General features: G+C 46.9%; 1 protein-coding gene and 1 pseudogene across 4 annotated transcripts; one reads left to right on the top strand and one right to left on the bottom strand.

Moving 5' to 3' along the window:
* Positions 1–8,599: 8,599 nt before the first annotated feature.
* Positions 8,600–150,269, bottom strand: LOC139240313 (cell adhesion molecule CEACAM6-like). 4 transcript variants are annotated; one of them, XM_070868784.1, is made up of 12 exons: positions 150,198–150,269; positions 149,725–150,042; positions 147,234–147,551; positions 33,430–33,693; positions 26,126–26,401; positions 25,773–26,030; positions 21,880–22,003; positions 20,367–20,422; positions 11,987–12,051; positions 11,188–11,229; positions 11,009–11,052; positions 8,600–10,687 (listed from the first exon to the last, which is right to left on the bottom strand). In XM_070868784.1, exons 1-12 carry the CDS (start codon positions 150,247–150,249, stop codon positions 10,681–10,683), a joined length of 1,824 nt encoding a protein of 607 aa, XP_070724885.1. In that variant the 5' UTR covers positions 150,250–150,269; the 3' UTR covers positions 8,600–10,680. The 4 variants fall into 4 exon arrangements, with proteins under 4 accessions (XP_070724885.1, XP_070724886.1, XP_070724887.1 ...); XM_070868785.1 differs by lacking the exon at positions 33,430–33,693 and having other exon boundaries at positions 8,601–10,687; XM_070868786.1 differs by lacking the exons at positions 149,725–150,042; positions 150,198–150,269 and adding an exon at positions 147,707–147,874 and having other exon boundaries at positions 8,601–10,687.
* Positions 150,270–183,611: 33,342 nt separating this feature from the next.
* On the top strand, positions 183,612–226,494 carry LOC139240298 (pregnancy-specific beta-1-glycoprotein 4-like; annotated as a pseudogene).
* Positions 226,495–258,962: the final 32,468 nt, after the last annotated feature.

Consider the following 258,962-nt stretch of genomic DNA (forward strand, 5'->3'; position numbering starts at 1 on the left):
GATCAAGAAGGCCAATGGAATCTTGGACTTTATTGCAAAGTGGATGGAGTATAAAAGCAGGGAAGTCTTGCTACAGTTATATAGGGTATTGGTGAGGCCACACCTGGAATACTGTGTATAGTTTTGGTTTCCTTATTTACGAAAGGATATACTTGCTTTGGAGGCAGTTCAGAGAAGGTTCACTCGGTTGATTCTGGAGATGAGGGGGTTGACTTATGAGGAATGGTTGAGTAGATTGGGCCTCTATTCATTGGAATTCAGAAGAATGAGAGTTGATCTTATTTAAACATATAAGATTATGAGGGGGCTTGACATGATGGATGCAGAGAGGATGTTTCCACTGATAGGCGAGACTGGAACTAAGGACCATAAACTTAGAATAAGAGGCCGCCCATTTAAAACTGAGATGAGGAGCAATTTCTTCTCTCACAGGATTGTAAATCTGTGGAATCCGCTGCCTTAGAGAGCTGTAGAAGCTGGGACATTGAATAACTTTAAGACTGAGGTAGACAGTTTCCTAACCGATAAGAGATTACTGCTAAGCTTTTTCAAAACCTGTCCAATTCGAACTCAAATTATGGAATCCAAGAGTTTGCTGAAATCTGATGTTAGTCAAAATCATCATTATTTATTCATCTCTTTTTTTCCAAAAATTTTACATTGTCCATCCTCCAGAACCCTGGCACACTTTGCATATTGAAGGAATCAATTCTATCCTCAATATAATCAAAGGGACTGCATTCTAACCAATTGGTACCCCTTCTCAGTATTTGTGTTCGACTCGCTCCTCTCTGGTGTTCTTTATTTGACTCAGCTGCTTACTATCAACACCATATATCTTAGCTGCAGATACACTGTGATATAACGGATTAACCATTTAATGTTTGCATGGGCTGAAAATTTAGGTCATGCAAGGTACCTATAATGAGTACACATACCTGGTGAGGCCTCGCAAATACCGGTTCTTGGCGCGCGATGTGCATGCACCGAGAACCAGCATTTGCAATCTGCCAAAATTTCTTTTAACAGATCCAGTGCCTCCCAGCAGGAAGGACATCTGCAGGGCAGAGATTGGGATATTTGCCCAACTCTTGCCCAGTGTTGGGGGAAAACCCCGAGGTAGAAGTAAATCTGAGTCGGGAGTCCGTGAGTCAGAGAGGTCTACAAAAGGCCGCGAGGTCAGGAGGTGCGTCGCTGAGTCGGGAGTCTGTGAGTCAGAGAGACCTACAAAAGGCCGCGAGGTCAGGAGTCTGTGAGTCAGAGAGGTCTACAAAAGGCCGCGAGGTCAGGAGGTGCGTTGCTGAGTCGGGAGTACGTGAGTCAGAGAGACCTACAAAAGGCCCAGCTTGTGCAGCTACAGGGAGAAGGCAAAAAGTAGTAGAAAGAAATAGAAAGGTGACGTCACAGCCAAGGGGGTGAGTGATTGGCTGGTGACTGATAAGTAGTTTTTCTTTTTTCTCTTCTATATCAGTGAGTAACTTTTAGCACTGTTGTTGCCAATTTAAGTTAATCTAAGGGTTAAGTCATGGCAGTCGAGCTCAAACAAGTGTTGTGCTCCTCCTGTACTATATGGCAAATCAGGGACGCCTTCGGTGTCCCAGACGACTACGTGTGCGGGAAGTGTATCCGCCTCCAGTTCCTGACGGTCCGCATTGCGGAATTGGAGCTGAGGGTAGATTTACTCTGGAGCATCCACGATGCTGAGAATGATGTGAGTAGCACGTGTAGCGAGTTGGTCTTAACGCAGGTGAAGGGTCCACAGCCAGTTAAGTAATGGAAGACCAGCAGGAAGAGCAGTGCAAGGAAGGTAGTGCAGGGGTCCCCTGCGGTCACCCCCTGCAAAACAGATACACCGCTTTGAATACTGTTGAGGGGGATGACTCATCAGGGGAGAGCTGCATGCAGCCAAGTTCATGGCACCGTGGCTGGCTCTGCTGTGGGAGAGCGATAGTGATAGGGGATGCAATTGTAAGGGGAATAGATAGGCTTTTCTGCGGCCGCAACCGAGAATCCAGGATGGTATGTTGCCTCCCTGGTGCAAGGGTCAAGGATATCTCGGAGCGGGTGCAGGACATTCTGAAAAGGGAGGGTGAACAGCCAGTTGTCGTGGTGCACATTGGTACCAACGATCTAGGTAAAAAAAGGGATGAGGTCCTATGAGACGAATTTAAGGAGCTAGGAGTTAAATTAAAAAGTAGGACCTCAAAAGTAGTAATCTCGGGATTGCTACCAGTGCCACGTGATAGTCAGAGTAGGAATCGCAGGATTACTCAGATGAATACGTGGCCTGAGCAGTGGTGCAGCAGGGAGGGATTCAAATTCCTGGGGCATTGGAACAGGTTCTGGTGGAGGTGGGACCAGTATAAACCGGATGGTCTGCACCTGGGCAGGACCAGAACCAATGTCCTAGGGGGAGTGTTTGCTAGTGCTGTTGGGGAGGAGTTAAACTAATATGGCAGGGGGATGGGAACCAATGCAGGGAGACAGAGGGAAACAAAATGGAGACAAAAGCAAAAGACAGAAAGGAGATGAGTAAAAGTGGAGGGCAGAGAAACCCAAGGCAAAAAACAAAAAGGGCCACTGCACAACAAAATTCTAAAGGGTCAAAGTGGAATAAAAAGGCAAACATGAAAGTTCGGTGCCTCAATGCAAGGAGTATTCGGAACCCAGGAGAGGGTTCTGAGCGAGTTAGAGTGGCTGAGAGCTCAGATGAACAGGACCCCAAGAAAGAATGCAAAAGGTAGGAGGCAACAGAGCAGAGTAGCACTGGGGTAAGTGTAAACCACAAGGTGATAGGAAGGGACAATATGTATGAATATAAAGGGGCTGCAGGAGGGGTCAAAACTAAAAATCATGGTTTAAAAACTAGTATTAGAACACTCTACCTAAACGCATGCAGCATTTGAAATAAAGTAAATGAGTTGACTGCACAAATCATTACAAATGGGTATGATTTGGTGGCCATTACAGAAATGTGGTTGCAGGGTGGCCAAGACTGGGAATTAAACATACAGGGGTCTCTGACAATTCAGAAAGATAGACAAGAAGGGAAAGGAGGTGGGGTAGCTCTCTTTAATAAAGGATGATATCAGGGCAGTTGTGAGAGACGATTTTGGCTCTAATGAACAAAATGTTGAATCACTGTGGGTGGAGATTAGAGATAGTAAAGGGAAAAAGTCACTGGTGGGCGTAGTTTATGGGCCCCCAAATAATAACTTCACGGTGGGGCAGGCAATAATCAAGGGAATAATGGAGGCATGTGAAAAAGGAATGGCAGTAATCATGGGGGATTTTAACCTACGTATCGATTGGTCAAATCAAATCGCACGAGGTAGCCTTGAGGAGGAATTCATAGAATGCATACGGGATTGTTTCTTAGAACCTACAAGGGAACAAGCTATCTTAGATCTGGTCCTGTGTAATGAGACAGGAATAATAAATGATCTCCTTGTAAAAGATCCTTTCGGAATGAGTGTTCACAGTATGGTTGAATTTGTAATACAGGTTGAGGGTGAAGAAGTAATGTCTCAAACGAGCGTACGATGCTTAAACAAAGGGGACTACAGTGGGATGAGGGCAGAGTTGGCTAAAGTAGACTGGAAACACAGGCTAAACGGTGGCACAATTGAGGAACCGTGGAGGACTTTTAAGGAGCTCTTTCATAGTGCTCAACAAAAATATATTCCAGTGAAAAAGAAGGGCAGTAAGAGAAGGGATAACCAGCCGTGGATAACCAAGGAAATAAAGGAAAGTATCAAATTAAAAACCAATGCGTATAAGATGGCCAAGGTTAGTGGGAAACTAGATGATTGGGAAAATTTTAAACGACAGCAAAGAATGATGAAGAAAGCAATAAAGAAAGGAAACATAGATTATGAAGGTAAACTTGCGCAAAACATAAAAACAGATAGTAAAAGCTTTTACCGATACATAAAACGGAAAAGAGTGACTAAAGTAAATGTTGGTCCCTTAGAAGATGAGAAGGGGGATGTAATAATGGGAAATGTGGAAATGGCTGAGACCTTAAACAATTATTTTGCTTCGGTCTTCACAGTGGAAGACACAAAAACCATGACAGAAATTGCTGGTCACGGGAATGTTGGAAGGGAGGACCTTGAGATAATCACTATCACTAGCGGGGTAGTGCTGGACAGGCTAATGGGACTCAAGGTAGACAAGTCCCCTGGTGCTGATGAAATGCATCCCAGGGTATTAAAAGAAATGGCGGAAGTTATAGCAGATGCATTCGTTATAATCTACCAAAATACTCTGGACTCTGGGGAAGTACCAGCAGATTTGAAAGCAGCTAATGTAACGCCTCTGTTTAAAAAAGGGGGCAGACAAAAGGCAGGTAACTATAGGCCTGTTAGTTTAACATCTGTTGTGGGGAAAATGCTTGAAGCTATCATTAAGGAGGAAATAGCGGGTCATCTCGATAGGAATAGTGCAATCAAGCAGACGCAACCTGGATTCATAAAGGGGAAATCATGTTTAACTAATTTACTGGAATTCTTTGAGGATATAACGAGCATGGTGGATAGAAGTGTACCAATGGATGTGGTGTATTTAGATTTCCAAAAGGCATTCGATAAGGTGCCACACAAAAGGTTACTGCAGAAGATAAAGGTACGCGGAGTCAGAGGAAATGTATTAGCATGGATTGAGAATTGGCTGGCTAACAGAAACCAGAGAGTCGGGATAAATGGGTCCTTTTTGGGTTGGATATCGGTGGTTAGTGGTGTACCACAGGGATCAGTGCTGGGACCACAACTGTTTCCAATATACATAGATGACCTGGAAGAGGGGACAGAGTGTAGTGTAACAAAATTTGCAGATGACACAAAGATTAGTGGGAAAGCGAGTTGTATGGAGGACACAGAGAGGCTGCAAAGAGATTTGGATAGGTTAAGCGAATGGGCTAAGGTTTGGCAGATGGAATACAATGTCGGAAAATGTGAGGTCATCCACCTTAGAAAAAAAAACAGTAAACGGGAATATTATTTGAATGGGGAGAAATTACAACATGCTGCGGTGCAGAGGGATCTAGGGGTCCTTGTGCATGAATCCCAAAAAGTTAGTTGCAGGTGCAGCAGGTAATCAGGAAGGTGAATGGAATGTTGGCCTTCATTGCGAGAGGGATGGAGTACAAAAGCAGGGAGGTCCTGCTGCAACTGTACAGGGTATTTGTGAGACTGCACCTGGACTACTGCATGCAGTTTTGGTCACCTTACTTAAGGAAGGATATACTAGCTTTGGAGGGGGTACAGAGACGATTCACTCGGCTGATTCCGGAGATGAGGGGGTTACCTTATGATGATAGATTGAGTAGACTGGGTCTTTGCTCGTTGGAGTTCAGAAGGATGAGGGGTGATCTTATAGAAACATTTAAAATCATGAAAGGGATAGACAAGATAGAGGCAGAGAGGTTGTTTCCACTGGTCGGGGAGACTAGAAATACGGGGGAGCCAATTTAAAACCGAGTTGAGAAGGAATTTCTTCTCCCAGAGGGTTGTGAATCTGTGGAATTCTCTGCCCAAGGAAGCAATTGAGGCTAGCTCATTGATTGTATTCAAATCACAGATAGATTTTTAACCAATAAGGGAATTAAGGGTTACGGGGAGCGGGCAGGTAAGTGGAGCTGAGTCCACGGCCAGATCAGCCATGATCTTGTTGAATGGCGGAGCAGGCTCGAGGGGCTAGATGGCCTACTCCAGTTCCGAATTCTTATGTTCTTATGTTCTTATAGGGGACAAGTGGAAGAATGGATAGCTAGCGGGTTTCAAGAAAGAAAGCAGAGAGTAGTGGTAAAGGGTAGCTATTCAGAGGCAGAAGTTGGGTACTGGTGTTTCACAAGGATCAGTGCTGGGACCACTGGTGTTCACAATTTATATTGATGATTTAGACTTTGGAATCAAAAACACAATTTCTAAATTTGCGAAGACACCAAATTGGGGGAATAGTTAATACTGAGGGGTTGGAAACAAATTACAAGAAGACATTAATAAACCTGCACAATGGGCATATTATTGGTGAAATAAATTCAAAAGTGAGGTATTGCATTTTGGTAGGAAAAATAGGGAGGTCAATTATCACTTGGAGAGTGTGTGTTTGGTTGGGGTAGAGGAGCAAAGGGATTTCAGAGTACACATTACACAAGATCACAACAAAGCAAACCAGGCACTAGGGTTTATTCCTGAAGGAATAGAATTGAAAAGTAGTGCAGTTATGATGACGTCGTATCCATCCTTGATTCGACAACATTTGGAGTGCTGTGTTTAATTCTGGTCCACATAGTATAGAAAGAATATAGAAGCACTCGAGAGGGTGCAGAGAAGAATTGCAAGGATGATAACAGAAATGCGAGGGTATACCTATCGGGAAAGGATGAACAGGCTGGGACTGTATTAACTTGAAAAAATAAGTCTGAGTGGTGACTGAATAGTAGTCTTTAAAATCATGAAAGGTTTTGATAGAGTATATACAGTGAGACTGTATCCACTTGTGGGGAAGAGTATAACTAGAAAGCCATAAATTCAAGATAGTCACCAAGAAATGAAATAAGGAATTCAGAAGAAACTTCTTTACAGAGAGAGTGGTGAGAATGTGGAACTTGGTACCACAGGGAATAGTTGAACCGAATAATATAGATGCTTTTAAGGGGAGGCTAGATTAGCATATGTGTGAGAAGGGAATAGAGGGTTATGCTGATAGAGTTAGATGAGGAAAGACGGAGGTGGCTCGAGTGGAGCATAAATACCAGCTTGGCATGTTTGCACACATGGCCTGTTTCTGTGCCGTATATCCGATGTGATCCTATTTATTTCTCTGTCTCTGCTAGCTCTTATTGCTGATTGTTTTTACGATACATGACCAGGACAATTGTGACACACTGATCTGTTTATGTACCGTTGCAAATTTTTAGTATTCCAGTAAAGTAGAAAACATTTTTTTATTTGCTGCGGTGTCTCTTTCGAAACTTTTCCTGTCACCCAATGTGCTGCTCGGTTGTGTTGTGGTTTCTCGCCTTTGATAGAGGAAGCCGTTAATAACAACATGGTGGCTGGTGCAGTGACGCCTATGGTGATTGATTGGTAGCTGAAGATTAAAGTTTTGGTAAAGCTCAATTCTGTATTTTTAAAACAGAAATTATTTTTCAAAGAAGCTCTTGAATGCGTTTAATTTTTTCACATACATCAATTTGGTTTTTCTCTCTGATTGTAAAACAGATTTATCATTTGTTGGTTGCTTCTTGCTTTCAGTCGGAAATTCCAACTTCCTAAAGAAAAACAACATCTGTATGTTTCTGAGAGCGTTAACAATAGATAATGTACAACTTCCGCATAAACTAACAGCCAAACAAAGTGGTTAACCCTCATTGACAGCTGACCGTTGCAATAAATCTCACACTATGTATGAACAAGATGTTAAAAGCTTCTAATTCACTATATATTTATTGCACTTCCAACTTTGTCATGATCATGAAGTTTGATCACTTCTTATAATGAATGTATAGTTCATCAAAGATAAATTTTGCCAGAAAATGTATCAAAATATTCTGTTAAATCAATGACTAATAAACAGAACAGACACAAAAGCCTCCAGTATATTTTCAACTTCTATCTTGTTCTGTAATCTGGTTGGGATGGAGGAGACAGACAATAGTGATAAAGGTACACCGATTGGCAGATTGTGACAAGGGTTTTTCCCCAGGGATATGCTCTTTGGCCTCAACTTTAAACCATGTTTACGAATGACTTGGATGAAGGAATAAAAATATGCATCTCCAAGTTTGCAGGTGATAACAGTTAAAGAGTGCCAAAGCGAAGTAGCATTGGTGCGAACAGGAACTTTGAAGGCGATGTCGATTAAATGAGTGGGCAAACCTATGGCAAATGGAGTTCAACATGGGCAATAGTGAGATTATCTCTATAATGTTTACAGCACGGAAACAGGCCATTTTGTCCCAATATTTCCATGCCGAGGTTGATGCTCCAAACGATCCGCTTTATTCCCAAGAATGAAGAATCGGTGTATTTCCCAAATAGTATGAATCATCGTAACATGAGGCGGTCATTCAGCCCAATGAGGCCGTTCTATCTTTCAATGAGATCATGGCTGATTATGTGGCCTAACTCCATCCACTCAACTTGACTCCATATCACGGAATAGTCTTGGCTAGCAAAAATCTATCAATCTCAGATTTGAAATGATTAATTGAGCTAGCATCTACTGTTTATTTGGGGAGAGAGTTCCAAACTTCTACCACCCTTTGTTTGAAACAATGCCCCGTAATTTCTGGTCACCAGCGAAGCAAAGCTGCTGGCCCTGAACAATGTTGCCTACAAAGAACTCACGAGAAGTTTGTTATTTTTGACGTGCTGTTGAGATCAGTGAGAATTTAGTACCAATTCTACAGCGCGATCTGCCGTGATGTCAGAAAACTGTCTAAGCAGCCAATCACAAACCCGAATTCTCACAGACAGGGAACCAGGAAGTAAACAAGCTGCTTTTATTCTGACATTTGAAAAAAGTGACAGAGAGCAAAACAAAGATAGTGGCCCTCACATGGGAAACAGGTCAAGCTGAAATAAAGATGAACAAACATTAAAAAATACATGTTTTTTAAAGTTTATTACAAATCGTAATTTTCATTATTTTGAAGATAATTTGACATTCCACAAAATTAAAATAAGGTTTACAGGTACATAGCGTTTGTTTATGCAGTCAATAAGCAGGTGGGCAAGGAGATGTGGAGTGAATCAGCACATGTTCTCAATCTTAGTGATCATGGAGTCCATGAGCTCCTTTCAGTTGAAGTTGGAGGTGAGGGTGGAGGGAGCAGGGGATACAGGTTTAAGGAAATTGGCGATAGTGGTGAAACAAAGTGCAGGTGTATTGTTATTTTCCAGAATTATCCCAGATCAATGGGCAGTGTTCACACAGGAAAATGAGGCTCGATGTGGCCCAGCCAGATCTGGTGATGGATGACTCAAACAGTTGTGTGACTGAAACACTCACATCTGCACCCTGACAAAACAAAGATTGGTGCCGTACCAAGGGGAACAATTAGGGTGGGAAAGCGCAAAGTTATTTCTGTGGAAAAGGGCATAATACGTGGAGCTGAGGTATTGATTGTCATCATCATATGCGGTCCCTCGAACGAGGATGTCTTGCTTCTGCATGAGTTCACAGATGTTTCAATGAAGGACCCGATATTCCATTCCTGAACACCAGTTGGAGCGGTGAAAGATGCCCGTGCATGGATTTTTTTAACGTGTGGTGACCGTTGCACATCAGACACCACACGGGCTTGATAGAGCTCGGCCTTTATCCAGTGGCAAGGGTTAACCAGGACGACTGGAGACCAGCTCTGCTGCACAGACCTAGAGCACACACATATCGCAGTGTAGGCTGCCCCTGGGCACTCGGCTCTTCTGGGCCCTGTACCCTCATTTATCACTCCTCCGCCACAAACATTCGCCTCACCTCAGCCACAAACATTCACCACCTCTCCGCCATGATCTCTCACTGCTCCTCATCGTTAGCTGTAGATGTACTATATTGAATGAAAGGCCGAAGGCGATGCAGTTCGCGGTTTGAAAGTGATATTTGCACTGATTTGGGGCAGTATTTTTTAGAAGAAAACTCAGAAGGAAATGAATTTGTTGGTGGTCAGGTGACTGTGTTGGGAAGAGATACAGGGAAGTACACAGACTGTGAATCAGACTATGGAGACAGAGAGGACATGACAAGGTTGAGGGGTGGACAAGGCCGGACTTACGATTTGGCGATGTGGCCACCTGCTCAGGGATCGTAGGTCAGGGGGTGTCAGGGTCAAGAGGGTTGTAATGAAAAAAATTACAATAAAAAGTAATAATTCGATGAAAAGTGTTCAGGCACAAATGTATCTGCACGCTAGCATTTTGGCGGTAAAGGTTAATGTTCATCTGGGACAACGTGGTTATATATAAAATGAAAGGACTGGTTAAAAGGAGTGTAAATATGAAAAAGATTGTAGCAGGAACATTCCATATAAAGAGATACAGTGCTTTGAAATTGATTTATGTCGGCAAATCACATGATGTAACATAACATGACATATTTTTTGTAACCTGGCAGTTCTCTGTTTTTTTGTTATTTCGTGAAACTTGCAAGGAAACAAAATGTCGCAAGTACCTAAAAAGATGCTGCCAGGGGCACAGAACAGGAAACGGAAAGCTCAGTTCGTGCCTGCAATGAAGAAAGATGCAGACGTGATGGCAAAATACTTGAAATCTGTTAATGACAACCCACGCTGATACTACTATATACTTCAGCTCAAAGGGACCCAAAATACAAGTTCGCCCAAAGCACCATTGTCCCCAAGGCCGGCGCTGTGGGTGGAAATGAATATCAATAAGAGAATTTACATCTAGCGAGAGGTTAAGTGAGGTCAGAAGGGGACTGAAAACAGAGGAGAGAAGGCAAGATGGCTTAAGATGGAGAATGAAATCATGAATATGAGGAATGGCTCAGTAGAGGTTGATAGAGGATACCTCCTTGACAATCTCAGGATGGGGCTGGGGTTGCAGAGAGCATTAACTTTAAGAGACAGATGAGAGAAGTATCTTGCAGCAAAATCGTTGACCTTCTGTTGCAGCCAGTCACAAACCAACATTGCCCTATGAGTCACCAATAACGTTAACGTCTGCGGGAACAAAAATACAGGCAAAGTTGACTCTAAGTTTGTGTGAATAATTACAGTGAAACACGTTCGATGTGAGATTGCACAAAGCCGCTGAATGTATTATTTCTGTAATGTACATCCACAAAATAATCATGACACACTATCCACTCTCATGTCTCCAGTCCGACACTACACGGTTGACATTGAATGCCCTTCGGGCAACTAGGGATCAGAGATAAACACTGCCTTGCCACGTGATACCCATATCCTGAGAACCAATAAAAATATCTACATTTTCTTCCCAGTATAGTGGATCAGCTGTAAAATGATCTACTCACATACCTCATCAGATCACTGTAAACTGACTGATCTTGCAGCTGTAATCCCTGTCAAAAGTAAAGAAATGGTTCTGTTTAGATAACAGATCGGCCGAGAAATAGAGTGCAGCAAAAGAGAACTGAAATGATTTGTTTTAAAATGAAAGTGAATACATTAAAGAATAAACAAGATAATTTTCTTACCATGTAAGTGGAGTTTTCATCAAGTGGTTCCGTAGCTCTCTCCTGTACAAAAGTAATTAGATGACAAATATTGGAAACTGTTACACCATGAATCACATGTAGATGCTTCAGATATAATGGCTAGTATAACATCACATATCCTGAGATAAAAATTATAAGAGCTTGTTTACATTATCTATCCCACAAACCAAATTGCAGGAGGTAAATTTTCACTTTTATTGCTGGTTGGGACAAGAGCAATACTGCATCGAATGCCCATTTTAAGCTCCGCACGATATTCGTTTCGGTTGTAAAACAGAAAATTCAGCCCAATATTCTGTATAGCGCCAGAAACATTTTTGGATTGTTGTAAAAACCCAACTGGTCCACTAATGCACTGAGGCAAGGATGCTTGCCACACCTATCCTGCTCTGGGTTATTTGTGACTCCAGTTTACTGCTACTACAGGAACCAAGACTTCGATGGTTGCAAAAGGTGTAGATTCCCTTCTGTTCACTGGCCTCACCAATATAACCACCCTAAGTGGAGGAAGAGCATCTAGGAGGGCACTGAGCACCTCGAGTTTCATCACCGGGAGCATGCAGAAAGCAAACGCAAGCAGTGGAAGGAGCGTAAGGCAAACGAGACTCCCCATCCACCCTTTCCTTCCACCACTGTCTGTCCCACCTGTGACAGAGACTGTAATTCCCATATTGGACTGTTCAGTCACCTGAGAATTCACTTTTAGAGAGGAAGCAAGTCTTCCTCGATTTCAAGGGACTGCCTATGATGATGAGTATATTAATGCAATGGCACCAACCTTTTGCTTTCTTGGAATATTTTCATAGGTCCCTGCTGAGGTCTCACCGATTGTTACAGAGTTGACTGTAGGAATAGAAATTATTTAATCAACAGAAAATACAATCATAGAATGATACGGCACAGAAACAGGATATTTGGCCAAAGCAGTCCATGCCAGCTGTTACGCTCCTCTCGAGCCTCCTCCCGTCTTCCCTCATCTAACTCGATCAGCAGAACCCTCTGTTCTCTTCTCCCTCATATCCCTATCTAGCCGCACATTAAATGCATCTATTCTATTCACTTGAACCACTCCCTGTGGTAACGAGTTCCAAAAATTGCATCACTTTCTGGGTAAAGAACTTTCTTCTGAATTCCGTCTTTGATTTCTTGGTAACTCTCTTATTTTGAGGACCGAGTTTTGCTCCGCACAAGTGATAACACACTGTAATGCCTAGTCTATCAGAATATTTCATAATTTTAAATACCGCTATTTGGTCAACCCTCATCCTTCTCTATTGAAGAGAAAAGAGGCACAGTATGTTCGTCATTCCCTGACAGCAGAAATACAATGGTATACCTATCGTATATTCTCTTCCCCCTCTCCAGTGATTTTATATGCTTTCTATAATATGTTGACTCGAATTGTACACAGTACTCCAACTATGGTATAACCAAGGTTCGATGCAAGTTTAGCATAACTTCATTACTTTTCAATTCTAAACCTTTCAAAATAAACCCGAGTACTTGGGTGGTTATTTATAGTGTTGCAAAACTATGTCTCTACTTTTATTGATTTTTGTATTTTTACTCCGAGATCTCTTTGCTCTTCCATCACATTTAATTTCAGATTTTCCAAGTAATATGTGATCTCTTTTTTTTCTCACCAATATGAAATATCTCACATTTATCTGCGTTGAAATTTATTTTCCAATTATACACATTATCTGCAAGTTTCTTGATGTATTCCTATAATTTGTGGCAGTTATGTTCAGTATTAACTGTCCACAAAATTTGGTGTCATCCGCAAATTTAGAAGTTGCGTTTTTGATTCCAAAATCTAATTCATCAATTTAAAATTGTGATCAACACTGGTCCCAGCACTGATCCTTGTGGAACAGCACTATTCACCTTCTGCCTCTCTGAATAGCTACCCTTTACCTCTAATCTCTGCTTTCTGTCTTAAAGCCCACTCGCTGTCCATTGTGTTACTTACAGATTGCTCATTCTCTGACCTTATTCATTAATCTGTTATGTGGCACCTTATCGAAGGCCATTTAAAAATATGAATCAGTTACATCTACTCCATTACCCATGTCTAAACTCTCTGTTACCTCTTCAAAACATTCAATGAGATTGGTCAAGCATGAATTTTCCTTTTGAGATCCATGCTGACTATTCATTAATATATATTTGGTTTCAAGATGTTCTTCTATGTTCTCCTTTAGTAGGAATTCCATTAGTTTTCCTACCACCGATGTTCAGCTGACTGGTCGAAAGCCTGGATATGTTTTATCTCCTGTATTAATTATCCAATAAAGAGCTATCCAATTAATCTGGTTCCCTGCCCGGTTTACCTATTGCTCTGACAATTTTTTCCCCATCAAGTGTTTATCGAATTCCCTTTTGAAAGTTGCCAATGAATCTGATTCCAGCAGCATTTCAGTCTGTGCAATCCAGATCAATAGTAAGGAAGGACATTAGCTTGGATGATGTGGAATCGGTATGGGTGGAGCTTTTGCAAAGGGCAGAAAACGTGCGTGGGAGTTGTGTACAGACTACCAAACAGTAGTAGTGAGGTTGGGGACAGCATCAAACAAGAAATTAGGGATGCTTGCAATAAAGGTACAGCAGTTATCATGGGCAACTTTAATCTACATATTGATTGGGCTAACCAAACTGGTAGCAATGTGGTGGAGGAGGATTTCCTGGAGTGTATTAGGGATGGTTTTCTAGACCAATATGTCGAGGAATCAACTAGAGGGCTGGCCATCCTAGACTGGGTGATGTGTAATGAGAAAGGACTAATTAGCAATCTTGTTGTGCGAGGCCCTTGGGGAAGAGTGACCATAATATGGTAGAATTATTTATTAAGATGGAGAGTGACACAGTTAATTCAGAGACTCGGGTCCTGAACTTAAGGAAAGGTAACTTCGATGGTATGAGACGTGAATTGGCTGGAATAGACTGGCGAATGATACTTAAAGGATTGACAGTCGATAGGCAATGGGAAACATTTAACGATCACATGGATGTACTTCAACAATTGTACATCCCTGTCTGGAGTAAAAATAAAACTGGGAAGGTGGCTCAACCGTGGCTAACAAGGGAAATTAAGGATAGTGTTAAATCCAAGGAAGCGGCATATAAATTGGCCAGAAAAAGCAGCAAACTTGAGGACTGGGAGAATTTTATAATTCAGCAGAGGAGGACAAAGGGTTTAATTAGGAGGAGGGAAATAGAGTACGAGAGGAAGCTTGCTGGTATCATAAAAACTGACTGCAAAAGCTTCTATAGATATGTGAAGAGAAAAAGATTAGTGAAGACAAACGTAGGTCCCTTGCAGTCAGATTCAGGTAAATTTATAATGGGAAACAAAGAAATGGCTGACCAGTTGAACAAATACTTTGGTTCTGTCTTCACGAAGGAAGACACAAATAACCGTCCAGAAATATTAGGGACTGAGGGTCCAGTGAGAAGGAAGAACTGAAGGAAATCCGTATTAGGTGGGAAATTGTGTTCGGGAAATTGATTGGATTGAAGGCCGATAAATCCCCGGGGCCTGATGGTCAGCATCCCAGAGTACTTAAGGAAGTGGCCCTAGAAATAGTGGATGCGTTAGTGTTCATTTTCCAACAGTCTATCGACTCTGAATCAGTTCCTATGGACTGGAGGGTAGTTAATGTAACACCACTTTTTAAGAAAGGAGGGAGAGAGAAAATGGGTAATTATAGACCGGTTAGCCTGACATCAGTAGTGGGGAAAATGTTGGAATCAATTATTAAAGATGAAATAGTAACGCATTTGGAAAGCGGTGACAGGGATCGGTCCAAGTTCGCATGGATTTATGAAAGGGAAATCATGCTTGACAAATCTTTTCCAGTAGTGTGGACAAGGGAGAACCAGTTGATGCGGTGTATTTGGACTTTCAAAAAGCTTTTGACAAGGTCCCACACAAGAGATAGGTGTGCAAAATTAAAGCACATGGTATTGGGGTAAAGTACTGACGTGGATAGAGAACTCGTTGGCAGACAGGAAGCAGAGAGTCGGGATAAACGGGTCCTTTTCAGAATGGAAGGCAGTGACTAATGGGGTGCCGCAGGGCTCAGTGCTGGGACCCCAGCTCTTTACAATATACATTAATGATTTAGATGAAGGAATTGAGTGTAATAGCTCAAAGTTTGCAGATGACACTAAGCTGGGTGGTGGTGTGAGCTGTGAGGAGGACTCGAAGGGGCTGCAGGGTGATTTGGACAAGTTAGGTGAGTGGGCAAACGCATGGCAGATGCAGTATAATGTGGATAAATGTGAGGTTATCCCTCAATAGCAAGAATGTCCTTCCTCATATTCGGAGACCAAAACTGAACACAATATTCCAGGTGAGGCCTCACCAAGGCCCTGTACAACTGCAGAAAGACCTCCCTGCTCCTATACTCAAATCCCCTAGCTATGAAGGCCAACATATCATTTGCCTTCTTCACTGCCTCCTGTACCTGCATGCCAACTTTCAATGACTGATGAACCATGACACCCAGGTCTCGTTGCACCTCCCCTTTTCCTAATCTGGCGCCATTCAGATAATATTCTGTCTTCAAAGGTTCGTCAGACTGATTCCCATGATGGCCGGACTGACATATGAGGAGAGACTGGATCGACTGGGCCTGTATTCACTGGAGTTTAGAAGGATGAGAGGGGATCTCATTGAAACATATAAAATTCTGACGGGACTGGACAGGTTAGATGCAGGAAGAATGTTCCCGATGTTGGGGAATTCCAGAACAAGGGGACATAGTCTGAGGATAAGGGGTAAGCCATTTAGGACTGAGATGAGGAGAAACGTCGTCACTGAGAGAGTTGTTAACCTGTGGAATTCCCTATCATAGAGATTTGTTGATGCCAGTTCATTGGATATATTCAAGAGGGAGTTAGATATGGCCCTTACGGCTAAAGGGATCAAGGGGTATGGAGAGAAAGCAGAAAAGGGGTACTGAGGGAATGATCAGCCATGATCTTATTGAATGGTGGTGCAGGCTCGAAGGGCTGAATGGCCTCCTCCTGCACCTATTTTCTATGTTTCTATGTTTCTATCATAACAGCTCAGTGCATGAATAAATATCTCCTCATCACACATCTGTCTCTTTTGACAATTACCTTGAATCTGTGTCCTCTGGTTACTTCTACCACTGGAATCAGTCTCTCCCTATTTACTCTGTCAAAGTATTTCACTTTTTTTGAACACCTCTTAAATCTCCACATCAGCTTCTCTGCTTCAGCTTCTCCAGTCTCTCTGCAGAACTGAATTCTCCATCATTGGTATAATTCTTGTAAATCTCCTCCACTCGCAATGCGAAGCCAAAAATCCTTCCTCAATCAATGAACCATTGTAGATTCCAATGGAATTACACAGAACAATTGATTTACATGATAAGAAATTGCAGCTTTGTTGGATTTCCTTTCTGGTACAGATTTTTCAGTGGATTCTCTGTTTATCAAATTCAAGGCTGCTGCATCATAAATTCTATTTTACAGTAAAACGGTGCCGTTGGAACAGACTTAAACAATGAATGAAATGTAGGAGAGACTACTAAACATTGGGAATAATTTAGATTTGCATAGATGAAATAAAATGAAAGATAGCGAGTTGGAAGCCTGTTTTACATTTCTCCATATAAATCCAGATATCACCACTTTTATGCTGCGGCAGAATGGCAAACTTACCCCAATTCTTCATAATTTGAGTGTTAGTCGAGCACCCAATGAATAAACAAAATCAATGTTTTAGCTTCAGGAAAGTTTCCATCTCCTTGTTCATTCTGTATCTCTGTAAAAATCTATCAGCCCCTGAGCTGATACAAGGACTGCACAAGTCTCTGCATGCTGAGACCATCACAGGGAAATAAGAACATAAGAATTAGGAACAGGCGTAGGCCATCTAGCTCTTCGAGCCTGCTCCGCCATTCAATAAGATCATGGCTGATCTGGCCATGGACTCTACTCCACTTACCTGCTTTCTCCCCGTAACCCTTAATTCCCTTATTGGTTAAAAATCTATCTATCTGTAACTTGAATACATTCAATGAGCTAGCCTCAACTGCTTCCTTGGGCAGAGAATTCCACAGATTCACAACCCTCTGGGAGAAGAAATTCCTTCTCAACTCGGTTTTAAATTGGCTCCCCCGTATTTTGAGGCTGTGCCCCCTAGTTCTAGCCTCCCCTACCAGTGGAAACAACCTCTCTGCCTCTATCTTGTCTATCCCTTTCATGATTTTAAATGTTTCTATAAGATCACCCCTCATCCTTCTGAACTCCAACGAGTAAAGACCCAGTCTACTCAATCTTTCATCATAAGGTAACACCCTCATCTCTGGAATCAGCCTAGTGAATCGTCTCTGTACCCACTTCAAAGCCAGTATATCCTTCCTTTAGTAAGGTGACCAAAACTGCATGCAGTACTCCAGGTGCGGCCTTACCAATACCCTATACAGTTGCAGCAGGACCTCCCTGCTTTTGTACTCCATCCCTCTCGCAATGAAGGCCAACATTCCATTCGCCTTCCTGATTACCTGCTGCACCTGCTAACTAACTTTTTGGGATTCATGCACAAGGACCCCCAGGTCCCTCTGCATCTCAGCATGTTGTAATTTCTCCCCATTCAAATAAGATTCCCTTTTACTGTTTTTTTTCCCAAGGTGGATGACCACACACTTTCCGACATTGTATTCCATCTGCCAAACCTTCGCCCATTCGCTTAACCTATCCAAATCTCTTTGCAGCCTCTCTGTGTCCTCTACACAACCCGCTTTCCCACTAACCTTAGTGTCATCTGCAAATTTTGTGACACTACACTCTGTCCCCTCTTCCAGGTCATCTATGTATATTGTAAACAGTTGTGGTCCCAGCACCGATCCCTGTGACACACCACTAACCACCGATTTCTAACCCGAAAAGGATCCATTTATCCCGACTCTCTGCTTTCTGTTCGCCAGCCAATTCTCTATCCATGCTAATACATTTCCTCTGACTCCGCGTACCTCTATTTTCTGCAGTAACCTTTTGTGTGGCACCTTATCGAATGCCTTATGGAAATCTAAATACACCACATCCATCGGTACACTTCTATCCACCATGCTTGTTATATCCTCAAAGAAATCTAGTAATTTAGTTAAACATGATTTCTCCTTCATGAATCCATGCTGCGTCTGCTTGATTGCATTATTCCTATCTAGATGTCCCACTATTTCTTCCTTAATGATAGTTTCAAGCATTTTCCCCACTACAGATGTTAAACTAACTGGCCTATAGTTACCTGCCTTTTGTCTGCCCCCTTTTTTAAACAGAGGCGTTACATTAGCTGCTTTCCAATCCGCTGGTACCTCCCCAGAGTCTAGAGAATTTTGGTAGATTATAACGAATGCATCTGCTATAACTTCCGCCATCTCTTTTAATACCCTGCGATGCATTTCATCATGACCAGAGGACTTGTCTACCTTGAGTCCCATTAGCCTGTCCAGCACTACCCCCCTAGTGATAGTGATTGTCTCAAGGTCCTCCCTTCCCACATTCCCGTGACCAGCAATTTTTGGCATGGTTTTTGTGTCTTCCACTGTGAAGACCGAAGCAAAGTAATTGTTTAAAGTCTCAGCCATTTCCACATTTCCCATTATTAAATCCCCCTTTTCATCTTCTAAGGGACCAACATTTACTTTAGTCACTCTTCCGTTTTATATATCTGTAAAAGCTTTTACTATCTGTTTTTATGTTTTGCACAAGTTTACCTTCGAAATCTATCTTTCCTTTCTTTATTGCTTTTTTAGTCATTCTTTGCTGTTGTTTAAAATTTTCCCAATCTTCTAGTTTCCCACTAACCTTGGCCACCTTATACGCATTGGTCTTTGATTTGATACTCTCCTTTATTTCCTTGGTTATCCATGGCTGGTTATCCCTTCTCTTACCGCCCTTCTTTTTCACTGGAATATATTTTTGTTGCACACTATGAAAGAGCTCCTTAAAAGTCCTCCACTGTTCCTCAATTGTGCCACCGTTTAATCTCTGTTTCCAGTCTACTTTAGCCAACTCTGCTCTCATCCCACTGTAGTCCCCTTTGTTTAAGCATAGTACGCTCGTTTCTGACACAACTTCCTCACCCTCAATCTGTATTATAAATTCAACCATACTGTGATCACTCATTCCGAGAGGATCTTTTACTAGGAGATCGTTTATTTTTCCTGTCTCATTACACAGGACCAGATCTAAGATAGCTTGCTCCCTTGTAGGTTCTGTTACATACTGTTTTAAGAAACAATCCCGTATGCATTCTATGAATTCCTCCTCCAGGCTACCCCGTGCGATTTGAGTTGACCAATCGATATGTAGGTTAAAATCCTCCATGACTACTGCCGTTCCTTTTTCACATGCCTCCATTATTCCCTTGATTATTGCCCGCCCCACCGTGAAGTTATTATTTGGGGGCCTAAAAACTACGCCCACCAGTGACTTTTTCCTCTTACTATCTCTAATCTCCACCCACAATGATTCAACATTTTGTTCATGGATAGAGAAACAGAGATTGGACCTTATCAAAGTAAATGGATTTTCATTCAGTTGTAATTTGATTAAAGGTTTGTTTCCTTTCACCATTCGCATCTTTGTCTTGTGTTGAAAAGGTATGCTAAACAGAACACTGGGCTAAACATGCTTATTGCATCTAACGGGAAGCATGTGAAAGCCCGGGGAATAGAGAGTTATGCTGATTGAGTCAGATAAGGAAGAATGGGAGAAAGCTCAAGTGGAGCATCACCGCGAGCACAGACTATTTCTGTGCTATATGCTCCATGCAATTCTATGTAATTTTTTTGTTCAAACTAGCATTAAGCATGCTCTGCAATTACTTCATCTGCAAAGCATAAAACGGATATTGTTGCCTGAATATTTCCCTCATTACAACAGTGGCTGCACTCCAAATGTACATCATTGGCTGTAAAGCACTTTGAGAAGTCCGATGGTTGTGAAAGGCGCTATATAAATCCAAGTTTATCTTCCTTTAGCTACTGTTCATTTAGGTGCCAGGATAAAGCTTCAAAATCTGTATGATATATAGTCAGTTAAGTTAATTTCAAATCAAGAAAAACTGTTACAACCTGCATTGGCACAGCAGCCTGGAAATGCTCAAGTATTTCACTTACCGTTAACTGGTGAACTAATGTTCGCATCATTTTGCCCCTGCGCTTGACCGCTCATCCTAAATAAATGTTGCAGAATGCACAAAACGTGAACTTTTCAGCAGTATATGTTATTGCAATAGTTCATTAAACATGATCTGCAACAAAAATTATATTAATTCATGGCCAATTATTAATGAAAACTGTTTTATTCTGACGGGGAGCAGAAAATTTCATGAATACGAGTTGCTCTCCACGTCAGGAGTCCAGACTTTGAGTGAAGAGTGGGAGAGTTCTATTAAAATGAAAGATAGTGAGTTGGAATCCTGTTTGACAGACTGATCCAGCACCGTCTCCAGTGCACCAGTGCAGCCTTCGGCCGCATGAGGAAAAGAGTGTTTGAAGACCAGGCCCTCAAAACTGTCACCAAGCTCATGGTCTACCGGGCCGTAGTAATACCCGCCCTCCTGTATGGCTCAGAGACGTGGACCATGTACAGTAGACACCTCAAGTCGCTGGAGAAATACCACCAGCGATGTCTCCGCAAGATCCTACAAATCCCCTATGAGGACAGACACATAAACATTAGTGACCTCATCCAGGCCAACATCCCCAGCATTGAAGCACTGACCACACTTGATCAGCTCCGCTGGGCAGGCCACATTATTCGCATGCCAGACACGAGACTCCCAAAGCAAGCGTTCCACTCGGAACTCGTCCACGGCAAACAAGCCAAAGGCAGGCAGAGGAAACAATACAAGGACACCCTCAAAGCCTCCATGATAAAGTGTGACATCCCCAGTGACACCTGGGAGTCCCTGGCCATAGACCGCCATAAGTGGAGGAAGTGCATCCGGGAGGGCGCTGAGCTCCTCGAGTATTGTCGCCGAGAGCATGCAGAAATCAAGCGCAGGCAGCAGAAGGAGCATGTGGACAACGAGGCTCGCTGCCCACCCTTCCCCTCAATGACTATCTGCCCATCTGTGACAGAGACTGTGGTTCTCGTATTGGACTGTACAGCCGCCTAAGAACTCATGTTAAGAGTGGAAGCAAGTCTTCCTCGATTCCGAGGAACTGCCTATGATGATCATGGCAAATAATTGGATCAGGAGATGGAGATATTAATCAGGTTAACATTATGAAGCCCTACATTGTGTCCCTATTTGTAAGCTAACATGTAAATTATTGTTTATAGTCAAATATCAAAATATAGGGCTATTTTGGAAGCAGATTAAAATTGGTAGAAACCTCGACGTTTCTCTGTACGACAGCTTCAGGAATTGGAGACGCAAAGCTAAGGCACTGGAGCACCAACAGTGCAGGGAGGGTGTAATTACAGTGTAAGGAGTTTATAGAGGCAGCTTGGTATCAATCCGGAAACAACAATTAATATTTACTGTGGAAACATGTCTTCAACTACAAGCATTTGTGATATACAAATATTTGGAAACAGATTTTACTAACCTACTTAAAGTCAATTCACTGGGCTTTGACGAAACTATTAAATGTGCAGATAAAATGTCAATACTATATTTACCCGCCGGCTTTCCTTTTGACCGACCATGCACTGATCCCACTGATCAAACCCACAGTAAGAATTGCAGCAATCACTATCCCTGCTATGGCGCCACTGCTCATGTTATTGTCCCGACTGGTTTGATCTGAAAAACGAAATCAGACCAATTAATGAACAATAATGTTCCCACACCAGATACAATTGCACTACGCTAGCAATGTGGAATGGTAAGAGAAATATATAGTTCAGATCTTATTGTCATAGTGTTTGACTGTTTCCAAGTTTGACTGGTTACAATGAATAAAATGGGTCAATAGCTGAATCCTTCACATCTAATATTCTCCCTTTCAGATATAACTCTGGGCAACTCCATGACCGACATGCTGGTTCAGTCCCTATGCAGTTGATTCCACCATACGCATCTAGTTACTCTCTGCATGTTGACTTCATAGGCAGTCCTTCAAAATCGAGGAAGACTTGCTTCCACTCTCAAAGTGAGTTCCCAGGTGACTGAACAGTCCAATACAGGAATTACAATCTCTGTCACAGGTGGGGCAGACAATTGTTGAAGGAAAGGGTGGGTGGGAAGACTGGTTTGCCGCACGCTCCTTCAGTTGCCTGCGCTTGCTTTCTGCATGCTTTCGGCGACGAGACTCGAGGTGCTCAGTGCCCTCCCGGATGCTCTTCCTCCACTTAGGGTGGTCTTTGGCCAGGGATTCCCAGGTGTCGGTGGGGACATTGCATTTTATCAAGGAGGCTTTGAGGGTGTCCTTGAAACATTTCCTCTGCCCACCTGGGGCTCGCTTGCTGTGTAGGAGATCCGAGTAAAGCGCTTGCTTTGGGAGCCTTGTGTCAGGCATGTAGAGGTGCGGCAAATCAGGGCCCGGGGAAGCACGGGCCAGCCCACACTGCGATATGTGTGCGCACTAGGTCCATGCAGCAGAGCAGGTCTCCAGTCATCCTGGTTAATCCTTGCCACTGGATAAAGGCCTAGCTCTGTCAAGCCCGTGTGGTGGCTGATGTGCAACGGTCATCAGACGTTAAAAAAAATCCACGCACAGGCATCTTCCACCCCCTCAACTGGAGTTCAGGACTGAAACATCGGGTCCTTCATTGAAACATCTGTGAACTCTCGTGGAAGCAAGTCATCCTCGTTCGAGGGACCACGTATGATGATGACTCTCTGCAGTTCTTGCTAATAGTAAAAATGGTGATTGTGGAGTAACCACCCATTATACACCATTCCTGATTATCCATTCCAATAACTGAAAGGAAAATCGCAGCTAAATGGTAAATTTTGTATGGGATACAGGAACTGAGTGATGTTGGGTTACCATTGCACAATATTTAAAAGCAGGATTTCAACTGGAAACTCCACAGAAGTAGTGCAACTGGAAACTCGGCAAAAGGGACAAATATGAATCTAAGTTTTGTTAATATGTGTCTTTAATAAAAAAATCAAGGAGGTGATGATGAGTCGACACATCACTTTCGTCAGGTTTCCAGTTTGGGGTTTCACGAGCAATGCAAGCGATGAGAGGATATGAATGAGACAGGGAGACATAAACTAGATCGTTTCTGATAAGATACAATTGAACAGCTCAATATTGTGAAAGGAGTCTAGCTGGAGAAAGACTGTTGTCACTGATCTATAAACCAGTAAATTGTGCATAAACCTGAGCGATATACTAGAGGGCAGATAACCTATTGTTCATGCAAAGGATTATTAGAATCTAGAAAATAAGTGGCTACCGATTCTAATTCAATCATAACATCAAATAGGGAGCTAGATAAACAGGTCAAGAAACAGTTGAAATGTTATGGGGAAATAGCAGGAACAGTGAAGCCACAAAAGGAGGCCGGTTGTGGATTTAAGATAATGAGAGACAAGCTATTTCCGGGGATCGACTAAGTAGCACCATTGTGAAGTGAGCAGTAACACAGAGACCAAGAGCCATAATGAATGTGCAGGATTCTGATTACACGGACTAAGAATTATGTACATTACACATCATATTACATTATCTACGACACTATTTGGACTATTCCGTCTCGGATAGTTTGCATGCCCTTGGATAATACACCCCAATCAAAATTTTACACATAATTCCCTTGCCTCCGTTCAGCTCGAACAAACCATCAGACTAAAAGATGAAAGAAATTCATTCAGGGTTTCAAGTCTGTCCAAAGTTTTTCATGTAACGTGCAGTGAAGCATGTACTTACCATTTACAGTTACCTGTATGGAAGCATTACTTCCTGCATTAGTTATGATGTTAGTAAACTGACAAGTATAATTCCGACCATGATTCGTGCTAATTGAGTCAATGTTGTAAATTTGTCGTGTCTTTAACAGACTGTTCCCATTGTACTATTCATATAGACCAACTGGGACTGATAGGGGAGAACAGTGAAATGTAAGAGCTTTCCCCAGCTCTACCCAAACTGGCCCTGGGGATGTAATAATAACGTTCTCTGCTCTATGTCTGAAAAATTCAAGAAAATGTGTTTTTTGTATAAATAAAATAAACACTAATAATAGATACAAATCAATGGTTTGATTACACTGCGTACTAACATTTAATGGTGGAGCAGGCTCGAGGGCCTAAATGGCCGACTCCTGCACCTATTTCTTATGTTCTTTACGGCAGCTGGGGAACTTAAATGACGTTAATTAAATAAATCTGGAATAAAAAGCCTGTATCAGTAATGGTGACCATGAAACTACCAGATTGTTGTAAAAACCCATCTGGTTCACTACCGTCCTTTACAGAAGGAAATCTGCCGTCCTTACCTGGTCTGGCCTACATGTGACTCCAACCCACAGCAGTGTGGTTGAATCTTAACTGCCCTCTGAAATGGTCTAGCAAGCCACTTAGATATACCAAACAGTGGTTCAAGAAGGCTATCACATCCTTCTCATGGGCAAATAGGGATAGGTGGGCTTGCCAGCAATGTGCACTTACCAGGAACAAATAAATTTAAAAAAACTTGCAGCAAAATACTGAGTTTGTGAGACAGTAGAACAGAAACTGTAGTAAAACAGCAGTCTGGTATGGTTGATGGACAGTATAAACTGTCCTTGAGAGCAGGCTGTAAGTAATCGTGGATTGGAAGAAACAACAAGATCAAAAAGCCTCTTCAGACTGGTGTTAGAATTAAATGATTCATTCCATGTTACAATAGCTAAAGCAACTTGAACAGTGTGAACATAAATAACTGATAACAGGCAGCTCCAGACATCTGAAGGTCACGAATGGCATGTCTGAATCCAAACTTGGGAGGATGTGAAGAGGAGGGTTTCATCCAAGAGTTGAGACAAAGAATCTGACATATCATAGGTTAAATGGTCCTGCCAATATCCTACACCAGGCCCACCCCTAAAAAGAGAATAAAAGAAAAATCCAGAAAGGGTTTCAGGGCAGACGATGAAGATAAGAACTGTTTGTGCCACCAGTCATCTATCCGATTGGGGCTAATAACAGCTATTTGTCACGGTCACATGTCGACTAAGTCTATCCTGATTGTGTGTTGTGTGTGACTATATTTGAACTATTGCTCCCTTAATAAATTGCCTTATATCTCCTAAGACCCTTTGGGTATCTGTGAGTGACCTGTGACCCTGCATATCTTACAAGGCTACCAAGGTTTTTCTGTTGCTATAGATGTAGATGGAGAAATTAAATTAACAGGTGCATGTCAAGAAGTAAATTCCTCAAGTTATATGTATTGTTTTCAGGACTTATCCAACCTCAATGGTCTTACAGTTTTGAATCATAGTCGTAAGAAATCTTAAATGCAATCTTTTATTACTAATTTAGAAAGAACTGTATAGATTCATAAAGTAAAACACACACAGAGTTACAGTGCTGTTAAAAAGATCTTAGTGAAATATATAGTGAAGCATGTACTTACCCGTTACAATTACCTGTATGGAAGCATTGCTGCCTTTTTTGGTTATTGTGTTATCAACCTGACAAGTATAATTCCCACCATGATTCGAGCTTATTGAGGCAATGTTATAAGTTTGTCCTTTGTTTAACAGACTGCTCCCATTGTACCATTCATATTGACCATCTGGAACTGATTGGGCAGAACAGTGAAGTGTGAGAGATTCCCCCAGCTCCACCCAAACTGGCCCTGTGGGTGTAATAACGACGTTTTTTGGTCCATCTACAAAAAATTCAAGAAAATGTGGTTTTTGTGTAACTAAACTAATTACTAATAGTAAATACAAATTCGTGCTTTTGAGCTCCCTGCGTACTTACAATTAATTTGCAGGATGATATCTCCGGAGTCGCTGCTAAAATCATTGCTTGCATTACATTTATATGTTGCTGAATCGTTTCTGTTAACACTGATTATAGTCAGTGTAACATTATCCGGAGATGTTTTTATTCTGTCATTATCCTGGATAGCTCGGTTATTCTTAAACCAAATCCGTGACTGTACAAAGCCCGAAGCGTGACAAGTCAGTAAAATGGTATCCATGTTTTCCACTGGGTTTGCATTGTTGGCCGATACAGTGACGTTAGAAACTCTTTCTGTAAATACAATTAAAAAGGAAATGTGGTTACATCATTTTCTACACCCCATTCAGTGGTCGTTCGGGTAGTAAACTCGTCAACATCAATTAATCGACTTTCTTCTTTTATGATTTTAATTCCAATTCGATCAAATGTTCAATTAGAAACCAGACAAACTAGATCTGATTTAAATCTGAGATATGGGTAACTATAAAATCAGCAGTTATGAGTGCTACTGATGCTTTTAAATTGTCTTTTCGGCTAAAAAAGACATAAATAACATGTGAAATGGTGATAAATTAGTGAGGTTGAGGAATACATCGAAAAATATTGAAGAATATGAAGTGTGGCTAAAGATACTGCCACACTTTGGGAGCAACTTGGTTTTTAGAGGCACCTGAGTGAAAATAGGAACATAGGAACAGGAGGAGGCCATTCAGCCCCTCGAGTCTGTTCTGCCATTCAGTAAGATCATGGCTGATCTGTGACCAAACTTCATATACCTGCCTTTGGCCCATATCCCTTACTAACTTTGGCTAACATAATGCTATCAATTTCCGATTTAAAATGAACAACTGATCGAGCATCAATTGGCATTTGTGAAAGAGAGTTCCAAACTTCTACCACCCTTTGTGTGTAGAATTGTTTCCTAATATCATCTGGAATGGTCTGGAACTAATTTTTAGACTACGCCCCTAGTCTAGAATCCACAACCAGCGGAAATAATCCTCTCTATCTACCCTATCTTCCCCTTAAGATCTTGACAACTTCGATCAGATCACTCCTTAACTTTCTAAATTCTAGGGAATTTGTTTTGAGTTTACTGGTTCTGGTGTCTCTGCAGCATCTGTAGTTGGTGGTAGACAATGGCCCCCTCCCCCATTCAAACTAATTATGTTGTTGGTTTCTACAATATCTGTGGTGACTTGATTTTTGTTTCATTGTAGTGTATTTTTATTGATCACATATTTACCCTTATCAGCAGAAGTACAGACCACACAATAGTGTGAAATACACCATCCGTTTTATAGAATGACAACACTGCCGATTAAAGAATTGAGCTAAGAATTTATAGTTGGTAAACAGTCATGGCATTGGTATCACCTTCTGGGAGTGAAACTGCCACATGCCCGGTTTTGGGGTGCATAATTCGAATTAAAAGAAAATTTAGCGTCTGCAAGACGGGCCGCTAATTGTTCCGGAAGTGGGCTCTTCGAGCCAAAAAATGTTGTGTGCCGATAACGGGGCAGGAGCAGGGCATTTGCCGGTGCTCGCGGGGCATGATGTTCAGCGCTACACTCAGCACATCAACGTGACAAGGACATGCCGCATCAGACTGACACGTCACAATGTCCCTCCAGTTCTCTTAAAGGGGAGAACCACTGCGAGCTCTGCAGCCACTTTAGTGGCACCACTGGGCCACCAGAGGGGGTGCCAGGCTGCATGTTGGCGGCCGCCATTGTTGGGCCGACTGAATAGTCGGCCGACAGAAAAAAGATGCCGGCCACCGCACTACCTCTTCCCCTTTAAGGGCAGCCAGGATGTCCCAGCCATTATCGGTGACATTGCCCCGTGCCAAACTTGCGTCCCGCGGGGCAATTTCCCCTGAGAGGTGCAAAGGTGTTGGTGCACCGTGCCGGTGTGATATTCGTGGGCCGCGGCGCTAATGCCAATTTGTGCTCCGAGCCCCGTGGGCAATTCCGGAGGGCAATGCTCCACCGCTGTACCCGGGCGAAAACCCATTCGCGCCCCATTAGCATCTCCCAGAGGTGTTAACAGGTCTTGCGTAAATGGATAATTTCGGCACTCAATGTGTTGTTAAGATATTCTTTTATAGATTATTCCAGCAGCAGTGTTGACCACTAAAAATAAAAATATCACTTGTCTTAAAGTAGTAGACAGCGATATCACGAGACATCTTATGCTAATATCACCAACCTATAACCTGAATTGAAGATAGCCGCACATATTTAACTGAGAAACATTTTATTGTGGGATTCGTTTGACAGCAACTCACAGTACTTTCCCATATCCTTGTGTACTGTGTTTTTCTGCGGCCACTGACCAAATCAAAATGACCCCCTCAGCCAGAATTAAGGCATCACTAAGACAGAACAATCCCCCCACAATCTAAGAATGCCTGGCACCAAGGTGGAATCATTGTTCCCAGAACTGAGTTTCAACAAACTTTATATTGCACTATTGTGATGATTGATTCTTTCTATGTAATGTGTTAGAATCACTAAAAGTTAACATGCAGGTACAGCAAGCATTTAAAAGTACAAATAGTATGTTGCCATTTATTACAAGAGGATTTGAGTATAAGAGTAAAGGGGGTACAAATTGTCCCCCGCCTGAAACGATGCGCAGTCAGGTCGACTCTTTCGGGAAATTGTGCTTTTTTTTTGTTTTCATCTGGAAGTCGGCTATAATGGGAGGCGGTGAATACACCTGAGGGGTAAAAACACGGCGGTCACAGCAACTGAGCAGCGGAAGTTGGGGGTGATGTGTATTCACCACCGCAATGATGTCATCGCGGCGCTGCCGCTCCCTTTCACCGAAAGGGGAGAGCCTCCACGCTTTTGAAACTTCGGTCCACTGGGCCACCAGGGAGGGTTTCGGCCGACCGAACCCGGGGCATAATTGTCAGGCCGACCTGGCAGTCTGCAAAAGGCCCAAGCCTCACTGGACCACTAGGGAAAAGGCGGTTTGCTGGGCAGTAGTTGGGTAATCAGCCTAACTCTGCGCCAGTGAATGTCCATTTCCTGCGGATTAGTATGATCTGTCAAGCTGAATTTTGACAACTTGCAAGATCCAGGTTTTCGTGAATGCGCATCGCACGCGGAAGCATGGAACTTGCGGGGCACTTATGAACGACCGTGTACATCTGGGCCTTTTTTTATTTGTGTCTATGCATTTATAGATCTATGTAAACTGAGCCAGTCACTGGGTAAATATTAACAAGTTATGCTTTTCGGTAAGTACAGTGACAAATTGATAACCACAAAAATTGGGCAAGAACTTGTAATCTAACTACTAAATCCTTGCTCATTCTAACAAGGCTTACAGGTTTATCTCTGGAACAATGAAGATTCAAGATGCTATTAATGATGCCACATGATTTTAAGAAAACATTTCAGTTTGGAGAGAAGTTTAATAGTCTTGCCGAGTTATACCTAAATGACAATTAAGTAATTTCACATGCAAGCATCAAGGGGGTGAGATTCAAGTTGGGCGGGGATGCAAATCTGTCGCCACTTATACGCTTTGTCCAAGATGCAGTTCCATTGAATCATAGAATCATCAAAAAATTACGACACAGAAGGAGGCCATTCGGTCCATTGTGCCCGTGCCAGTCATAATCCCACTTGGTCCATAGGTTACAGCTCTTTAAATACACATCAAAGTACTTTTCAAATGTGATGAGGGTTTCTGCCTCTACCATTCTTTCAGGCAGTGAGTTCCAGACCCTCATCAACCTTTGGGTGAAAATTTTTAGGACCTTCCTATCCACTCTATCTAGGTCCCTCATAATTTTACACACCTCAATTAAATCTCTCCTCATGCTCTTCTGTTCCAAAGAAAACAATCCCAACCTATCCAATATTTCCTCATGGTTAAAATTCTCCAGTCCATGCAACATCCTCATAAATCTCCTCTGTACCCTCTCAAGTGCAATCACATCTTTCCTGCAAGTGAAGTCAAATTTCACCCCCGGGTGTTTGTAAATTAATATTTCAGCATAGTTTGATGTCTCACTATTTAATTTCTGAAATCTGAATGGATGTGAAATATATTTGTTGTAATTTATCAAAGTCTGTATCTATTCTGCTTGTGGTTTACTTGAAAAAATACACCATAAATTTAACAATCTGCTCAACTTGGTAGCTGTCAGGAACAGTCAATGGATAGTCAACTTCAGCGCCATATACCAAATCGAATTATCAGAAAAACCAGCATTATTTCTGAATAATAAAGCTGAAAACAACAGTCACCATGAATTCAGAAGGGGGAAATTGCTGCCTGACCAAACTCCTTAACATTGAGGAAGCTGCATGTGAAGTAGATTATGAAATGGCTTGCAAACGACATTTGGTAAAGTTCCACACAAAAGACTATTGACTTAGCTCAAAGATGTGAGATTCCAAGGCAGGTTTGGGGAAAGAATGGGGGGGGGGGGGCGACATTGCCCATTTTGTAAAGCCCTGTTAGTGCCGCTGGGGGGCACTAATGGGGCGGAGGGGGGCGCTGCCCACTCCGGGAAATTGTCCGGGAGTTTGTGCAGGCATTGCCAAGGCAGCGCCGTGCCCCGCAGTTAGCACCCCACGGTTAGTGCCTCGGGCTACTGCGTAATCGGCGATGAAGTCATCAGCGTGCGCAGTGACCCATCACCTCCCCGCGCCGACCGTTTAATGTTTCACGGGGGAAATTGCCCCGCGTGGTCAGCATCCGCTCTCAGGGGAGAGTGACAGCGCCCCGGGTTGCCATCTTTTTTTGATTGTTGACTCTTAGGTCAGCTCTATGATAACAGCCCTACCGGGAACCACCTGCTGATGGCCAAGTCACGTAAGTGATCTCCTGCCCGCCGAGCTGCCATATTTGTGCAGGTGGGAGTCGGCGGCAGCAGGGAGAAGGATCGTTGCTATGGAGGCAGGTCTAACCTCGATGGTAAGTAAGAAGACCTGCAAAAAAAGGTTAGTGAATATGTTTACATTTTTTTTTCAGCGTTTTACCTGTATGGGGTCCCCTGCAGGTATTCTGGTGTTTTTTTTGCGAAGATTTTTATTTTTCAGTGTTCCCTCCCTCCCTGGGCCCGAATCAATTCCTCCATCCCAGGAATCAGTCTACTGAACCTTTGTTGTTAGGGGGTAGAGTATTGTAAGGGGATAAAGATGTCACCAAAGTGAAAGTAGACAGACAGATGGTCACTAAAGTGGATACTGAAGGTAGTGAATTGATCTGAACATAATTATAGGGCTTATGCTGAACTGTATATTCAAAACAATGGAATATAAGTCAGACAAAGACATGCCCGAATGGTATAGTCCTCTGATCAGACTGCACCTCAAGTACTGTGTGCAGTTCTAATGACTTGAGACACAGGGGTCACATTCAAGTGGTGGAAGCAGAGCAGGGATAACCCATGAGTGTTTTGGTGGGGGAGGTGGGGGGAGGAATGATGAGTTCAGAAACAATGAAGACATTTGTACTGGTAAGCCTTGAAAGAGTAATTCAAAGAGGTCATCTGATTGTATATAGGGAAAGGTAAATCCTATGGAAAAGATCAATTTAAAAAAGTACTTCAAAATAAGTTGAGAGCAGGACCAAGAGGACACAGGTTGAAATTGATAAATGGCAGATTAAGAACTGAAATCCAGAATCCCAGATAGAGTAGCAGAAGATAAAAATCTGATCCCATTTAAGAACCAATTAGATGGGCAGTGGGGAACTTTAGGATCTTTTCTGGATGGATCACCCAAGACCTTCTACATCCATAAATATCTTGCGATGTTGTGAAATGTTATACTTCACACGACTGCTCGGGGTGGTGAATTGCCAGATTGCTTTCTTAATGAATAGGTAGGTAAATAGAATGATAAAGTGTAATTTTGGTCATCATTTATTTATCTATCAAAAAAAGTTTGCAATTTGTTTCACTTCGAAGTTTTCAAAGTATAAAAAAGAGGCAGGCATTTATTTGTTACTGGTTTATTCTGACCTGGAGCTGAACCACCCAGCAATCTGAAAACTTCTTCTCCTCCCCTACTGCAATTAATATTTCATTAAATTCAGGACCACTTAACAATAACAATAACATTTTGGAGCTTTACAGTCACATGTCTGGTTCAAGATGGCTTTACCTTAGGAGCGGTATAATGAAATATACGGTACAGTGTCTCTCTTGTTTAAAAAATACATGCTTTGGGAGAATTGATTCGTATTGATCAGGTTGATCAGATAATGTCATATAATACCGGCAGCAGTTCACCAATCAACACATAATAAAATGATGAATATTTACATCTTGATAATCTTTATCCAGCAGACATCAAGGTTACGCTTGAGGAATGATATCTGCTGCTAACGTGTATTGGTTAGCTTTTTCTGTCCCTTTAGGGCCTTGAGGGATACTGAGGGAAAGTGCTCTCAACGTGCACCTGGTGAGATTAATGTGGTCTCTGTATGTCTGTTGAGAGCAATGTTGCTATTGCTGACAGAAAACTAATTGGTGTCGTGGAATCAAGATTTTCAAGTTATGATTTGTTGCTATTTTCTAAATAGGATATTTGATTCAATCAAGTACATGTGTGATATGGACTTTGCATGTTTAATAAGTTCCAACACTGCAATGGTACTTTAGGAGACTGGTGACTACAGGATACATCCCATCCTGGCAGCATCCTGTATACATTGACTGGCTTTTATCTGAGTTCTCTTGACCAGCACAGTTTGTGTGCATCTGTGCTTAAAATCATGCATTGAACCCTCCTGGATGTTATAATTTAGGTTTTGAAAGGATGTGCAGGAGTGCCTGAAATTACAAAAAATAAAATAAATTTCTGTGAACGTTTCAAAAAGTGGCCAAGAGGTCCAAGGACCCTTTGAGCACTTACAATACCAGAGTTGGGTAATGCTGTGTAAAGATTTGGGTAATACTATTACAGCATCAAAACTACCTCTGACTACGGTCTGACACTACTTTCCAAATAAGGACCCACAGCAAAGTTTGCAATCCATCTCTGAACTTTTACTGCAAATGTGATATGACTGCAGAACAGAACATACTTTGCAACAGTGCAAAAGTTAAGATTTAAATGTACACTTAAAAGGTGTTTGCAGGAATATTAGAGGCAGTTAGGTAGTGCAACTAATACAATGTTATCCACATGGTTATCAACAACACTAACACTTCCAAGGAATTGTAGTTTCTGGATCAATACCCTATTCAAATTTATCTTATTAATAGAATTAATGACGAAACAGTTTCACCAATCCACTAATGGACTACAAACTAAACAAGTAAATTTGAGGAATGTGTTACCTACCTATTACAGCTATTTGTTTAGTTGAGGCACTGTAACTTTTTGTTAAATTGTTTAAGGCCTGACCAGTATACATTCCAGTGTCATTCAAAGTAAAGCTAGCAATGATAAGTTGTTGCCCTTTTTGTGGAAGAGAGGTATCGTTGAGATACCATTCCAGTTCAGCAGTTGGGCTCCAGTCTGTGGAACATGTGAAAGTAACGGTTCTTCCAGCAATGTAAACGGGTAAATCGGGGTTAATGGAAACAGTGGGGAGATCCGGTCCATCTAAAATAAATGCATAAATGTATTGTAATAGAATGATGCTACAATGAAAAGCAGCAGTGAACTATACAATTATGGAGAGACCACCACCACCACAGAAACTACACACCAATGTCTTTTCTACACACCATCAATCGCAGTCGTATATAAAATGAAGTCAATAAGTTGAACAACCAACATTTACTGTCACATCATCCACATGTGTGTTTTCTGCCCTTTAATTTGCTTACATTTTACAGTTAACCCCCATGTACTTGGTCCTGATGAGTAATTACATGGTGAGTTACTGAGAGGTACAGATTAAATTAGTTCCAAATTAGCTAACTGGGCTTTGAAATTACGAGGTTGAGAGTCTGGTATCAGAGTGCCATGCATAGCGGAACCTGGTTCAGACATGTCACCTTTCATTTCCGCAAATTCTGTCATGGCAACATTCAAAGGCAGGATGGGTGGGAGGGAATGCTCTGACAGAAATCCTGCCAGTTCTAATTTTGCTGATATTGATTTAAACTACACCGACATCAAGAAGGTGTAATAACTGCTCCAATGTAATGGTTGGGGTACAGTTTCCCATTGTGTAGAGGTGGGGGTCCAATGTCAGTTTCCCCAGTGTGTAGGGATATGGGTCCAATGTCAGTTTCCCCAGTGTGTAGGAGTGTGGGTCTAATGGCAGTTTCCCCAGAGTGTACGGGTGGGGGTCCAATGTCAGTTTCCCCAGTGTGTAGCGGTGGGGTCCAATGTCAGTTTCCCCATTGTGTAGGAGTGGGGGTCCAATGTCAGTTTCCCCAGTGTGTAGGGGTGGGCTTCCAAAGTCAGCTTCCCAGTGTATAGGGGAGGGGGTCCAATGTCAGTTTCCCCATTGTGTAGGGGTGGAGGTCCAATGTCAGTTTCCCCAGTGTGTAGCGGTGGGGTCCAATGTCAGTTTCCCCAGTGTGTACGGGTGGGGGTCCAATGTGAGTTTCCCCAGTGTGTAGCGGTGGGGTCCAGTGTCAGTTTCCCCATTGTGTAGGAGTGGGGGTCCAATGTCAGTTTCCCCAGTGTGTAGGGGTGGGCTTCCAAAGTCAGTTTCCCCAGTGTATAGGGGAGGGGGTCCAATGTCAGTTTCCCCAGTGTGTAAGGGTGGAGGTCCAATGTCAGTTTCCCCAGTGTGTAGGGGTGGGGGTCCAATGTCAGTTTCCCCAGTGTGTAAAGGTGGGGTCCAATGTCAGTTTCCCCTTGTGTAGGGTGGGGTCCAATGTCAGTTTCCCCAGTGTGTAGGGGTGGGGGTCCAATGTCAGTTTCCCCAGTGTGTAGCGGTAGGGGTCCAATATCAGTTTCCCCAGTGTGTAGGGGTGCGGGTCCAATGTCAGTTTCCCCAGTGTGTAGTGGTGGGGTCCAATGTCAGTTTTCCAATTGTGTAGGGGTGGCGGTCCAATGTCAGTTTCCCCAGTGTATAGGGGTGGGGTCCAATATCAGTTTCCCCAGTGTGTAGGGGTGGGGGTCCAATGTCAGTTTCCCCAGTGTGTAGAGGTCGGTGTCCAATATCAGTTTCCGCAGTGTGTAGTGGTGGGGGTCCAATGTCAGTTTCCCCAGTGTGTAGCGGTAGGGGTCCAATGTCAGTTTCCCCAGTGTGTAGGGGTGCGGGTCCAATGTCAGTTTCCCCAGTGTGTAGAGGTCGGTGTCCAATATCAGTTTCCCCAGTGTGTAGGGGTGGGGGTCCAATGTCAGTTTCCCCAGTGTGTAGCGGTAGGGGTCCAATATCAGTTTCCCCAGTGTGTAGGGGTGCGGGTCCAATGTCAGTTTCCCCAGTGTGTAGTGGTGGGGTCCAATGTCAGTTTTCCAATTGTGTAGGGGTGGCGGTCCAATGTCAGTTTCCCCAGTGTATAGGGGTGGGGTCCAATATCAGTTTCCCCAGTGTGTAGGGGTGGGGGTCCAATGTCAGTTTCCCCAGTGTGTAGAGGTCGGTGTCCAATATCAGTTTCCGCAGTGTGTAGTGGTGGGGGTCCAATGTCAGTTTCCCCAGTGTGTAGTGGTGGGTTCCAATATCAGTTTCCCCATTGTGTTGTATTGGGATTCCAAAGTCAGTTTCCCCATTGTGCAGGGGTGGGGTCCGATGTCAGTTTCCCCAGTGTGTAATGGTGGACGTCCAATGTCAGTTTCCCCAGTGTGTAGGGGTGGGTGTCCAATGTCAGTTTCCCCAGTGTGTAGAGGTAGGGATCCAATATCAGTTTCCCCAGTGTGCAGGGGTGTGGGTCCAATGTCAGTTTCCCCAGTGTGTAGGGGTGGGGTACAATATCAGTTTCCCCAGTGTGTAGGGATGGGGGTCCAATGTCAGTTTCCCCAGTGTGTCGAGGTAGGGGTCCAATATCAGTTTCCCCAGTGTGTAGGGATGGGGGTCCAATGTCAGTTTCCCCAGTGTGTCGAGGTAGGGGTCCAATATCAGTTTCCCCAGTGTGTAGGGATGGGGGTCCAATGTCAGTTTCACCAGTGTGTCGAGGTAGGGGTCCAATATCAGTTTCCCCAGTGTGTAGTGGTGGGGGTCCAATGTCAGTATCCCCAGTGTGCAGGGGTGGGCATGTAATGTCAGTTTCCCAGTGTGTAAGGGTTGGGGTCCAATGTCAGTTTCCCCAGTGTGTAGGGGTGGGGGCCCAATGTCAGTTTCCTCATTGTGTCGGGGTGAGGGTCCAATGTCCGGCTCCCCATTGTGTAGTGGTGGGGGTCCAATGTCAGTTTCCCCAGTGTCTAAGGGTGGGGGTCCAATGTCAGTTTCCCCAGTGTCTAAGGGTGGGGGTCCAATGGCAGTTTCCCCAGTGTGTAGGGGTGGGCGTACAATGTCAGTTCCCCAGTGTGTAGCAGTGGGGGTCCAATGTCAGTTTCCCCAGTGTGTAGGGGTGGGGGTCCAAAGCCAGTTTCCCCAGTGCGTAGTGGTGGGCGTACAATGTCAGTTATCCAGTATGTCGGGGTGGGGGTCCAATGCTAGTGTCCCCAGTGTGAAGGGGTGGGCGTACAATGTCAGTTCCCCAGTGTGTAGCGGTGGGGGTCCAAAGTCAGTTTCCCCAGTGTGTAGGGGTGGGGGTCCAAAGTCAGTTTCCCCAGTGCGTAGTGGTGGGCGTACAATGTCAGTTATCCAGTATGTCGGGGTGGGGGTCCAATGCCAGTGTCCCCAGTGTGAAGGGGTGGGGGTCCAATGTCAGTTTCCCCAGTGTGTAGTGGTGGGGGTCCAATGTCAGTTTCCCCAGTGTGTAGGGGTGGGGGTCCAATGTCAGTTTCCCCAGTGTGTAGGGGTGGGGGTCCAATGTCAGTTTCCCCAGTGTGTAGGGGTGGGGTCCAATATCAGTTTCCCCAATGTTAAGGGTGGGGGTCCAATGTCAGTTTCCCCAGTGTCTAGAGATAGAGGTCCAATATCAGTATCCCCAGTGTGTAGGGGTGGGGGTCCAATGTCAGTTTCCCCAGTGTATAGGGGTGGGGTCCAATATCAGTTTCCCCAGTGTGTAGGGGTGGGGGTCCAATGTCAGTTTCCCCAGTGTGTAGAGGTCGGTGTCCAATATCAGTTTCCCCAGTGTGTAGGGGTGGGGGTCCAATGTCAGTTTCCCCAGTGTGCAGAGGTCGGTGTCCAATATCAGTTTCCCCAGTGTGTAGCGGTTGGGGTCCAAATTCAGTTTCCCCAGTGTGTAGAGGTCGGTGTCCAATATCAGTTTCCCCAGTGTGTAGCGGTGGGGGTCCAATATCAGTTTCCCCAATGTTAAGGGTGGGGGTCCAATGTCAGTTTCCCCAGTGTCTAGAGATAGAGGTCCAATATCAGTTTCCCCTGTGTGTAGGGATGGGGTCCAATATCAGTTTCCCCAGTATGTAGTGGTCGGGTCCAATCTCAGTTTCCCCATTGTGTTGTAGTGGTGTTCCAATGTCAGTTTTCCCATTGTGCAGTGGTGGGGGTCCGATGTCAGTTTCCCCAGTGTGTAATGGTGGGCGTCCAATGTCAGTTTCCCCAGTGTGTAGGGGTGGGGGTCCAATTTCAGTTTCCCCAGTGTTTAGTGGTGGGCGTCCAATGTCAGTTTCCCCAGTTGGTAGTGGTGGGGGTCCAATGTCAGTTTCCCCAGTGTGTATGGGTGGGGGTCCAATGGCAGTTTCCCCAGTGTGTTGGGGTGGGGTCCAATATCAGTTTCCCCAGTGCATAGGGGTGGGGGTCCAATGTCAGTTTCCCCAGTGTGTAGGGGTGGGATCCAATATCAGTTTCCCCAGTGTGTAGGGATGGGGGTCCAATATCAGTTTCCCCAGTGTTTAGTGGTGGGCGTCCAATGTCAGTTTCCCCAGTTGGTAGTGGTGGGGGTCCAATGTCACTTTCCCCAGTGTGTATGGGTGGGGGTCCAATGGCAGTTTCCCCAGTGTGTTGGGGTGGGGTCCAATGTCAGTTTCCCCATTGTGTAGAGGTGGGGGTCCAATGTCAGTTTACCAGTGTGTCGTGGTGCGAGTCCAATGTCAGTTTCCCGATTGTGTAGGGGTGGGGGTCCAATGTCAGTTTTCCAGTATGTAGGGGCGGCGGTCCAATGCCAGTGTCCCCAGTGTGTAGGGGTGGGGGTCCAATGTCAGTTTCCCCAGTGTGTAGGGGTGGGGGTCCAATGTCAGTTTCCCCAGTGTGTAGGGGTGGGGGTCCAATGTCAGTTTCCCCAGTGTGTAGGGGTGGGGGTCCAATGTCAGTTTCCCCAGTGTGTAGCGGTAGGGGTCCAATATCAGTTTCCCCAGTATGTAGGGGTGGGGGTCCAATGTCAGTTTCCCCAGTGTGTAGTGGTGGGGTCCAATGTCAGTTTTCCAATTGTGTAGGGGTGGGGGTCCAATGTCAGTTTCCCCAGTGAGTCGGGGTGGGGTCCAATATCAGTTTCCCCAGTGTGTAGGGGTGGGGTCCAATGTCAGTTTCCCCAGTGTGTAGAGGTCGGTGTCCAATATCAGTTTCCGCAGTGTGTAGTGGTGGGGGTCCAATGTCAGTTTCCCCAGTGTGTAGTGGTGGGGTCCAATATCAGTTTCCCCATTGTGTTGTATTGGGATTCCAAAGTCAGTTTCCCCATTGTGCAGGGGTGGGGTCCGATGTCAGTTTCCCCAGTGTGTAATGGTGGGCGTCCAATGTCAGTTTCCCCAGTGTGTAGGGGTGGGGGTCCAATGTCAGTTTCCCCAGTGTGTAGAGGTAGGGATCCATTATCAGTTTCCCCAGTGTGCAGGGGTGTGGGTCCAATGTCAGTTTCCCCAGTGTGTAGGGGTGGGGTCCAATATCAGTTTCCCCAGTGTGTAGGGATGGGGGTCCAATGTCAGTTTCCCCAGTGTGTCGAGGTAGGGGTCCAATATCAGTTTCCCCAGTGTGTAGGGATGGGGGTCCAATGTCAGTTTCACCAGTGTGTCGAGGTAGGGGTCCAATATCAGTTTCCCCAGTGTGTAGTGGTGGGGGTCCAATGTCAGTATCCCCAGTGTGCAGGGGTGGGCATGTAATGTCAGTTTCCCAGTGTGTAAGGGTTGGGGTCCAATGTCAGTTTCCCCAGTGTGTAGGGGTGGGGGCCCAATGTCAGTTTCCTCATTGTGTCGGGGTGAGGGTCCAATGTCCGGCTCCCCATTGTGTAGTGGTGGGGGTCCAATGTCAGTTTCCCCAGTGTCTAAGGGTGGGGGTCCAATGGCAGTTTCCCCAGTGTGTAGGGGTGGGCGTACAATGTCAGTTTCCCCAGTGTGTAGCAGTGGGGGTCCAAAGTCAGTTTCCCCAGTGTGTAGGGGTGGGGGTCCAAAGTCAGTTTCCCCAGTGCGTAGTGGTGGGCGTACAATGTCAGTTATCCAGTATGTCGGGGTGGGGGTCCAATGCCAGTGTCCCCAGTGTGAAGGGGTGGGGGTCCAATGTCAGTTTCCCCAGTGTGTAGTGGTGGGGGTCCAATGTCAGTTTCCCCAGTGTGTAGGGGTGGGGGTCCAATGTCAGTTTCCCCAGTGTGTAGGGGTGGGGGTCCAATGTCAGTTTCCCCAGTGTGTAAGGGTGGGGTCCAATATCAGTTTCCCCAATGTTAAGGGTGGGGGTCCAATGTCAGTTTCCCCAGTGTCTAGAGATAGAGGTCCAATATCAGTATCCCCAGTGTGTAGGGGTGGGGGTCCAATGTCAGTTTCCCCAGTGTATAGGGGTGGGGTCCAATATCAGTTTCCCCAGTGTGTAGGGGTGGGGGTCCAATGTCAGTTTCCCCAGTGTGTAGAGGTCGGTGTCCAATATCAGTTTCCCCAGTGTGTAGGGGTGGGGGTCCAATGTCAGTTTCCCCAGTGTGCAGAGGTCGGTGTCCAATATCAGTTTCCCCAGTGTGTAGCGGTTGGGGTCCAAATTCAGTTTCCCCAGTGTGTAGAGGTCGGTGTCCAATATCAGTTTCCCCAGTGTGTAGCGGTGGGGGTCCAATATCAGTTTCCCCAATGTTAAGGGTGGGGGTCCAATGTCAGTTTCCCCAGTGTCTAGAGATAGAGGTCCAATATCAGTTTCCCCAGTGTGTAGGGATGGGGTCCAATATCAGTTTCCCCAGTATGTAGTGGTCGGGTCCAATCTCAGTTTCCCCATTGTGTTGTAGTGGTGTTCCAATGTCAGTTTCCCCATTGTGCAGTGGTGGGGGTCCGATGTCAGTTTCCCCAGTGTGTAATGGTGGGCGTCCAATGTCAGTTTCCCCAGTGTGTAGGGGTGGGGGTCCAATTTCAGTTTCCCCAGTGTTTAGTGGTGGGCGTCCAATGTCAGTTTCCCCAGTTGGTAGTGGTGGGGGTCCAATGTCAGTTTCCCCAGTGTGTATGGGTGGGGGTCCAATGGCAGTTTCCCCAGTGTGTTGGGGTGGGGTCCAATATCAGTTTCCCCAGTGCATAGGGGTGGGGGTCCAATGTCAGTTTCCCCAGTGTGTAGGGGTGGGATCCAATATCAGTTTCCCCAGTGTGTAGGGATGGGGGTCCAATATCAGTTTCCCCAGTGTTTAGTGGTGGGCGTCCAATGTCAGTTTCCCCAGTTGGTAGTGGTGGGGGTCCAATGTCAGTTTCCCCAGTGTGTATGGGTGGGGGTCCAATGGCAGTTTCCCCAGTGTGTTGGGGTGGGGTCCAATGTCAGTTTCCCCATTGTGTAGAGGTGGGGGTCCAATGTCAGTTTACCAGTGTGTCGTGGTGCGAGTCCAATGTCAGTTTCCCTATTGTGTCGGGGTGGGGGTCCAATGTCAGTTTTCCAGTATGTAGGGGCGGCGGTCCAATGCCAGTGACCCCAGTGTGTAGGGGTGGGGGTCCAATGTCAGTTTCCCCAGTGTGTAGGGGTGGGGGTCCAATGTCAGTTTCCCCAGTGTGTAGGGGTGGGGGTCCAATGTCAGTTTCCCCAGTGTGTAGGGGTGGGGGTCCAATGTCAGTTTCCCCAGTGTGTAGCGGTAGGGGTCCAATATCAGTTTCCCCAGTATGTAGGGGTGGGGGTCCAATGTCAGTTTCCCCAGTGTGTAGTGGTGGGGTCCAATGTCAGTTTTCTAATTGTGTAGGGGTGGGGGTCCAATGTCAGTTTCCCCAGTGAGTCAGGGTGGGGTCCAATATCAGTTTCCCCAGTGTGTAGGGGTGGGGTCCAATGTCAGTTTCCCCAGTGTGTAGAGGTCGGTGTCCAATATCAGTTTCCCCAGTGTGTAGTGGTGTGGGTCCAATGTCAGTTTCCCCAGTGTGTAGTGGTGGGGTCCAATATCAGTTTCCCCATTGTGTTGTAGTGGGGGTCTAATGTCAGTTTCCCCATTGTGCAGGGTTGGGGTCCGACGTCAGTTTCCCCAGTGTGTAATGGTGGGCGTCCAATGTCAGTTTCCCCAGTGTGTAGAGGTAGGAGTCCAATATCAGTTTCCCCAGTGTGTAGGGGTGGGGGTCCAATGTCAGTTTCCCCAGTGTGTCGAGGTAGGGGTCCAATATCAGTTTCCCCAGTGTGTAGTGGTGGGGGTCCAATGTAAGTTTCCCCAGTGTGTAGAGGTAGGGGTCCAATATCAGTTTCCCCATTGTGTAGTGGTGGGGGCCCAATATCAGTTTCCCAATGTGTAGGGGTGGGGGTCCAATGTCAGTCTCGCCATTGTGTAGTGGTGGGGGTCCAATGTCAGTTTCCCCAGTGTATAGGGATGGGGGTCCAATGGCAGTTTCTCCAGTGTGTAGGGGTGGGGGTCCAATGCCAGTGTCCCCAGTGTGTCGGGGTGGATGTCCAATATAAGTTACCCCAGTGTGTAGGGGTGGAGGCCCAATGTCAGTTTCCTCATTGTGTAGGGGTGGGGGTCCAATGTCAGTTTCCCCAGTGTGTAGGGGTGGGGGTCCAATCTCAGTTTCCCCAGTGTCTAGGGGTGGGTGTCCAATGTCAGTTTCCACAGTGTGTAGGGGTGGGGGTCCAATGTCAGTTTCCCCAGTGTGTAGCGGTAGGGGTCCAATATCAGTTTCCCCAGTGTGTAGGGGTGCGGGTCCAATGTCAGTTTCCCCAGTGTGTAGTGGTGGGGTCCAATGTCAGTTTTCCAATTGTGTAGGGGTGGGGGTCCAATGTCAGTTTCCCCAGTGTATAGGGGTGGGGTCCAATATCAGTTTCCCCAGTGTGTAGGGGTGGGGGTCCAATGTCAGTTTCCCCAGTGTGTAGAGGTCGGTGTCCAATATCAGTTTCCGCAGTGTGTAGTGGTGGGGGTCCAATGTCAGTTTCCCCAGTGTGTAGTGGTGGGGTCCAATATCAGTTTCCCCATTGTGTTGTATTGGGATTCCAAAGTCTGTTTCCCCATTGTGCAGGGGTGGGGTCCGATGTCAGTTTCCCCAGTGTGTAATGGTGGGCGTCCAATGTCAGTTTCCCCAGTGTGTAGGGGTGGGGGTCCAATGTCAGTTTCCCCAGTGTGTAGAGGTAGGGATCCAATATCAGTTTCCCCAGTGTGCAGGGGTGTGGGTCCAATGTCAGTTTCCCCAGTGTGTAGGGGTGGGGTCCAATATCAGTTTCCCCAGTGTGTAGGGATGGGGGTCCAATGTCACTTTCCCCAGTGTGTCGAGGTAGGGGTCCAATATCAGTTTCCCCAGTGTGTAGGGATGGGGGTCCAATGTCAGTTTCACCAGTGTGTCGAGGTAGGGGTCCAATATCAGTTTCCCCAGTGTGTAGTGGTGGGGGTCCAATGTCAGTATCCCCAGTGTGCAGGGGTGGGCATGTAATGTCAGTTTCCCAGTGTGTAAGGGTTGGGGTCCAATGTCAGTTTCCCCAGTGTGTAGGGGTGGGGGCCCAATGTCAGTTTCCTCATTGTGTCGGGGTGAGGGTCCAATGTCCGGCTCCCCATTGTGTAGTGGTGGGGGTCCAATGTCAGTTTCCCCAGTGTCTAAGGGTGGGGGTCCAATGGCAGTTTCCCCAGTGTGTAGGGGTGGGCATACAATGTCAGTTCCCCAGTGTGTAGCGGTGGGGGTCCAATGTCAGTTTCCCCAGTGTGTAGGGGTGGGGGTCCAAAGTCAGTTTCCCCAGTGCGTAGTGGTGGGCGTACAATGTCAGTTATCCAGTATGTCGGGGTGGGGGTCCAATGCCAGTGTCCCCAGTGTGAAGGGGTGGGGGTCCAATGTCAGTTTCCCCAGTGTGTAGTGGTGGGGGTCCAATGTCAGTTTCCCCAGTGTGTAGGGGTGGGGGTCCAATGTCAGTTTCCCCAGTGTGTAGGGGTGGGGGTCCAATGTCATTTTCCCCAGTGTGTAGGGGTGGGGTCCAATATCAGTTTCCCCAATGTTAAGGGTGGGGGTCCAATGTCAGTTTCCCCAGTGTCTAGAGATAGAGGTCCAATATCAGTATCCCCAGTGTGTAGGGGTGGGGGTCCAATGTCAGTTTCCCCAGTGTATAAGGGTGGGGTCCAATATCAGTTTCCCCAGTGTGTAGGGGTGGGGGTCCAATGTCAGTTTCCCCAGTGTGTAGAGGTCGGTGTCCAATATCAGTTTCCCCAGTGTGTAGGGGTGGGGGTCCAATGTCAGTTTCCCCAGTGTGCAGAGGTCGGTGTCCAATATCAGTTTCCCCAGTGTGTAGCGGTTGGGGTCCAAATTCAGTTTCCCCAGTGTGTAGAGGTCGGTGTCCAATATCAGTTTCCCCAGTGTGTAGCGGTGGGGGTCCAATATCAGTTTCCCCAGTGTTAAGGGTGGGGGTCCAATGTCTGTTTCCCCATTGTGTTGTAGTGGTGTTCCAATATCAGTTTCCCCATTGTGCAGTGGTGGGGGTCCGATGTCAGTTTCCCCAGTGTGTAATGGTGGGCGTCCAATGTCAGTTTCCCCAGTGTGTAGGGGTGGGGGTCCAATTTCAGTTTCCCCAGTGTGTAGAGGTCGGGGTCCAATATCAGTTTCCCCAGTGCATAGGGGTGGGGGTCCAATGTCAGTTTCCCCAGTGTGTAGGGGTGGGATCCAAATTCAGTTTCCCCAGTGTGTAGGGATGGGGGTCCAATGTCAGTTTCCCCAGTGTGTCGAGGTAGGTGTCCAATATCAGTTTCCCCAGTGTGTAGTGGTGGAGGTCCAATGTCAGTTTCCCCAGTGTGTAGAGGTAGGGGTCCAATATCAGTTTCCCTATTGTGTAGTGGCGGGGGTCCAATGTCAGCTTCCCCATTGTGCAGGGGTGGGGGTCCGATGTCAGTTTCCCCAATGTGTAGTGGTGGGGGTCCAATGTCAGTATCGCCAGTGTGCAGGGGTGGGCATGTAATGTCAGTTTCCCAGTGTGTAAGGGTTGGGGTCCAATGTCAGTTTCCCCAGTGTGTTGGGGTGGGGGCCCAATGTCAGTTTCCTCATTGTGTCGGGGTGGGGGTCCAATGTCCGGCTCCCCATTGTGTAGTGGTGGGGGTCCAATGTCAGCTTCCCCAGTGTGTAAGGGTGGGGGTCCAATGGCAGTTTCCCCAGTGTGTAGGGGTGGGCGTACAATGTCAGTTTCCCCAGTGTGTAGGGGTGGGGGTCCAATGTCAGTTTCCCCAGTGTGTAGGGGTGGGGGTCCAATGTCAGTTTCCCCAATGTGTAGGTTTGGGGGTCCAATGTCAGTTTACCCAGTGTGTAGGGGTGTGCATCCAATGTCAGTTTCCCCTTTTGTAGGTGTGGGGGTCCAATATCAGTTTCCCCAGTGTGTCGTGGTGGGAGTTCAATGTCAGTTTCCCCAGTGTGTAGAGGTAGGGGTCCAATATCAGTTTCCCCAGTGTGTAGTGGTGGGGTCCAATAACAGTTTCCCCATTGTGTTGTAGTGGGGGTCCAATGTCAGTTTCCCCATTGTGCAGGGGTGGGGGTCCGATGTCAGTTTCCCCAGTGTGTAATGGTGGGCGTCCAATGTCAGTTTCCCCAGTGCGTAGGGGTGGGGGTCCAATGTCAGTTTCCCCAGTGTGTCGAGGTAGGGGTCCAATATCAGTTTCCCCAGTGTGTAGGGGTGGGGGTCCAATGTCAGTTTCCCCAATATGTAGGGTTGGGGGTCCAATGTCAGTTTCCCCATTGAGCAGGGGTGGGGGTCCGATGTCAGTTTCCCCAGTGTGTAGTGGTGGGCGTCCAATGTCAGTTTCCCCAGTGTGTAGGGGTGGGGGTCCAATGTCAGTTTCCGCAATGTGTAGGGGTGGGCGTGGAATATCAGTTTCCCAATGTGTAGGGGTGGGGGCCCAATGTCAGTTTCCTCATTGTGTAGTGGTGGGGGCCCAATATCAGTTTCCCAATGTGTAGCGGTGGGGGTCCAATGTCAGTCTCCCCATTGTGTAGTGGTGGGGGTCCAATGTCAGTTTCCCCAGTGTGTAGGGGTGGGGGTCCAATGACAGTTTCCCAGTGTGTAGGGGTGGGGGTCCAATGCCAGTGTCCCCAGTGTGTCGGGGTGGGTGTCCAATATAAGTTACTCCAGTGTGTAGGGGTGGAGGCACAATGTCAGTTTCCTCATTGTGTAGGGGTGGGGGTCCAATGTCAGTTTCCCCAGTGTGTAGGGGTGGGGGTCCAATGTCAGTCTCCCCATTGTGTAGTGGTGGGGGTACAATGTCAGTTTCCCCAGTGTGTAGGGGTGGGGGTCCAATGTCAGTTTTCCAATTGTGTAGGGGTGGGGGTCCAATGTCAGTTTCCCCAGTGTGTCGGGGTGGGGTCCAATATCAGTTTCCCCAGTGTGTAGGGGTGGGGGTCCAATGTCAGTTTCCCCAGTGTGTAGAGGTCGGTGTCCAATATCAGTTTCCCCAGTGTGTAGTGTTGGGGTCCAATATTAGTTTCCCCATTGTGTTGTAGTGGGGGTCCAATGTCAGTTTCCCCATTGTGCAGGGGTGGGGTCCGATGTCAGTTTCCCCAGTGTGTAATGGTGGGCGTCCAATGTCAGTTTCCCCACTGTGTAGTGGTGGTGGTTCAATGTCTGTTTCCCCAGTGTGTAGAGGTAGGGGTCCAATGTCAGTTTCCCCAGTGTGTAGGGGTGGGGTCCAATATCAGTTTCCCCAGTGTGTAGGGATGGGGGTCCAATGTCAGTTTCCCCAGTGTGTCGAGGTAGGGGTCCAATATCAGTTTCCCCAGTGTGTAGTGGTGGGGGTCCAATGTCAGTTTCCCCAGTGTGTAGAGGTAGGGGTCCAATCTCAGTTTCCCCAGTGTGTAGGGGTGGGGGTCCAATGTCAGTTTCCCCAGTGTGTAGGGGTGGGGGTCCAATGTCAGTTTCCCCAGTGTGTAGCGGTAGGGGTCCAATATCAGTTTCCCCAGTGTGTAGGGGTGGGGGTCCAATGTCAGTTTCCCCAGTGTGTAGTGGTAGGGTCCAATGTCAGTTTTCCAATTGTGTCGGGGTGGGGGTCCAATTTCAGTTTCCCCAGTGTGTAGGGGTGGTGTCCAATATCAGTTTCCCCAGTGTGTAGGGGTGGGGGTCCAATGTCAGTTTCCCCAGTGTGTAGAGGTCGGTGTCCAATATCAGTTTCCCCAGTGTGTAGTGGTGGGGGTCCAATGTCAGTTTCCCCAGTGTGTAGTGGTGGGGTCCAATATCAGTTTCCCCATTGTGTTGTAGTGTGGGTCCAATGTCAGTTTCCCCAGTGTGTAGGGGTGGGGGTCCAATGTCAATTTCCCCAGTGTGTAGAGGTCGGTGTCCAATATCTGTTTCCCCAGTGTGTATGGGTGGGGGTCCAAATTCAGTTTCCCCAGTGTGTCGAGGTCGGTGTCCAATATCAGTTTCCCCAGTGTGTAGGGGTGGGGTCCAATATCAGTTTACCAGGGTGTAGTGGTGGGGTCCAATATCAGTTTCCCCATTGTGTTGTAGTGGGGGTCCAATGTCAGTTTCCCGATTGTGCAGGGGTGGGGGTCCGATGTCAGTTTCCCCAGTGTGTAATGGTGGGCGTCCAATGTCAGTATCCCCAGTGTGTAGGGGTGGGCGTCCAATTTCAGTTTCCCCAGTGTGTAGAGGTAGGGGTCCAATATCAGTTTCCCCAGTGCGTAGGGGTGGGGGTCCAATGTCAGTTTCCCCAGTGTGTAGGGGTGGGGTCCAATATCAGTTTCCCCCTGTGTGTAGGGATGGGGTCCAATGTCAGTTTCCCCATTGAGCAGGGGTGGGGGTCCGATGTCAGTTTCCCCAGTGTGTAGTGGTGGGGTCCAATATCAGTTTCCCCAGTGTGTAGTGGTGGGGGTCCAATGTCAGTATCCCCAGTGTGCAGGGGTGGGCATGTAATGTCAGTTTCCCAGTGTGTTAGGGTTGGGGTCCAATGTCAGTTTCCCCAGTGTGTAGGGGTGGGTGCCCAATGTCAGTTTCCTCATTGTGTCGGGGTGGGGGTCCAATGTCCGTCTCCCCATTGTGTAGTGGTGGGGGTCCAATGTCAGTTTCCCCAGTGTGTAGGGGTGGGCGTACAATGTCAGTTTCCCAGTGTGTAGGGGTGTTGGTCCAATGTCAGTTTCCCCTGTGTGTAGGGGTGGGGGTCCAAAGTCAGTTTCCCCAGTGTGTAGGGGTGGGCGTACAATGTCAGTTTTCCAGTATGTCGGGGTAGGTGTCCAATATCAGTTTCTCCAGTGTGTAGGGGTGGGGGTCCAATGTCAGTTTCCCCAGTGTGTAGGGGTGGGGGTCCAATATCAGTTTCCCCAGTGAGTAGTGGTGGGGGTCCAATGTCAGTTTCACCAGTGTGTAGAGGTAGGGGTCCAATATCAGTTTCCCTATTGTGTAGTGGCGGGGGTCCAATGTCAGCTTCCCCATTGTGCAGGGGTGGGGGTCCGATGTCAGTTTCCCCAGTGTGTAGTGGTGGGGGTCCAATGTCAGTATCCCCAGTGTGCAGGGGTGGACATGTAATGTCAGTTTCCCAGTGTGTAAGGGTTGGGGTCCAATGTCAGTTTCCCCAGTGTGTAGGGGTGGGGGCCCAATGTCAGTTTCCTCATTGTGTCGGGGTGGGGGTCCAATGTCCGTCTCCCCATTGTGTAGTGGTGGGGGTCCAATGTCAGCTTCCCCAGTGTGTAAGGGTGGGGGTCCAATGGCAGTTTCCCCAGTGTGTAGGGGTGGGCGTACAATGTCAGTTTCCCCAGTGTGTAGGGGTGAGGGTCCAATGTCAGTTTCCCCAGTGTGTAGGGGTGGGGGTCCAATGTCAGTTTCCCCAATGTGTAGGTTTGGGGGTCCAATGTCAGTTTACCCAGTGTGTAGGGGTGTGCATCCAATGTCAGTTTCCCCTTTTGTAGGTGTGGGGGTCCAATATCAGTTTCCCCAGTGTGTAGTGGTGGGGGTCCAATGTCAGTTTCCCCATTGTGTTGTAGTGGGGGTCCAATGTCAGTTTCCCCATTGTGCAGGGGTGGGGGTCCGATGTCAGTTTCCCCAGTGTGTAATGGTGGGCGTCCAATGTCAGTTTCCCCAGTGCGTAGGGGTGGGGGTCCAATGTCAGTTTCCCCAGTGTGTCGAGGTAGGGATCCAATATCAGTTTCCCCAGTGTGTAGTGGTGGGGGTCCAATGTCAGTTTCCCCAGTGTGTAAGGGTGGGGGTCCAATGGCAGTTTCCCCAGTGTGTAGGGGTGGGAGTACAATGTCAGTTTCCCCAGTGTGTAGGGGTGGGAGTCCAATGTCAGTTTCCCCAGTGTGTAGGGGTGGGGGTCCAATGTCAGTTTCCGCAATGTGTAGGGGTGGGCGTGGAATATCAGTTTCCCAATGTGTAGGGGTGGGGGCCCAATGTCAGTTTCCTCATTGTGTAGTGGTGGGGGCCCAATATCAGTTTCCCAATGTGTAGGGGTGGGGGTCCAATGTCAGTCTCCCCATTGTGTAGTGGTGGGGGTCCAATGTCAGTTTCCCCAGTGTATAGGGGTGGGGGTCCAATGGCAGTTTCCCAGTGTGTAGGGGTGGGGGTCCAATGCCAGTGTCCCCAGTGTGTCGGGGTGGGTGTCCAATATAAGTTACCCCAGTGTGTAGGGGTGGAGGCCCAATGTCAGTTTCCTCATTGTGTAGGGGTGGGGGTCCAATGTCAGTTTCCCCAGTGTGTAGGGGTGGGGTCCAATGTCAGTCTCCCCATTGTGTAGTGATGGGGGTACAATGTCAGTTTCCCCAGTGTGTAGGGGTGGGGGTTCAATGGCAGTTTCCCCAGTGTGTAGGGGTGGGGGTCCAATGTCAGTTTCCCCAGTGTGTAAGGGTGGGGGTCCAATATCAGTTTCCCCAGTGTGTAGGGGTGGGGGTCCAATGTCAGTTTCCCCAATGTGTAGGGGTGGGGGTCCAATGTCAGTTTCCCCAGTGTGTCGGGGTGGGGGTCCAATATCAGTTTCCCCAGTGTGTAGGGGTGGGGGTCCAATGTCAGTTTCCCCAGTGTGTAGTTGTGGGGTCCAATGTCAGTTTTCCAATTGTGTCGGGGTGGGGGTCCAATGTCAGTTTCCCCAGTGTGTCGGGGTGGGGTCCAATATCAGTTTCCCCAGTGTGTAGGGGTGGGGGTCCAATGTCAGTTTCCCCAGTGTGTAGAGGTCGGTGTCCAATATCAGTTTCCCCCGTGTGCAGTGTTGGGGTCCAATATCAGTTTCCCCATTGTGTTGTAGTGGGGGTCCAATATCACTTTCCCCAGTGTGTAGGGGTGGGGGTCCAATGTCAGTTTCCCCAGTGTGTAGGGGTGGGCGTCCAATATCAGTTTCCCCAGTGTGTAGGGATGGGGGTCCAATGTCAGTTTCCCCAGTGTGTCAAGGGAGGGGTCCAATATCAGTTTCCCCAGTGTGTAGTGGTGGGAGTCCAATGTCAGTTTCCCCAGTGTGTAGAGGTAAGGGTCCAATATCAGTTTCCCCAATGTGTAGGGGTGGGGGTCCAATGTCAGTTTCCCCAGTGTGTAGGGGTGGGGGTCCAATGTCAGTTTCCCCAGTGTGTAGGGGTGGGGGTCCAATGTCAGTTTCCCCAGTGTGTAGCGGTAGGGGTCCAATATCACTTTCCCCAGTGTGTAGGGGTGGGGGTCCAATGTCAGTTTCCCCAGTGTGTAGTGCTAGGGTCCAATGTCAGTTTTCCAATTGTGCAGGGGTGGGGGTCCAATTTCAGTTTCCCCAGTGTGTAGGGGTGGGGTCCAATATCAGTTTCCCCAGTGTGTAGGGGTGGGGTTCCAATGTCAGTTTCCCCAGTGTGTAGAGGTCGGTGTCCAATATCAGTTTCCCCAGTGTGTAATGGTGGGGGTCCAATGTCAGTTTCCCTAGTGTGTAGTGATGGGGTCCAATATCAGTTTCCCCATTGTGTTGTAGTGGGGGTCCAATGCCAGTTTCCCCAGTGTGTAGGGGTGGGGGTCCAATGTCAATTTCCCCAGTGTGTAGGGATGGGGGTCCAATGTCAGTTTCCCCAGTGAGTAGCGGTGGGGTCCAATATCAGTTTCCCCAGTGTTAAGGGTGGGGGTCCAATGTCAGTTTCCCCAGTGTGTAGAGGTAGAGGTCCAATATCAGTTTCCCCAGTGTGTAGGGGTGGGGTCCAATATCAGTTTCCCCAGTGTGTAGTGGTGGGGTCCAATATCAGTTTCCCCATTGTGTTGTAGTGGGGGTCCAATGTCAGTTTCCCCATTGTGCAGGGGTGGGGGTCCGATGTCAGTTTCCCCAGTGTGTAATGGTGGGCGTCCAATGTCAGTTTCCCCAGTGTGTAGGAGTGGGGGTCCAATTTCAGTTTCCCCAGTGTGTAGAGGTAGGGGTCCAATATCAGCTTCCCCAGTGCGTAGGGGTGGGGTCCAATGTCAGTTTCCCCAGTGTGTAGGGGTGGGGGTCCAATGTCAGTTTCCCCAGTGTGTCGAGGTCGGTGTCCAATATCAGTTTCCCCAGTGTGTAGTGGTGGGGGTCCAATGTCAGTTTCCCCAGTGTGTAGTGGAGGGGTCCAATATCAGTTTCCCCATTGTGTTGTAGTGGGGGTCCAATGTCAGTTTCCCCAGTGTGTAGGGGTGGGGGTCCAATGTCAATTTCCCCAGTGTGTAGGGGTGGGGGTCCAATGTCAGTTTCCCCAGTGAGTAGCGGTGGGGTCCAATATCAGTTTCCCCAGTGTTAAGGGTGGGGGTCCAATGTCAGTTTCCCCAGTGTCTAGAGGTAGAGGTCCAATATCAGTCTCCCCAGTGTGTAGGGGTGGGGGTCCAATGTCAGTTTCCCCAGTGTGTAGGGGTGGGGTCCAATGTCAGTTTCCCCAGTGTGTAGGGGTGGGGGTCCAATGTCAGTTTCCCCAGTGTGTAGAGGTCGGTGTCCAATATCAGTTTCCCCAGTGTGTAGGGGTGGTGGTCCAATGACAGTTTCCCCAGTGTGTAGAGGTCGGTGTCCAATATCTGTTTCCCCAGTGTGTATGGGTGGGGGTCCAAATTCAGTTTCCCCAGTGTGTAGAGGTCGGTGTCCAATATCAGTTTCCCCAGTGTGTAGGGGTGGGGTCCAATGTCAGTTTACCAGGGTGTAGTGGTGGGGTCCAATATCAGTTTCCCCATTGTGTTGTAGTGGGGGTCCAATGTCAGTTTCCCCATTGTGCAGGGGTGGGGGTCCGATGTCAGTTTCCCCAGTGTGTAATGGTGGGCATCCAATGTCAGTTTCCCCAGTGTGTAGGGGTGGGGGTCCAATTTCAGTTTCCCCAGTGTGTAGAGGTAGGGGTCCAATATCAGTTTCCCCAGTGCATAGGGGTGGGGGTCCAATGTAAGTTTCCCCAGTGTGTAGGGGTGGGGTCCAATATCAGTTTCCCCAGTGTGTAGGGATGGGGGTCCAATGTCAGTTTCCCCATTGTGCAGGGGTGGGGGTCCGATGTCAGTTTCCCCAGTGTGTAGTGGTGGGGTCCAATATCAGTTTCCCCAGTGTGTAGTGGTGGGTGTCCAATGTCAGTATCCCCAGTGTGCAGGGGTGGGCATGTAATGTCAGTTTCCCAGTGTGTAAGGGTTGGGGTCCAATGTCAGTTTCCCCAGTGTGTAGGGGTGAGTGCCCAATGTCAGTTTCCTCATTGTGTCGGGGTGGGGGTCCAATGTCCGTCTCCCCATTGTGCAGTGGTGGGGGTCCAATGTCAGTTTCCCCAGTGTGTAGGGGTGGGCGTACAATGTCAGTTTCCCAGTGTGTAGGGGTGTTGGTCCAATGTCAGTTTCCCCAGTGTGTAGGGGTGGGGGTCCAAAGTCAGTTTCCCCAGTGTGTAGGGGTGGGCGTACAATGTCAGTTTTCCAGTATGTCGGGGTCGGTGTCCAATATCAGTTTCCCCAGTGTGTAGGGGTGGGGGTCCAATGTCAGTTTCCCCAGTGTGTAGGGGTGGGGGTCCAATATCAGTTTCCCCAGTGTGTAGTGGTGGGGGTCCAATGTCAGTTTCCCCAGTGTGTAGAGGTAGGAGTCCAATATCAGTTTCCCTATTGTGTAGTGGCGGGGGTCCAATGTCAGCTTCCCCATTGTGCAGGGGTGGGGGTCCGATGTCAGTTTCCCAGTGTGTAAGGGTGGGGTCCAATGTCAGTTTCCGCAGTGTGTAGGGGTAGGGGTCCAATATCAGTTTCCCCAGTGTGTAGGGGTGGGGGTCCAATGTCAGTTTCCCCAGTGTGTAGGGGTGGGGGTCCAATGTCAGTTTCCCCAGTGTGTAGGGGTGGGGGTCCAATATCAGTTTCCCCAGTGTGTAGTGGTGGGGGTCCAATGTCAGTTTCCACAGTGTGTAGTGGTGGGGGTCCAATATCAGTTTCCCCATTGTGTTGTAGTGGGGGTCCAATGTCAGTTTCCCCAGTGTGTAGGGGTGGGGATCCAATGTCAATTTCCCCAGTGTGTAGGGGTGGGGGTCCAATGTCAGTTTCCCCAGTGAGTAGCGGTGGGGTCCAATATCAGTTTCCCCAGTGTTAAGGGTGGGGGTCCAATGTCAGTTTCCCCAGTGTCTAGAGGTAGAGGTCCAATATCAGTCTCCCCAGTGTGTAGGGGTGGGGGTCCAATGTCAGTTTCCCCAGTGTGTAGGGGTGGGGTCCAATGTCAGTTTCCCCAGTGTGTAGGGGTGGGGGTCCAATGTCAGTTTCCCCAGTGTGTAGACGTCGGTGTCCAATATCAGTTTCCCCAGTGTGTAGGGGTGGGGGTCCAATGACAGTTTCCCCAGTGTGTAGAGGTCGGTGTCCAATATCAGTTTCCCCAGTGTGTATGGGTGGAGGTCCAAATTCAGTTTCCCCAGTGTGTAGAGGTCGGTGTCCAATATCAGTTTCCCCAGTGTGTAGGGGTGGGGTCCAATATCAGTTTACCAGGGGGTAGTGGTGGGGTCCAATATCAGTTTCCCCATTGTGTTGTAGTGGGGGTCCAATGTCAGTTTCCCCATTGTGCAGGGGTGGGGGTCCGATGTCAGTTTCCCCAGTCTGTAATGGTGGGGGTCCAATGTCAGTATCCCCAGTGTGCAGGGGTGGGCATGTAATGTCAGTTTCCCAGTGTGTAAGGGTTGGGGTCCAATGTCAGTTTCCCCAGTGTGTAGGGGTGGGTGCCCAATGTCAGTTTCCTCATTGTGTCGGGTGGGGGTCCAATGTCCGTCTCCCCATTGTGTAGTGGTGGGGGTCCAATGTCAGTTTCCCCAGTGTGTAAGGGTGGGGGTCCAATGGCAGTTTCTCCAGTGTGTCGGGGTGGGCGTACAATGTCAGTTTCCCAGTGTGTAGGGGTGTTGGTCCAATGTCAGTTTCCCCAGTGTGTAGGGGTGGGGGTCCAAAGTCAGTTTCCCCAGTGTGTAGGGGTGGGGGTCCAATATCAGTTTCCCCAGTGTGTAGTGGTGGGGGTCCAATGTCAGTTTCCCCAGTGTGTAGAGGTAGGAGTCCAATATCAGTTTCCCTATTGTGTAGTGGCAGGGGTCCAATGTCAGCTTCCCCATTGTGCAGGGGTGGGGGTCCGATGTCAGTTTCCCAGTGTGTAAGGGTTGGGGTCCAATATCAGTTTCCCCAGTGTGTAGGGGTAGGGGTCCAATATCAGTTTCCCCAGTGTGTAGGGGTGGGGGTCCAATGTCAGTTTCCCCAGTGTGTAGGGGTGGGGGTCCAATGTCAGTTTCCCCAGTGTGTAGGGGTGGGGGTCCAATATCAGTTTCCCCAGTGTGTAGTGGTGGGGGTCCAATGTCAGTTTCCACAGTGTGTAGTGGTGGGGGTCCAATATCAGTTTCCCCATTGTGTTGTAGTGGGGGTCCAATGTCAGTTTCCCCAGTGTGTAGGGGTGGGGATCCAATGTCAATTTCCCCAGTGTGTAGGGGTGGGGGTCCAATGTCAGTTTCCCCAGTGTGTAGGGGTGGGAGTCCAATGTCAGTTTCCCCAGTGTGTAGGTGTGGGGTCCAATGTCAGTTTCCCCAGTGTGTAGGGGTGGGGGTCCAATGTCAGTTTCCCCAGTGTGTAGAGGTCGGTGTCCAATATCAGTTTCCCCAGTGTGTAGGGGTGGGGGTCGAATGACAGTTTCCCCAGTGTGTAGAGGTCGGTGTCCAATATCAGTTTCCCCAGTGTGTATGGGTGGGGGTCCAAATTCAGTTTCCCCAGTGTGTAGAGGTCGGTGTCCAATATCAGTTTCCCCAGTGTGTAGGGGTGGGGTCCAATATCAGTTTACCAGGGTGTAGTGGTGGGGTCCAATATCAGTTTCCCCATTGTGTTGTAGTGGGGGTCCAATGTCAGTTTCCCCATTGTGCAGGGGTGGTGGTCCGATGTCAGTTTCCCCAGTCTGTATTGGTGGGCGTCCAATGTCAGTTTCCCCAGTGTGTAGGGGTGGGGGTCCAAGTTCAGTTTCCCCAGTGTGTAGAGGTAGGGGTCCAATATCAGTTTCCCCAGTGCGTAGGGGTGGGGGTCCAATGTCAGTTTCCACAGTGTGTAGGGGTGGGGTCCAATATCAGTTTCCCCAGTGTGTAGGGATGGGGGTCCAATGTCAGTTTCCCCAGTGTGTAGAGGTAGGGGTCCAATATCAGTTTCCCCAGTGTGTAGTGGTGGGGGTCCAATGTCAGTTTCCCCAGTGTGTAGAGGTAGGGGTCCAATATCAGTTTCCCCATTGTGTAGTGGCGGGGGTCCAATGTCAGTTTCCCCATTGTGCAGGGGTGGGGGTCCGATGTCAGTTTCCCCAGTGTGTAGTGGTGGGGTCCAATATCAGTTTCTCCAGTGTGTAGTGGTGGGGGTCCAATGTCAGTATCCCCAGTGTGCAGGGGTGGGCATGTAATGTCAGTTTCCCAGTGTGTAAGGGTTGGGGTCCAATGTCAGTTTCCCCAGTGTGTAGGGGTGGGGTCCAATATCAGTTTCTCCAGTGTGTAGTGGTGGGGGTCCAATGTCAGTTTCCCCAGTGTGTAGACGTCGGTGTCCAATATCAGTTTCCCCAGTGTGTAGGGGTGGGGGTCCAATGACAGTTTCCCCAGTGTGTAGAGGTCGGTGTCCAATATCAGTTTCCCCAGTGTGTATGGGTGGGGGTCCAAATTCAGTTTCCCCAGTGTGCAGAGGTCGGTGTCCAATATCAGTTTCCCCAGTGTGTAGGGGTGGGGTCCAATATCAGTTTACCAGGGGGTAGTGGTGGGGTCCAATATCAGTTTCCCCATTGTGTTGTAGTGGGGGTCCAATGTCAGTTTCCCCATTGTGCAGGGGTGGGGGTCCGATGTCAGTTTCCCCAGTCTGTAATGGTGGGGGTCCAATGTCAGTATCCCCAGTGTGCAGGGGTGGGCATGTAATGTCAGTTTCCCAGTGTGTAAGGGTTGGGGTCCAATGTCAGTTTCCCCAGTGTGTAGGGGTGGGTGCCCAATGTCAGTTTCCTCATTGTGTCGGGTGGGGGTCCAATGTCCGTCTCCCCATTGTGTAGTGGTGGGGGTCCAATGTCAGTTTCCCCAGTGTGTAAGGGTGGGGGTCCAATGGCAGTTTCTCCAGTGTGTCGGGGTGGGCGTACAATGTCAGTTTCCCAGTGTGTAGGGGTGTTGGTCCAATGTCAGTTTCCCCAGTGTGTAGGGGTGGGGGTCCAAAGTCAGTTTCCCCAGTGTGTAGGGGTGGGGGTCCAATATCAGTTTCCCCAGTGTGTAGTGGTGGGGGTCCAATGTCAGTTTCCCCAGTGTGTAGAGGTAGGAGTCCAATATCAGTTTCCCTATTGTGTAGTGGCGGGGGTCCAATGTCAGCTTCCCCATTGTGCAGGGGTGGGGGTCCGATGTCAGTTTCCCAGTGTGTAAGGGTTGGGGTCCAATATCAGTTTCCCCAGTGTGTAGGGGTAGGGGTCCAATATCAGTTTCCCCAGTGTGTAGGGGTGGGGGTCCAATGTCAGTTTCCCCAGTGTGTAGGGGTGGGGGTCCAATGTCAGTTTCCCCAGTGTGTAGGGGTGGGGGTCCAATATCAGTTTCCCCAGTGTGTAGTGGTGGGGGTCCAATGTCAGTTTCCACAGTGTGTAGTGGTGGGGGTCCAATATCAGTTTCCCCATTGTGTTGTAGTGGGGGTCCAATGTCAGTTTCCCCAGTGTGAAGGGGTGGGGATCCAATGTCAATTTCCCCAGTGTGTAGGGGTGGGGGTCCAATGTCAGTTTCCCCAGTGTGTAGGGGTGGGGGTCCAATGTCAGTTTCCCCAGTGTGTAGAGGTCGGTGTCCAATATCAGTTTCCCCAGTGTGTAGGGGTGGGGGTCCAATGACAGTTTCCCCAGTGTGTAGAGGTCGGTGTCCAATATCAGTTTCCCCAGTGTGTATGGGTGGGGGTCCAAATTCAGTTTCCCCAGTGTGTAGAGGTCGGTGTCCAATATCAGTTTCCCCAGTGTGTAGGGGTGGGGGTCCAATGACAGTTTCCCCAGTGTGTAGAGGTCGGTGTCCAATATCAGTTTCCCCAGTGTGTATGGGTGGGGGTCCAAATTCAGTTTCCCCAGTGTGTAGGTGTGGGGTCCAATGTCAGTTTCCCCAGTGTGTAGGGGTGGGGGTCCAATGTCAGTTTCCCCAGTGTGTAGAGGTCGGTGTCCAATATCAGTTTCCCCAGTGTGTAGGGGTGGGGGTCGAATGACAGTTTCCCCAGTGTGTAGAGGTCGGTGTCCAATATCAGTTTCCCCAGTGTGTATGGGTGGGGGTCCAAATTCAGTTTCCCCAGTGTGTAGAGGTCGGTGTCCAATATCAGTTTCCCCAGTGTGTAGGGGTGGGGTCCAATATCAGTTTACCAGGGTGTAGTGGTGGGGTCCAATATCAGTTTCCCCATTGTGTTGTAGTGGGGGTCCAATGTCAGTTTCCCCATTGTGCAGGGGTGGTGGTCCGATGTCAGTTTCCCCAGTCTGTATTGGTGGGCGTCCAATGTCAGTTTCCCCAGTGTGTAGGGGTGGGGGTCCAAGTTCAGTTTCCCCAGTGTGTAGAGGTAGGGGTCCAATATCAGTTTCCCCAGTGCGTAGGGGTGGGGGTCCAATGTCAGTTTCCACAGTGTGTAGGGGTGGGGTCCAATATCAGTTTCCCCAGTGTGTAGGGATGGGGGTCCAATGTCAGTTTCCCCAGTGTGTAGAGGTAGGGGTCCAATATCAGTTTCCCCAGTGTGTAGTGGTGGGGGTCCAATGTCAGTTTCCCCAGTGTGTAGAGGTAGGGGTCCAATATCAGTTTCCCCATTGTGTAGTGGCGGGGGTCCAATGTCAGTTTCCCCATTGTGCAGGGGTGGGGGTCCGATGTCAGTTTCCCCAGTGTGTAGTGGTGGGGTCCAATATCAGTTTCTCCAGTGTGTAGTGGTGGGGGTCCAATGTCAGTATCCCCAGTGTGCAGGGGTGGGCATGTAATGTCAGTTTCCCAGTGTGTAAGGGTTGGGGTCCAATGTCAGTTTCCCCAGTGTGTAGGGGTGGGGTCCAATATCAGTTTCTCCAGTGTGTAGTGGTGGGGGTCCAATGTCAGTTTCCCCAGTGTGTAGACGTCGGTGTCCAATATCAGTTTCCCCAGTGTGTAGGGGTGGGGGTCCAATGACAGTTTCCCCAGTGTGTAGAGGTCGGTGTCCAATATCAGTTTCCCCAGTGTGTATGGGTGGGGGTCCAAATTCAGTTTCCCCAGTGTGCAGAGGTCGGTGTCCAATATCAGTTTCCCCAGTGTGTAGGGGTGGGGTCCAATATCAGTTTACCAGGGGGTAGTGGTGGGGTCCAATATCAGTTTCCCCATTGTGTTGTAGTGGGGGTCCAATGTCAGTTTCCCCATTGTGCAGGGGTGGGGGTCCGATGTCAGTTTCCCCAGTCTGTAATGGTGGGGGTCCAATGTCAGTATCCCCAGTGTGCAGGGGTGGGCATGTAATGTCAGTTTCCCAGTGTGTAAGGGTTGGGGTCCAATGTCAGTTTCCCCAGTGTGTAGGGGTGGGTGCCCAATGTCAGTTTCCTCATTGTGTCGGGTGGGGGTCCAATGTCCGTCTCCCCATTGTGTAGTGGTGGGGGTCCAATGTCAGTTTCCCCAGTGTGTAAGGGTGGGGGTCCAATGGCAGTTTCTCCAGTGTGTCGGGGTGGGCGTACAATGTCAGTTTCCCAGTGTGTAGGGGTGTTGGTCCAATGTCAGTTTCCCCAGTGTGTAGGGGTGGGGGTCCAAAGTCAGTTTCCCCAGTGTGTAGGGGTGGGGGTCCAATATCAGTTTCCCCAGTGTGTAGTGGTGGGGGTCCAATGTCAGTTTCCCCAGTGTGTAGAGGTAGGAGTCCAATATCAGTTTCCCTATTGTGTAGTGGCGGGGGTCCAATGTCAGCTTCCCCATTGTGCAGGGGTGGGGGTCCGATGTCAGTTTCCCAGTGTGTAAGGGTTGGGGTCCAATATCAGTTTCCCCAGTGTGTAGGGGTAGGGGTCCAATATCAGTTTCCCCAGTGTGTAGGGGTGGGGGTCCAATGTCAGTTTCCCCAGTGTGTAGGGGTGGGGGTCCAATGTCAGTTTCCCCAGTGTGTAGGGGTGGGGGTCCAATATCAGTTTCCCCAGTGTGTAGTGGTGGGGGTCCAATGTCAGTTTCCACAGTGTGTAGTGGTGGGGGTCCAATATCAGTTTCCCCATTGTGTTGTAGTGGGGGTCCAATGTCAGTTTCCCCAGTGTGAAGGGGTGGGGATCCAATGTCAATTTCCCCAGTGTGTAGGGGTGGGGGTCCAATGTCAGTTTCCCCAGTGTGTAGGGGTGGGGGTCCAATGTCAGTTTCCCCAGTGTGTAGAGGTCGGTGTCCAATATCAGTTTCCCCAGTGTGTAGGGGTGGGGGTCCAATGACAGTTTCCCCAGTGTGTAGAGGTCGGTGTCCAATATCAGTTTCCCCAGTGTGTATGGGTGGGGGTCCAAATTCAGTTTCCCCAGTGTGTAGAGGTCGGTGTCCAATATCAGTTTCCCCAGTGTGTAGGGGTGGGGGTCCAATGACAGTTTCCCCAGTGTGTAGAGGTCGGTGTCCAATATCAGTTTCCCCAGTGTGTATGGGTGGGGGTCCAAATTCAGTTTCCCCAGTGTGTAGAGGTCGGTGTCCAATATCAGTTTCCCCAGTGTGTAGGGGTGGGGTCCAATATCAGTTTACCAGGGTGTAGTGGTGGGGTCCAATATCAGTTTCCCCATTGTGTTGTAGTGGGGGTCCAATGTCAGTTTCCCCATTGTGCAGGGGTGGTGGTCCGATGTCAGTTTCCCCAGTCTGTATTGGTGGGCGTCCAATGTCAGTTTCCCCAGTGTGTAGGGGTGGGGGTCCAAGTTCAGTTTCCCCAGTGTGTAGAGGTAGGGGTCCAATATCAGTTTCCCCAGTGCGTAGGGGTGGGGGTCCAATGTCAGTTTCCACAGTGTGTAGGGGTGGGGTCCAATATCAGTTTCCCCAGTGTGTAGGGATGGGGGTCCAATGTCAGTTTCCCCAGTGTGTAGAGGTAGGGGTCCAATATCAGTTTCCCCAGTGTGTAGTGGTGGGGGTCCAATGTCAGTTTCCCCAGTGTGTAGAGGTAGGGGTCCAATATCAGTTTCCCCATTGTGTAGTGGCGGGGGTCCAATGTCAGTTTCCCCATTGTGCAGGGGTGGGGGTCCGATGTCAGTTTCCCCAGTGTGTAGTGGTGGGGTCCAATATCAGTTTCTCCAGTGTGTAGTGGTGGGGGTCCAATGTCAGTATCCCCAGTGTGCAGGGGTGGGCATGTAATGTCAGTTTCCCAGTGTGTAAGGGTTGGGGTCCAATGTCAGTTTCCCCAGTGTGTAGGGGTGGGTGCCCAATGTCAGTTTCCTCATTGTGTCGGGTGGGGGTCCAATGTCCGTCTCCCCATTGTGTAGTGGTGGGGGTCCAATGTCAGTTTCCCCAGTGTGTAAGGGTGGGGGTCCAATGGCAGTTTCTCCAGTGTGTCGGGGTGGGCGTACAATGTCAGTTTCCCAGTGTGTAGGGGTGTTGGTCCAATGTCAGTTTCCCCAGTGTGTAGGGGTGGGGGTCCAAAGTCAGTTTCCCCAGTGTGCAGGGGTGGGCGTACAATGTCAGTTTTCCAGTATGTCGGGGTGGGGGTCCAATATCAGTTTCCCCAGTGTGTAGTGGTGGGGGTCCAATGTCAGTTTCCACAGTGTGTAGTGGTGGGGGTCCAATATCAGTTTCCCCATAGTGTTGTAGTGGGGGTCCAATGTCAGTTTCCCCAGTGTGTAGGGGTGGGGATCCAATGTCAATTTCCCCAGTGTGTAGGGGTGGGGGTCCAATGTCAGTTTCCCCAGTGAGTAGCGGTGGGGTCCAATATCAGTTTCCCCAGTGTGCAGGGGTGGGGGTCCAATGTCAGTTTCCCCAGTGTGTAGGGGTGGGGTCCAATGTCAGTTTCCCCAGTGTGTAGGGGTGGGGGTCCAATATCAGTTTCCCCAGTGTGTAGGGGTGGGGGTCCAATGACAGTGTCCCCAGTGTGTAGAGGTCGGTGTCCAATATCAGTTTCCCCAGTGTGTATGGGTGGGGGTCCAAATTCAGTTTCCCCAGTGTGTAGAGGTCGGTGTCCAATATCAGTTTCCCCAGTGTGTAGTGGTGGGGTCCAATATCAGTTTACCAGGGTGTAGTGGTGGGGTCCAATATCAGTTTCCCCATTGTGTTGTAGTGGGGGTCCAATGTCAGTTTCCCCATTGTGCAGGGGTGGGGGTCCGATGTCAGTTTCCCCAGTCTGTAATGGTGGGCGTCCAATGTCAGTTTCCCCAGTGTGTAGGGGTGGGGGTCCAAGTTCAGTTTCCCCAGTGTGTAAGGGTTGGGGTCCAATGTCAGTTTCCCCAGTGTGTAGGGGTGGGTGCCCAATGTCAGTTTCCTCATTGTGTCGGGTGGGGGTCCAATGTCCGTCTCCCCATTGTGTAGTGGTGGGGGTCCAATGTCAGTTTCCCCAGTGTGTAAGGGTGGGGGTCCAATGGCAGTTTCTCCAGTGTGTCGGGGTGGGCGTACAATGTCAGTTTCCCAGTGTGTAGGGGTGTTGGTCCAATGTCAGTTTCCCCAGTGTGTAGGGGTGGGGGTCCAAAGTCAGTTTCCCCAGTGTGTAGGGGTGGGGGTCCAATATCAGTTTCCCCAGTGTGTAGTGGTGGGGGTCCAATGTCAGTTTCCCCAGTGTGTAGAGGTAGGAGTCCAATATCAGTTTCCCTATTGTGTAGTGGCGGGGGTCCAATGTCAGCTTCCCCATTGTGCAGGGGTGGGGGTCCGATGTCAGTTTCCCAGTGTGTAAGGGTTGGGGTCCAATATCAGTTTCCCCAGTGTGTAGGGGTAGGGGTCCAATATCAGTTTCCCCAGTGTGTAGGGGTGGGGGTCCAATGTCAGTTTCCCCAGTGTGTAGGGGTGGGGGTCCAATGTCAGTTTCCCCAGTGTGTAGGGGTGGGGGTCCAATATCAGTTTCCCCAGTGTGTAGTGGTGGGGGTCCAATGTCAGTTTCCACAGTGTGTAGTGGTGGGGGTCCAATATCAGTTTCCCCATTGTGTTGTAGTGGGGGTCCAATGTCAGTTTCCCCAGTGTGAAGGGGTGGGGATCCAATGTCAATTTCCCCAGTGTGTAGGGGTGGGGGTCCAATGTCAGTTTCCCCAGTGTGTAGGGGTGGGGGTCCAATGTCAGTTTCCCCAGTGTGTAGAGGTCGGTGTCCAATATCAGTTTCCCCAGTGTGTAGGGGTGGGGGTCCAATGACAGTTTCCCCAGTGTGTAGAGGTCGGTGTCCAATATCAGTTTCCCCAGTGTGTATGGGTGGGGGTCCAAATTCAGTTTCCCCAGTGTGTAGAGGTCGGTGTCCAATATCAGTTTCCCCAGTGTGTAGGGGTGGGGGTCCAATGACAGTTTCCCCAGTGTGTAGAGGTCGGTGTCCAATATCAGTTTCCCCAGTGTGTATGGGTGGGGGTCCAAATTCAGTTTCCCCAGTGTGTAGGTGTGGGGTCCAATGTCAGTTTCCCCAGTGTGTAGGGGTGGGGGTCCAATGTCAGTTTCCCCAGTGTGTAGAGGTCGGTGTCCAATATCAGTTTCCCCAGTGTGTAGGGGTGGGGGTCGAATGACAGTTTCCCCAGTGTGTAGAGGTCGGTGTCCAATATCAGTTTCCCCAGTGTGTATGGGTGGGGGTCCAAATTCAGTTTCCCCAGTGTGTAGAGGTCGGTGTCCAATATCAGTTTCCCCAGTGTGTAGGGGTGGGGTCCAATATCAGTTTACCAGGGTGTAGTGGTGGGGTCCAATATCAGTTTCCCCATTGTGTTGTAGTGGGGGTCCAATGTCAGTTTCCCCATTGTGCAGGGGTGGTGGTCCGATGTCAGTTTCCCCAGTCTGTATTGGTGGGCGTCCAATGTCAGTTTCCCCAGTGTGTAGGGGTGGGGGTCCAAGTTCAGTTTCCCCAGTGTGTAGAGGTAGGGGTCCAATATCAGTTTCCCCAGTGCGTAGGGGTGGGGGTCCAATGTCAGTTTCCACAGTGTGTAGGGGTGGGGTCCAATATCAGTTTCCCCAGTGTGTAGGGATGGGGGTCCAATGTCAGTTTCCCCAGTGTGTAGAGGTAGGGGTCCAATATCAGTTTCCCCAGTGTGTAGTGGTGGGGGTCCAATGTCAGTTTCCCCAGTGTGTAGAGGTAGGGGTCCAATATCAGTTTCCCCATTGTGTAGTGGCGGGGGTCCAATGTCAGTTTCCCCATTGTGCAGGGGTGGGGGTCCGATGTCAGTTTCCCCAGTGTGTAGTGGTGGGGTCCAATATCAGTTTCTCCAGTGTGTAGTGGTGGGGGTCCAATGTCAGTATCCCCAGTGTGCAGGGGTGGGCATGTAATGTCAGTTTCCCAGTGTGTAAGGGTTGGGGTCCAATGTCAGTTTCCCCAGTGTGTAGGGGTGGGGTCCAATATCAGTTTCTCCAGTGTGTAGTGGTGGGGGTCCAATGTCAGTTTCCCCAGTGTGTAGACGTCGGTGTCCAATATCAGTTTCCCCAGTGTGTAGGGGTGGGGGTCCAATGACAGTTTCCCCAGTGTGTAGAGGTCGGTGTCCAATATCAGTTTCCCCAGTGTGTATGGGTGGGGGTCCAAATTCAGTTTCCCCAGTGTGCAGAGGTCGGTGTCCAATATCAGTTTCCCCAGTGTGTAGGGGTGGGGTCCAATATCAGTTTACCAGGGGGTAGTGGTGGGGTCCAATATCAGTTTCCCCATTGTGTTGTAGTGGGGGTCCAATGTCAGTTTCCCCATTGTGCAGGGGTGGGGGTCCGATGTCAGTTTCCCCAGTCTGTAATGGTGGGGGTCCAATGTCAGTATCCCCAGTGTGCAGGGGTGGGCATGTAATGTCAGTTTCCCAGTGTGTAAGGGTTGGGGTCCAATGTCAGTTTCCCCAGTGTGTAGGGGTGGGTGCCCAATGTCAGTTTCCTCATTGTGTCGGGTGGGGGTCCAATGTCCGTCTCCCCATTGTGTAGTGGTGGGGGTCCAATGTCAGTTTCCCCAGTGTGTAAGGGTGGGGGTCCAATGGCAGTTTCTCCAGTGTGTCGGGGTGGGCGTACAATGTCAGTTTCCCAGTGTGTAGGGGTGTTGGTCCAATGTCAGTTTCCCCAGTGTGTAGGGGTGGGGGTCCAAAGTCAGTTTCCCCAGTGTGTAGGGGTGGGGGTCCAATATCAGTTTCCCCAGTGTGTAGTGGTGGGGGTCCAATGTCAGTTTCCCCAGTGTGTAGAGGTAGGAGTCCAATATCAGTTTCCCTATTGTGTAGTGGCGGGGGTCCAATGTCAGCTTCCCCATTGTGCAGGGGTGGGGGTCCGATGTCAGTTTCCCAGTGTGTAAGGGTTGGGGTCCAATATCAGTTTCCCCAGTGTGTAGGGGTAGGGGTCCAATATCAGTTTCCCCAGTGTGTAGGGGTGGGGGTCCAATGTCAGTTTCCCCAGTGTGTAGGGGTGGGGGTCCAATGTCAGTTTCCCCAGTGTGTAGGGGTGGGGGTCCAATATCAGTTTCCCCAGTGTGTAGTGGTGGGGGTCCAATGTCAGTTTCCACAGTGTGTAGTGGTGGGGGTCCAATATCAGTTTCCCCATTGTGTTGTAGTGGGGGTCCAATGTCAGTTTCCCCAGTGTGAAGGGGTGGGGATCCAATGTCAATTTCCCCAGTGTGTAGGGGTGGGGGTCCAATGTCAGTTTCCCCAGTGTGTAGGGGTGGGGGTCCAATGTCAGTTTCCCCAGTGTGTAGAGGTCGGTGTCCAATATCAGTTTCCCCAGTGTGTAGGGGTGGGGGTCCAATGACAGTTTCCCCAGTGTGTAGAGGTCGGTGTCCAATATCAGTTTCCCCAGTGTGTATGGGTGGGGGTCCAAATTCAGTTTCCCCAGTGTGTAGAGGTCGGTGTCCAATATCAGTTTCCCCAGTGTGTAGGGGTGGGGGTCCAATGACAGTTTCCCCAGTGTGTAGAGGTCGGTGTCCAATATCAGTTTCCCCAGTGTGTATGGGTGGGGGTCCAAATTCAGTTTCCCCAGTGTGTAGAGGTCGGTGTCCAATATCAGTTTCCCCAGTGTGTAGGGGTGGGGTCCAATATCAGTTTACCAGGGTGTAGTGGTGGGGTCCAATATCAGTTTCCCCATTGTGTTGTAGTGGGGGTCCAATGTCAGTTTCCCCATTGTGCAGGGGTGGTGGTCCGATGTCAGTTTCCCCAGTCTGTATTGGTGGGCGTCCAATGTCAGTTTCCCCAGTGTGTAGGGGTGGGGGTCCAAGTTCAGTTTCCCCAGTGTGTAGAGGTAGGGGTCCAATATCAGTTTCCCCAGTGCGTAGGGGTGGGGGTCCAATGTCAGTTTCCACAGTGTGTAGGGGTGGGGTCCAATATCAGTTTCCCCAGTGTGTAGGGATGGGGGTCCAATGTCAGTTTCCCCAGTGTGTAGAGGTAGGGGTCCAATATCAGTTTCCCCAGTGTGTAGTGGTGGGGGTCCAATGTCAGTTTCCCCAGTGTGTAGAGGTAGGGGTCCAATATCAGTTTCCCCATTGTGTAGTGGCGGGGGTCCAATGTCAGTTTCCCCATTGTGCAGGGGTGGGGGTCCGATGTCAGTTTCCCCAGTGTGTAGTGGTGGGGTCCAATATCAGTTTCTCCAGTGTGTAGTGGTGGGGGTCCAATGTCAGTATCCCCAGTGTGCAGGGGTGGGCATGTAATGTCAGTTTCCCAGTGTGTAAGGGTTGGGGTCCAATGTCAGTTTCCCCAGTGTGTAGGGGTGGGTGCCCAATGTCAGTTTCCTCATTGTGTCGGGTGGGGGTCCAATGTCCGTCTCCCCATTGTGTAGTGGTGGGGGTCCAATGTCAGTTTCCCCAGTGTGTAAGGGTGGGGGTCCAATGGCAGTTTCTCCAGTGTGTCGGGGTGGGCGTACAATGTCAGTTTCCCAGTGTGTAGGGGTGTTGGTCCAATGTCAGTTTCCCCAGTGTGTAGGGGTGGGGGTCCAAAGTCAGTTTCCCCAGTGTGCAGGGGTGGGCGTACAATGTCAGTTTTCCAGTATGTCGGGGTGGGGGTCCAATATCAGTTTCCCCAGTGTGTAGTGGTGGGGGTCCAATGTCAGTTTCCACAGTGTGTAGTGGTGGGGGTCCAATATCAGTTTCCCCATAGTGTTGTAGTGGGGGTCCAATGTCAGTTTCCCCAGTGTGTAGGGGTGGGGATCCAATGTCAATTTCCCCAGTGTGTAGGGGTGGGGGTCCAATGTCAGTTTCCCCAGTGAGTAGCGGTGGGGTCCAATATCAGTTTCCCCAGTGTGCAGGGGTGGGGGTCCAATGTCAGTTTCCCCAGTGTGTAGGGGTGGGGTCCAATGTCAGTTTCCCCAGTGTGTAGGGGTGGGGGTCCAATATCAGTTTCCCCAGTGTGTAGGGGTGGGGGTCCAATGACAGTGTCCCCAGTGTGTAGAGGTCGGTGTCCAATATCAGTTTCCCCAGTGTGTATGGGTGGGGGTCCAAATTCAGTTTCCCCAGTGTGTAGAGGTCGGTGTCCAATATCAGTTTCCCCAGTGTGTAGTGGTGGGGTCCAATATCAGTTTACCAGGGTGTAGTGGTGGGGTCCAATATCAGTTTCCCCATTGTGTTGTAGTGGGGGTCCAATGTCAGTTTCCCCATTGTGCAGGGGTGGGGGTCCGATGTCAGTTTCCCCAGTCTGTAATGGTGGGCGTCCAATGTCAGTTTCCCCAGTGTGTAGGGGTGGGGGTCCAAGTTCAGTTTCCCCAGTGTGTAGAGGTAGGGGTCCAATATCAGTTTCCCCAGTGCGTAGGGGTGGGGGTCCAATGTCAGTTTCCACAGTGTGTAGGGGTGGGGTCCAATATCAGTTTCCCCAGTGTGTAGGGGTGGGTGCCCAATGTCAGTTTCCTCATTGTGTCGGGTGGGGGTCCAATGTCCGTCTCCCCATTGTGTAGTGGTGGGGGTCCAATGTCAGTTTCCCCAGTGTGTAAGTAAGGGTGGGGGTCCAATGGCAGTTTCTCCAGTGTGTCGGGGTGGGCGTACAATGTCAGTTTCCCAGTGTGTAGGGGTGTTGGTCCAATGTCAGTTTCCCCAGTGTGTAGGGGTGGGGGTCCAAAGTCAGTTTCCCCAGTGTGTAGGGGTGGGGGTCCAATATCAGTTTCCCCAGTGTTTAGTGGTGGGGGTCCAATGTCAGTTTCCCCAGTGTGTAGAGGTAGGAGTCCAATATCAGTTTCCCTATTGTGTAGTGGCGGGGGTCCAATGTCAGCTTCCCCATTGTGCAGGCGTGGGGGTCCGATGTCAGTTTCCCAGTGTGTAAGGGTTGGGGTCCAATGTCAGTTTCCCCAGTGTGTAGGGGTCCAATATCAGTTTCCCCAGTGTGTAGGGGTGGGGGTCCAATGTCAGTTTCCCCAGTGTGTAGGGGTGGGGGTCCAATGTCAGTTTCCCCAGTGTGTAGGGGTGGGGGTCCAATATCAGTTTCCCCAGTGTGTAGTGGTGGGGGTCCAATGTCAGTTTCCACAGTGTGTAGTGGTGGGGGTCCAATATCAGTTTCCCCATTGTGTTGTAGTGGGGGTCCAATGTCAGTTTCCCCAGTGTGTAGGGGTGGGGATCCAATGTCAATTTCCCCAGTGTGTAGGGGTGGGGGTCCAATGTCAGTTTCCCCAGTGAGTGGCGGTGGGGTCCGATATCAGTTTCCCCAGTGTTAAGGGTGGGGGTCCAATGTCAGTTTCCCCAGTGTCTAGAGGTAGAGGTCCAATATCAGTCTCCCCAGTGTGTAGGGATGGGGGTCCAATGTCAGTTTCCCCAGTGTGTAGGTGTGGGGTCCAATGTCAGTTTCCCCAGTGTGTAGGGGTGGGGGTCCAATGTCAGTTTCCCCAGTGTGTAGAGGTCGGTGTCCAATATCAGTTTCCCCAGTGTGTAGGGGTGGGGGTCCAATGACAGTTTCCCCAGTGTGTAGAGGTCGGTGTCCAATATCAGTTTCCCCAGTGTGTATGGGTGGGGGTCCAAATTCAGTTTCCCCAGTGTGTAGAGGTCGGTGTCCAATATCAGTTTCCCCAGTGTGTAGGGGTGGGGTCCAATATCAGTTTACCAGGGTGTAGTGGTGGGGTCCAATATCAGTTTCCCCATTGTGTTGTAGTGGGGGTCCAATGTCAGTTTCCCCATTGTGCAGGGGTGGGGGTCCGATGTCAGTTTCCCCAGTCTGTAATGGTGGGCGTCCAATGTCAGTTTCCCCAGTGTGTAGGGGTGGGGGTCCAAGTTCAGTTTCCCCAGTGTGTAGAGGTAGGGGTCCAATATCAGTTTCCCCAGTGCGTAGGGGTGGGGGTCCAATGTCAGTTTCCACAGTGTGTAGGGGTGGGGTCCAATATCAGTTTCCCCAGTGTGTAGGGATGGGGGTCCAATGTCAGTTTCCCCAGTGTGTAGAGGCAGGGGTCCAATATCAGTTTCCCCAGTGTGTAGTGGTGGGGGTCCAATGTCAGTTTCCCCAGTGTGTAGAGGTAGGGGTCCAATATCAGTTTCCCCATTGTGTAGTGGCGGGGGTCCAATGTCAGTTTCCCCATTGTGCAGGGGTGGGGGTCCGATGTCAGTTTCCCCAGTGTGTAGTGGTGGGGTCCAATATCAGTTTCCCCAGTGTGTAGTGGTGGGGGTCCAATGTCAGTATCCCCAGTGTGCAGGGGTGGGCATGTAATGTCAGTTTCCCAGTGTGTAAGGGTTGGGGTCCAATGTCAGTTTCCCCAGTGTGTAGGGGTGGGTGCCCAATGTCAGTTTCCTCATTGTGTCGGGTGGGGGTCCAATGTCCGTCTCCCCATTGTGTAGTGGTGGGGGTCCAATGTCAGTTTCCCCAGTGTGTAAGGGTGGGGGTCCAATGGCAGTTTCTCCAGTGTGTCGGGGTGGGCGTACAATGTCAGTTTCCCAGTGTGTAGGGGTGTTGGTCCAATGTCAGTTTCCCCAGTGTGTAGGGGTGGGGGTCCAAATTCAGTTTCCCCAGTGTGTAGGGGTGGGCGTACAATGTCAGTTTTCCAGTATGTCGGGGTGGGGGTCCAATGTCAGTTTCCCCAGTGTGTAGGGGTGGGGGTCCAATATCAGTTTCCCCAGTGTGTAGTGGTGGGGGTCCAATGTCAGTTTCCACAGTGTGTAGTGGTGGGGGTCCAATATCAGTTTCCCCATTGTGTTGTAGTGGGGGTCCAATGTCAGTTTCCCCAGTGTGTAGGGGTGGGGATCCAATGTCAATTTCCCCAGTGTGTAGGGGTGGGGGTCCAATGTCAGTTTCCCCAGTGAGTAGCGGTGGGGTCCAATATCAGTTTCCCCAGTGTTAAGGGTGGGGGTCCAATGTCAGTTTCCCCAGTGTCTGGAGGTAGAGGTCCAATATCAGTCTCCCCAGTGTGCAGGGGTGGGGGTCCAATGTCAGTTTCCCCAGTGTGTAGGGGTGGGGTCCAATGTCAGTTTCCCCAGTGTGTAGGGGTGGGGGTCCAATGTCAGCTTCCCCAGTGTGTAGAGGTCGGTGTCCAATATCAGTTTCCCCAGTGTGTAGGGGTGGGGGTCCAATGACAGTTTCCCCAGTGTGTAGAGGTCGGTGTCCAATATCAGTTTCCCCAGTGTGTATGGGTGGGGGTCCAAATTCAGTTTCCCCAGTGTGTAGAGGTCGGTGTCCAATATCAGTTTCCCCAGTGTGTAGGGGTGGGTCCAATATCAGTTTACCAGGGTGTAGTGGTGGGGTCCAATATCAGTTTCCCCATTGTGTTGTAGTGGGGGTCCAATGTCAGTTTCCCCATTGTGCAGGGGTGGGGGTCCGATGTCAGTTTCCCCAGTCTGTAATGGTGGGCGTCCAATGTCAGTTTCCCCAGTGTGTAGGGGTGGGGGTCCAAGTTCAGTTTCCCCAGTGTGTAGAGGTAGGGGTCCAATATCAGTTTCCCCAGTGCGTAGGGGTGGGGGTCCAATGTCAGTTTCCACAGTGTGTAGGGGTGGGGTCCAATATCAGTTTCCCCAGTGTGTAGGGATGGGGGTCCAATGTCAGTTTCCCCAGTGTGTAGAGGTAGGGGTCCAATATCAGTTTCCCCAGTGTGTAGTGGTGGGGGTCCAATGTCAGTTTCCCCAGTGTGTAGAGGTAGGGGTCCAATATCAGTTTCCCCATTGTGTAGTGGCGGGGGTCCAATGTCAGTTTCCCCATTGTGCAGGGGTGGGGGTCCGATGTCAGTTTCCCCAGTGTGTAGTGGTGGGGTCCAATATCAGTTTCCCCAGAGTGTAGTGGTGGGGGTCCAATGTCAGTATCCCCAGTGTGCAGGGGTGGGCATGTAATGTCAGTTTCCCAGTGTGTAAGGGTTGGGGTCCAATGTCAGTTTCCCCAGTGGGTAGGGGTGGGTGCCCAATGTCAGTTTCCTCATTGTGTCGGGGTGGGGGTCCAATATCCGTCTCCCCATTGTGTAGTGGTGGGGGTCCAATGTCAGTTTCCCCAGTGTGTAAGGGTGGGGGTCCAATGGAAGTTTCTCCAGTGTGTCGGGGTGGGCGTACAATGTCAGTTTCCCAGTGTGTAGGGGTGTTGGTCCAATGTCAGTTTCCCCAGTGTGTAGGGGTGGGGGTCCAAAGTCAGTTTCCCCAGTGTGTAGGGGTGGGCGTACAATGTCAGTTTTCCAGTATGTCGGGGTTTGGGGTCCAATGTCAGTTTCCCCAGTGTGTAGGGGTGGGGGTCCAATGTCAGTTTCCCCATTGTGTAGTGGCGGGGGTCCAATGTCAGTTTCCCCATTGTGCAAGGGTGGGGGTCCGATGTCAGTTTCCCCAGTGTGTAGTGGTGGGGTCCAATATCAGTTTCCCCAGTGTGTAGTGGTGCGGGTCCAATGTCAGTATCCCCAGTGTGCAGGGGTGGGCATGTAATGTCAGTTTCCCAGTGTGTAAGGGTTGGGGTCCAATGTCAGTTTCCCCAGTGTGCAGGGGTGGGTGCCCAATGTCAGTTTCCTCATTGTGTCGGGGTGGGGGTCCAATGTCCGTCTCCCCATTGTGTAGTGGTGGGGGTCCAATGTCAGTTTCCCCAGTGTGTAAGGGGTGGGGTCCAATATCAGTTTCCCCAGTGTGTAGGGATGGGGGTCCAATGTCAGTTTCCCCAGTGTGTCAAGGTAGGGGTCCAATATCAGTTTCCCCAGTGTGTAGTGGTGGGGGTCCAATGTCAGTTTCCCCAGTGTGTAGAGGTAGGGGTCCAATATCAGTTTCCCCAGTGTGTAGGGGTGGGGGTCCAATGTCAGTTTCCCCAGTGTGTAGGGGTGGGGGTCCAATGTCAGTTTCCCCAGTGTGTAGGGGTGGGGGTCCAATGTCAGTTTCCCCAGTGTGTAGCGGTAGGGGTCCAATATCAGTTTCCCCAGTGTGTAGGGGTGGGGGTCCAATGTCAGTTTCCCCAGTGTGTAGTGGTAGGGTCCAATGTCAGTTTTCCAATTGTGTAGGGGTGGGGGTCCAATTTCAGTTTCCACAGTGTGTAGGGGTGGTGTCCAATATCAGTTTCCCCAGTGTGTAGAGGTCGGTGTCCAATATCAGTTTCCCCAGTGTGTAGGGGTGGGGGTCCAATGTCAGTTTCCCCAGTGTGTAGGGGTGGGGGTCCAATGTCAGTTTCCCCAGTGTGTAGCGGTAGGGCTCCAATATCAGTTTCCCCAGTGTGTAGGGGTGGGGGTCCAATGTCAGTTTCTCCAGTGTGTAGTGGTAGGGTCCAATGTCAGTTTTCCAATTGTGTAGGGGTGGGGGTCCAATTTCAGTTTCCCCAGTGTGTAGGGGTGGGGTCCAATATCAGGTTCCCCAGTGTGTAGGGGTGGGGGTCCAATGTCAGTTTCCCCAGTGTGTAGAGGTCGGTGTCCAATATCAGTTTCCCCAGTGTGTAGGGATGGGGGTCCAATGTCAGTTTCCCCAGTGAGTAGCGGTGGGGTCCAATATCAGTTTCCCCAGTGTTAAGGGTGGGGGTCCAATGTCAGTTTCCCCAGTGTGTAGAGGTAGAGGTCCAATATCAGTTTCCCCAGTGTGTAGGGGTGGGGTCCAATATCAGTTTACCAGGGTGTAGTGGTGAGGTCCAATATCAGTTTCCCCATTGTGTTGTAGTGGGGGTCCAATGTCAGTTTCCCCATTGTGCAGGGGTGGGGGTCCGATGTCAGTTTCCCCAGTGTGTAATGTTGGGCGTCCAATGTCAGTTTCCCCAGTGTGTAGGGGTATGGAGTCCAATTTCAGTTTCCCCAGTGTGTAGAGGTAGGGGTCCAATATCAGTTTCCCCAGTGCGTAGGGGTGGGGGTCCAATGTCAGTTTCCCCAGTGTGTAGGGGTGGGGGTCCAATGTCAGTTTCCCCAGTGTGTAGAGGTCGGTGTCCAATATCAGTTTCCCCAGTGTGTAGTGGTGGGGGTCCAATGTCAGTTTCCCCAGTGTGTAGTGGAGGGGTCCAATATCAGTTTCCCCATTGTGTTGTAGTGGGGGTCCAATGTCAGTTTCCCCAGTGTGTAGGGGTGGGGTTCCAATGTCAATTTCCCCAGTGTGTCGGGGTGGGGGTCCAATGTCAGTTTCCCCAGTGAGTAGCGGTGGGGTCCAATATCAGTTTCCCCAGTGTGTAGGGGTGGGGTCCAATGTCAGTTTCCCCAGTGTCTAGAGGTAGAGGTCCAATGTCAGTTTCCCCAGTGTGTAGAGGTCGGTGTCCAATATCAGTTTCCCCAGTGTGTAGGGGTGGGGTCCAATATCTGTTTCCCCAGTGTGTATGGGTGGGGGTCCAAATTCAGTTTCCCCAGTGTGTAGAGGTCAGTGTCCAATATCAGTTTCCCCAGTGTGTAGGGGTGGGGGTCCAATGTCAGTTTCCCCAGTGTGTAGGGGTGGGGTCCAATGTCAGTTTCCCCAGTGTGTAGGGGTGGGGGTCCAATGTCAGTTTCCCCAGTGTGTAGAGGTCGGTGTCCAATATCAGTTTCCCCAGTGTGTAGGGGTGGTGGTCCAATGACAGTTTCCCCAGTGTGTAGAGGTCGGTGTCCAATATCTGTTTCCCCAGTGTGTATGGGAGGGGGTCCAAATTCAGTTTCCCCAGTGTGTAGAGGTCGGTGTCCAATATCAGTTTCCCCAGTGTGTAGGGGTGGGGTCCAATGTCAGTTTACCAGGGTGTAGTGGTGGGGTCCAATATCAGTTTCCCCATTGTGTTGTAGTGGGGGTCCAATGTCAGTTTCCCCATTGTGCAGGGGTGGGGGTCCGATGTCAGTTTCCCCAGTGTGTAATGGTGGGCATCCAATGTCAGTTTCCCCAGTGTGTAGGGGTGGGGGTCCAATTTCAGTTTCCCCAGTGTGTAGAGGTAGGGGTCCAATATCAGTTTCCCCAGTGCGTAGGGGTGGTTGTCCAATGTCAGTTTCCCCAGTGTGTAGGGGTGGGGTCCAATATCAGTTTCCCCAGTGTGTAGGGATGGGGGTCCAATGTCAGTTTCCCCATTGTGCAGGGGTGGGGGTCCGATGTCAGTTTCCCCAGTGTGTAGTGGTGGGGTCCAATATCAGTTTCCCCAGTGTGTAGTGGTGGGGGTCCAATGTCAGTATCCCCAGTGTGCAGGGGTGGGCATGTAATGTCAGTTTCCCAGTGTGTAAGGGTTGGGGTCCAATGTCAGTTTCCCCAGTGTGTAGGGGTGAGTGCCCAATGTCAGTTTCCTCATTGTGTCGGGGTGGGGGTCCAAAGTCCGACTCCCCATTGTGTAGTGGTGGGGGTCCAATGTCAGTTTCCCCAGTGTGTAGGGGTGGGCGTACAATGTCAGTTTCCCAGTGTGTAGGGGTGTTGGTCCAATGTCAGTTTCCCCAGTGTGTAGGGGTGGGGGTCCAAAGTCAGTTTCCCCAGTGTGTAGGGGTGGGCGTACAATGTCAGTTTTCCAGTATGTCGGGGTCGGGGTCCAATATCAGTTTCCCCAGTGTGTAGGGGTGGGGGTCCAATGTCAGTTTCCCCAGTGTGTAGGGGTGGGGGTCCAATATCAGTTTCCCCAGTGTGTAGTGGTGGGGGTCCAATGTCAGTTTCCCCAGTGTGTAGAGGTAGGAGTCCAATATCAGTTTCCCTATTGTGTAGTGGCGGGGGTCCAATGTCAGCTTCCCCATTGTGCAGGGGTGGGGGTCCGATGTCAGTTTCCCCAGTGTGTAGTGGTGGGGGTCCAATGTCAGTATCCCCAGTGTGCAGGGGTGGGCATGTAATGTCAGTTTCCCAGTGTGTAAGGGTTGGGGTCCAATGTCAGTTTCCCCAGTGTGTAGGGGTAGGGGTCCAATATCAGTTTCCCCAGTGTGTAGGGGTGGGGGTCCAATGTCAGTTTCCCCAGTGTGTAGGGGTGGGGGTCCAATGTCAGTTTCCCCAGTGTGTAGGGGTAGGGGTCCAATATCAGTTTCCCCAGTGTGTAGTGGTGGGGGTCCAATGTCAGTTTCCACAGTGTGTAGTGGTGGGGGTCCAATATCAGTTTCCCCATTGTGTTGTAGTGGAGGTCCAATGTCAGTTTCGCCAGTGTGTAGGGGTGGGGATCCAATGTCAATTTCCCCAGTGTGTAGGGGTGGGGGTCCAATGTCAGTTTCCCCAGTGAGTAGCGGTGGGGTCCAATATCAGTTTCCCCAGTGTTAAGGGTGGAGGTCCAATGTCAGTTTCCCCAGTGTCTCGAGGTAGAGGTCCAATATCAGTCTCCCCAGTGTGTGGGGGTGGGGGTCCAATGTCAGTTTCCCCAGTGTGTAGGGGTGGGGTCCAATGTCAGTTTCCCCAGTGTGTAGGGGTGGGGGTCCAATGTCAGTTTCCCCAGTGTGTAGAGGTCGGTGTCCAATATCAGTTTCCCCAGTGTGTAGGGGTGGGGGTCCAATGACAGTTTCCCCAGTGTGTAGAGGTCGGTGTCCAATATCAGTTTCCCCAGTGTGTATGGGTGGGGGTCCAAATTCAGTTTCCCCAGTGTGTAGAGGTCGGTGTCCAATATCAGTTTCCCCAGTGTGTAGGGGTGGGGTCCAATATCAGTTTACCAGGGTGTAGTGGTGGGGTCCAATATCAGTTTCCCCATTGTGTTGTAGTGGGGGTCCAATGTCAGTTTCCCCATTGTGCAGGGGTGGGGGTCCGATGTCAGTTTCCCCAGTCTGTAATGGTGGGCGTCCAATGTCAGTTTCCCCAGTGTGTAGGGGTGGGGGTCCAATTTCAGTTTCCCCAGTGTGTAGAGGTAGGGGTCCAATATCAGTTTCCCCAGTGCGTAGGGGTGGGGGTCCAATGTCAGTTTCCACAGTGTGTAGGGGTGGGGTCCAATATCAGTTTCCCCAGTGTGTAGTGTTGGGGGTCCAATGTCAGTTTCCCCAGTGTGTAGAGGTAGGGGTCCAATATCAGTTTCCCCAGTGTGTAGTGGTGGGGGTCCAATGTCAGTTTCCCCAGTGTGTAGAGGTAGGGGTCCAATATCAGTTTCCCCATTGTGTAGTGGCGGGGGTCCAATGTCAGTTTCGCCATTGTGCAGGGGTGGGGGTCCGATGTCAGTTTCCCCAGTGTGTAGTGGTGGGGGTCCAATGTCAGTATCCCCAGTGTGCAGGGGTGGGCATGTAATGTCAGTTTCCTCATTGTGTCGGGGTGGGGGTCCAATGTCCGTCTCCCCATTGTGTAGTGGTGGGGGTCCAATGTCAGTTTCCCCAGTGTGTAAGGGTGGGGGTCCAATGGCAGTTTCCCCAGTGTGTCGGGGTGGGCGTACAATGTCAGTTTCCCAGTGTGTAGGGGTGTTGGTCCAATGTCAGTTTCCCCAGTGTGTAGGGGTGGGGGTCCAAAGTCAGTTTCCCCAGTGTGTAGGGGTGGGCGTACAATGTCAGTTTTCCAGTATGTCGGGGTGGAGGTCCAATGCCAGTGTCCCCAGTGTGTAGTGGTGGGGGTCCAATGTCAGTTTCCACAGTGTGTAGGGGTGGGGGTCCAATGTCAGTTTCCCCAGAGTGTAGGGGTGGGAGTCCAATGTCAGTTTCCCCAGTGTGTAGTGGTGGGGGTCCAATGTCAGTTTCCCCATTGTGTAGGGGTGGGGGTCCAATGTCAGTTTCCCCAGTGTGTAGGGGTGGGGGTCCAATGTCAGTTTCCCCAGTGTGTAGGGGTGGGGTCCAATATCAGTTTCCCCAGTGTTAAGGTTGGGGGTCCAATGTCAGTTTCCCCAGTGTCGAGAGGTAGTGGTCCAATATCAGTATCCCCAGTGTGTAGGGGTGGGGGTCCAATGTCAGTTTCCCTCGTGTGTAGGGGTGGGGTCCAATATCAGCTTCCCCAGTGTCTAGAGGTAGGGGTCCAATATCAGTTTCCCCAGTGTTAAGGGTGGGGGTCCAATGTCAGTTTCCCCAGTGTCTAGAGGTAGGGGTCCAATGCCAGTGTCCCCAGTGTGTAGGGGTGGGGGTCCAATGTCAGATTCCCCAGTGTGTATTGGTGGGGGTCCAATATCAGTTTCCCCAGTGTGTAGGGGTGGGGGTCCAATGTCAGTTTCCCCAGTGTGTAGGGGTGGGGGTCCAATATCAGTTCCCCAGTGTGTAGGGGTGGGGGTCCAATGTCAGTTTCCCCAGTGTGTAGAGGTCGGTGTCCAATATCAGTTTCCCCAGTGTGTAGGGGTGGGGGTCCAAATTCAGTTTCCCCAGTGTGTAGAGGTCGGTGTCCAATATCAGTTTCCCCAGTGTGTAGGGGTGGGGTCCAATGTCAGTTTCCCCAGTGTGTAGTGGTGGGGGTCCAATATCAGTTTCCCCATTGTGCAGGGATGGGGGTCCGATGTCAGTTTCCCCAGTGTGTAGGGGTGGGGGTCCAATGTCAGTTTCCCCAGTTTGTAGGGGTGGGGTCCAATATCAGTTTCCCCAGTGTTAAGGGTGGGGGTCCAATGTCAGTTTCCCCAGTGTCGAGAGGTAGTGGTCCAATATCAGTATCCCCAGTGTGTAGGGGTGGGGGTCCAATGTCAGTTTCCCTAGTGTGTAGGGGTGGGGTCCAATATCAGTTTCCCCAGTGTTAAGGGTGGGGGTCCAATGTCAGTTTCCCCAGCGTCTAGAGGTAGGGGTCCAATGCCAGTGTCCCCAGTGTGTAGGGGTGGGGGTCCAATGTCAGTTTCCCCAGTGTGTAGTGGTGGGGGTCCAATATCAGTTTCCCCAGTGTGTAGGGGTGAGGGTCCAATGTCAGTTTCCCCAGTGTGTAGGGGTGGGGGTCCAATGTCAGTTTCCCCAGTGTCTAGAGGTAGGGGTCCAATGCCAGTGTCCCCAGTGTGTAGGGGTGGGGGTCCAATGTCAGTTTCCCTAGTGTGTAGGGGTGGGGTCCAATATCAGTTTCCCCAGTGTCTAGAGGTAGGGGTCCAATATCAGTTTCCCCAGTGTTAAGGGTGGGGGTCCAATGTCAGTTTCCCCAGTGTCTAGAGGTAGGGGTCCAATGCCAGTGTCCCCAGTGTGTAGGGGTGGGGGTCCAATGTCAGATTCCCCAGTGTGTAGTGGTGGGGGTCCAATATCAGTTTCCCCAGTGTGTAGGGGTGGGGGTCCAATGTCAGTTTCCCCAGTGTGTAGGGGTGGGGGTCCAATATCAGTTCCCCAGTGTGTAGGGGTGGGGGTCCAATGTCAGTTTCCCCAGTGTGTAGAGGTCGGTGTCCAATATCAGTTTCCCCAGTGTGTAGGGGTGGGGGTCCAAATTCAGTTTCCCCAGTGTGTAGAGGTCGGTGTCCAATATCAGTTTCCCCAGTGTGTAGGGGTGGGGTCCAATGTCAGTTTCCCCAGTGTGTAGTGGTGGGGGTCCAATATCAGTTTCCCCATTGTGCAGGGATGGGGGTCCGATGTCAGTTTCCCCAGTGTGTAGGGGTGGGGGTCCAATGTCAGTTTCCCCAGTGTGTAGGGGTGGGGTCCAATATCAGTTTCCCCAGTGTTAAGGGTGGGGGTCCAATGTCAGTTTCCCCAGTGTCGAGAGGTAGTGGTCCAATATCAGTATCCCCAGTGTGTAGGGGTGGGGGTCCAATGTCAGTTTCCCCAGCGTCTAGAGGTTGGGGTCCAATGCCAGTGTCCCCAGTGTGTAGGGGTGGGGGTCCAATGTCAGTTTCCCCAGTGTGTAGTGGTGGGGGTCCAATATCAGTTTCCCCAGTGTGTAGGGGTGGGGGTCCAATGTCAGTTTCCCCAGTGTGTAGGGGTGGGGGTCCAATGTCAGTTTCCCCAGTGTCTAGAGGTAGGGGTCCAATGCCAGTGTCCCCAGTGTGTAGGGGTGGGGGTCCAATGTCAGTTTCCCTAGTGTGTAGGGGTGGGGTCCAATATCAGTTTCCCCAGTGTCTAGAGGTAGGGGTCCAATATCAGTTTCCCCAGTGTTAAGGGTGGGGGTCCAATGTCAGTTTCCCCAGTGTCTAGAGGTCGGGGTCCAATGCCAGTGTGCCCAGTGTGTAGGGGTCGGGGTCCAATGTCAGTTTCCCCAGTGTGTAGTGGTGGGGGTCCAATATCAGTTTCCCCAGTGTGTAGGGGTGGGGGTCCAATGTCAGTTTCCCCAGTGTGTAGGGGTGGGGGTCCAATATCAGTTCCCCAGTGTGTAGGGGTGGGGGTCCAATGTCAGTTTCCCCAGTGTCGAGAGGTAGTGGTCCAATATCAGTATCCCCAGTGTGTAGGGGTGGGGGTCCAATGTCAGTTTCCCTAGTGTGCAGGGGTGGGGTCCCCAGTGTCTAGAGGTAGTGGTCCAATATCAGTTTCCCCAGTGTTAAGGGTGGGGGTCCAATGTCAGTTTCCCCAGTGTCTAGAGGTAGTGGTCCAATATCAGTTTCCCCAGTGTTAAGGGTGGGGGTCCAATGTCAGTTTCCCCAGTGTCTAGAGGTAGGGGTCTAATGCCAGTGTCCCCAGTGTGTATGGGTGGGGGTCCAATGTCAGTTCCCCCAGTGTGTAGTGGTGGGGGTCCAATATCAGTTTCCCCAGTGTGTAGGGGTGGGGGTCCAATGTCAGTTTCCCCAGTGTGTAGGGGTGGGGGTCCAATATCAGTTCCCCAGTGTGTAGGGGTGGGGGTCCAATGTCAGTTTCCCCAGTGTGTAGAGGTCGGTGTCCAATATAAGTTTCCCCAGTGTGTAGGGGTGGGGGTCCAAATTCAGTTTCCCCAGTGTGTAGAGGTCAGTGTCCAATATCAGTTTCCCCAGTGTGTAGGGGTGGGGTCCAATGTCAGTTTCCCCAGTGTGTAGTGGTGGGGGTCCAATATCAGTTTCCCCTTTGTGCAGGGATGGGGGTCCGATGTCAGTTTCCCCAGTGTGTAATGGTGGGCGTCCAATGTCAGTTTCCCCAGTGTGTAGGGGTGGGGGTCCAATGTCAGTTTCCCCATTTTGTAGAGGTAGGGGTCCAATATCAGTTTCCCCAGTGCATAGGGGTGGGGGTCCAATGTCAGTTTCCCCAGTGTGTAGGGGTGGGGTCCAATATCAGTTTCCCCAGTGTGTCGGGATGGGGGTCCAATGTCAGTTTTCCCAGTGTGTCGAGGTAGGGGTCCAATATCAGTTTCCCCAGTGTGTAGTGGTGGGGGTCCAATATCAGTTTCCCCATTGTGTAGTGGTGGGGGTCCAATGTCAGTTTCCCCATTGTGCAGGGTTGTGGGTCCGATGTCAGTTTCCCCAGTGTGTAGTGGTGGGCGTCCAATGTCAGTTTCCCCAGTGTGTAGGGGTGGGGGTCCAATGTCAGTTCCCCAGTGTGTAGGGGTGGGCGTGGAATATCAGTTTCGCAATGTGTAGGGGTGGGGGCCCAATGTCAGTTTCCTCATTGTGTAGTGGTGGGGGCCCAATATCAGTTTCCCAATGTGTAGGGGTGGGGGTCCAATGTCAGTCTCCCCATTGTGTAGTGGTGGGTGTCCAATGTCAGTTTCCCCAGTGTGTAGGGGTGGGGGTACAATGGCAGTTTCCCCAGTGTGTAGGGGTGGGGGTCCAATGCCAGTGTCCCCAGTGTGTAAGGGTGGGGGTCCAATGTCTGTTTCCCCAGTGTGTTGGGGTGCGGGTCCAATGTCAGTTTCCCCAGTGTGCAGGGGTGGGGTTCCAATGTCAGTTTCCCCAGTGTGTAGGGGTGGGGGTCCAATGTCAGTTTCCCCAGTGTGTAGTGGTGGGGTCCAATGTCAGTTTTCCCATTGTGTCGGGTTGGGGGTCCAAAGTCAGGTTCCCCAGTTTGTAGTGGTGGGGGTCCAATGTCAGTTACCCCATTGTGTAGGGGTGGCGGTCCAATGTCAGTTTCTCCAGTGTGTAGGGGTGGGGGTCCAATGTCAGTTTCCCCACTGTGTCGTAGTGGGAGCCCAATGTTAGTTTCCCCAGTGTGTAGAAGTCGGGTCCAATGGCAGTTTCCCCAGTGTGTAGGGTGGGGTCCAATGTCAGTTTCCCCATTGTGTAGGGGTGGGGGTCCAAAGTCATTTACCCCAGTGTGTTGAGTTGAGGGTCCAATATCAGTTTCCCCAGTGTATAGAGGTGTGGGTCTAATGTCAGTTTCCCCAGTGTGTAGGGGTGGGGGTCCAATGTCAGTTTCCCAGTGTGTAGGGGTGGGGGTCCAATGTCAGTTTCCCCAGTGTGTAGAGGTGTGGGTCTAATGTCAGTTTCCCCAGTGTGTAGGGGTGGGGGTCCAATGTCAGTTTCCCAGTGTGTAGGGGTGGGTGTCCAATGTCAGTTTCCCCAGTGTGTAGGGGTGGGGGTCCAATGTCAGTTTTCCCAGTGTGTAGGAGTGAGGGTGCAATATCAGTATCCCCAGTGTTAAGGGTGGGGGTCCAATGTCAGTTTCCCCAGTGTCTAGAGGTAGGGGTCCAATATCAGTATCCCTAGTGTGTAGGGGTGGGGGTCCAATGACAGTTTCCCCAGTGTGTATGGGTGGGGTCCAATATCAGTTTCCCCAGTGTGTAGGGGTGGGGGTCCAATGTCAGTTTCCCCACTGTGTCGTGGTGGGAGCCCAATGTTAGTTTCCCCAATGTGTGGAAGTCGGGTCCAATGGCAGTTTCCCCAGTGTGTAGGGTGGGGTCCAATGTCAGTTTCCCCATTGTGTAGGGCTGGGGGTCCAAAGTCATTTACCCCAGTGTGTTGAGTTGAGGGTCCAATATCAGTTTCCCCAGTGTATAGAAGTGTGGGTCTAATGTCAGTTTCCCCAGTGTGTAGGGGTGGTGGTCCAATGTCAGTTTCCCAGTGTGTAGGGGTGGGGGTCCAATGTCAGTTTCCCCAGTGTGTAGAGGTGTGGGTCCAATATCAGTATCCCCAGTGTTAAGGGTGGGGGTCCAATGTCAGTTTCCCCAGTGTCTAGAGGTAGGGGTCCAATATCAGTTCCCCAGTGTGTCGGGGTGGGGTCCAATATCAGTTTCCCCAGTGTGTAGTGGTGGGGTCCAATATCAGTTTCCCCATTGTGTTGTCGTGGGGGTCCAATGTCAGTTTCCCAATTGTGCAGGGGTGGGGGTCTGATGTCAGTTTCCCCAGTGTGTAATGGTGGGCGTCCAATCTCAGTTTCCCCAGTGTGTAGAGGTAGGGGTCCAATATCAGTTTCCCCAGTGTGTAGGGGTGGGGGTCCAAATTCAGTGTCCCCAGTGTGTACAGGTTGGTGTCCAATATCAGTTTCCCCAGTGTGTAGGGGTGGGGTCCAATATCAGTTTCCCCAGTGTGTAGTGGTGGGGTCCAATATCAGTTTCCCCATTGTGTTGTAGTGGGGGTCCAATGTCAGTTTCCCCATTGTGCAGGTGTGGGGGTCCGATGTCAGTTTCCCCAGTGTGTAATGGTGGGCGTCCAATGTCAGTTTCCCCAGTGTGTAGGGGTGGGGGTCCAATGTCAGTTTCCCCAGTGTGTAGGGGTGGGGTCCAATATCAGTTTCCCCAGTGTTAAGGGTGGGGGTCCAATGTCAGTTTCCCCAGTGTCGAGAGGTAGTGGTCCAATATCAGTATCCCCAGTGTGTAGGGGTGGGGGTCCAATGTCAGTTTCCCTCGTGTGTAGGGGTGGGGTCCAATATCAGCTTCCCCAGTGTCTAGAGGTAGGGGTCCAATATCAGTTTCCCCAGTGTCTAGAGGTAGGGGTCCAATGCCAGTGTCCCCAGTGTGTAGGGGTGGGGGTCCAATGTCAGATTCCCCAGTGTGTAGTGGTGGGGGTCCAATATCAGTGTTAAGGGTGGGGGTCCAATATCAGTTTCCCCAGTGTCTAGAGGTAGGGGTCCAATGCCAGTGTCCCCAGTGTGTAGGGGTGGGGGTCCAAATTCAGTTTCCCCAGTGTGTAGAGGTCGGTGTCCAATATCAGTTTCCCCAGTGTGTAGGGGTGGGGTCCAATGTCAGTTTCCCCAGTGTGTAGTGGTGGGGGTCCAATATCAGTTTCCCCATTGTGCAGGGATGGGGGTCCGATGTCAGTTTCCCCAGTGTGTAGGGGTGGGGGTCCAATGTCAGTTTCCCCAGTGTGTAGGGGTGGGGTCCAATATCAGTTTCCCCAGTGTTAAGGGTGGGGGTCAAATGTCAGTTTCCCCAGTGTCGAGAGGTAGTGGTCCAATATCAGTATCCCCAGTGTGTAGGGGTGGGGGTCCAATGTCAGTTTCCCTAGTGTGTAGGGGTGGGGTCCAATATCAGTTTCCCCAGTGTTAAGGGTGGGGGTCCAATGTCAGTTTCCCCAGCGTCTAGAGGTAGGGGTCCAATGCCAGTGTCCCCAGTGTGTAGGGGTGGGGGTCCAATGTCAGTTTCCCCAGTGTGTAGTGGTGGGGGTCCAATATCAGTTTCCCCAGTGTGTAGGGGTGGGGGTCCAATGTCAGTTTCCCCAGTGTGTAGGGGTGGGGGTCCAATGTCAGTTTCCCCAGTGTCTAGAGGTAGGGGTCCAATGCCAGTGTCCCCAGTGTGTAGGGGTGGGGGTCCAATGTCAGTTTCCCCATTGTGTGTAGGGGTGGGGTCCAATATCAGTTTCCCCAGTGTCTAGAGGTAGGGGTCCAATATCAGTTTCCCCAGTGTTAAGGGTGGGGGTCCAATGTCAGTTTCCCCAGTGTCTAGAGGTAGGGGTCCAATGCCAGTGTCCCCAGTGTGTAGGGGTCGGGGTCCAATGTCAGTTTCCCCAGTGTGTAGTGGTGGGGGTCCAATATCAGTTTCCCCAGTGTGTAGGGGTGGGGGTCCAATGTCAGTTTCCCCAGTGTGTAGGGGTGGGGGTCCAATATCAGTTCCCCAGTGTGTAGGGGTGGGGGTCCAATGTCAGTTTCCCCAGTGTGTAGAGGTCGGTGTCCAATATCAGTTTCCCCAGTGTGTAGGTGTGGGGGTCCAAATTCAGTTTCCCCAGTGTGTAGAGGTCGGTGTCCAATATCAGTTTCCCCAGTGTGTAGGGGTGGGGTCCAATGTCAGTTTCCCCAGTGTGTAGTGGTGGGGGTCCAATATCAGTTTCCCCATTGTGCAGGGATGTGGGTCCGATGTCAGTTTCCCCAGTGTGTAGGGGTGGGGGTCCAATGTCAGTTTCCCCAGTGTGTAGGGGTGGGGTCCAATATCAGTTTCCCCAGTGTTAAGGGTGGGGGTCCAATGTCAGTTTCCCCAGTGTCGAGAGGTAGTGGTCCAATATCAGTATCCCCAGTGTGTAGGGGTGGGGGTCCAATGTCAGTTTCCATAGTGTGCAGGGGTGGGGTCCAATATCAGTTTCCCCAGTGTCTAGAGGTAGGGGTCCAATATCAGTTTCCCCAGTGTTAAGGGTGGGGGTCCAATGTCAGTTTCCCCAGTGTCGAGAGGTAGGGGTCCAATGCCAGTGTCCCCAGTGTGTATGGGTGGGGGTCCAATGTCAGTTCCCCCAGTGTGTAGTGGTGGGGGTCCAATATCAGTTTCCCCAGTGTGTAGGGGTGGGGGTCCAATGTCAGTTTCCCCAGTGTGTAGGGGTGGGGGTCCAATATCAGTTCCCCAGTGTGTAGGGGTGGGGGTCCAATGTCAGTTTCCCCAGTGTGTAGAGGTCGGTGTCCAATATCAGTTTCCCCAGTGTGTAGGGGTGGGGGTCCAAATTCAGTTTCCCCAGTGTGTAGAGGTCGGTGTCCAATATCAGTTTCCCCAGTGTGTAGGGGTGGGGTCCAATGTCAGTTTCCCCAGTGTGTAGTGGTGGGGGTCCAATATCAGTTTCCCCTTTGTGCAGGGATGAGGGTCCGATGTCAGTTTCCCCAATGTGTAATGGTGGGCGTCCAATGTCAGTTTCCCCAGTGTGTAGGGGTGGGGGTCCAATGTCAGTTTCCCCATTTTGTAGAGGTAGGGGTCCAATATCAGTTTCCCCAGTGCATAGGGGTGGGGGTCCAATGTCAGTTTCCCCAGTGTGTAGGGGTGGGGTCCAATATCAGTTTCCCCAGTGTGTCGGGATGGGGGTCCAATGTCAGTTTCCCCAGTGTGTAGGGGTGGGGGTCCAATATCAGTTCCCCAGTGTGTAGGGGTGGAGGTCCAATGTCAGTTTCCCCAGTGTGTAGAGGTCGGTGTCCAATATCAGTTTCCCCAGTGTGTAGGTGTGGGGGTCCAAATTCAGTTTCCCCAGTGTGTAGAGGTCGGTGTCCAATATCAGTTTCCCCAGTGTGTAGGGGTGGGGTCCAATGTCAGTTTCCCCAGTGTGTAGTGGTGGGGGTCCAATATCAGTTTCCCCATTGTGCAGGGATGTGGGTCCGATGTCAGTTTCCCCAGTGTGTAGGGGTGGGGGTCCAATGTCAGTTTCCCCAGTGCGTAGGGGTGGGGTCCAATATCAGTTTCCCCAGTGTTAAGGGTGGGGGTCCAATGTCAGTTTCCCCAGTGTCGAGAGGTAGTGGTCCAATATCAGTATCCCCAGTGTGTAGGGGTGGGGGTCCAATGTCAGTTTCCCTAGTGTGCAGGGGTGGGGTCCAATATCAGTTTCCCCAGTGTCTAGAGGTAGGGGTCCAATATCAGTTTCCCCAGTGTTAAGGGTGGGGGTCCAATGTCAGTTTCCCCAGTGTCGAGAGGTAGGGGTCCAATGCCAGTGTCCCCAGTGTGTATGGGTGGGGGTCCAATGTCAGTTCCCCCAGTGTGTAGTGGTGGGGGTCCAATATCAGTTTCCCCAGTGTGTAGGGGTGGGGGTCCAATGTCAGTTTCCCCAGTGTGTAGGGGTGGGGGTCCAATATCAGTTCCCCAGTGTGTAGGGGTGGGGGTCCAATGTCAGTTTCCCCAGTGTGTAGAGGTCGGTGTCCAATATCAGTTTCCCCAGTGTGTAGGGGTGGGGGTCCAAATTCAGTTTCCCCAGTGTGTAGAGGTCGGTGTCCAATATCAGTTTCCCCAGTGTGTAGGGGTGGGGTCCAATGTCAGTTTCCCCAGTGTGTAGTGGTGGGGGTCCAATATCAGTTTCCCCTTTGTGCAGGGATGAGGGTCCGATGTCAGTTTCCCCAATGTGTAATGGTGGGCGTCCAATGTCAGTTTCCCCAGTGTGTAGGGGTGGGGGTCCAATGTCAGTTTCCCCATTTTGTAGAGGTAGGGGTCCAATATCAGTTTCCCCAGTGCATAGGGGTGGGGGTCCAATGTCAGTTTCCCCAGTGTGTAGGGGTGGGGTCCAATATCAATTTCCCCAGTGTGTCGGGATGGGGGTCCAATGTCAGTTTTCCCAGTGTGTCGAGGTAGGGGTCCAATATCAGTTTCCCCAGTGTGTAGTGGTGGGGGTCCAATATCAGTTTCCCCATTGTGTAGTGGTGGGGGTCCAATGTCAGTTTCCCCATTGTGCAGGGTTGTGGGTCCGATGTCAGTTTCCCCAGTGTGTAGTGGTGGGCGTCCAATGTCAGTTTCCCCAGTGTGTAGGGGTGGGGGTCCAATGTCAGTTTCCTAAGTGTGTAGGGGTGGGCGTGGAATATCAGTTTCGCAATGTGTAGGGGTGGGGGCCCAATGTCAGTTTCCTCATTGTGTAGTGGTGGGGGCCCAATATCAGTTTCCCAATGTGTAGGGGTGGGGGTCCAATGTCAGTCTCCCCATTGTGTAGTGGTGGGGGTACAATGTCAGTTTCCCCAGTGTGTAGGGGTGGGGGTACAATGCCAGTGTCCCCAGTGTGTAAGGGTGGGGGTCCAATGTCTGTTTCCCCAGTGTGTTGGGGTGCGGGTCCAATGTCAGTTTCCCCAGTGTGCAGGGGTGGGTTTCCAATGTCAGTTTCCCCAGTGTGTAGGGGTGGGGGTCCAATGTCAGTTTCCCCAGTGTGTAGTGGTGGGGTCCAATGTCAGTTTTCCCATTGTGTCGGGTTGGGGGTCCAAAGTCAGGTTCCCCAGTTTGTAGTGGTGGGGGTCCAATGTCAGTTACCCCATTGTGTAGGGGTGGCGGTCCAATGTCAGTTTCTCCAGTGTGTAGGGGTGGGGGTCCAATGTCAGTTTCCCCACTGTGTCGTGGTGGGAGCCCAATGTTAGTTTCCCCAGTGTGTAGAAGTCGGGTCCAATGGCAGTTTCCCCAGTGTGTAGGGTGGGGTCCAATGTCAGTTTCCCCATTGTGTAGGGGTGGGGGTCCAAAGTCATTTACCCCAGTGTGTTGAGTTGAGGGTCCAATATCAGTTTCCCCAGTGTATAGAGGTGTGGGTCTAATGTCAGTTTCCCCAGTGTGTAGGGGTGGGGGTCCAATGTCAGTTTCCCAGTGTGTAGGGGTGGGGGTCCAATGTCAGTTTCCCCAGTGTGTAGAGGTGTGGGTCTAATGTCAGTTTCCCCAGTGTGTAGGGGTGGGGGTCCAATGTCAGTTTCCCAGTGTGTAGGGGTGGGTGTCCAATGTCAGTTTCCCCAGTGTGTAGGGGTGGGGGTCCAATGTCAGTTTTCCCAGTGTGTAGGAGTGAGGGTCCAATATCAGTATCCCCAGTGTTAAGGGTGGGGGTCCAATGTCAGTTTCCCCAGTGTCTAGAGGTAGGGGTCCAATATCAGTATCCCTAGTGTGTAGGGGTGGGGGTCCAATGACAGTTTCCCCAGTGTGTATGGGTGGGGTCCAATATCAGTTTCCCCAGTGTGTAGGGGTGGGGGTCCAATGTCAGTTTCCCCAGTGTGCAGGGGTGGGTTTCCAATGTCAGTTTCCCCAGTGTGTAGGGGTGGGGGTCCAATGTCAGTTTCCCCAGTGTGTAGTGGTGGGGTCCAATGTCAGTTTTCCCATTGTGTCGGGTTGGGGGTCCAAAGTCAGGTTCCCCAGTTTGTAGTGGTGGGGGTCCAATGTCAGTTACCCCATTGTGTAGGGGTGGCGGTCCAATGTCAGTTTCTCCAGTGTGTAGGGGTGGGGGTCCAATGTCAGTTTCCCCACTGTGTCGTGGTGGGAGCCCAATGTTAGTTTCCCCAGTGTGTAGAAGTCGGGTCCAATGGCAGTTTCCCCAGTGTGTAGGGTGGGGTCCAATGTCAGTTTCCCCATTGTGTAGGGGTGGGGGTCCAAAGTCATTTACCCCAGTGTGTTGAGTTGAGGGTCCAATATCAGTTTCCCCAGTGTATAGAGGTGTGGGTCTAATGTCAGTTTCCCCAGTGTGTAGGGGTGGGGGTCCAATGTCAGTTTCCCAGTGTGTAGGGGTGGGGGTCCAATGTCAGTTTCCCCAGTGTGTAGAGGTGTGGGTCTAATGTCAGTTTCCCCAGTGTGTAGGGGTGGGGGTCCAATGTCAGTTTCCCAGTGTGTAGGGGTGGGTGTCCAATGTCAGTTTCCCCAGTGTGTAGGGGTGGGGGTCCAATGTCAGTTTTCCCAGTGTGTAGGAGTGAGGGTCCAATATCAGTATCCCCAGTGTTAAGGGTGGGGGTCCAATGTCAGTTTCCCCAGTGTCTAGAGGTAGGGGTCCAATATCAGTATCCCTAGTGTGTAGGGGTGGGGGTCCAATGACAGTTTCCCCAGTGTGTATGGGTGGGGTCCAATATCAGTTTCCCCAGTGTGTAGGGGTGGGGGTCCAATGTCAGTTTCCCCACTGTGTCGTGGTGGGAGCCCAATGTTAGTTTCCCCAATGTGTAGAAGTCGGGTCCAATGGCAGTTTCCCCAGTGTGTAGGGTGGGGTCCAATGTCAGTTTCCCCATTGTGTAGGGGTGGGGGTCCAAAGTCATTTACCCCAGTGTGTTGAGTTGAGGGTCCAATATCAGTTTCCCCAGTGTATAGAGGTGTGGGTCTAATGTCAGTTTCCCCAGTGTGTAGGGGTGGGGGTCCAATGTCAGTTTCCCAGTGTGTAGGGGTGGGGGTCCAATGTCAGTTTCACCAGTGTGTAGAGGTGTGGGTCTAATGTCAGTTTCCCCAGTGTGTAGGGGTGGGGGTCCAATGTCAGTTTCCCAGTGTGTAGGGGTGGGTGTCCAATGTCAGTTTCCCCAGTGTGTAGGGGTGGGGGTCCAATGTCAGTTTTCCCAGTGTGTAGGAGTGAGGGTCCAATATCAGTATCCCCAGTGTTAAGGGTGGGGGTCCAATGTCAGTTTCCCCAGTGTCTAGAGGTAGGGGTCCAATATCAGTATCCCTAGTGTGTAGGGGTGGGGGTCCAATGACAGTTTCCCCAGTGTGTAGGGGTGGGGTCCAATATCAGTTTCCCCAGTGTGTAGGGGTGGGGGTCCAATGTCAGTTTCCCCAGTGTGTAGAGGTCGGTGTCCAATATCAGTTTCCCCAGTGTGTAGGGGTGGGGGTCCAAATTCAGTTTCCCCAGTGTGTAGAGGTCGGTGTCCAATATCAGTTCCCCAGTGTGTCGGGGTGGGGTCCAATATCAGTTTCCCCAGTGTGTAGTGGTGGGGTCCAATATCAGTTTCCCCATTGTGTTGTCGTGGGGGTCCAATGTCAGTTTCCCAATTGTGCAGGGGTGGGGGTCTGATGTCAGTTTCCCCAGTGTGTAATGGTGGGCGTCCAATGTCAGTTTCCCCAGTGTGTAGAGGTAGGGGTCCAATATCAGTTTCCCCAGTGTGTAGGGGTGGGAGTCCAATGTCAATTTCCCCAGTGTGTAGGGGTGGGGTCCAATATCAGTTTCCCCAGTGTGTAGGGATGGGAGTCCAATGTCAGTTTCCCCAGTGTGTCGAGGTAGGGGTCCAATATCAGTTTCCCCAGTGTGTAGTGGTGGGGGTCCAATGTCAGTTTCCCCAGTGTGTAGAGGTAGGGGTCCAATATCAGTTTCCCCATTGTGTAGTGGTGGGGGTCCAATGTCAGTTTCCCCATTGTGCAGGGGTGGGGGTCCGATGTCAGTTTCCCCAGTGTGTAGTGGTGGGGTCCAATATCAGTTTCCCCAGTGTGTAGGGATGGGGGTCCAATGTCAGTTTCCCCAGTGTGTCGAGGTAGCGGTCCAATATCGGTTTCCCCAGTGTGTAGTGGTAGGGATCCAATGTCAGTATCCCCAGTGTGCAGGGGTGGGCATGTAATGTCAGTTTACCAGTGTGTAGGGGTGGGGGTCCAATGTCAGTTTCCCCAGTGTGTAGGGGTGGGGGTCCAAAGTCAGTTTCCCCAGTGTGTAGGGGTGGGCATACAATATCAGTTTTCCAGTATGTCGGGTTGGGGGTCCAATGCCAGTGTCCCCAGTTTGTAGGGGTGGGGGTCCAATGTCAGTTTCCCCAGTGTGTAGTGGTGGGGGTCCAATGTCAGTTTCCCCAGTGTGTATGGGTGGGGACCAATGTCAGTTTCCCCAGTGTGTAGGGGTGGGGGTCCAATGTCAGTTTCCCCAGTGTGTAGGGGTGGGGGTCCAATGTCAGTTTCCCCATTGTGTAGGGGTGGGGGTCCAATGTCAGTTTCCCCAGTGTGTAGGGGTGGGGGTGCAATGTCAGTTTCCCCAGTGTGTAGAGGTGCGGCCCAATATCAGTTTCCCCAGTGTTAAGGGTGGGGGTCCAACGTCAGTTTCCCCAGTGTGTAGGGGTGGGGGTGCAATGTCAGTTTCCCCAGTGTCTAGAGGTAGGGCTCCAATATCAGTATCCCCAGTGTGTAAGGGTGGGGGTCCAATGTCAGTTTCCCCAGTGTGTAGGGGTGGGGTCCAATATCAGTTTCCCCAGTGTGTAGGGGTGGGGGTCCAATGTCAGTTTCCCCAGTGTGTAGAGGTCGGTGTCCAATATCAGTTCCCCAGTGTGTAGGGGTGGGGGTCCAATGTCAGTTTCCCCAGTGTGTAGAGGTCGGTGTCCAATATCAGTTTCCCCAGTGTGTAGGTGTGGGGGTCCAAATTCAGTTTCCCCAGTGTGTAGAGGTCGGTGTCCAATATCAGTTTCCCCAGTGTGTAGGGGTGGGGGTCCAAATTCAGTTTCCCCAGTGTGTAGAGGTCGGTGTCCAATATCAGTTTCCCCAGTGTGTAGGGGTGGGGTCCAATGTCAGTTTCCCCAGTGTGTAGTGGTGGGGGTCCAATATCAGTTTCCCCATTGTGCAGGGATGGGGGTCCGATGTCAGTTTCCCCAGTGTGTAGGGGTGGGGGTCCAATGTCAGTTTCCCCAGTGTGTAGGGGTGGGGTCCAATATCAGTTTCCCCAGTGTTAAGGGTGGGGGTCCAATGTCAGTTTCCCCAGTGTCGAGAGGTAGTGGTCCAATATCAGTATCCCCAGTGTGTAGGGGTGGGGGTCCAATGTCAGTTTCCCTAGTGTGTAGGGGTGGGGTCCAATATCAGTTTCCCCAGTGTTAAGGGTGGGGGTCCAATGTCAGTTTCCCCAGCGTCTAGAGGTAGGGGTCCAATGCCAGTGTCCCCAGTGTGTAGGGGTGGGGGTCCAATGTCAGTTTCCCCAGTGTGTAGTGGTGGGGGTCCAATATCAGTTTCCCCAGTGTGTAGGGGTGGGGGTCCAATGTCAGTTTCCCCAGTGTGTAGGGGTGGGGGTCCAATGTCAGTTTCCCCAGTGTCTAGAGGTAGGGGTCCAATGCCAGTGTCCCCAGTGTGTAGGGGTGGGGGTCCAATGTCAGTTTCCCTAGTGTGTAGGGGTGGGGTCCAATATCAGTTTCCCCAGTGTCTAGAGGTAGGGGTCCAATATCAGTTTCCCCAGTGTTAAGGGTGGGGGTCCAATGTCAGTTTCCCCAGTGTCTAGATTTAGGGGTCCAATGCCAGTGTCCCCAGTGTGTAGGGGTCGGGGCCCAATGTCAGTTTCCCCAGTGTGTAGTGGTGGGGGTCCAATATCAGTTTCCCCAGTGTGTAGGGGTGGGGGTCCAATGTCAGTTTCCCCAGTGTGTAGGGGTGGGGGTCCAATATCAGTTCCCCAGTGTGTAGGGGTGGAGGTCCAATGTCTGTTTCCCCAGTGTGTAGAGGTCGGTGTCCAATATCAGTTTCCCCAGTGTGTAGGTGTGGGGGTCCAAATTCAGTTTCCCCAGTGTGTAGAGGTCGGTGTCCAATATCAGTTTCCCCAGTGTGTAGGGGTGGGGTCCAATGTCAGTTTCCCCAGTGTGTAGTGGTGGGGGTCCAATATCAGTTTCCCCATTGTGCAGGGATGTGGGTCCGATGTCAGTTTCCCCAGTGTGTAGGGGTGGGGGTCCAATGTCAGTTTCCCCAGTGTGTAGGGGTGGGGTCCAATATCAGTTTCCCCAGTGTTAAGGGTGGGGGTCCAATGTCAGTTTCCCCAGTGTCGAGAGGTAGTGGTCCAATATCAGTATCCCCAGTGTGTAGGGGTGGGGGTCCTATGTCAGTTTCCCCAGTGTGTCGAGGTAGCGGTCCAATATCGGTTTCCCCAGTGTGTAGTGGTAGGGATCCAATGTCAGTATCCCCAGTGTGCAGGGGTGGGCATGCAATGTCAGTTTACCAGTGTGTAGGGGTGGGGGTCCAATGTCAGTTTCCCCAGTGTGTAGGGGTGGGGGTCCAAAGTCAGTTTCCCCAGTGTGTAGGGGTGGGCATACAATATCAGTTTTCCAGTATGTCGGGTTGGGGGTCCAATGCCAGTGTCCCCAGTTTGTAGGGGTGGGGGTCCAATGTCAGTTTCCCCAGTGTGTAGTGGTGGGGGTCCAATGTCAGTTTCCCCAGTGTGTATGGGTGGGGACCAATGTCAGTTTCCCCAGTGTGTAGGGGTGGGGGTCCAATGTCAGTTTCCCCAGTGTGTAGGGGTGGGGGTCCAATGTCAGTTTCCCCATTGTGTAGGGGTGGGGGTCCAATGTCAGTTTCCCCAGTGTGTAGGGGTGGGGGTGCAATGTCAGTTTCCCCAGTGTGTAGAGGTGCGGCCCAATATCAGTTTCCCCAGTGTTAAGGGTGGGGGTCCAACGTCAGTTTCCCCAGTGTGTAGGGGTGGGGGTGCAATGTCAGTTTCCCCAGTGTCTAGAGGTAGGGCTCCAATATCAGTATCCCCAGTGTGTAAGGGTGGGGGTCCAATGTCAGTTTCCCCAGTGTGTAGGGGTGGGGTCCAATATCAGTTTCCCCAGTGTGTAGGGGTGGGGGTCCAATGTCAGTTTCCCCAGTGTGTAGAGGTCGGTGTCCAATATCAGTTCCCCAGTGTGTAGGGGTGGGGGTCCAATGTCAGTTTCCCCAGTGTGTAGAGGTCGGTGTCCAATATCAGTTTCCCCAGTGTGTAGGTGTGGGGGTCCAAATTCAGTTTCCCCAGTGTGTAGAGGTCGGTGTCCAATATCAGTTTCCCCAGTGTGTAGGGGTGGGGGTCCAAATTCAGTTTCCCCAGTGTGTAGAGGTCGGTGTCCAATATCAGTTTCCCCAGTGTGTAGGGGTGGGGTCCAATGTCAGTTTCCCCAGTGTGTAGTGGTGGGGGTCCAATATCAGTTTCCCCATTGTGCAGGGATGGGGGTCCGATGTCAGTTTCCCCAGTGTGTAGGGGTGGGGGTCCAATGTCAGTTTCCCCAGTGTGTAGGGGTGGGGTCCAATATCAGTTTCCCCAGTGTTAAGGGTGGGGGTCCAATGTCAGTTTCCCCAGTGTCGAGAGGTAGTGGTCCAATATCAGTATCCCCAGTGTGTAGGGGTGGGGGTCCAATGTCAGTTTCCCTAGTGTGTAGGGGTGGGGTCCAATATCAGTTTCCCCAGTGTTAAGGGTGGGGGTCCAATGTCAGTTTCCCCAGCGTCTAGAGGTAGGGGTCCAATGCCAGTGTCCCCAGTGTGTAGGGGTGGGGGTCCAATGTCAGTTTCCCCAGTGTGTAGTGGTGGGGGTCCAATATCAGTTTCCCCAGTGTGTAGGGGTGGGGGTCCAATGTCAGTTTCCCCAGTGTGTAGGGGTGGGGGTCCAATGTCAGTTTCCCCAGTGTCTAGAGGTAGGGGTCCAATGCCAGTGTCCCCAGTGTGTAGGGGTGGGGGTCCAATGTCAGTTTCCCTAGTGTGTAGGGGTGGGGTCCAATATCAGTTTCCCCAGTGTCTAGAGGTAGGGGTCCAATATCAGTTTCCCCAGTGTTAAGGGTGGGGGTCCAATGTCAGTTTCCCCAGTGTCTAGATTTAGGGGTCCAATGCCAGTGTCCCCAGTGTGTAGGGGTCGGGGCCCAATGTCAGTTTCCCCAGTGTGTAGTGGTGGGGGTCCAATATCAGTTTCCCCAGTGTGTAGGGGTGGGGGTCCAATGTCAGTTTCCCCAGTGTGTAGGGGTGGGGGTCCAATATCAGTTCCCCAGTGTGTAGGGGTGGAGGTCCAATGTCAGTTTCCCCAGTGTGTAGAGGTCGGTGTCCAATATCAGTTTCCCCAGTGTGTAGGTGTGGGGGTCCAAATTCAGTTTCCCCAGTGTGTAGAGGTCGGTGTCCAATATCAGTTTCCCCAGTGTGTAGGGGTGGGGTCCAATGTCAGTTTCCCCAGTGTGTAGTGGTGGGGGTCCAATATCAGTTTCCCCATTGTGCAGGGATGTGGGTCCGATGTCAGTTTCCCCAGTGTGTAGGGGTGGGGGTCCAATGTCAGTTTCCCCAGTGTGTAGGGGTGGGGTCCAATATCAGTTTCCCCAGTGTTAAGGGTGGGGGTCCAATGTCAGTTTCCCCAGTGTCGAGAGGTAGTGGTCCAATATCAGTATCCCCAGTGTGTAGGGGTGGGGGTCCAATGTCAGTTTCCCTAGTGTGCAGGGGTGGGGTCCAATATCAGTTTCCCCAGTGTCTAGAGGTAGGGGTCCAATATCAGTTTCCCCAGTGTTAAGGGTGGGGGTCCAATGTCAGTTTCCCCAGTGTCTAGAGGTAGGGGTCCAATGCCAGTGTCCCCAGTGTGTATGGGTGGGGGTCCAATGTCAGTTCCCCCAGTGTGTAGTGGTGGGGGTCCAATATCAGTTTCCCCAGTGTTTAGGGGTGGGGGTCCAATGTCAGTTTCCCCAGTGTGTAGGGGTGGGGGTCCAATATCAGTTCCCCAGTGTGTAGGGGTGGCGGTCCAATGTCAGTTTCCCCAGTGTGTAGAGGTCGGTGTCCAATATCAGTTTCCCCAGTGTGTAGGGGTGGGGGTCCAAATTCAGTTTCCCCAGTGTGTAGAGGTCGGTGTCCAATATCAGTTTCCCCAGTGTGTAGGGGTGGGGTCCAATGTCAGTTTCCCCAGTGTGTAGTGGTGGGGGTCCAATATCAGTTTCCCCTTTGTGCAGGGATGGGGGTCCGATGTCAGTTTCCCCAGTGTGTAATGGTGGGCGTCCAATGTCAGTTTCCCCAGTGTGTAGGGGTGGGGGTCCAATGTCAGTTTCCCCATTTTGTAGAGGTAGGGGTCCAATATCAGTTTCCCCAGTGCATAGGGGTGGGGGTCCAATGTCAGTTTCCCCAGTGTGTAGGGGTGGGGTCCAATATCAGTTTCCCCAGTGTGTCGGGATGGGGGTCCAATGTCAGTTTTCCCAGTGTGTCGAGGTAGGGGTCCAATATCAGTTTCCCCAGTGTGTAGTGGTGGGGGTCCAATATCAGTTTCCCCATTGTGTAGTGGTGGGGGTCCAATGTCAGTTTCCCCATTGTGCAGGGTTGTGGGTCCGATGTCAGTTTCCCCAGTGTGTAGTGGTGGGCGTCCAATGTCAGTTTCCCCAGTGTGTAGGGGTGGGGGTCCAATGTCAGTTTCCTAAGTGTGTAGGGGTGGGCGTGGAATATCAGTTTCGCAATGTGTAGGGGTGGGGGCCCAATGTCAGTTTCCTCATTGTGTAGTGGTGGGGGCCCAATATCAGTTTCCCAATGTGTAGGGGTGGGGGTCCAATGTCAGTCTCCCCATTGTGTAGTGGTGGGGGTACAATGTCAGTTTCCCCAGTGTGTAGGGGTGGGGGTACAATGGCAGTTTCCCCAGTGTGTAGGGTGGGGTCCAATGTCAGTTTCCCCATTGTGTAGGGGTGGGGGTCCAAAGTCATTTACCCCAGTGTGTTGAGTTGAGGGTCCAATATCAGTTTCCCCAGTGTATAGAGGTGTGGGTCTAATGTCAGTTTCCCCAGTGTGTAGGGGTGGGGGTCCAATGTCAGTTTCCCAGTGTGTAGGGGTGGGGGTCCAATGTCAGTTTCCCCAGTGTGTAGAGGTGTGGGTCTAATGTCAGTTTCCCCAGTGTGTAGGGGTGGGGGTCCAATGTCAGTTTCCCAGTGTGTAGGGGTGGGTGTCCAATGTCAGTTTCCCCAGTGTGTAGGGGTGGGTGTCCAATGTCAGTTTTCCCAGTGTGTAGGAGTGAGGGTCCAATATCAGTATCCCCAGTGTTAAGGGTGGGGGTCCAATGTCAGTTTCCCCAGTGTCTAGAGGTAGGGGTCCAATATCAGTATCCCTAGTGTGTAGGGGTGGGGGTCCAATGACAGTTTCCCCAGTGTGTATGGGTGGGGTCCAATATCAGTTTCCCCAGTGTGTAGGGGTGGGGGTCCAATGTCAGTTTCCCCACTGTGTCGTGGTGGGAGCCCAATGTTAGTTTCCCCAATGTGTAGATGTCGGGTCCAATGGCAGTTTCCCCAGTGTGTAGGGTGGGGTCCAATGTCAGTTTCCCCATTGTGTAGGGGTGGGGGTCCAAAGTCATTTACCCCAGTGTGTTGAGTTGAGGGTCCAATATCAGTTTCCCCAGTGTATAGAGGTGTGGGTCTAATGTCAGTTTCCCCAGTGTGTAGGGGTGGGGGTCCAATGTCAGTTTCCCAGTGTGTAGGGGTGGGGGTCCAATGTCAGTTTCCCCAGTGTGTAGAGGTGTGGGTCTAATGTCAGTTTCCCCAGTGTGTAGGGGTGGGGGTCCAATGTCAGTTTCCCAGTGTGTAGGGGTGGGTGTCCAATGTCAGTTTCCCCAGTGTGTAGGGGTGGGGGTCCAATGTCAGTTTTCCCAGTGTGTAGGAGTGAGGGTCCAATATCAGTATCCCCAGTGTTAAGGGTGGGGGTCCAATGTCAGTTTCCCCAGTGTCTAGAGGTAGGGGTCCAATATCAGTATCCCTAGTGTGTAGGGGTGGGGGTCCAATGACAGTTTCCCCAGTGTGTAGGGGTGGGGTCCAATATCAGTTTCCCCAGTGTGTAGGGGTGGGGGTCCAATGTCAGTTTCCCCAGTGTGTAGAGGTCGGTGTCCAATATCAGTATCCCCAGTGTTAAGGGTGGGGGTCCAATGTCAGTTTCCCCAGTGTCTAGAGGTAGGGGTCCAATATCAGTATCCCTAGTGTGTAGGGGTGGGGGTCCAATGACAGTTTCCCCAGTGTGTAGAGGTAGGGGTCCAATATCAGTTTCCCCATTGTGTAGTGGTGGGGGTCCAATGTCAGTTTCCCCATTGTGCAGGGGTGGGGGTCCGATGTCAGTTTCCCCAGTGTGTAGTGGTGGGGTCCAATATCAGTTTCCCCAGTGTGTAGGGATGGGGGTCCAATGTCAGTTTCCCCAGTGTGTCGAGGTAGGGGTCCAATATCGGTTTCCCCAGTGTGTAGTGGTAGGGATCCAATGTCAGTATCCCCAGTGTGCAGGGGTGGGCATGTAATGTCAGTTTACCAGTGTTTAGGGGTGGGGGTCCAATGTCAGTTTCCCCAGTGTGTAGGGGTGGGGGTCCAAAGTCAGTTTCCCCAGTGTGTAGGGGTGGGCGTACAATATCAGTTTTCCAGTATGTCGGGTTGGGGGTCCAATGCCAGTTTCCCCAGTGTGTATGGGTGGGGGTCCAATGTCAGTTTCCCCAGTGTGTAGGGGTGGGGGTCCAATGTCAGTTTCCCCAGTGTTTAGGGGTGGGGGTCCAATGTCAGTTTCCCCATTGTGTAGGGGTGGGGGTCCAATGTCAGTTTCCCCAGTGTGTAGGGGTGGGGGTGCAATGTCAGTTTCCCCAGTGTGTAGGGGTGGGGCCCAATATCAGTTTCCCCAGTGTTAAGGGTGGGGGTCCAACGTCAGTTTCCCCAGTGTGTAGGGGTGGGGGTGCAATGTCAGTGTCCCCAGTGTCTAGAGTTAGGGCTCCAATATCAGTATCCCCAGTGTGTAAGGGTGGGGGTCCAATGTCAGTTTCCCCAGTGTGTAGGGGTGGGGTCCAATATCAGTTTCCCCAGTGTGTAGGGGTGGGGGTCCAATGTCAGTTTCCCCAGTGTGTAGAGGTCGGTGTCCAATATCAGTTTCCCCAGTGTGTAGGGGTGGGGGTCCAAATTCAGTGTCCCCAGTGTGTAGAGGTTGGTGTCCAATATCAGTTTCCCCAGTGTGTAGGGGTGGGGTCCAATATCAGTTTCCCCAGTGTGTAGTGGTGGGGTCCAATATCAGTTTCCCCATTGTGTTGTAGTGGGGGTCCAATGTCAGTTTCCCCATTGTGCAGGTGTGGGGGCCCGATGTCAGTTTCCCCAGTGTGTAATGGTGGGCGTCCAATGTCAGTTTCCCCAGTGTGTAGGTGGTGGGGGTCCAATGTCAGTTTCCCCAGTGTGTAGAGGTAGGGGTCCAATATCAGTTTCCCCAGTGCGTAGGGGTGGGGGTCCAATGTCAGTTTCCCCAGTGTGTAGAGGTAGGGGTCTAATATCAGTTTCCCCATTGTGTAGTGGTGGGGGTCCAATGTCAGTTTCCCCATTGTGCAGGGGTGGGGGTCCGATGTCAGTTCCCCAGTGTGTGGTGGATGGGTCCAATATCAGTTTCCCCAGTGTGTGGGGATGTGGGTCCAATGTCAGTTTCCCCAGTGTGTCGAGGTAGGGGTCCAATATCAGTTTCCCCAGTGTGTAGAGGTGGGGGTCCAATGTCAGTATCCCCAGTGTGCAGGGGTGGGCATGTAATGTCAGTTTCCCAGTGTATAAGGGTTGGGGTCCAATGTCAGTTTCCCCAGTGTGTCGGGGTGGGAGCCCAATGTCAGTTTCCTCATTGTGTCGGGGTGGGGGTCCAATGTCCGTCTCCCCATTGTGTAGTGGTGGGGGTCCAATGTCAGTTTTCCCAGTGTGTAAGGGTGGGGGTCCAATGGCAATTTCCCCAGTGTGTAGGGGTGGGCATACAATGTCAGTTTCCCAGTGTGTAGGGGTGGGGTCCAATGTCAGCTTCCCCAGTGTGTAGGGGTGGGGGTCCAATGTCAGCTTCCCCAGTGTGTAGGGGTGGGGGTCCAATGTCAGTTTCCCCAGTGTGTAGGGGTGGGGTCCAATGTCAGTTTCCCCATTGTGTAAGGGTGGGGGTCCAATGTCAGTTTCCCCAGTGTGTAGGGGATAGGGTCCAATGTCAGTTTCCCCAGTGTGTAGGGTTGGGGTCCAATATCAGTTTCCCCAGTGTTAAGGGTGGGGGTCCAATGTCAGTTTCCCCAGTGTCTAGAGGTTGGGGTCCAATATCAGTATCCCCAGTGTGTAGGGGTGGGAGTCCAATGTCAGTATCCCCAGTGTGTAGGGGTGGGGTCCAATATCAGTTTCCCCAGTGTGTAGTGGTGGGCGTCCAATGTCAGTTTCCCCAGTGTGTAGGGGTGGGGGTCCAATGTCAGTTTCCTAAGTGTGTAGGGGTGGGCGTGGAATATCAGTTTCGCAATGTGTAGGGGTGGGGGCCCAATGTCAGTTTCCTCATTGTGTAGTGGTGGGGGCCCAATATCAGTTTCCCAATGTGTAGGGGTGGGGGTCCAATGTCAGTCTCCCCATTGTGTAGTGGTGGGGGTACAATGTCAGTTTCCCCAGTGTGTAGGGGTGGGGGTACAATGGCAGTTTCCCCAGTGTGTAGGGGTGGGGGTCCAATGCCAGTGTCCCCAGTGTGTAAGGGTGGGGGTCCACTGTCAGTTTCCCCATTGTGTAGGGTTGGGGGTCCAAAGTCAGGTTCCCCAGTTTGTAGTGGTGGGGGTCCAATGTCAGTTACCCCATTGTGTAGGGGTGGGGGTCCAATGTCAGTTTCCCCACTGCGTCGTGGTGGGAGCCCAATGTTAGTTTCCCCAGTGTGTAGAAGTCGGGTCCAATGGCAGTTTCCCCAGTGTGTAGGGTGGGGTCCAATGTCAGTTTCCCCATTGTGTAGGGGTGGGGGTCCAAAGTCATTTACCCCAGTGTGTTGAGTTGAGGGTCCAATATCAGTTTCCCCAGTGTATAGAGGTGTGGGTCTAATGTCAGTTTCCCCAGTGTGTAGGGGTGGGGGTCCAATGTCAGTTTCCCAGTGTGTAGGGGTGGGGGTCCAATGTCAGTTTCCCCAGTGTGTAGAGGTGAGGGTCCAATATCAGTATCCCCAGTGTGTAGGGGTGGGGGTCCAATGTCAGTTTCCCCAGTGTGTAGGGGTGGGGTCCAATATCAGTTTCCCCAGTGTGTAGGGGTGGCGGTCCAATGTCAGTTTCCCCAGTGTGTAGAGGTCGGTGTCCAATATCAGTTTCCCCAGTGTGTAGTGGTGGGGGTCCAATGTCAGTTTCCCCAGTGTGTAGTGGTGGGGTCCAATATCAGTTTCCCCATTGTGTTGTAGTGGGGGTCCAATGTCAGTTTCCCCATTGTGCAGAAGTGGGGTCCGATGTCAGTTTCCCCAGTGTGTAATGGTGGGCGTCCAATGTCAGTTACCCCAGTGTGTAGGGGTGGGGATCCAATGTCAGTTTCCCCAGTGTGTAGAGTTAGGGGTCCAATATCAGTTTCCCCAGTGTGTAGGGGTGGGGGTCCAATGTCAGTTTCCCCAGTGTGTAGGGGTGGGGTCCAATATCAGTTTCCCCAGTGTGTAGTGGTGGGCGTCCAATATCAGTTTCCCCAGTGTGTAGTGGTGGGGTCCAATGTCAGTTGTCAGTTTTCCCATTGTGTAGGAGTGGGGGTCCAAAGTCAGGTTCCCCAGTTTGTTGTGGTGGGTGTCCAATGTCAGTTACCCCATTGTTTAGGGGTAGGGGTCCAATGTCATTTCCCCAGTGTGTAGGGGTGGGGGTCCAATGTCAGTTTCCCCAATGTGTCGTGGTGGGGGTCCAATGTTAGTTTCCCCAGTGTGTAGAAGTGGGGTCCAATGGCAGTTTCCCCAGTGTGTAGGGTGGGGTCCAATGTCAGTTTCCCCATTGTGTAGGGGTGGAGGTCCAAAGTCATTTTCCCCAGTGTGTTGAGTTGGGGGTCCAATATCAGTTTCCCAGTGTGTAGAGGTGTGGGTCTAATGTCAGTTTCCCCAGTTTTTTGGGGTGGTGGTCCAATGTCAGTTTCCCAGTGTGTAGGGGTGGGGGTCCAATGTCAGTTTCCCCAGTGTGTAGAGGTGTGGGTCTAATGTCAGTTTCCCCAGTGTGTAGTGGTGGGGGTCCAATATCAGTTTCCCAGTGTGTAGGGTTGGGTGTCCAATGTCAGTTTCCCCAGTGTGTAGGGGTGGGGGTCCAATGTCAGTTTTCCCAGTGTGTAGGACTGAGGGTCCAATGTCAGTTTCCTCATTGTGTAGGGGTCGGGGTCCAATGTCAGTTTCCCCATTGTGTTGCGGTGGGGTCCAATGTCAGTTTCCCCAGTGTGTAGTGGTGGGCGTCCAATTTCAGTATCCCTAGGGTGTAGAGGTGGGGGACCAATGTCAGTTTCCCCAGTGTGTAGAGGTGGGGGTCCAATGTCAGTTTCCCCAGTGTGTACGGGTGGGGTCCAATGTCAGTTTCCCCAGTGTGCAGAGGTGGGGGTCCAATGTCAGTTTCCCCAGTGTGTACGGGTGGGGTCCAATATCAGTTTCCCCAGTGTGCAGGGGTCGGGGTCCAATGTCAGTTTCCCCAGCGTGTAGAGGTGGGGGTCCAATATCAGTTTCCCCAGTGTGTCGGGGTGGGGGTCCAATGTCAGTTTCCCCAGTGTGTAGTGGCGGCGGTCCCATGTCAGTTTCCCCAGTGTGTCGGTGTGGGGTCCAATGTCAGTTTCCCCAGTGTGTCGGGGTGGGGGTCCAATGTCAGTTTCCCCAGTGTGTAGTGGTGGCGGTCCCATGTCAGTTTCCCCAGTGTGTCGGGGTGGGCATGTAATGTCAGTTTCCCCAGTGTGTCGGGGTGGGGGTCCAATGTCAGTTTCCCCAGTGTGTCGGGGTGGGGGTCCAATGTCAGTTTCCCCAGTGTGCAGGGGTGGGGTTCCAATATCAGTTTCCACAGTGTGTCGGGGTGGGGGTCCAATGTCAGTTTCCCCAGTGTGTAGGGGTGGGGGTCCAATGTCAGTTTCCCCAGTGTGTCGGGGTGGGGGTCCAATGTCAGTTTCCCCAGTGTGCAGGGGTGGGGTTCCAATATCAGTTTCCACAGTGTGTAGGGGTGGGGGTCCAATGTCAGTTTCCCCAGTGTGTAGGAGTGGGGGTCCAATGTCAGTTTCCCCAGTGTGTACGGGCGGGGGTCCAATGTCAGTTTCCCCAGTGTGTAGTGGTGGGGTGCAATGTCAGTTTCCCCAGTGTGTAGGGGTGGGGCTCCAATGTCATTTTACCCAGTGTGTAGTGGTGGGGTCCAATGTCAGTTTCCCCAGTGTGTAGCATTGGGGTCCAATGTCAGTTTCCCCAGTGTGTACTGGTGGGGGTCAAATGTCAGTTTCCCCATTGTGTAGGAGTGGGGATCCAATGCCAGTTTCCCCAGTGTGTAGGGGTGGGGGTCCAATGTCAGTTTCCCTGTGTGTAGGGGTGGGGGTCCAATGTCAGTTTCCCCAATGTGTAGGGGTGTGGGTCCAATGTCAGTTTCCCTGTGTGTAGAGGTGGGGGTCCAATGTCAGTTTCCCCAGTGTGTAGGGGTGGGGGTCCAATGTCAGTTTCCCTGTATGTAGGGGTGGCTTCCAATGTCAGTTTCCCCAGTGTGTTGCGGTGGGGGTCCAATTTCAGTTTCCTAATGTGAAGGGGTGGGGGTCCAATGTCAGTTTCCCCAATGTGTAGGGGTGGGGGTCCAATGTCCCTTTCCTAATGTGTAGGAGTGGGGGTCCAATGTCAGTTTCCCCAGTGTGTAGGGGTGGGGTCCAATGTCAGTTTCCCCAGTGTGTAGGGGTGTGAGTCCAATGTCAGTTTCCCCAGTGTGTAGGGATGTGGTCCAATGTCAGTTTCCCCAGTGTGTAGGGATGTGGTCCAATGTCAGTTTCCCCAGTGTGTAGAGGTGGGGTCCAATGTCAGTTTCCCCAGTGTGTTGGCGTGTGAGTCCAATGTCAGTTTCCCCAGTGTGTAGGGATGTGGTCCAATGTCAGTTTCCCCAGTGTGTAGGGGTGTGAGTCAGTTTCCGAATAGTAGTCAACTGCAGAAAAATCAATTGGCACTCGAAAAGTGGCATTGAAGCTTTTCAAAGAGAATTTTGGAAAATAATCTATTTTGGCCACAGCAGCTTGTCCCCTGTTGCTGATAGAGCTGCAAGGCACTACTATGATTTGGGATGAAGTCAATACAAGTTGATGGTGGCAGCTGGAATTCCTCCCCTCCACACATCAGTGTATCTCCAACAGTTTGAAGTCCCTGGTCTTTGCCCATCATCTGAGCTCAGCCAATGTCGGAATGGTGGCACTGGAGTTGATCTAATGCTATCCAGTAACTCTTGTTCAACGTGTATATTTTTGAGCTCAGGGATGGACAGGATTACTTTCTGTAGTGAGCTGGAATTTGGATAACTGCCAATTCACTCTTCAAACACGTGATCTGTAAATACCTGCTGTGCACATATTGCAGCAATGTTGGTTCACAATTTATTGTTAAAATAAAATTTAGCCAAAATTATATATATATTTATTTTGATTTGCTCAATCATGGTTTTTTTCACCCCAAACTAATATGATTTTCAAATTTTGGGGTTTTAAAAATTGACTAGTTAACTTCATTGTATTGGGGGTAATGTACTGACGTGGATAGAGAACTGGTTGGCAGACAGGAAGTTAAGAGTAGGAATAAACGGGTCCTTTTCAGAATGGCAGGCAGTGACTAGTGGGGTACCGCAAGGTTCAGTGCTGGGACCCCAGCTGTTTACAATATACATTAATGATTTACACGAAGGAATTGAATATAATATCTCCAAGTTTTCAGATTACACTAAGCTGGGTGGCAGTGTGAGCTGCGAGGAGGATGCTAAGAGGCTGCAGGGTGACTTGGACAGGTTAGGTGAGTGGGCAAATACATGGTAGATGCGGTATAATGTAGATAAATGTGAGGTTATCCACTTTGGTGGTTAAAAACAGGAAGGCAGATTATTATCTGAATGGTGACAGATTAGTAAAAGGGGAGGTGCAACAAGTCCTGGGTGTCATGTTACATCAGTCATTGAAAGTTGGCATACACGGCAAAATACGGGGGAGCCAATTTAAAACCGAGTTGAGAAGGAATTTCTTCTCCCAGAGGATTGTGAATCTGTGGAATTCTCTGCCCAAGGAAGCAGTTGAGGCTAGCTCATTGAATGTATTCAAGTCACAGATAGTTAGATTTTTAACCAATAAGGGAATTAAGGGTTACGGGGAGCGGGCGGGTAAGTGGAGCTGAGTCCACGGCCAGATCAGCCATGATCTTGTTGAATGGCGGAGCAGGCTCGAGGGGCTAGATGGCCTACTCCTGTTCCTAATTATTATGTTCTTATGATCACTGTTGCTCGCATTTTCATTTGTTAACTTTTACTTCTCGATGTGCTGACATTGGACTGCTGAATTTGGCAACATTTGCTTGTGGTGGAATCGAGTAGCCACTGTGTTGCAGTCCATTGGCCGCCCCGACCCAAATTCAGGTCAGGGTTCGTTCGGCCTGTCCCCACTTCTGCCCCGTTGTTGCCGACCGCCGCAAGCGTGTCATCAAAGCGCGCACCACCGCTCTCCCGCACCTACATTTAAATCCACCCCTAATTTAGTTATAAAAATCCACGAGCCGCTGGAAGCTTTTTCTGTTGGTGCACCTTCTCCTGACTATGTGCGGCCCGGCAGTGCAACGGTCCTTCAAGGGGCGGGCCCACTGCCACAGCCACCATGTTGATATTTTTGCCGGCTGACTTCCCGATCAGCCGGCCAATTATAACCGCCGGGTTTGACCAGGCCGCCAACAGGCAGCCTGGCAGCCCCTCTTGGGTGCCAGACCACTGGCCCGGCCGAAACCCTCCCAGATGGCCCAATGGGGCAAAGTTTAAAAATGCCGATCGCTCTCACCTTTAAGGGAAGGGAAGTGCGTGTGACACACATGTGTCGTTGCTTCATCTTTGCTCCGTCGCTCGGTCCCGCTCCAACTTCTGCCCCTCACCAGGACTTCCCGCCCCAACATCTGCCCCATTATGACCGACTTCCGGTCCAACGGAGAAAAAAGTATAAAGTGGAGAAAATCGCTCTGAAGGCTTTCTGGCAGACCTGAATTTTGGCTCCCATATCTCCACAGATGCTGCCTGACCTGCTGAGATTTCCAGCATTTTCTGGTTTTATTTCACATTCCATCATCCGCAATATTTTTCTTTTGTATTTTTTCTCTCTTTGTTTCCCATGGCAGCTGATAATTATCCTGCCACTCACACCCTATCTAAACTAATCTTTTTCTAACTTCTGCCATTACTATCTCAAGTCGGCCCATCATCCCTTTTGTCCCTCAAAACTCTCCTGCCTTCCTCCCTATCACAGACCTTTCCTTTTGTTCATTCCTCCCCTCCCTCCTTCAGTGCTCCTTAAGAATTTGTCATTTTGAACAATCACCATTTCTGCTGAAGGGTCATCGACCTGAAACGTTAACTCTGCTTCTCCCCACAGATGCTGCCTGACCCGCTGAGATTCCAAGCATTATTTGTTTTTGGTCTCTACAATAACGTCTGGCTACTCTAATGTTTCTGAAAGGAAAGTTTAACATTGTCCTTGAGGGACTTCACACAACATGCACAGAATTTCTCTATCAGTTGTTTGGAAGCATTAACAGCTCTATAGCAAAGGTTTATTGTTTTTAGTCTTTTAACCTTTTATACCATGGAGGGATCTAGCAAAGCATGTCAACACATTTTTCACTAAAATGTTTTTTTATCAGGGGTTAATTAATAATTTATTTATTTGCCTTTACATAAAATGAAAAAATCTCGAGCCAAATGTACTGTTGCCTCTTTGTTCGAATATCCAGTTTGCTGGGTTCCATCCACATCAATTCGTAACATCATTGCTCCACAAGATATGGACTAATAGCTGGTTAGATTCCAGCATTTTACATTCGTCCTCTTTGTTTACATTTATACTATTTTGTAAGCTGATTCGCACAAGAGAACTAAGAAATATCTGTTGTACTAATTAGGCATACCATCACACTGCAGATAAAAGTGAAGCGTCACAATGTAAACCTGTTTTATTTTGAGAATGGTAGTAATAACACAGGGCCAAGGTGATGGAGTACAAATTCTATTTCTCTGCTGCACAGTGAATTGCAGATATCAACAATGGAGCTTGCACACTTTAAGCTGAAAGTATCATCGGAACTATTTTCCATAAAAACACACAGATAAAAATTCAATGCACAAATGCTGACTTTAGAATCTGGAGCTAAATCCAACATCCCCCAAATTGATTTTTCAAGTGCGCTAACTAATCTCCTGTGTTTGGACAGAACCTGTCTCCCAGCCTAATGTTACAGCCAATGCCACCAACCCAGTAGAACACAATGACACCGTGGCTCTGACGTGCTTCGCATCAGGCACAGCAGTTTCATATCAGTGGCTTGAGGACAATAGCACTATTATTCCTGATAACAGGTTTGGTCTAAGTGATGATAATAGTACCTCACTATATCTGGAGTGTTACGGTCTGATGGAGGATTCACGTGCAATGCATACAACTTTATTAATGAAATGACAAGTGGCATATATCATCTAAACATTAGTTGTAAGTGTCCCAACGGATCATTATTTTAATAATTTATTACCAATCCTGCTGAATTTCTGATTGTGAAAGAAGATTTATCCTTTTGCATCCAGTAAGGTTTATTTATGTGTATGTAGATAGCTCAGCACTTCTACAATATCAAGGAGAATTTGCTGTGAGTTTATTTACTTAAAGAAGTATACTGAATAAATATGACTTTTTAAGAGACAGGACTGGTAATAAAAATAATACTCACTAATAGGTAGTGATGTTGGTCAGTCTGTGTTGTAAATAAATCTGCTTATTTACAAAACAGTCTGAGATGAAAGAACTCACACTATTGCACGCTGTTGAGTTATAATTCCAAGAAGGCACGGCATATTGCTATTCATTCTTATCACTGCTAATGCTGGTACCAGGTGATGTAATTAATAAGAGCTGAAAGTAAGTAGTATCAGAATAGTTTTGCATTACTTCAGTGACAGCTTGGGATAAAAATTGCATTGTGATATAGAAACATAGAAAATAGGTGCAGGAGTAGGCAATTCGGCTCTTCGAGCCTGCACCACCATTCAATATGATCATGGCTGATCGTGCACTTCAGTACTCCATTCATGCTTTCTCTCTCCATACCCCTTAAGAACATAAGAATTAGGAACAGGAGTAGGCCATCTAGCCCTTCGAGCCTACTCCACCATTCAACAAGATCATGGCTGACCTGGCCGTGGACTCAGCTCCACTTACCCGCCCGATCCCCATAACCCTTAATTCCCTTATTGGTTAAAAATCTATCTATCTGTGACTTGAATACATTCAATGAGCTAGCCTCAACTGCTTCCTTGGGCAGAGAATTTCACAGATTCACAATCCTCTGGAAGAAGAAATTCCATCTCAACTCGGTTTTAAATTGGCTCCCCTGTATTTTGAGGCTGTGCCCCCTAGTTCTAGTCTCCCCGACCAGTGGAAACAACCTCGCTGACTCTATCTTGTCTATTCCTTTCATTATTTTAAATGTTTCTATAAGATCACCCCTCATCCTTCTGAACTCCAATGAGTAAAGACCCAATCTACTCAATCTATCATCATAAGGTAACCCTCTCATCTCCGGAATCAGCCTAGTGAATCGTCACTGTACCCCCCCCCCCCCCAAAGCTAGTATATCCTTCCTTAAGTAAGGCGACCAAAACTGAACGCAGTACTCCAGGTGTGGCCTCACCAATACCCTGTACAGTTGCAGCAGGACCTCCCTGCTTTTGTACTCCATCCCTCTTGCAATGAAGGCCAACATTCCATTCGCCTTCCTGATTACCTGCTTCACCTGCAAACTAACTTTTTGGGATTCATGCACAAGGACCCCCAGGTCCCTCTGCACCGCAGCATGTTGTAATTTCGCCCCATTCAAATAATATTCCCTTTTACTGTTTTTTTTTCCAAGGTGGATGACCTCACATTTTCCGACATTGTATTCCATCTGCCAAACCTTAGCCCATTCGCTTAACCTATCTAAATCTCTTTGCAGCCCCTCTGTGTCCTCTGCACAACCCGCTTTCACGTTAATCTTTGTGCCATCTGCAAATTTTGTTACACTACACTCTGTCCCCTCTTCCAGGTCATCTATGTATATTGGAAACAGTTGTGGTCCCAGCACCGATCCCTGTGGCACACCACTAACCACCGATTTCCAACCCGAAAAGGACCCTTTTATCCCGACTCGCTGCTTTCTATTAGCCAGCCAATTCTCTATCCATGCTAATACATTTCCACCATTATCTTCTGCAGTAAACTTTTGTGTGGCACCTTATCGAATGCCTTTTGGAAATCTAAATACACCACATCCATCGGTACACCTCTATCCATCATGCTCGTTATATCCTCAAAGAATTCTAGTAAATTAGTTCAACATGATTTCCCCTTCATGAATCCATGTTGCGTCTGCTTGATTGCACTATTCCTATCTAGATGTCCCACTATTTCTTCCTTAATGATAGTTTCAAGCATTTTCCCCACTACAGATGCTAAACTAACCGGCCTATAGTTACCTGCCTTTTGTCTGCCCCCTTTTTTAAACAGAGGCGTTACATTAGCTGCTTTCCAATCCGCTGGTACCTCCCCAGAGTCCAGAGAATTTTGATTGGATTATAACGAAACATCTGCTATAACTTCCGCCATCTCTTTTAATACCCTGGGATGCATTTCATCCGGACCAGGGGACTTGTCTACCTTGAGTCCCATTAGCCTGTCCAGCACTACCCCCTTAGTGATAGTGATTATCTCAAGATCCTCCCTTCCCACATTCCCGTGACCAGCAATTTTTGGCATGGTTTTTGTGTCTTCCACTGTGAAGACCGAAGCAAAATAATTGTTTAAGGTCTCAGGCATTTCCACATTTCCCATTATTAAATTCCCCCATCTCATCTTCTAAGGGACCAACATTTACTTCAGTCACTCTTTTCCGTTTTATATATCGGTAAAAGCTTTTACTATCTGTTTTTATGTTTTGCTCAAGTTTACTTTCGCAATCTAGCTTTCCTTTCTTTATTGCTTTCTTAGTCATTCTTTGCCGTCGTTTAAAATGTTCCCAATCTTCTAGTTTCCCACTAACCTTGGCCACCTTATACGCATTGGTTTTTAATTTGATACTCTCCTTTATTTCCTTGGTTATCCACGGCTGGTTATCCCTTCTCTTACCGCCCTTCTTTTTCACTGGAATATATTTTTGTTGAGCACTATGAAAGAGCTCCTTAAAAGTCCTCCACTGTTCCTGAACCGTGCCACCGTTTAGTCTGTGTTTCCAGTCCACTTTAGCCAACTCTGCCCTCATCCCACTGTAGTCCCCTTTGTTTAAGCCTGGGCATCAAACTGGCATTGCAGAGTGGCTGCCTGCTTTAAAAAATTCCCCATTTTCATTTTCTTTTCCACAAACTCTGTAAAAATAAATTCAGTCATGAACAGAATAAAGACGCTTTTTTCTTCGTTGTCATTATAATTTCACAACTGACACAGACTAACCCTATGATTATGTGAGGGACAAAGTTAAACAAGTGTGCAAGTTGACACAGGGATATACAATTCCTACGACTATCACCACTTCTACAACGACAAACAGAGCTAAAGTTCACAAGTTACAGCAACACTTCTACCATCTCTGGATATATTACGTACCTACCACAACCATGTCCCTTGTCGTCACACTGTATCTTTTTGTTGCATTGTTAAAGGCCTCACAAGTTTAATTAGCAGTGTTAGTCAAGAAAATATCAGCAATGATTAACTGCTGTCCATTTTGTTGAAGAGAAGAACCATAGAGATACCACTGAAATTCAGAAGTGGGGTTTGAAACAGCAGAACAGGAAAAATTTACATTTGACCCCAAAATGTATAAAGTAAGTTCTGGATTGATGGATATATTCTGGTCCATCTCAAATAAATGCACAGGTCGGTTGCAACATCTTAGCTAGAAAGTGCAGATAATGGGGTCAAGTTTCGGGCCGCGCCTAGAACGGCGCAGCCCCAACCTGGACGCCCGTTTTTCGCGCCTAAAAGTGCGACAGAAAAATACCTCTTAATTCTCCGGCTCCTTGCTGGTCCCTGGGAGCTCGGCGCGGCGCGCAGACAGCAGCGGTGGGCGGAGCCACAGAGTCACGCCGATTCTGCAAGTGGAGGGGGGTGGGGCTAATTTAAATGAGGCAACGTCGTGCCGGCAGCCCTGCGCGTGCGTGTTGGAGCGCGTGCGCACGCGCAGTAGCCCGGAAACATTGGCACTCGGCCATTTTGAAAGGGACTTAAAGAAATGTGTTGATTTGTCTTGTGTACACCTGGAAAGACTTGGGATTGAATTTTGCTGATTTTTTTGTGTCTGAAGGAGTGCTTTTAGCAGCACTGTTAAATAAATCACCTGCTGAAATCAGTGAGTGCTGCTTTTCACTGCTAAACTTCCAGAACAGGTGCTGCATTGGTGCATGCAAATTAAGGACTGTGTGTTTTGAAAAATAAGAGTGTCAATTCAATACAGCAAAGGAACAACATCCACCATGAACAAAGATTTTCTTACATGGGGAAGTGGAGATATTAGTCAACATCATTGAGCAGAGATGGCAGGAGCTAGATACCAGCAACAGAGGTCGCATAAAGGTGCCACCTAAAGAAATGAAGAAACGCTGGAACCAAGTTGCAGAAGATTACTGCGCAGTGGTGCATACCATGAGATCTGGAAGCCAGTGTAAAAAGAAATGGCACGACCTTGGTCAAGTAGTTCGTGGAAGTAATAGTTTCCATTTTTAATGTAATCGTAATTGTAATTGTAATGTGACTATCTGTATGTCCCACCCTGCAGAAAGACGCACTCTGTAAAAAGTTATGTTTTACTCTTTGTCGAAGAAATTGGCCCACAACAAAAGGGAAGCAACTCGGACAGGAGGAGGCACGCCCAATCTGCATCCACTGACACCCTTGGAACAGAGGGTAGCTGCTATGATGAGTCGTACATGGAGAAAAGCAATCAGTACAGCACAAGCTGGGCCCGCACGTAAGGAAGAGGGTAAGTCCTGAAAATGCATCGTGGCCCTTCAAATCAACCTGCTGCCTGGCCTGCTATGTGAGAGTACTCATGCCACCCATCCTGCCCCCTCCCTTGCTGTTAAACATTTGACTGTTCTGATGTATTTTGCAGAACATGATGATGATGATGATGATGATGATGCTGCAACCCTGAGGATCCTGAAGATACAGAACAAGAACCAATACAACCAGATGCGGATGACCCAGACTGGATGATAGCGGCGATGACTGAAATGTCGACAGGGGAGAGTTTCCAATTTAATGTTTATGAGCCCCCATTCAGGGGCATCAGAGTTTCAACACCTTGCATAGGTTCTGGTTCCACCTTCCATGGTTTTGATTCCGAAGTTGCGGGTCCCAGTGGTGCTGCTGGTGTAATTCAGCAGTTTACAGCCAGTGCATCACCGTCCGAGCCTGCGACTCCCACTCGTACAGGTTCTCGTTCCACCTTCCATGGTTTTGTTTCTGACATTGCGGGTCCCAGTGGTACTGGTGATATAATGGAGCAGTTTACACCCATTGACCCACCGTCCCAGCCCACAGCTCGCACTCGAGTGCTGCCGTCTGGAACACAGAGCGTCCCACCGTCCCAGCCCGTGCCTCTCTCTCTCGTGCTGCTATCTGGAACACCGAGCGCCCCACCGTCCCAGCCTGTGCTTCTCTCTCTCGTGCTGCCATCTGGAACACCGAGCACCCCACTCTCCCAGCCCGTGCCTCTCTCTCTAGCACTGCCATCTGGAACACCGAGCGTCCCACCGTCCCAGCCTGCACCTCTCTCTCTAGTACTGCCATCTGGAACACCGAGCGTCCCACCGTCCCAGCCTGCACCTCTCTCTCTAGTGCTGCCATCTGGAGCACAGAGCGCCCCACCGTCCCAGCCTGCACCTCTCTAGTACTGCCATCTGGAACACAGAACATCACACCGTCCCAGCCTGCACCTCTCTCTCTAGTACTGCCATCTGGAACACCGAGCGTCCCACCGTCCCAGCCTGCACCTCTCTCTCTAGTACTGTCGCCTGGAGCACAGAGCGTCCCACCGTCCCAGCCTGTGCCTCTCTCTCTAGTACTGTCGCCTGGAACACAGAGCGTCCCACCGTCCCAGCCCGTGCCTCTCTCTCTAGTACTGCCATCTGGAACACAGAGCGTCCCACCGTCCCAGCCCGTGCCTCTCTCTCTAGTACTGTCGCCTGGAGCACAGAGCATCACACCGTCCCAGCCCGTGCCTCTCTCTCTAGTACTGTCGCCTGGAGCACAGAGCATCACACCGTCCCAGCCTGTGCCTCTCTCTCTAGTACTGTCGCCTGGAGCACAGAGCATCACACCGTCCCAGCCCGTGCCTCTCTCTCTAGTACTGTCGCCTGGAGCACAGAGCATCACACCGTCCCAGCCCGTGCCTCTCTAGTACTGTCGTCTGGAACACAGAGCGCCCCACCGTCCCAGCCTGCACCTCTCTCTCTAGTACTGTCGCCTGGAGCACAGAGCGCCCCACCGTCCCAGCCTGCACCTCTCTCTCTAGTACTGCCATCTGGAACACCGAGCGCCCCACCATCCCAGCCTGTGCCTCTCTCTCTAGTGCTGCCATCTGGAACACAGAACATCCCACCGTCCCAGCCTGCACCTCTCTCTCTAGTACTGCCATCTGGAACACCGAGCGCCCCACCATCCCAGCCTGTGCCTCTCTCTCTAGTGCTGCCATCTGGAACACAGAACATCCCACCGTCCCAGCCTGCACCTCTCTAGTGCTGCCATCTGGAACACAGAGCATCACACCGTCCCAGCCTGTGCCTCTCTCTCTAGTGCTGCCGCCTGGAGCACAGAGCGCCCCACCGTCCCAGCCTGTGCCTCTCTCTCTAGTACTGCCGCCTCGAGCACAGAGCATCACACCGTCCCAGCCCGTGCCTCTCTCTCTAGTGCTGCCGCCTGGAGCACAGAGCATCACACCGTCCCAGCCTGCACTTCTCTAGTGCTGCCGCCTGGAGCACAGAACATCACACCGTCCCAGCCTGCACCTCTCTAGTGCTGCCGCCTGGAGCACAGAACATCACACCGTCCCAGCCCGTGCCCTCTCTCTCTAGTACTGTCGCCTGGAGCACAGAGCGCCCCACCGTCCCAGCCTGCACCTCTCTAGTGCTGCCGTCTGGAGCACAGAGCATCACACCGTCCCAGCCCGTGCCTCTCTCTCTAGTACTGCCGCCTGGAACACAGAGCGCCCCACCGTCCCAGCCTGCACCTCTCTAGTGCTGCCGTCTGGAACACAGAGTATCCCACCGTCCCAGGCAGCACCTCCCTGTATAGTGATGCCGTTTGGAATAGAGCGTCCCACCGTCCGTGCCCACGCCTCCCAGTGTAGTGGTGCCACGAGGCAGACCCCGGCAGAGGAGAAAGAGATTGGAGACACGCTCTCCTGAGATGCAGCATGCAACAGATGTGGCTCAGGTTGTGGCATTGGGTATGGAGACCAATGAGCTTACCCGATCACTCAGCGGTAGCATCAGTGCAGCGGGTGAAGAGGTGACGGTCCTGACGGGAGAAATAACAGTAATAACACGGGAACTTAGGGAGGGAATGTCCGAGGGAGTGCAATCGACAGCACAGGCCGTCAGGGAGTGAATGCAATCGACGGCACGGGCCATCAGGGAGGGCATGCAAGTGTCAGCACAGATGGAGGTAGCTGCTGCAATAAGGGCACACAGCCCTGACAATCAAATAACACCCCCATGAAGAAGTGAACATTCACTGAGATGTGGATGAGAGATGGTTGCAGCCTTTCTTTGCTGCTTTTGTTCTTGTTCTTGATGTAGCTCTAGTAACATTTTTCAAATTGAAATTGTTTTGTAAGTTTTGTAATTTTAGAACTTATAAGTGATCTTAGGGTTTTTAAGTGATCTTATAGTGTAAATGCTCTCACATTTTGTATCTTATTTAATTTTGCACCTAAAAAGTGATCCTGAAGTTTAAGTGATCTTCAGAGTGTAAGATTTTTCAAATTGAAATTGTTTTGTAAGTTTTGTAACTTTACAAGTTTATAAGTGATCTTAAAGTTTTTAAGTGATCTTCAAGAGTCATATTAAAAAGTAAAGTTTGATACAACAAATATTTTATTACAGTGACGTTAACTTTTCAATAAAATATGTTTTCATTAAAACTGATTCATCTTCCATTAACACAACACAACGGAGGAACAACTGCAAAGAATAAACATGTCCATGTGCAACAATGGTCGCAGAGCCCTCAGGTATCAGTAATTGAAGCATTCACGGATGAACTGCTGGCCTAGGGCTCGAATAATCGTTAAAGGGGCACGATGGACTGCCCTCCTCCGACCTCGTGCTCCGGCATCAGTCACTTGCCTGCTTTCCTGATCGTCGTCATCATCCACTTCCGTAATACTATTATCATGCACTGGACCCTCACGTGGGTCTTCTGGTTCCACTATCAGCTCCTGCTGCCTCATGATGGCTAAGTTACGGAGCATGCAGCACACAACAGTGAAGTGACCGACAATCTGAGGAGAGTATTGCAAGTGGCCTCCGGAATGGTCCAGGCATCGGAAATGCTGTTTCAATATGCCAATGGTCCTCTCAATGATGCTGCGCGTTGCAATGTGTGCCATGTTGTATTGATGGTCAGCTTCTGTCCGTGTCACGCGTAGGGGAGTCATGAGCCAGGTGGTCAGGCCATACCCTTTGTCTCCCAGTAGCCAGCTCTGCCCTTCTGGCTGCTGCTCAAACATGTCAGATATAACGCTGTCGCAAAGGATGAACGCATCATGGGTGCTACCAGGGTATCTCACATCGACTGACATGATGCTCTGCTTATCATCGCACACGAGCTGCACATTGATGGAGTGGAAACCTTTTCTATTCCTGTACTGCTCGGAATCTTCCACAGTTGCTCGCAAGGCTATGTGGGTACAATCGATACAGCCCTGTACCTTTGGGAAGCTGGCAATCCTGAAGAAGCCCACAGCCCTCTCATGGATCGCTTGTGTGGTCATTGGGAAATTGATGAAGTCATTCCTCCACTCATACAGTGCAGCCGTGACCTGGTAAACGCAGGCATGTATTGCACGTTGAGAGATGGCGCAGATATCTCCAGTTGTAGCCTGAAATGATCCCGAGTCATAGAAAGAAAGTGCAGCTGTTACCTTCACTTCAACAGACAAGGCAGTTGGCGTTCTGCTTCTGGGCTGCAAATCTGCTCTCAGCATATCAAAGATCTCAGCGACAACTTCTCTGCGGAAACGCAGCCTTTTGACACAATCAGCCTCGCTCATATCCAGGTACGAGCGCCTGGCTCGATATTGCCGACGTGGGTAAGGTCTCCTGCCAATCAGCCTATGGGCTATGACGTTCCTGGTGCGGTGAGCTCTAATCAATTCTCTCCGATGCAGTGAATTTCTGGCGAGCCATTGCATAATCCGTGGTGTTGACAATGCAGCACCCATTCTGCAAGTTAAAGTTTCAACCTGGCTATCTGGCTGCCTCTCCCTGTCCCTGGCCGAATGGCCTCAGCTTCCCTCGCAGCTCGAAAGCTGCTTGCTGTGTCTTCAGCTGCTGTCAGCCACTGCCGCCGCCCCTATCCCGTGGCCGAATGGCCTCAGCTTCCCTCGCAGCTCGAAGGCTGCTTGTTGTTTCTTCAGCTGCCGTCGAGCCACTGACACCGCCCCTATCCCTGGCCGAATGGCCTCAGCTTCCCTCGCAGCTCGAAAGCTGCTTGCTGTGTCTTCAGCTGCTGTCAGCCACTGACACCGCCCCTGGTTCCTACATGGAAAGAAGGCCTGCCTGAAGCACCGCAGCTCGAAGGCTGCTGCTGCTTCTCACAGGTAGGATTATTCAATATTTTGTCTTTGCTTTGTTTATCATTTTTTAGTCACGATGGCTCTTTATTTGTATAAGTAAGACTGTTGAATGTTTGGAGGATTTAATTACTTCCCTTCCCCTCCCCCCCTGTCCCCTCATTCCCTACGGCTGATTTGTAACCTACGCCTGATTTGTAAAGTGTAGGCAAGGTTTTTCTGAGCATACAAAAATCTACACTTACTCCATTCTAAGTTAGTTTGGAGTAAGTTTTCACTGCCTAAACTTTCAAATTGGGCCGGACATGGCCCCTTTTGAAAAAATAATTCTGTTCCAAAATGAAACTGTTCTAACTGACTAGAACTGGAGCAAACTAAATGCCGAGAATTGCAATTTCTAAGATACTCCATTCTAAGCCAGTTGCTCCAAAAAATAGGAGCAACTCAGACCGAAACTTGACCCCAGTAAAACTAACATGCAGCCCGTCACCACAGTCCTACCAAAGTCCATCAGTCATATAATTCACGATATTGAGATAAATTAAACAGGTATGAAAACGAACCTATGAGCCAAAATATATGTGTAAAACAAAGCTTTGTCCCAAAATAAACGCCACTTTTCCGGCTCATACTTTGCAGTATTTTCATTGTTTTTAATTTTACTTTCAAAATGCACATCAACATTGAAGAAGTAAAGAGCAAAAAGGTTTACATCCTTTGCTATCTTGCCCGGATGGATAATGATCACATGAGGGGGGGACTGCTCTGGATTATTGTTTTATGTAATGACCAGAGATGATTGAGGAAGTTAAGGTTCGGAAACATAAACATAACTGAGTTTAGTGTCTGAGGCATCTGGATATGGAGAGTAAGATGATAATTCTTAATATTTTGCAGGCAGACTCTGGGGTAATTTGGCTGGACTGGAACAGAATGTTAGAGAGAGAAAGCTTGGGAGACAAGTTGTAACTTTTTTATACATAATGCATGAATTACAAAGTGAATTTATACCACAGAGTAAGAAACACATTTGAAATAAGTGGAAGCAACGGGTGCAAGGAATATGGCATAAAAGCGGCAGAGCTTCTCCCGATGTCTTGGCCAACTTTTATCTCTCAACCAACACCTCCAAAACAGTTTCATAGGCCACTTTTCTCATTGCTGTTTATGGGAGCTTGCTGTGCGCACATTGGCTGCCATGTTTCCATATATTAAAACAGTGACTACACTTCCAAGTATTTAATTGGCTGTGAAGCACTTTTTGACATTCTGGAGTCATTAAAGGCGCTATATAAATGCAAGTTCTGTCTTTCTGTTTATTCCTAAAATATTTATCCTCAATTTCAGTGGTGGACGAAAAGGAGTGTAAGGATAGGATGAAGATCGTCCCAAAATAGACAAGGAAATTAGGATTGCAAGGAATGTTAACGCAATATAAATTGTTTTATACGAAAACATCAACTGAAACAGAGCTCAAGGAGGTAGCAAAGGCAACCAAGAAATGGTGGATATCCTGAACAGTTTATATTGAATTTCATGTAAGAAGCCTCTGATATTCTCCTGGAAGTGACGATGAGTTCGCAGGAAATTAGGAGGGAATTTTTAGGACAACAGTAAGGACATAAGAACATGAGAAATAGGAGCAGGAGTTGGCCATTCGGCCCCTCAAGCCTGCTCCGCCATTCAGAAAGACCATGGCTGATGAACCGACTGTTGGTGAGAGGCCTGGGCTACGGCCATATGGTCTGTGGACACGTGTGCCTCATCTTCCTCATCGGAACTGGGACTGACCCCCTGGTGGGAGATAACTTTGTACACTTCCTGCAGGGGAGGGGGGGAGCGGGGCTCTGGTTGTCACCAGTGCTCTGAATAAGGATAGACATGGTGCTCAACACCCAATCCACAGCCAGCCTATGATCAGCTGACGGTTGCATTCTGGTGTCAACTCAGAAGTGGAGTTTGAAGGCAAATCGTTAAAGGCAGTGTAGGGTCAGAAAGTCCAATCATTCCTTCATTTTCCCCATCTTTATGCTCCCTTCCAGGCCAGGGATGTAAGGCTATTCCTTTTTTCAACTCCAGGCTGCTGCTGCACTTTGGCTAGCTACTGACAGTGACGGGGGTGAGATGGGCAACTCATCTACAGAGCCCATGCTATGTGAGGAAATGGCCAGCTACCACTGTTCACAACAGCCTCCATCACTGGGTGTACCCAATTCAATTCAGGTTTAAAGCTCATAGTACTCAACGTTATTTAAGGTATCAATAAGCCTTTCACACCTGGGAATCCCAGACAGACACACTAGGAATCCCAGACAGGCAGACTGGGAATCCCGGACAGACAGACTGGGAACCCCAGACATACGGACAGAGAACCCCAGACAGACACACTGGGAACCCCCGACAGACGGACTGGGGACCTCCGACAGACGGACTTGGGACCTCCGACAGACGGACTGGAGACATCCGACAGACGGACTGGGGACCTCCGACAGACAGACTGGGGACCTCCGACAGACGGACTGGGGACCTCCGACAGACGGACTGGGGACCTCCGACAGACGGACTGGGGACCTCCGACAGACGGACTGGGGACCTCCGACAGACGGACTGAGGACCTCCGACAGACGGACTGGGGACCTCCGACAGACGGACTGGGGACCTCCGACAGACACACTGGGGACCTCCGACAGACGGACTGGGGACCTCCGACAGACACACTGGGGACCTCCGACAGACACACTGGGGACCTCCGACAGACACAATGGGGACCTCCGACAGACACACTGGGGACCACCAACAGACACACTGGGGACCTCCGACAGACGGACTGGGGACCTCCGACAGACAGACTGGGGACCTCCGACAGACGGACTGGGGACCACCGACAGACGGACTGGGGACCTCCGACAGACGGACTGGGGACCTCCGACAGACAGACTGGGGACCTCCGACAGACGGACTGGGGACCACCGACAGACGGACTGGGACCTCCGACAGACGGACTGCGGACCTCCGACAGACACACTGGGGACCTCCGACAGACACACTGGGGACCTCCGACAGATGGACTGGGGACCTCCGACAGACAGACTGGGGACTTCAGACAGACGGACTGGGGACCTCCGACAGACGGACTGAGGACCTCCGACAGACGGACTGGGGAACTCCGACAGACACACTGGGGACCTCCTACAGACACACTGGGGACCTCCGACAGATGGACTGGGGACCTCCGACAGGTGGACTGGGGACCTCCGACAGACGGACTGGGGACTTCAGACAGACGGACTGGGGACCTCCGACATACGGACTGAGGACCTCCGACAGATGGACTGGGGACTTCAGACAGACAGACTGGGGACTTCAGACAGACGGACTGGGGACCTCCGACAGACGGACTGAGGACCTCCGACAGACGGACTGGGGACCTCCGACTGACGGACTGGGGACCTCCGACAGATGGACTGGGGACCTCCGACAGACACACTGGGGACCTCCGACAGACACACTGGGGACCTCCGACAGACACACTGGGGACCTCCGACAGATGGACTGGGGACCTCCGACAGACACACTGGGGACCTCCGACAGACGGACTGGGGACCTCCGACAGACACACTGGGGACCTCCGACAGACACACTGGGGACCTCCGACAGACACACTGGGGACCTCCGACAGACACACTGGGGACCTCCGACAGACACACTGGGGACCTCCGACAGACACACTGGGGACCTCCGACAGACATACTGGGGACCTCCGACAGACACACTGGGGACCTCCGACAGATGGACTGGGGACCTCCGACAGATGGACTGGGGACTTCAGACAGATGGAGTGGGGACTTCAGACAGACGGACTGGGGACTTCAGACAGACGGACTGGGGACCTCCGACAGACGGACTGGGGACCTCCGACAGACAGACTGGGGACCTCCGACAGACGGACTGGGGACCTCCGACAGACGGACTGAGGACCTCCGACAGACGGACTGGGGACCTCCGACAGACGGACTGGGGACCTCCGACAGACGGACTGGGGGCCTCCGACAGACGGACTGGGGACCTCCGACAGATGAACTGGGGACTTCAGACAAACAGCCTAGGAACCCCAGACTGACGACTGGGAACCAGAGCCACACACGTTGGCTGACATCACCTGCATGGACCATCAGCGGGTGGGGGGTCAAAGGAGCAGCATGCACCCTGACCCATCATTCGGCGCGGTGGCCCCGACCTGCAAGGACCATCAGCAGGTTAGGGTCAAGGTACAGCGTGTACTGGTACAGGAGGGTGATAGCTGTGAAGTGGGTGACTGGTTTGGATGTCACCACAACTCAGGTCGGTCATTGGAGCGTGGGCAGGTACAGTAGGAGCGGCGAGGTCGGGGCACAGGAGCAGCGAGAGATCATGGAGTGATGTGATCGGGGTCCAGGAGAGGCGTGAGTTCGAGGCTTAGAAGAGGTGAGGGCCCAGGGGCAGCACGAGCCCAACCCACACTGTGATATGTGTGCGCACTAAGTCCGTGCAGCAGAGCTGGTCTCCTGTCGTCTTCGTTAGTCCTTGCCACTGGACCAAGACCTAGCTCTGTCAAGCCCGTGTGGTGGCTGGTGTGCAACGGCCACCACACGTTAAAAAAATCCACGCACAGGCATCTTCCATCCTTCAATGTGCAGTTTGGGACCTGGAATAATAGGTCCTTCAATGAAATACCTGTAAACTCATCCCTTTTTGGCATCGAAGCAAATCATCTCGCCACAAGGGACTGCCTATGATAATGATGATGATGGCTGATCTTCTACCTCAACTCCACTTTCCCGCACTATTCCCATCTTCCTTGGTTCCCTTAACGTAAATATATGCTGAAGGCAATGAAAGATAATGACTTGGACTCAATGATTTGCACTAAAGAAACTGGGTAATAAAATTGATCGTGTTGTATTGTGGATCTTAGGGAATCATTAGAACAGGGAGTTTTAGTGAATAGTTGGAGAGAAAGAGACAAACAACAGTCCTGGAAATTACAAGCCAATGAGCCGATGGGTTAAATGTTCGGGGTTATCCTAAAGAAAGGTATTGTGAAACAGCGAGAGAAATTTGAAGTCATTAGCGACTTTATGAGGAAGATCATTTTTGATAAACCTGTTTGAATTCTTAGAGGAGATATAAGAGCTTGTGGATGAAGGGAACTCAGTCAACATTATTTATATAGACTTCAGTAAACATTCTGATATAGTACAATGTAGTTGTATGGTCAAAAGGCATAGAATAAGTTGGTGATTATTGAAGAGGATTGGGTTTCATCGAAAAAGACAGAAGGTGGTCATGCATGGGGCATGGTATGTGATCAATGCTGAGACCTTTGCTATTCACATGGCGTATCAATGACTTGGAAGTAGGAATTGTTATGAATGCAACACCTTGTAACCAGCATTCTACCGCCACCAGAGGGCGCATCTGTTGGAGTCCCAAGGAATCCCAGCATGACTTGGGAGCACGACATAAAAGGCGGCCTCCCATGCTGTGCCAGCGCTTTGGAGTCAGAATAAAGAGACTAAGGTCACACTTACTCAAGTCTACAGTACTCAGTCACATTGCTTTATTTGAGACATAACAACTGGCGACGAGTAATAGATAACGATCAATCATCGAAAATGCAGAGAATTGTTGGTATCCTGGAGAAATTCTGAGAAGGTGACGATTGGGAAGCCTTCGTGGAGCGACTCGACCAATACTTCGTGGCCAATGAGTGGGAAGGGAATGAGAATGCTGCCAAACGAAGGGCGATCCTCCTCACCGTCTGCGGGGCAACAACCTATGGCCTCATGAAGAATCTTCTTGCTTCGGTGAAGCCAACAACCAAATCATATGAAGAACTGTGTACGCTGGTCCGGGAGCACCTAAGTCGGAAGGAGAGCGTTCTGATGGCAAGGTATCGATTTTATACATGTCAACGATCTGAAGACCAGGAAGTGGCGAGCTACGTCGCCAAACTAAGACACCTTGCCGGACATTGCCAATTCGGTGGATACTTGGAACAAATGCTAAGAGACTTTTTTGTGCTTGGCATTGGCCATGAGGTTATCCTTCACAAACTATTGGCTGTTGAAACACCGAAATTGAGCAAAGCCATAATGATAGCTCTGGCAATTATGTCCACCAGCGATAACACCAAATAAATTTCGCAACATAAAGATGCATCGGCAAGTACTGTACACAAAGTAACGTCCTTTTCAGGCAGGAATGCATATGGCAGAACCTACACGTCTGTAGCTGCAGGACCTCAGATGACTCCGAGTTCGCCATCAAGTGTGAATGCGAGGCAATTAACACCTTGTTGGCACTGCAGAGGTGATCATCGAGCCCATCAATGCTGCTTCAAACACTTTGGGCTCAAGTTTCGGTCTGAGTTGCTCCTATTTTTTTGGAGCAACTAGGTTAGAATGGAGCATCTTAGAAATTGCAATTCTCAGCATTTAGTTTGTTCCAGTTCGAGTGAGTTAGAATGGTTCTATTTTAGAACATATTTTTTTTCAAAAGGGGCTTGCCCTGCCACTTACGCCTGTTTTTCAAGTTTAGGCAGCGAAAACTTACTCCAAACTGACTTAGAATGGAGTAAATGTAGATCTTTGTACGCTCAGAAAAACCTTGCCGACACTTAGAAATCAGGCGTAGGGAATGAGAGATTGGGGGGGGGGGTGGGAGGAGGGGGGTTTACAGGCATTAAACACTTCATTTTTACAAATAAAGAGCCAACATCAATAATAAATGAGAAATAAATCATCAAATAAACCAATAAAGAAATGAAAAAAAACCCACAATAAATAAAAAATGATTTCTACTCACCTACTGCAGCACCGGGAAGAGCGGGGGGGGGGAGAAGAGAGGTGGGGGGGAAAAGAGAGGGGGAGAGAAGAGAGGGGGGGAAGAGGGGGGGAGAAGATGAAGGGGGGAGAAGAGTGGGGGGAGAAGGGGGGGGAGAAGATGGGGGGAGAAGAGGGGGAGAATAGCGGGGAAGGAGAGGGGGAGAAGATGAAGAGGGAGAAGATGAAGAGGCGAGAAGAGAGGGGGAAGAGGGGGGAGAAGAGAGGGGGAGAAGATGAAGAGGGGAGAAGAGAGGGGGGAAGAGGGGGGAGAAGAGAGGGGGAGAAGGGGGGGAGAAGGGGGGGAAGATGGGGGGGAGGAGAGAGGGGGGAGAAGAGAAGGGGAGAAGGGGGGAAGATGGGGGGGGGAGGAGAGAGAGGGAGGAGAAGAGTGGGGGGAGAAGAGAGGGGGAGAAGGGGGGGGAAGATGGGGGGGAGGAGAGAGAGGGAGGAGAAGAGAGGGGGGAGAAGAGAGGGGGAGAAGGGGGGGAAGATGGGGGGGAGGAGAGAGAGGGAGGAGAAGAGAGGGGGAGAAGAGGGGGGGAGAAGAGGGGGGGAGAAGAAGGGGAGGAGAGAGGGGGAGAAGGGGGGGGGGAGGTGGGGGGAGAAGAGGGGGGAGGAGAGAGGGGGAGAATGGGGGGAGATGGGGGGAGAAGAGCAGGGGGGAAGAGAGGGGGAGGAGAAGAGAGGGGGAGAAGGGGGGGAGAAGATGAAGAGGGGAGAAGAAAGGGGGGAAGAGGGGGGAGAAGAGGGGGAGGAGAAGAGAGGGGGAGGAGAAGAGAGGGGGAGAAGGGGGGAGAAGAGAGGGGGGGGGAGAAGAGAGGGGTGAGGAGCAGAAGATGAAGGGGGGAAGAGGGGGGAAGAGGGGGGGAGAAGGGGGGGGAAGAGAGGGGGAGAAGAGGGGGTGAGGAGCAGAAGATGAAGGGGGGGAAGAGGGGGGAAGAGAGGGGGGAGAAGAGAGGGGTGAGGAGCAGAAGATGAAGGGGGGGAAGAGAGGGGGGATAAGAGGGGGGAGGAGCAGAAGATGAAGGGGGGGAGGAGCAGAAGATGAGGGGGGAGAAGGGGGGGGAAGAGAGGGGGGAGAAGAGGGGGTGAGGAGCAGAAGATGAAGGGGGGGAAGAGGGGGGAGGAGAGAGGGGGAGAATGGGGGGAAAAGATGATGATGAGGTGGGGGGAGAAGATGATGGTGAGGTGGGGGGAGAAGATGATGATGAGGTGGGGGGAGAAGATGATGGTGAGGTGGGGGGAGAAGATGATGATGAGGTGGGGGGAGAAGATGATGATGAGGTGGGGGGAGATGATGATGGTGAGGTGGGGGGAGAAGATGATGATGAGGTGGGGGGAGAAGATGATGATGAGGTGGGGGGAGAAGATGATGATGAGGTGGGGGGAGAAGATGATGATGAGGTGGGGGGAGAAGATGATGATGAGGTGGGGGGGAGAAGATGATGATGAGGTGGGGGGAGAAGATGATGATGAGGTGGGGGGAGAAGATGATGGTGAGGTGGGGGGAGAAGATGATGATGAGGTGGGGGGAGAAGATGATGATGAGGTGGGGGGAGAAGATGATGGTGAGGTGGGGGGAGAAGATGATGATGAGGTGGGGGGAGAAGATGATGATGAGGTGGGGGGAGAAGATGATGATGAGGTGGGGGGAGAAGATGATGATGAGGTGGGGGGAGAAGATGATGATGAGGTGGGGGGGAGAAGATGATGATGAGGTGGGGGGAGAAGATGATGGTGAGGTGGGGGGAGAAGATGATGATGAGGTGGGGGGAGAAGATGATGATGAGGTGGGGGGAGAAGATGATGATGAGGTGGGGGGGAGAAGATGATGGTGAGGTGGGGGGAGAAGATGATGATGAGGTGGGGGGGAGAAGATGATGATGAGGTGGGGGGAGAAGATGATGGTGAGGTGGGGGGAGAAGATGATGGTGAGGTGGGGGGAGAAGATGATGATGAGGTGGGGGGAGAAGATGATGGTGAGGTGGGGGGAGAAGATGATGATGAGGTGGGGGGAGAAGATGATGATGAGGTGGGGGGAGAAGATGATGATGAGGTGGGGGGAGAAGAAGACGACAAAGCCGGGCCCTGCTGAGGACTTCGGGCAGGGCCCGCACACAACTGCGACCGAGCCGCCGAAACAGTCGACTCTGCGAGCGGGGCCCACCCCCGCGAGATGTGGGGCGGGTGGCCCCCGTCACCGACGATGAAGCCGGGCCCTGCCGAGGACTTCGGGCGGGGCCCGCACACAGCTGATGCCGGGCCGCCAATGCAGACAACTCTTTGGGCGGAGCCCACCCCCAGTGAGAGGCTGCAGGCCCCGCCCACAACGACCCCGGCTCCAACAAATCCCAACTGTGGCAATTTGAGAAGTTGAATTCAGTTTTTGTTTTAAATTTGATGTACAAAATTCTAAATAAATGACAATGCCCTCTGAACAGCACTTAATTATAATTGTTGACATTTACAACAGCCTACAACTATCGGAGAATCGCGAGGTAAGTATTCGGTGCAATTTTTGTTCTATAAATTAGGCGGGCCTCTCCGATGTGCACCGTTCTAGCGGGCATCCTAAAGTTGAGCCCTATATGTGCAAAGGCTGTGGAACAATGGGACAGCTCCAGTGAATGTGCAGACGAGCTGCAAACCCTACAAAACAACCACATTGCAGAGGAAGACCAATCCATGGCGGATCAAACTGAACTAGAGACTCAAACCGAGGAGGTAGAAGTGTACAGGGTACACACCTTCACCACGAAATATCCACTGATCATGTTAAAAGTTGAACTGAACAGAATTCCAGTATCCATGGAATTGGACACGGGTGCGAGTCAATCTATCATGAGCAAAAAGGACTTCGAGAGGCTGTGGTGCAACAAGGCACAAAGGCCCAAGCTGAGCCCTATTCATACCAAGCTGACAACTTACACTAAAGAGCTGATCCCTGTTATTGGCAGTGCAGCAGTAAAAGTCTCCTATGATGGAGCGGTGCACGAACTACCACTCTGGACTGTACCAGGAGATGGCCCCACACTGTTCGGCAGAAGCTGGCTGGGTACAATCCATTGGAACTGGGATGACATCCGAGCGCTTTCATCCATTGATGACGCCTCATGTGGCCAGGTTATGAGTAAGGTGACGTTGTTGTTTGAGCCAGACATCGGAAAATTCTCTGGGGCGAAGGTACAGATCCACAGTACACGACCCATCCACCACAAGGCACGTGCGGTGCCATACATGATGCAAGAGAAAGTGGAGATTGAGCTGGACAGGCTGCAACGAGAGGGCATCATCATGCCGGTTGAGTTCAATGAGTGGGCCAGTCCGATTGTCCCGGTTCTCAATGACGATGGCACGGTCAGAATTTGTGTGGACTATAAAGTAATGATTAACCGTTTTTCGCTGCAGGACCAGTATCCACTACCCAAGGCAGATGACCTATTTGCGACGCTGACAGGAGGGAAGACGTTCACCAAGTTGGACCTGACCTCGGCCTACATGAAGCAGGAGCTGGCAGAGTCTTCGAAAGGCCTCACCTGAATCAACACGCACAAAGGTGTGTTCATCTACAATGGATGCCCATTTGGGATTCGATCGGCCGCGGCTATTTTTCAAAGGAACACGGAGAGACAGCTAAAGTCAGTTCCGCGCACCGTGGTTTTCCAGGACGACATATTGATCACAGGTCGGGACACCATCGAACACTTGCAGAACCGGGAAGGGGTTCTAATTCGGCTAGATCATGTGGGACTCAGGTTGAAACGCTCGAAGATGTTTTCCTGGCAACAGAGGTCGAGTTTTTAGGGAGAAGAATCGTGACAGACGGCATCAGACCCACCGACGCTAAGACAGAGGCCATCAAGAATGCGCCGAGAACACAGAACGTGACGGAGCTGCGGTCGTTCCTGGGACTCCTCAATTATTTTGGTCATTTCCTCCCCGGATTAAGCACCTTGCTAGAACCGTTACATGTGTTGCTACACAAGGGAGATGGCTGGGTATGGGGGAAATCACAAGAGACTGCTTTTGAGAAAGCCAGAAATCTGTAATGTTCCAACAAACTGCTTGTTCTATATGACTCATGTAAACGTTTAGTGCTAGCTTACGATGTGTCTTCGTACGGGATCGGGTATGTGTTACAACAAGCAAACGGTACAGGACCATTGCAACTGGTCGCTTAAATGTCCAAGTTTGTCCAAGGCCGAAAGGGCCTACAGCATGATTGAAAAAGCTCTGGCATGCGTATACGGGGTGAAAAAAGTGCACAAGTATCTGTTTAGGCTTAAGTTCGAGTTAGAAACTGACCATAAGCCGCTCATATCGCTATTCTCAGAAAGAAAAGGTATTAATACCAAAGCTTCTGCTCGCATCCAAAGATGGGCACTCACACTGTCTGCATATAACTATGTAATTCGCCACAGGTCAGGCACAGAGAACTGCGCTGATGCTGTCAGTCGGCTACCATTGTCCACCACCGGGGTGGAAATGGCACAGCCTGCAGACTTACTCTTGGTGATGGATGCATTTGAAAATGAAAAGTCACTTGTTACTGCCCACCAGATCAGGAACTGGACCAGCCAGGATCCTTTACTGTCCCTTGGAAAAAACTGTTTCCTCCATGGGAGCTGGTCCAGCGTCCCAGGGGAGATGCATGAAGAGATAAAGCTATTCCAGCGGCGCAAAGATGAAATGTCCTTTCAGGCAGACTGTCTTTTGTGGGGTAATCACATGGTTTTGCCTAAGAAAGGCAGGGAAACGTTTAGACGCGACCTACACAGTAACCACCCAGGCATAGTAATGATGAAAGCTATAGCCAGATCCCATGTGTGGTGGCCCAGCATTGACTCAGATTTGGAGTCTTGCGTGCGCCAATGCAGCACTTGCTCTCAACTGAGCAATGTACCCAGGGAGTCAGTGCTAAGTTTGTGGTCATGGCCCGACAAACCGTGATCTAGGATCCACGTTGACTTTGTTGGCCTGTTTCTGGGCAAAATGTTTTTGGTTGTTGTGGATGCTTATTCAAAATGGATTGAGTGTGTAATAATGTCTGTAAGCACGTCCTCTGGCACCATCGAAAGCCTACAAGCCATGTTTGCCACGCACGGCCTGCCTGATGTCCTTGTTAGCGACAATGGGCCGTGCTTCACCAGCGCTGAATTCAAGGAATTCATGACCTGCAATGGGATCAAGCACATCACATCTGCCCCGTTCAAGCCCGCATCTAACGGGCAGTCAAAACCATCAAGCAAAGCTTGAAACATGTGTCGGAAGGCTCCCTGCAGACCCGCCTGTTCTGAGTCCTGCACAGCTACAGCACAAGACCCCACTCACTCACTGGGGTTCCCCCTGCCGAACTGCTCTTAAAAGGGCACTCAAAACAAGGCTCTCTCTAGTCGACCCTGATCTCCATGATCATGTCGAGGGCAGGCGACATCAACAAAGCATGTACCATGATTGCGCAAATTTGTCACGTGATATTAAAGTCAATGACCCTGCATTTGTACTCAACTATGGACATGGTCCCAAATGGCTTGCTGGCACTGTTGTAGCCAAAGAAAGGAGTAGGGTGTTTGAAGTCAAACTTGCAAATGGACTAGCTTGCAGATCGCATTTGGACCAAACCAAACTGCGATTTACAGACAGCCACGAGCAATCTGAAGAGGACACCACCAACTTCGACGCTCCGATACACACAAGTGGCAACCGACATCACAGTTGACCATGAAGCTGAACTCATCATCCCCAGCAGCCCAGCAAAGGCCCAACCAACTCACCTGCACCTGCATTTGTACTGAGACGATCGACTCGGGAGTGGAAAGCCCCAGATTGTCTCACCCTGTAAATAAGTGTACTATTGATTTTTGCGGGGAGTGATGTTATGTATGCAATACCTTGTAACCAGCATTCTACCACCACCAGAGGGCGCATCTGTTGGAGTCCCAAGGGATCCCAGCATCCCTTGGGAGCACTGCATCTAAGGAGGCCTCCCATGCTGTGTCAGCACTCTGGAGTCAGAGTAAAGAGACTAAGGTCACACTTACTCAAGTCTACAGTACTCAGTCACATTGATTTATTTGAGACATAACAGGAATTGAGATAAAACTGATAAAATGTTCAATTAACAGCAAATTGGAGGAAGCTGCAAAGAACCAATGTCCTGGCAAATCAAATAACTAGGGCTGTAGATAGGGCTTTAAACTAAATAGTGCGGGGGACAGATCAGGTGAACGGAAATTTAAACAGTGAAAGAAAAAGGAGAAGGCAATAGTGCAGGTTAGCAATAGAGGGTAATGATAACTAGAGTGTGACAGGAAGGGGCAGAGCATATAAACATATGAGTGCATCAGAAAGTGGGGTCAAAGTAGGGAAAAATGCTAAAGAGGCAAAGTTAAAAGCTCTTTATTTAAATGTACGCAGCATTCGTAACAAAATAGATGAGTTGATGGCGCAAATAGAAATAAATTAGTATGATCTGATAGCCATTACAGAGATGTGGTTGCAAAGTGACCAAAGCTGGGAACTGAATATTCAGAGGTATTTGACATTTCGGTAGCATAGACAGAAAGGAAATAAAGGATGAGATCAGTGCAGTAGTGAGAAATGATATTGGCTCTGAGGATAAAGATATAGAATCAGTTTGGGTGCAGATAAGACCCTAGGAGTGGCCCCCGAACAGTAGCTACACTATAGGACAGAGTATAAATCAAGAAATAATGGAGGCCTGTAAGAAAGGTACAGCAATAATCATGAGCGATTTTAATCTTCATATTGATTGGACAAATCAAATTGGCAAAGTTAGCCTTGAGGAAGAGTTCATCGAGTGTATTTGGGATGGTTTCTTAGAACAATATGTTGTGGAACCAACCAGGGAGCAGACTATTTTAGATCTGGTAATGTGTAATGAGTTTGGATTAATTAATCATCTCAAAGTAAAGGATCCATTTGGGAAAAGTGATCATAGCATGGTAGAATTTAAAATTCAGTTTGAGGATGAGAAAGCTAGGTCTCAAACTATTGTCTTGAACTTAAATAAAGACAATTACAAAGGTATGAAGTCAGAGTTGGCTAATGTGGACTGGGGAAATAAATTAACGGGTAAGATGGTAGATAAGCAATGGCAAACATTTAAGGAGATATTTTATAACTCTCAGTAAAGATATATTCAAGTGAGAAAGAAAGACTAAGAGAAGGAAGAACTATCCATGGCTAACTAAAGGATGGTATCAATTGGAAAGGAAAGGCATACAATTTTGCGAAGAATAGTGGAAGGGCAAGGGATTGGGAAATTTTTAGAAACCAACAAAGGACGACAAAAAAAAATAGAAGATAGTTTATGAGCGTAAGCCAGCAAGAAATATAAAAACAGACAGTAAGAGCTTCTACAGGTATATAAAAAGGAAGAAAGCAGCTAAAGTAAATGTTGATCCCTCAGACGATGAAACTGGGGAATTAATAATGAGAAACAGGGAAATGGCAGAGACTTTGAACAAATATTTGTGTTGGTTTTCATGGTAGAAAACACTAAAAGCATCCTAATACTTGATAGTCAAGGGGCAATTGGGAGAGGGGAATTTTAAACATTCACTATCACTGGAGAAAAAGTACTAGGCAAACTAATGGTACTAAAGGTGGACAAGTCCCCTGGACCTGAAAGCCTGCATCCTAGGGTGTTAAAAGAAGTGACACCCGTAGATTGAGGGTATCTTACTGAGGTATTCCACATCCTAGTATGGACAAGTTGAACCCTGAGGCCATCAAGGTCAACAAGGGGTCATCGGATGAAACTCAGAAAAGGAAAGGTGAAAGTTCATATCCAATATAACAACTTCACACAGAGGGTGATGAATCTTTGTAATGTTCTGCCCAGGGAGGTGATGGAGACTGAGAACATCAGTAAATTTAAGAGTTGAACAGGCATTAAAATTAGACAAGGAATGTAACTAATGAACAGAATATTATGCTTTTGAGCTTTAGGGATAGCCAGATGGACTAAAATGGGCTTTCCACCATCCTATAAATTAATAACTTGTAATTTTTCAAAAAATTATAAATATATCAATTGATATAAAATTCCTTTTCCCCCTTTAAAAAATAGAGCCTGTGTCTGATTTAGATTTAGAATTTTTCACTTGTTTACAACATTGCTCAAATTTCAAAAGAGATGTATATGGAAATATTTTCTCTGTACACCAGCCCTAGCAAAAAAAAACATGTTTAACATTTTGATAGCATTAGTGCACATGGAAAATTTCCCCCTTAAGAGTAAGAAAGTCTTGCTACAATTGTAGACGGCCTTGGTGATTCTAAACCTGCAGTCTTGGTCTCCTCAGCTGAGGATGGATATACTTGCCTTGAAGGCGGTGCAACAAAGATTTACGAGATTGATTCCTGGGATGAGAGGACTGTCTTATGATGACAGATTGTGTAGAATGGGCCTGTTCTCTCAGGAGTTTATAAGAAGGAGAGCTGATCTCATTGAAACATAAAAGTTTTCGAAGGGGATTGACAGGGTAGATGGGGAGAGGTTGTTTCCCCTGGCTGCAGTGTTTCAAACTAGGGGGCACAGTCTCAGGGGAAGGGGTAGCCCATTTAAGACTGAGATGAGGAGAAACCTTTGGAATTCTCTGCTGTAGAAGGCTGTGGATGCTGAGTCTCTGAGTATATTCAAGGCTGAGATAGATACATTTTTGGGCACTAAGGGAATCAAGGGATGTGGAGATTGGGCAGGAAAGTGGAGTTAAGGTCGAGGATCAGGCTTGATCTTATTGACTGGCAGAGCGGGCTGGAGGGGCTGTATGGCCGACTCCTACTTCTATTTCATATGTTCACATATGTTCATATGCACATATGTCCCCTGTACTTCTAAATCCATTGGATTTTAATTTTAGAGATGTGATCAATGCTGGGACTTTTGCTATTCACATGGTTTATCAATGACTTGGAAGTAGGAATTGAGATAAAACTGTCAATTTTCAATTTAGATTTTACACTATTTCTAATTACATTAAATATTAAGTGTAAAATTAGGAAGTGTTTGATTTTAACATGTACAGCTTGATCTGATGACATTGGTGGAGATAAAAGTAATTTCTGACGAAGAGTCAGTGAATTGTTAACTCTGTTTCTCTCTCCACAGATGCTGCCTGAACTGCTGATTATTTCCAGCATTTTCTGTTTTAATTTCATATTTCCAGCAGCTATAGTATTTTTACTTTTGTATAAAAGTAATTCCTTTTATAGTTTTTGACATCATGGTCATTATCAGTGACTTTGCATTACAATTACTGTACAACAATTAATGTAATAATGAATTGCCGAGTGATGATGATGAAATCAAAACTTTCTTTCACGCATCACACGTCAATTCTAACATGATACTATCACTGGCGAGATGACAGTTTTTCAGCAAAATCAAGGAAAAACAATCCTGGATCATGGCATTCGTAATGTGTAATATATAATCTTCGTATTAAGTTGAATATATATCTCATTACATAATGTAAATTCGTATTTTGAATAGATAGCATGATATCATATGCCCCATCAATCAACTTTCTCTTATATTACCAAACTTACTGATGATAAAATTGATTAGAATTGGATACATTTTAATCCCAAAATCTACCATAGTAGACATACATTGTTGCAAAGTACATATTGGATATCTCAATTGGATTTCTTATTTTCCAATCCTCCCCATGCTAAACTCACTAGGTTTGGTAATAATTAACAAAGCAAATAAAATATTACATAATTTTCTGTGACACTTACAGCTAATATTTAGATAATATGGGTCACTGCTTCTTCCAGCAATAGAATTATATGTATGGCACACAAATCCTCCATCAGACTTCAACACTCCAGATACAGTGAGGGTTTATTATCTCCACTTAGAGCAATCCTACCACCAGGGTTAAAAGTTTTATTTTCTTTAAGCCAGTTATATGAATCTGCTGGACCTGAAGAACTACATGTCAGAGCCATTGTATCATTGTGTTCTACAGCATGTGTGTTATTGGATGAGACGATAATCTCCTGTAATTTGACAGAACCTATTATTCATGTGCATAATATGATGTAGAGGAGTTTGTTATAGTTGATCATTATATTAATTGATATCTGAGCTTCTTGGAATCTCATTCTAATACTATTGCTTCCTTGTGAATGGAAGACTAAAATTATGAAATGTAAAAATGTCAAATAGTAGTACTTTGTACATCGATATGCTATTTAAATATGCTGCTTCATATTGCGCAAATACAAAATGGAACAAAGTGTATGAAATTTATGAATTGCTACCATGGAACTTAAACTCAAAGAATTACTTGAAAGATATTAAAATTATATTTTTGACAGAGAGGTTTATATCATTGCAAATAACACCCCATGTTGGTTTTAGAGTCGCAATACAAGCAAGCCTAAAAGGAAGTTCACAAAATGAGTACATTTATACAGAGTGCAATACAACAGAGGAAATACAGACAGAAATATTGATTAGAGGAAACCTTCAAGGTGACATTTACCATCTTGCTATGTGTAACGACCAGAACAATACTTCTTCAAATGTGACAAATTACAAAATCACTTTTTCTATAAGGCAGATGTTTCACATGCAGCTGGAGTGTCTTGGAACCAGGACTAGTCTCTGAAAGAATCATTCACTTAGGGGCCAACTGAAAATGTTTGTGGTGTTAGTTCATTAAGCGGATGAGATAGATAGTGCCCTAATGATTCTGGGCTTGTCTACCCCTCAATTATCCAGCCTAATTCCACTTTTCAGCTCTCGGTCTGCAGCCTTGTCGATTACGGTACTTCAAATGTATATCCAAGTACTTTTTAAAAGCAATGAGGATTTCTGTCTCTACCACCCTTTCAGGCAGAGTACCAGACCCCCACCTTCCTCTGGGTGAAATCATTTCTCTTCAGCTTGCTCTGTTCTAAAGAAAACAACCCCAGACTATCCAATCTTTCCTTGCAGTTAAAATTCTCCAGTCCGGGCAACATCATTGTAAATATCTTCTGTACCTTCTCTATTGCAATCACATCTTTCCTGCAAAGTGATCACCAGAACTGTACACAGTACTCTAGCTGTGGTCTAATTAGTATTTTAGACAGATCTAGCATAACCTCCCTACTCTTATATTCTATGCCTCGACTGTTGTAATGTAGGAAACCACGAATCAAAACTCAACCTTTCTGAACTAAATTGATAGGTCCTTACTATACAGTATAAATGCTTGAGAGGTCAGTCTGTGACCTGTCCTTTATTCCTTAGCACTCCAAGTGATCAAGGTGGGTGGAGCTTCCCCTTTTGTACCTGAAGGCCCAGGTTAGGAGTGTCTCCCACCTAGTGGTCAGTGTTCTCACAGTGAACAACTTAGGTCAGATTATACATGGGTTACAATGCTGGTTGAATACATGACATCACCACCCGCCCAAAGTCTTATTGGGATCACAGGTTGAGTCTCTCTGGTGGTTTACACTCCCTTGTAGAGCGCCTGAGTTGGGGCTCCGGTTGTTGGGCGCTGGCCTGAGTGTCTGCTGTTTGCGGTGCCTCAGGTCTGTCCGGACTGCCCACAGTGATTGGGCCCTCCTCCCTTTGGTTCCGGTGTTCGGTCACCTGTGGTGGAGTGAACTCTACATCGTGTTCTTCCTCTGCTTCTTCAATGGGGTTGCTGAACCTCCTTTTTGTTTGATCCACGTGTTTGCGGCAGATTTGTCCATTGTTAAGTTTAAGTACCAGAATCCTATTTCCCTCTTTGGGAATCACAGTGCCTGTGAGCCATTTGGGCCCTGCAGCGTAGTTGAGGACAAAAACAGGATCATTTACATCAATACATCACGCCCTCGCATTCCTGTCATGGTAGTCATGTTGTCGCTGGCGCCTGCTCTCGACAATTTCTTTCATGGTGGGGTGTATAAGGGATAACCGGGTTTTAAGCATCCTTTTGATTAGCAGCTCTGCGGGTGGAACCCCTGTGAGTGAGTGTGGTCGGGATCTATAGGCCAACAGGAGGCGTGATAAGCGTCTTTGTAGGGAACCCTCTTGGATTCTGAGCATCCCCTGTTTGATTATCTGCACTGCTCGTTCTGCCTGGCCGTTTGAGGCCGGCTTGAACGGTGCCGTTCTGACATGGTTAATTCCATTGCGTGCCATGAAGTCCTGGAATTCAGTGCTTGTGAAGCACGGGCCATTGTCGCTGACCAAGACGTCCGGTAGACCGTGGGCGGTGAACATTGCCCGTAGACTTCCTACCGTGGTGGAGGATGTGCTTGAATTTAAAATGGCACACTCGATCCATTTGGAGTAGGCGTCTACTACAACCAAAAACATTTTTCCCATGAAAGGACCTGCGTAGTCCACATGGATGCGTGACCAAGGCTTGGTGGGCCATGGCCAGGGGCTAAGGGGGGCTTCCCTGGGCACATTGCCCAGCTGGGCACACGTGTTGCACCTGCGAACACAAAGTTCCAGATCTGCGTCTATCCCTGGCCACCAAACGTGTGACCTGGCAATTGCCTTCATCATGACAATGCCTGGGTGCTTATTGTGGAGTGCTCTGATGAACACCTCTCTTCTCATCTGGGGCATGACTACGTGGTTTCCCCACAGTAGGCAATCGGCATGAATCGAGAGTTCATCCCTGCGCCTGTGAAATGGTTTAAATTCCTCAGGGCATGCCCTGTACGTAGCTGCCCAGTCCCCATTCAGGACACATTTCTTGACTAGAGACAATAGCGGGTCTCTATTTGTCCAGACTTTAATCTGGCAGGCTGTCACGGGTGAGCCTTCGCTTCCGAAAGCTTCAACAGCCATGACCATCTCAGCAGCATGCTCGGTAGCCCCTTCTGTGGTGGCTAGTGGGAGCCTGCTGAGTGCATCGGCGCAGTTTTCGGTGCCCGGTCTGTGCCGAATTGTATAGTCATAGGCAGCTAACGTGAGTGCCCACCTCTGTATGCGGGCCGATGCGTTTGCATTTATGGCCTTGGTGTCGGCCAAAAGGGACATTAGGGGTTTGTGATCTGTCTCCAGCTCAAATTTCCTGCCAAGCAGGTACTGGTTCATTTTCTTTACAGTTTATACACATGTGAGCGCCTCCTTTTCTACCATCCCGTAACCCCTTTCTGCCTGGGACAGACTCCTGGAGGCATAAGCTACCGGCTGTAACTGACCCTTGACACTGACATGCTGCAACACACACCCGACACCATAGGATGACGCATCGCATGTTAACACAAGTTTCTTACATGGGTCATATAGCGTTAACAGATTGCTGGAACATAACAAATTGCGTGCTCTAATAAAAGCCCTTTTCTGGCTGTACCCCCAGACCCATTCGCGACCTTTACGTAGGAGCATGTGTAGCGGCTCTAGCAGCGTGCTCAATTTGGGAAGAAAGTTCCCAAAATAGTTCAGCAGCCCCAGGAATGAATGCAGCTCCATCGTGTTACGGGGTCTGGGTGCTCTCTCAATCGCTTCCGTCTTGGACGCAGTAGGGCTGATCCCGTCTGCTGCTAACCTCATCCCCTGTAATTCTACCTCTGGAGCTAGGAAGACGCACTTCGCCTTTTTCAGTCGCAGCCCTACCTGGTCCAGTCTGCGTAGCACCTCCTCCAGGTTGTGGAGGTGTTCTTCAGTATCGTGATGAGGATGTCGTCCTGAAAAACCACCGTCCCTGGAATCGACTTGAGGAGGCTTTCCATATTTCGTTGGAAGATCGCGGCGGCCGAGCGAATCCCGAACGGACATCTGTTGTACTCAAACAACCCCTTGTGTGTCGTGATCGTGGTCAGCTTCTTCGACTCACTCGCCAGCTCCTGGGTCATATAAGCTGAGGTCAGCTCCAATTTTGAAAAAAGTTTGCCACCGGATAGTGTCGCAAAGAGGTCCTCCGCTCTCGGTAGCGGGTACTGGTCTTGGAGTGACACCCGATTGATGGTGGCCTTGTAATCACCACATATCCTGACCGACCCATCCGCCTTGAGCACCGGCACAATCAGGCTCGCCCAGTCACTGAATTCAACTGGCGAGATGATGCCTTCCCTCAGCAGGCGGTCCAATTCACCTTCTATCTTTTCCCGCATCACGTACGGCACCGCTCTGGCCTTGTGGTGTACTGGCCTGGCATCCGGGTTTATGTGCATCACTACCTTGGCCCCCATGAAAGTGCCGATGCCGGGTTGAAATAGTGAGTTAAATTTGTCCAGGATCTGTGAGCATGATACTCGCTCCACAGAGGAAATTGCAATGACATCGCCCCATTTCCAGTTCATGACAGCAAGCCAACTCCGCCCCAGTAGTGCGGGTTCGTCCCCTGGGACAATCCAGAGTGGCAACCTGTTCTCCGAATCTTTGTGGGTCACGACTACCGTGGCGCTGCCTAGCACCGGAATGATCTGCTTTGTGTAAATCCGTAGCTGAGCGTCAATCGGCGATAATTTTGGCCTCCTGGCCTTGGAAGGCCACAATTTTTCGAACTATTTGATACCCATCAGAGACTAGCTGGCCCCCATGTCTAGCTCCATTGATACTGGGATGCCATTATCGGTGGCGTCCTGGTGTATGAACTGTATACGTGCTCCACATGAACTCGCTGAACTTCAGCTTCCAGCGATTTCCCCCAGCATTCATTTCTGCAATTTCTGCAGGTATTTACCTCATCTCTGCAAACTTCGGCTGAGTGTGTGCCTCCACGCCTCCAACATGAGTTGTTGTTGGAAACAAAAGGTCCCTTGCCAGTCGATCGTCCCTGACTGTCCCTGTGATTGTCCTTGAGTGCGTCATTAACAGATTTTGATGGCCCCATTACTGGCCGCATTGTCCCTTGCAATGGTGTGAATCGCTGTTCAACTTGCCATTGTCTCTGTCGAACTCCCCCTCTAGGTTTGACTACATGTTGGGGCATGCCCGATTGCCCATGTCTGCCTGGAGAACTGTGTGCTGCTTTAACAATGTTGAATCTCTGTCCCAACCATTCCTTAACACAGTACCTCTCGTCTGTTCTGCTCGTGGCCATGCTCGCGTGGTTTAAATCTCAGTTTCTCGTCACCAATGATATGTCCTTACTGTACAGTATAAATGCACATGAGGCCCATGCTTGAGAGAAGGTCAGTCTGTGACCTGTCCTTTATTCCTTAGCACTCCAAGTGATGAAGGTGGGTGGAGCTTCCTCTTTTGTACCTGAAGGCCCAGGTTAGGAGTGTCTCCCACCTAGTGGTCATTGTTCTCACAGTGTATAACTTAGGTCAGATTATACATGGGTTACAATGCTGGTTGAATACATGATAAAATAACTGGGATAGTTTTTCCACAGCAAACAACGCGGTATTCCATTGTTGGGTTATGCACCACCTACACAAAAAATGATCTAGATTTCTGCAAACCTATGGAAAACACCATACTGCAGAACAAATAGGTCAGGTCAAAAAAAAATTACAGGGAAATTAGAAGCAAAGATAAATCAGTATGTTAGATAGAATAGAGAACTTCATTTAACCTCCAATCACTGCATCCCAGAGTACTTAAGGAGGTGACCTTGGAAATAGCAGATGCATTGACAGTCATTATCCAACATTCCATAGACTCTGGATCAGTTCCTATGGAGTGGAGGGTAGCCAATGTAACCCCACTGTTTAAAAAAGGAGGGAGAGAGAAAACAGGGAATTATAGACCGGTCAGCCTGACATCGGTCGTGGGTAAGATGATGGAAACAATTATTAAGGATGTCATCGCAGCGCATTTGGAAAGAGGTGACATGATAGGTCCAAGTCAGCATGGATTTGTGAAAGGGAAATCATGCTTGACAAAACTTCTGGAAATTTTTGAAGATGTTTCCAGTAGAGTGGACAAGGGAGAACCAGTTGATGTGGTGTATTTGGAATTTCAGAAGGCCTTCGACAAGGTCCCACACAAGAGATTAATGTGCAAAGTTAAAGCACATGGGATTGGGGGTAGTGTGTGACGTGGATTGAGAACTGATTGTCAGACAGGGAGCAAAGAGTAGGAGTAAATGGGTACTTTTCAGAATGGCAGGCAGTGACTAGTGGGGTACCGCAAGGTTCTGTGCTGGGCCCCCAGCTGTTTACATTGTACATTAATGATTTAGACAAGGGGATTAAATGTAGTATCTCCAAATTTGCGGAAGACACTATTGAGCTGTGAGGAGGATGCTATGAGGCTGCAAAGTGACTTGGATAGGTTAGGTCAGTGGGCAAATGCATGGCAGATGAAGTATAATGTGGATAAATGTGAGGTTATCCACTTTGGTCGTAAAAACAGAGACAGACTATTATCTGAATGGTGACAGAATAGGAAAAGGGGAGGTGCAACGAGACCTGGGTGTCATGGTACATCAGTCATTGAAGGTTGGCATGCAGGTACAGCAGGCGGTTAAGAAAGCAAATGGCATGTTGGCCTTCATAGCGAGGGGATTTGAGTACAGAGGCAGTAAGGTGTTACTACAGTTGTACAGGGCCTTGGTGAGGCCACACCTTGAGTATTGTGTACAGTTTTGGTCTCCTAACTTGAGGAAGGACATTCTTGCTATTGAGGGAGTGCAGCGAAGGTTCACCAGACTGATTCCCGGGATGGCGGGACTGACATATCAAGAAAGACTGGATCAACTGGGCTTGTATTCACTGGAGTTCAGAAGAATGAGAGGGGATCTCATAGAAACGTTTAAAATTCTGATGGGTTTAGACAGGTTAGATGCAGGAAGAATGTTCCCAATGTTGAGGAAGTCCAGAACCAGGGGTCACAGACTAAGGATAAGGGGTAAGCCATTTAGGACCGAGATGAGGAGAAACTTCTTCAGCCAGAGAGTGGTGAACCTGTGGAATTCTCTACCACAGGAAGTTGTTGAGGCCAATTCACTAAATATTTTCAAAAAGGAGTTAGATGAAGTCCTTACTACTAGGGGGATCAAGGGGTATGGCGAGAAAGCAGGAATGGGGTACTTAAGTTGCATGTTCAGCCATGAACTCATTGAATGGCAGTGCAGGCTCGAAGGGCTGTTTGGCCTACTCCTGCACCTATTTTCTATGTTTCGATGTTTCTATGTTTCCATAACAATAAACATTAAAATGTAGTAGCAATTTTTTATACTTTTGATCCTGAATCTGTAATGGGAAACTTTACATGAGAATTAAACCCCAGAATCTCTCATTATGCCTCTCAACACATCTCCTGGAAGAATAAACTAGGAGAAGCAATCACCAGTGGCTGCCATAGTACTTTCAGATTTTGGCAGCTTCACCATACAGAATTGTTCATCAGAATCAGCCGAAAAGAACGATGCAATGGCAGAAGCTGAACTGAATGTTGATACTTGCCTCATTCAGGCCTCATGTATTAATATTTTTATAAGGCATAATTTAATATACATGGGAGATAGCTGGCTGACCTGCAAACCAAAATACCAGGCCTGCATCATGTAGATAGCATGACTCTAACATAAGTTTGTAGCTGATGAAGCAAGCAACTTTCCAGCTAATATAGTCAGTTCAATGTCATATACATTTCCTCTGACAATTTGAGCTATCAGAAAAGAACATTATTGTTCTTTCATACGCCATACCATTTAAATATGCATGGCACAAAGTTTACTGCAGTACCATAGAAACATAGAAACATAGACAATAGGTGCAGGAGTAGGCCATTCGGCCCTTCGAACCTGCAGCAACATTCACTATGATCATGGCTGATCATGCAACTTTAGTACCCCATTCCTGCTTTCTCTTCATACCCCTTGATCCCTTTAGCCATAAGGCCCACATCTAACTCCCTTTTGAATATATCTAACGAACTGGCCTCAACAACTTTCTTTGGTAGAGAATTCCACAGGTTCACGATTCTCTGAGTGAAGAAGTTTCTCCTCATCTCGGTCCTAAATGGCTTACCCCTTATCCTTAGACTGTGACCCATCGTTCTGGACTTCCCCAACAATCAGGAACATTCTTCCTGCATCTAACCGTTTCAATCTCATCAGAATTTTATATATTTCTATGAGATCCCCTCTCATTCTTCCAAATTCCAGTGAATATAAGCCTCGTCGATCCAGTCTTTCTTCATACGTCCGTCCTGTCGTCCCGGGAATCAGTCTGGTGAACCTTTGCTGCACTCCCTCAATAGCAAGAACGTCCTTCCTCAGATTAGGAAACCAAAACTTCACACAATATTCAAGGTGTGGCCTCAGCAAGGCCCTGTACAACTACAGTAAGAGCTCCCTGTTCCTATACGCAAATCCTCTCGCTAGGAAGGCCAACATGCCATTTGCCTTCTTTACCACCTGCTGCATCTGCATGCCAACTTTCAATGACTGAAGAACCATGATACCCAGGTCTCGTTGCAGCTCCCCTTTTCCTAATCTATCACCATTCAGATAATATTCTGCCTTCCTGTTTTTTCCACCAAAGTGGATAATCTCACATTTATCTATATTGTACTGCATCTGCTATGCATTTGGCCACTCACCTAACCTGTACAAGTCACCCTGCAATCTCTTAGCATCCTCCTCACAGCTCACACTGCCACCCAGCTTAGTGTCATCCGCAAACTTGGAGATATTACACTCAATTCCTTTGTCTAAATCATTAATGTATATTGTAAATAGCTGGGGTCCCAGCACTGAGCCCTGCGGCACTCCAATAGTCACTGCCTGCCATTCTGAAATGGACCCATTTATCCTGACTCTCTGCTTCCTGTCTGCCAACCAGTTCTCTATCCACGTCAATACATTACCCCCAATACCATGTTCTTTAATTTTGCACAACAATCTCTTTTGATGGACCTTGTCAAAAGCCTTTTGAAAGTCCAAATACACCACATCCACTGATTCTCTCTTGTCCACTCTACTAGTAACATCCTCAAAAAATTCTAGAAGATTGCAAGCATGATTTCCCCTTCATAAATCCATGCTGGACAAAGCCTGGGATTTTACGCTTCTGAGCTCCTGACTATGTCAACCATTGCTCAATGGGTAACACTCTCACCTCTCAGTTAGAAGGTAATGGGTTCAAATCGCAATCCAGAGACTTGAGCACAAAATCTAGGCTGACACTTCCGTTCAGTACTGAAGGAGTGCTGAACTGTCAGAGGTGCTGCCTTTAGGATGAGATGTTAAACCAAGACTGTGTTTGCCCTCTCAGGTGGATGTAAAAGATCCCAAATCACCAATGTTCCCTTTTAGCAGTGCGTCCACACAACACTCCAGTGATCCTGTGGAGCAGCTTTTCAATACAAAAACTACACATGCGCAGTATTTTGAATGGCCCATGCAGATATTTAAAGGGTCTGCGCAGCAGTAAGAAAATTACAGGCAACATTGCACGGCACTATTCCAAAGAAGAACAAGGCAGTTCCCCCTGGTGTCCTGGCCAATATACATCCCTCAACCAAAACTAACATCACTAAAACAGATGATCTGGTCATTATCACGTTGCTGTTTGCGGGAGCTTGCTGTGTGCAAATTGGCTGCTGTATTTCCTGCATTACAATAATGACAACACTTCAAAAGAACTTTGTTGACTGCAAATTGCTTTAGAACATCCTGAGATCATGAATGATGGAATATAAATGTCGTTTGTTGTATTACCTATCAGAAAAAGCATGGGCTGAGGTGAGGAATTTTCCAATATGTGCTATGGCTACACATCAACCTATCGGTTGGCATAGTTCACCTACACAACAAAGGCAAATTAACTTGACCCCGAGCTTCTGGTCGCCTGTCACTTTCATTCTCCGCCCACTCCCACTCTGATCTCTCCATCCTCGGCCTCTTACGCTGTTCCAACAAAGCTCAACGTAAGCTCACAGAACAGCATTTAGACACTTCACAGCCTTCTGGACTCAACAGCAAGTTCAACAATTTCAGACCATAACCTCTGCACCACATTTTCCCACATGGTAGCTGTTGATGATTCAGCCATTTCCATTTACACCTCATCTAGACTCATCTTTTGTTTCTTAACTTGCCCCATTACCATCTCATTTTGCCTTGCACCATCAACCCTTTTGTCTCTTCTGCCTTCCATCCTATCACAGACCTTCCCTTTTGTCCTTTCCTCCCCTCCCTCCTTTCCATGCCTCTACACTTGCTTTAAAATCTGTTACATCTCTAAATTTTTCCAATTCTTACGACGGGTCATCGACATTGCACTGTCAGAGGTGCCGTCTTTCAGATGAGACATTAAACCGAGTTCCCCTCTGTTCTCTTAAGTGGACGTAAAAGCTCCCATGGCACCATTTCGAAGAACAGGGGAGTTATCCCGGTGTCCTAGAAACATAGAAACATAGAAAATAGGTGCAGGAGTAGGCCATTCAGCCCTTCTAGCCTGCACCGCCATTCAATGAGTTCATGGCTGAACATGAAACTTCAGTACCCCCTTCCTGCTTTCTCGCCATAACCCTTGATCCCCCGAGTAGTAAGGACTTCATCTAACTCCCTTTTGAATATATTTAGTGAATTGGCCTCAACTACTTTCTGTGGTAGAGAATTCCACAGGTTCACCACTCTCTGGGTGAAGAAGTTTCTCCTCATCTCGGTCCTAAATGGCTTACCCCTTATCCTCAGACTGTGACCCCTGGTTCTGGACTTCCCCAACATTGGGAACATTCTTTCTGCATCTAACCTGTCTAAACCCGTCAGAATTTTAAACGTTTCTATGAGATCCCCTCTCATTCTTCTGAACTCCAGTGAATACAAGCCCAGTTGATCCAATCTTTCTTGATAGGTCAGTCCCGCCATCCCGGGAATCAGTCTGGTGAACCTTCGCTGCACTCCCTCAATAGCAAGAATGTCCTTCCTCAAGTTAGGAGACCAAAACTGTACACAATACTCCAGGTGTGGCCTCACCAAGGCCCTGTACAACTGTAGCAACACCTCCCTGCCCCTGTATTCAAATCCCCTCGCTATGAAGGCCAACATGCCATTTGCTTTCTTAACCGCCTGCTGTACCTGCATGCCAACCTTCAATGACTGATGTACCATGACACCCAGGTCTCGTTGCACCTTCCCTTTTCCTAATCTGTCACCATTCAGATAATAGTCTGTCTCTCTGTTTTTACCACCAAAGTGGATAACCTCACATTTATCCACATTATACTTCATCTGCCATGCATTTGCCCACTCACCTAACCTATCCAAGTCACTCTGCAGCCTAATAGCATCCTCCTCGCAGCTCACACTGCCACCCAACTTAGTATCATCTGCAAATTTGGAGATACTGCATTTAATCCCCTCGTCTAAATCATTAATGTACAATGTAAACAGCTGGGGCCCCAGCACAGAACCTTGCGGCACTCCACTAGTCACTGCCTGCCATTCTGAAAAGTACCCGTTTACTCCTACTCTTTGCTTCCTGTCTGACAACCAGTTCTCAATCCACATCAGCACACTACCCCCAATCCCATGTGCTTTAACTTTGCACATTAATCTCTTGTGTGGGACCTTGTCGAAAGCCTTCTGAAAGTCCAAATATACCACATCAACTGGTTCTCCTTTGTCCACTTTACTGGAAACATCCTCAAAAAATTCCAGAAGATTTGTCAAGCATGATTTCCCTTTCACAAATCCATGCTGACTTGGACCTATCATGTCACCATTTTCCAGATGCACTGCTATGACATCCTTAATAATTGATTCCATCATTTTACCCACTACTGAGGTCAGGCTGACCGGTCTATAATTCCCTGTTTTCTCTCTCCCTCCTTTTTTAAAAAGTGGGGTTACATTGGCTACCCTCCACTCCATAGGAACTGATCCAGAGTCAATGGAATGTTGGAAAATGACTGTCAATGCATCCGCTATTTCCAAGGCCACCTCCTTAAGTACTCTAGGATGCAATCCATCAGGCCCTGGGGATTTATCGGCCTTCAATCCCATCAATTTCCCCAAAACAATTTCCCGACTAATAAAGATTTCCCTCAGTTCCCCCTCCTTACTAGACCCTCTGACCCCTTTTATATCCGGAAGGTTGTTTGTATCCTCCTTAGTGAATACCGAACCAAAGTATTTGTTCAATTGGTCCGCCATTTCTTTGTTCCCCGTTATGACTTCCCCTGATTCTGACTGCAGTGGACCTACGTTTGTCTTCACCAACCTTTTTCTCTTTACATACCTATAGAAACTTTTGCAATCCGCCTTAATGTTCCCTGCAAGCTTCTTCTCGTACTCCATTTTCCCTGTCCTAATCAAACCCTTTGTCCTCCTCTGCTGAGTTCTAAATTTCGCCCAGTCCCCAGGTTCGCTGCTATTTCTGGCCAATTTGTATGCCACTTCCTTGGCTTTAATACTATCCCTGATTTCCCTAGATAGCCACGGTTGAGCCACCTTCCCCTTTTTATTTTTACGCCAGACAGGAATGTACAATTGTTGTACTTCATCCATGCGGTCTCTAAATGTCTGCCATTGCCCATCCACAGTCAACCCCCTAAGTATCATTCGCCAATCTATCCTAGCCAATTCTCGCCTCATACCTTCAAAGTTACCCTTCTTTAAGTTCTGGACCATGGTCTCTGAAATTACTGTTTCATTCTCCATCCTAATGCAGAATTCCACCATATTATGGTCACTCTTCCCCAAGGGGCCTCGCACAATGAGATTGCTAATTAATCCTCTCTCATTACACAACACCCAGTCTAAGATGGCCTCCCCCCTAGTTGGTTCCTCAACATATTGGTCTAGAAAACCATCCCTTATGCACTCCAGGAAATCCTCCTCCACCGTATTGCTTCCAGTTTGGCTAGCCCAATCTATGTGCATATTAAAGTCACCCATTATAACTGCTACACCTTTATTGCATGCACCCCTAATTTCCTGTTTGATGCCCTCCCCAACATCCCTATTACTGTTTGGAGGTCTGTACACAACTCCTACTAACGTTTTTTGCCCTTTGGTGTTCTGCAGCTCTACCCATATAGATTCCACATCATCCAAGCTAATGTCTTTCCTAACTATTGCATTAATCTCCTCTTTAACCAGCAATGCTACCCCACCTCCTTTTCCTTTTATTCTATCCTTCCTGAATGTTGAATACCCCTGAATGTTGAGTTCCCAGCCCTGATCATCCTGGAGCCACGTCTCCGTAATCCCAATCACATCATATTTGTTAACATCTATTTGCACAATTAATTCATCCACCTTATTGCGGATACTCCTTGCATTCAGACACAAAGCCTTCAGGCTTGTTTTATTAACACCCTTTGTCCTTTTAGAATTTTGCTGTACAGTGGCCCTTTTTGTTTTTTGCCTTGGGTTTCTCTGCCCTCCACCTTTCCTCATCTCCTTTCTGTCTTTTGCTTTTGTCTCCTTTTTGTTTCCCTCTGTCTCCCTGCATTGGTTCCCATCCCCCTGCCATATTAGTTTAAATCCTCCCCAACAGCACTAGCAAACACTCCCCCTAGGACATTGGTTCCAGTCCTGCCCAGGTGCAGACCGTCCGGTTTGTACTGGTCCCACCTCCCCCAGAACCGGTCCCAATGCCCCAGGAATTTGAATCCCTCCCTGCTGCACCACTGCTCAAGCCACGTATTCATCTGCGCTATCCTGCGATTCCTACTCTGACTATCACGTGGCACTGGTAGCAATCCCGAGATTACTACTTTTGAGGTCCTACTTTTTAATTTAGCTCCTAGCTCCTTAAATTCGTTTCGTAGGACCTCATCCCTCTTTTTACCTATGTCGTTGGTACCAATGTGCACCACGACAACTGGCTGTTCTCCCTCCCATTTCAGAATGTCCTGCACCCGCTCCGAGACATCCTTGACCCTTGCACCAGGGAGGCAACATACCATCCTGGAGTCTCGGTTGCGGCCGCAGAAACGCCTATCTATTCCCCTCACAATTGAATCCCCTATCACTATTGCTCTCCCACTCTTTTTCTTGCCCTCCTGTGCAGCAGAGCCAGCCACGGTGCCATGAACTTGGCTGCTGCTGCCCTCCCCTGATGAGTCATTCCCCTCAACAGCACCCAAAGCAGTGTATCTGTTTTGCAGGGGGATGACCACAGGGGACCCCTGCACTACCTTCCTTGCTCTACTCTTCCTGCTGGTCTTCCATTCCCTATCTGGCTGTGGACCCTTTCCCTGCGGTAAGACCAACTCACTACACGTGATACTCACGTCATTCTCAGCATCGTGGATGCTCCAGAGTGAATCCACCCTCAGCTCCAACTCCGCAACGCGGTCGGTCAGGAGCTGGAGGTGGACACACTTCCCGCACACGTAGTCGTCAGGGACACCGGAAGCGTCCCTGAGTTCCCACATGGTACAGGAGGAGCATAACACCCGACTGAGCTCTCCTGCCATGTCTTAACCCTTAGATACACTTAAACTGGTAATAACAATGTTAAAAGTTACTGACCAATATAAGAAGAAAAAGAAAAACTACTCACCAATCACCAGCCAATCACTTACCCCCTAGGCTGTGACGTCACCTTTGTATCTTTGCCTTCTCCCTGCAGCTGCACCAGTACGCCTCTCACCGACCCCGGACTCGCGCTGCTCCGAGCTCCCGCCTCCTCGACTGACTGCTCCGAGCTCCCGCTGGCCTTTATAGGCCTCTCACCGACCCCGGACTCGCGCTGCTCCGAGCTCCCGCCTCCTCGACTGACTGCTCCGAGCTCCCGCTGGCCTTTATAGGCCTCTCGCTGACCCCGGACTCGCGCTGCTCCGAGCTCCCGCCTCCTCGACTGACTGCTCCGAGCTCCCGCTGGCCTTTATAGGCCTCTCGCCGACCCCGGACTCGCGCTGCTCCGAGCTCCCGCTGGCCTTTATAGGCCTCTCACCGACCCCGGACTCGCGCTGCTCCGAGCTCCCGCCTCCTCGACTGACTGCTCCGAGCTCCCGCTGGCCTTTATAGGCCTCTCGCTGACCCCGGACTCGCGCTGCTCCGAGCTCCCGCCTCCTCGACTGACTGCTCCGAGCTCCCGCTGGCCTTTATAGGCCTCTCACCGACCCCGGACTCGCGCTGCTCCGAGCTCCCGCCTCCTCGACTGACTGCTCCGAGCTCCCGCTGGCCTTTATAGGCCTCTCGCTGACCCCGGACTCGCGCTGCTCCGAGCTCCCGCCTCCTCGACTGTCCTGGCCAATATTTATCCCTCAATCAACATCACAAAAACAGATTATCTGGTCATTATCACATTGTTGTTTGTGGGAGTTTGCTTTGTGCAAATTGGCTGCGTGTTTTCCACATTACAACAGTGAATAACTCCAAAAAGTATTCAAATGGCTATAAAGCGATTTGGGATGTCCGATAGTCGTGAACAGCGCTATATAAATGCAAGTCTTTTAGATTTACACTACACAACTTTAGTGTACTGATTAAACTTGCTGCGCTATAAACCAACTCGCAGATAAAGGGATATATATATATATTATCGCAGCCCAGTTGAGGCACCAACACTTTCTGGTCTGGTAGTACAATGTCTGCGTGGTTTGATGCAGGCGGGCGGCACCGATTCGGCAGGTACCTGAAACTGACAGCGGAATGTAATTCCAACCTGTTCATTATTTGTAATACCTGAATTTCCCCGATCGGAAAACACACCCGAACAAGTCAGTGATTATACAGGGTATATTGCAAACTATATGTGAATTATGCTGTAAAATTTAGTGTGTTTTTCTATTAAATTATCATACGAATAGAATACTAATTGAACAAATAATCTTCCAAAATAAACTTGTCACTCACCCAGTACATGCAGAGTGATGGTTGCTTTTGCTTGACCTGCGTCGCCTGTTAACACGGTAACAGTATACTCTCCACTGTCCGAAACTGTCACTGACATCAGCAGGAGTGATCCGTTCTGGGGGAAATATTCAACCCGTGTTCTGTACTTATCATTTATAATCGGTATTCCAATGGTCCACTGACCGATAAGTGTCGTCCCGAAGTTCCAGGTAATACTTATCGTCGGAACTGACGGCAGCACTGAAAAAAATGCGTTGTCTCCGACGGTCACATTTATCCGACTGTTTTCTGTCTGGACAGTTAAACCCTGGAGTTCAACTGAGGAAAGAAAATCACATTGAGGAGGAAGTAGAGAGAAACACTCAAACTCGACATAATATGTACATTTCTAAAGTGATACTAACGTCATCTCTTGCTGAGTCTGATTTTCGATGACAATCCCGAAAAGAAATGAAATGGAAAGTGGTCCTCACCCGCAGATATCAATAAGCAAACAGCTCCCGCGGTAAGTGTCAGTGTTACCATCCTGAGAGAGCAGCGCCAGTCCCTGTTACACTCGGTGACTGACCCGCTCTTCCTGGTGCACAGAACAAGTCAGTTGAATCATTTACTAAAGCGGCAATGCTGATTGGACCGAGTGTTGTTCACCTGACTGGAAACTCATTCCACAGATTCCAATCGATTACATAGTATTTACAGCACAGAAATAGACCTTCCGGCCCAACAGGCCCATGCAGGTGATATTTGGTCCACATGAAGCCCCGCCCACCCTTCCAACCCCATCAACATTATCCCTCTATTTCTTTCTCCCTTATGTGTTTATCTAACTTCCCCTTAAATGCGTCTATGCTAGTCACCTCAACTACTCCTTGTGGTAGCAAGTTCCCGATCATAAAAACGGTCTGGGTAAAGAAGTTGCCCTTGAATTTCCGATTGGATTAATTCGGGACTATTTTATATTTATGGCCCCTAGTTCAGGTCTCCTCTTCAAGTGCAAACTCCTTCTCGACGTCTACCCAATTGAACCCTTCCATAATCTTAAAGGCCTCTGTGTTCATTTTTCTGAAAAAAGAGCCCTAACCTGTTCAACTTTCCTGATGGGAATATCTCTCAGTTCTGGTGTCATCCTTGTAAATCTTTGTTGCACTTTCTTCAGTGTGTCTCTATCCTTTTTATAATATGGAGACTAGAGGGCCGAAATTGTTCCTCCCAATAAAGTCTCTGGCCGCCTGAAAACAGTGGCCACAGGACAAAGCGGAATGACCGTCGACTCTCTGCGGAGAGGCCACCATCTTGTAAACTGCCCTTCATCAGGGTCGGAGCGGTGTAGGGGACCGCTCCATCTGTTTTCCCACCACGGCGTGCACACTCTGAACCCTTACCGACAGCGGCGACCCCTTCCCGAAATTGCCCCACGGAAATATCCCTTTTGTGGAATTGTCCCGTGGGAGTGATGCCACAACAGGCCAGTGCCCCCGACAGCTTTTTGTGTCAGTACACTCCTTGTTGGTCAGTGGCGTGGCCGCCTTTAAAGGGAAGATGGCGCTGCAGGCAATGTCTAGAAATTAGAGCCAGACCTTTCAGGAGTGAAATTGGGAAACACTTCTACACACAAAGAGAGGTAGAAGTTTGGAACTCTCTTCAGCAAATGGCAATTGATACTAGATCAATTGTTCATTTTTAAATTGGAGATTGATAGCTTTTTGTGAACTAAAGCCAAACTATGGAGTTAGGTCTCAGATCAGCCATGATCTCATTGACTGGTGGAACAGGCTCGAGGGGCTCAATGGCCGACTCCTGTACCTATGTTCCTATCAGATACTCTCATTTGAAATCTAGGATTTAATAAACTTCCTGTGCCGAATGACATTCTAGCCTATGTAGCATCACATCAAGATAACCTGTTTAGAGTATCAGTGATATTTGAATACACAGAATAGCGAAAGAATGGAGATAACTATACATGTTGTTAACTATTATTAATAACCTCTAATGGTGCTGTTACAATGACAAACAGATCAGGGTACAATTGGAAATGCAACAGTGCAGAACACAGGCAGGAGAGCATTACCACAGTGTCACTGGATGGAAACACAGCTTGATTGCTTCTGGGCGATTCTAAGGTTTATGTTTGTAAAGAAAGTGCTAAAGATTCATAAATGTAATATTTGTAATAAATCCGAGTAGTATCACTAGGACAATTGAATAGTTGCAGTAATGATGCGCTTTAACAGAAGGTTCACCAGTTTCGGCACCGATTCGGCAGGTACCTGAAACTGACAGCGGAATGTAATTCCAACCTGTTCATTATTTGTAATACCTGAATTTCCCCGATCGGAAAACACACCCGAACAAGTCAGTGATTATACAGGGTATATTGCAAACTATATGTGAATTATGCTGTAAAATTTAGTGTGTTTTTCTATTAAATTATCATACGAATAGAATACTAATTGAACAAATAATCTTCCAAAATAAACTTGTCACTCACCCAGTACATGCAGAGTGATGGTTGCTTTTGCTTGACCTGCGTCGCCTGTTAACACGGTAACAGTATACTCTCCACTGTCCGAAACTGTCACTGACATCAGCAGGAGTGATCCGTTCTGGGGGAAATATTCAACCCGTGTTCTGTACTTATCATTTATAATCGGTATTCCAATGGTCCACTGACCGATAAGTGTCGTCCCGAAGTTCCAGGTAATACTTATCGTCGGAACTGACGGCAGCACTGAAAAAAATGCGTTGTCTCCGACGGTCACATTTATCCGACTGTTTTCTGTCTGGACAGTTAAACCCTGGAGTTCAACTGAGGAAAGAAAATCACATTGAGGAGGAAGTAGAGAGAAACACTCAAACTCGACATAATATGTACATTTCTAAAGTGATACTAACGTCATCTCTTGCTGAGTCTGATTTTCGATGACAATCCCGAAAAGAAATGAAATGGAAAGTGGTCCTCACCCGCAGATATCAATAAGCAAACAGCTCCCGCGGTAAGTGTCAGTGTTACCATCCTGAGAGAGCAGCGCCAGTCCCTGTTACACTCGGTGACTGACCCGCTCTTCCTGGTGCACAGAACAAATCAGTTGAATCATTTACTAAAGCGGCAATGCTGATTGGACCGAGTGTTGTTCACCTGACTGGAAACTCATTCCACAGATTCCAATCGATTACATAGTATTTACAGCACAGAAATAGACCTTCCGGCCCAACAGGCCCATGCAGGTGATATTTGGTCCACATGAAGCCCCGCCCACCCTTCCAACCCCATCAACATTATCCCTCTATTTCTTTCTCCCTTATGTGTTTATCTAACTTCCCCTTAAATGCGTCTATGCTAGTCACCTCAACTACTCCTTGTGATAGCAAGTTCCCGATCATAAAAACGGTCTGGGTAAAGAAGTTGCCCTTGAATTTCCGATTGGATTAATTCGGGACTATTTTATATTTATGGCCCCTAGTTCAGGTCTCCTCTTCAAGTGCAAACTCCTTCTCGACGTCTACCCAATTGAACCCTTCCATAATCTTAAAGGCCTCTGTGTTCATTTTTCTGAAAAAAGAGCCCTAACCTGTTCAACTTTCCTGATGGGAATATCTCTCAGTTCTGGTGTCATCCTTGTAAATCTTTGTTGCACTTTCTTCAGTGTGTCTCTATCCTTTTTATAATATGGAGACTAGAGGGCCGAAATTGTTCCTCCCAATAAAGTCTCTGGCCGCCTGAAAACAGTGGCCACAGGACAAAGCGGAATGACCGTCGACTCTCTGCGGAGAGGCCACCATCTTGTAAACTGCCCTTCATCAGGGTCGGAGCGGTGTAGGGGACCGCTCCATCTGTTTTCCCACCACGGCGTGCACACTCTGAACCCTTACCGACAGCGGCGACCCCTTCCCGAAATTGCCCCACGGAAATATCCCTTTTGTGGAATTGTCCCGTGGGAGTGATGCCACAACAGGCCAGTGCCCCCGACAGCTTTTTGTGTCAGTACACTCCTTGTTGGTCAGTGGCGTGGCCGCCTTTAAAGGGAAGATGGCGCTGCAGGCAATGTCTAGAAATTAGAGCCAGACCTTTCAGGAGTGAAATTGGGAAACACTTCTACACACAAAGAGAGGTAGAAGTTTGGAACTCTCTTCAGCAAATGGCAATTGATACTAGATCAATTGTTCATTTTTAAATTGGAGATTGATAGCTTTTTGTGAACTAAAGCCAAACTATGGAGTTAGGTCTCAGATCAGCCATGATCTCATTGACTGGTGGAACAGGCTCGAGGGGCTCAATGGCCGACTCCTGTACCTATGTTCCTATCAGATACTCTCATTTGAAATCTAGGATTTAATAAACTTCCTGTGCCGAATGACATTCTAGCCTATGTAGCATCACATCAAGATAACCTGTTTAGAGTATCAGTGATATTTGAATACACAGAATAGCGAAAGAATGGAGATAACTATACATGTTGTTAACTATTATTAATAACCTCTAATGGTGCTGTTACAATGACAAACAGATCAGGGTACAATTGGAAATGCAACAGTGCAGAACACAGGCAGGAGAGCATTACCACAGTGTCACTGGATGGAAACACAGCTTGATTGCTTCTGGGCGATTCTAAGGTTTATGTTTGTAAAGAAAGTGCTAAAGATTCATAAATGTAATATTTGTAATAAATCCGAGTAGTATCACTAGGACAATTGAATAGTTGCAGTAATGATGCGCTTTAACAGAAGGTTCACCAGTGAACACATGAAAATTGAACCTGAAGATTTGAAACAAGAAAGAAAGGATTTACTCAAACCTCAGAACATCCCAAAGTGCTTTACAGACAATGAAATATATTTGAGGAGCGGCCACAGTTGTTACACAGGAAATGAGGAAGCCAATTTGTGCACAGCAAGATCCCAAATACAGCCACGAGATCAATGATCAGATAATCTGTTTCTTCATGATGGCTGAGGGATAAATATTGGCCAGGACACTGGGCTGAGCAGCGCCCCCCCGCGCGCCCCCCCCCCCCCCGCCTCCGCCCCTGCTCTTCCATTGAAATACTGCCATGGGTTCTTTTAGAGAGAGCTGACTGGGTTTGGCTTAATGTGGCAACCGAAAGACGGCACATCTGAGAGTGCAGCATTCCACAGCATTGGGTTGGCAACATTAGGGAGGGAATGTCGCAGGTCGCTGATATACTGTCGGTGCACATGAGGGAGGGAATGTCACAGGTTGCTGATATACTGTCGGTGCACATGAGGGAGGGAATGTCGCAGGTCGCTGACATACTGTCGGTGCACATTAGGGAGGGAATGTCACAGGTCGCTGATAGACTGTCGGTGCACATTAGGGAGGGAATGTCACAGGTAGCTGATATACTGTCGGTGCACATTAGGGAGGGAATGTCACAGGTAGCTGATATACTGTCGGTGCACATTAGGGAGGGAATGTCACAGGTAGCTGATATACTGTCGGTGCACATTAGGGAGGGAATGTCACAGGTAGCTGATATACTGTTGGTGCACATGAGGGAGGGAATGTCGCAGGTCGCTGATATACTTTCGGTGCACATGAGGGAGGGAATGTCATAGGTCGCTGATATACTGTCGGTGCACATGAGGGAGGGAATGTCGCAGGTCGCTGATATACTGTCGGTGCACATGAGGGAGGGAATGTCACAGGTAGCTGATATACTGTCAAAACACATGAGGGAGGGAATGTCACAGGTAGCTGATATACTGTCGGTGCACATGAGGGAGGGAATGTCACAGGTAGCTGATATACTGTCGGTGCACATGAGGGAGGGAATGTCGCAGGTCGCTGATATACTTTCGGTGCACATGCGGGAGGGAATGTCACAGGTAGCTGATATACTGTCGGTGCACATGAGGGAGGGAATGTCGCAGGTCGCTGATATACTGTCGGTGCACATGAGGGAGGGAATGTCACAGGTCGCTGATATACTGTCGGTGCACATGAGGGAGGGAATGTCACAAGTAGCTGATATGCTGTCGGTGCACATGAGGGAGGGAATGTCACAGGTCGCTGATATACTGTCAGAACACATGAGGGAGGCAATGTCACAGGTCACTGATATACTGTCAGAACACATGAGGGAGGGAATGTCACAGGTCGCTGATATACTGTCAGAACACATGAGGGAGGGAATGTCACAGGTCACTGATATACTGTCAGAACACATGAGGGAGGGAATGTCACAGGTCGCTGATATACTGTCAGAACACATGAGGGAGGGAATGTCGCAGGTCGCTGATATACTGTCGGTGCACATGAGGGAGGGAATGTCGCAGGTCGCTGATATACTGTCAGAACACATGAGAAGGGGAATGTCGCAGGTCGTTGAGATATGGGGGGAGCATATGAGGGAGGGAATGTTGGAGATAGTTGAGATGCTGCAAGAAGTCATGAGGGAGGGAATGTCAGAGATTTCTGCTGCAATAAGGGAACATGCCCAGATCCTGCGGCCATTGATGGGATCAACTGCCACCCCTACCCCAATCCACAGACCAACCTCTGAAGAGGCCCAACCCAAGAACCGCTGCGCTACCGCCAGCAGACAAGGGTGGACTCACCAAGACCAAGCGCAGCGGGCGTTCTTAGAATAAGTTGGAGGAGAGACGGGTGCAGCCTTTGTTTGCTGCTGTTGTTGTTGTTACTGTTGTAACTGTACTCAAGTTAAAATGCTACTTCAAAATGCCAATGGCCCTCACTATGATGCTGCGCGTCGCAATTCCCGCTCAGCTTTCGTCCGGGTTACATGTAGGGGCATCATGAGCCAGGTGGTGAGGCCGTATCCTTTGTACTCCAGCAGCCAGCTCTGCCCTTCTGGCTGCTGCTGAAACATGGCAGATATAGCGCTGTCGCATAGGATGAAAGCATCATGCATGCTCCCAGAGTAACTTGTATCAACTGCCATGATGTGATGCATGTCGTCACACACGAGCTGCTCATTCATGGAATAAAAGCACTTCTGTTGCTGTACAGCTCAGAATCTTCCAAAGGTGCTCGCAAGGCAATGTGGGTATAATCAATGCAGCCCTGCACCTTGGGGAAACCAGCAATCTTGGAGAAGCCAACAGCCCTGTCACGCATTGCATGGGCGGTCATGGGGAACTTGATGTAGTCATTCGTCCGGGCACACAGTGCAGCAATCACCTGCCAAATGCAGATATGTGTTGCATGTTGAGAAATGGCGCACACAGCCCCAGTTGTGGCCTGGAATGATCCAGATGCATAAAATGAAAGTGCAGCTTTAACCTTTACTTCAACTGACAAAGCAGTCCTCCTGACGCTTCTATGGTGCAGGTCTGCTTTTATTAACTCACAGATCTCAGTTACAACTTATTTGCAGAAATGCAGCCTTCCCACAGAGTTTGCCTCACTCAGGTGCAGGTATGAACGCTTGTCTCGATATACCCAATGTGGGTACTGTATGTGTTCTGAGGTTCCTCAGGTGATGGGTAAGGCCTCCTGCTCATCATCCTACGTGTTCTGAGGTTCCTCAGGTGATGCTGCCGAATCAATCTTCTCCTCCGCAGCACAATCATGTAGGTGGCTTGCACGAGGTTGGAATCAATGCATTAGTGAGAAAGGATATTGGCTCAAATGATCACGATATTCAAACAGTTTGGGTGGAATAATAAGGGAAAAAGTCGCTGCTGGGCATAGTCTATAGGCCCCCTAACAGTAGCAACTCTTTTGGTCGGAGTATAAACCAGGAAATAGTGGGGGCTTGTAAAAAGGGAACAGCAATAATCATGGGTGATTTCAACCTCCATATTGATTGGACAAATCAAATTGGTCATGGTAGTCTTGAGGACGTATTCATAGAGTGCATAAGGGACAGGTTCCTTGAGCAGTATGGAACGGAACCGACCAGAGGGCAGGCTATCTTGGATCTAGTCCTGTGTAATGAGACAGGATTTATAAACAATCTCCTAGTAAAGGATCCCCTTGGAATGGTGATCATAGCATGGTTGAATTCCAAATTCAGATGGATGGTGAGAAAGTTGGATCTCAAACCAGTGTACTAAGCTTAAATAAAGGAGACCTTGAAAGTATGAGGGCAGAGTTTACTAAAGTAGACTGGGAAAGTAGAGTAAAGTGTAGGATGGTTGATGAACAGTGGCGTACATTTAAGGAGATATTTCACAACTGTCAAGAAAAATATATTCCAGTGAGGAGGAAAGGGTGTAAAAGAAAAGATAGCCATCCGTGGCTAACTAAAGAAATAAAATACGGTATTCAATTAAAAACAAGGGCATACAAAGTGGTCAAACTAGTGGGAGGACAGAAGACTGGGAAGCTTTTAAAAGCCAGCAAAGAATGACAAATGAAATGATTAAGAAAGAGAAGATAGGCTTTGAAAGTAAACTAGCACAAAATATAAAAACAGATAGCAAGAGTTTCTATAGGTATATAAAAAGGGAAAGAGTGGCTAAAGTAAATGTTGGTCCCTTCGAGGACGAGCCCGGGGAATTAGTAATGTGGAACATGGAAATGGCAGAAACGAATATTTTGTATCAGTCTTCACAGTAGAGGACACAAACAATATTCCAGCAGTGGATCGACAAGGGGCTATAGAGGGGGAGGAACTTACCACAATCACAATCACTAAGGAGGTGGTACTCAGTAAGATAATGGGACTTAAAGGTAGATAAATCCCCTGGACCTGATGGCTTGCATTCTAAGGTCTTAAGGGACGTAGCGGCAGGGATATTGCATGCATTCGTTGAAATTTACTAAAATTCCCGGGATTCTGGGCCCAACAGATTGGAAAACTGCAAATGTAACTCCCCTATTTAAAAAAGGAGGCAGACAAAAAGTAGGAAACTATAGACCCGTTAGCCTAACATCTGTGGTTGAGAAAATGCTGGAGTCCGTTATTAAAGAAGCAGTAGCAGGACATTTGGAAAGCATAATTCAGTCAGGGGAAGACATATTTGACAAATGTGCTGGAATTCTTTGAGGATGTAATGAACAGGGTGACTAAAGGGGATCCAGTGGATTTGTTGTATTTGGACTTCTAGAATGCATTTGACAAGGTGCCACATAAAATGTTACTGCACAAAATAAAAGTTCACAGGGTTGGGGGTAAAATATTAGCTTGGATAGAGGATCGGCGAACTAACAGAAAACAGAGTGTCGGGATAAATGGTTCATTCGCGCGCTGGCAATCAGTAACTAGTGGGGTGCCGCAGGGATCAGTGCTGGGACCCCAACTATTTACAATCTATATTAACGATTTGGAAGAAAGGACCGAGATGGGAAAGGAAGAAAGATGCGAGGAAAAGCAACGTGTGAGGAGGACACAAAAATCTGCAAAAGGACATAGAGAGGCTAAGTCAGTGGGCAAAAATTTGGCAGATGGCTTATAATGTTACAAAGTGTGAGGTTATGCACTTTGGCGGAAAAAAAATCAAAGAGCAAGTTATTATTTAAAGGGACAAAAATTGCAAAGTGCTGCAGTACAGCAGGACCTGGGGGTACTTGTGCACGAAACACAAAAGATTAGTATGCAGGTACAGCAAGTGATCAAGAAGGCCAATGGAATCTTGGACTTTATTGCAAAGTGGATGGAGTATAAAAGCAGGGAAGTCTTGCTACAGTTATATAGGGTATTGGTGAGGCCACACCTGGAATACTGTGTATAGTTTTGGTTTCCTTATTTACGAAAGGATATACTTGCTTTGGAGGCAGTTCAGAGAAGGTTCACTCGGTTGATTCTGGAGATGAGGGGGTTGACTTATGAGGAATGGTTGAGTAGATTGGGCCTCTATTCATTGGAATTCAGAAGAATGAGAGTTGATCTTATTTAAACATATAAGATTATGAGGGGGCTTGACATGATGGATGCAGAGAGGATGTTTCCACTGATAGGCGAGACTGGAACTAAGGACCATAAACTTAGAATAAGAGGCCGCCCATTTAAAACTGAGATGAGGAGCAATTTCTTCTCTCACAGGATTGTAAATCTGTGGAATCCGCTGCCTTAGAGAGCTGTAGAAGCTGGGACATTGAATAACTTTAAGACTGAGGTAGACAGTTTCTTAACCGATAAGAGATTACTGCTAAGCTTTTTCAAAACCTGTCCAATTCGAACTCAAATTATGGAATCCAAGAGTTTGCTGAAATCTGATGTTAGTCAAAATCATCATTATTTATTCATCTCTTTTTTTCCAAAAATTTTACATTGTCCATCCTCCAGAACCCTGGCACACTTTGCATATTGAAGGAATCAATTCTATCCTCAATATAATCAAAGGGACTGCATTCTAACCAATTGGTACCCCTTCTCAGTATTTGTGTTCGACTCGCTCCTCTCTGGTGTTCTTTATTTGACTCAGCTGCTTACTATCAACACCATATATCTTAGCTACAGATACACTGTGATATAACGGATTAACCATTTAATGTTTGCATGGGCTGAAAATTTAGGTCATGCAAGGTACCTATAATGAGTACACATACCTGGTGAGGCCTCGCAAATACCGGTTCTTGGCGCGCGATGTGCATGCACCGAGAACCAGCATTTGCAATCTGCCAAAATTTCTTTTAACAGATCCAGTGCCTCCCAGCAGGAAGGACATCTGCAGGGCAGAGATTGGGATATTTGCCCAACTCTTGCCCAGTGTTGGGGGAAAACCCCGAGGTAGAAGTAAATCTGAGTCGGGAGTCCGTGAGTCAGAGAGGTCTACAAAAGGCCGCGAGGTCAGGAGGTGCGTCGCTGAGTCGGGAGTCTGTGAGTCAGAGAGACCTACAAAAGGCCGCGAGGTCAGGAGTCTGTGAGTCAGAGAGGTCTACAAAAGGCCGCGAGGTCAGGAGGTGCGTTGCTGAGTCGGGAGTATGTGAGTCAGAGAGACCTACAAAAGGCCCAGCTTGTGCAGCTACAGGGAGAAGGCAAAAAGTAGTAGAAAGAAATAGAAAGGTGACGTCACAGCCAAGGGGGTGAGTGATTGGCTGGTGACTGATAAGTAGTTTTTCTTTTTTCTCTTCTATATCAGTGAGTAACTTTTAGCACTGTTGTTGCCAATTTAAGTTAATCTAAGGGTTAAGTCATGGCAGTCGAGCTCAAACAAGTGTTGTGCTCCTCCTGTACTATATGGCAAATCAGGGACGCCTTCGGTGTCCCAGACGACTACGTGTGCGGGAAGTGTATCCGCCTCCAGTTCCTGACGGTCCGCATTGCGGAATTGGAGCTGAGGGTAGATTTACTCTGGAGCATCCACGATGCTGAGAATGATGTGAGTAGCACGTGTAGCGAGTTGGTCTTAACGCAGGTGAAGGGTCCACAGCCAGTTAAGTAATGGAAGACCAGCAGGAAGAGCAGTGCAAGGAAGGTAGTGCAGGGGTCCCCTGCGGTCACCCCCTGCAAAACAGATACACCGCTTTGAATACTGTTGAGGGGGATGACTCATCAGGGGAGAGCTGCATGCAGCCAAGTTCATGGCACCGTGGCTGGCTCTGCTGTGGGAGAGCGATAGTGATAGGGGATGCAATTGTAAGGGGAATAGATAGGCTTTTCTGCGGCCGCAACCGAGAATCCAGGATGGTATGTTGCCTCCCTGGTGCAAGGGTCAAGGATATCTCGGAGCGGGTGCAGGACATTCTGAAAAGGGAGGGTGAACAGCCAGTTGTCGTGGTGCACATTGGTACCAACGATCTAGGTAAAAAAAGGGATGAGGTCCTATGAGACGAATTTAAGGAGCTAGGAGTTAAATTAAAAAGTAGGACCTCAAAAGTAGTAATCTCGGGATTGCTACCAGTGCCACGTGATAGTCAGAGTAGGAATCGCAGGATTACTCAGATGAATACGTGGCCTGAGCAGTGGTGCAGCAGGGAGGGATTCAAATTCCTGGGGCATTGGAACAGGTTCTGGTGGAGGTGGGACCAGTATAAACCGGATGGTCTGCACCTGGGCAGGACCAGAACCAATGTCCTAGGGGGAGTGTTTGCTAGTGCTGTTGGGGAGGAGTTAAACTAATATGGCAGGGGGATGGGAACCAATGCAGGGAGACAGAGGGAAACAAAATGGAGACAAAAGCAAAAGACAGAAAGGAGATGAGTAAAAGTGGAGGGCAGAGAAACCCAAGGCAAAAAACAAAAAGGGCCACTGTACAACAAAATTCTAAAGGGTCAAAGTGGAATAAAAAGGCAAACATGAAAGTTCGGTGCCTCAATGCAAGGAGTATTCGGAACCCAGGAGAGGGTTCTGAGCGAGTTAGAGTGGCTGAGAGCTCAGATGAACAGGACCCCAAGAAAGAATGCAAAAGGTAGGAGGCAACAGAGCAGAGTAGCACTGGGGTAAGTGTAAACCACAAGGTGATAGGAAGGGACAATATGTATGAATATAAAGGGGCTGCAGGAGGGGTCAAAACTAAAAATCATGGTTTAAAAACTAGTATTAGAACACTCTACCTAAACACATGCAGCATTTGAAATAAAGTAAATGAGTTGACTGCACAAATCATTACAAATGGGTATGATTTGGTGGCCATTACAGAAATGTGGTTGCAGGGTGGCCAAGACTGGGAATTAAACATACAGGGGTCTCTGACAATTCAGAAAGATAGACAAGAAGGGAAAGGAGGTGGGGTAGCTCTCTTTAATAAAGGATGATATCAGGGCAGTTGTGAGAGACGATTTTGGCTCTAATGAACAAAATGTTGAATCACTGTGGGTGGAGATTAGAGATAGTAAAGGGAAAAAGTCACTGGTGGGTGTAGTTTATGGGCCCCCAAATAATAACTTCACGGTGGGGCAGGCAATAATCAAGGGAATAATGGAGGCATGTGAAAAAGGAATGGCAGTAATCATGGGGGATTTTAACCTACGTATCGATTGGTCAAATCAAATCGCACGAGGTAGCCTTGAGGAGGAATTCATAGAATGCATACGGGATTGTTTCTTAGAACCTACAAGGGAACAAGCTATCTTAGATCTGGTCCTGTGTAATGAGACAGGAATAATAAATGATCTCCTTGTAAAATATCCTTTCGGAATGAGTGCTCACAGTATGGTTGAATTTGTAATACAGGTTGAGGGTGAAGAAGTAATGTCTCAAACGAGCGTACGATGCTTAAACAAAGGGGACTACAGTGGGATGAGGGAAGAGTTGGCTAAAGTAGACTGGAAACACAGGCTAAACAGTGGCACAATTGAGGAACCGTGGAGGACTTTTAAGGAGCTCGTTCATAGTGCTCAACAAAAATATATTCCAGTGAAAAAGAAGGGCGGTAAGAGAAGGGATAAGCAGCTGTGGATAACCAAGGAAATAAAGGAAAGTATCAAATTAAAAACCCATGCTTATAAGATGACCAAGGTTAGTGGGAAACTAGATGATTGGGAAAATTTTAAACGACACCAAAGAATGACGATGAAAGCAATAAAGAAAGGAAAGATAGATTATGAAAGTAAACTTGCGGAAAACATAAAAACAGATAGTAAAAGCTTTTACCGATATATAAAACGGAAAAGAGTGACTAAAGTAAATGTTGGTCCCTTCGAAGATGAGAAGGAGGATTTAATAATGGGAAATGTGGAAATGGCTGAGACCTTAAACAATTATTTTGCTTCGGTCTTCACAGTGGAAGACACAAAAACCATGCCAAAAATTGCTGGTCACAGGAATGTGGGGAGGACCTTGAGATAAGCACGGTCACTAGCTGGGTAGTGCTGGAGAGGCTAATGCGACTCAAGGTAGACAAGTCCCCTGGTCCTGATGAAATGCATCCCAGGGTATTAAAAGAGATGGCGGAAGTTATAGCAGATGCATTCGTTATAATCTACCAAAATACTCTGGACTCTGGGGAAGTACCAGCAGATTGGAAAGCAGCTAATGTAACGCCTCTGTTTAAAAAAAGGGGGCAGACAAAAGGCAGGTAATTATAGGCCAGTTAGTTTAACATCTGTAGTGGGAAAAATGCTTGAAGCTATCATTAAGGAGGAAATAGCGGGTCATCTCGATAGGAATAGTGCAATCAAGCAGACGCAACCTGGATTCATAAAGGGATATCATGTTTAACTAATTTACTGGAATTCTTTGAGGATATAATGAGCATGGTGGATAGAAGTGTACCGATGGATGTGGTGTATTTAGATTTCCAAAAGGCATTCGATAAGGTGCCACACATAAGGTTACTGCAGAAAATAAAGGTACGCAGAGTCAGAGGAAATGTATTAGCATGGATCGAGAATTTGCTGGCTAACAGAAACCAGAGTCGGGATAAATGGGTCTTTTTCGGGTTGGAAATCGATGGTTAGTGGTGTACCACAGGGATCAGTGCTGGGACCACAACTGTTTACAATATACATAGATGACCTGGAAGAGGGGACAGAGTGTAGTGTAACAAAATTTGCAAATGACATAAAGATTAGTGGGAAAGCGGATTGTATAGAGGACACAGAGAGGCTGCAAAGAGATTTAGATAGGTTAAACGAATGGGCTAAGGTTTGGCAGATGGAATACAATGTCGGAAAATGTGAGGTCATCCACCTTGGGGGAAAAAAAAAACAGTAAACGGGAATATTATTTGAATGGGGAGAAATTACAATATGCTGCGGTGCAGAGGGACCTGGGGATCCTTGTGCATGAATCCCAAAAAGTTAGTTTGCAGGTGCAGCAGGTAATCAGGAAGGCGAATGGAATGCTGGCCTTCATTGCGAGAGGGATGGAATACAAAAGCACGGAGGCCCTGCTGCAACTGTATAGGGTATTTGTGAGGCCGCACCTGGAGTACTGCATGCAGTTCTGGTCACCTTACTTAAGGAAGGATATACTAGCTTTGGAGGGGGTCCAGAGACGATTCACTAGGCTGATTCCAGAGATGAGGGGGTTACCTTATAATGATAGATTGAGTAGACTGGATCTTTGCTCATTGGAGTTCAGAAGGATGAGGGGTGATCTTATAGAAACATTTAAAATCATGAAAGGGATCGACAAGATAGAGGCAGAGAGGTTGTTTCCACTGGTCGGGGAGACTAGAACTAGGGGGCACAGCCTCAAAATATGGGGGAGCCAATTTAAAACCGAGTTGAGAAGGAATTTCTTCTCCCAGAGGGTTGTGAATCTGTGGAATTCTCTGCCCAAGGAAGCAATTGAGGCTAGCTCATTGATTGTATTCAAATCACAGGTAGATTGATTTTTAACCAATAAGGGAATTAAGGGTTACGGGGAGCAGGCGGGTAAGTGGAGCTGAGTCCACGGCCAGATCAGCCATGATCTTGTTGAATGACAGAGCATGCTCGAGGGGCTAGATGGCCTCCTCCAGTTCCTAATTCTTATGTTCTTATGTTCTTATAGGGGACAAGTAGAAGAATGGATAGCTAGCGGGTTTCAAGAAAGAAAGCAGAGAGTAGGGGTAACGGGTAGCTATTCACAGTGGCAGAAGTTGGGTACTGGTGTTTCACAAGGATCAGTGCTGGGACCACTGGTGTTCACAATTTATATTGATGATTTCGACTTTGGAATCAAAAACACAATTTCTAAATTTGCGAAGACACCAAATTGGGGGAATAGTTAATAGTGAGGGGGATGGAAACAAATTACAAGAAGACATTAATAAACCTGCACAATGGGCATATTATTGGTGAAATAAATTCAAAAGTGAGGTATTACATTTTGGTAGGAAAAATAGGGAGGTCACTTATCACTTGGAGAGTGTGTGTTTGGTTGGGGTAGAGGAGCAAAGGGATTTCGGAGTACACATTACACAAGATCATAACAAAGCAAACCAGGCACTAGGGTTTATTCCTGAAGGAATAGAATTGAAAAGTAGAGCAGTTATGATGACGTTGTATCCATCCTTGATTCGACAACATTTGGAGTGCTGTGTTTAATTCTGATCCACATAGTATAGAAAGAATATAGAAGCACTCGAGAGGGTGCAGAGAAGAATTGCAAGGATGATAATAGAAATGCGAGGGTATACCTATCGGGAAAGGATGAACAGGCTGGGACTGCATTCGCTTGAAAAAAGGAGTCTGAGTGGTGACTGAATAGTAGTCTTTAAAATCATGAAAGGTTTTGAGAGAGTATATACAGTGAGACTGTTTCCACTTGTGGGGAAGAGTATAACTAGAAAGACATAAATTCAAGATAGTCACCAAGAAATGAAATAAGGAATTCAGAAGAAACTTCTTTACAGAGAGAGTGGTGAGAATGTGGAACTCGGTACCACAGGGAATAGTTGAACCGAATAGTATAGATGCTTTTAAGGGGAGGCTAGATTAGCATATGTGGGAGAAGGGAATAGAGGGTTATGCTGATAGAGTTAGATGAGGAAAGACGGGAGGTGGCTCGAGTGGAGCATAAATGCCGGCTTGGCATGTTTGCACACATGGCCTGTTTCTGTGCCATATATCCGATGTGATCCTATTTATTACAATGTCTCTGTTAGCTTTTACGATACATGACCAGGACAATTGTGACACACTGATCTGTTTATGTACCGTTGCAAATTTTTAGTATTCCAGTAAAGTAGAAAGCATTTTTTTATTTGCTGCGGTGTCTCTTTCGAAACTTTTCCTGTCACCCAATGTGCTGCTCGGTTGTGTTGTGGTTTCTCGCCTTTGATAGAGGAAGCCGTTAAAGTTTTGGTAAAGCTCAATTCTGTATTTTTAAAACAGAAATTATTTTTCAAAGAAGCTCTTGAATGCGTTTAATTTTTTCACATACATCAATTTGGTTTTTCTCACTTTGATTGTAAAACAGATTTATCATTTGTTGGTTGCTTCTTGCATTCAGTCGGAAATTCCAACTTCCTAAAGAAAAACAACATCTGTATGTTTCTGAGAGCGTTAACAATAGATAATGTACAACTTCCGCATAAACTAACAGCCAAACAAAGTGGTTAACCCTCATTGGCAGCTGACCGTTGCAATAAATCTCACACTATGTATGAACAAGATGTTAAAAGCTTCTAATTCACTATATATTTATTGCACTTCCAACTTTGTCATGATCATGAAGTTTGATCACTTCTTATAATGAATGTATAGTTCATCAAAGATAAATTTTGCCAGAAAATGTATCAAAATATTCTGTTAAATCAATGACTAATAAACAGAACAGACACAAAAGCCTCCAGTATATTTTCAACTTCTATCTTGTTCAGTAATCTGGTTGGGATGTAGGAGACAGACAATAGTGATAAAGGTACACCGATTGTCAGATTGTGACAAGGGGTTTTCCCAAGGGATATGCTCTTTGGCCTCAACTTTAAACCATGTTTACGAATGACTTGGATGAAGGAATAAAAATATGCATCTCCAAGTTTTCAGGTGATAACAGTTAGAGTGCCAAAGCGAAGTAGCATTGGTGCGAACAGGAACTTTGAAAGCGATATCGATTAAATGAGTGGGCAAACCTATGGCAAATGGAGTTCAACGTGTGCAATAGTGAGATTATCTCTATAATGTTTACAGCACGGAAACAGGCCATTTTGTCCCAATATTTCCATGCCGAGGTTGATGCTCCAAACGATCCGCTTTATTCCCAAGAATGAAGAATCGGTGTATTTTCCAAATAGTATGAATCATCGTAACATGAGAAGGTCATTCAGCCCAATGAGGCCGTTCTATCTTTCAATGAGATCATGGCTGATTATGTGGCCTAACTCCATCCACTCAACTTGACTCCATATCACGGAATAGTCTTGGCTAGCAAAACTCTATCAATCTCAGATTTTAAATGATTAATTGAGCTAGCATCTACTGTTTATTTGGGGAGAGAGTTCCAAACTTCTACCACCCTTTGTTTGAAACAATGTCCTGTAATTTGTGGTCACCAGCGAAGCAAAGCTGTTGGCCCTGAACAATGTTGCCCACAAAGAACTCGCGAGAAGTTTGTCATTTTTGACGTGCTGTTGAGATCAGTGAGAATTTAGCACCAATTCTATAGCGCGATCTGTTGTGATGTCAGAATGCTATCTAAGCAGCCAATCACAAACCCGAATTCTTGCAGATGGGGAACCAGGAAGTAAACAAGCTGCTTTTATTCTGACATTTGAAAAAAGTTACAGAGAGCAAAACAAAGTTTGGTGCTCTTACGTGGGAAACAGGTCAAGCTGAAATAAAGATCAACAAACATTAAAAAATACATTTTTTTAAAGCTTCTTACAAATCACAATTTTCATTATTTTGAAGATAATTTGACATTCCACAAAATTAAAATGAGCTTTTCAGGTACATGGCGTTTGTTTATGCAGTCAATAAGCAGGTGGGCAAGGAGATGTGGAGTGAATCAGCAATGATAGCTGAACGGATGTTTTCAATGTTTGTGATCATGGAGTCCATGAGCTTCATTCAGATGAAGTTGGAGGTGAGGGTGGAGGGAGCAGGGGATACAGGTTTAAGGAAATCGGCGATAGTGGTGAAACAAAGTGCAGGTGTATTGTTATTTTCCAGAATTATCCCAGATCAATGGGCAGTGTTCACACAGGAAAATGAGGCTTGATGGATGACTCAAACAGTTGTGACTGAAACACGCACGTCTGCATCCCTGAAAAAACAAAGATTGGTGCCATACCAAGGGGAACAACTCAGGTGGGAAAGAGAAAAGTTATTTCTGGGGAAAAGGGCATAATACGTGGAGCTGAGGTATTGATTGTCATCATCATAGGCGGTCCCTCGAACGAGGATGACTTGCTTCTACATGAGTTCACAGATGTTTCAATGAAGGACCCGATATTCCATTCCTGAACACCAGTTGGAGGGGTGGAAGATGCCCGTGCATGGATTTTTTAACGTGTGGTGACCGTTGCACATCAGACACCACACGGGCTTGATAAAGCTCGGCCTTTATCCAGTGGCAAGGGTTAACCAGGACGACTGGAGACCAGCTCTGCTGCACGGACCTAGAGCACACACATATCGCAGTGTAGGCTGCCCCTGGGCACTCGGCTCTTCTGGGCTCTGTACCCTCATTTACCACTCCTCCGCCACAAACATTCGCCTCACCTCAGCCACAAACATTCACCACCTTTCCACCATGATCTCTCACTGCTCCTCATCGGTAGCTGTAGATGTACTATATTGAATGAAAGGCCAAAGGCGACTCAGTTAGCAGTTTGAAACTGAAGTTTACAATGATTTGGGGCAGTATTTTCCAGAGGAAAACACAGAAGGAAATTAATTTGGAAGGTGGTTAGGTGACTATGTTGGGAAGAGATACAGGGAAGTACACAGACTGTGAATGAGACTACGGAGACAGAGAGGACACGACAAGGTTGAAGGGTGGACAAGGCTGGGCTTACGGTTTGGCGATGTGGCCACCTGCTCAGGGATCGTAGGTCAGTGTGGGCGGGGGGAGGGGGTGGGCGTCAGGGTCAAGAGGGTTGCAATGCAAAAAATTACAATAAAAAGTAATAATTCAATGAAAAGTGTTCAGGCATAAATGTAACTGCAAACTAGAATTTTGGCGGTAAAGATTAATTTTCATCTGGGACAAGGTTGTTATCTATAAAATGAAAGGACTAGTTAAGAGCAGTGCAAATATGAAAAAAGATTGCAGCAGTAACATGCCATATAAGGAGATACAGTGCTTTGAAATTGATTTATGTCGGCAAATCACGTGATGTGACATAACATGACAAATTTCTTGTAACCTGGCGGTTCTCCGTTTTTTTGTTATTTCGTGAAACTTGCAAGGAAACAAAATGTCGCAAGTACCTAAAAGGATGCTGCCAGGGCACAGAACTGGAAAATGAAAGCTCAGTTAATGCCTGCAATGAAGTTACAGACGTGATGGAAAATACTTGAAATCTGTTATTAACAACCCGCGCTGATACTACATATTTCAACTCAAAAAAAGGGACCCAAAATGCAACTTCGCCCAAAACGCCATTGTTCCCAAGGCCGGCACTGTGGGTGGCAATGAACCTCAATGGGGCTGGTGTTGTAGAGAGCATTAACTTTAAGAGACAGATGAGAGAAGTATCTTGCAGCAACATCGTCTTGAATTCGTTGACCTTCTGTTGCAGCCAGTCACAAACCAACATTGCCCTATGAGTCACCAATAACATTAACGTCTGCGGAAACAAAAATACAGGCAAAGTTGACTCTAAGTATGTGTGAATAATTTCAGTGAAACATATTTGGTGTGAGATATTGCACAAAGCCGCTGAATGTATTGTTTCTGTAATGTACATCCATAAAATAGTCATGTCACACTGTCCAATCTCGTGTCTCCAATCCTACGCTGCACAGTTGACATTAAATATCCTTAGGGCAACTCGGCATCAGAGATAAACATTGCCTTGACACGTGATACCCATATCCTGAAAATCGATAAAAATATCTACATTTTCTTCCTGGTATGATGGATCAGTTGTGAAATGATCTACTCACATATCTCATCAGATCACTGTAAGCTGCCCCCTCTCCAGAGATTTTATATCCGTTCGATAATATGTCGACTAGCATTGTACTCCAACTATGGTATAACCAAGGTTCGATGCAAGTTTAGCATAACTTCATTACTATTCAATTCTGTCCCTTTCAAAATAAATCCTAGTGCTTGGTTTGCTTACTTAAAGTGTTGCAAAACTATGTCTCTACTTTTATTGATTTTTGTATTTTTACTCCTAGATCTCTTTGCTCTTCCATCACATTTAATTTCAGATTTTCGAAGTAATATGTGACCTCACTTTTTTTTGTTACCAATATGAAATACTTCACATTGATCTGCGTTGAAATTCATTTTCCAATTATGCACCCAATCTGCAAGTTTCTCACTGTCTTCTTATAATTTTTGGCAGTCGTGTTCAGTATAATTCATCCACAAAATGTGGTGTCATTTGCAAATTTAGAAATTGCATTTTTGATTCCAAAGTCTAAACCATTAATGTAAATTGTGAACAACACTGGTCCCAGCACTGTTCCTTGTGGAACAGCACTATTCACCTTCTGCCTCTCTGAATAGCTACCCTTTACCTCTAATCTCTGCTTTCTGTCTTAAAGTCCACTAACTGTCCATTCTGTTACTTACAGATTGCTCATTCTCTGAACTTATTCATTAATCTGTTATGTGGCACCTTATCGAAGGCCATTTAAAAATATGGATCAGTTACATGTACTATATTACCCTTGTCTAAACTCTCTGTTATCTCTTCAAAACATTCAATGAGATTGGTCAAGCACAAATTTACCTTTTAAATCCATGCTGACTATTCATTAATATATCTTTGGTTTCTAGATGTTCTTCTATGTTTTCCTTTAGTAGGGATTCCATTAGTTTTCCTACCACTGATGTTAAGCTGACAGGTCAATAGCCTGGTTGTGTTTTATCTCCTCTATTAATTATTCAATAAAGCGAAACATAGAAAATAGGTGCAGGAGTAGGCCATTCGGCCCTTCGAGCCTGCACCACCATTCAATAAGTTCATGGCTGATCATTCACCTCAGTACCGCTTTCTTGCTTTCTATCCATACCTCTTGTTCCCTTTAGCCATAAGGGCCACATCCACCTCCCTCTTGCATATATCTAATGAACTGGCATCAACAAATCTCTGCGTAGGAGAATTCCACAGGTTCACCACTCTGAGTGAAGAACTTTCTCCTCATCTTGGTCCTAAATGGCTTACCCCTTATCCTTAGACTGTGATCCCTGGTTCTGGACTTCCCCAACATCGGGAACATTCTTTCTGCATCTAACCTGTCCAGTACCGTCAGAATTTTATATGTTTCTATGAAATTCCCTCACATTCTTCTAAATTCCAGTGAATACAGGTCCAGTCGATCCAATCTCTCCTCATATGTCAGGCCAGCCATCCCGGGAATCAGTCTGGTGAACCTTCGCTACACTCCCTCAATAGCAAGTACATCCTTCCTCAGATTAGGAGACCAAAACTGAACACAATATTCCAGGTGAAAGAGCTATCCAATTAATCCGGTTCCCTGCCCAGTTTACCTATTGCTCTGACAATTTTTCCCTTATCAAGTGTTTATCGAATTCCCTTTCGAAAGTTGCTTTTGAATCTGCTTCCAGCAACATTTCAGGCTGTGCAATCCAGATCATAACAGCTCAGTGCATGAATAAAAACCATCTCATCAAGCATCTGTCTCTTTTGACAATTACCTTGAATCTGTGTCCTCTGGTTACTTCTACCACTGGAACCAGTCTCTCCCTATTTACTCGATCAAAGTATTTCACTTTTTTGAACACCTCTTAAATCTCCACATCAGCTTCTCTGCTTCAGCTTCTCCAGTCTCTCTGCAGAACTGCGGTTCCCCATCATTGGTATAATTCTTGTAAATCTCCTCCACACGCAATTTAAGGCTGAAAATCCTTCCTAAATCAATGAAACACTGTAGATTCTAGTGGAATTACACAGAACAATCGATTTACATGATGAGAAATTGCAGCTTTGTTGAATTTCCTTTCTGGTACAGATTTTTCAGTGGATTCTGTGTTTATCAAATTACAGGCAGCTGCATCATAAATTTTATTTTACAATAAAATGCTGCAGTTGGAACAGACTTAAACAATGAATGAAATGTAGGGGAGACTACTAAACATTGGGAATAATTTAGACTTGCATAGATGAAGTAAAATGAAAGATAGCAAGTTGGAAGCCTGTTTTATATTTCTCCATACAAATCCAGATAGCACCACTTTTACGCTATGGCAGAATGGTAAACTTACCTCAATCCTACATAATTTGAGTGTTAGTCGAGCACCCAAGTAGTAAACAAAATAAATGTTTTAGCTTCAGGAAAGTTTCCATCTCCTTGTCCATTCTGTATCTCTGTAAAAATCTACCAGCCCCTGAGCTGATACAAGGACTGCACAAGTCTCTACATGCTGAGACCATCACAGGGAAATGGATAGAGAAACAGAGATTGGACCTTATCAAAGTAAATGGATTTTCATTCAGTTGTAATTTGATTAAAGGTTTGTTTCCTTTCACCATTCGCATCTTTGTCTTGTGTTGAAAAGATATGTTAAACAGAACACTGGGCTAAACACGGGCTTACTGCATCTAAGAGGAAGCATGTGAAAGAACGGGGAATGGAGAGTTATGCTGATAGAGTCAGATGAGGAAGAATGGCAGAAAGCTCAAGTGGAGCATAACCGTGAGCACAGACTATTTCTGTGCTATATGCTCCATGCAATTCTGCGTCATCTTTTTGTCCAAAGCAGCATTGCGCATGCTACGCAATTACATCATCTGCAAAGCATAAAACGGATATTGTTGCCTGAATATTTCCCTCATTACAACAGTGTCTGCACTCCAAATGTGCATCATTGGTTGTAAAGCACTTTGAGAAGTCCGGTGGTTGTGAAAGGCGCTATATAAATCCAAGTCTTACTTCCTTTAGCTACTGTTCATTTAGGTGCCAAGATAAAGCTTCAAAATCTGTATGATATATGGTTAGTTAAGTTAATTTCAAATCAAGAAGAACTGTTACAACCTGCATTGGCACAGCAGCCTGGAAATGCTCAAGTATTTCACTTACCGTTAACTGTTGAACTAATGTTCGCATCATTTTGCCCCTGCGCTTCACCGCTGCACCTAAATAAACGTTGCACAATGCACAAAACGTGAACTTTTCAGCAGTATATGTTATTGCAATCGTTCATTAAACATGATCTGCAACAAAAATTATACTGATTCATGGCCAATTATTAATGAAAACTGGTTTTCTGACGGGGAGCATAACATTTCATGAATACTAGTTGCTCTCCACGTCAGGAGTCAGGACTTCGAGTGAAGAGTGTTAGAGTAAATAATTGGATTAGGAGATGGAGATATTATTCAGGTTGCCAGTATGAAATCCTACATTGTCCTTATTTGTAAGCTAACATGTACAATATTGTTTATAGTCAAATATCAAAATGTTGGACTATTTTGGAAGCAGATTAATGTTGGTCGAAACCAAGAAGTTTCTCTGTACGACAGCTTCAGGAATTGAGAGATGCAAAGCTGAGGCACTGCTGCACCACCAGTAGAGGGAGAGTGTAATTACAGTGCGAGGAGTTTATAGAGATTGGTATAAATCCAGAAACAACAATTCATATTTACTGTGGAAACATGCCTTCAACTACAAACATTTAAACAGGTTTTACTAACCTACTCAAAGTCAATCCACCGGGCTTTGGACGAAACTATTAAATATGCAGATAAAATGTGAATACTATATTTACCCGCCGGCTTTTCTTTTGACCGACCATGCACTGATCCCACTGATCAAACCCACAGTAAGAATTGCAGCAATCACTATCCCTGCTATGGCGCCACTGCTCATATTATTGTCCCGACTGGTTTGATCTGAAAAATGAAATCAGATCAAATAGTTACGCTAGCAATGTGGATTGGTAAGACAAATACATAGTTCAGATCTTATGGTCATAAAGATGACCTCACTATTGCCCACATTGAACTCCATTTGCCATAGGTTTACCCACTCATTTAATCTATGTCGCTTTCAAAGCTCATGTTCGCACAGACGCTACTTTGCATTGTCTGTCCAAGCTGGTATCACCTGCAAACTTGGATATGCATATTTCTATTCCTTCAGCCAAGTCATTCGTAAATATGGTCCAAAGTTGAGGCCCCAGAGCATATCCCTGGGGAACAGCCCTTGGCACAATCTGCCCATCGGTGTACCTTTATCACTACTCTGGAATGGAAGATGACTGTGTGTGAGTTCTTTTAACATGGGGTGGTCATGGCACACCGGCTACCACACGGGCTTAGCTGTGCAAGGTCTTGGTCCAGTGGCAAGGGGGGAACCAGGCACTGCTGTATGTGCCTAAGTGGGGTTACACCTTCTTCTGGAAAGGGAAACCAGAGGAAGAACTCTGTATCCAGGGAGTCGGCCTCGCCATCAAAAACGAGCTGGTCGACCGCCTCAAAGACTCCCCCTGTGGGCTTAACGAATGCCTCATGACTCTTCAACTCACCCTATCCCAGAATCAATGCGCCACAGTCATCAGTGCCTACGCCCCAATACTCAATGCAACAGATGAGACCAAAGAGCGTTTTTACTCCAACCTCAAAAAATCCCTGTCCCACATAACATGGACGACAAACTGGTCCTCCTCGGTGATGTCAACGTCAAGGTCGGCAAGGACACAGGCCTCTGGGGAGGCGTGATCGGCAGAGAAGGGGTAGGGAAAACCAACTCCAGCGGTACCCTACTCCTGACAAAATGTCAAGAACATGAATTTGTCATCACCAACACCTTGTTCCACCAGAGGGATAAATACAAGGCATCGTGGCAAGACCCTCACTCCAAACACTGGCATCTGCTCGACTATGTCATTGTCTGAGCTAGGGATCGCAAAGGTGTGCGCATCACCCAAGCCATGACAGGAGCTGACGACTGCTGGACGGACAACCGCTGAATCCGATCCATCATTGACATCAACATAGCCCCAAAGCAGAGGGGGCAGCAGAAGCAGTGCTGCAAAAAATACAATACCGGGGCATTTAAAGACCCAGCTAAGAGAGCCCTGTGCAGTCAGTGCCTCACAACTAACATGGCGTGCCTTGATAACCCCGAGACACAGAATGCCCACAGCGCTTGGTCTGCCCTCCAGGCCTCCATAGCCAGAGAGATGCTCGGTCAATCAACCAGGAAGCACCAGGATTGGTTTGATGAGAATGATCAGGAGATCCAAGAGCTAATAGATCGCAAGCACAGGGCATTTTTGAGCCTTAAACAACAACGCAACTCGGGAGCAGCAAAGCAGCATTACTGACGGCTCAAGACTGAGGTCCAACAAAAAACCCGGGACACAAAGAACAGGTGGTGGATGGAGAAAGCACAGGAGATACAGCAGCTGGCCAACAGCCATGATGTGCGAGGATCCTATGGTCCAAACTCCCAAGGCCCCACCCCACTGCTGGTCAAGAATCGGGGAAACACTCATCAAGGACACCGAGGCAGTCAGGGCCCGCTGGAAGGAACACTTCAAAGATTTCCTCAATCGAGACTCTGCCTTTGACTCCAGTGTTCTTGACTCCATCTGGTAGCATGCTACCCGCCACCACCTCAGTAAAACCCCAACACTGTACGAGGCAGAAAAAGCCATAAGACAGCTTAAGAACAACAAAGCTACAGGAGCGGATGGAATCCCTGCTGAGGCACTGAAGTATGTTGGAGAGGCACTACTGGCACGAATACATGACCTCATCTCTCTCATCTGGAGGGAAGAGAGCATGCCAGGAGATCTCAGAGATGCAGTGATCATAACCATCTTTTAAAAGGGGACAAGTACGACTGCGGCAACTACAGAGGAATCTCCCTGTTATCAACCACTGGGAAAGTCTTTGCTAGAGTCCCCCTGAACCGACTTCTCCCTTTGGCTGAGGAGCTCCTCCCAGAGTCACAGTGCAGATTTCGTCCCCGACAGGGCACAATGGACATGATTTTTGCAGCACGACAGCTGCAGGAAAAATGCAGGGAACATCACCAGCAGTTATACGTTGCGTTCTTCGACCTTACAAAGGCCTTTGACACTGTCAACCGTGAGGGTCTATGGTTCGGATGTCCCCAAACATTCGTCAGCATCCTCTGCCTGCTCCACGACAACATGCAAACCGTGATCATTATCAACACCTCCACTACAGGGCCAATCCACATCCGGACCAGGGTCAAACAGGGCTGTATCATTGTCTCAACCCTCTTCTCAATCTTCCTCGCTGCCATGCTCCATCTCACAGTCAACAAGTTCCCCGCTGGAGTGGAATTAAACTACAGAACAGTGGGAACCTGTTCAAGCTTCGCCATCTCCAGGCCAGGTCCAAGACCACCCCAAACTCTGTCATCGAGCTAAAGTACATGGACGACTCCTGCATCTGCGCACATACAAAGGTTGAACTCCAGGACATAATCGACGTATTTACTGAGGCGTATGAGAGCATGGGCCTTACACTAAACATCTGTAAGGCAATGGTCCTCCACAAGCATGTCCTCCACTGCACAGCAGTGTCCCCCAAGACATGAAGATCTACGGCATGGCCATGGACAACATGGACCACTTCACATATCTCAGGAGCCTCCTATCAACAAGAGCAGACATTGATGACAAGATTCAACACCGCCTCCAGTGCGCCAGTGCAGCCTTTGCTCACCTGAGGAAAAGAGTGTTTGAAGACCAGGCCCTCAAAACTGCCACTAAGCTCATGGTCTACAGGGCTGTAGTAATACCCGCCCTCTTCTATGGCTCAGAGACGTGGACCATGTACAGTAGACACCTCAAGTCACTGGAGCAATACCATCAAAGATGCCTCCGCAAGATCCTACAAATCCTCTGGGAGAACAGGCACACCAATGTTAGCGCCCTTGACCAGGTCAACATCAGCAGCAGGAAAGCACTGACCACACTTGATCAGCTCCACTGGGCAGGCCACATCGTTTGCATGCAGACAAGTGACTCCCAAAGCAAGCGCTCTACTCAGAACTCCTTCGAGCCAAAGGTGGGCAGAGGAAAATTACAAGCACCCTCTCAAAACCTCCCTGAAAAAGTGCAACATCCCCACTAACACCTGGGTGTCCCTGGACAAAGACCGCCTTAAGCGGAAGAAGTGCATCCGGGAGGGCGCTGACCACCTCGAGTCTCATCACCGAGACCATGCAGAAATCAAGCGCATGCAGTGGAAGGAGCGGCGCAAAACCTGTCTCACCCACCCTTTCCTTCAACGACAATCTGTCCTACCTGTGACAGGGACTGTGGTTCTCGTATTGGACTGTTCAGTCACCGAAGGACTCATTTTTTAGAGTGGAAGCAAGTCTTCCTTGATTCCGAGGGCCTGCCTATGATGATGCTCACTACTCCCTGTCTCCTATATCTCAACCAGGAGATTACAGAACAAGGTAGAAGTTGAAAATATACTGGAAGCTTTTGTGTCCATTCTGTCTACTAGTCATTGATTTAGCAGAATATTTTGATATATTTTCTGGCCAAATTTATCTTTGCTGAACTAAACATTCATTATACGAAGGGAGCAAACTTCATGATCATGATGAAGTTGGAAGTGCAATAAATATGTAGTGAATTAGAAGCTTTTAACATCTTGTTCATACATAGTGTGAGATTTATTGCAATGGTCAGCTGCCAACGTGGGTTTACAACTTTGGGTGTTAGTTGCTGAGGAAGTTGAACATTATCCATCGTTAACACTCTCAGAAAAACAGAAGTTGATTTTCTATAGGAAGTTAGAATTTCCGACTGCAAGAAGCAACCACAAATGATAAAGCTGTTTTTCAATCAAAGTGAGAAAAATGTAATTGATGTATGTGAAAAAACTGAATGCATTCAAGAGCTTCTTTAAAAAATAATTTCTGTTTTAAAAATACAGGATTGAATTATAACAAAAATGTAACCTTCATCTACCAATCACCGTACGCTTCACTGCACCAGCCACCATGTTGTTATTAACGGCTTCCTCTATCAAAGGCAAGAAACCACAACACAACCGAGCAGCACATTGGGTGACAGGAAAAGTTTCGAAAGAGACATTGCAGCAAATAAAAAAATGTTTTCTATTTTACTGGAATACTAAAAATTTGCAACGATACATAAACAGATCAGTGTGTCACAATTGTCCTGGTCCTGTATCGTAAAAACAATCAGCAATAAGAGCTAGCAGAGACATAGAAATGAATATGATCACATCGGATATATGGCACAGATACAGGCCATGTGTCCAAACATGCCAAGCCAGCATTTATGCTCCACTCGAGCCACCTCCTGTCTTACCTCATCTAACTCTATCAGCATAACCCTCTATTCCCTTCTCCCACATATGCTAATCTAGCCTCCCCTTAAAAGCATCTATGCTATTCGGTTCAACTATTCCCTGTGGTGCCGAGTTCTACATTCTCACCACTCTCTCTGTAAAGAAGTTTCTTCTGAATTCTTTATTTCATTTCTTGGGGACTATCTTGAATTTATGGCTTTCGAGTTATACTCTTCCCCACAAGTGGAACCAGTCCCATTGCATATACTCTATCAAAACCTGTCATAATTTTAAAGACCTCTATTCAGTCACCACACAGACTTCTTTTTTCAAGTTAATACAGTCCCAGCCTGTTCATCTTTTCCTGATAGGTATACCCTCGCATTTCTGTTATCATCCTTGCAAATCTTCTCTGCACCCTCTCTAGTGCCTCTATATTCTTTCTATACTATGTGGATCAGAATTATACACAGCACTCCAAGTGGTGTCTAACCAAGGTTGGATACAAGGTCATCATAATTTGACTACTTTTCAATTCTAATCCTTCAGGAATAAACCCTAGTGCCTGGTTTGCTTTGTTATGATCTTGTGTAATGTGTACTCCGAAATCCCTTTGCTCCTCTACCCCACCCAAACACACACTCTCCAAGTGATAAGTGACCTCCCTATTTTTCCTACCAAAATGTAATACTTCACTTTTGTCTATGTTGAACTAATTTGGCCAATAATATGCTCATTAATAAACCTGCACAATGTCTTCTTGTAATTTGTTTCCATCCCCCTCAGTATTAACTATTCCCCCAATTTGGTGTCATCCACAAATTTAGAAACTGTGTTTTCGAATCCAAAGTCTAAATCATTAATATAAATTGTGAACACCAGTGGTCCCAGCACTGATCCTCGTGAAACACCACTACCCAACTTCTGCCACTGTGAATAGCTACCCGTTACCCCTACTCTCTGCTTTCTTTCTTGAAAGCCGTGAGCTATCCATTCTGCTACTTGTCCCCTGAATTCACATTCTCTGACCATATTCATTACTCTACTATGTGGTACCTTATCGAAGGCCTTTTTTAAATCTAGATTAATTACATATACTGCATTAACTCTGTTACATCTATTGCTCTACCTCTTCAAAAATGTTAATGCATTTGGTCAAGGAAGTCTTTCCCTGTTGAAATCCATGCTAACTATTCATTCTTATATTATTCTTTTCTAGATATTCTTCTATTTGCGAGGCCTCACCAGGTATGTGTACTCATTATACGCCCCCGGTGAGGCCCAAATTTTCAGCCCATGTAAACATTAAATGGTTAATCCGTTATATCACACTGTATCTGTAGTTAAGATATATGGTGTTGATCATAAGCAGCCTAGTCAAATAAAGAACATCAGAGAGGAGAGACTCGAACACAAATACTGAGATGGGGTACCAATTGGTTAGAATGCAGTCCCTTTTGATTATGTTGAGGATAGAATTGATTTCTTCAATATGCAAAGCGTGCCAGTGCACTGGAGGATGGACAATGTAAAATCTTCGGGAAAAAAGAGATGAATAAATATTGGTGATTTTAACTAACATCAGATTTCAGCAAATTCTTGGATTCCATAATTTGAGTTCGAATTGGACAGTTTTTGAAAAAGCTTAGCAATAATCTCTTATCGGTTAAGAAACTGTCTACCTCAGTCTTAAATGTATTCAATGTCCCAGCTTCTACAGCTCTTGGAGGCAGCGTATTCCACAGATTTACAACTCTGTGAGAGAAGAAATTGCTCCTCATCTCAGTTTTAAATGTGCGGCCTCTTATTCTAAGTTTATGGCCCCGAGTTCTCGTCTCCCCTATCAGTGGAAACATCCTCTCTGCATCCACCTTGTGAAGCCCCCTCATAATATTATACGTTTCAATAAGATCACCTCTCATTCTTCTGAATTCCAATGAGTAGAGGCCCAACTTACTCAACCCTTCCTCATAAGTCAACCCCCCTCATCTCCAGAATCAACCCAGTGAACTTTTCTGAACTGCCTCCAAAGCAAGTATATCCTTTCGTAAATAAGGAAACCAAAACTGCATGCAGTACTCCAGGTGTGGCCTCACCAATATCCTATATAACTGTAGCAAGATTTCCCTGCTTTTATACTCCAACCATTTTGCAATAAAGGCCAAGACTCCATTGGCCTTCCTGATCACTTGCTGTACCTGCATACTAATCAATTGTGTTTCGTGCACAAGTACCCCCAGGTCCCGCTGTACTGCAGCACTTTGCAATTTTTGTCCCTTTAAATAATAACTTGCTCTTTGATTTTTTTCTGCCATAGTGCATAACCTCACACTTTCTAACATTATACACCATCTGACAAATTTTTGCCCACTGAGTTAGCCTGTCTATGTCCTTTTGCAGATTTTTGTGTCCTCCTCACACATTGCTTTTCCTTCCATCTTTGTGTCATCAGCAAACTTGGCTCCGTTACACTCAGTCCTTTCTTCCAAATCGTTAATATAGATTGTAAATAGTTGGGGTCCCAGCACTGATCCCTGTGGCACCCCACTAGTTACTGATTGCCAGCGCGAGAATGAACCATTTATCCCGACACTCTGTTTTCTGTTAGTTAGCCAATCCTCTATCCAAGCAAATATATTACCACCAACCCTGTGAACTTTTATCTTGTGCAGTAACATTTTATGTGGCACCTTGTCAAATGCCTTCTGGAAGTCCAAATACACCACATCCACTGGTTCCCCTTTATCCACCCTGTTCATTACATTCTCAAATAATTCCAGCACATTTGTCAATCATGTCTTCCCCTGACCGAATTATGCTTTCCAAATGTCCTGCTACTGTTTCTTTAATAATGGACTCCAGCATTTTCCCAACCATAGATGTAAGGCTAACTGGTCTATAGTTTCTTACTTTTTGTCTGCCTCCTTTTTTAAATAGAGGCATTACATTTGCAGTTTTCCAATCTGTTGGGACTCCCCAGAATCCAGGGAATTTTGGTAAATTTCAACGAATGCATGCAATATCCCTGCCGCTACGTCTCTTAAAACACTACAATGTAAGCTATCAAGTCTAGGGGATTTATCCACCTTTAAGTCCCATTATCTTAATGAGTACCACCTCCTGAGTGATTGTGATTGTATTGTGTTAAGTTCCTCCCCCGCTATAGCCCCTTGACTATCCACTGTCGGAATATTGTTTGTGTCCTCTACCGTAAAGACTGATATAAAATATTTGTTCAGAGTTTCTGCCATTTCCATGTTCCACATTACTAATTCCCCGGGCTCATCCTCTAAGGGACCAACATTTACTTTAGCCACTCTTTTCCTTTTTATATACCTATAGAAACTTTTGCTATCTGCTTTTATATTTCGTGCTAATTTACTTTCATAGTCGATTTTCCCTTTCTTAATCATTTTTTTAGTCATTCTTTGCTGGCTTTGGCCACTTTGTATGCCTTTGTTTTTAATTGAATACCGTCTTTTATTTCTTTGGTTGGCCACGGATGGCTATCTTTTCTTTTACACCCTTTCCTCCTCATTGGAAGATATTTTTCTTGAGATTTGTGAAATATCTCCTTAAATGTACGCCACTGTGCATCAACCATCCTACACTTTACTCTATTTTCCCAGTCTACTTTAGCAAACTCTGCCCTCATACTTTCACCATCTCCTTTATTTAAGCTTAGTACACTGGTTTGAGATCCAACTTTCTCACCCTCAATCTGAATTTGAAATTCAACCATGCTATGATCACTCATTCCAATGGGATCCTTTACTAGGAGATTGTTTATTAATCCTGTCTCATTACATAGGACTAGATCCAAGATAGCCTGCCCTCTGATCGGTTCCTTTCCATACTGCTCAAGGAACCTGTCCCTTATGCACTCTATGAATACGTCCTCAAGGCTACAATGACCAATTTGATTTGTCCAATCAATATGGAGGTTAAAATCGCCCATGTTTATTGCTGTTCCCTTTTGACAAGCCCCCACTATTTCCTGGTTTATACTCTGACCAACAGAGTTGCGACTGTTAGGGGGCCTATAGACTATGCCCAGCAGTGACTTTTTCCCTTATTTTCGATCCAAACTGTTTGAATATCGTGATCATTTGAGCCAATATCCTTTCTCACTAATGCATTGATTCCAACCTCGTGCAAGCCACCTACATGATTGTGCTGCGGAGGAGAAGATTGATTCGGCAGCATCACCTGAGGAACCTCAGAACACGTAGGATGATGGGCAGGAGGCCTTACCCATCACCTGAGGAGCCTCAGAACACGTACAGTACCCACATTGGGTATATTGAGACAAGCGTTCATACCTGCACCTGAGTGAGGCAAACTCTGTGGGAAGGTTGCATTTCTGCAAATAAGTTGTAACTGAGATCTGTGAGATCTGAATAAAAGCAGATCTGCGCCATAGAAGCGTCAGGAGGACTGCTTTGTCAGTTGAAGTAAAGGTTAAAGCTTCACTTTCATTTTATGCATCTGGATCAGTCCAGCACACAACTGGGAATGTGTGCGCCATTTCTCAACATGCAACACATATCTGCATTTGGCAGGTGAATGCTGCACTGTGTGCCTGGATGAATGATTACATCAAGATCCCCATGACCGCCCATGCAATGCATGACAGGGCTGTGGGCTTCTCCAGGATTGCTGGAGAAGTCCACAGTTACAGGGCTGCATTGATTATACCCACATTGCCTTGCGAGCACCTTTGGAGGATTCCGAGCTGTGCAGCAACAGAAATGCTTTCACTCCATGAATGAGCAGTTCGTTTGTGACGACATGCATCACATCATGGCAGTTGATACGAGATACCATGGGAGCACGCATGATAGTTTCATCCTGCGCAACAGTGCTATATCTGCCATGTTTCAGCAGCAGCCAGAAGGGCAAAGCTGGCTGCTGGGGTACAAAGGGTATGGCCTCGCCACCTGGCTCATGATGCCTTACACGTAACCCGGAGGGAAGCTGAGTGGGAATACAACATGTCGCACATTGCGATGCACAGCATAATAGCGAGGGCCATTGGCATCTTGAAGTAGCATTTTAACTTGAGAACAGTTACAGCAGTAACAACAACAACAACAGCAGCACACAAAGGCTGCACCCATCTCTCCTCCAACTTATTCTAATACCGCCCGCTGCGCTTGGTTTTGGTGACTCCACCCTTGTCCACTGGCGGTAGCGCAGCGGTTCTCGGGTTGGTACCAAGCTTATTCTTTCGAGCAGCTTGTGGGGGGAATAGGCAGGCAGTAATGTGGAAGGCCTGGCTTGGTCTGTGGATTGGGGTGGGGGTGGCAGTTGATTCCATCAATGGCTGCAGGGTCTGGGCATGTTCCCTTATTGCAGTAGGTACCTCCGACATTCCCTCCCTCATGTGTTCCGCCAGCTTCTCAACGACCTCCGACATTTCCTCCCTCATGTATTCCATCAGCATCACAACTACCTCCAACATTCCCTCCCTCATGTGCTCCCCCCGCATCTCAACTACCTGCGACATTCCCTCCCTAATGTTGACAACTCAATGCTGTGGAATGCTGCACTATCAGATGTTCCGTCTTTTGGTTGCCACATTAAACCAAACCCAGTCAGCTCTCTCTAAAAGAACCCATGGCAGTATTTCAATAGAAGAGCAGGGACGGGGTGGGGGGCGGGGGGGTGAGTAGGGGGAGGTGGTGGCGGCAGTGGCTGCTCAGCCCAGTGTCCTGGCCAATATTTATCCCTCAGCCATCACGAAGAAACAGATTATCTGATCATTGATCTCGTGGCTGTTTTTGGGACATTGCTGTGCACAAATTGGCTTCCTCGTTTCCTGCGTAACAACGGTGACTTCGCTTCAAATATATTTCATTGTCTGTAAAACACTTTGGGATGTCCTGAGGTTTCAGTAAATCTTTTCTTTCTTGTTTCAAATCTTCAGGTTGCAATTTTCATGTGTTCACTGGTAAACCTTCTATTAAATCGCATCATTACTGCAACTATTCAATTGTCCTAGTGATACTGCTCTTATTTATTACAAATATTACATTTATGAATCTTAAGCACTTTCTTTACAAACATAGAATCGCCCAGAAGCAATCAAGCTGTGTTTCCATTGAGTGACACTGTAGTAACGCTCTTCTGCCTGTGTTCTGCATTGTTGCATTTCTAATCGTACCCTGATCTGTTTGTCATTGTAACAGCACCATTAGAGGTTACTAATAATAGTTAACAACATGTATAGTTATCTCCATTCTTTCGCTATTCTGTTTATTCATATATCACTGATAGTCTAAACAGGTTACCTTGATGTGATACTACATAGGCTAGAATGTCATTCTGCACAGGAAATTTAATAAATCCTAGATTTCAAATGAAAGTAGCTGATAGGAACATAGGTACAGGAGTAGGTCATCGAGACCTTCGAGCCTATTCCACCATTCAATGAGATCATGGTTGATCTGAGACCTAACTCCATAGTTTGGCTCATATTCCTTATAACCTTTAGTTCACAAAAAGCTATCAATCTCCAATTAAAAAATTAACAACTGATCTAGTATCAATTGCCATTTGCTGAAGAGAGTTCCAAATTTCTACCTCTATTTTTTGTGTAGAAGTGTTTCCCAATTTCACTCCTGAAAGGTCTGGCTCTAATTTCGAGACATTGCCTGCAGCGCCATCTTCCCTTTAAAGGCGGCCACGCCACTGACCAACAAGGAATGTACTGACACAAAAAGCTGTCGGGGGCACCAGCCTGTGGTGGCATCGCTCCCATGGGGCAATTCCACAAGAGGGATATTTCCGTGGGGCAATTTCGGGAAGGGGTCGCCGCTGTCGGTAAGGGATCGGAGTGTGCACGCCGTGGCGGGAAAACAGATGGAGCGGTCCCCTACACCGCTCCGACCCTGATGAAGGGCAGTTTACAAGATGGTGGCCTCTCCGCAGTGAGTCGACGGTCATTCCGCTTTGCCCTGTGGCCACTGTTTTCAGGCGGCCAGAGACTTTATTGGGAGGGACAATTTCGGTCCCCTGGTCTCCATATTATAAAAAGGACAGAGACACACTGAGGAAGGTGCAACAAAGATTTACAAGGATGACACCAAAACTGAGAGAGTATTCCCATCAGGAAAGTTGAACAGGTTGGGGCTCTTTTTTCAGAAAAGTGAACACAAAGGTCGTTAAGATTATGGAAGGGTTTGATAGGGTAGAAGTAGAGAAGAAGCTTGCACTTGAAGAGGAGACCTGAACTAGGGGTCATAAATATAAAATAGTCCCGAATAAATCCAATCGGAAATTCAGGAACAACTTCTTTACCCAGACTGTTTTTATGATCGGGAACTTGCTACCACAAGGAGTAGTTGAGGTGACTAGCATAGACGCATTTAAGGGGAAGTTAGATAAACACATAAGGGAGAAAGAAATAGAGGGATAATGTTGATGGGGTTAGAAGGGTGGGAGGGGGTTCATGTGGGGCAAATACCACCTGCATGGGCCTGTTGGGCCGGAAGGTCTATTTCTATGCTGTAAATACTATGTAATAGATTGGAATCTGTGGAAAGAGTTTCCAGTCAGGTGAACAACACTCGGTCCAAGCAGCATTGCCGCTTTAGTAAATGATTCAACTGACCTGTTCTGTACACCAGGAAGAGCGGGTCAGTCACCGAGTGTAACAGGGACTGGCGCTGCTCTCTCAGGATGGCAACACTGACACTTACCGCGGTAGCTGTTTGCTTATTGATATCTGCGGGTGAGGACCACTTTTCGTTTCATTTCTTTTCGGGATTGTCATAGAAAATCAGATTCAGCAAGAGATGACGTTAGTATCACTTTAGAAATGTACATATTGCATCGAGTTTGAGTGTTTCTCTCTACTTACCCCTCAATGTGATTTTCTTATTCAGTTGAGCTCCAGGGTTTGACGGTCAAGTCAGAAAACAGTCGGATAACTGTGACCGTCGGAGGCTATGCATTATTTTCAGTGCGGCCATCAGCTGAGGTGCAGAGTGGGAGATGGAACTTCGGGAAGATAGTTATCGTTCAGTGGGACGATGCAGGTGTGCTTTTCAGTCCTGACTACACAACACGGGCTCAGTTATTCCTCCGGAACGGATCGCTCCAGCTGAAGTCAGTGACAGTTTCGGACATTGGAGAGTACAGAGTTAGCATGTTCACAAACACCGGCCGTGACGGAAGAGCAACCATCACTCTGCATGTACTTGGTGAGTGACAAGTTTATTTTAGAGGATTATTTGTTCAACAATTAGTATTCTATTCGTATGATAATTTAACATATATAAAAGAACCAAACGAAAAATTACAGAATAAATCACATATAGTTTGCAATATACCCCCCTATATAATCACTGGCTTGTTCGGGTGTGTTTTCCGATCGGGGAAATTCAGGTATTACAAATAATGAACAGGTTGGAATTACATTCCGCTGTCAGTTTCAGGTGCCTGCCGAATCGGTGCCGCCCGCCTGCATCAAACCACGCAGACATTGTACTACCAGACCAGAAAGTGTTGGTGCCTCATCTGGTCTGCGATAAAATATATATATATATAATATATCCCTTTATCTGCGAGTTGGTTTATAGCGCAGCAAGATTAGTCAGTAACTAAAGGTCTGTAGTGTAAATCTAAGAAAAACTTGCATTTATAAAGTGCTGGTCACGAGCACCGGACATCCCAAAGCGCTTTTTGGAGTGTAGTCACTATTGTAATGTGGAAAATGTTATATATAGAGAAAGAGTCGGACTGAACACTGTGAGCTCAAAGTAAACTGTGACCTTATTCTTTTATTGCAGGTCTCCAGAGTGCCCCTCCAAGCTGTGGGACCTCCTTGCAGACCTGTACTCCCAAGGGATTATGGGATCCCTTGGGACTACAGGGGATGAGCCCTCTGGTGGTTGTACAGAGTAAATACAAGTTTACATATATAACAACACTTCCTCCCCAAAGTCATTAGTGTACCTATTTACAATGTGAGTCGATCTGGGGCCATTCTTGCCCTGGTTGATCGTCTCGGTGTGAAAGCTGGTGTTGTTGAATCATTTGTTGGGCCGTCGCTGGGCTGCTGTGCAGCTGGCCTTGCTGGGCTGCCTGGTGTGTTGGGCCCTGCTGGGCTGCTGTGAATGATGGGTTCTGCTTTGTGGTCAACCATGGTGCTTGCTGCCACTGGTGTGTATGTTGGGGGATCAAAAAAGGTAGGGTCCAAGGTGGGTTGCTCAGGATAGTCCATGAATCTGAGTTTGATTTGGTCCAAGTATTTCCGGTGAATGAGTCCATTTGAAAGTTTGACCCGAAACAATCTACTCCCCTCTTTGGCGATGACAGTGCCTGGAAGCCAATTGGGACCTTGTCCATAATTCAATACAAATACAGGATCATTGATTTCAATCTCATGTGACACATTTGCGCTGTCATGGGATGCACTTTGTTGAAGCCGCCTGCACTCTACCTGTTCATGTTGATCAGGGTGAACTAACAAGAGCCTTCTCTTAAGTGCTCTTTTCATGAGCAGTTCAGCAGGTGGGATCCCAGTGAGCGAGTGGGGTCTCGTGCGGTAGCTAAGCAGGACTCGGGATAGGCGAGTCTGCAGTGAGCCTTCAGTTACCCTCTTCAAGCCTTGCTTGATGGTTTGCACTGCTCTCTCTGCCTGACCATTGGACGCTGGTTTAAACGGGGCAGATGTGACATGTTTGATCCCATAACAGGTCATGACTTCTTTTAACTCAGCACTGGTAAAACATGGCCTGCTGTCGCTCACCAGGGCATCAGGTAAGTCGTGTGTGGCAAACATGGCCCACAGGCATTCAGTGGTGGCATCGGACGTGCTTGCCGACATTATCTCACATTCAATCCATTTGGAGTATGCGTCTACAACCACAAGGAACATTTTACCCAAGAACGGGCCTGCATAGTCAATGTATACCCTAGACCATGATTTGGAGGGCCAAGACCATAAGGTTGCCTCCCTGGGTACATTGCTTAACAGCGAGCATGTATTACATCTGTGAATGCAGGACTCGAAGTCTGCATTGATACCGGGCCACCACAAATGGGATCTGGCTATCACTTTCATCATTACGGTGCCTGGGTGGGTACTGTGGAGATCATTGATGAAGGGGTCTCTGTCCTTCTTGGGGACCACTACTCGATTGCCCCACAGAAGGCAGTCTGCCTGTATAGACATTTCATTTTTGCGCCGCTGGAACGGCTTTATCTCTTCCTGCATTTCCACTGGGACACTGGACCAGCTCCCGTGAAGCACACAGCTTTTGACTCAGGATAATAAGCGGTCCTGGCTTGTCCTGGTTTTGATCTGCCGGGCAGTGATGGGTGATTGCTCACTCTCAAATGCTTCCATAACCATGGCTAAATCTGTGGGCTGCGCCATTTCCTCCCCCGTAGTGGGCAATGGCAACCTACTGAGAGCATCGGCGCAGTTTTCTGTGCTGGCCTGTGGCGGATGGCGTAGTTGTATGCGGACAGCGTGAGCGTCCATCTCTGGATGCGGGCTGATGCATTGGTATTGATCCCTTTACTCTCGGAAAACAGGGATATTAGTGGCTTATGGTCAGTTTCCAATTAGAATTTTAGACCAAACAGGTATTGATGCATTTTCTTTACCCAATAGACACACGCTTACGCTTTTTTCTTAATTATGCCTTAGACAGACTCCTGGATGCATAAACAACGAGCTGCAGTTTTCTGAAATCATTAGCTTGTTGCAATATATACTCGACGCCATATTACTACGCATCCCATGCTGGTACCAAACACTTACATGGATCATACAACACAAGCAATTTGTTTGAGCATAACAATTTTCTCGCTTTTCCAAATGCATTTTCTTGGCTTTTGCCCCAAACCCATTTGTCCCCTTTTTGTAATAAGACATGCAGTGGTTCTAGCAGGGTGCTGAGACCTGGTAAGAAGTTTCCAAAGTAGTTCAGGAGTCCCAGAAACGACTGCAGCTCCGTCACATTCTGTGGCCTCGGTGCGTTCTCGATTGCCTCCGTCTTTGCTTGGTGGGCCTGATACCATCTGCCGCAATCGTCCTTCCCAAGAACTCCACTACAGCTGCCAGGAAAATGCACTTCGAGCAATTTAACCTCAGCCGCACACGGTTGAGTTGACTAAGAATCTCCTCCAGGTTCTGCAGATGCTCAACTGTGTTCCGACCTGTGAACAAGATTTCATCCTGGAAGACCACGGTGCGCGGGACCAACTTCAGTAAGCTTTCCATGTTTCCCTGGAATATCGCCGCCACTGATCGGATTCCAAACGGGCATCTGTTATAAATGAAAAGACCTTTGTGCGTGTTGATGCAGCTGAGGGCCTTCGATGATTCCTCCAGTTCCACATCATGTAAGCTGAAGTCAGATCCAGCTTTGTGAAGGTCTTTACTCCAACCAGCGTTGCAAAGAGATCATCGGCCTTTGGTAGTGGGTATTGGTCCTGCAGGGAGAAACGATTGATAATTACTTTGTAATCGCCATAGATTCTGATGGTGCTGTCTCCCTTGAGGACTGGGACAATGGGACTGGCTCACTCGTTGAACTCAATCAGTGAAATGATGCCCTCTCTTTGCAGCTGGTCTAGCTCAATCTCTACCCTTTCGCTCATCATATACGGTACTGCTCTCGCCTTGTGATGGATGGTTCGCGCCCCAAAAATTAGGTGGATCTGCACTTTTGCTCCTTGGAATTTCCCGATGCCTGGTTCAAACAGCGAAGGAAATTTGTTTAAGACCTGGGCACACGAAGTGTCGTCAGTCAGCGATAGCGCTCGGACATCATACCAGTTCCAGTGTATATTTCCCAGCCAGCTCCTGCTGAGCAGCGTGGGACCGTCACCCAGTACCACCCAGATTGGTAGCTTGTGCATCACTCCATCATAGGAGACCTTTACGGTAGCATTGCTGATTATGGGAATCAGTTCTTTCATGTAAGTTCTTAGTTTCGTGCGAACTGGAGTTAAGACTGTCCTGGAGGCCTTGTTGCACCACAACCTTTCGAAAGTCTTTTTGCCCATGATGGACTGGCTCATGCCCCTGTCCAGCTCCATTGACACCAGGAGTCCATTTAGTTCAACATTCAGCATTATCGGGTACAATTCGTGGTGAATGTGTGCACCCCATGTACCTCCGCCTCCTTTGTCTGAGACTCTGGTTTGTCATGATCCTCCATGGATCTGTCCTCCTCTGCAACATGGTGGTTTGCAGGTTTAACAGGATTAGCAGCTTGCCTGCACATACGTTGGAGGTATTGTTCCACAGCCTTTGCAAACGTACTCTTTGAATCGGCATGAATGGAAACGATGATCGCCCCCGCAGCGCCAACAAGGTGTTAATGGCCTTGCATTCATCACCCTTGATGTTGGATGTGCAACTGCAGTCATGTTTGAGCTGCCCTGTACGTTACGGTTCCAAAACAATATCACTTTATTCACAGTACTTGTAGCAGCACTTTTGTGCTCAGAGATTTGTTTACTGTTATCACTGGTAGCAATGAATGCCTGGGCTATCGCTCTAGCCTTACTCAAGGTTGGGGTCTCTACAGTCAAAAGTTTGCAAAGTATGGTTTCGTGGCCAATGCCAAGAATGAAAAAGTCTCTGAGCATGTGCTCCAAATATCCTTCAAATTTGCAATGACCTGCAAGGTGTCTTAGCTCGGTAATATAACTCACCCCTTCCTGGCCTTCAGACCTTTTGTAGGTGTAGAACCGGTACTTCGCCATCAGAACACTTTCTTTCAGGTTCAAATGCTCTCGGAGCAGTGTGCACAAATTATCGCATGATTTTTCCGTGGGTTTCACTGGAGTGAGCAGGTTCTTCGTGAGGCCATACGTTGGTGCCCCACAGACAGTGAGGAGGATCGCCCTTCGTTTGGCAGTGCTCTCTTCCCCATCTAGCTCGTTGGCCATGAAGTATTGGTCGAGTCGCTCCACAAAAGTTTCCCAATCATCTCCCTCTGAGAATTTCTCCAGGATGCCCACTGTTCTCTGCATCTTTGGGTTTGCTATCTGTATCTCATCGCCAGTTGTTATGTATGGAGAAAGAGTCAGACTGAACACTCTGAGCTCAAAGTAAATTGTGACCTTAGTCTTTTATTGCAGGTCTCCAGAGTGCCTCTCCAACCTGGTGAGGCCTCCTTAACTACCTGTGCTCCCAAGGGATTATGGGATCTCTTGGGATTCCAGGCGACGTGCTCTCTAGTGGCTGTACAGAGTAAATACAAGTTTACATACATAACAGAAAACACCGCAGCCAATTTGAACATAGCAAGCTCCCAAAAACTGCAATGTGATAATGACCAGATATTCTGTTTTTTGATGTTGATTGAGGAATAAGTATTGGCCAGGACACGGGGATAACTTCCCTGTTCTTTAAAATAGTGCCATGTCTATTTGAGAGAACGGAGGGGACTCGGATTAATGTCTCATCCGAAAGACGGCACCTCCGACAGTGCAGCACTCCCTTAGCACTGCACTGTAGTGTCAGCCGAGGTTTTTGCGCTTAAGTCCCTGGAGTGAGATTTCAACCCACAATCTTCTGACTCATAGGCAAGTGTGCTACCCACTGAGCCATAGCTGACACTACAGTTAGAGTCCCACATGACTACAGAGCCAAGTGCATTGAGACTCCAGGGAGTGTCTCAGCTCAGGTCTCCCATTGCACTCATCTCTGGTCAGGTTGGATTTGCACTATAACTGCACCATTGTTGCAAAATAGAGCAACCTCACATTCATGCTACAATTGTTAAGTAAATGTGCCCTATTTTAGGCATGGCACTTCTGTATAATTTACACCCAGATTATGCGGAATCAAAGTAAATATTGCTAAAGATCACAGAATTTTAAATGCAAGCACTTTATGCCCGTAACCTGGTTATGCTGTCATAGCCGCAATATTTTCTGCTGGGTCAAATGTCCATTCATTCGAAGCAGTGCTCGTTTTTAAAAAAAAAGGCCACCCCAATTCCGCCAGATCGGAATGGCACATCTCCGTCAACTGTGCCTGTTCTGGGTGGTCATCACAATGCACCCAGAATCATGAGCGCACCAGCACCCGTGGTCACATGTATCCAGCGTTACTGACAAGTTCCACTTGTAATTGACTACAATCGATGATACAGCCTGATCTCACTGATTCAGGGGAGATTTTACGTTCGGACTTATGCCAATAAATTTGGATGGAAACTTGAATGTAACTTCACCTCGGCAAAACCGACGCAGTGTCCAACGCATTCTGAAGGCATTTTGCCAATTGCATCCTCAGTGGAAACTCCACCACTTAATATCTCAAGGTTTCTTGGAACAAATTTATAGAAACATAGAAACATAGAAAATAGATGCAGGAGTAGGCCATTTGGCCCTTTGAGCCTGCACCACCATTCAATAAGATCATGGCTGATCGTTCACCTCAGTACCGCTTTCTTTCTGGACTGCCACAACATCGGAAACATTCTTCCTGCATCTAACCTGTCTAGTCCCGTCAGAATTTTATATGTTTCTATGAGATCCCCTCTCATCCTTCTAAACTCCAGTGAATACAGGCGCAGTCGATCCAGTCTCTCCTCAGTCCTGCCATCCTGGGATCAGTCTGGTGAACCTTCGCTGCACTCCCTCAATAGCAAGAACGTCCTTCCTCAGATTAGGAGACCAAAACTGAACACAATATTCCAGGTGAGGCCTCACCAAGGCCCTGTACAACTGTAGTAAGACCTCCCTGCTTTTATACTCAAATCCTCTCGCTATGAAGGCCAACATGCCATTTGCCTTCTTCACCGCCTGCTGTATCTGCATGCCAACTTTCAATGACTGATTTACCATGGCACCCAGGTCTCGTTGCACCTTCCCTTTTCCTAATCTGCCGCCATTCAGATAATATTCTGCCTTCGTGTTTTTGCTACCAACTTCATATTTATCCACATTATACTGCATCTGCCATGAGTTTGCCCACTCACCTTTTGACATTCTCTGCCTTGCAGTATCACATAATAAATATTATTAGATCAGACATTCCTCATCAGGCTGAAGCTATATGAAGGAAATATTTCTGGTATTTTTCCCCATATATTTTCCTATTTCTGTTCAGAAAAAAAAACTTTGTTGACCTGTTTCAGAAAAATTAACAGAGGGAAAAAATAATTGACGGGCGCAAAACATGTTGCACAACAAAAAAAAATGTAATAACATAATTAACGAATCGGCAGCAGAATATATCCTGTTTCAAATGAAAAAGTCCTCAACATGATATATATTTAAATGATTAATAGCTAGGTTCTGTTCATTTGAAAATGGTTTCTGTTACTGCTTGATGAGACAGGGTTAATAGCCTTTACAAAAACAAATTACTGCGGATGTTGGAAATCTGAAATAAAAACAGAAAATACTAGAAATCGTCAGCAGGTCAGGCAGCAGCTATGGAGAGAGAAACAGAATTATCATGTCAGGTCGATGACCCTTGGTCAGAACTGGAGAATGTTGGAGATGTAACAGATTTTTAAGCATGTGTAGAGGCAGGGAAAGGAGGGAGGGGAGGAAAGAACAAAAGGGAAGGTCTGTGATAGGATGGAAGGCAGAAGAGATTAATAGACAAAAGGGTTGATGGTGCAAGGCAACATGAGATGGTAATGGGGCAAGTTAAGAAACAAAAGATGAGTCTAGATGAGGTGTAAATGGAAATGGCTGAATCATCAACAGCTGCCATGTGGGAACATTTGGTGCAGAGGTTATGGTCTGAAATTGTTGAACTTGCTGTTGAGTCCAGAAGGCTGTGAAGTGTCTAAATGCTGTTCTGTGAGCTTACGTTGAGCTTTGCTGGAACAGCGTAAGAGGCCGAGGACGGAGAGGTCAGAGTGGGAGTGGGCGGAGAATGAAAGTGACAGGCGACCAGAAGCTCGGGGTCAGGTTAATTTGTCTTTGTTGTGCAGGTGAACTATGCCAACCGATAGGTTGATGTGTAGCCATAGCACATATTGGAAAATTCCTCACCTCAGCCCATGCTTTTTCTGACAGGTAATACAACAAACGACATTTATATTCCATCATTCACGATCTCAGGATGTCCCAAAACAATTTACAGCCAACAAAGTTCTTTTGAAGTGTAGTCATTATAGTAATGCAGGAAACACAGCAGCCAATTTGCACACAGCAAGCTCCTGCAAACAGCAATGTGATCATGACCAGATCATCTGTTTTAGTGATGTTAGTTTTGGTTGAGGGATGTATATGGCCAGGACACCAGGGAGAACTCCCTTGTTCTTCTTTGGAATAGTGCAGCGCAATGTTGCCTGTAAATTTTTTTAATGCCGCGCAGACCCTTTAAATGTCTGCACGGGCCATTCGAAATACTGCACATGTGCAGTTTTTGCATTGAAAAGCTGCTCCACAGGATCACTGGAGCGCTGTGCGGACGCGCTGCTAAAAGGGAATATTGGTGACATGGGATCTTTTACGTCCACCTGAGAGGGCAAACAGGGCCTTGGTTTAACGTCTCATCCTAAAGGCAGCACCTCTGACAGTTCAGCACTCCTTCAGTACTGAACTGAAGTGTCAGCCTAGATTTTGTGCTCAAGTCTCTGGATTGGGATTTGAACCCAAAGCTTTCTAACTGAGAGGTGAGAGAGTTACCCATTGAGCAATGGTTGACATAGTCAAGGGCTCAGAAGTGTAAAATCCCTGGCTTTGTCTAGGTTGGTACTGCAGTAAACTTTGAGCCATGCATATTTAAATGGTATGGCGTATGAAAGAACAATAATGTTCTTTTCTGATAGCTCTAATCATCAGAGGAATTGTCTATGACATTGAACTGACGAAAGTAGCTGGAAGGTTGCTTGCTTCATCACCTACAAACTTATGTTGGAGTCATGCTATCCACAGGATGCAGGCCTGGTATTTTGTTTTGCAAGTCAATCATCTATCTCCCATGTACATTAAATTATGCCTTATAAATGTATTAATACGTGAGGCCTGAATGAGACAAGGATCAACATTCAATTCAGCTTCTGCCATTACAACTTTCTTTTAGGCTGATTCTGATGAACAATTCTGTATGGTGAAGCAGCCTAAATCTGAAAGTACTATGGCAGCCACTGGTGATTGCTTCTCCTAGTTTGTGCTTCCAGGAGATGCGTTGAGAGGCATAATGAGAGATTCTAGGGTTTATTTCTCATGTAAAGGGTCCCATTACAGATTCAGGATCAAATGTTAAGAAAATTGCTAATGTTTATTATTAGAACCGGTTCTGGGGGAGGTGGAACCAGAACAAACCGGACGGTCTGCACCTGGGCAGGACCGGAACCGATGTCCTAGGGGGAGTGTTTGCTAGTGCTGTTCGGGAGGGTTGAAACTAATATGGCAGGGGGATGGGAATCTATGCAAGGAGAGAGAGGGAAGCAAAATGGGGGCAGAAGCAAAAGGTAGAAAGGTGATAAGTAAAAGTGGAGGGCAGAGAACTCAAAAGCAAAAATCAAAAAGGGCCACATTACAACCTCATTCTAAAAGGACAAAAAGTGTTAAAAAAAACAAGCCTGACGGCTCTATGTCTCAATGTGAGGAGCATTCATAATAAGGTGGATGAATTAACTGCGCAGACAGCTGTTAACGGATATGATGTAATTGGGATTATGGAGACGTGGCTCCAGGATGACCAAGGCTGGGAATTCAACATCCAGGGGTGTTCAATATTCAGGAAGGATAGACAGAAAGGAAAAGGAGGTGGGGTAGCGTTGCTGGTTGAAGAGATTAATGCAATAGGAAGGAAGGACATTCGCTTGGATGATGTGGAATCTGTATGGGTAGAGCTGCAGACACCAAAGGGCAGAAAACGCTAGTGGGTGTTGTGTACAGACCACCAAACAGTAGTAGTGAGGTTGGGGATGACATCAAACAGGAAATTAGGGATGCGTGCAATAAAGGTACAGCAGTTATCATGGGTGACTTTAATCTACATATAGATTGGGCTAAGCAAACTGGTAGCAATACGGTGGAAGAAGATTTCCTGGAGTGTATAAGGGATGGTTTTCTAGACCAATATGTCATGGAATCAATTCGAGAGCTGGCCATCCTAGACGGGGTTTTGAGAAATGAGAGAAAATTAATCTTGTGTGCGAGGTCCCGTGGGGAAGAGTGACCATAATATGGTAGAATTCTTCATTACGATGGAGAGTGACACAGTTAATTCAGAGACTAGGGTCCTGAAATTAAAGAAAGGTAAATTCGATGGTATTAGATGTGAATTGGCTAGGATATACTGGTGAATGATTCTTAAAGGGTTGATGGTGGCTAGGCAATGGCAGACATTTAAAGATCACATGGATTAATTTCAACAATTGTACATCCCTGTCTGGCATAAAAATAAAACGGGGAAGGTGGCTCAACCATGGCTAACAAGGGAAATTAGGGAAAGTGTTAAATCCAAGGAAGATGCATATAAATTGGCCAGAAAAAGCAGCAAACCTGAGGACTGGGTGAAATTTAGAATTCAGCAGAGGAGGGCAAAGGGTTCAATTAGGAGGGGGAAAGTAGAGTATGAGAGTAAGCTTGCAGGGAACATAAAAACTGACTGCACAAGCTTCTATAGATACGTGAAGAGAAAAAGATTAGTGGAGATAAATGTGGTCCTTTGCAGTCAGAATCAGGTGAAATTATAATGGGGAACAAAGAAATGGCAGACCAACTGAACAAATACTTTGGATCACTATGGAAGATTCAAATAACCTTCCAGAAATACTAGGGGACCAAGGGTCTAGCGAGAAGGAGGAACTGAAGAAAATCCTTATTAGTCCACAAATTGTGCTAGGGAAATTGATGGGATTGAAAGCCGATAAATCCCCAGGGCCTGATAGTCTGCATCCCAGAGTACTTAAGGAAGTGGCCCTAGAAATAGTGAATACATTGGTGGTCAATTTCCAACATTCTATAGACTCTGGATCAGTTCCTATGGATTGGAGGGTAGCTAATGTAACCGCTCTTTTTAAAAAAGGAGGGAGAGAGAAAAAAGGGAATTATAAACTGGTTAGCCTGATATCAGTAGTGGGGAAAATGTTGGAATCAATTATTAAAGATGTAATAGCAACGCATTTGGAAAAGAGTGACAGGATCGGTACAAGTCAGCATGGATTTATGAAAGGGAAATCATGCTTGAAAGCTCTTCTAGAATTTTTTGAGGATGTAACGAGTAGAGTGGACAAGCAAGAACCAGTGAATGTGGTGTATTTGGACTTTAAAAAGGCTTTTGACAAGGTCCCACACAAGAGATTAGTGTGAAAAATTAAAGCACATGGTATTGGCAGTAATGTATTGATGTAGATAGAGAACTGGTTGGCAGACAGGAAGCAAAGAGTAGGAATAAACGGGTCCTTTTCAGAATGGCAGGCAGTGACTAGTGGGGTACCACAAAGTTCAGTGCTGTGAACCCAGATATTTACAATATATATTAATGACTTAGACAAAGAAATTTAACGTAATATCTCCAAGTTTGCAGATGACACTAAGCTGGGTGGCAGAATAAGTTGTGAGGAGGATGCTAAGAAGCTGCAGGGTGACTTGGACAAGTTAAGTGAGTGGGCAAATGCATGGCAGATGCAGTATAATGTAGATAAATGTGAGGTTATCCATTTGGTGGCAAAAACAGGAAGGCAGAATATTATCTGAATGGTGACAGATTAGGAAAAGTGAAGGTGCAACGAGACCTGAGTGTCATGGTGTACATCAGTCATTGAAGGTTGGCATGCAGGTACAGCAGGCAGTGGAGAAGGCAAATGGCATGTTGGCCTTCATAGCGAGAGAACTTGAGTTTAGGAGCAGGGAGGTCTTACTGCAATATTACAGAGCCTTGGTGAGGCCACACCTTGAATGTTATGTATAGTTTTGATCTCCTAATCTGAGGAAGGACATTCTTGCTATTGAGGGAGTGCAGCAAAGGTTTACCAGACTGATTCCTGGGATGGCAAGACTGACATATGAAGAAAGACTGGATCGACTGAGCTTATATTCACTGGAATTTAGAAGAATGAGAGGGGATCTCATAGAAACATATAAAATTCTGACGGGATTGAACAGGTTGGTGCAGGAAGAATGTTCCCGATGTTGGGGAAGTCCAGAACCAGGGGTCATAGTCTAAGGATAAGGGGAAAGCCATTTAGGACCGAGATGAGGAGAAACTTCTTCACTCAGAGAATTGTGAACCTGTGGAATTCTTTACCACAGAAAGTTGTTGAGGCCAGTTCATTCAATGTATTCAAAAGGGAGTTAGATGTGGTCCTTATGGCTAAAGGGATCAAGAGGTATGGAGAGAAAGCAGGAATGGGGTACTGAAGTTATATGATTAGCCATGATCATGTTGAATGGTGGTGCAGGCTCAAAGGGCCGAATGGCGTACTCCTGCACCTATTTTAAATGTTTCTATGTTTTGGAACTGGTGACTGGAGGTTTAATTAAGTTCTCTACTCTATCTAACGTATTGATTTATCTTTGCTTCTAATTTCCCTGTTAATTTTTTTTTGACCTGAGCTATTTGTTCTGCCGTATGGTGTTTTCCATATGTTTGCAGACATCTGGATCATTTTCTGTGTAGGTGGTGCATTACCCAACAATGGAAGACCGCGTTGTTTGCCTTATTTAGTTCATAAAGATTGAATTTTCATTTGTGTTTTCCTACATTACAACAGTATATAAGAGCAGCAATGTTATGCTATACCTGTATAAAATACTAGTTAGACCACAGCAAAAGTACTATGTACAGTTCTTGTCATCCCCTTACAGGAAAGATGTGATTGCACTCGAGAAGGTACAGATGATATTTACAATGATGTTGCCTGGACTGGAGAATATTGGCTATGAGGAAAGATTGGATAGTCTGGGTTTGTTCTCGTTAGAACAGAGGAGACTGCGGAGAAATGATTTCACCCAGAGGGAGGTGGGGGTCTGGAACTGTCTGACTGAAAGGGTGGTAGAGGCAGAAATCCTCATTGCTTTTAAAAAGTACTTGGATTTACACTTGAACTGCCATAACCTACAAGGCTACAGACCGAGAGCTGGAAAGTGGAATTAGGCTGGATAATTGAGGGGTAGGCAAGCCCAGAATCATTAGGACACTATCTATCTCATCCACTTAATGAACTGACACCACAAACATTTTCAGTTGGCCCCAAAGTGAATGATTCTTGCAGACACTAGTCCTGGTTCCAAGACACTCCAGCAGCATGTGAAACATCTGCCTTAAAGAAGAAGTGATTTTGTAATTTGTCACATTTGAGGAAGTATTGCTTTGGTGGTTACACATAGTGAGATGGTAAATGTCACCTTGAAGGTTTCTCTCATCAACATTTCTGTCTGTGTTTTCCTCTGTTTTATTGCACTCAGTATAAATGAACTAATTTTGTGAACTTCCTTTTAGACTTGCTTGTATTGCAACACTCTAAAACCAACATGGGGTGGTATTTGGAATGATATAAACTTCTCTGTCAAAAATATTCTTTTACTATCTTTCAAGTAATTCTTTGAGTTTAAGTTCCATGGTAGCAATCAATAATTTTCTTGCACTGTTCTTCCATTTTGTGTTGGTGCAATATGAAGCAGCATATTTAAATAGCTGCATATTGATGTACAAAGTACGACTGTTTGACATTCTTGCATATCACAATTTTAGTCTTCCATTCACAAGGATGTAATAGTATTAGAATGAAATTCCAAGAAGCTCAGATATCAATTAATATTGATTAACTGTAACAAGCTCTCTACATCAGATTATACACATGAATAATAATCTCCTGTATTTTGACAGAATATATTTCTCAGCCTATCGTCTCATCCAATAACACACATCCTGTAGAACACAATGATACAGTGGCTCTGACATGTAGTTCTTCAGGTCCAGCAGATTCATACAATTGGCTTAAAGGAAATAAAACTTTTAACCCTTGTGAAAGGATTGGTCGATGTGGAGATATTAAACCCTCACTGTATCTGGAGTGTTGAGGTCTGATGGAGGATTTGTGTGCTATTGATGGAAAAAGCAGCAACCCATATTATCTAAATATTTGCTATAAATGTCACAGAAAATTATTTAATCTTTTATTTGCTTTGTCAATTATTACCAAACCTATTGAGTTTAGCATGGGGAGGATTGGAAGATACGAAATCCGATTGAGATAGCCAACATGTACTTTGCAAACAATGTATGGCAAGTATGTTAGATTTTGGGTTTAAAATGTATCCAATTCTAATTAATTTTTATCATCAGTAGGTTTGGTAATATAAGAGAAAGTTGATTGATGGGGCATATGATATAATGGTATCTATCAAAATACTAATTTACATTATGTAATGAGATATATATTCAACTCAATATGAAGATTATATATTACACATTACGAATGCCATAATCCAGGATTGTTTTTCCTTGATTTTGCTGAAAAATTATCAGTCATCTCGCCAGTGATAGTATCATGTTAGAATTGAGGTAGGGGTTCGAGTTTCGAGTTCATCATCATTCCCAGTCGGCAATTCATTATTACAATAATTGTTGCACAGTAATTGTAATGCAAAGTCACTAATAATAACCATGATGTCAAAAACTGTAAAAGGAATTACTTTTATACAAAAGTAAAATACTGTGAATGCTGGAAATCTGAAATTAAAACAGAAAATGCTGGAAATAATCAGCAGGTCAGGCAGCATCTGTGGAGAGAGAAACAGAGTTAACAATTCAGTTCTCTGACCCTTTGTCAGAAATGACTGTTATCACCACCAATGGCATCAGAACAAGCTGTACTTGTTAACATCAAACACTTCCTAATTTTACAATTGATATTTAATGTAATTAGAATTAATGTAAAATCTAAATTCAAAATTGACAGTTTTATCTCAATTCCTACTTCCAAGTCATTGATAAACCATGTGAATAGCAAAGCTCCCAGCATTGATCACATCTCTAAAATTAAAATGCAACCGATTTGGAAGTACACAGGACATATGTCCATATGAACATATGAACATATGTGAACATATGAAATAGGAGCAGGAGTCAGCCATACTGCCCCTCCAGCCCGCTCTGCCATTCAATAAGATCAAGCCTGATCATCGACCATAAGTCCACTTTCCTGCCCGATCTCCACATCCCTTGATTCCCTTCGTGCCCAAAAATGTGTCTATCTCAGCCTTGAATATACTCAGAGACTCAACATCCACAGCCTTCTGCGGCAGAGAATTCCAAAGATTTGTCCTCATCTTGGTCTTAAATGGCCTACCCCTTATCCTGAGACTGTGCCCCCTAGTTCTCAACACTCCAGCCAAGGGAACAACCTCTCCCCATCTATCCTGTCAAACCCCTTCCGAATCTTATATGTTTCAATGAGATCAGCTCTCCTTCTTATAAACTCCAGAGAGTATAGGCCCATTCTACACAATCTCTCATCATAAGACAGCCCTCTCAACCCAGGAATCAATCTAGTAAACCTTTGTTGCACCGCATTCAAAGAAAGTATATCCTTCCTCAGCTAAGGAGACCAGAACTGCAGGTGTAGAATCACCAAGGCCATGTACAATTGTTGCAAGACTTCCTTACTCTTATGGGGGAAATTTTCCATGTGCACTAATGCTGTCAAAATGTTAAACCTTTTTTTTTTGCTTGGGCTGGTGTACAGAGAAAATGTTTTCATATACATTTCTTTTGTGCATAAACTTTGAAATTTGAGCAATGTTCTAAACAAGTGAAAAATTCTCAATCTAAATCAGACATAGGCTCTATTTTTTAAAGAGTAAATAAGAATTTTATATCAATTGATATATTTATAATTTTTTGAAAAATTACAATTTATTAATTTATTGGATGGTGGAAAGCCCATTTTAGTCCATCTGGCTAGCCCTAAAGCTCAAAAGCATAATACTCTGTTCTTTAGCTACATTCCATGTCTGATTTTATCACCATTGTCTGTCCAACTCTTAAATTTACTGATGTTCTCAGTCTCCATCACCTCCCTGGGCAGGACATTACAAAGATTCATCACCCTCTGTGTGAAATTGTTGAATCGGATATGAACTTTCACCTTTACTCGTCTGAGTTTCAACCTATGCCCCGTTGTTGACCTTGATGGCCTCAGGGTTCAACTTGTTCATACTAGGATGTGGAATACCTCAGTAAGATACCTTCTCAATCTACTGATGTCTACTTTAAACAAACTCAGTTTCTGTACTTCCTTCTTATAGTATTAGTATCTGAAGGCAGATATCAGGGAGGTAGGACTTGGCCACAACTTTCCCAGTGCCATGATGTTCTTCATGTAACTGATGGATATAATTGCACACAGTAATTAAGGTAGCGATTAACAAAAGTCCTGTATTGGCTTCATATCTCATCTTGCGATTGGCATTATATTCTATGCACTTCTCAACCCAATGCCTCATGTGACTCATTTACTGTTGTCACACACTGATGGTGCCATTGATCTGTCCATCAATACCATCAAATTATTTTCTGTTGCGGTACTATGCAGACTAACACAACTTAGATTATAATGATAATGTTTATTCTTCTTCCCTAGTTTCATCATTTTGCACTTGTTAACAATTTCAATTGCATTTCTCAGCCCAACTTCCTAATTTGTTTAAAACGCTCTGCATCTGATTGGCTTACCCTTAGTTACTGGACTAGTTTCGATCGCCTGGATGGGTCGGAGAGGAATTTTCCCAGATATTTTTCTCCCTAATTCGGCCTGGGTTTTTATCTGGTTTTTGCCTTTCCCAGGAGATCACATGGCTCCAGTTAGGGAGGAGTGTAGAATGTTTCAGTATAAGGGGTGTCGCAGTTGTGTGAGGCACACTGGTTGGGCTGGGTGCTTTTTGCTTTTCCGTCATTGTTCATAGGATTATATGTAATTTTTAGGGTTGTGACCAAGGGCCAAGCGGCTCTTTGTCGGCCGGCGCAGACACGATGAGCCGAAATGGCCTCCTTCTGCGCTGTAAATTTCTATGTTTCTATGTTATATGAGAACATAAGAAATAGGTGCAGGAGTAGGCCATTTGAGCCCTTGAGCCTGCTCCGCCATTCAATAAAATCATGGCTGATCTGATCTTGGCCTCAACACAACTTCCTTGCCTGCTCCCCATAATCCTTGACTTCCTTATCGTTCAAAAATCTGTCTATCTCCACGTTAAATATATTCAATGACCCAGGGGCTGAAATTGATGGCCTTACCGCCCACTGCCACCGACTGCTACCGAGATCCTCCAACATTCCTCTCCGGGTTGCGCCCAGTGCCAGTTTGCACTTGGGCTGGAGCAGGTAAGGGGGGGGATAACCGCCAGGAACCGCCCGCTGACATCAGTGGATAGCCGAGTGGTACAAGTGAACTCCCTCCCGCCGAGATGTCAGATTGGTGTGGATGGGAATTGGCTACAGCAGGGGGAAGGACCGCTGTGAGGGGGCTGGTCTAACCCCCAAGGTAGGTTTAAAAAACTGAAAAAAATATTAGTGAACTTTTAAATAAATTTTTTTTCACAGCGACTTAATAAGATTCTCTGAAGTTTTTCCGGGTAATTTTTTTTTCCAATCATTTTACTTGAACTTCTTCGACCCTCCGTGGTTCCGACTCCATCCTCGGTGGCACTTCACCGGCAAGAGTCTTTGCCGCCGTGATTGGGAGCTCCCGCCTAGTTTGACAGCGTAAGTCGCTCATTTGCCGCCGGCCCAACTTTAAAATTATTTTTCATCAATTTTCTGCCCAAAGTGCCACCCAGTCTCTCGACGGCCATCGGCGGCCTTTTGGGTGGCACTTGGGCAGGACTTGGCCTTCACCAAGTTTGGCCCCCCAGTCTCCACAGCTCTCTGGGGTAAAGAATTCCAAAGATTCACGACCATCTGAATGAAGAATTTCCTTCTCACTTCATTTGTAAATGGGCAACCCCTTATTCTGAAACTATTTCTATGTTCCCCCAAGAGTGAAAATATCCTCTCTGCAGCTACCTTGTCGAGCCCCCTCAGAATCTTATACATTTCAATAAGATTGCCTCAAACTCCAATGAGTATAGACCTAAACTGCTCAACCTTTAATCATAAGTCAACCCCTTCATCTCAGGAATCAACCTTGTGAAACTTCTCTGACCTGCCTCCAACACAACTATTAAATCAGAAGACCAGAACTGTACACAGTATTCCAGGTGTGGTCTCACAAACACCTTGTACAGTTGTAGCAAGACATCCCTACTTTTATACTCCAACCCCCTTGCCCTACATTATATTTGCCTTCCTAATTACTTGCTGTACCTGCATGCTAGCTTTTTGTGTTTCATGTACAAGGACCTCCAGATCCCTTTGTACTACAGCAGTAATCTCTACCTATTTAAATAATAAATTGTGTTTTTATTTTTCCTACCAAAGTGGATAACTTCACATTTTCCCAATCTGCCACATGTTTGCCCACTCACTTAGCCTATCTATATCCCTTTGCAGATTCTTTACATCCTCCTCACAACGTGCTTTCCGACCTATCTTTGTGTCATCAGCAAATCTGGCTACATTACACTCAGTCCCTTCATCCAAGTCATTAATATAGATTGTAGCTGGTTGAGACCTGTTGTAGGAGGTAGGCACCTTTAGAATATACCAGAATACTAGGCATTAGGCACCTGCTAGATATATCTAAACGCATATAAGTTTAAAGTGGCCACACATAAAATGGCTGCCCAGGCATGATGGGAAATCAGGTAGTCAAGCTGTGAACTGTTGAATGTTCAATGACTGAGCAATAACCCTGTGAGGCCCACTATAGGAATGCCTTGGATGCAGGATAAGAATAATGAGGAGAGAACCCATCTCCCGTATTCAAGGCCATAAACCAATTAATTCCCCAGGAAGAAAGAGATAAGAGAACCCATCTCCTGTAAACAAGGTTAGAAACCAATTATTTCTCCAAGAAGAAAGAACTAGTGAGAGAACCTATATCAATCAGCCCAAGCTGACAAAAGACGAACACATGGTTCCTGAGACATAAGGGGAATTCTATTGGGTTAAAAGAACCTATATGTAATCTATAATCGTTGTGATTGGCTTGTGTCCAGCCGTGATGGGCTGTGTAACTGCAGTAAACTGTTTGTAACTGTTGTGAAACATATAAAAGTGAATGTAACCCTTTTTTTCTGTGGAGAGAAACCTGGATACGGTCCTGAGTTTTTCCTCCCCGCTGAGCGTTATAAAAGCTGCATCAGCATTGGAACCGACTCTGAGTGTTGAGTGATTCTTCTAAGAAAACACTAACGCTAACAAGACCCCAGCACTGATCCCTGTGGCACACAACTTGGTACAGTTTGCCAACCTGAAAATTATCCATTTAACCGAACACTCTGTTTTCTGTTAGTTAGCCAATCCTTTATCCATGCTAATAAATTACCCCCAACCCCATGAACTCTTATTCTGTGCAGTACCTTATCGCATGTCTTCTGGAAATCCAAATACACCACATCAGCTGGTTCCCCCTTATCCACTCTGCTCGGTACATCCTCAAAGAACTCCAGCAAATTGGTCAAATATGATTTCCCTTTCATAAAACCATGCTAACTCTGCTTGAGAATTATGATTATCTAAGTATCCTGCAATTACTTTGTTAATACAATGGACTCCAGCATTTTCCCATTGATAAATATTAGGATAACTGGTCTATAGTTTCCTGCTTTTTGTCTGCCTCCCTTTTTAAATAGGGGCATTACATTTGCAGTTTCCAATCTGCTGGGAGCTCCCCAGAATCCAGGGAATTTTGGTAAATTACAACCAATGTATCCACTATCCCTGCTATTATTTCTCTTAAGACTCTAGGATGCAAGCCATTATGTCCAGGGAATTTATCCACGTTTATTCTTCTTATCTTACTGAATGATCCTCCTCAGTGATTGTGATTGTGTTAAGTTCCTCCCACCCTCATAGCCCCTTGACTATCCACTGTTGGGATATTGTTTGTGTCCTCTACCATAAAGACTGATCAAAATATTTGTTCAGAGTTTCTGCCATCTCCATGTTCCCCATTACTAATTCCCCTTTCTCGTTCTCTAAAGGCTCAACATTTACTTTAGCCACTCTTTTCCTTTTTATATACCGATAGAAACTCTTGCTATCTGTTTTTATATTTCGTGCTAGTTTACTTTCATAGACTATCTTCCCTTTCTTAATCATTTTTTTACTCATTCTTTACTGGCTTTTAAAAGCTTCCCAATCTTCTGTCGTTCCACTAGTTTTGGCCACTTTGTAAGTCATTGAAAGTTGGCATGCAGGTACAGCAGGCGGTGAAGAAGGCAAATGGCATGTTGGCCTTCATAGTAGGGGATTTGAGTATAGGAGCAGGGAGGTCGTACTGCAATTGTACAGGGCCTTGGTGAGGCCTCACCTGGAATATTGTGTTCAGTTTTGGTCTCCTAATCTGAGGAAGGATGTTCTTACTATTGAGGGAGTGCAGCGAAGGTTCACCAGACTGATTCCAGGGATGGCTGGATGGACAAATGAGGAGAGACTGGATCAACTGGGCCTTTATACACTGGAGTTTAGAGGGATGAGAGGGGATCTCATAGAAACGTATAAGGTTCTGACGGGACAGGTTAGATGCGGGAAGAATGTTCCCGATGTTGGGGAAGTCCAGAGCCAGGGGACACAGTCTTAGGATAAGGGATAGGCCAATTAGGACTGAGATGAGGAGAAACTTCTTCACTCAGAAAGTTGTTAACCTGTGGAATTCCCTGCCGCAGAGAGTTGTTGATGCCAGTTCATTGGATATATTCAAGAGGGAGTTAGATATGGCCCTTACGGCTAAAGGGATTAAGGGGTATGGAGTGAAAGCAGGAAAGGGATACTGAGGTGAATGATCAGCCATGATATTATTGAATGGCGGTGCAGGCTCGAAGGGCCAAATGGCCTACTCCTGCACCTATTTTCTATGTTTCTATGTTTCTATGTATGGCATTGTTTTTATATGGATACCGTCGTTTATTTCTTTCGTTAGCCATGGATGGCTATCTTTTCTTCCGCACCCTTTTCTCCTCACTGGAGTATATTTTTCTTGAGAGTTGTGAAATATATCCTTAATTGTTCATCACTGTTCATCAACCATCCTACACTTTAATCTATTTTCCCAGTCCACTTTGGCACATCGGCCCTCATACCTTCATAGTCTCTTTTGTTTAAGCTTAGTACGCTGGTTTGAGATCCAACGTTCTCACCCTCCATCTGACTTTGAAATTCAACCATGCTATGATCACTCATTCTAAGGGGATCCTTTATGAGGAGATAGTTTATTATTCCTGTCTCATTACACAGGACCAGATCCAAGATAGCCTCTCCCCTTCGGTTCCGTTACATGCTGCTCAAGGAACCCATCCCTTATGAATTAATTTAGAATTATAATGCTGATCTTCAATGGCTGAAGCATCAAGTCAACTTATAATCCTATATTTGGTTGAACTTCACCCCGAGCAATTTTCAGTTAGGGCATATGTCACCCATTTTTTTCCTTCCTACATCAGTACTTTACATTTTAGTTTTGTATCCCCATCAAAAACAAAACACTTAGTAAGGATGTGAAGATCTTGGAGAGGTTGCTGAGAAGACTGACCAGAACAATACCAGGGATGAGCGACTTCAGTTATGTGGAGAGACTGGAGAAGTTGAGCTGTTCTCCTTCAGGCAGAGAAGGTTAAGATGAGGTTTAACAGAGGTTTCAAAATTATTTGGGGCCTTGATAGAGTAGATAGGGAGAAACTGTTTGCACTGGCAGGAGAGGTTGTAACAAGAGGACACAGATTTAAGATAATTGGCAAAACAACCAGGGCGAGTTGAGAATGTTTTTGTCTTACACAGCGAGTAATTATGATCAGGATTGCATTGCCTTTAAGGGGAGCTGGATGCAGATTCAACAGTAATTATAAAAAGACAACCTGATATATACTTGAAAGGGAAATAATTGTAGGGCTATGGTGAAAGAGCAGGGGAATGGGATGAATTGGATAGCTCTTTCCCAGGCATGATGAGCCGAATGGCCTTCTGTGTTGTATGGTTCTATAAGTATCAGCTGCAATTTTTCTATGTTTCAGCCAGTTTCTGAGGGAGCGAAATTGCCTGCGCCCCAATTAGGGGCAGTAAGCTTCTCGGGCCGGGACGTTCTGCGCCCGTCGCAGAAATCCCGCCCCCTCCACTGAATTCGGTGTACTGCCTCCTTTGGGGGCGGTTACCAGGGCATTACTGGGGTGCTGAGGGAAGATTCAAAGGGAGGGCCGCTGAGCACTCTGCAAGGCCTCTGATGGCCTCCACTAGGCCAGCAGGGCAGGGTGGGACCGGGCCTGCAGCCCAGCATCCAAAACGGAATGCCGGACAGCTCGATAGCGGCCCAGACCATGCTAGGGCCGTTATCATTGAGACGACCCGAGAGTCCTTTCAGGAGTGCCCTGCGAGCGGATGTTGGCCACGCGGGGCAATTTCCCCCGCGGGACATTAAACGGTTGGCGCGGGGAGGTGATGGCTCACTGCGCACACTGATGACCTCATCGCCGATTACGCAGTGGCCCAAGGCACTAACCGTGGGGTGCTAACTGCGGGGCACGGCGCTGCCTTGGCAATGCCTGCACAAACTCCCGGACAATTTCCTGAAGTGGGTAGCGCCCCCCTCCGCCCCATTAGCGCAGTGGCCCAGCGGCACTAACAGGGCTTTACAAAATGGGTAATTCCACCCCCTTACTCTTTCCCCAAACCTGCCTTGGAATCTCACATTTTTGAGCTAAGTCAATAGTCTTTTGTGTGCAACTTTATCAAATGCCGTTTGCAAGCCTGGGAACACAGCGTGTTTTGCCTTTTCATCCGTCTACTTCACATGCAGCTTCCTCAATGTTAAGGAGTTTAGCCAGGAAGCATTTTCCCCCTTCTGAATTCATGGTGACTGTTGTTTGCACCTTTGTTATTTACAAGTAATGACCTTTTTTCTGATAATTTGATTTTGTACATGGCACTGAAGTTGACTATCCATTGACTGCTCCTGACAGCCACCAAGTTAAGCAGATTGTTAAATTTATGGTGTATTTTTTTAAGTAAATCACAAGCAGAATAGACACAGACTTTGATTAATTACAACAAATATACTTCACATGCATTCAGATTTCAAAAATTAAATAGTGAGATACCAAATTATACTGAAATATTAATTTACAAGGTGGTGAAATTTGACTTCAATTGCAGGAAAGATGTGATTGCACTTGAGAGGGTACAGAGGAGATTTACGAGGATGTTGCCTGGACTGGAGAATTTTAGCCATGAGGAAATATTGGATAGGCTGGGATTGTTTTCTTTGGAACAGAGGAGGCTGAGGGAAGATTTAATTGAGCTGCATAAAATAATGAGGGACCGAGACAGAGTGGATAGGAAGGTCCTAAAGATTTTCACCCAAAGGGTGGTGAGGTTCTGGAACTCGCTGCCTGAAAGGATGGTAGAGGCAGAAACCCTCATCACATTTAAACAGTACTTTGATGTGTATTTAAAGAGCCGTACCCTACAGGATTACGGACCTAGTGCTGGGAAGTGGGATTAGTCAGGTGTAGCTCTTTTTCGACTGGCACGGACATGATGGACCGAATGGCATCCTTCTGTGTCGTAATTTTTCGATCATTCTATGATTCAATGGAACTGCATCTTGGACGAAGCGAATAAGTAGCGACAGATTTACATCCCAGTCCAACTCGAATCTCACCCCCTTGATGCTTGCATGTGAATTTACTTCATTGCTATTTTGGTATAACCTATTAAACTTCTCCAAACTGAAAAATGTTCTTACAATTATGAGGCATCATCTCGGATCTTCACGTTTCCAGAGATAAACCTGTAAACCTTGTTAGAATGAGCAAGGATTCAGCAATCAGGTTACAAGTTCTTGCCCAATTTTTGTGATTATCAATTTGTCTCTGTACTTACCGAAAGGCATAACTTGTTAATATTTACCCAGTGACTGGCTCAGTTTACATAATGTATAAATGCATAGATACAATTAAATAAAGGCCCAGATTTTTCGCGGCCTATTTCTGCGTACTCACGGCGTACGCAGTCGTAAGTGCCCCGCAATTTCCGGGCTTCCGCGTGCGATGCGCATGCACGAAAACCCAGAGCTTGCAAGCTGTCAAAATTCAGCTTGACAGATCGTACAAATCCGCAGGACATGGACATTCACTGGTGCTGATTTAGGCTATTTCGGCTACTGCCCAGCGAACAACCTTTTCCCTGGTGGTGCAGTGAGGCTTGGGCCTTTTGCAGACTGCCAGGTCGGCCCGACAATTATGCCCCGGGTTCGGTCGGCTGTAAGATTCCCTGGTGGCCCAGTGGACCGAAGTTTAAAAAGCGCAGGGGCTCTCCCCTTTAAGTGAAGGGGACCCGTGTGACGCAGCACCACGATGATGTCATTGCCGTGCTGAATACACACCACCCCCAACTTCCGCCCCTCAGTTGCTGTCACTGCCGTGTTTTTGCCCCCAAGTTCCAGATGTAAACAAAGAAAACCAAAGAGTGCAATTTCCCGAAAGAGTAGACCTGAACTGTCACTGCGGTAAAAAATATCGAAACGGGGTGAGACCGCCCCGTTTCAGGCGGGGGGCAATTTGTACTCCCTTTACTCTTGTACTCAAATCCTCTTGTAATAAATCTCAACATACCATTTGCACTTTTAATTACTTGCTGTACCTGCATGTTAAGTTTCAGTGATTCTAAATCATTAACTCGAAAGAATCAATCAGAACAGTCGTGCAATCATATCATCATAGGCAGTCCCTCGGAATCGAGGAAGACTTGCTTCCACTCTAAAAATGAGTCCTTAGGTGGCTGAATGGTACCTGTCACAGGTGGGACAGATAGTTGTTGAGGGTTTGCCGCACGCTCTTTCCGCTGCCTGCACTTGATTTCTGCATGCTCTCGGCGATGAGACTCGAGGTGCTCAGCGCCCTCCCAAATGCACTTCCTCCACTTAGGGTGGTCTTTGGCCAGGGACTCCCAGGTTTCAGTGGGGATGTTGCACTTTATCAGGGAGGCTTTGAGTGTGTCCTTGTAATTTCTCTCTGCCCACCTTTGGCTCGTTTGCCGTGAAGGAATTCCAAGTAGAGCGCTTGCTTTGGGAGTCTCGTGCCTGGCATGTGGACAATGTGGCCCGCCCAGCGGAGCTGATCAAGTGTGGTCAGTGCTTCAATGCTGGGGATGTTAGCCTGGTCAAGGACGCTAACATTGGTCCTCCCAGGGGATTTGTAAGATCTTGCGGAGACATCGTTGGTGGTATTTCTCTGGTGACTTGAGGTGTCAAGAGGGAACAGCACAAGCCCTTATACGTGGCCTTTGATACTGTTAACCACGAGGGTCTTTGGAGCGTCGTCCTCTGTTTCGGATGGCTCCAAAAGTTCATCACCATCCGCCGCCTGCTCCACGACAACATGCAGGCCATTATCCTTAACAATGGATCGATTACAGACCCAATCCATGTCCGGTCTGAGGTCAAACAGGGCTGCATCATTGCCCCAACTTTCTTCTCAATCTTCATGCAATATAAAGTTTGTTGAAACTCAGTTCTGGCAATAGTGATTCCACCTTGGTGCCATGCATTTTTAGTTTGTGCAGAGATTGTTCTGTATTAGTGCTGCCTTGATTCTGGCTGAGGGGGTCATTTCGATTTGGTCAGTGGCTGCAGAAAAACAAAGTACACAAGGATATGGGAAACTAACATGAGTTGCTGCCAAACGATCCCAATATGAAATGAATTGTAATAAAATGTTTCTCGATTAAAGATGTGCGTCAATCTTAAATTTAGGTTTAAGATTGGTGATATTAGCTTAAGATGTCTCCTGATATCGGTGTCTGTTATTTTAAGGCAAATATTGATATTTTTATTTTTAGTGATCAACACTGCTGCTGGAATAATCTTTCGAAATATCTTAACAACACATTAAAGTTTTAACTAGGAGCCGAAATTATCCATTTACGCAAGGCCTGTTAACGCCTCCGGGAGATGCTAATGGGTTTTCGCCCGAGTGTGGCGACCGGAGCACTGCCCTCCAGAGTTGCCCCCGGGGCTCGGAACGCAAATTGGCCTTAGCGCCATGCCCCACGAATATCACACCGGCACAGACCAACAACCCCTTTGTGCCTCCAGGGGAATTTGCCCCGTGGGACGCGAGGTTGGCACGGGGCGATGCCACCGATGATGACTGGCGCACCCCGGCCACCCTTAAAGGTGAAGTGATAACGCGGTGGCCGCCATCTTTTTTCTGTCTGCCGACTGTTCAGTCGGCCCGACAATGATGGCCGCTAGTGTAGCCAGGCCACCAACATGCAGCCCAGCACCCCCTCTGGTGACCCAGTGGGTGCCACTAAAGTGGCTGCAGAGCTCGCAGTGATTCTCCCCTTCCGTGGAGCGATGAAATACTGCGCGTGGCGCTGAACGCTGTGCCCGGCGAGCACACGGTAAATGCCCTGCTATCGCCCCGTTACCGGCACACAACATTTTTTGGTTCTAAGAGCCCAAATCCGGACCAGTTAGCGGCCTGTCTCGCCGGGCACTAAGTTTTCTTTTAATTCGAATTGTGTGCCCCAAAGCTGGGCATGTGGCAGTTTCACTCCCCGAATGTGATACCAATGCCATGACTGTTTATCAACTGTACATTCTTAGCTCAATTCTTTATTTGGAATTGTTGTCATTCAATAAAACGGAGGGTGTATTTCACACTATTGTGTGAACACCACCGCAGGTCGGGACTATAAATAGAGCTGGAGTGCCAGGCCGTGGAACATCGTGGTGGAGGTGCAGCGAATGAGGGTACGGGGCCCAGAAAAGCCGAGCGTCCAGGGGCAACACGGACCTGCCCACACTGTGATATGTGTACGCACTAGGTCCGTGCAGCAGAGCAGGTCTCCAGTCATCCTGGTTAACCCTTGTCACTGGATAAAGGCTGAGCTCTGTCAAGCCCGTGTGGTGGCTGATGTGCAACGGTCGTCGCACGTTAAAAAAATTCACTCACAGGCATCTTCCACCTCCTCAACTGGAGTTCAGGACCAGAACATCTGGTCCTTCATTGAAACATCTGTAAACTCTCGTGGAAGCAGGTCATCCTCGTTCGCGAGACCGCCTATGATGATGATGATGATGATGTGGTCTGTACTTCTGCTGATAAGGGTATATATGTGATCAATAAAAATACACTACAATGAGACACAAATCAAAAGTCACCACAGATATTGTAGAAACCAATAACATAATTAGTTTGAATGGGGGAGGGGGGCATTGTCTACCACCAACTACAGATGCTGCCTAGACATCAGAACCATTAAATTCAAAACAAATTATACAAATTCCCTAGAATTTAGAAGGCTAAGGAGTGATCTGCTCGAAGTTGTCAAGATATTAAGGGAAACAGATAGGGTAGATAGAGAGGATTATTCCCGCTGGTTGTGGATTCTAGACTAGAGACGTAGTCTAAAAATTAATGCCGGACCTTTCCGGATGATATTAGGAAACAATTCTACACACAAAGGGTGGTAGAAGTTTGGAACTCTCTTTCACAAATGCCAATTGATGCTCGATCAATTGTTCATTTTAAATCAGAAATTGATAGCATTTTGTTAGCCAAAGGTAGTAAGGGATATTGGCCAAAGGCAGGTATATGAAGTTTGGTCACAGATCAGCCATGATCTTACTGAATGGCAGAACAGGCTCGAGGGGCTGAATGGCCTCCTCCTGTTCCTATGTTCCTATTTTCACTCAGGTGCCTCTAAAAACCAAGTTGCTCCCAAAGTGTGGCAGTATCTTTAGCCTTCTACAGAACACTTCCTATTCTTCAATATTTTTCTCTGTATTCCTCAACCTCACTAATTTATCACCATTTCACATGTTATTTATGTCATTTTTAACCAATAAGACAATTTAAAAGCTTCAATAGCTCCCATAACTGCAGATTTTATAGTTACCCATATGTCAGATTTAAATCAGATCTAGTTTGTCTGGTTTCTAATTGAACATTTGATCGAATTGGAATTAAAAGTCATAAAAGAAGACAGGCGATTAATTAAAGTTGACGAATTTATGATCTGAACGACCATTGAATGGGATGTAGAAAATTATGTAACCCCATTTCCTTTTCCATTTTAGAAACTCTTTCTGTAAATACAGTCACTGTATCGGCTAACAATGCAAACCCAGTGGAAAACATGGATACCATTTTACTGACTTGTCACGCTTCGGGCTTTGTACAGTCACGGATTTGGTTTAAGAATAACCGAGCTATCCAGGATAATGACAGAATAAAAACATCTCCGGATAATGTTGCACTGACTATAATCAGTGTTAACAGAAATGATTCAGCAACATATAAATGTAAGGCAAGCAATGATTTTAGCAGCGACTCTGGAGATACCATCCTGCAAATAAATTGTAAGTACGCAGGGAGTTCAAAAGCATGAATTTGTATTTACTATTAGTGATTAGTTTAGTTGTACAAAACCCACATTTTCTTGAATTTTTTGCAGATGGACCAGAGAATGTCTTTATTACACCCACAGGGCCAGTTTGGGTGGAGCTGGGGGAATCTCTTCCATTTCAATGTTCTGCCCAATCAGTTCCAGATGGTCAATATGAATGGTACAATGAGAGCAGTCTGTTAAACAAAGGACAAACTTACAACATTGCTTCAATAAGCTCGAATCATGGTGGGAATTATACTTGTCAGGTTGATAACACAATAACCAAAAAAGGCAGAAATGCTTCCATACAGGTAATTGTAAAGGGTAAGTACATACTTCACTATATATTTCACTAAGATATTTTTAACAGAATTGTAACTCTGCGTGTGTTTTATTTTATGAATCTATACAGTTCTTTCTAAATTAGTAATAAAAAATAGCATTTAAGATTTTCACAATGAAATATGATTCAAAACTGTAAGACCATTGAGGTTGGATAAGTCCTGAAGACAATACATATAACATGAGGAATTTACTTCTTGACATGTATCTGTTAATTTAATTTCTCTATCTACATCTATAGCAACAGAAAAACCTTGGTAGCCTTGTAAGATATTCAGGGTCACAGGTCACTCACAGATACCCAAAGAGTCTTAGGCATTTTAAGGCAATTTATTAAGGGAGCGATAGTTCAAATATAGTCAAACACAACACACAATCAGGATAGACTTAGTCGACATATGACCATGACAAATAGCTGTTATTAGCCCCAATCGTTTAGATGACTGGTGGCACAAACAGTTCTTATCTTCACCTTCTGCCCTGAAACCCTTTCTGGATTTTTCTTTTATTCTCTTTTTAGGGGTGGGCCTGGTGTAGGATATTGGCCGGACCATTTAACCTATGATATGTCAGATTATTTGTCTCAACTCTTGGATGAAACCTTCCTCTTCACATCCTCCCAAGTTTGGATTCAGACTTGCCATTCGTGACCTTCAGATGTCTGGAGCTGCCTGTTATGAGTTATTTATGTTCACACTGTTCAAGTTGCTTTAGCTATTGTAACATGGAATGAATCATTTAATTCTAACACCAGTCTGAAGAGGCTTTTTGGTCTTGTTGTTTCTTCCAATCCACGATTACTTACAGCCTGCTCTCAAGGACAAGTTACACTGTCCATCAACCATACCAGACTGCTGTTTTACTACAGTTTCTGTTCTACTGCCTCACAAACTCAGTACTTTGCTGCAAGTTTTTTTTAAATTTATTTGTTCCTGGTAAGTGCACGTTGCTGGCAAGCCCAGCATTTATTACCTATCCATATTTGCCCTTGAGAAGGTGGTGATGGCCTTCTTGAATCACTGTTTGGTATACCTAAATGGCTTACTAGACCATTTCAGAGGGCAGTTAAGAGTCAACCACATATAGGCCAGACCAGGTAAGGACGGCAGATTTCCTTCCGTAAAGGACAGTAGTGAACCAGATGGGTTTTTACAACAATCCGGTAGTTTCCTGGTCACCATTACTGATACTGGCTGTTTATTCCATATTTATTTAATTAACGTCATTTAAATTCCCCAGCTGCCATAAAGAACATAAGAAATAGGAGCAGGAGTCGGCCATTTTGGCCCTCAAGCCTGCTCCGCCATTAAATGTTAGTACGCAGTGTAATCAAACCATTGATTTGTATCTATTAATAGTGATTATTTTAATTATACAAAAAACACATTTTCTTGAATTTCTCGCAGATAGAGCAGAGAACGTTATTATTACATCCCCAGGGCCAGTTTGGGTAGAGCTGGGGAAAGCTCTTACATTTCACTGTTCACCCCTATCAGTCCCAGTTGGTCTATAAGAATAGTACAATGGGAACAGTCTGTTAAAGACACGACAAACTTACAACATTGACTCAATTAGCACGAATCATGGTCGGAATTATACTTGTCAGTTTACTAACATCATAACTAATGCAGGAAGTAATGCTTCCATACAGGTAACTGTAAATGGTAAGTACATGCTTCACTGCACGTTACATGAAGAACTTTGGACAGACTTGAAACCCTGAATGAATTTCTTTCATCTTTTAGTCTGATGGTCTGTTCGAGCTGAACGGAGGCAAGGGAATTAATTATGTGTAAAATTTTGATTGGGGTGTATTATCCAAGGGCATGCAAACTATCCGAGACGGAATAGTCCAAATAGTGTCGTAGACAATGTAATATGATGTGTAATGTACACAATTCTTAGCCCGTGTAATCAGAATCCTGCACATTCATTATGGCTCTTGGTCTCTGTGTTACTGCTCGCTTCACAATGGTGCTACTTAGTCGATCCCCGGAAATAGCGTGTCCCTCAATCCACAACCGACCTCCTTTTGCAGCTTCACTGTCCCTGCTATTTCCCCATAACATTTCAACTGTTTCTTGACCGGTTTATCGAGCTCCCTATTTGGTGTTGTGATTGAACTAGAATCGGTAGCCACTTATTTTCTAGTTTCTAATAATCCTTTGCATGAACAACAGGTTATCATCTGCCCTCTAGTATATCGCTCAGGTTTATGCACAATTTACTGGTTTATAGACCAGTGACAACAGTCTTTCCCCAGCGAGACTCCTTTCACAATATTGAGCTGTTCTGTTGTATCGTATCAGAAACTTCGACATTGCATGAAAAACGATCTAGTTTTTGCGTTCTGGTCTCATTCATATCTACTCATCGCTCGCATTCCTCGTGAAACCGCAAAGTAGAAACCTGACGAAAGTGATGTGCCGACTCATTGCTTTTTGTATTAAAGACACATACACAAAACTTAGAAGCATAGTTGTCCCTTTGCGGAGTTTCCAGTTGAACTACTTTTGCGGAGTTTCCAGTTGAAATCCAGCTTTTAAATATCGTGCAATGATAACCCAACATCACTGAGTTGCTGCATCCCATACAGAATCTACTATTTAGCTACGATTTTCCTTTCAGTTATTGGGATGGATAATCAGGAATGGTGTATAATGGGTAGTTGCTCCACAATCACCATTTTTACTATTAGCAAGAACTGCAGAGCGTAACGAGATGCGTATGGTGGAAACAACCGCATAGGAACTGAACCAGCTTGTCGGTCATGGAGTTGCCCAGAGTTATATTTGGAAGGGAGAATATTAGATGTGTAGGATTCAACTATTGACCCGTTTTATTCATTGTAACCACTCAAACTTGGAAACAGTTAAAAACTATGACAATAAGATCTGAACTATGTATTTCTCTTACCATTCCAGTTTGCTAGCGTAGTGCAATTGTATCTGGTGTGTCAATATTACCGTTCATTATTTGCTCTGATTTTGTTTTTCAGATCAAACCAGTCGGGACAATAATATGAGCAGTGGCGCCATAGCAGGGATAGTGATTGCTGCAATTCTTACTGTGGGTTTGATCAGTGGGATCAGTGCATGGTCGGTCAAAAGGAAAGCCGGCGGGTAAATATTGACATTTTATCTGCACATTTAATAGTTTCGTCCAAAGCCCGGTGGATTGACTTTAAGTAGGTTAGTAAAACGTGATCCCAAATATTTGTATATCACAAATGCTTGTAGTTGAAGGCATGTTTCCACAGTAAATATGAATTGTTGTTTCTGGATTTATACCAATCTCTATAAACTCCTCACACTGTAATTACACTCTCCCTCTACTGGTGGTGCAGCAGTGCCTCAGCTTTGCGTCTCTCAATTCCTGAAGCTGTCGTACAGAGAAACTTCTAGGTTTCTGCCAAAAATTAATCTGTTTCCAAAATAGCCCTACATTTTGATATTTGACTATGAACAATAATGTACATGTTAGCTTACAAATAGGGACATAATGTAGGGTTTCATACTGGTAACCTGAATAATATCTCCATCTCCTGATCCAATTATTTGCTCTCCCACTCTTCACTCGAAGTCCTGATTCCTGACGTGGAGAGCAACTAGTATTCATGAAATGTTCTGCTCCCCGTCAGAAAAAAAATCAGTTTTCATTAATAATTGGCCATGAATCAGTATAATTTTTGTTGCAGATCATGTTTAATGAACTATTGCAATAACATATACTGCTGAAAAGTTCACATTTTGTGCATTCTGCAACATTTATTTAGGATGAGCGGTCAAGCGCAGGGGCAAAATGATGCGAACATTAGTTCAACAGTTAACGGTAAGTGAAATACTTGAGTATTTCCAGGCTGCTGTGCCAATGCAGGTAGTAACAGTTCTTCTTGATTTGAAATTAACTTAACTCACCATATATCATACAGATTTTGAAGCTTTATCTTTGCACCTAAATGAACAGTAGCTGAAGGAAGAAATACTTGGATTTATATAGCGCCTTTCACAACCACCGGACTGCTCAAAGTGCTTTACAACCAATGATGCACATTTGGAGTGTAGACACTGTTGTAATGAGTGAAATATTCAGGCAACAATACCCGTTTTGTGCTTTGCAAAGTAATTGCAGAGCATGCTTAATGCTAGTTTAGACAAAAAGATGACGCAGAATTGCATAGAGCATATAGCTCAGAAATAGTCTGTGCTCGCGGTTATGCTCCACTTGAGCTTTCTCCCATTCTTCCTTATCTGATTCTATCAGCATAACTCTCTATTCCCCGGCCTTTCACATGCTTCCCCTTAGATGAAGTAAGCCCATATTTAACATAGAAACATAGAAAATAGATGCAGGAGTCGGCCATTCGGCCCTTCCAGTTTGCACCACCATTCAACATGATCATGGCTGATCATGAAACTTCAGTTCCCCATTCCTGCTTTCTCTCCATAGATCTTGATCTCTTACGCCAAAAGGGCCATATCTAATTCCCTTTTGAATATATCTAACAAACTGGCCTCAACAATCTTCTGTGGTAGAGAATTCCACAGTTTCACCACTCTCTGAGTGAAGAAGTTTCTCCTCATCTCAGTTCTAAATGGCTTACCCCTTATCCTGAGATTGTGACCCCCCGGTTCTGGACTTCCCCAACATTGGGAACATTGTTCCTACATCTAACCTCTCCAATCCGGTCAGAATTTTATATGTTTCTATGAGATCCCCTCATTCTTCTTAATTCAAGTGAATATAAGCCTAGTCGATCCAGTCTTTCTTCATATGTCAGTCGTGCCAATCCGGGAATCAGTCTGCTGAACCTTCGCTGCACTCCCTCAATAGCAAGAATGTCCTTCCTCAGATTAGGATACCAAAACTGTAAAAAATATTCAAGGTGTGGCCTCGCCAAGGCCCTGTACAACTGCAGTAAGACCTCCTTGCTCCGATACTCAAATCCTCTCGCTAGGAAGGCCAACATGCCATTTGCCTCCTTCATCGCCTGCTGTACCTGCATGCCAACTTTCAATGACTGATGCACCATGGCACCCAGGTCTCGTTGCACCTCCCCTTTTCGTAATCTGTCACCATTCAGAAGATATTCTGCCTTTCTGTTTTTGCCACCAAAGTGGATAAACTCACATTTATCCACATTAGACTGCAACTGCCATGCATTTGCCCACTCACCTAACCTGTCCACATCATCCTGCAGCCTCTTAGCATTCTCCTGACAGCTCACACTGCAACCCAGCTTAGTGTCATCTGCAAACTTGGAGATATTACATTCAATTCCTTCGTCTAAATCATTAACGTATGTTGTAAATAGCTGGGGTCCCAGCACTGAACCTTGCGATGCCCCACTAGTCACTGCCTGCCATTCTGAAAAGGACCCGTTTATTCCTTCTCTTTGCTCCCTGTCTGCCAACCAGTTCTCTATCCACATCAATTCATTACACCCAATACCATGTGCCTAAATTTTCACACAAATCACTTGTGTGACCTTGTCAAAAACCTTTTGTCAGTCCAAATACACCACATCCATTGTTTCTCCCTTTTCCACTCTCCTAGTTACATCCTCAAAAAATTCTAGCAGATTTGTCAAGCATGATTTCCCTTTCATAAATCCATGCTGATTTGGACCGATCCTGTCACTGCTTTCCAAATGCGCTGCTATTACATCTTTTAATAATTGATTCCAACATATTTCCCACTACCAATGTCAGGCTAACCAGTCTATAATTCCCTGTTTTCTCTCTCCCTCCTTTTTTAAAAAATGGGGTTACATTAGCTACCCTCAAATCCATAGGAACTGATCCAGAGTCTATAGGAGGTTCAGAAAATGACCACCAATGCATCCACTATTTCTAGGGCTGCTTCCTTAAGTACTCTGGGATGTAGATTATCAGGCCCTGGGGATTTATCAGCCTTCAATTCCATCAATTTCCCTATCACAATTTCTTGACTACTAAGGATTTCCTTCAGTTCCTCCTTCTCGCTCGACCCTCGGTCCCCTTGTATTTCCGGAAGGTTATTTGTGTCTTCCTTAGTGAAGGCAGAACCAAAGTATTTGTTCAATTGATCTGCCATTTCTTTGTTCGCCATTATAAATTCACCTGATTCTGACTGCAAGGGACTACATTAGTATTCACTAATCTTTTCCTCTTCACATATGTATAGAAGCTTTTGCAGTCAGTTTTTATGTTCCTTGCAAGCTTACTCCCATACTCTACTTTCCCCCTCCTAATTAAACCCTTTGACCTCCTCTGCTGAATTCTAAATTTCTCCCACTCAGGTTTGCTGCTTTTTCTGGCCAATTTATCTGCCTCTTCCTTGGATTTAACACTTTCCCTAATTTCTCTTGTTAGCAACAGTTGAGCCACCTTCCCCGTTTTATTTTTACACCAGACAGGGATGTACAATTGTTGAAGTTCATCCATGTGATCTTTAAATGGCTGCCATTGCCTATCCAGCGGCAACCAATTATGTATCATTTGCCAGTCTATCCTAGCCAACTCACGTCTCATACCATCGAAGTTACCTTTCTTTATGTTCAGGAACCTAGTCTCTGAATTAACTGTGCCATTCTCCATCTTATTGAAGAATTCTACCAAATTATGGTCACTCTTCAGCAAGGGGCCTTGCACATCAAGATTGCTAATTAATCCTCTCTCATTACACAACACCCAGTCTAGGATGGCCAGCTCTCTAGTTGGTTCCTCGGATATTGGTCTCGAAAACTATCCCTTATGCACTCCAGGAAATCCTCCTCCACCGTATTATGACCAATTTGGTTAGCCCAATCTATATGTAGATTAAAGTCACCCATGATAACTGCTGTACCCTTATTGCACACATCCCTAATTTCCTGTTTGATGCCATCCCCATTCTCACTACTACTGTTTGGTGGTCTGTACACAACTCCCACTAGCGTTTTGTGCCCTTTAGTGTTCTGCAGCTCTATCTATACAGATTCCACATCATCCAAGCTAATGTCCTTCCTTACTATTGCTTTAATCTCCTCTTTAACCAGCAACGCTACCCCACCTCCTTTCCCTTTTTGTTTATCCTTCCTGAATGTTGCATACCACTGGATGCTGAGTTCCCAGCCTTGGTCACCCTGGAGCCATTTCTCCGTAATCCCAATTATATTATATCCGTTAAAAGCTATCTGCACAGTTAGTTCTTCTACCTTATTACGAATGCTCCTCATATTGAGACACAGAGCCTTCAGGCTTGATTTTTCACACTCTTTGTCCTTTTAGAATTATGTTGTAATGTGGCCCTTTTTGATTTTTGCCTTTGATTTGTCTGCCCTCCACTTTTTCTTATCTCCTTTCTACCTTTTGCTTCTGCCCCCCTTTTACTTCCCTCTGTCTCCCTGCATAGATTCCCTTCCTCCTGTCATATTAGTTTAAACCGTCCCCAACAGCACTCGCAAACACTCCCCCTTGGAAATCAGTTCTGGTCCTGCCCAGGTGCAGACCATTCAGTTAGTCCTGGTTCCACCTCCCCCAGAACCGATTCCAGTATCCCAGGAATTTGAATCCCTCCATCCTGCATCATTTCTCAAGCCACGTATTCATGTTAACTATCTTACTATTTCTACTCTGACTGGCATGTGGCACTGGTAGCAATCTTGAGATTACTATCTTTGAGGTCCTACTTTTTAATTTAACTCCTATCTCCCTAAATTCAGCTTTTAGTACCTCATCCCATTTTTTACCTGTATCGTTGATACCTTTCTGCACCACAAGAACTATCTGTTCATCCTCCCCTTCCAGAATGCCCTGCAGCTGCTCTGAGACATCCTTGACCCTTGTACCAGGGAGGCAACATACCATCTTGGAGTCTCGATTGTGGCCGCAGAAATGCCTATCTATTCCCCTTACAATAGAATCCCCTACCACAATAGCTCTCCAACACTTTTTCCTGCCCTCCTGTGCAGCATAGTCACCCATTGGGCCATGAACTTGGCTGCTGCTGCCTTCCCCTGAGAGCCATCTCCCCCAACAATATCCAAAGTGGTATATCTGTTTTGGAAGGAGAAGACCACAGGGGACCGCTAAACTACCTTCCTACTCCTGCTCTGCCTGGTGGTCACCCATTCCCTATCTGCCTTTGTAACCTTTAACTTGCAGTGTGACCAACTCACTAAACATGCTATTCGCGACATCCTCAGCATCACGGATGCTCCAGATTGAATCCATGAGCAGTTCCAGTGCCACAATGTGGCCTGATAGGAGCTGCAGCTGGATACACTTCCCACACACATAGTAGCCCCTTGTTCTGTTTAACATACCTTTTCAACACAAGACAAAGATGCGAATGGTGAAAGAAAACAAACCTTTAATCAAATTACAACTTAATGAAAATCCATTTACTTTGATAAGGTCCAATCATTGTTTCTCTATCCATTTCCCTGTGATGGTCTCAGCATGCACATACTTGTGCAGTCCTTGTATCAGCTCAGGGGCTGATAGATTTTTAAAGAGATACAGAATGGACAAGGAGATGGAAACTTTCCTGAAGCTGAAACATTTATTTTGTTTACTAATTGGGTGCTCGACTAACACTCAAATTATGAAGAATTGGGGTAAGTTTGCCATTCTGTCATAGCGTAAAAGTGGTGGTATCTGGATTTATATGGAGAAATGTAAAACAGGCTTCCAACTTGCTACCTTTCATTTTACTTCATCTATGCAAATCTAAATTACTCCCAATGTTTAGTAGTCTCCCCTACATTTCATTCATTGTTTAAGTCTGTTCCAACTGCACCCTTTTACTGTAAAATAGAATTTTTGATGCAGCGGCCTTTAATTTGATAAGCACAGAATCCACTGAAAAATCTGTACCAGAAAGGAAATCCAACAAAGCTGCAATTTCTTATCATGTAAATCGATTATTTTGTGTAATTCCATTGGAATCTACAATGGTTCATTGATTGAGGAAGGATTTTCGGCCTTGAATTGCGTGTGGAGGAGATTTACAAGAATTATACCAAGGATGGGGAACTTTAGTTCTGCAGAGAGACTGGAGAAGCTGAATCGTTCTTCTTAGAGCAGAGAGGCTTACGTGGAGATTTAATAAAGGTGTTCAAAAAAGTGAAATATTTTGATAGAGTAAATAGGGAGTGATTGGTTCCAGTGATAGAAATAAGCAGAGGACACAGATTCAAGGTAATTGTCAAAAGAGACAGGTGCGTGATGAGGAGATATTTATTCATGCAGTGAGCTGTTATGATCTGGATTGCACAGACTGAAATGCTGCTGGAATCAGAATCAATAGCAACTTTCGAAAGGGAATTCGCTAAACACTTGACAGGGAAAAAATTTTCAGAGCAATAGGTAAACCGGGCAGGGAACCGGATTAATTGCATAGCTCTTTATTGGATAAATAATACAGGAGATAAAACGTATCCAGGCTATACACCAGTCCACTTAACATCGGTGGCAGGAAAACTAATGGAATTCTTACTAAAGGAGAACATAGAAGAACATGTAGAAACCAAAAATATATTACTGAATAGTCAGCATGGATCTCAAAAGGTAAATTCGTGCTTGACCAACCTCATTGAATGTTTTGAAGAGGTAACAGAGAGTTTAGACAGGGGTAATGTAGTAGATGTAACTGATCCATATTTTCAAATGGCCTTCGGTAAGGTACCACATAATAGATTAATGAATAAGGTCAGAGAATGAGGAATCGGGGATAAATAACAGAATGGACAGCGAGCAGGCTTCAAGACAGAGTGGCAGAAGGTGAATAGTGCTGTTCTCCAAGGATCAGTGCTGGGACCACTGTTGTTCACAATTTACATTCACGATTTAGACATTGGAATCAAAAACTCAATTTCTAAATTTGCAGATGACACCAAATTGTGTGGATGGTTAATACTGAATAGAACTGCCACAAATTATAGGGAGACATTAAGAAACTTGCAGATTGGGTGTATAATTGGAAAATGAATTTCAACGCCGATAAATGTGAGGTATTTCATATTGGTAAGAAAAAAAAAGTGAGGTCACATATTACTTGGAAAATCCGAAATTAAATGTGATAGAAGAGCAAAGAGATCTCGGAGTAAAAATACAAAAATCAATTAAAGTCGAGACATATGGGCCCAAGTTTAGGGTGGATTGGAGCAACTGGTTTAGTTTGGATGTATCTTAGAAATCGCAATTCTCGGCATTTAGTTTGCTCCAGTTCTAGTGAGTTAGTTTAGTTTCGTTTTAGTTCCCTTTTTTTTTCAAAAAGGGATGTGTCCAGCCACTTAGGCCTGTTTTGCAAGTTTAGGCAGCGAAAACTTACTCCAAACTAACTTAGAATGGAGTAAGTGTTCACTTTTGTAAGTTCTGAAAAACCTTACCTAGAGTTAAGTTCAGTGCAGGCACAGCCAGAGACTGGGGGTGGGAAGCATAAAACACAAAGGACTAAAGCATTAAACACAGCACTTAAAATGGCCTAAAACCTCTTGCGATGATATTTTGCCATATCTGCTGAGTGAGGACAGTTGTTTCTCTTTTTATAAATAAGCAAGTGTAGGCTCCCAGCTGAGGCAGACACATCAACATCAACGGGGCTGGGGGGGCGGGGTGTGTGGGGGGGCAGGGGGAAGGGAAGTTAGAGGATTTTCCAAAGCACTAAATACCTTCACAACAACTAAACAAAGCAGTACATTTAAAGCATCAATCACTAAACAAAGCACAAAAAGAAATAAGCAATTTATTAACAAATAAAAAATAGAAGGAACCCTGCACCTAAGCACCAAGATCGAAGTAATAAGCAACCAATCAATAACAAATAAAAAATCGATCTCCTACCTTTATGTGAAGGGAAGGCGTTTCTGTCAGCCTCTCTCTCTGCATCTGTGCATGTCTCTCTCTGTGTCTCTGTCAGTATCTCTCTCTATGTCACTGTCAGTGTCGCTCTGTGTTTCTGACAGTGAGGGGTTGGGGGAGAGGGGGTGGGGGAGAGTGGGTGGAGTGGGGAGTGGGTAGGAGGAGGGGGCAGGGAGGGGGGGAGGAGGGAGGAAGAGGGAGGGGGTGGAGGGGGGAGGGAAGGGGAGGAGGAGGGGGAAGCAGGAGAGAAGGGATGGAGGGGGAAGGAGGGAGGGGGAGGAGCAGGGGTGAGGAAGAGGAGGGGCTGAACATGAGGAAGGGAGGGGGGTGAACGGAGGCTGAACGTGGAGGGTTGAGGGGGGGGGTGAACTTTGGCCGAACACGGGGCAGGGTGGCTGAACAGGAGGCTGAATGCAGGGGTTGAACAGATGCTGAATGCGGAGGGGGAAGGGGGGGAGGCTGAACGCGGTGGGGGGTGAACGGAGGCTGATCGCGGGGGGGAGATGGGGGGGGTGAACGGAGGCTGAACGAGGGGGGAGAGTCTGAACGTGGCAGCAGGCTGCTGATGACTGAGCCCATTCAGCCAGGGCTCGGGTCGGTGTGCTTTGGGCCCCTCCCACACAATCTACACAGCGTCGGGCTGCGAGGAGCTACTGCACATGCGTGCACACTCTAGCGTGCATGTGCAGTGATCCCAGCGCTGTTTTCTGCGCCGAGACCTGGCTCCGCCCCCCCACCCCTTGTGCTGCACTACGCCAAGGCCGAAGACGTCCAGAGGAGCTCGGAGAATTACAAGGTAACTTTTTGGTGCCCTTTTAATTCTAGAAAGTCGGTGCAACTCATGGAAGTGCGCCGTTTTTACAGGGAGCGGAAACTTGGACCCAAAGTTTTGCAACACTATAAATAAGCAAACCAAGCACTCGGGTTTATTTCGAAAGGTTTAGAATTGAAAAGTAATGAAGTTATGTTAAACTTGCATCGAACCTTCGTTATACCATAGTTGCAGTGCTGTGTACAATTCTGGTCAACATATTATAGAAAGGATATAAAATCACTGGAGAGGGGGCAGAAAATATACAATAGCAGAAATACAATGGTATACCTATCAGGGAATGACGAACATACTGTGTCTCTTTTCTCTTCAATAGAGAAGGATGAGGGTTGACCAATAGAGATATTTAAAATTATAAAATGTTCTGATAGACTAGGTATTACAGCATGTTATCACTTGTGTGGAAGAGCAAAACTAGAGGTCATCAAAATAATACAGTGACCAAGATATCAAAGATGGAATTCAGAAGAAACTTCTTTACCCAGAAAGTGCTGAGAATGTGGAACTCGTTACCACAGGGAATGGTTCAAGCCAATAGAATAGATATATTTAATGTGTGGCTAGATAGGGATATGAGGGAGAATGGAACAGAGGGTTATGCTGATGGAGTTAGATGAGGAAAGAGGAGAAGAGGCTCGAGAGGAGATAACAGCTGGCATGGACTCATTCGGCCAAATAGCCTGTTTCTGTGCTGTATCATTCAATGATTTGATGATTGTATTTTCACGGTTGATTAAATGATTTGTATTCCAACAGTCAACCCTGTTACAATCGGTGAGATCTCAGCAGGGACCTATGAAAATATTCCAAGAAAGCAAAAGGTTGGTGCCATTGCAATAATATACTGTATCATCCTGGGCAGTCCCTCAAAATCGAGGAAGACGTGCTTCTACTGTAAAAGTGAGTTCTCAGGTGATGGAACAGTCCAATATGGGAATTACAGTCTCTGTCACAGTCAGTGGTGGAGGGAAAGGGTGGGTGGGGAGTCTGGTTTGCCGTACGCTCCTTCCGCTGCCCGCGCTTGCTTTCTGCATCCTCTCGGCGATGAGACTTGAGGTGCTCAGTGCCCTCCTGGATGCTCTTCCTCCAATTAGGGCAATCTTATATTGGTAAGTCCAGTAAACAGAAGAAAATCTATGCTTTTTTGCGACCATCGAAGTCATGGTTCCTGTAGTAAACTGGAGTCACAAGTAACCCAGAGCAGGGTAGTTGTGGCAAGCGTCCTTGCCTCAGTGCATTAGTGGACCAGTTGGGTTTTTACAATAATCCAAAAATGTTTCTGGTGCTATACAGAATATTGGGCTGAATTTTCTGTTTTACAACCGAAACTAATATTGTGCGGAGCTTAAAATGGGCATTCGATGCAGTATTGCTCTTGTCCCAACCAGCAGTAAAATTTAAAATTTACCTCCTGCAATTTGATTTGTGGGATGGATAATGTAAACAAACTTTTCTAACTTTTATCTCGGGATATATGATGCTATCTGAAGAATCTACATGTGATTCATGGTGTAACGGTTTACAATATTTGTCATCAAATTGCTTTTGTATAGGAGAGAGCTATGGAACCACTTGATGAAAACTCCACTTACATGGTCAGAAAATTATCTTGTTTATTCTTGTTTAATCTTCATTTAAAAAAAAATTATTTCAGTTCTCTTTTGCTGCACTCTATTTCTCAGCCGATCTGTTATCTAAACAGAACCATTTCTTTACTTTTGACAGAGATTACAGCTGCAAGATCAGTCAGTTTACAGTGATCTGATGAGGTATGTGAGTAGATCATTTTACAGCTGATCCACCATACCGGGAAGAAAATGTAGATATTTTTATCCGTTCTCAGGATATGGGTATCATGTGGCAAGGCAGTGTTTATCTCTGATCCCTAGTTGCCCTAAGGGCATTCAATGTCAACCGTGTTGTGTAGGACTGGAGACATGAGAGTGGATAGTGTGACTTGATTATTTTGTGGATGTACATTACAGAAATAATACATTCAGCGGCTTTATGCAATATCTCACACCGAACGTGTTTCACTGAAATTATTCGCACATACATAGAGTCAACTTTGCCTGTATTTTTGTTCCCGCAGACGTTAATGTTATTGGTCACACATAGGGTAATGTTGGTTTGTGACTGGCTGCAACAGAAGGTCAACGAATTCAAGACGATTTTGCTGCAAGATACTTCTCTCATCTGTCTCTTAAAGTTAATGCTCTCTGCAACACCAGCCCCAAGCTGAGATTGTCAAGGAGGTATCCTCTATCAACCTCTACTGAACCATTCCTCATATTCATGATTTAATTCTCCATCTTAAGCCATCTTGCCTTCTCTCCTCTGTTTTCAGTCCCCTTCTGACCTCACTAAACCTCTCGCTAGATGTAAACTCTCTTATTGATATTCATTTCCACCCACAGCGCCGGCCTTGGGGACAATGGCGCTTTGGGCGAACTTGTATTTGGGTCCCTTTCTTTGAGTTGAAGTATGTAGTAGTATCAGTGTGGGTTGTCATTAACAGATTTCAAGTACTTTGCCATGACATCTACATCTTTCTTTGCAGGCATTAACTGAGCTTTCCGTTTCCAGTTCTGTGCCCTGGCAGCATCTTTTTAGGTACTTGCGACATTTTGTTTCCTTGCAAGTTTCACAAAATAACAAAAAAACAGAGAACCGCCAATTTACAAGAAATTTGTCACGTTCGGTCACATCACGTAATTTTCCGGCATAAATCAATTTCAAAGCACTCTTATATGGAATGTTCCTGCTGCAATCTTTTTCATATTTGCACTGCTCTTAACTAGTCCTTTCATTTTATAGATAACCACGTTGTCCCAGATGAATATTAACCTTTACCTCCAAAATTCTAGCGTGCAGATACATTTGTGCCTGAACAGTTTTCATCGAATTATTACTTTTTATTGTAAATATTTTCAGTACAACCCTCTTGACCCTGGCGCCCCCCTGACCTACGATCCCTGAGCAGGTGGCCACATCGCCAATGCGTAAGTCCAGCCTTGTCCACCCCTCAACCTTGTCATGTCCTCTCTGTCTCCGTAGTCTCATTCACAGTCTGAGTACTTCCCTGTATCTCTTCCCAACATAGTCACCTAACCACCTTCCAAATTCATTTCTCTCTGCGTTTTCCTCTGGAAAATACTGCCCCAAATCATTGTAAATCTTACTTTCAAACTGCTAACTGAATTGCTTTCAGCCTTTCATTCAATATGGTACATCTGCAGCTAACGATAAGGAGCGGCAAGAGATCATGGCGGCGGTGCAGCGAATGTTTGTGTCGGGGGTGCGGTGAATGTTTGTGGCGGAGGAGTGGTAAATGAGGGTACAGGGCCCAGAAGAGCCGAGTGCCCAGGGGCAGCCTACACTGCGATATGTGTGTGCTCTAGGTCCGTGCAGCAGAGCTGGTCTCCAGTCGTCCTGGTTAACCCTTGCCACTGGATAAAGGCCGAGCTCTATCAAGCCCGTGTGGTGTCTGATGTGCAACGGTCACCACACGTTAAAAAATCCATGCACGGGCATCTTCCACCCCTCCAACTGGTGTTCAGGAATGGAATATCGGGTCCTTCATTGAAACATCTGTGAACTCATGTAGAAGCAAGTCATCCTCGTTCGAGGGACCGCCTATGATGATGACAATCAATACCTCAGCTGCACGTATTATGCCCTTTTCCACAGAAATAACTTTACGCTTTCCCACCCTAATTGTTCCCCTTGGTATGGCACCAATCTTTGTTTTGTCAGGGTGCAGATGTGAGTGTTTCAGTCACACAACTGTTTGAGTCATCCATCACCAGATCTGGCTGGGCCAAAATCGAGCCTCATTTTCCTGTGTGAACACTGCCCATTGATCTGGGATAATTCTGGAAAATAACAATACACCTGCACTTTGTTTCCCCACTATCGTCGATTTCCTTAAACCTGTATCCCCTGCTCCCTCCACCCTCACCTCCAACTTCAACTGAAAGGAGCTCATGGACTCCATGATCACTAAGATTGAGAACATGTGCTGATTCATTCCACATCTCCTTGCCCACCTGCTTATTGACTGCATAAACAAACGCTATGTACCTGTAAACCTCATTTTAATTTTGTGGAATATCAAATTATCTTCAAAATAATGAAAATTGCGATTTGTAAGAAACTTAAAAAAACATGAATTTTTTAATGTTTGTTCATCTTTATTTCAGCTTGACCTTTTTCCCACGTGAGAGCACCAAACTTTGTTTTGCTTTCTGTAACTTTGTTCAAATGTCAGAATAAAGGCAGCTTGTTTACTTCCTGGTTCCCTGTCTGTGAGAATTCGGGTTTGTGATTGGCTGCTTAGACAGCTTTCTGACATCACAGCAGATCGCGCTATAGAATTGGTACTAAATTCTCACTGATCTCAACAGCACGTCAAAAATGACAAACTTCTCGCGAGTTCTTTGTGGGCAACATTGTTCAGGGCCAACAGCTTTGCTTCGCTGGTGACTGCAAATTACGGGGCATTGTTTCAAACAAAGGGTGGTAGAAGTTTGGAACTCTCTCCCCAAATAAACAGTAGATGCTAGCTCAATTAATCATTTCAAATCTGAGATTGATAGAGTTTTGCTAGCCAAGACTATTCCGTGATATGGAGTCAAGTTGGGTGAATGGAGTTAGGCCACATAATCAGCCATGATCTCATTGAAAGTTAGTACATGCTCGTTGGGCTGAATGACCTTCTCATGCTCCGATGATTCACACCATTTGGAAAATGCTCCAATTCATCATTCTTGGGAACAAAGGAGATCGTATGGAGCATAAACCTCGGCATGGAATTAGTGGGACAAAATGGCCTGCTGCATTGCTGTAAACATTTTAGAAATGACCTCACTGTTGCTCACATTGAACTCCATTTGCCATAGGTTTGCCCACTCATTTAATCTATGTCACTTTCAAAGCTCCTGTTCGCACCAACGCTACTTCTCATTGGTCCTCTTAAACTAGTATCACCTGCAAACTTGGATATGCATATTTCTATTTCTTCATCCAAGTCATTAGTAAATATGGTTAACAGTTGAGGCTGCAGAGCATATCCCTGGGAAACACCCCTTGTCACAATCTGCCAATCGGTGTACCTTTATCACTATTGTCTGTCTCGTATATCCCAACAAGGAGATTACAGAACAAGGTAAAAGTTGAAAATAGACTGCACGGTTTTATGTCTGTTCTGTTTACTAGTCATTAATTTAACAGAATATTTTGATATCTTTTCTGGCAAAATTTTTCTTTGTTGAACTATATATTCATTATATGGAGGGAGCAAACTTCATGATCATAATGAAGTTGAAAGTCAATAACTATGTAGTGAATTAGATGCTTTTACCATCTTGATGATACATAGTGTGAGATTTATTGCAATGGTCAGCTGCCAACGAGGGTTAACCACTTTGTTTGGGTGTTAGTTGCTGAGGAAGTTGAACATTATCTATTGTTAACACTCTCAGAAACATATAGATGTTGTTTTTCTTTAGGAAGTTAGAATTTCAGACTGATTGCAAGAAGCAACCAACAAATGATAAATCTGTTTTGCAACCAAAGTGAGAAAAACCTAATTGATGTATGTGAAAAAACTGAACGCATTCAGGAGCTTCTTTAAAAAATAATTTCTGTTTTAAAAATCTCGGATTGAATTATAACAAAACTTTAACCTTCATCTACCAATCACCGTACGCGTCACTGCACCAGCCACCATGTTGTTATTAACGGCTTCCTCTATCAAAGGCGAGAAACCACAACACAATCGAGCAGCACATTGGGTGACAAGGAAAGTTTCGAAAGAGACACCGCAGCAAATAAAAAAATATTTTCTACTTTACTGGAATACTAAAATTTTGCAAATGCACATAAACAGATCAGTGTGTCACAATTGTCCTGGTCATGTATCGTAAAAACAATCAGCAATAAGAGCTAACAGAGACATTATAATATATAGGATCACATCGGATATACGGCACAGAAACAGGCCATGTGTGCAAACATGCCAAGCTGGTATTTATGCTCCAGTCAAGCCACCTCCCGTCTTTCCTCATCTAACTCTATCAGCATAACCCTCTATTCCCTTCTCACACATATGCTAATCTAGCCTCCCCTTAAAAGCATCTATACTATTCGGTTCAACTATTCCCTGTGGTACCGAGTTCCACATTCTCACCACTCTCTCTGTAAAGAAGTTTCTTCTGAATTTCTTATTTCATTTCTTGGTGACTATCTTGAATTTATGGCTTTCTAGTTATACACTTCTCCACAAGTGGATACAGTCTCTCTGTATATACTCTATCAAAACCTTTCATGGTTTTAAAGACCTCTATTCAGTCACCACTCAGACTTCATTTTTCAAGTGAATACAGTCCCAGCCTGTTCATCCTTTCCTGATAGGTATACCCTCGCATTTCTGTTATCATCCTTGCAAATCTTCTCTGTACCCTCTCGAGTGCCTCTATATTCTTTCTATACTATGTCAACCAGAATTATACACAGCACTCCAAGTGGTGTCTAACCAAGGTTGGATACAAGATCATCATAACTTGACTACTTTTCAATTCTATTCCTTCAGGAATAACCCCTAGTGCCTGGTTTGTTTTGTTATGATCTTGTGTAATGTGTACTCCGAAATCCCTTTGCTCCTCTACCCCACCCAGACACACACTCTCCAAGTGACCTCCCTATTTTTCCTACCAAAATGTAATACCTCACTTTTATCTGTGTTGAATTTCATTGGCCAATGATATGCCCATTGTGAAGGTTTTTTAATGTCTTCTTGTAATTTGTTTCCATCCCCCTCAGTATTAACTATGCCCCCAGTTTGGTGTCATCCGCAAATGTAGAAATTGTGTTTTTGATTCCAAAGTTTAAATCATTAATATAAATTGTGAACAACAGTGGTCCTCGTGAAACACCAGTACCCAACTTCTGCCACTGTGAATAGCTAGCCGTTACCCCTACTCTCTGCTTTCTTTCTTGAAACCACTAGCTATCCATTCTACTACGTGTCGCCTGAATTCACATTTTCTGACCATATTCGTTAGTCTACTATGTGGTACCTTATCGAAGGCCTTTTTTAAAATCTAAATTAATTATATTTACCACATTAACTCTGTTACATCTATTGCACTACCTCTTCAAAAATGTTAATGCATTTGGTCAAGGAAGTCTTTCCCTTTTGAAATCCATGCTGACTATTCATTCTTGTATTTTTCTTTTCGAGATATTCTTCTATTTTCTCCTTTAGTAGGGATTCCATTATTTTTCCTACCACTGATGTTGAGCTGACTGGTCTATAGTTCGCTGGACATGTTCTGTCTCCCTACTTAAATATTGGTATTACGTTATCTCTCCACCAGCACATTTTTTGAATAAATTATTAAATATGTGTAGTAATGTCTCTGCTATCTCTTCCCTAGATTCATTTAAAATGCACAGATGTAAACCCTCCAGACCAAAGGTTTTATGCTCTTTGAGTTTGATTAATTTATCATATCCCCTCTTAATTTAAATGCTGTTATTTCATTACTAATCTCATAATCCAATGCAATGTCCACCCTTTCTATCTTGCTGCTGGTAATTACTGACGCAAAGTAATTAGTTATTATGTCTGCCTTCTCTCTTTCACTGCCTGTTGTATTAAATACTGTGTGAATGATTGGTCAGAGGCTTCCTTCATGTGAACACCTTCGACCAGCATTTTTTTAATGAAAATGCCCGGAAGTCCCGGAGGAGCATAAGATTCTGGTCGGAGGCCTTCATTCGCAGTCCAGCATATGGGAGCATGTCTTCCATCATTGTATTCATATCCTGGGATCACTTGGGCCTGGAGCACCAATGAACATCTAGTATTCTCATTGATAATAATGGGAGCTCTATTTGTACGAGCTCCCAATACTATCAGCAAGAATACCCACAAAAAACAAGAAACATTACACAATAATTAAAAATAACATCTTACATATTTAAAATTAATTGATGTTGAATGTTTTAGAAAATAAAAATTCAGATAGTTTTAATGTATTTTAGTAGGGTTAGAAATCAACTTACCTTCATGGACAGGGTTTTAATATAAAAATGAGTGATTACGTTACATTTTTCTATGTTTTAAAACTCTTGTGTTGGTAAAAGTAGGTGATGCACCTCAGGCGTAAGAACTTCAAGGACATTTGCTGGGTGAATGGTTAACAGCATTGGTGCGAGTAGATTTATTTCTACCTCGGGGTTTCCCCCAACAGTTTTAGCCCTCCTGACCGAGACTCGAATGTACGGGGATATGGTCAGATTTCACGACATGCCAGAAATTGGAACGTCGAACCGGCAGGGGTGAGGCTGCCGGACACCCAACGAACAAGTGAGACTCGGGGAGGTTGATAACAGACACAGTGAGTACAAATGAAGATAAATAGAATCTAAGTAAGATAAGTGGTGTGTAAGAGGAACGAGTGTCCCCGTCACTTCAATTGTCACAAACTATCTCAATCACCTAACTTGAGCCGGAATTAAGAGGGCAAATGCCCCACATGATGGCCAAGGATTGAGGTCAAAGGGAACACCGGGAGGACAAAGTGACGGCGGAAACCTGTGAGTGACTGTGTGATACGCATGAACTGGTGTGATAGTTGAGGGATTATCCCATCACAATAAATAAGTGACGGAGTAGAAGTAGGCCTGCGTGAAGAGACTCATTCACAGAGGAAGCGAGGGAAGGTCAGATCACATAATGGCGTTGGGGGAAGATCTTGAATGGGGGCCGGGAGGGTCTCTTAGTAGCTTCTATGCAGACGACCAGCAGGGCTTAATAGATAAAATGATTAAAGACGGGTGTGATCCCTCACCTGTCCCCAAGGAGCAAAAGAATTGGTGGGAGAAACAGAAACAGAAAAAGGCAAAGAAAGCCGGAGTACTTTTAGTATATTAGTTATGTGTGTTACAAAGTAAAACCAAACAATTAGTAGAGAAAAGTAAGGAGACAGAAGCCGAGAATAAAAAATGGAGAGAGCGGTATGAACAAACCGGCAAGTGGGGGGGGGATCGGATTATGACCTCCCTCCGACTTATGTTGCCACAGTAGCGGCCTCGGCTCCTCCCTTTGAAAAGGAGACCGAGATGGAAGGGTCAAATTCACTAAGTACAGAAAGGGCAGTCCCTCTTAGGGTAACCCAGGGCACACAGGGAAGGATCCCCCGATATCAATGTTACACTTTCACACCCACAGAAAAACAAATGATGAATCAGGATTTTGGAGTCTACAACCACGGAAGAGAAATGTAGAATTTTGGCAAAAGTGAGAAGAATTGTATGAGACCCACGATATGCATGAGCGAGATGTCCACCAAATAGTTTGGGCTAAGTGTCCAAAGGACCGGTGGACAGGGCTAGCACCCCCTCACAGTGACGGCACATGGATACCAGCCGTGGGTGCCACAAGGGCAGAACAGGATGCTGCCAGAACGGGGTTCATCCAGGCTGTACAGGCCTTAATGGGAGCATCCACTCCAAATTGGGGATTGATAATGCAGACCCGCCAGAAATATGGAGAAAACGCCAATGACTACGGAGAGAGGTTTTGGTTCCAATAACAAGAATCCTCGGGACAGGCGGCCCCCAACAGAGACGACCCAGTCTTCATGAAAATGTTTAAGGACGGCCTTTCGGTCGATCATCAAAAGATCTTAAAAATGGGGGTGGTAGTCACGGACACCTATGACCAAGCTGTCCAGTGGGCATGCCACATTAACTCTGGGGGAATAAAACAAGAAGTGGCCTCAGCTAAGAGTAGTAAGAGTGCGGACCGCGGGGAATGCTACAACTGCGGCAAGACGGGTCATTTTGCCGCCGACTGTAGGGGCCCCAAAAGACCAACCGTCCGATATGACAATTGCGGGAAAAAGGGACGTCTCTGATAAATGTTGGGCGCCCAAGGAAAAAAGAAATATTCAGTCAGGCCTTATAGTAGAGGAGATGAACCGACAGCAGCTAATCACAGCGCTGAGGGAGTTAGGAAGAGACTGAAGGCCAGCGGCCCCCATGGGGCAGGGAGAGGATCCGCGTATTCACATAACAGCGCTGTTAGGGGGCCGGCAGTGTGATATGTTAGTGGATACTGGAGCATCAGTATCTATGTCAGATGTTCCCTTACCCACAACTAAACATTTAGTCCATATAACTGGCGTGGGAGGATCTGCCACCAAAGCCCACCAGAGTGAAGTAATTCTATTGGAGATAGCCGGTATTCTGATCCCGGCACAATTTGATGTATGCCCAAATGCAGAAGGGACCATATTGGGGATCGACCTCCTGGAACAGTTAGGGGCACTAATAGACCCACAGAATAAGAGAATAGTTTGGAGAAATAAGGGAGGACGCAAAATCACGATGTACGGGGAACAGACTAATTTGCACAATCACGCAAAGGTCGGAAGTGTGCAACTTCTCACCTGAGATTGGGATACAGCAGGAGACTACGGCCCATTATGCGAACAAATGAGGGAAGTGTAGGCTCAATCAAAGCAGGATTGTGGGCTGGTAAAGACCAAGCCAGTGGTCATTCCTGGGCCCGAACACACTCCTCATAAGCAATACCCCATTAAACCTGAAGCCCGAAAGGCTGTGAAACAAATAGTGCAGGACCTCTTACGGAGCGGCGTCCTTGGGGAAGCTGAAAGCACTACGAACTCGCTAACCTGGCCCGTAAAGAAAACAGATGGGTCATATCGATTGACCATAGACTATATGGCGTTAAATATAGTAACTCCCCGCCAGCGCCCCATCGTAGCAAGCCCAGCGACGATATTTAATGGACTGAAACCAGAACATAAAATATTCGCAGTGTTAGATATAGCTAATGGATTTTGGTCCATACCATTGGCCCAGGAGTCCCAAGATAAATTTGCATTCATGGTCGGGGATAGGCAGTACATGTGGAGACGAGTGCCCCAGGATTTTGACAACAGTCCAGCCATATTTCACCGAACTGTGAGTCAAGACTTGGAGACTGTAGATTTAGCTCCCTATTGAAGTACCATCCTCCAATATGTGGACAATCTGTTGATTGCCTCAGAGGACGAGAAAGGACATATGGCTCTAATAGAAACCCTGGAAGCCTTAAAGAAAGCGGGATTTAAGGTAAACCCCAAGAAAGCTCAGATCGGATTGAAGGAGGTACAGTACTTGGGACACCAACTGTCGCAGGGGATAAAAACAATGCCCCATGACAGAAAGGAAGCAATTCACATTATGCCCCGACCGAAAACGGTCCGAGGAGTGCGTAAAGTATTAGGACTCTTTAACTACTGTAGGAACTTTACAGCCAACTTCGCGGCAATCGTGGAACCCATACAGAGACTAGTTAAGGGAGGAAAACCAGCTCTAGAAAGTGTGGAGTAGGGCCCAGAACAAGAAACAGCATACGACCAGATAAAGGAAGTCTTGATGTCTGCACCAGGCCTAGGACTGCCAAATATGAATGCACCATTTCACATTCATTGTGAAAATGAGGGCGGGTTTTACGGAGCAGTAATTACTCAAATGCATGGAGACCGAGCCTGCCCAGTCGCTTACTATTCCACCCAACAGTCGCCCGTGGCAGGAGGTCTGTTAAGATGTGTAGCAGCCTTGGACTATGCAACGTGGGCGGTGAAAGTTAGTGAGCCAGTAGTAATGACAGGGGAGGTTATACTACATACCAAACATACCTTGGTGGAAATGCTCAACACCGGGAAATTGCGCTCCGTGTCCAACATCCGCTGGGCCAAATGGGAAGCAGTATTACTTCCCTTAGATGGGTCCGTAAAAATTGTACAAGACATGGGGGAGAACCCGGCAGAGGGCCTCTTATCCGTGGGTGAGCCTCCTGAGTGCCAGTCATAGGAATGGGAGGACTCACTGGGACACATAAGTGAGATTCCCCTTGAAAACCCCGAGCTGATCCTGTACGTGGATGGGTCCCGGAAATATATTCAGAGGAACCCGCATACGGGATGGGCTGTGGTAGACGAAGCACTAAACACTGTCCGAAAGGGCAAGTTAGACGAAGGACTGTCAGCCCAAGTAGCTGAATTCACTCCCCTGACTGAAGCCCTCCAACTGGCCGAAGGCCGGCGGGCAAATATATATACGGATAGCCACTATGCTTTCGGGATAGTCCATGACTACATGACTGCCTGGGCAAGGAGAGGGTTCGTCACTTTGGGCGGGGAGGCTATCAAACATGAGGGCCAAATCAGACTACTATTAGATGCCACCAGTAAACCCGCAGAGGCAGCAGTGATCAAGGTTAAGGCTCACCAGAAAGTAGTAAACAATGTCCAACAGGGCAATGAAGCAGCGGATAAAGCGGCACAGGAAGCAAGTATATCCTTAGAAGTGCAGGAAGAAGTTGTATGTAGTATCATTACCAGGGAAGATATAAACATTGTGAGATTACATGCCGATGTAAGTGATGAAGAAAAGAAAGATTGGGGCACAAAAGGAGGGAGCCAGGGTGACGACTTCGTATGGAGGAAAGATGGGAAGGTGATAGCCCCGGCTTGTATTAGGCAAATGCTCATGGAACTACACCACGGAATCAGTCATATTGGATGGAACGTCATGATAACAAACATAACTGGGGATTGGTGGTGGCCAGGAATGGGATGGGACGTAGCTAAGTACTGTCAGCAATGTGTCACATGTGCTCAGCACAACCCAGGAAAGGCCATTAAGGTTAGAATGGCTCAGCAACCACGACCAAGGGGGCCGTGGGAGTGTATACAGATAGACTTCACGGGATCTTTACCATCCTCAAGGTGCAAGAAATACTGTCTGGTAATAATAGATCAGTTTACGCGGTGGGTAGAAGCGTTCGCCACGCGAAACTGCACCGCAATCACGGTGGCCTAAATATTGGCAGAGGAAGTAATCCCACGTTGGGACGTCCCTATCCAAATCGATTCCGACCAGGGAACCCATTTTACTGGACAAATAATGAAGGAGGTGTGTGCTATGTTGGGTATTAGATAGAAGTTTCATGTCCCCTACCACCCGCAATGCTCTGGGATGGTAGAACGTATGAACAGGACACTTAAAACAGCCCGAGCAAAGGCCATCCAAGAGACGGGACAAGCTTGGGCAGATTTACTACCCACAATCTTGATGAGACAAAGGGCAATTCCTAACCGAGTGATGGGATTAACTCCATATCAGTTGATGACAGGCAGGGCGATGCATCTGCCAGAAGGAATCATAACCGGGGGATCCGACGTAGGACCCCTGAGGGATCGGATTAGAAAGTACGTTTTGGAACTGAGTAAGCAACTTAAGGAATTGATGAAGGAAGTGAGGGAACGGCAAGCAGGCAGGGACGGACAGAAGGAATTGGAGGACCAGGGGAGGTGTCGCAGGTAGGCGCGAAGCTAATGGTAAAATATCTGCCAGGACAAACGGGGTTTGCTCCCCGTTGGTCTGGCCCATTTGATGTCCTAATTAGCAGAGATACGTGCGCCTGCATAGATATGGGTGGGGTTGGCCGATGGAAACATTGGTCTCAGCTCAAAGAATATGAATCCAACGACCCCAGCACAAGCGAAGAAAAAAAATAACCCTGACTTCATACACATTCAAGGAAATTGAAGGCGGACGCATCAGCAGAAAACGGCGGAAGGAATAAAGATGATCCAAGATGAATGTGTTACGCGATATTGTGTGCAGTTTGCTTTTTTGTGTAATTGTAATATGTAGCCGAGGGAGGACTCAGGCCAGAGTACCCCCACGGACCAAGCGAGAGTTGTATGTGAACACCTTTTTGTACATGTCATACACCTATGCCAAGAAAGCCAATGTTGCCAGCTGTTGGGTCTGTGCCCATGTCCCCACACACTCGGAGGAAGGAATCCCCCTACAATTTAGTGATAATGAGACAGCCAGCTGGATGTTTGGAGTTAGAATAGGATCCACACACATTGGCTCTTATGCCATAGGGGCAGACAGCAGCATCATAATAAAACTTAAAAGTCATGGGTATAATCCAGAAGAGTGTAGTGGGTGGAGACGATCAACCTATAATGATTCCTATCTACCACCGTTCCTGAGAACAAGGTGCAGTAAGGGTCAGGGAGGGGGGCTGTGTCTCACAAGGCAGGGACAGTAACTGGGGTAGAGTAACTGCACATATAGCCTTACCTTTCCTGCCGAAGTGGGTGACACTCCCATCATTAAATGGAAACGGTGACTTTTCGGTCCAATGGGAGCCCCCCAGTGATAAATAAGTATACACTCTACAATGGGACTCATTTTGTGTGCGGTCACAGGGCCTACCCCTGGTTGCCCCGAGAATGGACGGGTTCTTGTTATCTGGCTGATATCGTACCCTACATGTATCACCTGGGTTCTCTGAAGGACCGGAGAGCCAGACGAGCCATCACGGAGACTGAAACGTTCTGGGCCATTGCGTTTCCCTGGTATGGAGCGGGTAAATTGGCATGGGAATCCATTAACATGGCTTCCGTCCTGGAACAGTGGCCAACGATACAGATGAAGCCCTAGTTAAGGTTAATGCAGAGATGGTAGCCCTCCGCACAGTAGCTCTGCAAAATCGGAAGGCCCTTGATTATGTGTTGGCAGAAAAAGGGGGAACCTGTGCCCTCATCGGGGCCGAATGTTGTACATACATCCCAGATAACTCGGAGGAAATTACCAATTTGGCAGAGCATATCCAAGAAGAGGTTAAAAAGCTTAAGCAACCACCAGCCCCCACGTTGTGGGACTGGTTTTCAGGGTGGTTAGGATCTATGGGAACGTCACTAATCCAAGGTCTGGTTATCTTTGTGGTGGTGGTAATAATGCTGTATTGCCTATATATGTTACTTAAATGTAGTATAACTGTCATCTTTACTATGAGCAGACCTGTAACTCAACCACCCTCAAACTACGAGAACCTAGAGGTGTCTCAGAAGGTGGTGTACACACGTCCAAAACACCTATATGATGAGGTTTTACAAGCAGCAGAATGAGGTACAACAAGAGATGGGAACCTGGACCCCAGAGTGGAGACCCCGGGGCTCAGGAACCAGCACATCATATCACCAATTTCTGCATGAAGACTGGGTATACATTGGCCTAGAATTATGTATATGAAAAATGTTGGCCAAATGAGGGATTCAAGGGTTAATAACGCTAGTGCGAAATTGCTGTGCTTTAGAAAATGTACTGTATGACAGGATAAGATAAGCAATTGAGAAAAGGTCACAAGACGCTGAACAAGAAAGAAACCAACCACACCAGACGCTGGCTGAAGATAAGGAAGTAAGCCGGACAAAGACGAAAAAAACTCATTGTGTAGACACTTTTGCGATGCCAGATGTAGAAGCAGTGACATGTGACCTTTGCGGTTTATGACTTTAAATACTCATTTTTTTGTAACCCCAAATTGAGTTGTTGTCTGGTTGAGGGACCTACATATAACTCCCCTGGTACCTTGTATTAATAAACTGTGTGTGTTTTCAACTCTCTAACACAGTCTCGGAGTAGAACATAAGAACATAAGAATTAGGAACAGGAGTAGGCCATCTAGCCCCTTGAGCCTGCTCCGCCATTCAACAAGATCATGGCTGATCTGGCCATGGACTCAGCTCCACTTACCCGCCCGCTCCCCGTAACCCTTAATTCCCTTATTGGTTAAAAATCTATTTATCTGTGATTTGAATACATTCAATGAGCTAGCCTCAACTGCTTCCTTGGGCAGAGAATTCCACAGATTCACAACCCTCTGGGAGAAGAAATTCCTTCTCAACTCGGTTTTAAATTGGCTCTCCCGTATTTTGAGGCTGTGCCCCCTAGTTCTAGTCTCCCCGACCAGTGGAAACAACCTCTCTGCCTCTATCTTGTCTATCCCTTTCATTATTTTAAATGTTTCTATAAGATCACACCTCATCCTTCTGAACTCCAATGAATAAAGACCCAGTCTACTCAATCTATCATCATAAGTTAACCCCCACATCTCCGGAATCAGCCTAGTGAATCATCTCTGTACCCCCTCCAAAGCTAGTATATGCTTCCTTAAGAAAGGTGACCAAAACTGCACGCAGTACTCCAGGTGCGGCCTCACCAATACCCTATACAGTTGCAGCAGGACCTCCCTGCTTTTGTACTCCATCCCTCTCGCAATGAAGGCCAACATTCCATTCGCCTTCCTGATTCCTGCTGCACCTGCAAACTAACTTTTTGGGATTCATGCACAAGGACCCCCTGGTCCCTCTGCACCGCAGCATGTAGTAATTTCTCCCCATTCAAATAATATTCCCTTTTACTGTTTTTTTTTCCAAGGTCGATGACCTCACATTTTCCGACATTGTATTCCATCTGCCAAACCTTAGCCCATTCGCTTAACCTATCCAAATCTCTTTGCAGCCTCTCTGTGTCCTCTACACAACCCGCTTTCCCACTAATCTTTGTGTCATCTGCAAATTTTGTTACATTACACTCTGTCCCCTCTTCCAGGTCATCTATGTATATTGTAAACAGTTGTGGTCCCAGCACTGATCCCTGTGGCACACCACTAACCACTGATTTCCAACCCGAAAAGGATCCATTTATCCCGACTCTCTGCTTTCTGTTAGCTAGCCAATTCTCTATCCATGCTAATACATTTCCTCTGACTCCGCGTATCTTTATCTTCTGCAGTAACCTTTTGTGTGGCACCTTATCGAATGCCTTTTGGAAATCTAAATACACCACATCCATCGGTACACCTCTATCCACCATGCTCATTATATCCTCAAAGAATTCCAGTAAATTAGATAAACATGATTTCCCCTTCATGAATCCATGTTGCGTCTGCTTGATTGCACTATTCCTATCTAGATGTCCCGCTATTTCTTCCTTAATGATAGTTTCAAGCATTTTCCCCACTACAGATGTTAAACTAACCGGCCTATAGTTACCTGCCTTTTGTTTGCCCCCTTTTTTAAACAGAGGCGTTACATTAGCTGCTTTCCAATCCGCTGGTACCTCCCCAGAGTCCAGAGAATTTTGGTAGATTATAACGAATGCATCTGCTATAACTTCTGCCATCTCTTTTAATACCCTGGGACCAGGGGACTTGTCTACCTTGTGTCCCATTAGCCTCTCCAGCACTACCCCCCTAGTGATAGTGATTATCTCAAGGTACTCCTTCCCACATTCCCGTGACCAGCAATTTCTGGCATGGTTTTTTGTGTCTTCCACTGTGAAGACCGAAGCAAAATATATGTTTAAGGTCTCAGCCATTTCCACATTGCCCATTATTAAATCCCCCTTCTCATCTTCGAAGGGACCAACATTTACTTGAGACACTCTTTTCCATTTTATATATCGGTAAAAGCTTTTACTATCTGTTTTTATGTTTGTGCGCAAGTTTACTTTCGTAATCTATCTTTCCTTTCTTTATTGCTCTCTTAGTCATTCTTTGCTGTCATTTAAAATTTTTCCCAATCTTCTAGTTTCCCACTAATCTTGGCCACCTTATACGCATTGGTTTTTAATTTGATACTCTCCTTTATTTCCTTGGTTATCCATGGCTGGTTATCCCTTCTCTTACCACTCTTCTTTTTCACTGGAATATATTTTTGTTGAGCACTATGAAAGAGCTCCTTAAAAGTCCTCCACTGTTTCTCAATTGTGCCACCGTTTCGTCTGTGTTCCCAGTCTACTTTAGCCAACTCTGCCCTCATCCCACTGTCGTCCCCTTTGTTTAAGCATAGTACGCTCGTTTGAGACACTACTTCCTCACCCTCAATCTGTATTACAAATTCAACCATACTGTGATCACTCATTCCTAGTGGATCTTTTACTAGGAGATTGTTTATTATTCCTGTCTCATTACACAGGACCAGATCGAAGATAGCTTGCTCTCTTGTAGGTTCTGTAACATACTATTCTAAGAAACAATCCCGTATGCATTCTATGAATTCCTCCTCAAGGCTACCCCGTGCGATTTGGTTTGACCAATCGATATGTAGGTTAAAATCCCCCATGATTACTGCCGTTCCTTTTTCACATGCCTCCATTATTCCCTTGATTATTGCCCTCCCCACAGTGAAGCTATTATTTGGGGGCCTATAAACTACGCCCACCAGTGACTTTTTCCCCTTACTATCTCTAATCTCCACCCACAATGATTCAACATTTTGTTCATTGGAGCCAATATCGTCTCTCACAACTGCCCTGATATCATCCTTTATTAACAGCGCTACCCCACTTCCTTTCCCTTCTTGTCTATCTTTCCGAATTGTCAGAGACCCCTGTATGTTTAATTCCCAGTCTTGGCCACCCTGAAATCACGTTTCTGTAATGGCCACCAAATCATACCCATTTGTAATGATTTGTGCCATCAACTCATTTACTTTATTTCGAATGCTGCATGCGTTTAGGTAGAGTGTTTTAATACGAGTGTTTAAACCATGATTTTTAGTTTTGACCCCTCCTGCAGCCCCTTTATATTCATACATATTGTCCTTTCCTATCACCTTGTGGTTTACACTTACCCCAGTGCTACTCTGCTCTGTTGCCTCCTGCCTTTTGCATTCTTTCTTGGGGTCCTGTTCATCTGAGCTCTCACCCACTCTAACTCGCTCAGAGCCCTCTCCTGGGTTCCGAATACTCCTTGCATTGAGGCCCCGAGCTTTCATGCTTGCCTTTTTATTACACTTTGACCCTTTAGAATTTTGCTGTACAGTGGCCCTTTTTGTTTTTTGCCTTGGGTTTCTCTGCCCTCCACTTTTACTCACCTCCTTTCTGTCTTTTGCTTCTGTCTCCATTTTGTTTCCCTCAGTCTCCCTGCATTGGTTCCTATCCCCCTGCCATATTAGTTTAACTCCTCCCCAACAGCACGAGCAAACACTCCCCCTAGGACATTGGTTCTGGTCCTGCCCAGGTGCAGAGCATCCGGTTTGTACTGGTCCAACCTTCCCCAGAACCGGTTCCAATGCCCCAGGAATTTGAATCCCTCCCTGCTGCACCACTGCTCAAGCCACGTATTCATCTGAGCTATCCTGCGATTCCTACTCTGACTAGCACATGGCACTTGTAGCAATCCCGAGATTACTACTTTTGAGGTCCTACGTTTTAATTTACCTCCTAGCTCCTTAAATTAGTCTCGTAGGACCTCATCCCTTTTTTTACCTAGATCGTTGGTACCAATGTGACCACGACAACTGGCTGTTCACCCTCCCTTTTCAGATTGTCCTGCACCCGCTCCGAGACATCCTTGACCCTTGCACCAGGGAGGCATCATACCATCCTGGAGTCTCGGTTGCGGCCGCAGAAACGCCTATCTATTCCCCTTACCATTGAATCCCATATCACTATCGCTCTCCCACTCTTTTTCCTGCCCTCCTGTGCAACAGAGCCAGCCACGGTGCCATGAACTTGGCTGCTGCTGCCCTCCCCTGATGAGTCATCCCCCTCAACAGTACTCAAAGCGGTGTATCTGTTTTGCAGGGGGATGACCACACGGGACCCCTGCACTACCTTCCTTGCACTACTCTTCATGCTGGTCTTCCATTCCCTATCTGGCTGTGGACACTTCACTACAACTCACTACACGTGCTACTCACGTCATTCTCATCATCGTGGATGCTCCAGAGTAAATCCACCCTCAGCTCCAATTCCGCAACGCGGACCGTCAGGAGCTGGAGGTGGATACACTTTCCGCACACGTAGTCGTCAGGGACACCGGAAGTGTCCCTGAGTTCCCACATGGTACAGGAGGAGCATATCACGTGACCGAGCTCTCCTGCCATGACTTAACCCTTAGATACACTTAAATTGGCAACAACAATGCTAAAGTTTACTCACTGTTATAGAAGAGAAAAAAGAAAAACTACTCAGCAATCACCAGCTAATCACTTACACCCTTGGCTGTGACGTCACCTTTCTGTTTCTTTCTACTTTTTTGCCTTCTCCCTGTAGCTACACAAGCACGCCTCTCGCCGAACTCGCACTGCTCCTGGTCTCACTGACCTTATGTAGGCCTCTCCGATCCCCGGAACTCCCGCCTCTCGCCGAACTCGCGCTGCTCCTGGTCTCACTGGCCTTTTGTAGGCCTCTCCGATCCCCGGAACTCCCGCCTCTCGCCGAACCCTGAATTTGCATTCTCTCACCATATTTATTAGTCTACTATGTGGTACTTTAATGAAGGCCTTTTTAAAATCTAGATTAATTACATCTGTTGCATTAATTCTGTTCCATCTATTGCACTAGCTCTTCAAAAATGTTAATGCATTTGGTCACGGAAGCTTTTCCCTTTTGAAATCCATACTGATTCTTCATTATTATATTTTTCTTTTCCAGACTGAAAATGTCTGGTGGTCCCGAAGGAGCATAAGATTCTGGTCGGAGGCCTTCATTCGCAGTCCAGTATATTGGAACATGTCATCCATCATTGTATTCATATCCTGGGATCACTTGGACCTGAAGCACCAATGAACATCTAGTATTCTCATTGATAATAATGGGAGCTCTGTTTGGACGAGCTCCCACTACTATCAGTGAGAATATCCCCAAAAATCAAGAAACATAACACAATAATTAAAAATAATATCTTACATATTTAAAATTAATTGATATTGAATGTTTTACAAAAAAATATTCAAATATTTTAAAATATTTTAGTAGGGTTAGAAATAAACTTACCTTCATGGACAGGGTTTTAATATAAAAATGAGTGATCAAATTTAAATTCTCTACGTTTTAAAACTCTTACACTGGTAAAAGCAGGCAAAGCACCACTTTTTACCAGATGTAAGAGTTTGAAGGATATTCACTGGGCAAGAGTTGGGCAAATACTCCTATCTCTGCCCCGTGGAGGTGCTTCCTGTTGGGAGGCACTGGATCTGTCAAAAGAAATTTTGACAGATTGCAAATGCTGGTTCTCAGTGCATGCACATCACACGCCACGAACCGGCATTTGCGAGGCCTCACCAGGTATGTATGCTCATTGTATGCATCCGGCGAGCCCCAAATTTTCAGCCCATGTAAACATTAAATGGTTCATCCGTTATATCACAGTATATCTGTAGCTAAGATATATGGTGCTGATAGTAAGCAGCCGAGTCAAATAAAGAACACCAGAGAGAGAGACTCAAACACAAATACTGAGAAGAGGTTCCAATTGGTTAGAACACAGTCCTTTTGATTATGTCGAGGATAGAATTATTTCCTTCGATACGCAAAGTGTGCCAGGGCACTGGAGGGTGGACAATGTAAAATGTTTGGATAAAAGAGATGAACAAATATTGATGATTTTGACTAACATCAGATTTCAACAAACTCTTGGGTTCCATAATGTGAGTTCGAATTGGAGAGGCTTTGAAAAAGCCTTGCAATAATCAAAGACAGCCAGAATGGATTCAATAAAGGCGAGTCATGATCGACAAATATATAGGGCTGAAAATTGCAGCCTCGATGACTGCGTACAGTGTGCGGTCACCTGGCAAGGCCTCACAAAAGCCGGTTCTCAGTGTGCGATGTGCATGTGCCGAGAACCGGATTGTACAATCTGTCAAATTTCTTTTGATAAATTCTATGGATCTCCGCAGAAAGGATCAGAGATTGGGCTATTTGCCAGACTCTTGCTCAGTGAATGCCTTTGAAACTTACGTCTGTTAAAAGCATGCATACCACTTACCATTACCAGTATAAGTGTTTTAAAACATAGAAATATTAAATGTGCTCATTCATTTTTATATTAAAAACCCTGGCCATTATGGTAATTTTAGTTAAACCCTATTAAAACACATTTAAAAAATAATTTTTTTCAAAACATTTAATTATGTGCAAAACGAAGAGAACTTTACTGCATTTAATGATATAAAAAATGATTTCTTGCTTCATGCAGAATGGAAAAGGTAGGAGGCCATGATAAAGTGGAACCATAGGAAATGGAGGAAGAGAGTTATAGGGAGGGAATTTGAGAAGCTGGGAACTAGTTGGCTGAAGGCATCATTTCCAATGGATGAGTGAAAGGAGGGAAAGAGACACAAAAGTTGGATGAATGCAAACCCATTGGTGGGGGTGGGGAGGGGTGTAGGGTTGGACAAAGTTTCAGAGATAGGGAGGGGTAAGGCCATGAAGCGATTGAGATATCAGGCTGAAGAAATTAAATTGAAGGACGAAGAGACAATGTCAGTTAGGCGGTATGGGGACATTGTGGTGAGAGGGAATTGTCAGAGATGCCAAGCCTGCAACTGAGACCATAAAAGGAGAGAGGGCATGTTAGATGGCAAGGTTGAGGGTGTAAAGTAATATGAGTAAGAGAGTTTATATGGATGGAAAGGTTTCATGAGGATGGAAGCAAAGTGAAATCAGCGGAAACAGGGCATGGTGACTTGAGATGGAAATTGAAATCATAAATATGAGGAATCACTCAGTGGACAGGTGGGGAGAGGGTATCTCAGGGAGAAACTCGGGATGGGACTGGAGATAGCAGAGAATAAGTTTCTAAAGGAAAGGTGAAAGAGTGTCTTGCAGCAACATCTTCTTGAATTAGTTGTCCTTCAGTTGTAGCCAGTCACAAACCAACAATGCCCTACGAGACACCAATAGGGTTAATGACGGTGAAAACAAAATTATAGAAAAATGACTCTAAGTATGTATGAACAAATTCAGTGAAATATGTTGCTTTTGGGAAATAGAAACAGATTTAATTGCTGGTGTGAATGGTAATCTATGCTCCTTCAGTGGGTTGTTGGGTTTGAGATATTGCACAAAGCTGCTGAATGGGAATGAAGACGGGAGAGGTACTCAGCAACTACAATTTGTTTGAATCCTGTAAATTTGAAATAATTAGGGACACTTTTATGTGATGCACATAACCTTGCTCGATCAGCATTTTTAGTGATCGGTACAAGTTGTCTTTAGCATGGAAGAGAATCACAAGTCGGAAACTTTACAACAGAAACATGAAATCAGCTTTCTCAATTGTAATTGTATTTTGTATGAAGTCTTTGTTCCCACACAACAACGTTTAGAGAAACAAGTTAAAGGTCAATAATCAGTGCACTCAAAAATATACTCAATCAATATACTTTATTCTCAAATAGGGCATGGTATATCTGAGTGGAATGCTCTCCCAGAAGTCTAGAATTCAAAGCTCACCACGGCATGGTTTGAAACTCACATCAATATACCTGGTAATGTGAGCAAGCAAATGTTACAAAATTGCATTTGTTGTTAAAGCCAACTGGTTCTGTAATGTCCTTCCAGGAAAGAATCATGTCACCCTACCCAGTCTCCATCTGTCTCCAGTCCTACACTACACAGTTGGCATTTAATGACCTTGGGCAATTATGGATCAGACATAAACACTGCCTTGACATGTGATGCTCAAGAACAAACAAACGTGTCTATATGTCCTTTTTTTCTTGACATGGTAGATAGCTTGCAAAATGTTTTACCCACATACCTCATCAGATCGCTGTAAACTGACCGATCTTGCAGCTGTAATATCTGTTAAAAGTGAAGAAATAGTTCTTTTCAGCTAACAGATTGGCCAAGCAATAGTGTGCAGCAAAAGAGAACTGAAATATTTTCTTAAATGACAGTGAATACTTTAAAGGAATAAACAAGATGTTCCTTTACCATGTAAAGTGGAGTTTTCATCAAGTTACTTCATAGCTCTCCCCTGCACAAATGAATTATATATATATTGTAAACCGTTACAGAAAGACTCCCACATAGCTGCTTCAGAATTAAGTATGGTTAGCAAAACGTCACTTTTTTATAATTCGTTCCAGGATGTGGTAGTCGCTGGCAAGGCTAGATTTTAATGCCATCCCTAATTGCCCTTGAGAAGGTGGTGGTGAGCCCCCTACTTGAACCGATGCGGTCCATGTGGTGAAGTTACTCCCACGTGCTGTCAGGGAGGGAGTTCCAGGATTTGGACTCAGCAACAATGAGGGAACGGCGACATAGTTCCAAATCAGGATGCTGTGTGATTTGGAGGGAACGTGGAGGTGGCGGTGTTCCCATGCGCCTGCTGCCCTTGTCCTTCTAGGTGGTATAGGTCGCGGGTTTGGGAGGTACTGTCGAAGAAGCCTTGGCCACTTGTTGCAGTGCATCTTGTAGATGGTACACACTGCAGTCACGATGCTCCGGTGGTGGTGGGAGTGAATGTTTAAGGTCGTGGATGGGGTGCCAATCAAGCTGCTGCATTGTCTTGGATGGTGTCGAACTTCTTGAATGTTGTTGGAACTGCGCTCATCCAGGCAAGTGGTGAGTATTCCATCACACTCCTGACTTGTGCCTTGTAGATGGTGGAAAGGCTTTGGGGAGTCAGGAGGTAAGACACTCGCTGTAGAATACCCAGCCTCTGACCTGCTCTTGTTGCCACGGTATTTACGTGACTGGTCCTGTTATGTTTCTGGTCAATGTTGACCTCCAGGATGTTGATGGTGGGGGATTCAGCGATGCTAATTGTTGTGTCCTTAGATGTTCTAGTAATGACTACACGAGGCAACGTGTTATACTTGAACTGTAGTGACCTTATTCCTTTATTTATTAACTCCAGAGTGAGCATCACACGTGATGGCCTGCCTTTTATACTAGGCCAGGCACACCTATACAGATAAGCTACAAGTCTCCCACTTCTGTGCCCTCTGGTGGCACACCTTGTGATAGTAACGGTAGCCATGTAGGATACATGACATCACTCTCCCCTGACCCTTAGTGCAAATCATCTCTGCATTGACTGAGCTCCGGGTTTAGCTCTATGTGAGCTCTATCTGGTTGACCCTTGGCAGGTCGTTTCAATCTTGGGTGAGTGGTTGGTGCTGGTGCTTGCTGTTTGTGTGCGTCCCTGACCACTCCATTCTTGCCCCCCCCCCCCAAATATAGATTATGCCGGAGGCTCATAGCATTCAAATACAAGAAAACATTACATTTGTGGTTCCGTTGTGAGACAAATACCTTAGACTGGTGAGATGCCTTATTGATGCAGTGACCAGTGCATGGGGACAAACTAGTTCCAGAGCTGCTTGATTGAGTCCCTGCAGTCTGATGGTGGCTCAGTACACAGTGCTGGCAGTGGGAACCCGGTTGGCTCAAGTTGCCTGCTCTTGGGGCTGTTGCTGTGGTCCCTAGCGTTGGGCCGGTTCACAGATGCCTCTGGCCTCCCGGTCTTTTCTTTACACCCTGGGTAGCTGCTGCTCCTTGAGGAGCTGTCGTCTAGCAGTGCACAGAACTGTTGACTCATGTTCTTTGGTTTGGGGTCCTGGCTGGTCCCGGAACCTTTTGGGGGACCTGTGGTGGGTGACCCTTTGTTTACGGGTATGGCCTTGGTGGCGATGGGGTCTGGAGACAGTGCCTCACCACAGTCTGCTCTTTCAGGCTCGTGGCAGTTGGTGCCATAGGGTGCCTGAGAGGTGGAGCCAATCAGCAGCATGGTATCGATACCGGTGCCGTTGCACTGCTGAGGTCGCTTGATCTGCAGCTCGTGGTCACACTCCATGGTGCATGACTCTGGTCCCCGGTACGCAGGCTACAGCTTTGGGTAGCTCGCTGGACTTGTGTGCTCTCGATGGATATCTGCCCGCTGCATTGGCTGTGTGCAGTTGAAATCCTGCATCGCACAACATTTAATTTCTTATGATGGACACTCTGTGGGTCCGATCGCAATCGCGTGACTTTTCCTCGCTGGTTGCATGTGCACAATTCAGATCATCAATTACACATTTTACATGATCAATTACACATTTTGTCTCTAACTTACAGTTACTATTACATTGCTTGATTGTGTGGAACTGTCCCTTTAATTGTGGTGGGTAGCAGGCCTCCTTTAAGAGAACCTTGCTTGATTTTCTCCATTTGGTGCCACATGTTGCTCCATCAGCGCTACACCTCGTGGTCTGGCCGCGGCCATCTTTGTGTAAAGCGCCTCACCTCATGGTTTGGGCGCCATCTTTCCTCCATCCACGATGTCGATTGCTGTGATCATCTTCTCCCTGGGTTCTGCCACCGAGGCTGGGAAGTCACCTCTGGATCCAATTTTCTTCCTCCGGTGTCCTGCCAGTGAAGCCTGGAAGGTGCGTTCGAGTCACCTCAGCTGCATCATCTCCACGCAGTCGCGCTGAGTGGTCTGTGCCCCGGATGCTGTGCTGCTCTGCTCTCCAGTGCCGGGTCCACCCTCAGATGAGGTCTTGCTTTGCCTCTGAGCGCAGAGGACGTCGATCGCTGGAGAGGTGAAGTCTTCCCACTGCCAATGGATCTTCACCATCCACCTTCTGTCGAGCAGCATTGGTCCATCACCTGCAACAATCCACAGATGTAACTTATGCACTATGCCATCATGGAGTACCTTTACATTCTCGCTACCAATGACTGGGATGATTTCATTGGTGTAGGTGTGCAGCTTTGCCTGAACTGGGACCAAATTGGGTCGTTCAGATTGATTGTCCCATAGCCTCTCAAAGGCTTCTTGATTCATCACTGAATGGCTCGCCCCTGTGTCTAATTCTATGAAGACTGGAACGCCATCTATCTCGACTTCCATCTTCAGTGGGGAACACGCGGTGAACATGCTATGTACCTCCTCATGGGGCTGAGCTGCCTCTCTGCCTATCGATTCATATTCCATGCTGGATTCCTGGCCATCTGCAGACTCCTCATCAACACAGTGAGTCATAGTTCTCTTACACATTCGCTGGAGGAGGCCCTTTGTGCTGTAGCCTTTGCATACATAGTCTTTAAAGTGGTGAGCCCTGTGATTCCCTCCACAACGCCAGCATGGTGCTACTCGATTAGCCCCCCTCGGCGGACTCTGAGTTAAGGGACTCGTGGGCATGTTCTCTCTTCCTTGAGAGGGTTCACGCTCTTGGGTGCAGCCTCTAAACGGTGTCACTCTTTGCAAAGTACCTGCCAGCTTTGAGTCCTGAGGGTGAATCATCTGCCTAGAGCCGCAGGTCGAGGTCATGAATGCTTGGCTCACAGAGATGGCCTTCTGCAGTGTGACTGTGGTATCCGCCGACAGTAGCTTATGAAGAAGGCCCTCATGTTCACTTCCAGTGACAAAAATGTCCCGCAGCGCTTCGTTGAGGTGGGTGCCGAACTCGCACGGTGCCACCAGCCTCCTGAGGTCTGCAGCACACATCGCAATTTCCTGGCCTTCGGGCCATTGATGGGTATAGAACTGCTGTCTGACTGTGAGGATGCTTTTCTTGAGTTTGATTTGCTCAGGGTTACGAGCTCCTTGTATGTCTTGGTCGTTGTCTTAGTTGGTGACAGCAAATCCCTGACGATGCCATAGACGGTGGGCCCACAACTGGTTAACAGGATAGCTCTGTGCTTATCAGCCAGTGTGGCCGGGTCATCTCCTGCCAGGTCATTCGCTGTGAAGAAATGTTCTAGGCTCTCCACAAAGGCATTCCAATCATCACTATCGGCAAACTGCTGCAACGTACCAAGGGTAGCCATTTTCACGTGAGAGTTTGCAATCTCATCGCCAATTGTTGTGTCCTTACATGCTCAAGTAATGACCCCACGAGGCAATGCGTTGTATTTGAACTGTAGTGACCTTAGTCCTTTCGTCGTTAACAACAGAGTGAGGATCACACCTGCCTTTTATACTAGGCCAGGCACACCTATACAGGTAACCTACAAGTCTCCCACTGATGTGCCCTCTTGTGGCACACCTTGTGATAGTACCAAAAGTAGCCATGTAGGATACATGACAGTAATGCCATTGAGTATTAATGGGATGTGGTTAGATTCTCGCTTGTTGGAGATGGTCATTGCCTGGCACTTGCGTGGCGCGAATGTTGTTTGCCACTTTTCAGCCCAAGTCTGAATGTCATCCAGGTCTTGCTGAATGCGGGTATGGACTGCTTCATTTTCTGAGTTGTTGCAAATGGAACTGAACACTGTGCAAACATCATATCCCATGTTAAAAATGTTATTAAATGAATAAATTATCTATGCTCCAAACTAAATTGCAGGAAGTGAATGTTCACTTTTACTGCTGGTTGGAACAGGGGCAATAGTGCATTTAACACCCATTTTACACAATTCAACACGTCGAATATTCCTGTTTTCCTACATTTCAACAATCGAGGCACACAATATAAGAGCAGGGAGGGTATGCTAGACCTGTATAAATTATGGGGGCAATAATGACAATGCCATACCTCGTCCAACCCTTCTGTATGACGGTGCTGCGGAGGAGAAGATTGATTAGGCAGCATCACCTGAGGAACATAAGAGCAACCAGGATGATGGGCAGAAGGCCTTACCCACATCGGGTATATCGAGACAGAAGTTCATACCTGCACCTGAGTGAGGCAGACTGTGTGAGAAGGCTGCGTTTCTGCAAAGAAGTTGTAACTGAGATCAGTGAGTTAATAAAAGCAGACCGGCACCATAGAAGCGTCAGGAGGACTGCTTTGTCAGTTGAAGTAAAGGTTATAGCTGCACCATTTCTCAACATGCAATACATATCGTCATTCGGCAGATGACTGCTGCACTATATGTCTGGAGGAATGACTACGACAAGGTCCCCATGACCGCCGTCATCATGCAGAAGGCTTGCACGAGGTATGGCATTGTCAAATGCATGACAGGTCTGTGGGCTTCTCCAGGATTTCTAAGACTGCCCGCTGTGCTTGATCTTGGTGACTCCACCCTTGCCCGCTGGCGGTGGTCTAGCGTTTCTCGGTTTGGGTAATGCACACTTCTTGTTGGGGGGAGTAGGTAGGTTATAATGTGGAAGGCCCAGCTTGGGCCTCTTCAGAGGTTGGACTGTGGATTGGAGTGAGAGTGGCAATTGATTCCATCAATGGCCGCGGGGTCTGGGCATGTTCCCTTATTGCAGCAGCTACCTCCGACGTTCCCTCCCTCATGTGCATCGACAGTGTAGCAACTACCTCCGACATTCCCTCCCTCATGTGTTCCACCAGCGTCTCAACTACCTCCGACATTCGTTCCCTAATGTTCACCCACAGTGTATCAACTACCTACGACATTCCCTCCCTAATGTTCACCGACAGTGTATCAACTACCTGCAACATTCCCTCCCTAATATATCCGGACAGTGTTCCCATTTCTCGCGAGAGTGTTGTTACTTCTCCCGACAGTCCTGATACCTCATCACCCACCCCACTGATGGTGTCCAGGACGGATTGTGCAAGGCCAATGCTCGCAGCACTCATTGCCATCATCTGAACCACATCTGTTACATTGTACATCTCAGGAGAGCATGGTCGAGCTCTCCTTCTCCTCCTCACCCTGGGTGAGGCACGCTGCACCCCACTGTGACTTGCAGCCTCAGACAATGGGCCCTGGGTGAGGCTCGCTGCACCTGACTGTGACTCGCAACCTTGGACAGTGGGGCCCTGGGTGAGGCTCGCTGCACCCCACTGGGACCCGTAGCTTCGGATGGTGGGGCCCTGGATGAGGCTCGCTGCACCCCACTGGGACCCGTAGCTTCGGATGGTGGGGCTCTAGGCGAGGCTCGCTGCACCCCACTGGGACCCGTAGCTTCGGATGGTGGGGCTCTTGGCGAGGCTCGCTGCACCCCACTGGGACCCATAGCTTTGGATGGTGAGGCCCTGGGTGGGGATCACTGCATCCCACTGGGACGCGTAGCTTCAGATGGTGGGACCCTGGTTGAGGCTCGCTGCACCCCACTGGGACCCACCATCTCAGACAGTGTGAAACCATGAAATGTCCCAACACTCATATCACTCAGGAAAGGGGCTGGCACCTCAATGGGCGGCACCTGCACCTCCCCCAGAGTGAGTACAAGAGTGAGGGCTTCGTCCTTCACCTCCCCCTCACCCCCATGCTCTTGGTCTGGAAGGTCGGATTGGAAGATGTTCTCCTCTTCACGCTCCTCCGCATCTGAATCGTCTTCTGCATTGGTTTCAGCCTTGTCAGGCTTGGCCGTAAGTTTTGCAAAATATAACAGAACAGACAAGTGGTTAGCAGCAGAGGAGGGGGCAGGGTGGGTGGTATGAGTAGGTTCACACAGCGCAGGCAGCAGGCTCATTTGAAGGAGTACGATGAATGATAGCATATAGCATCAACCGAAGCGTCGCAGATGGAGACATCCCCATGAACCGAAGCATGGTTAGCCCCCACAGCACTTAACATGTACTAAAGCCAGAATGTGGAATTGACAGGACTTACCGTATCCCTTGAGTGTGTGCCCAACTTGTGCAGTGGTGGTTACTTTTCTCTAGACAGGACACATCAAAGCAGCAATCCTCTCTTCCACGGGTGTCAGTGGGTGCAGATTTGCCGGGCCTCCTCCTGTTTGAGTTCTCTCTCTTTTATTGTAGGCCACTTTCCTCTGCAAAGATGAAAAAAATAACTTTTTAGAGAGGGTGTTTTCTGCTGGCTGGGACATACAGATGGTCACATTTACAATTGAAATTCCAGTGAATAAATGAAAATATTACTTACACTAACAGCTTGACCAAGGTCCTGCCATTTCTTTTTGCATGGGCCTTCTGACCTCGGGATGGTCACCATTGCACAGTAATCTTGTGAAAGTTCGTTCCAGCATTTCTTCATTTAACATAAAAACATAAGAACATAAGAAATAGGAGCAGGAGTAGGCCATACGGCCCCTTGAGCCTGCTCCACCATTTAATAAGATCATGGATGATCTGATCATGGACTCAGCTCCACTTAACCGCCTACTCCCCATAACCCCTTTTCCCCGTATCGTTTAAGAACCTGTCTATTTCTGTCTTAAATTTATTCAATGTCCCAGCTTCCACAGCTCTCGGAGGCAGCAAATTCCACAGATTAACAACACTCTGAGAGAAGAAATTTCTCTTCATCTATGTTTTAAATGGGAGGCCCCTTATTCTAAGATCATGCCCTCTAGTGCTACTCTCCCCCATCAGTGGAAACATCCTCTCTGCATCCACCTTGTCAAACCCCCTCATAATATTATACGTTTCGATAAGATCACCTCTCATTCTTCTGAATTCCAATGAGTAGAGGCCCAACCTCCTCAACCTTTCCTCACAAGTCAAGTCCCTCATCCCCGGAATCAACCTCGAGAATCTTCTCTGAACTATCTCCAAAGCAAGTATATTCTTTCGTAAATATGGAAACCAAAACTGCATGCAGTATTCCAGGTGCGGCCTCACCAATACCCTGTAAAATTATAGCAGGACTTCCCTGCTTTTATACTCTATCCCCTTTGCAATAAAGGCCAAGATTGGCCTTCCTGATCACTTGCAATACCTGCATATTAAACTTTTGTGTTTCATGCACAAGTACCACCAAGTCCCGCTGTACTGCAGTACTTTGCAATCTTTCTCTATTTAAATAATAACTTGCTCTTTGATTTTTTTTCTGCCAAAGTGCATGACCTCACACTTTCCAACATTATACTCCATCTGCCAAATTTTTGCCCACTCATTTAGCCTGTCTATGTCCTTTTGCAGATTTTTTGTGTCCTCCTCGCACATTGCTTTTCCTCCCATTTTTGTATCATCAGCAAACTTGGCTACATTACACGCAGTCCCTTCTTCCAAATCATTTATATAGATTGTAAATAGTTGGGGTCCCAGAACTGATCCCTGCGGCACCCCACTAGTTACTGGTTGCCAACCAGAGAATGAACCATTTTTCCAGACTCTCTGTTTTCTGTTAGTTAGCCAATCCTCTATCCATGCCAATATATTACCCCCAATCGCGTGAACTTTTATCTTGTGCAGTAACCTTTTATGTGACACCTTGTCAAATGCCTTCTGGAAGTCCAAATACACCACATGCACTGGTTCTCCTTTATCCACCCTGTTTGTAACATTCTCAAAGAACTCCAGCCAATTTTTCAAACATGACTTCCCCTTCATAAATCCATGCTGACTCTGCCTGACCGAATTTTGCTTTTCCAAATGTCCTGCTACTGCTTCTTTAATAATGGACTCCAACATTTTCCCAACCACAGATGTTAGGCTAACTGGTCTATAGTTTCCTGCTTTTTGTCTGCCTCCTTTTTTTAAATAGGGGCGTTACATTTTCAGTTTTCCAATCTGCTGGGATCCCCCGAATCCAGGGAATTTTGGTAAATTACAACCAATACATCCACAATCCCTGGCGCTACATCTCTTAAGACCTACGGATGCAAGTCAACAGTTCCAGTGGATTTATCTGCCTTTAGTCCCATTATCTTACTGAGTACCACATCCATAAGTTCCTCCCCCCATAGCCCCTAGACTATCCACTGTTGGAATATTGTTTGTGTCCTCTAACATAAAGACTGATACAAAATATTTCTTCAGAGTTTCTGCCATCTCCATGTTCCCCATTACTAATTCCCTGGTCTTGTCCTCTAAGAGATCAACATTACTTTAGCATCCTCTTTTCCTTTTTATATGCCTATAGAAACTCTTGCTATCTGTTGGTCAAACTTTTATGTGACCTCTGCTGGTATCCAACTCGTGCCATCTGGCCTCAGTTACAGTAACCAAGACCTCTACTTCGTCCTGTGAGAAAATCTTGGTTCTTGAGCTGCGTTGCATATTGCAGTTCTGATTTTTTCCACTCAAAATAAAAGTTCTCGCACACCACTCAGGATTAAATTTCTCACACACAACTGGCTGTTTAAAAATGGCTGAATGCAGCCCAGGAGGTGTACTGGGTATGTGTGCCCATACCAGTCATGTAGCAAACGTCATTTTTTCTTTGTGCATGTGTAGAATGGGGAGGCATCCTGTTTTGGGCGCAGACCTTAGGCTATAATCCCTCCCCCATCCCCCCAAAGCTAAAGGTCTGCGTGGCGCCAATTTCAAAAATTAGAATGGGAAACTTTAAAGTTACTTTTTGGCAGAATCGGGCCTAAAAGAAAATGGGCGTAACTCTTCAAATACGCCAAAAAATAGCATTGGGGAAAATTGAGCCCTAGGTATGGAGCAACACAGCACTTCCAGGAATATATGAAAGAAAATGATCTTTGGCTGTGAGCCCGTTCCTTCCCACTGAGGGAGCAGCATGGTACTATTCTAATGTTCCTGTTCTCTATTAATGCAATCACTTACACAGCACAATCAATGGCCTGGGTGTACAACCTCTTTATGTTAAGGGTATCAAGAGATATGGATTAAAAGCGAGTAAATGGTGCTGAGCTCCAGATCAGCTGTGGCCCAGTTGTACTGCTCTCATCTCTGAGTCAGAAGGTTATGGGTTCAAGTTGCACTTCAAGAATGTGAGCACAAAAATCTAGGTTGACAACTCAATGCTGTGGAATGCTGCACTGTCGGATGTGCCATCTTTCGGATGCCACATTAAACCAAACCCCGTCAGCTCTCTCTAAAAGATCCCATGGCAGTATTTCAATAGAACAGCAGGGCCGGGCAGAGGGAGGTTCAGCCCATTGTCCTGGCCAATATTTATCCCTCAGCCATCACGAAAAAACAGATTATCTGATCATTGATCTCGTGGCTGTTTTTGGGACCTTGCTGTGCGCAAATTGGCTTCCTCATTTCCTGTGTAATAACTGTGACTGCACTTCAAAAGTACTTCATTGTCTGTAAAGCGCTTTGGGACATGCTGAAGGTTGAGTAAATCCTTTCTTGTTTCAAATCTTCAGGTTGCATTTTTCACGTGTTCGCTTGGTAAACCTGCTATTATATTGCATCATTACTGCAACTATTCAATTGTCTTAGTGATACTGCTCTTATTTATTACAAATATTAATTTTATGAATCTTTAGCACTTTCTTTACAAACAGAAACCTTAGAATCGCCCAGAAGCAATCAAATTCTGTTTCCATCCAGTGACACTATAGTAATGCTCTTCTGTCTGTGTTCTGCACTGTTGCACTTGTAATCATATCCAGATCTGCTTGTCTTTGTAATAGCACCATTATAGGTTATTAATAATAGCTAACAACGTGTATAGTTATCTCCATTCTTTTGCTATTCTCTGTATTCAACTATTACTGATACTCTAAACAGGTTACCTGTTACTACATAGGCTAGAATGTCATTCTGCACAGGAAGTTTATTAAATCCTAGATTTCAAATGGAAGTAGCTGATAGGAACTTACGTACAGGAGTAGGCCACTGAACCCCTCGAGCCTGTTGCACCATTCAATGAGATCAAGGCTGATCTGTGACCTAATTCCATAGTTTGGCTCATATTTCTTGTTAACTTTGGCCCCATGTCCCTTATTACCTTTAGTTAACAAAAAGGTATCAATCTCTGAAAGGTAAATTACAAATCTTTAAATTAGTAAAACATTGTGCCATTTTGAAACTGTGCCAATATATATTTTAAAATGGAACCCACAGACTGTGGGAAACATTCCACGGAAAACAAAACTTTCCAGTTCGCCGACCAAAGATCTTGGGAGGCAAGAGAACAGACATTAAACATAGAAACTGAACTGAATAACAAGATAAGGATATAATAGAATAGATTAATTAATAAAACTGCATTTACTTTAAGGCTAAAGGACTCTGCATGGTGGTTTGAAGCAAAGCCTTACAATCTCCGATTTGAAAATGAACAATTGATCTAGCAACAATTGCCATTTGCAGAAGAGAGTTCCAAAATTATACCATTCTTTGTGTGGTAGAAGTGTTTCCCAATATCACTCC

This window comes from Pristiophorus japonicus, chromosome 31 (assembly GCF_044704955.1).
Source record: "Pristiophorus japonicus isolate sPriJap1 chromosome 31, sPriJap1.hap1, whole genome shotgun sequence".
NCBI classification, from domain to species: Eukaryota; Metazoa; Chordata; class Chondrichthyes; family Pristiophoridae; genus Pristiophorus; species Pristiophorus japonicus.

Bases quoted from the DNA above. Each gene is read 5' to 3' on its own strand.
- LOC139240313 (XM_070868784.1), bottom strand. From the start codon at position 150,249: ATGGTAACACTGACACTTACCGCGGGAGCTGTTTGCTTATTGATATCT. The intron at 150,043-150,197 runs GTGAGGACCACT...TTCTTTCCTCAG, and splicing joins TTGCTTATTGATATCTGCGG to TTGAACTCCAGGGTTTAACT. The intron at 22,004-25,772 runs GTAAGTACATGC...TTCGTTTTTCAG, and splicing joins CATACAGGTAATTGTAACGG to ATCAAACCAGTCGGGACAAT.